Raw genomic sequence first — 288,358 nt, forward strand, 5'->3', positions numbered from 1 at the left:
ATAAACAATGTGGAATCCGGCACTCTTTAAAAGATTTATTTCAAAGTATAGCATGATGTACGAAAACAATTTGACATTTCGGTCTTAGAGACCTTCTTCAGAACGTACACTGGAAGAAATGATATACACATTCAATATGAGATACCATCAGTAAAAACAAAAGTAGGAATAAAAACTAAAAATAAAAATTGGTGACAATACCACAACATGTGACAGAAAATATGCCATAAACTGTAACATAGGTACGCAGACCTATACATATAGGTATCAGAACATGTTTTCTGTCACATGTTGTGGTATTGTCACCAATTTTTATTTTTAGTTTTTATTCCTACTTCTGTTTTTACTGATGGTATCTCATATTGAATGTGTATATCATTTCTTCAAGTGTACGTTCTGAAGAAGGTCTCTAAGACCGAAACATCAAATTGTTTTCGTACATCATGCTATACTTTGAAATAAATCTTTAAAAGAATGCCGGATTCCACATTGTTTTTATTGAAAGGATTGGGACCCTGACATACACCTGACATACTCCTAGGAGTGCCGTACTTCCCCTCTCTAATTGGATTTACGTTATGTTTTACATTTTTTCATTTCTTTATTATCGAATATGGAAGGAGGGTGATTTAAACTTTTATATATTCATTTAAAATATTTTTTAAAACAATTTTTAATTTATTACTTTCCCTTAGAGGATTTGGACCTACAATTGCCTGATTGTTTATACAGCTTATAGCACATTCTGCTTAAAAAACTCAGTGGGTAAGCCGGCATCTAAAAGACATAGTGTGCACATACCCTGAAGTGGTCTTGTTCCACTTTAGACTGTCCTTGTGTAATGCAGGTACCGGAATGCAACGCACAGAGACACAAGGCGAGAACAGTCAGAGATGTTTGTAAACAGTTTTATACAACAGGTATGCTGAAACAAGGGATTAGCAACAAGGGTAATGAACAGTGGTTTGAAACATCAGAAAAATACGAAATTTCTCAAAGTAAGGCGCAGTCTCTTAAAATAAGGCGCAGTCTCTTAAAGTAAGGTGATGCCCTCAAGCATGAGAAGCACCACACAAGTTCTTTAACCGTGAATTTGGCCCTAGCGGGGGTCACCGGTTATTCCCGCTAGGCCGTGAGTTTCTTTCCGGATGAATTCAATTAAATCACGTTGTGCTACTTTAGCCCCAACCGCCCCCCTCCCAACCTGGGTACTTAAACCCAATTGTCCCCGGTACCGTGGGTGAGCAGTGGAAGTGACGGACCTGCTCACGTATGCAGCTCCTCTCTGCTTGGCTGTTGGGGGCAGTCTCTCGAGCCTTGGATCGGGGGGTCCAGGCCTCGTCTGTCGGCGGCCGACGTCGGGTTCCGCGAACTCACTCAGCACCGCGATCAGGTTCCTAGTATCCTCAGCAGGCACAGCACTCGAGTCACAACTGTGAGGGATCCGGAGCTCTTTTACCGGTGCCCGGCTGGAGCACCTCTCAGGCCTCTGGATTTGGTCTGTCACGCGGGGTTTCTCAGGATGCAGGGAGCACGTCTGCTCCTCTCTGCTGCTTGGCGCGAAAGACCCCTCAGGTTTGGCGCGCTGGCCTCTTATCTCTCTGAACTCCTTCCTGGAAGTCACCTGATCGGGTCCAGCCTCTGAATCTGCCCTCCCTGCAACTTCCTTTGTATATTTTGGTTCTGCTTGACTGTCTCTGGCCAGTAGATGGCAGTCTCACTCCATCCTTGAAACGTCATGTTGAAGTTCTTTTACAAGCTTTTTTGCTCGTTCTACATTCCTCCCTCCTTTTTGCTCGCCAGTCCTCGGGCGAGTGGACTCCTCGCAGAATTGATGTCTCCTTCCAGGCAATGCAAGCTCAGACAGGAGTTGGGCACAGTCCTGCGTTTTCTGTTGGATTCGAGACCAGATAAACTCTTCCTGAGCATACCGGTTAGGAGGAATTCCGGCATTAGCCCGCTCAGTTCTGCGGGGCTCTTCTTGCGGAGGAGACTCCGGGAGATCTGAGGAATCAACTACTGGGGATTGCAAATCATTTCCTGACTCATTCTGACTTCCACTCGGGAGTGGCACCAACGGTTCTGATGGGCCCAACTGCATTGTGGCCCACCCTTCTTCATCCCCCAAGGTTCCTGTATGTGGCACTTCAGCCAACACGTCTGAGGGCCCAGCCCTGTTACAGACTTCTGCTTCAGAGGAGCAAGGTCGCAACATATTACGGTGCAACACCCTGGATGTCGCGGCGTCATCCCCTTCGGGCCTAACCTCGTAGACGGGGTTGTCTGGGTGAACCTTCTTCACCACCCGATATGGTATTGCCTCCCAATGATGGTCCAGCTTACTCCCAAATCGTTTAGCCCTCACCAGCACTCGGTCTCCTGGCTGAAGCGATCCACCTGTGGTCGGGGGCCGAACTGCATGCTCTACTTCCTGAAACTTCTGAGCAACCAGTCTTCTCACGGTATGGAGTCGACGCTGGTGTTCTCGAATCCAGGTACTTGGGCTACTGCCCGGACAGGGGTCTTCTGAGTCTAGCTCCAGTTTGGTGATTTCTCGGCCACTTCTTCCAAACAGCAACATGTAGGGGGTGTAGCCGATGGTTGCATGAACTCGATGATTACCCACACCAGCTCGGACACGAATTCGGGCCACTTCATCGTTTTGTCCGCTTCCAGTGTTCGCAACATTTGCAACAGGGTTCGGTTAAAGCGCTCGCATGCACTGTTCCCTTGCGGGTGGTAGGGCGTTGTCCGGGAACGGTCGATCCCATAGATGCGGTATAGCTCATCCATCACTCGTCCTTGGAAGCAGACCCCTGGTCAGAATGTATTCGCTTCGGGCACCTATAAATCCGGATGAAATCTTGACAGATGGCCTTGGCTGCGGCTTCTGCCGTCTGATCTTTAGTGGGCGTCACTACTGCAAACTTGGTGAAGTGATCAGTCATGACTAAACAGTGTCCATAACCGTTGTATGAAGTTCCTATCATCAGTCAATCATAAAGACTTCCAAGGGGGCAGAAGTTCGGATGGTCTGAATGGGAGCTCTTTGCTCCGGGGGCTTGTTCAACTCACACTGGCGACATGTTCGGCAGACCCCCTCGACTTCTTGTCGCAGTTGAGGCCAATACACCAGCCGTTGCAACCACCGGAAGGTCTTTTCTACTCCGAAGTGAGCACCTCTTCTATGAGCTTCTTGGGCTAGCTGTGTTACTAGCGCTCCTGGAACTACCACTTGCCAGGTAACATCAAACTCTCGAGTCAGCTGGATTCTTCGGCATAGCAAGCCGTCCTTCAGGAGGAGCCTCTCCCACTGGCCTAGGATTTGTAGCGTAGTTGGAAGTGAAGCGGCTCTGGTTTCCTGGTCGGGTCTCTGATTAAGGGCGACCCATTCTCTCAACTTTGCTAGCTCCGGGTCGGATTGCTGCAGATGTATCCATTCGTCTCTTGAACGGCCCAGAATCTGAGTGGGCCTCGGCTCCATTCTGGTCTCTTGGGCGTCGACCACAGCAGCGGCGAACTGGCTGAAATCCGGGATCTCGTCGCCTTCGAGCTCCTCATCTCTGTCCTTCTTCGGCCCCGCCTGAGTGACCCGGGACAGGGCATCTGCATGTGTGTTCAGGGCCTTGGACCGATAGGCGATTTTATACTGGAATTTGGACATCCTTGCGACCCACCGCTGTTCTAACGCGTCCAGTTTGGCGTTCTCCAAGCGGGCCAAAGGGTTGTTATCTGTCCGCACTTGCACTTCTGACCCTGACTGGTACTCGGCAAACTTCTCGGTCATGGCCCACACCAGTGCCAGTAGCTCCAGCTTAAACGAACTGTAGTTGTCCGGATTCTTCTCCGTATCTCGGAGTGACCTGCTGGCATACGCGATCACTCGCTCTTTCCCTCCTTGTACTTGAGCCAGCACTGCTCCCAGCCCATGCAAGCTTCCATCAGTGTACAACATGAACGGCTGCGAAAAGTCAGTGTAGGCCAGAATCGGGGCATCTGTTAGCGCCATTTTCAATGCTCGGAATGCCTCTTCTTGTCGTGGGCCCCACTGAATGGGCTGCCGCTTGGCTCCCCCGGCTGTTCCTCTCAGCAATTCATTGAGCGGGTTCGCAATCTTAGCGAAGTCTTTAATGAATCTGCGGTAGTATCCAGCGTGCCCCAGGAATGACCTTAGTTCCCTTAGATTGGCGGGCGTGGGCCACTTCTGCACGGCAGCTACTTTCTCCGCAGTGGGGTGCACCCCTGCACTGGACACAGTGTGCCCCAGATATTCAATTTCTCGTTTGAAGAGACGACACTTACGAGGCTTAATTTTCAGGCCGCGCCTTTGTAGCTGTTCTAACACTTGTTCCAATCGGCGGAGATGATCCTCAAACGTTGCGGAATAGATAATTATATCGTCCAGATATATTAAAGTGGCTTCAAAGTTGAGGTCCCCCAAGCATCTCTCCATCAGCCGTTGGAAGGTTCCTGGCGCATTTGTTAGTCCGAACGGCATTCGATTGAACTCAAACAGGCCCATAGGGAGAACAAAAGCTGTCTTCGGACGATCCTTCTCAGCTACAGGGACCTGCCAATAGCCACTGGCCAGGTCGAGGGAGGAGAAGAATTTGGCGCTCCCTAGTGCAGATAGAGACTCTTCGATTCGGGGGAGTGGATAGGAGTCCCGTACTGTACTGGCATTCAGCTTCCGATAGTCTACGCAGAATCTCAGGGTACCGTCCTTCTTTCGGACCAGCACGATGGGAGCGGCCCAGGGGCTCTGGCTTTCACAGATCACACCATTCCGCAACATGTGGGCCAACAGCTCTTTCACCTCCTGGTACATTTGAGGCGGGATCTGCTGATATCTCTCTCGGATGGGAGCAGTATTTCCGGTGGGTATTTCGTGCTGAATGTCCCGAGTGCACCCGAAATCATCTTCATGCTGTGCAAACACTCCCTGATATCGCTGTAGAAGTTGTTCGATCTGCCTTACTTGTCCAGCAGAAAACTCAGTCAGGTTAGCTTCCATTTCTTCCAGGAGGTGGCGTCCAGCCAACGGTTCTCTTCCATGTTCCTGGCTATTGAGGGACACCTCTAGGGTCCATGGTTTTCCTTCCACAGGTGCCAGCCCTATAGCGTCAGCTCTAGTAAGGGCCTCCGGCATTACGCACACTCGCGCCACCTCTTGTCGGGGCAACAACTGTAAACTGGTGCCACTTAAATTGATGCAGCGCACGGGTACTCGACCGTGCCGCACGGTGGCCAGAGTTCGAGCAATCAGGAGTCCAGAGGGCGCTTCTTCTCCCTCCATTGGTTCAACTTGAATGTCCACGCCCTCTAAGGACACATGTGCCAGCACCGGCAAAGTGAGTACAGTCTGTCCCACCGGCAGTGTCATTGTGGCTTCGGGCGGTATCGATACCTTACCAAGGTACTGGGAGGTAGTGGGCAACTTTTGAATCTGACTGACCCGCACGAGGTGCTGGAACACTCTCTTGTTAGCTGGGTCTCGAGTGGTGCGGGTCCAGTTGTTTTTGCTACAGCCCTCAGCCAGGAACTGTCCGACTTCTTTCAGCACATTCATGCCCAGGGTTACAATGGGCCCATCGCCTCCGGGCCCGGTGGTCAGTACAATCCCTTTTCGACCGAGGTCCTTTCCACATGCCCGCACGGACATCCATACTACTCCCGCTACTGGGATAGGTAGTTGATTAGCTGCCACCAGTTTAACAGTGGGTTCCCGGCAGGAACGAGCGACTTCAGGAATGTGACTTTGGAAGTACGTCTCAGGCATAGTGGTCACTTGAGACCCGGTGTCCATCAAACAGCGGATCCGCTGCCCATTGAATTCAGCCCAGATAATGGGCCTCTCGGAGACAATGTCTTCAGAGCTCCCTCTTCTACTCTCTGAAGCTCGAGACCCCACGGTATGCTCCACAACCGTGGGGCATTTTAGTTTAACGGCTGTCCCCTCCTCCTCCTTTCTCGGTTGGGACAGTCTTTGGAGATATGCCCCCTACCTCCGCAGGTCCAGCACTCCGGTCCTCGTTCTGCCGATAGGTCGGGTACATGTCGTGCTGGGGCCGGATAGGAACGTCTTTCTCATTCTGGTCTCCGTCCGCGTTGAGCAGTACGGTCCGTCGGCAAGGGGGCAGTAGGAGTCTTCCTAATAGAATTCAGCTCACCCCGAATGTCTCGAATTTCCTGACGTATTTCCCGTACCCAATCAGGCTCTTGGTTGGTGAATCCAGGAGCAATTGCCTCATGACTTCTAACTGTGGCTTTGAGAACAGGAACTTCTCTCTCCAGGACTCTAGCTTCAGCCCCTACCTCCAGGAAGCCCGTATCAGGGCTCAATCGCAGCCGCTCCTTCAGGATCTGCCTCAGGGAAGGGTCTTTCAAGCCAGCAATCAGTTGGTCACGCAACACCTCATCCAATGGTCCCAGTCCTCGGTTCCCATCTCGAGTTTTCTTAGTGATATGGGCCGTCACTTCCTGTAATGCATTAACATACTGATTTACTGTCTCATTTTCCCCTTGGACCCGCTGAAACAACCGTAAGCGCAAGTGTCCCAAATCTGTAGTGTCACCGTGCATGTCCTCTAGAATTTTTATCACTTTATCCACGGTGTCACGGTCCCCAGGTGGGCGGTACATCACAGTCTGTCGGGCCTCTCCATCAAGGGTTAGGAGGGCCAGCTCCGCCTGGGCTAGAGGGTCAAAGGGATACATACGTAGCATACTTCTCAGTCTTTCTGCCCAGTCCCAAAGTGACATGCCATCCCCTGTAAACTTGGGAAGATGGCTGAGCATAGCCCCCAGGGGTATATGGCTCCGGCCGGACCCAGCCACAGACTGATCCGCCATCTCTGCGTCTGAATGTTGCATCCTGCCGACTACGCCAAATGTAATGCAGGTACCGGAATGCAACGCACAGAGACACAAGGCGAGAACAGTCAGAGATGTTTGTAAACAGTTTTATACAACAGGTATACTGAAATAAGGGATTAGCAACAAGGGTAATGAACAGTGGTTTGAAACATCAGAAAAATATGAAATTTCTCAAAGTAAGGCGCAGTCTCTTAAAGTAGGGTAATGCCCTCAAGCATGAGAAGCACCACACAAGTTCTTTAACCATGAATTTGGCCCTAGCGGGGGTCACCGGTTATTCCCGCTAGGCCGTGAGTCTCTTTCCGGATGAATTCAATTAAATCACGTTGTGCTACTTTAGCCCCAACCGTCCCCCTCCCAACCTGAGTACTTAAACCCAATTGTCCCCGGTACCGTGGGTGAGCAGTGGAAGTGACGGCCCTGCTCACGTATGCAGCTCCTCTCTGCTTGGCTGTTGGGGGCAGTCTCTCGAGCCTTGGATCGGGGGGTCCAGGCCTCGTCTGTCGGCGGCCGACGTCGGGTTCCGCGAACTCACTCAGCACCGCGATCAGGTTCCTAGTATCCTCAGCAGGCACAGCACTCGAGTCACAACTGTGAGGGATCCGGAGCTCTTTTACCGGTGCCCGGCTGGAGCACCTCTCAGGCCTCTGGATTTGGCCTGTCACGCGGGGTTTCTCAGGACGCAGGGAGCACGTCTGCTCCTCTCTGCTGCTTGGCGCCAAAGACCCCTCAGGTTTGGCGCGCTGGCCTCTTATCTCTCTGAACTCCTTCCTGGAAGTCACCTGATCGGGTCCAGCCTCTGAATCTGCCCTCCCTGCAACTTCCTTTGTATATTTTGGTTCTGCTTGACTGTCTCTGGCCAGTAGATGGCAGTCTCGCTCCATCCTTGAAACGTCATGTTGAAGTTCTTTTACAAGCTTTTTTGCTCGTTCTACACTTGTCTAGCAGCTGGTACCTACTGTCTTAGAAATACAAGGACTGTTGCCACCTGAACCTACACTGTGAACTTTTCAGAACTGGTTCCTCAGGGTTGACCCTGTTGTGGTGGAAATACCATCTGATTATCTAAGTTGCCATAGACCTGTGCAAATGTCATATTAATGATAATATGTGCTGATATCTGTCATGTAAGGAGGTGTATTCTACCGTCCATGTGCTAAATGTCTATGCTCTGACAAATGTGCCACAGATCTAATGAATCATTGTAACGAGTGATGCAAGAAATTGGCAGACAAGTCAACTCACCCGGTTTTACAGGGAGTCACCCTGTTTTTACCCTCCCTCAACCGGTCATCTGTGAGATGCATGACGCGCCCCCTGGGCAGTGGGGTACCCGGTGCCGGGCCGGTAGATGCTGGGGGTTATAGTCACTGTGGCGGTGACCCGGTCCGTGACCCAGGGCGGTCAATCCAAGGGGTTATTTATATGGATTTTTATATAATGTCCGACTACGCCACCTGTGGAGTGCAGCTAATGAGGCCGCCGCTGCGGAACAGTCCTCTGAAGCTGATGGTTTGGCAGCAAGGGTGGTATAACTCCCCACAGGAAGAGTGTAGCTTCAGGGCAGTGTGTGTGGATGATGGTAGTTGTAGTGCAGGGAGTCAGTAATGATCACAGAGTCAGATAGTGCAGTCCCAGGGTCTTTACTCACGATTATAGCAGTTCCAGTTACAGGCGCCAGTGCAAGGCCCACGGCGTCCTGTGTTCACGCAGTGAGGGGTTCAGCCGACCCTCAGGTAACTCCGAAGCATTTAACAGGACCCCCTTCTGTGTGTCCTCTCTCTGGCCTTCTTCCTGCACCTCACACGTAGTGACACTTCTATCCTGTATCCTCGGGCCTTGGCGGGCGACGTGTGTTCCGTCCCCTGGGTCCTATGTGGCTACCTTCTTAGTGTATTGGTGTGGACTTGTGGCCTGCGGTACTTGAAGTGCTGCAGCCTCCGGTTTCCTAGTTGGGCCTTGTAGCTCCGTGCTAGTTGAGGGACCGGTTCCCTTTATCTGGCATGACCCCTCTACCTCCTGGTAGCAGCGGGCATACGGGTGGCTTGCTGCACGGCCCGTACCCCTGGGGTCCCTTCTCTCCTCGTTCCTGGAGCCTTTCCTGCTCCCTCTATTCTCAGGCTCAGGCCTCCTGGCTAGGCCCGCCTCTGGAGCAGAGCTCGTACAGAGCCCCTGCTCCTTCACTTCTCCACCTCTGACTGAACACTGATCTAAGATGGTTCCCGTACTTATACTCCTACTCAAGTGCTCCCAGGATCTACGTCCTCCACCCATCCACTACATAGTTCCCCCTCTCTAAGTGGTTCCTCCCCACTCCAGCCAGGGATCAGGGACTGTGCTCTCCCGTAGGAGCAATCTCGCCCTGTCCCCCGGAAATGTGGTGTAGTGGATGTAGTGTTAGGGTCCTGAGCCATACTCCTTCCTTACCTGAGAGTGAGGTACCAAATCTCTGGGTGAGATGCAATACCTCTGTGGCGACCGAACCCTCAGGGGTGCCACACACCCCCCTGGTAAAACACAGCACGTCCGCGGCCTGGAACAGAGCAAAAGACAAATATATTTCAAAGACATGCAAAATTTTTGAACGCGTTCACATAGAAGATTATAAACACAACTTTTCTTCCCTTTATGGGAGACTCTTTATCTCTACTGGTACATTTTCTCTTTCAAAAATATTATAAACCTTTCTTCACATATTTGAAACATTATAAAACTCTTTTCACTCGCATAAACACATTTGTCACATATAAAACATTTTTCTTTATAAACATTCTTCATATAACACTTTTGTCAACTGGTCACAGTGCAATTTGCAACCAGGTGTCCATTCTTTAGTAAGGTGCAAACTGGTAAACACTAACATGAGGGACCCGTCCCAAACCCTCAACAGAGGCCCTGGGGTGGCTGCAGGGCATAGATGATCCAGGTGTTGGACCACGTCTTCGGCCACCTCCAACGGGTTTTTGTTCTGAGGTCACTCGTTGTAGTTCTTATAAAACCAATAGGGGGCACTTTAGGAAGTGCCAAACTATTTACAATATCAGTTCTCAGGAAGATCACTGTCCTCTTTCCCTAATGTCTTTATACCCTTACGGGTAACTAATGCACACATATAAAACTTTTGATTGCACCCTTCTGGGCAACTGGGTAAACATAAACTCGCAGTGTCTCTGCATACCCTGACGGGTAACTTATTTACATTAGCAGCTCTGTTCCACTTACTATACTTCAGTAAGGGTGCTTCCTCCAGGGAAGCTCTGGTGGTCCACCGCAGGCTGGCCCAGCCAGGTCTTCAGCGCTGTAGGGTGAAGAACTGCTCTTTGTCTCCACCCTATGGACATTCAGGGCATACAAGCCCCTCTCACCTCTGTGCCTGGTGTAGATGACGTGATCACCAAGGTACAGGTCTGGGGTGTGAGCGCCCGGGATCAGTTCCGGCAGGGGGACCAGGGACGGTGCAGCGCCAGCTGCGTCTGGGACAGGGACATCGCTCCTACCTGCTCCCGCGACCGCTTCAGCTCGGCCTATCACCTCCCGATCCATGAGCAACTCCGCCGGGGCATGGGCGCCGCCGATCACTTGCAGCGTCGTCCCCGGTATGTATAACGGCATTACCGTGGCAGCGGCCGCGCCTGCGGCTGGACTTTCCTCCATGTTGGGCGTCTTCCTCCCCCCTAGTGAACCGTGGCCTACCTTCTTTCACCTTGCTTCCCGTATGCCACGGTTCCTCCGGTGACGGTCTCCTTCAGGACCTGGCGTCGCACGCGTCTGACGTAAGCGCTCACTGGGGCTCCTTCCAGGACCTGTTGCTGCGTCAGTGCGTGAGGCGGGGCTTGGGCTTCACGCTCTTCCAGCGGTTACGCCCCTCTTCTTCCCGCGCGGCGACCCAAAAATGGCGGACAATGGCGGGAAAACTTCACCACGGTATGCGACACAGTTCGTGAAGGCGCACAGTACCCGGTGGCAACGGGCACGAAATCCTGCCGACTACGCCAAAGTTGACGTGTCCCCTGGGCCGTGGGGTACCCGGTGCCGGGCCGGTAGATGCTGGGGGTTATAGTCACTGTGGCGGTGACCCAGTCCGTGACCCAGGGCGGTCAATCCAAGGGGTTATTAATATGGATTTTTATATAATGTCCGACTACGCCACCTGTGGAGTGCGGCTAAAGAGGCCGCCGCTGCGGAACAGTCCTCTGAAGCTGATGGTTTGGCAGCAAGGGTGGTATAACTCCCCACAGGAAGAGTGTAGCTTCAGGGCAGTGTGTGTGGATGATGGTGGTTGTAGTGCATGGAGTCAGTAATGATCACAGAGTCAGATAGTGCAGTCCCAGGGTCTTTACTCATGATTATAGCAGTTCCAGTTACAGGCGCCAGTGCAAGGCCCACGGCGTCCTGTGTTCACGCAGTGAGGGGTTCAGCCGACCCTCAGGTAACTCCGGAGCATTTAACAGGACCCCCTTCTGTGTGTCCTCTCTCTGGCCCTCTTCCTGCACCTCACACGTAGTGACACTTCTATCCGGTATCCTCGGGCCTTGGCGGGCGACGTGTGTTCTGTCCCCTGGGTCCTATGTGGCTACCTTCTTAGTGTACTGGTGTGGACTTGTGGCCTGCGGTACTTGAAGTGCTGCAGCCTCCGGTTTCCTAGTTGGGCCTTGTAGCGCCGTGCTAGTTGAGGGACCGGTTCCCTTTATCTGGCCTGACCCCTCTACCTCCTGGAAGCAGCGGGCATACGGGTGGCTTGCTGCACGGCCCATACCCCTGGGGTCCCTTCTCTCCTCGTTCCTGGAGCCTTTCCTGCTCCCTCTCCTCTCAGGCTCAGGCCTCCTGGCTAGGCCCGCCTCTGGAGCAGAGCTCATACAGAGCCCCTGCTCCTTCACTTCTCCTCCTCTGACTGAACACTGATCTAAGATGGTTCCCGTACTTATACTCCTACTCAAGTGCTCCCAGGATCTACGTCCTCCACCCATCCACTACATAGTTCCCCCTCTCTAAGTGGTTCCTCCCCACTCCAGCCAGGGATCAGGGACTGTGCTCTCCCGTAGGAGCAATCTCGCCCTGTCCCCCGGAAATGTGGTGTAGTGGATGTAGTGTTAGGGTCCTGAGCCATACTCCTTCCTTACCTGAGAGTGAGGTACCACATCTCTGGGTGAGATGCAATACCTCTGTGGCGACTGAACCCTCAGGGGGGCCACATACAGCTATCATCCCTTTTCGGGATAAGTAATACTAAAATGGGTGAGGGCAGTTTGCTCACAGTATAGGGCATAACCTTCATAGGTGCTGAGGTGTGCTGGCCGGGAGAGCAGGCAGTGAGTAACTGACCCAAATAAATGGATGTGACTCCTCTGACTTTGTATTGTACTCCTCTGACTTTGTATCCTTATTTTAGATGTCTATGGATACAATGGATGAAGTGATAGCCAGGAGCATAGATGTAAGTATGTATTCTGGTCTGGTGTCGGAATTAAGTTCGGACTTTTTTAATATTAGCCACACCCTTCAAAAAAGCCACTCCCATTTTTTCCGTGACCTACTACTCTCGTATCAACTTGTGAAAACTCACATCTCTGCACTTTAGATGTGTGAGCCAATAAATTGCGAGAAATGCTTCTTATTGACTAACATTGCGTTCACGTGTTACAATTTGGGACTCTCAAGTTTGGCCCAGATGGGAAGAAAATATCTTTGGACACCCATAGGGCTGTAGAACTGGTGCATACCGGTAGTCACACCTCTCCTCTTCTAGCACTGTGTTTTTTTCCAGCAATTGCAGCAAGAGAAAAGAAACGTGGTCGCAACATGTGAACATAGCTTAAAGGAGGTAGGGTGTGGTTATACATATGTGTTCATTTTGCAGCCCTATAAGTGTCCAAAAATATTACTTCCAATTGGGCCAAATTTCAAGTCCCAAATTATAGAAGAACATTGTGAATTAACCCCTTTACAGCCTGGTACGTAATAGTATGCACCAGGCTGTTACCCCCTGTTCAGCGCAGGCTCCGGCGCTGAGCCCACACTGAAATGGGCACATGTCAACTGATTCTTACAGCTGACATGTGCCCGCAACAGCCGCGGGTGGAATCGCGATCCACTCGCGGCTGTTAACTTGTTAAATGCCGCTGTCAATCTCTGACAGCGGCATTTAACATCGCCACGCCGGAAGAGCGTCACTTACCCCGCCCATCGGTGACCCCGTCACGTGATCGCGGGTCACCGATGCATGGGCATGACAACCCTGGGTCTGCAGCAGACTCCAGTGGTTGTCATGAGCTGATCGCTATGAGCGCCACCTAGTGATCGGCGCTCATAGCACAGGAGCATTTCTGCTACATAGAGGTGATCTGCTGATCACCTCTATGTAGCAGAGGCGATCGGACAGTTGCTGCTTCTAGTCTCCTATGGATACTATAGAAGCAAGCAAGAAGTGAAAAAAAAAATGTTTTTAAAAATATTAAAAAAATAAAAAAAAATACAAAAGTTTAAATCACCCCCTTTCGCTCCATTCAAAATAAAATAATAAAAAAAAAAACACATACACATATTTGGTATCGCCACGTTCAGAATTGCCCGATCTATCAATATAAAAAAAGAATTAATCCGAATTATGTTTTTAGGTCGCCGCAACATTGCAATAAAATGCAAAACATTTTCAAAACATCGGATCTACTCCAAAATGGTATCAACAAAAACTTCAGCTCGGCGCGCAAAAAATAATCCCTCACCCGGCCCCAGATCCCGAAAAATGGAGACGTTACAGGTCTTGGAAAATGGCGCCATTTTTTTTTTTTTAGCAAACTTTGGAATTTTTTTTCACCACTTAAATAAAAAAGAACCTATACATGTTTGATATCTACGAACTTGTAATGACCTGGAGAATAATAATGGCAGGTCAATTTTAGCATTCAGTTAACGTGGTAAAAAAAAAAAAAAACATCTGTGGTATTGCACTTTTTTTGCAATTTCACTGCACTTGGAATTTTTTCCCGTTTTCCCGTACACGATATGGTAAAACCAGTAATGTCATTCAAAAGTACAACTCATCCCGCAAAAAATAAGCCCTCACATGGCTATATTGACCAAAAAATAAAAATGCTATGGCTCTGGGAGTGGAACAAAAAACGAAAATGCAAAAACGGAAAATCCCAGGGTTGTGAAGGGGTTAAATGCTGTTTTTAAATCCCTTACAATGTCATCCAATTCACAGGGTAAAGGAGCATGTGAGCAATTAGCTGCTGAACATGCGGCTTACAATGGAAGGAAAGTGGCAGGCATGTTGCCCTGAATTTATGGATGTTGCAGTATAGGCCTACAATCGTAATCGTACCGTACACAGCTCAGTGGAATACACTCCATACATCTGCTCTTTGGTCATCCATGCCTTCTGGAATGACTGCTAATGGATCAGCCTTAAGAGATGAGCAGCTCTTAGGAGTGGAATGAAGAACACAGCTGCAGTTGGCCATGGATGAAATACAGCAGGCAGCCGACAAAAACCCATAGGGACCACCAGTGGTGATAAACAAAAGACTTCTCTAAGTAGGAGACAAGAAGCTGATTTGGAACAAGAGAGGTCATCGGACCTCTTCCTAAGCTGGAATCCTGATGTGATTGAACCTCCATGTGGTAATGGTAAGAATGATCCCTCAACTTCCAGTATATGATGTGGTGCAAGAGGGCAATATAGGCCCCATGCGGAGATTGCACAGGAATATGTTCTGACCCTGCACCATACCGGCAGGCACCTGTTACCACTGAGAGCAGTTTTTAGGATGACTCAGGTGGGGATCTTGGCACAATTACGTGATGTCATTGCATCATCTGACATCCTCTGCATGCTCTTGACCTCAGGTAGTCTATGGTTTACTTGTTTAAGTGGCAGGGATCAATTGATCTCTGTTTTGCCAACAGTATCAGTGCCTGGATGATACTGTTGAAAGATCTGCTCACTTGGGAATCCACCTGTCCCCCAGGCACAATCAGGGTAGCACCCATTGTGACTGTGATTTTTATGCCTCTGCTGGTGGGGCCTATTATGTAATTGGCCCTAGTATTGTGCCCCACCACCTCACTGACTAGACTGCTACCTCTACCTAAATGACATTGTCCAAAGTAGGCAACGCATTTAAAGGTTTTGTACTGGATTAGAAAAACATGTCTGCTTTCTTATAGAAACAGAGCCACATCTGTCCATGGGTGGTATCTGGAATTGCAGTTTAATACTGTTAAAGGGCCCAGCTGCAATACCACACACAACCTGTAAACAGGTGTGGCACTATTTTTGGAAGAAAGCAGCCATATTTTATTTGTTATAAATATTACACAGTAAATAAATACATATACCACACATTGTCTACATTATAAATATATTTATACATGGCTCAAAAAAATAAAGGGAACACTTAAACAACAGAATATAACTCCAAGTAAATCAAACTTCTGTGAAATCAAACTGTCCACTTAGGAAGCAACACTGATTGACAATCAATTTCACATGCTGTTGTGCAAATGGAATAGACAATAGATGGAAATTATTGGCAATTATCAAGACACCCTCAGTAAAGGAGTGGTTCTGCAGGTGGGGACCGCAGACCACATCTCAGGACCAATGCTTTCTGGCTGATGTTTTGGTCACTTTTGAATGTTGGTTGTGCTTTCACACTCATGGTAGCATGAGACGGACTCTACAACCCACAGAAGTTGCTCAGGTAGTGCAGCTCATCCAGGATGGGACATCAATGCGAGCTGTGGCAAGAAGGTTTGCTGTGTCTGTCAGCGTAGTGTCCAGAGGCTGGAGGCGCTACCAGATCACAGGCCAGTACACCAGGAGATGTGGAGGGGGCCATAGGAGGGCAACAACCCAGCAGCAGGACCGCTACCTTCGCCTTTGTGCAAGGAGGAACAGGAGGAGCACTGCCAGAGCCCTGCAAAATGACCTCCAGCAGGCCACAAATGTGCATGTGTCTGCACAAATGGTTAGAAACCGACTCCATGAGGGTGGTATGAGGGCCTGATGTCCACAGATGGGGGTTGTGCTCACAGCCCAACACCGTGCAGGACGCTTGGCATTTGTCACAGAACACAAGGATTGGCAAAGTCGCCAGTGGCGCCCTGTGCTCTTCACAGATGAAAGCAGGTTCACACTGAGCACATGTGACAGACGTGACAGAGTCTGGAGACGCCGTGTAGAGCGATCTGCTGCCTGCAACATCCTTCAGCATGACCGGTTTGGCAGTGGGTCAGTAATGGTGTGGGGAGGCATTTCTTTGGCGGGCCGCATAGCCCTCCATGTGCTGGGCTGAGGTAACCTGACTGCCATTAGGTACCGAGATGAGATCATCAGACCCCTTGTGAGACCATATGCTGGTGCGGTTGGCCCTGGGTTCCTCCAAATGCAGGACAATGCAAGACCTCCTGTGGCTGGAGTGTGTCAGCAAGATGAAGGCATTGAAGCTATGGACTGGCCCGCCCGTTCCCCAGACCTGAATCCGATTGAGCACATCTGGGACATCATGTCTCGCTCCATCCACCAACGTCACGTTGCACCACAGACTGTCCAGGAGTTGGCGGATGCTTTAGTCCAGGTCTGGGAGGAGATCCCACAGGAGACCATCCGCAACCTCATCAGGAGCATGCCCAGGCATTGTAGGGAGGTCATATAGGCACGTGGAGGCCACACACAATACTGAGCCTCATTTTGACTTGTTTTAATGACATTACATCAAAGTTGGATCAGCCTGTAGTGTGTTTTTCCACTTTAATTTTGGGGGTGACTCCAAATCCAGGCCTCCATTGGTTAATAAATTTGATTTCCATTGATGATTTTAGTGAGATTTTGTTGTCAGCACATTCAACTTTGTACAGGGCAAAGTATTCAATGAGAATATTTCATTCATTCAGATCTAGGATGTGTTATTTGAGTGTTCCCTTTATTTTTTTCATTCCTTTTCATTTTCATTCCTCACAGACTCTTTGAAAAATGAAAGGTGGAATCTGATTGGTTGCTGAGGGCAACTGAGCCAGTTTCACAGATCTAGTTTTCACAGATAGATCTCCCCCAAATCTGTTTTCTTTTCAGATAATTCAGATAACACGTAATGGCAAATAATTTAAATACAGATCAAAGAAAATGGATTTTAACAGAGTATTGGAAATCTCAAAATGCTGAAACCGTTAGAGCAAATTGGGTTGAAACATTTGGTACTCAAGCCCCAAAGAGACAAACCATTTACCGCATTCGTGACAAATGCAATCCTTAATGCTCCAAAAACTGGTCGACCCAAAACAGTCTGTACCGAAGATAATAAACTATCATGCGAATCCTGAAATCTATTGGGTGGAAAGCTTATCATCCACGTCTAATTCATGGTTTATTGGAGGATGATCCAGACAGGCGGCTGCAATTTAGTGAGATTATGCTTAACGAAATTGAAGAAAATCCAGTAATTTTAGATAACATTATGTGGAGTGATGAAGCTTCTTTCAAATTATCCGGCCATATTAACAGACATAATTGTATTTACTGGTATAATGAGAACATGCATTTAACATTAGAGCAACAACTAAATGAGCCTGATGTCAATGTTTGGGGTGGTATTTCAAGTTTTGGTGTTTTAGGACCAATATTTTTTGATGGAACAGTCACAGGAGATAAGTATCTCGAAATTCTAATGAATCAAGTTGTTCCCCAGTTACAGCAACAGCCTAATTCAAATGACCTTTATTTCCAACAAGATGGGCCCCCTCCACATTATTCAAGAGTAGTCCACGAGTATCTTGATGAATCATTTCCTAATAAATGGATTGGCCGAAGAGGCCCACTTGATCGACCGGCACGTTCACCAGACTTGACCCCAATGGATTTTTTCTTTTGGGGAGCACTCAAGGACAAAGTTTATAGTCGAAAACCAAAAAGTGTCAGTGAATTGAAGAATTACATAAGAGATGCATTTCAAGAAATTAATACCCAAAGAGACTTGTGCAAAAAAGTTTGTCGAAGCATAAGAGGCAGACTTCAAAGCTGTGCAAATTGTAATGGAAAACAGTTTGAGCACCTGCGTTGATAACATTTAAGGGCTTTTGTATTATTGTTCAGAATAAAATTTAATTGTCAATGTTATGCTTGTGTTAGTAAGTATAATTTTATATATAAATCAAAATAAATGTTATTATTTTCTGTCCACCTACTTTTGGACCACCCTGTATATATGAAACTACATGATAGAGATTCCTGCACAGCTAATACATTAAGATCAACAATCAGCAGAGCAACAGAAGAGTATTTATATGTTTTCTCTAGAAATAAAATGTTGACAATGAACTTAGTATTAAGCCCCATTGTAGTTCCTAACATAAACAATAAAACAAACACATTAAGGTGTTGTCCGTCTGACTACGTTCAGTTTTGCATGTACCGTCTTGCTCGCCTCATAAGCTGCCAAACTTATCGGAGTTAAAGAAGGTGTTTTTCAGACCTGCCTTGATTTTATATAATAGCATTGAATTAAATAATTAATAGCTCCACAGAATTATAGAGTTCAATGACCTTGGTCACCACAGTTGCTGCTTTGCAAGGTACCGCTAGATGGCAGTGTTTCTTATATTGACTTAATAGGCAGACTACTTATACACTATAGTGACAAAAGTATTGGGACGCACGTCCTAATGTCTGTGGCGTTTTTTTTAAATTTTACCTCCGGAGTGGTTTCACTAATGTTTGTACCCTGCCCCTATTAAAATACTTACCAGCTGCCGTCTTCTGTTCTTCCCTCAACCGCTCCAGTCCCGCTCCACCATCTTGTGACCGCAGATTCTGACTGACCAGAAATCAGAGGTAACAGTCACATGCCCTCAATGTAAGTCTATGAGAACCTTGTTCTGGCATTGAGTTGTGACTTCCAGATCACCCAGCAAACACTGGAGCGATCCGGTGGATCACAACCTGCAGAAGAGGACCGGAGCGGCGTCGAGAACAGAAGTAGACGGCAGATGGTGAGTATAATACTTGGGGCAGGGAACATAGCTTAGTGACACTATTCCAGCGATAAAATAAAAAAAAAATGTTGGTGCTTTAATCCATGGCTGTCCCACTGACAGATCCGGGCTGTGTCCCGACTTCCGCTCAATACGTACAATGTCTGATGTCTTGTCTCTGAGGTCTTCCCTCCGACGACTTCATTGCTGGCATCTCTGCTCTGCACAAACTTACATTCAATTATAGCACCACTCCAGTGGGATTTTTATTGAAGTCCCATAGTGGTGCCACTAGTCTGATTTTCCTGACCCTATTCATATACTCAGCAGCCGCTGTCTTCAGCTATTCCCGGCGCCGCTCTTTGGTCCTGCGCCCCATCTTGTGACCGCAGCTTCTGATTGACTGAAAGGCAGAGGTAATGTTCACAAGCTCTCTATGTAAGTCTATAAGACCCTCGTCCTGACTCTCATTGACGAGTTGAGTTGTAACTTCCAAATCGCTCCAGCAAACACTGGGGCGATCCAGCAGGTCAGAAACTACTGGAGACCGACCAGAGCGGCAGCGAAAACAGATGAATATGGCAGCTGGTAGGTATGAGACTACATGCAGGGAACGTAGATTAGTAGCACCACTCTAGAGCTGCAATAAAAAAAAACCTGGACATGTGCGTTAAATAAATATATATTTTTTCATTTTGTGATCTAGTCTCCCTGCATATCCTAGATGCCGATACGGTTGAAAGCAATGATGGAGGAAGGAGCGTCAGGTGAGTCTCCCTCTCCCATCATTCCCCCTCTGTGTCTGAAGTGTGACGCAGTGGGCGCAATGACGTCACTTCATCGCTCCACGCTGTGCAGGGCAGTGGAGCTGCTGAGGAGATGCGCTGCAGAGGAGATACGCTGCAGAGACCATAGAAGTGGAGGAGCGGGGAGAGGTGAGTGTTGTATTGTATTTTTTTTTTTTAAATCAGTGAGTACGAGGTGGCCATATTACTGAAGGACTAAGGGGTGTGCATTACACTATATGGGGGCTGCATTATACTATATGGGGCTGCATTATACTCTATCAAGGACTATGGGGAGTGCATTATACTATATGTAATATACAGTTATATGAAAAAGTTTGGGCACCCCTATTAATCTTAAGCTTAATGTTTTATAAAAATTGGTGTTTTTGCAGCAGCTCTTTCAGTTTGGTATATGTAATAACTGTTGGACATAGTAATGTTTCTGCCTTGAAATGAGGTTTATTGTACTAACAGAAAATGTGCAATCTGCATTCAAACTAAATTTGACAGGTGCATAAGTATGGGCACCTCACCAGAAAAGTGACATTAATATTTAGTAGATCCTCCTTTTGCAAAAATAACAGCCTCTAGTCGCTTCCTGTAGCTTTTAATGATTTCCTGGATCCTGGATGAAGGTATTTTTGACAAAAAATACCTCTTTACAAAACAATTCCAGTTCAGTTAAGTTTGATGGTCTCCGAGCATGGACAGCCCTCTTCAAATGATCCCACAGATGTTCAATGATATTCAGGTCTGGGGACTGGGATGTCCATTCCAGAACATTGTAATTGTTCCTCTGCATGAATGCCTGAGTAGATTTGGAGCGGTGTTTTGGATCATTGTCTTGCTGAAAGATCCATCCCCTGCATAACTTCAACTTTGTCACTGATTCTTGAACATTATTGTCAAGAATCTGCTGATACTGAGTGGAATCCATGCGTCCCTCAACTTTAACAAGATTCCCGGTGCCGGCATTGGCCACACAGCCCCAAAGCATGATGGAACCTCCACCAAATTTTACTGTGGGTAGCAAGTGTTTTTCTTGGAATGCTGTGTTTTTTTGCCGCCATGCATAACACCTTTTTGTATGACCAAACAACTCAATCTTGGTTTCATCAGTCCACAGGACCTTCTTCCAAAAAGAAATTGGCTTCTCCAAATGTGCTTTTGCATACCTCAGCCGACTCTGTTTGTGGCGTGCTTGCAGAAACGGCTTCTTTCGCATCACTCTCCCATACAGCTTCTCCTTGTGCAAAGTGTGTTGTATAGTTGACCGATGCACAGTGACACCATCTGCAGCAAGTTGATGCTGCCGCTCTCTGGAGGTGGTCTGAGGATTGTCCTTGACTGATCTCACCATTCTTCTTCTCTGCCTTTCTGATGTTTTTCTTGGCCTGCCACTTCTGGCCTTAACAAGAACTGTCCCTGTGTTCCTCACAGTGGAAACTGACAGGTTAAATTTCTGAGACAGCTTTTTGTATCCTTCCCCTGAACAACTATGTTGAATAATCTTTGTTTTCAGATCATTTGATAGTTGTTTTGAGGAGCCCATGATGCCACTCTTCAGAGGAGATTCAAACAGGAGAACAACTTGCAAGTGGCCACTTTAAGTAGATTTTCTCATGATTGCATACACCTGGCTATGAAGTTCAAAGCTCAATGAGGTTACAAAACCAAAAAAAGTACTTTAGTAAGTCAGTAAAAGGTAGGTAGGAGTATTTAAAACAAGAAAATGATAAGGGTGCCCATACTTATGCACCTGTCAAATTTTGTTTGAATGCAGATTGCACATTTTCTGTTAGTACAATAAACCTCATTTCAAGGCAGAAACATTACTGTGTCCAACAGTTATTACATATACCAAACTGAAATATCTGCTGCAAAAACACAAATTTTTATAAAACATTAAGCTTAAGATTAATAGGGGTGCCCAAACTTTTTCATATAACTGTATTGGGGGCTGAATTACACTATATGGGGGCTGCATTCCTCAATATGGGGGCTGCAGTATTCTACATGGGGGCCGCATTATAATATATGGGGGCTTCATTATACTCTATCAAGGACTATGGGGAGTACATTATACTATATGTAATACATGGGGGCTGCATTATACTTTATTAAGGACTATTGGGTGTGCATTATACTACATGTACTATATGGTGGCTGCATTATACTCTATCAACGAATACGTGCTGTGCATTATATTATATGTACTATATGGGGGTTGCCTTGTACTCTATCGCGGATTATGGGCTGCATTATGCAGTATGGAGGACTATGGGGAGTGCATAATACTGTATGTGGGAGTGCATTATACTGTATGGAGGACTATGGAGAATGCATTATACTATAGGGAGTGTATTTTACTATATGGAGGACTATGGGGGTGTATTATATAATATAGAGGACTATGGGGTGCATTATACTGTATAGAGGATTATGGGATGTGCATTATACTATATGAAGCACTATGGGGTGTGTATTATACTACATGGAGGACTATTGGGCACATTATACTATGTGGAAGACAATGGGGAACATTATACTATATGGAGGACTATGGGGAGTGCATTATACTATATGAAGGAGTATGGGGAGTGTATTATATTACATGGAGGACTATGGGGCACATTATACTATGTGGAAGACTATGGGGCACATTATACTATGTGGAGGACTACGGGGAGTGCATTATACTATATGGAGGACTATGGGGAGTGTATTATACTATATGGAGAACTATGGGGCTCATTACACTATGTGGAGAACTATGGAGCACATTATACTATATGGAGGACTTTGGGGCTCATTATACTATATGGCGGACTATGTGGTGCATTATACTATGTGGAGGACTATGGGGTGTGCACTATACTATATGGAGGACTACAGGTTGTGCATTATACTATATGGAGGACTACGGGTTGTGCATTATACTATATGGAGGACTATGGGGTGCATGATACTAAACAAGCAAAATGCTGCCTATTCATCGAGTGATTGGATTGTCTATGCCTTAACAAAAATCATTGTTCTCAGCAGCACATCGCCCTGTGAAAACTGAAGTTATGCTGCTGATAACATAATACTATATGGGGACAAATTGATCTACTAGTGATCGTTCAGTGGCCATCATTCTTCCTCAGCCGGTGTAAAGAGGCCAGGAAACAAGCGCTGAACAACTTCAATATTGTCGATCAATGGCTTGAAGTCAGAGCATGTAAATACAACAATGTTTCTGCGTGATGGTGCAATATGTGAGTGTGGCGCCGCCACAGAGGTACTGCATCTCACCCAGAGGTGTGGTGCCCCACTCTCAGATAAGGATGGGGTTCTGCCCGGGACCCACCTACCTGCATCCAACACTACACCATTCCAGACCAGCAGGTGGGGCAAGATGCATGCGTACAGTGCTGAGCCCTGTCCCTGGTTGGAAGGGGGGGGGGGCGAGAGAGGGGGAACCATGTAGTGGGTGTGGGTGGAGGAAGTAGATCAGGGGAGCACCTTCAGTAGAAGTATAAAAAGGGAACCATCTTGAAGGAGATCAGTCAGTCTGAAGAGAGAGTACAGAGGAGAGAGAGTTGGGAGCAGGAGCTCTGGAGGAGCTCTGATCAGGAGGAGAGGAGAAAGGAGCAGGGCCTAGTCTGAGAGACCCAGGAGGAAAGACTGAGAGAAGAGGAAGGGAGCAGAGGGAAGGCTCCAGAGGCAGAGAGGATCCCAGGGGCATGGTGAGTGCGGAAGCCACCCGTGCACCTGAATCTACACGGACGTGGAGGGATCAGGCCGCAGAGGGGACCGGCCCCTAAACTAGTGGAGAAGAATCAGGCTCAGCTAGATAACCGGAGGCTACTGTACTTTCAAGGTGCAGCTGCCCACTACCACAATTACATAGCTGAAAAGGTGGCCGCATAGGGTTCAGGGGACTGCACGTCGCCCGACAAGACCCGAGGCTACTGGCTTGGGACAGTGATTGTGAGGCGCAGGGCAGGAGGGAGAGAGCCAGCGCAGGAAGACGACCGATGAAGGAACATAGAAGGGGGTTCCATTTAAGTACTCCTGAAATACCTGAGAGCTGCTGAACCTCTTCCTTGGTGAACGCAGGACGACGTGGGTGGTTATTATAATCAGGCAGTTGTAACCTGGAGCAGCGTGATAACTGTGAGTAAAACCTTGAAGACTGCACCCCACTGTGTCCTAGAATTATTGCTGCGCCATCACCAGCCCTGCACTACACAGCATCAGCAACATCTACCTCATAAAATCATCTACACTGCCCTGGAGCTAAACTCTGCCTGTGGAGAGCTGAACCAACTCTACTGCATCACCAGCAGCTCCAGAGGATCTTCACAGCAGCGGCGGCCCCATTTAGCCGCATACCACAGGTGGCGTCACGAACATTAACTCTAAAAACTTCACTCCCCTTTTACTTTATTCCCCTTTAATTGACCGCCCTGGGTCACGGACCGGGTCACTGCCACCGTGACGTCCCCCAGCATCGACTGGCCCGGCTACCGAGTACCCCACGGCCCAGGCGTCACGAACAGGATATGGACCAACCTGTTATAGCTGGGTACTGTGCGCCTATAGACTGATTAATACTGAATGTGGGCGCCATTATGTGCGTGATAAAAGACAACAAGAAACCTCCCATTGTGGGCCGGGTTCCAGAATGGCGCCAAAAGTGGAGCCCGCCCCGTGTGGCTGCTTTCTGTCAGGTGTGGCCGACAGAAAGCAGCCATGGAACTACCCCAGAAAGGGGAGAAGAGAAAACTTGGAGACAGGGCGGGGCCTCCAGCAATGCAGACAGACCGCACCCGGCAGGCACGATGGAAGGAGATAAACCTCAAACTCCGGCCCGTGGCCTACAGCCTGCAGCATTACCCTTCAACCTGGAGGAGGTTGTGTCCAAGCTGTCCCTGGAGGATACCGGCTTCCTCCGTGATGAGGTACAGGAGTTGGGCCGGCGGATGGAGGAGACCCAGCAGGCTGCCGTTGCAAGCTGGAAAGAGGAGCTGTTGGAGAAGCTGCTGACCCGGCAGCAGTCCGCGCTGAGTTCCACCAGCAGTGCCCCAGCCCCGGCGGAGCCTCTCCTGGACCTGGAGGCGACAAGCAGTGCTGGAGCGACCGCAGGAGCAGGTAACGATGACACCCCTGCCCCGGGCGCTGACAGCGCCGACCTGCTCCTGGGCCCCTTACAGGAACCCCCTGCCCCAGGCGCTGACAGCGCCGACCAACTCCTGGGCCCCTTACAGGAACCCCCTGCCCCAGGCGCCTGCAATGCCAGCTTGCTCCTGGGCCCCCTACAGGAACCCCCTGCCCCCACACCTGAATGAGTGTACGGGCGCCCCACGTGGGACTGGTCCACAAAGTTCGAGGACGACCAGCAGGGAGCCCCTCTATTACCCACGCCCACGCCCCTGGTTGCCTGCCAGTGAGGAGAAGAGTTCCGGTGGAACAACCCAGAAGGTAACCTCATGGGGTTCCCGAGGGAGACGGAGACCGAGGCGCTCCGGAGGGAGGAACAGTGTCAGCGGGAGCTCCGGAAGCTGACAGCAGAGCACCAGGAGCGGTGGGAGAGGATGGAGGTCCGCAATATGGAGAAGGCCCGGGCCCGCAAGGTAAAGCCGGTCACACCCAGTCCCCGTGCAGAAGGGACTGTAGTTAAATTCGACCTGGAAGCCGGATGGGCCTTTATAAGGGAGCCGCAATTGGCTAAAGACCTTCTTGTGAACTGGCGGGACGTGGAGTCCCATCTTCACAAGGGACATCCCGGCTGGGACCTTTACCCTGGTGACCGTGTCACCTATACCCGGCATAAAGGACCGCGTGGATGGTATGCCTTCCATGTACGCAGGGTAGTGGAGGAGGAGGAGGACATGCCTCTGCAGTCCAAGGCTGACGACCTGGCTGGGCCAGCCTATAGTGGACAGGTGCTTCCCAGGAGGGAGCACCACTGTTGAACTGTTCGTCTAAAAATGTGTAAATAGTTACCCCGAAGGTTGTAATAATCATCGAGTGTGTGTTTTAAAAGTTTATCCATGTGTTTAGCATACCCGGAAAAGGTACAAGGACACTTAGCCTGTGGACAATGAGCAGCTAAAAACTTTCCATTGTAAATAGTTTGCACTTCTTAAAGTGCTTCTTGTTGGTTTTATATAAAAAGACCACAGAACAAAAACCAATTTGGCATGGCCGAAGACGTGGTCCAACAGCTGGATCACCTATGCCATGCAGCCACGCCCAGGGCCTACTTTGGGGGTTTGTTGTGGACGGGTCCCCCCACTTTGCACCTTCTCAAATGAGATGTACACCCGGTTATGGATCTCACTGTAGTTTATGAAAAATGTTTTTTATGTGTGAAGAAAAATGTTACTTAAAAAAAAAAGTTTTATATGACAAATGTTTTATATATGTGAACAAAATTTTATTGAAGGTTTTATAATGTTTTGTAAGCTAATAAGAAACATGTAACATTTAAAAAAAGAGCCTCCCATAAAGGGAAGAAAAAGTTGTGTATTGTTCTTCTATGTGATGCATCTAAAAATGTTGTATGACTAAAACATCTGTGTTTTTGCTCTGTTCAAGCCTGTGAATGTGCTGTGTTTTACCGGGGGGGGGGCGCCCCTGTGGGTTCAGTCGCCACTGAGGTACTGCATCTCACCCAGAGGTCAGGTGCCCCACTCTCAGGTAAGGATGGGGTACTGCCCGAGACCCACCCACTTGCATCCAACACTACACCATTCCAGACCAGCAGGCGGGGCAAGATGCATGCGTACAGTGCTCAGCCCTGTCCCTGGTTGGAAGGGGGGGGCCGAGAGAGGGGGAACCATGTAGTGGGTGTGGGTGGAGGAAGTAGATCAGGGGAGCACCTTCAATAGAAGTATAAAAAGGGAACTGTAACACGGGTACTTTAGATGCAGTGACACAGAAACACAGAGCAGCCAATACAGGGTTAATAAACAGGGGAGGTCAATCTCCACACAGGGAGTAACAGGGGAAAATATGGGGATGAACAAGGGAAGTAGCAGGTAAAAGTCTGTAACTGACAGTTCACAGTTTAACTAGATGTAGCAGAGTCGAACCGGTTGTAATCGACAGTTTTTACACTTAGCTGACTCTTATCCTCCACAAGGCAGTTGCCAGCTGATGCCGGTGTTGCTTTCTTCAGGCTTCCCCGCCCAAACAATGCTCCATCTTCTGGCGGCAGCGGGCGGTCTCCGGTTTTACCCGCTGAGCCCCTAGTCCATAACACGGCACCTCACGTGCTCGGCTCCATGGAACCTGCGTCTCTTCTCCCTCTAGTCGGCTTGACTCCTCCGGACCACTGCACTCGGATCTTGCTCCAAGTACTGGAGCCAGGAACCTGGACCTTCTCACACTGCTCTCCTGAGCGGGACTCTCCTGCCACTTTCCCGCACAAAAGTCCTAGTCTCCCCCTCTGTCTAGCCACGCCACCAGTTTCCCGGTCACCTAACCTCCCAGCTCTCACTCTGGACACGCCCCCAGCTTCCCAGTCACCTGACTCCTGTGCTCGCAGTCTGTCTTCCCCCTGCAACCAGAGGTAAGGCCCCGGCAGTTCCGGATCCCTTGTTCTGAAAGTACTTACACCCCAGTCTTCCCCCTTACACCCGCTCTCCTTTAACTCGCCATTCCACGGGCGAGAGTTCCTTCACCAAACGTTCATATTCTTGGATTTCCTGGACGATACGGTGCCATATGAATTGATCTTGTTCGTAACGGTGTTGTCCGTTCTGACAGGCGTAACTCAGTTTGACCGATCCCCCATCGGTCAAACTGAGTTACGCCGGTCAGGGTCACTCGGATTCCCAATCTCCGCCTGCCCAGTGGCTTCAACCGATGGTGTTCCCTTGCAGCCTGCACTGGGGACAGCAGGTAATCGAGTGCTGGGGCTCGGAGGTAGAATCAACAATTCTTCTTCGTGCACATCGTGGCTTGGGGCAACTATGACAGGACCCTCTCTAGAAGCAGGTGATTCTTCTCCATCCTCGTCATCTTTAGACAGACAGGGTCGCAGCATACTACGATGAACCACTCCGGTAGGGGCTCGTTTAGCCCCCTCGAGTTGAACTTCATACACAGGTCCTCCAGCGCCAATCCTGCGCTTCACTCGGTCCGGGGTCCGTTCCCACCGCCTACTCAATTTGCCCCGGGGCCGCCTGTCCCGAACCAACACCCGCTCCCCGGGCCTCAGAGCTGTCCCTCGAAGAGGCAATGTCTCATGATGTTTGAGCTCCTGAAACTTTTGTTGTACCAACCGTCGGAGGGTCTGCAGTCGATGCCGATGTTCCCGGACCCAGGAAGACATCCCCGTCCATGGGTAGTCCTCCTCGGGGTCCAGCTCTAACTCGATAATCTCTCGCCCCTTTCGCAGCAAAGTATAAGGAGTGAACCCCGTCGTACTATTCACTCGGCTGTTGTAGACCCACACCAGCTCGGCCACAAACTCAGGCCATCGTACCTTCCGATCTTCCTCCAAGTGCGGAGCATTTGGATCAGTGTCCGATTAAAGCGTTTACAGGCCCCATTTCCTTGAGGGTGGTAAGGAGTAGTCCATGACTTCTCAATCTTGTACAACCGGTGCAGCTCTTCCATCACCCGGCCTTGGAAGCAGGCGCCTTGATCGGAATGGATCCTCTTTGGGCAGCCGTACACCCTAATGAAGTCTCGGCAGATGGCCTGCGCAGCTGACTCGGCGGTCTGGTCTCTGGTCGGGGTTACTACCGCAAACTTTGTGAAGTGGTCTGTCATTACCAGGCAAAGTTCATACCCGAGATGCGCCGGTCCAACAGTCAAATAGTCGATCATCAGCACCTCCAAGGGGGCAGAAGTCACAATGGTTTGTATGGGGACCCATTGCTCCGGGGGCTTAACCAGCTCACAGCTCCGACATCTTCGACAAGTGTCTTCTATTGTTGCTCGCTATCGGGGATGATACACCAGCCTCTGCAGCAACTGAAATGTCTTCTCTGGTCCGAAGTGAGCCCCTCGTTCATGAGCCTCCTTAGCCACTACTCTGACCAACTTCTCTGGGATCACCACTTGCCAGGTGGTCCCGAACTCTCGCAGTAGCTGCACCCATCGGTACAGCAGCCCGTCTAGCAAACACAGTCTCTCCCATTGTCCCAGCATTTTCAGTGCTCTCGGGGACAGGGTACTCCTCTCTTCTTGACTGGGGACTTGCCGCAAAGCCACCCATTGACATAATTGAGCAACTTCTCCTGTCAGTCTGTTGAAGTCGGATCCAGTCATCTCTTCGCCGCCCTAGCACTTGTTCTTCCGACGTCTCTCCGATCTGCCCCTGCCCCGCGGCCAGCGGTCCCACGAAACTTCGGAAGCTAGGGTTCTCATCCGCCTCCAAATCTTCATCGCAGTCATGATCAGGCCGTTCATATGTCACTCTGGAGAGGGCGTCGGCATGAGTATTCTCTGCCTTAGACTGTTAGGCGATCTTATACCGGTACCTGGCCATGCGGGCCACGCACTGCTGCTCCAGGGCCCCCGATTTCGCATTCTCCAGGTGGGCCAGCGAGTTGTTATCTGTTCTCACCAGTACTTTGGACCCGGACAAATACTCTGCAAACTTCTCGGTCATTGCCCAAACCAGAGCCAGCAACTCTAATTTGAAAGAGCTATAATTATCTGGTTTCCTCTCGGAGTCGTGAAGGGAGCGGCTGGCGTACGCAATCACGCGCTCTTTCCCTTCCTGTATTTGGGATAACACGGCTCCCAGACCATGTAGGCTCCCATCAGTGTGGCGTATGAATGGTTGGGAGAAATCCGCATAGACAAGTATTGGGGCCTCGGTCAGGGCCATTTTTAGGGCACGGAAGGCCTCTTCCTGGCTGCTTCCCCACCAAATCGCCTGATTCTTGGAGCCCGCCGGCACTCCCTTAAGTAGCTCCAGCAATGGGTTGGCTATGCGGGTGAAGTTCTTCACAAATCTTCGGTAGTATCCGGCAAGTCCCAGGAAGGCCCGAATGTCCTTCACTGTATTCGGGGTAGGCCACGCCTGTACGGCGGCCACCTTTTCCTGGGTGGGCCTGACTCCTTCACCAGACACAGTATGACCGAGATATGCGATCTGTTTGCAGAACAGGTGGCACTTCTGGTGCTTCACCTTTAGGCCATAACCCTGTAGGCGACTCAGTACTTGCTCCAGTCGCTGGAGATGCTCCTCGAAGGTGGCGGCATAGACAATTATATCGTCAAGGTAAATCAGTGTCGCCTCGAAGTTAAAATCGCCCAGGCACCTCTCCATCAGACGCTGGAACGTCTTGGGGGCGTTGGTCAGGCCGAAGGACATCCGATTGAATTCGAACAGTCCCATGGGTAATATGAATGCCGTCTTTGCACGGTGATGTTCGGCCACGGACACCTGCCAGTACCCACTGGCCAGATCCAAGGAGGAGAAGTATCTTGCCTTCCCCAAGGCTGACATGAACTCTTCGATTCGGGGAAGTGGGTAAGAGTCCCGTACTGTACAGGCATTCAGTCGTCTGTAGTCCACACAGAACCGCAGGGTCCCATCTTTCTTCCGGACCAGGACAATCGGGGCTGCCCACGGACTCTGACTCTCCCGTATCACACCATTCTGTAACACATGGGTTAGCATCTCCTTAACCTCTTTATACATCTGGGGAGGTATCGGCCGGTATCTCTCCCACACTGGGGCAGCGCTCCCCGTGGGAATCTCATGGGTAATGGCTTTGGCGCAACCAAAATCATCCTCATGGCAAGCAAAGACTTCCTGGTACCGCTCCAGTACCTCCTCAACCTGCTGCACCTGTCGAGGTGTAAGTCCCGTCAATTCAGCCAGCATTCGTTCTAGGATTCTTCGTCCCCCCTTCGCACTAGCCCGGTGGGATTCCGGCGGCACGGTGAGCGCCAGAGTCCAGGGGTCTCCTCGTACAGCGGACAGCTGTACCACATCAGGTCGCACCAACTTCTCTGGCATTCCCAGAATCTGGGCTATTTCCGCCCTGGGAGGGAGTGTGAGATCATCTTCGCCCAGATTAACACACCGCACTATAACATTGCCACCCTGAACGGTGGCCAGTGTCCGAGCCACCAAAAGTCCAGGGGGTACTTTGTCCATCGATGTTGGTTCTATCTGAACTTCAACCCCCTCAAAAGGTGTGCAGGCCCGTGCAGATAACGTGAGTACAGTTTGTCCGGGTTGTAAGGTGATCACCGTAGCTGCTGGCACTATTATTTTCCCCAGGATCTTCCCTTCACTCGACGTCTCCTGAGACTGGGCAGCTCGGATTAGTTGTTGAAAGACCCTCCTTTGGGGGGTTCGCGGGTCCCACTGGTCTAGAGGAATCTCCTTCGGCTCACTAATCAGGATTTGCCCAATCTCTTTCAGCACATTCATTCCGAGGGTCACCGGGGGTCCACTTCCGGTTCCCCCTGCGACCAGGACGACTCCTTTTTTTCCCACATCGTTTCCACACACTCGGATCTTCATCCACACCACCCCTGCGACCGGGATGGGTAATTGATTAGCTGCCATGAGTCTAATTACTGGTCCCCATTCAGGCCGCGCTATCTCTGGAAATTGCTGTTGAAAGTAGGCTTCTGTCATCGTAGTCACCTGGGATCTCGTGTCAATCAGGCAGTGAACAGCCCAACCGCTTATTTCGGCCCAGACAGTAGGGTCCTTGGGACTTCCTCTTTTTCTTTCCCCTTCCTCAGGCTCTGGGCTGGGTCCCCCAAACACGGAGCCCGCTAGTTTAACGGCTGCCGTGACAGGGGTCGCCCTCGGCTAGCACAGGCACTGGCGTAATGTCCTGCGCCTCCACACTTCCAGCAGGTCATGTTTCTGTCTGTGTAGGGCTGCTTCACTCCTCTACGGAACTCTCCTGCAAGGGGGGGCCTAAATTCAATTCTTTCCATAGCTGGGGCAATCAATCTGGGTATCTCTGGTGTCGGGGCAGGGGTCTTCTTGAGACTGGACCATGCATCCCGCATCTCCTGTATCTCCTTTCGCATCTCTCGAGCCCATTCCGGTTCAGCTGGAGGTGGGGTGAGTACTTCATTACTCCGGACCATCCCTGCCAGGGCCGTCACCCCCATCTCCTGCTCTCTCACACGTGCCTCCGTCCCCACTTCTAGAAAAGTCATAGGTGGGTTGGCGCGCAGGCGCTCCCGCAAGGCCAGCTTCAGCTGCACATCCGTGAGGCCTGCCACAAACTGATCCCTTAAGATCACATCAGGGGGGCCATTTCCCAAATTCCCCATGTCGTCTTTTCTAGTGATATAGGCATACACCCTCTGTAAGGCATTAACATACTGCGGCATAGTCTCCCCCTCCTGCTGCATTTGGTGAAACAGCCGTATCCTCAGCTCTCCTACATTGGTGGGATGCCCATGCATCTCCTCCTGTATCCGCACCACTTTTTCTACAGTATCCTGGTCATGGCGGTACATCACGGATTGTCGGGCCTCGCCGTCCAGGGCCAGTAAGGCTATTTCGGCTTGCATAGCTGGGGTCATCGGATGCATATGTAACATACTCCTAACTCTCTCAATCCAGTCCCACAGCATCATATTGTCCCCGGTGAACTTTGGGAGATTGCTGAGCATGGCCCCCAGCGGCAAGCTAGATTTAGGGGCTGTAATGCACACGCCCGGGCTGAGTGGCGTGTGCGTGTATATGTAGTCATTCCACTGGACCGTGCCGGAGAGTGAATGCCTGGAGGGGCGTAACTAAGTATCCACCCGATCCGACCAGGGTGTACGACGGCATACGACGCCAGTGCACCAAGGAGGAACCGAGCAGAGGGACCAGGTGCTACTCCAGGACTGACCCCGGACACGGCTGTTGACCCACACAGGGGAATACAGGAACAGGCAGGTTAGGCTGGCACACAGACTGCTGGGTATTGGCAGACACGGCTGGTATGCAGACTGGCGGATGCTGGTAAGCACGACTGGTATGCAGGCAGGGAGGTAGTGGCAGGTACGACAGGTTGGAGCACCGAGTGGATAGGACCCAGAACAGACTGGGACTCAGGAACAGAACCGCAGACGCGGTGGACAAACAGCAGAGTGAGGCCGCCCAGAGCGGCGAGCAAGAGCAGAACAAGACGAGACCGCCTGGAGCGGTGAGCGAGAGAAGAGCAGGACAAGGCCGCCTGGAGCAGTGAGCGAGAGAGGAGTAGGACGAGACTGCCAAAGCAGCGAGCAAAGGGTCAGAGCAGAGCGAGACTGCCAGAGCAGCGAGCAAAGGGTCAGAGCAGAGCGACACTGCCGGAACAGCGAGCAAAGTGTCAGAGTAGAGCGAGACTGCCGGAGCAGCGAGCAAAGGGTCAGAGCAGAGCGAGACTGCCGGAGCAGCGAGCAAAGGGTCAGAGCAGAGCGAGACTGCCGGAGCAGCGAGCAAAGGGTCAGAGCAGGGCGAGACTGCCGGAGCAGCGAGCAAAGGGTCAGAGCAGAGCGAGACTGCCGGAGCAGCGAGCAAAGGGTCAGAGCAGAGCGAGACTGCCGGAGCAGCGAGCAAAGGGTCAGAGCAGAGCGAGACTGCCGGAGCAGCGAGCAAAGGGTCAGAGCAGAGCGAGACTGCCGGAGCAGCGAGCAAAGGGTCAGAGCAGAGCGAGACTGCCGGAGCAGCGAGCAAAGGGTCAAAGCAGAGCGAGACTGCCGGAGCAGCGAGCAAAGGGTCAGAGCAGAGCGAGACTGCCGGAGCAGCGAGCAAAGGGTCAGAGCAGAGCGAGACTGCCGGAGCAGCGAGCAAAGGGTCAGAGCAGAGCGAGACTGTCGGAGCAGCGAGCAAAGGGTCAGAGCAGAGCGAGACTGCCGGAGCAGCGAGCAAAGGGTCAGAACAGAGCGAGACTGTCGGAGCAGCGAGCAAAGGGTCAGAGCAGAGCGAGACTGCCGGAGCAGCGAGCAAAGGGTCAGAGCAGAGCAAGAACCGCCGGAGCAGTGAGCAAGGCAGAGCAGAGGGGACAGGGCTCTGCTCACACGGAACAGACTGGAAGGGAAAAGCAGAACCAGGTACACACAGGATACTGGCAATGAAGTAGCGAGTGGACTCTAAACTCACAAACGGGAGTACAGGGACAACGAGTAGGAGTTAGGTACGGGATCAGATTCTGCAGGAAAAGGGAAGGTACGGACATAGAGAAAAACAGGTAACAGGCTAGGAGAGAATTCAGACAAGAACAGACACAACAGCAAGATACAGGAGTTGGTCTAGGTATGTGGCCCCTAGAAGGCGGAACGAACAGGCTAGGAGTGTGTTCAGACAGGAACAGGCAAGATACAGGAACGCGTCTAGGTATGCGGCCCCTAGAAGGCGGAAAGAACAGGCTAGGAGCGTGTTCACACTGGCCTGGAAATACAGCCTCAAGGATAGGCAGAAGACAACAGACTAGAAGATAGTTCAGACAGGACACAGTTCAAACACGGGAACCGATACCGCAAGACAGGAAACATAGACAGGACCTGGCACGTCAGTGACAGAAGCCAACTGACAGAACACAATGCTCAGGCAGGGTTTCTTGGGAGGAGCTGGGTTAAATACCAGGTGACAGACAGCAATAGGCTGAGGACGCATCAGGGGTGTGTCTGCAGCAGGTACAAGAAACAGGAAGTGATCGGGCGCCGCCCTTAAGCAGCAGAAACAGAGGCAAGCAGACAGCATGGAGGGAAGCTAGGCTAGCAGACTGGACTGGAGATCAAGTGCACGCTCTTGCACAGTGGGAGATGGACCACTATGCAAGGACGCCGCCAGGTATGTTACAGGGGCTCCCAGGATGGACTGCTCTGCAGTGTATGTGTCTAACAACTGCATACTGCCGACTACGCCAAATGTAAGACGGGTACTTTAGATGCAGTGACACAGAAACACAGAGCAGCCAATACAGGGTTAATAAACAGGGGAGGTCAATCTCCACACAGGGAGTAACAGGGGAAAATATGGGGATGAACAAGGGAAGTAGTAGGTAAAAGTCTATAACTGACAGTTCACAGTTTAACTAGATGTAGCAGAGTCTAACCGGTTGTAATCGACAGTTTTTACACTTAGCTGACTCTTATCCTCCACAAGGCAGTTGCCAGCTGATGCCAGTGTTGTTTTCTTCAGGCTTCCCCGCCCAAACAATGCTCCGTCTTCTGGCGGCAGCGGGCGGTCTCCGGTTTTACCCGCTGAGCCTCTAGTCCATAACACGGCACCTCACGTGCTCGGTTCCACGGAACCTGCGTCTCTTCTCCCTCTAGTCGGCTTGACTCCTCTGGTCCACTGCATTCGGATCTTGCTCCTACGCAAGTACTGGAGCCAGGAGCCTGGACCCTATCACACTGCTCTCCTGAGCGGGACTCTCCTGCCGCTTTCCCGTGCAAAAGTCCTCGGGAAAGCAGTTTCTGATCCCTTGTTCTGAAAGTATTTACACCCCGGTCTTCCCCCTTACAGAACCATCTTGAAGGAGATCAGTCAGTCTGAGGAGAGAGTACCTGAGAGCTGCTGAACCCCTTCCTTGGTGAACGCAGGACGACGTGGGTGGTTATAATCTGGCAGTTGTAACCTGGAGCAGCGTGATAACTGTGAGTAAAACCTTGAAGACTGCACCCCACTGTGTCCTTGAATTATTGCTGCGCCATCACCAGTCCTGCACTACACAGCATCAGCAACATCTACCTCATAAAATCATCTACACTGCCCTGGAGCTAAGCTCTGCCTGTGGAGAGAGCTGAACCAACTCTGCTGCATCACCATCAGCTCCAGAGGATCTGCACCGCAGCGGCGGCCCCATATGATCGCATATCACAGTTGGCGTCACGAACATTAACTCAAAAAACTGCATTCCCCTTTTACTTTATTCCCCTTTAATTGACCGCCCTGGATCACGGGCCGGGTCACTGCCACCGTGACATCCCCCAGCATCGACCGGCCCGGCTACCGAGTACCCCACGGCCCAGGGTGCACGTCATGAACATTTGGGGCCCTACTTTAAACTTTTGCCCAGGGCCCCACTTTGTCTAAATCGGCCCTGCCTAATGCCCCAGGGGAATTGGAAAGTAGTTGGTTACCTCCAGAAACAGATGATCCAATGAGATTGTTTGAGCTGGGGGCGGCTGCAACCCTTATTTTTAGGTTATGAAGTAAACGGCATCTAAGAACCTTCCCATCCCGAGTGGATCAGTTAGCTGGTGTTGTTTTTGTGTTGGCTAGTTATGAAAATGACTAAAAAAAAGAGTAAATGAATTAGGTTGTTCCTAGTGATGAGAGAGCACTAAATTGCTCAGGCACTCGTTGCTCGGGTCGAGCAAATTGGAATACTCGGGTGCTCGACCCAAGCAACGAGCCCAATGTAAGTCTATGGGATACTCTAGCATTTTTCAGGCAGCTCCCCTCGGCGGTCTGCAGAGGGCCTAAAAATTGCCCAAATCGATGGGAACAGTGCTCAAATGACATGGGAATAGCATGGGGAAGACCCCTGGAAGCATTTCTGACTCCCAGGTCACTGCTGTTAAAAACGTTGTCAGAGTATTACACCACTTTTACGGACTCACAATAAAACATACAAAAACAAAACCAAAATGGATTTTCCTGGGAAATATATTAAGGAACATCGTTTCCAGGGTAATGACTTGTATATAAGGCAAAATAAATAACCAAAACCAAAAATACTCCTCCACACCTTGGGCTAAGTTCACACGTAGCATTTTTGATGCATTTTTGCACTTTTGCATTGCTTTCAACAAAGACAAATGCATTCACTGGGAAATGTCATTTTAACATTTTACAACCTTATCTGGCCATGTGGTGTGTGACACATCATCAGACACATGCATACAGTGCTGAAAAGACATGGGAACAGCATGGGGAAGACATCTGGAAGCATTTCTGACTCCCAGGTCACTGACTAAAAGTGTGCTCATCATAAGTGATCCTTGGCGCATGCAAAGATGCCTCCCGCCATGCACCTGTCGTTGCAGACTTGCAACAATCACCGTCTACGTCTTTGTCCCAGTGCAGCGTTCAGTTGTCCCTACCCCATTCCTTGGAATGCAAGAGCAAGTATGCTGCCAGCCACCCACCCACCCACAGGCTGCAATACTATACTGCCAATTTTTTGACAGCTGCTTGCCCTTGAAATGTGGCCTTTTAGGCTCGTGGAGGCGGAAGCTTTTCATAACCTCATGCCGGTGGGGGCCGGGTGTCCATACTCGGTCCCAAGCCGCCACTGTTTCTCCCGGTGTCGTCTCCGCCTTCCACAAGCACGGGTCCCACAACATTACCCGTGCCCTCCCCAGTGCACTTACTGGGAAGGACCGCCTAACCACAAACACGTGGACAGGTGAAAAGCTTGGTGAAAGACTTAGGAAACCATATCCACCCAGCTGTCATTTCTCCCAGGAAGTCCTCTAAAGCTGCTTTCGCTTGAAATGTGGCCTTTTAGGCTCGTGGAGGCGGAAGCTTTTCATAATCTCATGCCGGCGGCAGCTGGGTGTCCATACTTGGTCCCCAGCCGCCACTATTTCTCCCGGTATCGTCTCCGCCTTCCACAAGCACGGGTCCCACAACATTACCCGTGCCCTCCCCAGTGCACTTACTAGGAAGGACCACCTAACCACAAACACATGGACAGGTGAATGTGGCCAGGGACGGTATGGAGCCAGTCCACAGCTTTTTTTGATGAGAGTTGTATTTAGCGCGGTGAAAGGACTGGCATAGAGGGAAATCGTATCTACCCTGGGTGTCATTTCTCCCAGGAAGTCCTCTAATGCAGCTTGTTGCAGAAGCAATGGCAGCCCGTCCAACATCAACTCGCACTTGTCGGTGGTGCTTTGACACACAAACATCTTTCTTTGCGCATTTAATTTCATGAATACCAAGTTGGACAATGGCCTGATCTGCAATGCGGTTTAAGAAATAACATGCATAAGCATGGCCGATCCACATTAAAAAAGCAGCCATAGAGTGTCCGGGAACCTTCCCCCACACTTTTCTTAGCCAGGGCTGCTTCTCGGCAGGGTTGGACGGGCCCACCAGAGAACCAGAGACTCCTCCGGTGGGCCCTGGCTTCTTCTTCAGGAGAGTTCATAGAGTTCATAGTGCCGAGGTGACGCCATGATGATGATAGAGGTCACCACCTGCTTAATTTTCTGCTACTTGGAATGCAAGAGCAAGTATGCAGCCAGCCAGCCACCCACCGACAGGCTGCAACACTAAACTGCCAGATTTCTGGGCAGCTGTTTGCAGGCTCGTGGAGGCGGAAGCTTTTCACAACCTCAGGCCGGCGGCGGACGGATGTCCATACTTGGTCCCCTGCCGCCACTGTTTCTCCCGGTGTCGTCTCCGCCTTCCACAAGCACGGGTCCCACAACATTACCCAGCCAGTCCACAGCTTTTTTTGATGAGAGTTGTATTTAGCCCGGTGAAAGGACTGGCATAGAAGGAAACCGTATCTACTCTGGGTGTCATTTCTCCGTCACCAGGTTCCGCCCATTGTCACACACGACCATGCCTGGCTGTATGTTCAGCGGTGAGAGCCACAGATCAGGCTGCTGTGTTACAGCTTTCAACAACTCTGCAGCGCTGGGCAGTTTGTCAATTAAGCATTAAGCATGTTATCTTCAGCACAGCCTGTTGCCGCTTGGCCAAGGCAGTGCTGCAGTGCTGTCAGCTTGTGACTGATGTGGTCATTTCGGAGATGGAGGAGGAGGTGCAGGAGCTGAACAATGTGATTACATTGAGGTTAAATTGGTGACGCTGTTTTTTATACTAAAGAGAGATCCTAATATTTTGTTTTTTTACGTTATTTTTTAAGACAAATGCATTCACCGGGAAATGTAATTTTAACATTTTACAACCTTATCTGGCAATGTGGTGTGTGACACATCATCAGACACATCCTGTTTTATTTATGATGGAGGGACTCTGAAAGTCATAAAGCCTATTTTTATAGGGCCTCCTATAGTGGTAATGCCCATGCTGTGACCGCAAGGCCTGCCAAAATAAAGGAAAAACCCCACTAAGAATTTAAAGACACATAGAGCAGGGCCACAGTACCGACAAATTCCCATTAGAAAGGAGAGAGTCTGCTATACAGTTATAGGGTATGCAGTGAGTCCAACGGCTGACCAATTTTAGGAAAAACCCCACTAAGAATTTAAAGACACATAGAGCGGGGCAACAGTAATGACAAATTCCCATTAGAAAGGAGAGAGTCTCCCATAGTGTTGGCCTATGCAGTGAATGCAAGGGCTGCCAAAAATTTGGAGGCACTTCAATGCCCCTTGGAAGAGACGTGGAGGAGAGCCTCATAAAAAAATGTTCCCTCCTATACTTGTAATGCCCATGCACAAGTGTATAGGCTGACAAACATTTACCCCTGGGGGGTATACATGAACATACTGTATAAAAAATTTTTTTTACGGGCATCATAAACACCCTTTAAAAAAATTATGTGGGTGTTGCATCACGGACCACGGTCACTCTGGTGATATGGTGGTGGAGGATGAGGAGAAGGAGGAGGACCAGAGCAAATAGCCAAAATCAGGAAGCGTATACCCATGTGTGGGTGTGAAAAGATGCATGGGAATATACCTCCCAAGAAAAGACACTGGATTTGAGTTTATGTTACGCTGCTATCACTCGGTGGTGTTGAGAAGTCTGGCCCAATCCAGCCCTTGTTCATTTTTATAAGAGTCAGCCTGTCAGCATTTTTAGTTGACAGGTGGATGCGCTAATCAGTTATAATTCCACCAGCGGCACTAAAAACTCGCTCTGATAAAACGCTGGCGGCAGGGCAGGCCAGGACCTCCAAGGCATTGAGAGACAGTTCATTCCACATATCCAGCTTGGATACCCAATAATTATAAGGCACAGAGGAATCACGGAGGACGTTGGTACGGTCGGCAAGGTACTCCTTCAGCATCTTCCAAAACGTTGCACTCCTTGAGAGAGTACCCCGCACATCAGGGCCTGTGCGATGGGAGGGTCTGAGAAAACTCTCACAGAACTTTGACAGTGTTCCCCTGCCTCTGCTGGATTGAAGTTGTGTCTCTCTCGTCTGTACTCCTTGGTTGTCCAACGAAGTGTGCCCTCTGCCGCCTTTTCAGATGGGAATTTTTTTAATAGTTCCGCAACAAGGGCCTTCTGGTATAGCCCCATTTTTGTAGACCTGTCCGCCTCAGGAATAAGAGGTATAAAGTTCTCCTTGTAGCGTGGGTCTAGAAGTGTCACCATCCAGTAATGACTGTCACCCAAAATTTTGAGAACGCGAGGGTCATGGGAAAGGCAGCGTAACATAAACTCAGTCATGCGTGCCAGACTACTAACAGGCAAGACTTCCGTGTCCTCACCAAGAGGATGACTGACCATGCTCTCCTCTTCCTCCTCCTCGTCCTCTCTGTCCTCTGGCCATCCACGCTGAACAGACGGTATGACAGCTGTGCAGGTAGTACCATCTATAGTGCATGAAACTAGCTCCTGTCCTTCCTCCTCCTCCTCCTGTTCCTCATTGTCACCCAATCCACGTTGGGATGAGATGAGGCTTGGCTGTGTGTAATCACCCTGTATGGTCCTATGACGCGCCCCCTGGGCCGTGGGGTACTTGGTGCCGGGCCGGGAGATGCTGGGGGAGATGTCACAGTGGTGGTGACCCGGTCCGTGACCCAGGGCGGTCAATAAAAGGGTGTTATTATTGATAGGGGATTATGTACAAAGTTCGTGACGCCACCTATGGTATGCGGCTAGGGGAGCCGCCGCTGCGGAGCAGGTCCTCTGGAGCTGATGTTACTGCAGCAAGGATGGTGTGGCTCTCCACAGGTAGAGCTTAGCTCCAGGGTAGTGTAGATGTTATGGGTTATGCTGGGCGTTGAAGTGCAGGGGTTGATGGTGCAGCAATAATCACAGAGACAAGGAAGTGCAGTCCTCATGGTCTTTACTCATGGTTGTTGCAGTCCAAGTTACAGGTACCACAGTAACTTCCCTCGTCGTGCTGCGCTCACTCAGGGAGGGGTTCAGTCCACCCTCAGATATCTCCGGAGTACTTAGCAGGACCCCCTTCTGTGTCCTTTCTCTGGCCGTCTCCCTGCACCTCATACCAAGTGTCCCAATCCGGTACCTGCGGGCCTTGTCGGGCGACGTCTGTTCCGTCCCCTGGGTCCTCTATAGCTACCTTCTTGGTGAGACTGATATGGACTGATGGCTGTAGGACTTGAAATACTGCAGCCTCCGGTTTCTAGTTGAGACATAGAGTTCTCTGCTAGTTGAGGGACCGGTCCCCTTTGTGTGACCTGACCCCTCCACCTCCTGGTAGATTTGGGCGTACGGGTGGCCTCCAGCACTGCCCGTACCCCTGGGGCCCCTTCTTCCGTTCCTGGAGCCCTTCCTGCTCCCTCTCCTCTTTCTTCAGTTCTGGGCCTCTCCTCAGGCCCTCTGCCTGAGCAGAGCTCCTGCAGAGCCGTGCTCCACTCCTCTCACTGTAGACTGTTCTCTCTCTCTCCTCAGATTGAACTCAACTTTCTAAGATGGCTTCCCTATTTATACCTTCCTCTCATGTGCTCCTCTAAGCTACTTCCCCCACCCACACCCACTACATAGTTCCTGCCCCCCAGCTAGGGACCTGGGACTGTGCTCTCCCTTAGGAGCAATCTCGCCCTACCCCCACTGCGGGTATGTGTTGGATGCAGGTGTTAGGGTCCCGAGCCGCACTCCTTCCTTACCTGAGAGTGAGATACCACACTTCTGTGTGAGATGCAGTACCTCTGTGGCGGCCGAACCCTCAGGGGTGCCACAGTTCCTTCCTCCATCTCATCGTGCTCCGCCTGCAATGCATCCTCTTTGACTGTGAGCAGAGAGCATTTCAGAAGACAGAGAAGCGGGATGGTGACGCAAATTATGGCGTCATCGCCGCTCACCATCTTGGTGGAGTCCTCAAAGTTTTGGAGGATGGTACTTATGTCTGACATCCATGTCCACACCTGAGGTCTTATGTGTGGAGTCTGAACTGAATACCGACGGCCTTGTTGATGCTGGTACTCAACAACTGCCCTCTTCTGCTCACAAATCCTTCCCAACATCTGCATTGTAGAGTTCCAACGTGTGGGGACATCACACACCAGTCTGTGAGCTGGAAGCTGCAAACGCTGCTGAAGCATGGCAAGGGCGGCGGAAGCTGTAGCTGACTTTCTAAAATGGGCACACAGGCGGCGTACTTTTACAAGCAGATCCGGCAGCTCTGGGTAGGATTTGAGAAACCGCTGAACCACGAGGTTAAGCACATGGGCCAGACATGGTACGTGTGTGAGCTGACCTCGCCTCAGAGCCGCCACCAGGTTCCGGCCATTGTCACATACAACCATGCCTGGCTGTAGGTTCAGTGGTGTGAGCCACAGATCTGCCTGCTCTTTCAGAGCTGTCCACAACTCTTCAGCATTGTGCAGTTTGTCACCTAAGCATATTAGCTTCAGCACAGCCTGTTGCCGCTTGGCCGAGGCAGTGCTGCAGTGCTTTCAGCTTGTGACAGATGTGGTCATTTCGGAGATGGAGGCTGAAGAGGAGGAGGAGACTGAGGAGGATGAGGTGCAGGAGCTGTAGACCGTGGGGGCAACCCTGATTGACCTAGGGCCCGCAATCCTTGGCGTCGGGAGGACGTGTTCCGTCCCAAGGTCCGAATGGGTCCCGGCTTCCACTATGTTAATCCAGTGTGACATCAGCGAGATGTAGCGTCCCTGCCCACAAGCACTTGTCCACGTGTCCATGGTTAGGTGGACTTTCCGGGTAACTGCGTTGTTGAGGGCACGGCTAATGTTTTGGGACACGTGCTTGTGTAATGCGGGGACGGCACATCGGGAGAAATAGTGGCGGCTGGGGACCGAGTACCGAGGGATGGCCGCCGCCATCAGGTTGCGGAATGCTTCCGTGTCCACGAGTAGTGTTGAGCCACCCCCGTAGTGTTCGGGTTCGGTTCGGTTCGTCGAACACCGGGATGTTCGAGGAACTGTTCGTCGAACTGTTCGTCGAACACCTTAGAACACCGTCGAACACCGTTAAAACCAATGGCAGGCAAACAAAAACACATAGAAACACATAGAAAACACCTGCAAAGGTGTCCAAAAGCTGACAAACTGCTCAGAAGACACTCTCTTTAAAAAAGCCGGCCGGCAAATTCAGCAGCGGCATACACCGGTACCCGACAATTTAGACAAGAAGGAATAGAGCATCACACATAGATTAGATAGATAGAAACATGTCAGTCACACATATAAGAAGCACAGTGACAGTGTTGGTTACTGCACTTGTCATTTAGTGTAAAGGATTTATTAAAAAAAATATTAGTGTTTTCATGCACCGTCTCTTTAAAAAAGCCGGCCGGCAATTCAGCATCTGTACCCGACAATTTAGAACAGAAAGAATAGAGCTTCACACATAGATTAGATAGATAGAAACATGTCAGTCATATATATACTAAGTACAGTGATAGTGTTGCTTACTGTACTTGCCATTTAGTGTAAAGGATTTATTTAAAAAAATAATAGTGTTTTCATGCACTGTCTCTTTAAAAAAGCCGGCCGGCAATTCAGCAGCGGTACCCGACAATTTAGAACAGAAAGATAGAGCATCACACATAGATTAGATAGATAGAAACATGTCAGTCACATATATATGAAGTACAGTGATAGTGTTGGTTACTGTACTTGTCATTTAGTATTAAAATAAAGGATTTATTATTAAAAAAATTGGCGTGGGGTTCCGCTTAATTTTAGGCTCTAGCGGAGGTTAAGCAGACGGCTGGGGCAGATGTTTGAAGCCTGGGAAGGGGGTAATACCCACGGAGCTTCCCAGGCTACTAATATCAGCCCCCAGCTGAATACATAGCCTTTACTAGCTATTAAAATGGGGGACCCCCCCAAAAAAATGACGTGGGGTCCCCCCTAATTTAATAGCTAGCAAAGGCTAGGCAGACAGCTGGGGGCTGATATTAATAGCCCAGGAAGGGAGCCATGAATATTGGCCCCCTCCCAGGCTAGAAACACCAGCCGTCAGCCGCCCCAGAAATGGCGCATTCATAGGATGCGCCAATTCTGGCACTTAGCCTCGCTCTTCCACGCTGCCCTGGTGCGGTGGCAGGGGGTAATAGGGTTGGGGTTGATGTCAGCTTATAATGCCAGCTGACATCAAGCCCAGGTTAGTAATGGAGAGGCGTCTATAAGACACCCCCATTACTAACCCCATAGTCAAAGTTAAAAAAAACACAAACACCCAGAATAAAGTCCTTTAATTGAAATAAAGACACAATCCTTTATTGTTCTAAATTAAACCATACTTACCATCACGCCCATTCCAGCTGAAGCCAACGATCTCCTGCAATAAAAGAAAAATAATAAAGCAACCTCATCCTTACCTTTCCATGGTTCCCACGACAGCTTCAGCTCTGCTACATCGAGATGACAGGCTGGACCGCAGCAGAACGCTGCCATCCAGCCTGTCATCCCGCAGACACTGAGAAGCGCAGGCTTGCTTGCGCTGCTCAGCGTCTTTCTGTGACGACATCCAGATGAGCCGAGTTCATGTCCAATGAACTCGGCTCACCTCATGCACGTCACTGACAGCGTGGGAAAATTCTCACGCTGAAGCGCTGATTGCAGGAGAATTTTCCCACGCTGTCAGTGACGTGCAGGAGGTGAGCTGAGTTCATTGGACATGAGCTCACCTCATGCACATCACTGACAGCGTGGGAGAATTCTCCTGCACTCAGCACTTCAGCGTGAGAATTTTCCCACGCTGTCAGTGACGTGCATGAGGTGAGCCGAGTTCATTGGACATGACCTCGGCTCATCTGGATGCCGTCACAGCGAGACAGTGAGGAGCGCAAGCATGCCTGCGCTTCTCAGTGTCTGCGGGATGACAGACTGGATGGCAGCGTTCTGCTGCGGTCCAGCCAGTCATCTCGATGTAGCAGAGCTGAAGCTGTTGTGGGAACCATGGAAAGGTAAGGATGAGGTTGGTTTATTATTTTTCTTTTATTGCAGGAGATCGTTGGCTTCAGCTGGAATGGGTGTGATGGTAAGTATGGTTTAATTTAGAACAATAAAGAATTGTGTCTTTATTTCAATTAAAGGACTTTATTCTGGGTGTTGTGTTTTTTTTAAATACTTTACTAGAAATTCATGGCGGTCATGTCTAATACTGGCGTGACCCCATGAATTTTGGGCTTGGGGCCAGCTGATAATACCAAGCTGGCCCTAACCCCTTTATTACCCAGTGAGCCACCGCACCAGGGCCCTGGATGAGTTGGGTACAGCGCCAGAAGATGGCGCTTCTATGAACGCGCCATTTTCCGGGGTGGCTGCGGACTGCAATTTGTAGCGGGGGGGGGCCCAGAAAGCTTGGGCCTCCCTGCGCTGCAGATTCCAGCCCCCAGCTGCCTAGTTGTACCTGGCTGGACACAAAAATAGGGCGAAGCCCCACGTATTTTTTTTTAAATTATTTCATGAAATTCATGAAATAATTAAGAAAAAAAGGCCTTCCCTATATTGTTGTGTCCGGCCAGGTACAAATAGGCAGCTGGTGGTTGGGGGCAGCCCGTTCCTGCCTGCTGTACCTGGCTGGACACAAATATAGTGCGAAGCCCCACTTCAATTTTTTTTAATTATTTCATGAAATTCATGAAATAATTAAGAAAAAAAGGCCTTCCCTATATTGTTGTGTCCGGCCAGGTACAAATAGGCAGCTGGTGGTTGGGGGCAGCCCGTTTCTGCCTGCTGTACCTGGCTGGACACAAATATAGTGCGAAGCCCCACTTCAATTTTTTTTAATTATTTCATGAAATTCATGAAATAATTAAGAAAAAAAGGGCTTCTCTATATTGTTGTGTCCGGCCAGGTACAAATAGGCAGCTGGTGGATGGGGGCAGCCCGTTCCTGCCTGCTGTACCTGGCTGGACACAAATATAGTGCGAAGCCCCACTTCAATTTTTTTAAATTATTTCAGGAAATTCATGAAATAATTTAAAAAAAATTGACGTGGGGCTTCGCACTATATTTGTGTCCAGCCAGGTACAGCAGGCAGGAACAGGCTGCCCCCAACCACCAGCTGCCTATTTGTACCTGGCCGGACACAACAATATAGGGAAGCCCTTTTTTTCTTAATTATTTCATGAAATAATTTAAAGAAAATTGACGTGGGGCTTCGCCCTGTTTTTGTGTCCAGCCAGGTACAACTAGGCAGCTGGGGGCTGGAATCCGCAGCGCAGGGAGGCCCAAGCTTTCTGGGCCACCCCCGCTGCAAATTGCAGTCCGCAGCCACCCCGGAAAATGGCGCGTTCATAGAAGCGCCATCTTCTGGCGCTGTACCCAACTCATCCAGGGCCCTGATGCGGTGGCTCACTGGGTAATAAAGGGGTTAGGGCCAACTTGGCATTATCAGCTGGCCCTAAGCCCGAAATTCATGGGGTCACGCCAATATTAGACATGACCACCATGAATTTCTAGTAAAGTATTTAAAAAAAACACAACACCCAGAAAAAAGTCCTTTAATTGAAATAAACACACAATTCTTTATTGTTCTAAATTAAACCATACTTACCATCACGCCCATTCCAGCTGAAGCCAACGATCTCCTGAAATAAAAGAAAAATAATAAAGCAACATCATCCTTACCTTTCCATGGTTCCCATGACAGCTTCAGCTCTGCTACATCGAGATGACAGGCTGGACCGCAGCAGAACGCTGCCATCCAGCCTGTCATCCCGCAGACTCTGAGAAGCGCAGGCTTGCTTGCGCTCCACAGTGTCTCTCTGTGAGGGCATCCAGATGAGCCGAGTTAATGTCCAATGAACTCGGCTCACCTCATGCACGTCACTGACAGCGTGGGAAAATTCTCCTGCACTCAGCGCTTCAGCGTGGGAGAATTCTCACACTGAAGCGCTGAGTGCAGGAGAATTCTCCCACGCTGTCAGTGACGTGCAGGAGGTGAGCTGAGTTCATTGGACATGAGCTCACCTTATGCACGTCACTGACAGCGTGGGAAAATTCTCCTGCACTCAGCGCTTCAGCTGGGAGAATTCTCACGCTGAAGCGCTGAGTGCAGGAGAATTCTCCCACGCTGTCAGTGACGTGCAGGAGGTGAGCTGAGTTCATTGGACATGAGCTCACCTTATGCACGTCACTGACAGCGTGGGAGAATTCTCCTGCACTCACCGCTTCAGCGTGAGAATTTTCCCACGCTGTCAGTGACGTGCATGAGGTGAGCCGAGTTCATTGGACATGAACTCGGCTCATCTGGATGTCGTCACAGAGAGACGCTGAGCAGCGCAAGCAAGCCTGCGCTTCTCAGTGTCTGCGGGATGACAGGCTGGATGGCAGCGTTCTGCTGCGGTCCAGCCTGTCATCTCGATGTAGCAGAGCTGAAGCTGTCGTGGGAACCATGGAAAGGTAAGGATGAGGTTGCTTTATTATTTTTCTTTTATTGCAGGAGATCGTTGGCTTCAGCTGGAATGGGCGTGATGGTAAGTATGGTTTAATTTAGAACAATAAAGGATTGTGTCTTTATTTCAATTAAAGGACTTTATTCTGGGTGTTTGTGTTTTTTTTAACTTTGACTATGGGGTTAGTAATGGGGGTGTCTTATAGACGCCTCTCCATTACTAACCTGGGCTTGATGTCAGCTGGCATTATAAGCTGACATCAACCCCAACCCTATTACCCCCTGCCACCGCACCAGGGCAGCGTGGAAGAGCGAGGCTAAGTGCCAGAATTGGCGCATCCTATGAATGCGCGATTTCTGGGGCGGCTGACGGCTGGTGTTTCTAGCCTGGGAGGGGGCCAATATTCATGGCTCCCTTCCTGGGCTATTAATATCAGCCCCCAGCTGTCTGCCTAGCCTTTGCTAGCTATTAAATTAGGGGGGACCCCACGTCATTTTTTTTGGGGGGTCCCCCATTTTAATAGCTAGTAAAGGCTATGTATTCAGCTGGGGGCTGATATTAGTAGCCTGGGAAGCTCCGTGGGTATTACCCCCTTCCCAGGCTTCAAACATCTGCCCCAGCCGTCTGCTTAACCTCCGCTAGAGCCTAAAATTAAGGGGAACCCCACGCCAATTTTTTTAATAATAAATCCTTTATTTTAATACTAAATGACAAGTACAGTAACCAACACTATCACTGTACTTCATATATATGTGACTGACATGTTTCTATCTATCTAATCTATGTGTGAAGCTCTATTCTGTCTGTTCTAAATTGTCGGGTACCGCTGCTGAATTGCCGGCCGGCTTTTTTAAAGAGACGGTGCATGAAAACACTATTATTTTTTTTGATAAATCCTTTACGCTAAATGACAAGTACAGTAAGCAACACTGTCACTGTACTTCGTATATATGTGGCTGACATGTTTCTATCTATCTAATCTATGTGTGAAGCTCTATTCTGTCTGTTATAAATTGTCGGGTACCGGTGTATGCCGCTGCTGAATTGCCGGCTTTTCATGTTTCACTGTTGGCACTGTTCCCATCGATTTGGGCAATCACTGTAATGCCACAACCACCATGGCTGTGGCATTACAGTGAGTGGCAGACAATCCCTGCATGATTGGTGCTCTAAATAGCGCCAGACATGCAGGACACGCTTTTGGTGCACGAACAGTTATCGAACATAACCTCGAACAGCCGAATTTTTTGCAAATCGTTCGGGTTCGTCGAACAACTCGAACACCGCCCAAAACAGCTCGAATTTGAGATTGGCGAACAGTTCTAGTCGAACACCGCTCATCTCTATCCACGAGCCTAAAAGGCAACATTTCGAGTGCAAGAAGTCGTGAAATGTGAGAATTTTAGTAGTGATGGAGAAAACACAGTTTTAAATACCTGGCCTGTAGGTAAGTAGTTTGAACAGCAAACTGCTGTGATTTGCTTCACTGACACACTGAAAGCAATTTTTAATGGAGGCCAGAAATGGCAGTATTTTCTGACAACGTATATGTGATCCGTTTGACGGAGATAACACAGTTTTAAATAGCTGGATTTCTAGCACTGTAATATGGAAAGGACCTGGCTGTATTCTGCAGTGCCAACAAGCAAATGGCGCAGAAAAACAGTGTTCTCTGGATTGCTTTTTAAGCAAATAATGAAGATTAAGATCCAAAGAAAAGTATTCCTGGCCCCTGAGACCTGGGCCTTTGTATAGAAATATCTAACAGCAGCAGAAGGCAGAATTGGAATGGAGCCTCTTGTGCTATATGCACTGCAGTCTGCTATATACCCTGCCTGCCTGCCTATATACGCCTATATACACTGCCTGCCTGATATCTCTGCAGATGGATTACTTAGTCCTCAAAAGGACTGTTTGTTAAGATGGATATGTGTAATGTACGGTTTTTCTTCCTACACTACCTAATACACAAGCAAATCTCTCCCTGACGCAGCAGCACCTCTCCCTACACAAGCAAATGGCGCAGAAAAACGGTGTTCTCTGGATTGCTTTTTAAGCAAATAATGAGGATTAAGATCCAAAGAAAAGTATTCCTGGCCCCTGAGACCTGGTTCTTTGTATAGAAATATCTAACAGCAGCAGTGGGCAGTAACTAACAGAATGGTTTTTAACAGGGAAAAATGCAAAGTACTACATCTGGGCAATAAAAATGAGAAAAGCATATACAAAATGGGAGGAATAGCGCTAAGCAACCGTACATGTGAAAAAGACTTAGGTATACTAATAGATCATAGACTGAACATGAGTCAACAGTGTCATGCAGCAGCAAAAAAGGCAAAGACAATTCTGGGATGTATTAACAGAAGCATACAGTCTAGATCACGTGAAGTCATTATCGGACTTTACTCCTCTTTGGTCAGACCTCATCTGGAATACTGCGTCCAGTTTTGGGCACCACATTTTAAAAAAGACATCAACAAACTGGAGCAAGTTCAGAGAAGAGCGACCATAATGGTAACCGGTCTGCAAACCATGTCCTATGAGGTACGGTTACAGGATTTGGGAATGTTTAGCTTGCAAAAAAGAAGACTGAGAGGAGACTTAATAGCTGTCTACAAATATCTCAAGAAAAAAACAACGGGTGGGGTGGAGAAGCGCTGTACTTGTGTGAACCTGTATTTTGAATGGGGTGCACGTGCAGATGACAATTGTCTGCTCACCTTATTGGGTTGTGCAGACCGCACAACCCAGGTTTAGCAGCCACTGAAGCTGATGGCGTTACCACCGCGTCCACTGTGTATACTCTGAAACCGCGGACGGAGCTCCCAATCATGTGGTTCCGGGTGTGGATCACGTGGGTGGTGACATCACGACAGGTCCTATTGCTGGAAGTGCATCCAGTTCCCTGCAGCCCCGAGCCACAACTCCCAACGGGAAGGATGAGACAATGTAAAAAGTGTTGTGGTCAATTAGGGCGCCGGATAATGGACAGAGCACTTGGGACAGGTGACTAAAAGAAACAAACCTCTTTATTTGGATATTCTTATGTCCACAAAGCGTTTCTGCAGCGATCCGCTGCCTTCATCAGGTGGAATTCACGTGAAGTCATTATAGGACTTTACTCCTCTTTGGTCAGACCTCATCTGGAATACTGCGTCCAGTTTTGGGCACCACATTTTAAAAAAGACATCGACAAACTGGAGCAAGTTCAGAGAAGAGCGACCAGAATGGTGACCGGTCTGCAAACCATGTCCTATGAGGAACGGTTACAGGATTTGGGAATGTTTAGCTTGCAAAAAAGAAGACTGAGAGGAGACTTAATAGCTGTCTACAAATATCTCAAGGGCTGTCACATTGAAGAAGGATCATCTTTATTCTCATTTGCACAAGGAAAGACTAGAAGCAATGGGATGAAACTGAGTGGGAGGAGACACAGATTAGATATTAGAAAAAACTTTTTGACAGTTAGGGTGATCAATGAGTGGAACAGGCTGCCACGAGAGGTGGTGAGTTCCCCTTCAATGGACGTCTTCAAACAGAGGCTGGACAGACATCTGTCTGAGATGATTTAGTGAATCCTGCTTTGAGCAGGGGGTTGGACCAGATGACCCAGGAGGTCCCCTCCAACTCTACCATTCTATGATTCTATGATTAAGGCAGAATTGGAATGGAGCCTCTTGTGCTATATGCACTGCAGTCTGCTATATACCCTGCCTGCCTGCCTATATACACTGCCTGCCTGATATCTCTGCAGATGGATTAGTTAGTCCTCAAAAGGACTGTTTGTTAAGATGGATATGTGTAATGTACGTTTTTTCTCCCTACACTACCTAATACACAAGCAAATCTCTCCCTGACGCAGCAGCACCTCTCCCTACACTGTCTGATTCCGGAGGGACTGTGATGAGCATGGCGGCGCCAGGTCTGGTATAGACCCGATGACGCTATGCGGCCAGCCAATCACTGTAATGCCACAACCAACATGGTTACGGCATTACAGTCAGTGGCAGGCAATCCCTGCATGTTCATTGGCTCTGTAAAGAGCGCCAAACATGCAGGGAGAAGACCCGAGCTCCCACCGAGCAACCCGGAAATACTCGGCCAGTGCCGAGCATCTCGAGCAGTGAGATGCTCGGGCGAGTACCGAGCAGTGGCGAGCACGCTCGCTCATCACTAGTTGTTCCACATGTCAACATTTTATCCTTTGTTAGCTTGAAAAAGCAACCAAGGGCTAAAGAAGGCAAAAATTACCTGCTTCTATTCAAAAGATATAGAAAGAAATGGCCCCAGTATAGTGAAATAGAGACTGTTCGATTCTGCATAAATGAATAGTTAGGAAAAAAAAATAACAGAGGTTCATCTGTTACATAACCAAAACTGGTCCATGGATATAGGTCCCTTCACACCCTAAGTGCACTCGCTAACAGTCACCCCATTCATATTGAATGGTACAATCCTGAGAATAACCCTGATCTTCACAATACCCCTGTGTTTGTGTAGTTAAAGAGGTTATCCAGCTTTTTTTTTATTATGGGCCTAAAAACGAACAGGCAGGTAGTTGGTAAATACCTACCTGTTCTACCCGGCACTGGCTCAGAGCAGCCACTGAACGTTCCTGTCAGCGAGTCAGCTGCTCCACGACATCAGAGCAGCTCCAGTGTTCAAGAGCCATGTAGCTCGAAATGCGTATGGACTGATTCCTGTTATACACACCACCCCTCTTTATTGCTTTGTTGTCTGAGATGCCCAATTTTTCAGCAATTTTATTTTTAAAGGATTTCCAATAAAGATTTTGTGAATTTTTAATTACTCCGGTGTGTTGAGCTGGTTGCAACTCTAATTTCCTCAAATCACCTGTATAATGCCTACAAGGGTACCCCACCAGAATTAGGGGAATATACAATGATAAGTAGGCATAGGCTGACAAGAGATATGCTATAGAGGGACGATACACAGTGGATAGTGCATCTCAATAGAAACCAGTATGATGTACAATATCTGTGCGGTATGATGTATGATGATATCTGACGAAGGCTGACGCCGAAACGCTCATCAGGGTGAGCGCATTCTGGGAGCAACGTGGCGGACCTGCATACAGGTATACATCACATCCGTTTAATTATATTACTTACCTCTATGGACAGCATATAATAGCATTACATGCAGTGAAGACAGAAGATTATAAAATGTATTGTTCTATTTTACATATGACACCTGTGTGTTTTCCCTGCACTGGGACACTTTCTTTTTGCACTGCAGCACTTTATCCTGAGTGTTACACACTCACTATATACTTACCCATTTGTTGTTTACCTATATCTCATCTACCTCTTTGAACATATGCATGTGCCCTTTTTTATATCTCTCCCTTTACTGTGATTTTTAGCCTATTTATGTGTCTGTACTTCTTATTATCTGATTTTGGACACTATACAGCCATTAATAGATATATTTAAATAGGGATTTCTTGTTATAAATTTATCCATTTGATCATGCGACTGTTTGACAGTTTTATTACATGTGAGGAATGTCTATTTCTTACACATTCCTCACATGTAATAAACCTGTCAAACAGTCGCAAATCATGCACACGGGAGCGATTCAAACATATCACCGAGCAGCTGTAAATACTCGGTGCTCGCCCGAGCATACTCAGACAGAACATACTCGCTCAACACTATTAGCTGCTCTTTCAGAACGCTGTATCTGTCCCTGATGAAGCGTCAAGCGGTAACACGCGTTGGACACTTAACTATACCCGTGGTAACACTTGCGGGGTCCTCTTTGAATAACCCTCTCAAATATATTTGGTCATTCTGGTAGGATTTAATGGGGAATCTGCCATGCGTTCTCTTTTGCTGTCTACATTAGATAAGACCCTATGTATTACAAACCTGGGGAGATCTCTATTTGTTAACTTGTATTATTTATATCAGTTACTGGTCAGAGCACTTACTAGTCTGTATGGAGCATTATATGAGGCCCATTATTCTGTATGGAGCATTATATGGGGCCCATTATTCTGTATGAAGCATTATATGGTGCCCATTATTCTGTATGGAGCATTATATGAGGCACATTATTCTGTATGGAGCACTATATGGGGCCCATTATTCTGCATGGAGCATTATATGGGGTCCATTATTCTGTATGGAGCGCTATATCGGGCCCATTATTCTGTATGGAGCAATATATGGGGCTCATTATACTGTGTGGAGCAATATATGGAGCCATTATACTGAATGGAGCAATATATGTATTATATTATACTGTATGGAGCACTATGTGGTGCCCATAATACTGTATGGAGCACTATGTCATGGCTATAATACTGTATGGAGGGCTGTACTGTCCGGTCTAAAATGAAAAACTTTTGAATCCCCCCAGGGCACATAGTGTGCGCTGTGAGGATTCGCCAGTTTATGAGCTCTTGTAGAATTTACAATAGATATCACTCACGTAATATAAGAAGTAAGTGAAATCTTTGGCATTGTACTAGACCCACAGTTGTGCTCAAAAGTTTACATACCCCGGCAACATTTTTCCTTTTGTGTCACCCTGGCCTGGATGTCACAAATATAATAAAGCTGTGTCTGAGAGCAAGGGGGAGGTCCTCTAGTCAAGGACCATTAGCATGTAGCACCTCCTGTCCCAGACCAGTAGGGGGAGCAGGCTGCCCCTATAAAAGCTGGAGCTGGGGGCAGGGTTAGGGAGAACAGGACAACCTGTCTCTGGATTGAGAGGTGTCCCAGAGCAGAGACAGACAGTTGTGTTGCAGCCTAAGAGGCCGTGTGGCAGTAGGAGTGCCACGAGCCAGGGACAAAAGGCGAAGTGAGCCTGTCCTGGCAGATAAAGAAACTAATCTACCAGACTTTGGTGTCTGAGGCTGGAAGGATTCCAAGTCCTACAGCAGATAACCAGTCCGCAGGAGACTGTATGTTCCTTGGCCTAAGAAGCCCGGAGGCTTCGCCACAGCAGAAGGGACCAGCAAAGCCGTACCAGGCCGGGAGTAGAAAGGGACCCAAGTTGCAAGCCATACGGGTGAGAGGACACGGTGAGCTCGGGAACGTGGGCTGTTACACTACAAGGAGGGAACTAGCCAGAAGGAGCACAGAGAGCACGGTAGGCCTACACCCTCACCCTGACCAGGGCCAGCCTCCCACTTGTTCTCAGACATCCAGGCCCCCTCCTAGCCGGGCCTGTTTCTGGGTCATATTACCTGTTCTAATAAAGACCCTGAACTGTTTAAGAGGCCTCCGTTTCCTGGCTATCGCGGTCCGAATCATCCCCTCCATCATCCATTATATATACTGCCCTGGGGCCATACTCCTCCCGTGGGGAGTTGAACTATTCAGTGCTGCACATTTATATCAGCCCAGCGGTTAACCCTGACCGCAATCCACGGGTGGCGTAGTCGGACATTACCTACAGCACATAGCAGACTACCACTGGTCTGACCACCCTGAGGCACGGGACCGGGTCGCCACTACTACTCCCAGCATTGCCCTGAAGCCCGGTTCCGAGTGCCCCACGGCCCAGGGGGCGAGTCATTTTCTTGGCCTTGTTTCAGAGAATATGAATGATAACAAAAAAACTTTTTCTCCACACATGGTTATTGGTTGGGTGAAGCCATTTATTGTCAAACTACTGTGTTTTCTATTTTTAAATCTTAATGACAACCAAAAAACATCCAAATGATCCTGATCAAAAGTTCACATAGCCCAGTTCTTAATACCGTGTATTGCCCCCTCTAACATCAATGACAGTTTGAAGTCTTTTGTGGTAGTTGTGGATGAGGTTCTTCTTTCTCAGATGGTAAAGATGCCCATTCTTCTTGGCAAAAAGCTTCCAGTTCCTGTAAATTCCTTGGTTGTCTAGCATGAACTGCGCGCTTGGGATCTCCCTAGAGTGGCTCAACGATATTGAGGTCAGGAGACTGAGAGGGGCACTCCAGAACCTTCACTTTGTTCTGCTGTAGCCAATGACAAGTTCACTTGGCCTTGTGTTTTGGATCGTTGTCATATTAGAACGTCCAAGTACGTCTCATGCGCAGCTTCCGGGCTGATGAGTGCAAATTTGCCTCCAGTATTTGCTGATAACGTGCTGCATTCATCTTTCCTTCAACTTTTACCAAGTTTCCTGTGCCTTTGTAGCTCACACATCCCCAAAACATCAGCGATCCACCTCCGTGCTTTACTGTAAGAATGGTCATCATCATCATAGGCCTTGCTGACCTCTCTCCAAATGTAACATTTATGGTTGTGGCCAAAAAGTTCAATTTTGGTCTCATCACTCCAAATTACCTTGTTCCAGAAGTTTTGAGGCTTGTCTCTGTGCTGTTTGGCGTATTGTAGGCGAGATACTTTGTGGCATTTGCGCAGTAATGGCTTTCTTCTGGCGACTCAACCATGCAGCCCATTTTTCATCAAGTGCCTCTTTATTGTGCATCTTGAAACAGCCACATCGCTAGTTTTCAGAGAGTCCGGAATTTCAGCTGATGTTATTTGTGGGTTTTTCTTTGCATCTCGAACAATTTTCCTGGCAGTTGTGGCCGAAATTTTTGTTGGTCTACCTGACCGTGATTTAGTTTTTACAGAGCCCCAGATTTTCCATTTGTTAATCACAGTTTGAACGCTGCTGACTGGCATTATCTATTCCTTGGATTTTTTTTGTATCCCTTTCCTGTGTTATACAGTTCAACTATATTTTCCCATAGATTCATTGACAATTCTTTTGCTTTCCCCATGACTCACAATCCAGAAACATCAGTGGCTGGATGAAAGATGCAAGAGTCTGTCTGGATCCCAGAAACTCATTTAGCTTTTATGCGCACACACACTGATTACAAGCAAACAGGTCACAGGTGAGGATGTTACCTTTAGTAGCCATTCAAACGCATTTGTGTCAAATTCTGTGCATGGTATCAGGCCAAAATCACCAGGGTATGTGAGCTTTAGATCAGGGTCATTTGGATGTTTTTGGTTGTCATTAAGATTTAAAAAGAGAAAACACAGTAGTTTGACAATAAATGGCTTCACCCAACCAATAACCATGAGTGGAGAAAAAGTTTTTTTGTTATCATTCATATTCTCTAAAACAAAGCCAAGAAAGGAAAAATTCTGCCAGGGTATGTAAACTTTTGAGCACAACAGTATATTTCTCTGCCGTATCTGTGCATTATGAATCATGGTATGTGTTAAAGGGGCCCACTGAGACTCTTTCGCCCTGGGTCCACGAAAACCTGGAGCTGGCCCTGAGCAGTGGGGTCCTCCTGGGTCTCCTACCATAGCGTTTCATTTCATTAAAATGTTGACGTCTAGTTTACACTGACACTGGTGCACCCTGAGCCTGGAAGACACCATGAATTTCTTTGGAACTTGATTGGGGCTGCTTATCCACCATCTGGACTATCCTGCATTGCAACGTTTCATCAATTTTTCTCTGACATCAACGTCCAGGGAGATTAGCTGCAGTGTCATGAGTTGTAAATTTCTTGATTATGTTGCGCACCGTGGACAAAGGAACATCAAGGTCTCTGAAGATGGACTTGTAACCTTGAGATTGTTGATATTTTTCAACAATTTTGGTTCTCAAGTCCTCAGACAGTTTTCTTCTTCTCTTTCTGTTCTCCATGCTTAGTGTGGCACACACAGACACACAATGGAAAAATTGAGTCAACTTCTCCCTTTATTATCAGGTTTCAGGTGTGATTTTTATATTGCCCACATCTGTTACTTGCCACAATTGAGTTTAAATGAGCATCACATGCTTGAAAGTTGTTTACCCACATTTGTGGAAAATTTTGTCTGGCCCATTTTTGGGGTTTTGTGTGAAATTATGTCCAATTTGCCTTTTTGTACCTGTTATTTTTGTGTTCTTCCAATACATACAAAGGAAATAAACAGGTTTATAACAAATCATTTGCAATAGTAATAATTTTTTGGGAGAAATACTTCATTTTCTGGAACAATTTCAAGGGTGCCAACACTTTGACTGTATTTTACCTTTCTACACACATGGTCAAAATTGTTGGTACCCCTCGTTTAATGAAAGAAACACCAACAATGGTCACAGAAATAACTTGAATCTGACAAAAGTAATAATAAATTAAAAATCTATGAAAATGAACAAATGAAAGTCAGACATTGCTTTTCAACCCTGCTTCCACAGAATTTAAAAAAAAAATTAAACTCATTAAATAGGCCTGGACAGAAATGATGGTACTCTTAACTTAATATTTTGTTGAACAACCTTTTCAGGCAATCACTGCAATCAAACGATTCCTGTAACTGTCAATGAGACTTCTGCACCTCTCGACAGGTATTTTGGCCGACTTCTCATGAGCACACTGCTCCAGTTGTCTCGTGTTTGAAGGTTGTCTTTTACAGACAGCATGTTTCAGCTCTTTCCAAAGATGCTCAATAGGATTTAGGTCAGGGATCATAGAAGGCCACTTCAGAATAGTCCAATGTTTTCCTCTTAGCCATTCTTGGGTGTTTTTAGCGGCCACGTCCAGGGAGGTTGGCTACAGTCCCATGGATCTTAAATTTCTGAATAATATGTGCAACTGAAGTCAGGAACATCAAGCTGCTTTGAGATGGTCTTATAACCTTTACCTTTAACATGCTTGTCTATAATTTTCTTTGAAATCTCCTGAGACAACTCTTTCCTTTGCTTCCTCTGGTCCATGTTGAGTGTGGTACACACCATGTCACCAAACAGCACAGTGAGTTTCTGTAGCCCTATATACAGGCCCACTGACTGATTACAAGATTGTAGACACCTGTGATGCTAATTAGTGGACACAACTTGATTTAACATGTCCCTTTTGTCACATTATTTTCAAGTGTACCATCATTTCTGTCCAGGCGTATTTCATGAGTTTAATTTTTTTTTTAAATTCTGTGGAAGCAGGGTTGAAAAGCAATGTCTGACTTTAATTTGTTCATTTTCATAGATTTAATAATTTATTATTACTTTTGTCAGATTCAAGTTATTTCTGTGACCATTGTGTTTTTTTTTTCATTAAACGAGGGGTACCAACAATTTTGACCACGTGTGTATCTATTGTTTATGAGACTGAAGGAAATGGACTGATGGAAAATTAACCCACCATGCAAACAGGGGACGCCTGTCCCCATTCTTTTGATCATGGGGTGGTCCCAGCAATGTGACGTTAACGATAAAACAATTATTACCTCTCTCGAAAATATGTGATACATTGGAATTGTAAAACATCCCCGTTGAAGTATTCCAGGACATTTGGAATATCCTTGTGAGTTTCTACATATTCATTAGATCTGTTCAGAAATATTTATGTTTTGGCAATAACACCCTTTTCGTAGAAAGATAGGGCTTTCATATTTAGGTTCATGTGCCTTATAGTCCAAGTAAATAATACATTATATCCCTGATTCGACAAGATCAGCATTGTTCACACCAGTCATAGTGAGGGAGGCTTGTTTAGGTCAACAACACAAATCTTACTCCAGACACTAGAATTGAATTTGTGACATAAGGCACTCCGTACCTTGTTAAGAATAAGACGAGCAGGAATCGCCGCTCCCTTATGTGCTGATATCCCTCCCTAACTGTGCCCAATTTCGGAGAGCTGGAGGAAAATGGCGTGAAAATTTCAAAAGTTGCAATTTTTTTGTGCAGCTTAATGTTGAGCAAACATTTTTGTATTTTTCAAAGCAATTTACACCAGAATTCAGGCATCTTTGCTTTTATGAATCGGGGCCTATATATCTTTGTGTGAATGGTTTAAAGCTCATAATGAATGGGATTGGTCTCAGAGGAATGTAATGTTAGACTCTCAAAGTGCAAATATGCAACCTCATAATAACAGGTCTTCAATAACAAGCTTCGGGCTCTGCTAATTGCTTATACTAAACCCTTTTAACTGTATTAAGTGGCATTTTGCCCTATAGGGTTTTTACTACACAGCAGTGTATTCACTGTGCATTTACCTAATATGTAGTGCAGATTCTGTGATATCTAAATTGTATTGTAAGACTGTCTAGGCTAAATTATTGCTGTAAAAATGATTAGTAAATCTGTGGAGGATCAGTAAGGCCTCATTCGGGTATGTGTTCTGTATGTGTTCTCCCTGATAGAACATGTACCCATTATACTCTGTGGGGCTGATCACATGTCCGTGTTTATTTGTGTCCACAAAATAATCATGGAGACATGTCCATTTTTTATCAAAATCATGGATCAAAATCATCCCCACAAGTCTACTGGTTCGTGAATATCACAGACAGCACACGGATGCCATCTTTGCGTAATCTGTGTGCTGTCCATTTTTAACATTGCAATGGATAGGAAAAATATTTTTTTTGGCATAGGAGAGAATTACTGATGTTATGAACAGACACACTAATCAAACAATGATGAAAATTAGTCAGTTTTTTTCACATACAAGAAAAAACTGACATCTGAATGAGGCCGTATGGGCCCTGATTCATCTTCATTTTTCACACTGGTCTTGATGAGTGGAGTGAAAGTGAGGCACCTGATTCATTAAAAAGTGCATGCCTCTTAACGAATCAGGGGGACAGGACTCCTGTTTACCCTCTCACATACCCCCACACTTAAAGATGGTCGTCTTCGACCATACCGACCGCTAGACTCAAAGAAAAACATTAGCACACACTTAAATTCAACATATGTCAACAGTCTTATTCCCCACTCTGTTCTTCTCCGGTTGGAACAACATCTTGTCTCTTTCTCTGAGTCATCTTGACTCTGGTCCCACTGGGTTGGGACCTGGAATAAAGTGTCCATTCCCCTTTAACTAGAGCCATAGGCCCAATGCAGCAACAGGCTGCCAAACTTGCACAATTGGAGCTCCTTCAGCAGTTGGAGTTCCCTGGTTCTGACTGACCCTGACTTCTTCTGAAGAACCTTAGAACACAGTAGCTAACTCACACGGCCTTTTTAGGAAAAACCTCGAACACCACTGGAAATGTCCGCCTCCTTCCAAACAGTTTTCTTTTTCCAGGCTGCCCAGGATTTAGGAGATGGAGGTCAGTCCCACCTCCACGGCTGCTCTGGATACTGTCACCTCCCGGAGTCGTCCTGAAGCAGTCCTGTTCCAGTCATGAACACCTACCCTGACGTGTTACCTGAAAAACAAATGTTTGTAGTGGATCCGGCCACATGGGGTATCTTGGTGCCAGGAAACTCCTTCTTCTCCTCTGCCCAAACGGGAGTCTGACTCCCTGCATCCTTCTTGCGTCGCTTTTACAACTCTCCCTTATGCTCCCGGCTCATGGATCCCGCTGACTGACTGTGGCGCTGCTGTCAGTGTTGTCGCTCAAACTCTGCCTCCTCTTCCCGTTTCTTGACCTCCTCACTGGTTGAGGGGCGAGTGACTCCCACCGCATACCAGCCTTTGCGGCACCATACCTTACAAAAGTAGACTTTTTCTCCTACATAAAGGCTGTGTAGGCGGTAAGTCAAAGTGTTCCTCTTCACCATAGTTCAATTTACATCCCCTGTCCCTTACTGTTTGATAAAGTCGAATCCTTTTGATGATTAAAATTCACCACTCTGTCCTCAATGCACTGCTCTTCAAACAGTGGTCGGCTTCATCTGCTATCAATGACATTGGCCTCTTTCCGCGGTCATAGGATTCCCCAGGAGTCTCGTTTACAGGGGTTCCAGTTGAACCTTTCACACCGAGCCTGCTTTGGGGGTACGGCTGCAGGATTTGTCTAGGGGCAGCATGCCACCGGCCACTTCAGATGAGGATGACCAAGCAGGGACAGACTGACCTGATGCTGTGATCTCTTCGAGGGCAAGCATCTGGTTTTCAGCAGGCATCCAGTTCCAATACTGTATAAGGACCTCATGCTGGTAAGGCCCTACCTTGGGCTGGTGGAGTCTTCTGCCACATGATGGGCACTGATAGTGCCGTCGCCCGTCCTGCAGTCGCACCTTCCGGTTGTTCTCCTTCTGTCGTGGCCCTGGGGGTTGTGAGGTGAATCATCTCTTCATCAGAGGATATCTCCATTTCTTCCACTCCGCTGCTCCTGTTCCTCATGTAGGAGGATGGGCATGTATAACTCATCACTGTGTTGTCGTTCGGGACATCTGTGCGGTCATGAGCTGTGAGCAAAATGGCGCTAGCCAGTCACTCACTGCATGTTTCCTGCCTGATTTGCTCCACCCTTCCGGAGGCTGTACTAGTGACTCCTCTGTTGGACACGCCCCTTTTACTAGGCATTTGTCACCCGCTGGGCCGCCTTCCTTCATTCTGCGTTTCTAACCGGATGGGACACCTTTCTTCACTTGATGTTCTTCACCCGATGGGCCGCCCCCTTCCGTGATTCTTCACCTCTTCTGGTTCAGACCTTGGCTCTGGCACACTTCCTTCTCAAGGTCATCACTCTGGTGGGCTGGACAAATCGAGTTCAGATGCCTTCCACTTCCACGATGGGCTGGACTTCCCTGTTTCAGACCACCAGCCGTCACCATCTTGGGACTCACGCTGCCGTCCGTCATCTTGGGGTTCATGTCACCATCCGCCATCTTGGAGCTTGTGCCATTGTCCGCCATTTTGTCCGCATTACAGGTATTAGGTTCTCTGATTTTTTCACTTGAAATGTTTGAACTCTGCTGACTACGCCACTTGTAAACTGGCCCCCAGCGGTAGTCGTGTGAGTGGTCTGCCATTTCCTCGTCAGGGCCAGATACAGAGAATTTTATGTTGTTGAGGGGTGTGTGCATGGCGTGTGCCTTAGAGTGAGCCACGCCACAAAACTTGCTCCAATTGGGGACTGGAGTAATATTTATAGTGTAAGGAACGTCATGAATTTGATGAGCGGGGGGTTGCCACGCCCCCTGCCCTTCCCCAGCTCAATCCACTTTGTTGGAGCAGAGCAAGAATGATGCGAAAATTCAAAAACTCACAACATTTTCGTTCAGCCTTGTGTTGCACACAATTTTATGCGACTTTTTAAATCTTTTCCTTGCATAAAAGCTTTGCTGATACGGGGCCTATGCGTTTCCATATAAAAAGATGTTTCCTTTGTGCCTACTCTAAGTTCCTGAGAACCTCCAAGATCATCTTTTCCTTGCATAAAAGCTTTGATGAAATGGGGCCAATGTGTTTCCATATAAAAAGATGGTTCCTTTGCGCCTACTCTCAGTTCTTGAGGACCTCCAAGATCATTTGTTTTCCAAACTTATCTGCATTTCACTAATCTTTTGAATTTCCCAGTTTATCCACATGCACTTTTTATTTGGATGCAAAAGCTTTACAATTCCTATAGGCATTGGTGTAATAGCCTCTGTTTATCCATATGTACTTTACTAAGACTTTATAATTCAGATAGGGAAAGGTATAATCGCCTCTATGAATGCCAGGAGTGCAACATAAAGAGAATCTGTCAGTAGGATCAACCCTCTGTAGTGCCATAGTCCTATTTAACAGGCAGTGACCCAAGAATGTCCAACTTAAAGTATTTATTGTCCAAAAACTCACACTGTGAAAGGCAGTTTTATCCTCTGGATCAAAGCCAGGTCATCCAGTACAGTCGGTACAAAAAAAAAAAACATTGCCGCGGGAGACTGCACTGCCATGTCACTCGTGGGGGCATCAGTTACGTTGCCTTCTCAGGCCAGTGTTCAGCCTTCACACAGACTTGCAGTCCACAGAGCTTCCTACTCTGCTGCTAGCAATCCAAACACTGACACACCCAAACCATTGCTGCAGGTTTAAATGAAAACTGTGGCCATGAGCCACTTGTAAGACCCGGGCTGGAGGGAGTGATCCGCCCCACTACCATCCTGTAGATCATTCCAAAAATAAAAGCCCATGTCAGGTTTTCTTAAATTGACTTGGTCAAATAGCTTGACTCAGTCCACACTTACTTTTATTTTGCACTACAATCACAGCTGTTCAATAAACCTCTTTGCGCAATATAGGAAGCTGATTAAAGTGATACCCTGACATCTGCGATCTGATGTCTTATTCCAGAAAAATACACGTTTTTCTTATAAGTAAATAAGCTGCTTAGACCTATGGCAGGACATAGATCTCCTGGAGAATCTGCCTCCAGAACATATTTTTAAAGGAAACTTGTCATCTGATTCATGCTGCTCAATCCACGGGCAACATGGATCAGGCACTAGCTGCATGAAAGTAAAAGGATTCCTGGCGGTCTGCCATTTCCATGTCAGGGTCAGTTACAGAGGATTTTGTGTTGTTGGGGGGGTGTACGCGACATTGTACCTGGATCTGCTGCTTCCATCGTCAGTTCCATTGCACTTAGTGCAATTCGCTAACCGTTTCATTAAATAAGTCAGACCTGTTCTTAAAAACAATGTCCATTTTATATTCGGTCAAACTGGTGAACAGGGGATTACAGGTTATGCATTCTTTTCCTCCACACAATACACTGGCTCCATTCTCAAAGTTACAGTCTTCACTTTGTTCCCGGCAACAGGTACCGCAGAGGGCATGAGGAGATGTTTTATATGTCTGCGTTTCCTTAGGGGTAGGGTTATACGGGTCCACGTGTAATGCTATGATCCCGATACCCGGAGCCTTTAGCTAAGACAGTTCCAGGGGCCGCTCATTGAGACTAAGCTCCCTGTTTCTAGTACTCACAGCAGGGCGATACTTTTTCCTAAGGTCCCCCTCTTTTGCTGGACCACACTTTTCCCGGACTTCTAAGCTTTTCTTTCCTCGCTACAGGGTTCCCCACTTGCCTGTGATGTCTTGCCGCCTCTGTAACTAGCTTATTTCCATGCTGAGCCTTGTAGCTCTACAATCTATGAACCTGTTCTCCTTCTATCACCTCCTCTCCAGCACACAGCCTACTCCATACTCTGCCAACTGAACACTGATTAACTACTTATCCTTACTCCATATAGCCTTCGCATTGGTTCCCCCTATAGGGCCATCCACCTCCTCTCCCTGGGGACGGCCTTGAGGTTAACCCTCCAGTAATCTGACATACACCAGCCATAAGGATAAATTACACTTTATATAACATATGCAAAAAATTTAATCACACAACAATTAACTCTTAGCAACTAGCCTCGACATCTTCTTGAGGGGGACAGGTCCACTCTCTCATATGAACTTAGCCAATTATTTTTGACTCTGAAATGCTGCAACATTTTAAAGAAAAACATACTTGGGGACCAACCAGTGCTGGAGACAGTCTGATAGGCAAGTTCCCAGCGGCTTCTCCCTGTCCGCTGTTTTGGATTGACAGGTCTCTGCATAAGGTCCCCGCCTAAGGTCCCCAGCGGCAGATAAAGCATGTTTTTCTCTGAAACACCGCAGCGTTTCAGAGTCAAAAATACCTGACTGAGATCATACAGCTAGTGCCTGATACCTGTGGATTGCATGTATCAGCTGTCAGGTTGCCTTTAAAAATAAATTCTGGAGCTGTCAGGTTTGCTTTAAGAGAAGGGGACATTACCAGTGTAACTAACACCAGTTACACTGAACAGTTGAAAACTATTGCAGAACAGAGAGCCACTGGCTCCCTGCAATGCAATACCTGTACTATCCACCAAAGCATCTACAGCATTTCAATTTGTCCAGCGTTCTTGCAGCATTTTTCACCCATTCAAATGAGTGAAAAAAAAAGTATTTAAAAAAAAACGCATAAAAAGCACACATAAAAATGCATCATTTTTTATGCAGCATTTTTCCCACCAAGAGACACTTTTTTGATGTAGAAGTGTCTTCAGCAAATACTTTTGTGCACATACCCCTAGGATCCAGAAAGAATGTGTTATAGCCATAAATTACTGTGTCAATGGAATAACAAAGAACACGAGGAAACCCGCTTCTATGCCTGTACAGAGCATGAAGGGTCCACTTTAATATCAGTTTAGCTACAGGTTTATATAGAATGGATGAGACTATAACACATGTGATTGTTCACACATATAACTTTATTTACCATTCTCTGGAAGTAATGTGGACCTCTGATGATTAATTAAGCACATTTCAGCCAACAGCAGGTTGTGATATAATCAGATCTGTAACTCTCGAAGAGGCCATCATATTCATGCACATCAGCACATTCTCATGAATCTACACTTCAGCTTTAGAGAAATACATTATTAAGAAGAAGGGTTAATTAGGAAGCGATGGACAAAGCATGGAAAAATGCAGGTGGAAGAACAATGAATTTCTAATCTAATCATGATATAGCATTTTGGTAAAATAAAATTTAAAACCAGTAATGACAGTAAGGAGAGAACTTGACTAAACTGCTCCATATGTGAAAAATACGATCCGAAATTGGTAGCAGATATTTATCACTGTGGCCCTGAAAGTCCATCCAGGTAGCTCCGTATTTATGGTTCAAAAGTCCACCATTCCGCTGCAAAACAAAAAAAAACAGGAATAAATGCTATTGTTTCTACTTTTTGGTGCAAGGAATTGCCTTCATAAGTCACATGCTTAGTGAAAGGAAGTCCACTTGTGTGCAATCTAAGTGTCACATGATCTGTCAGTATATACACACCTTTTCTGAAAGGCCAGAGAAGCTGCAACACCATTAAGCAAGAGGTACTATTAACCAAACAACACAATGAAGACCAAGGAGGTCTCCAAACAAGTCATGGACTAAGTTGTTGAAAAGTATAAGTCAGGGTAAAAAAATATCCCAAACTCTGATGATACCTCGAAGCTCCATCAAATCCATTATCAACAAATGGAAAGAACATGGTACCACAACAAACCTGTCAAGAGAGGGCCACCCACCAAAACTCTCAGCCCGGACAAAGAGGGCATTAATCAGAGAGGCAGCACAGAGACCAAAGGTAATCCTGAAGGAGATGCAGAGTTCCCAAAAAGAGACTGGAGTATCTGTTCTTACGTCCACAATAAGCCGTACACTCCATAGAAGTGGCCTTTGCCAAAAGACATGTGGTAGATTCCCCAAATATATGGAGGAAGGTGCTGTGGTCCGATGAGGCCAAATGTAACTTTTTGGCCACCAAGGTAAACACTATGTTTGGCGCCGAACCAACACAGCACATCACCCCAAGAACACCATCCCCACAGTGAAACATGGTGGTGGCGGCATCATCCTGTAGGGATGTTTTTCGGCAACAGGGACAGTGAACATGGTCCGAGTTGAGGGGAAGATGGATGGTGCAAAATTCAGGGATATTCTTAAGCAAAACCAGTCTGTCTGTCAGTGATTTGAAACTGGGACGGAGGTTCACCTTACAACAAGACAATGACCCAAAGCATACTGCTAAAGCACCACTCGAGTGGTTTAATGGGAAACGTGGAAATGTTTTGGAGTGGCCAAGTCAAAGCCCAGACCTTAATTCAATTGAGAATCTTTAGTCAGACTTGAAGATTTTTGTTCACCAGAGGAAACCATCTAATTTGAAGTAGCTGGAGCAGTTTTGTCTTGAGGAATGGGTAAAAATCCCAGAGGTAAGATGTGGAAAGCTCATAGAGACTTATCCAAAGCAACTTGTAAAGCATCTGTAATTGCCACAAAAGGAGGCTCTACAAAGTACTGACTTTAGGGTGGTGAATAGTTATGAACACTGAAGTTTTCATTTATTTTGTCCATTTTGTTGTTTGCTTCACAATAAAAAGAAAACCAAATGTTCACAGTTGTAGACATGTTCTTTACATGAACTGATGAAAAACCTCAAAAAAAACCACTGAAATTTCAGGTTATGAGGTAGCAAAACATGAAAAATGCCAAGGGGGTGAATACTTTCACACGCCACTGTATCAACTACATCAGCAGTAGGTTCTATATTACTGGAAGTTTTATAACAAAAAAATCATGATCTGGGCATGTACTAGAGTTCCCATGCATTGTCTTATTGGCCAGGAATTTGGAGATGCTCTTTGTAGTTGATTTTCATTTTGACTTATAGATGAGGATCCTGAATCTGGTAACCTCCTTTATTTAAATTGTTTTTGTGAACAAGACCAATCCCTTTAATGTAAATCATCACCCTTTACAAACATTTTTGTTTCGGGCTTGAGACAAGGTTATTTTCTTCATGTAGTTTCTACAATTACTCTATTCTCAGTCATGTCAAGATTGTGAGACTATAACAACATTAGCATTTCCCATATACTTTGATATACACTGCAATTCTTGAGACTATATAATATTTAAATTTGTGTGAATAGACTTGGTTATGGGATTCAAATTCTCACACTTTTAATTGTATATGTCAATAATTTTTTCCCCAAACAATTTGGAGAGTTTCAATTAAATAGGAGCTGAGCTGCCTTTCTCAGCAACGGCCACTACACAGTGAACAGAGCTGTGAGGCTTCGACTAATCAGTGTCGGTGTCCTAAGAATAGGTCATTAATATCATAAGGCTGGACAACTCCTTAATGATCATATGCTTTTAGTAGGTGTACATACCAGAAAGGACAATGTTTATTAAGAAAAATTACAGAAGCTGTGATGCCAGTATTGACCGATCCACTACTATTATAAATCCAACTTCATGGTCTTTACCTGGGAATAGCATGGTCTTCATCTGTTCTGGACCTTCAAGGCAATCAATGATGGCTCTCTGAAAGGTTTTGCTCTGTACAGTTTGGAGATGACTGCGAAAAGAAAGAGAACATGACGTGAAACGAATAATGACTTTAGTTATATGACTAATCTTCTCCGCATTGAGTGCTATAATGAGAAATCCATCACTAAATATAACAGAGCAGCAGAACAATAGTGTGAAGGCTACATCTACTGTATCTATTCTTTATATCAAAGTTATAACGCTTTCATTGAGTAGTGTGGTTAAGACAACTTGTTCAATGACCTCTTAGGATTTGTTGAGCTAATAGACGTGTGTCCTTCACATCAAAAACTTTCTGTATTAGTCAAGAGAATCACTTTAAGCTTTCATCTCTGGAGGACTCATGGCACTGGATTAACATGAATGGACGCCCACTGATTTCATTGAACACTATGCAATGCTTTATTTTCCTGAAAGAACAATGGGCACTTATGTGCTAGTACACAAGGTGTCATCAAAATGCATTTGTCTTTAGGGGATCTGCAGTGCGAGAAGAGTTTGTCTAAATCAGCGATTCTCTATAAAATATAAACTCATATAAAAATATTGACTCATTTTCTATTATTGAATATTTAATATTATACAGAGTTCAGGAGACAAATAAAAGGTAAATTGTGCAATATTTTATATTTCACATTGCACATGGGTAAGGCCTGAGAAGAAAAGGTAAGAGAAGCCCTGGTCTAAGCAACATAACATCTAGCTGGGGTCAGGCTCAGAACCTATCATGGTTTTGGCCATGTCGATACTGGTTAATTGTCAGGAGTGGACACATCTGTCTTCATCTGCACTTTTTTGCTTTTTATTTTTGATGAAGCTTTATTAATTTCAAAGCAAATTAAATTTATTTTACATTATGCAATCCCAATAATACACAACAATGACTAGAAAGTGCAAAATGTGAAGTACACATAAATTATTATTATTATTTATTATTATTATAGCGCCATTTATTCCATGGCGCTTTACATTTGATAGGGATATACAGTTATATGAAAAAGTTTGGGCACCCCTATTAATCTTAAGCTTAATGTTTTATAAAAATTGGTGTTTTTGCAACAGCTATTTCAGTTTGATATATGTAATAACTGTTGGACACAGTAATGTTTCTGCCTTGAAATGAGGTTTATTGTACTAACAGAAAATGTGCAATCTGCATTCAAACAAAATTTGACAGGTGCATAAGTATGGGCACCTCACCAGAAAAGTGACATTAATATTTAGTAGATCCTCCTTTTGCAAAAATAACTGTACAAAACAAAAACATTTACATAATGTTAACAAAACGAGTCAGCGACTGGTACAGGAGGAGCGAGGACCCTGCCCGCGAGGGATCACAATCTACAAATGAATTATTCATTAGTATTGCTGTCCCATAACCATCATGGTTGTTCTAATACTATTGGAGTGCACCCCCTCAACAATATAAATGAAATCTCCTATACTAATGTCATTATTTTATCACCTAGTTCAAAGGAAATGTCTAAAATGACATTACATACATTTTATATCAATATACTCTGAATTATATCATGCAATATCCTCTATGACATCATATATGACATCATCTATGGGTATATAGGCACTCTGAAAACCCCCATACACATCAGATCGCTGTCTGTCTCTCACGACTCCTCCATACACAGGAGTTTGGCTCGGCCAAGCGCTCCTATGTTTTCTATGATAGAGCTTCTGCCAGTTGCTTATCTCCAGGGAGAATAAAAAGATTAAAGGATTTGTAACTGATATTCAGCAGGTCAGATTCTTCAGTCGCCTTACAGCATCAGTCAGGGGAGAGTCAGGAGGTCTTCATACATATTAGACAGTCGTGTGATCCCACTGATATTGGCAGGGTAGGCCACTTTTAAGCTGGCCATACACATTAGATGGTTGTCAACTGAACAATGCTTTGGCCAATCATTCATCCGACAGCCATCTGAGCTGACTCTCCCATACACAGGAGCACTCGCTCTGCTGAGCGCTCCTGTGTTCTCTATGAGAAAGTCGCCATCTGACATACTTAGAAATGAAAATTATACATTCACACTGAAGGCATCAAAACTATGAATTAGCACATGTGGAATTATATACTTAACAAAAAAGTGTGAAACAACTGAAAATATGTCTTATATTCTAGGTTCTTCAAAGTAGCCACCTTTTGCTTTGATGACTGCTTTGCACACTCTTTGCCAAAAATATAGAACACAAAATAGACGTAAGGCACAAAGAACAAGGCATGCAAAGTAGATGAGGAGTGCAAAACAACCAAAATGATGGGTTTCCAGACAAAGAGGCTAAGGTGTGCATCCCCCCCCCCTGGAGGCCTCTCATCTTGGTTGTGCTGCACTTCTCAATGTATTTTATGTCTGGAATGTCTCAGGTTCTGGTCACTGGGCCTGTGTGCTTTTTAATAGTTTTTAAATGCTTTGACCTATTTGTGCTTTTGCAAAAAAATGTATTATTTTTTGTACGATTTTTTTGTATGGTTCATGCATTCATGCTGTGATTATATCACATGACCTCTTTTTTCGGTCTAGGTCCCATCTCAACACTAGAAATAGCTGTTCATTGGCTGAGGTGGGTCACTGCTCACACCAAAACTGGCTGAATGGCCATTTCCACTGTTTTGACAATGGACTAAGGAAACAGAGACCAGCTGATAACTAGTAAACATCAAAACAAGATCCATGGAGGAATAAATGTGGGTGTGTATGGATTCTTATTTCATACCAGTCTGAGTCTGTTTAAAAATAATTAGTATCGGCTGGTCAACCTCTTTAATACAGAAATTGTTTTGTAGCTCTCTGAAACCTGCTTTAAAATGGGTTTGTCTACTAGAAGTTAAGCTCTCTGGAGAAGACAACTGTGTTTCATGACTCCTGGGCTTATGTGTTAGATGGTCCCATTTTCAAAGCAGGTTCTTACACAATGGTTGTGGTGAAGAACGGCAAATTTATACACTGCTCAAAAAAATAAAGGGAACACTCAAATAACATATCCTAGATCTGAATAAATGATATATTCTCATTGAATACTTTGTTCTGTACAAAGTTGAATGTGCTGACAACAAAATCACACAAAAATCATCAATGGAAATCAAATTTATTAACCAATGGAGGCCTGGCTTTGGAGTCACCCCCAAAATTAAAGTGGAAAAACACACTACAGGCTGATCCAACTTTAATGTAATGTCCTTAAAACAAGTCAGAATGAGGCTCAGTATTGTGTGTGGCCTCCACGTGCCTGTATGACCTCCCTACAATGCCTGGGCATGATCCTGATGAGGTTGTGGATGGTCTCCTGTGGGATCTCCTCCCAGACCTGGACTAAAGCATCCGCCAACTCCTGGACAGTCTGTGGTGCAACGTGACGTTGATGGATGGAGCGAGACATGATGTCCCAGATGTGCTCAATCGGATTCAGGTCTGGGGAACAGGCGGGCCAGTCCATGGCTTCAATGCCTTCATCTTTCAGGAACTGCTGACACACTCCAGCCACATGAGGTCTGGCATTGTCCTGCATTAGGAAGAACCCAGGGTCAACCGCACCAGCATATGGTCTCACAAGGGGTCTGAGGATCTCATCTCGGTACCTAATGGCAGTCAAGCTACCTCTGGCGAGCAGATGGAGGGCTGTGCGGCCCTCCAAAGAAATGCCACCCCACACAATTACTGACCCACTGCTAAACCGGTCATGCTGAAGGATGTTGCAGGCAGCAGATCGCTCTCCATGGCGTCTCCAGACTCTGTCTCGTCTGTCACATGTGCTCAGTGTGAACCTGCTTTCATCTGTGAAGAGCACAGGGCGCCAGTGGCCAAAACATCAGCCAGAAAGCATTGGTACTGAGATGTGGTCTGTGGTCCCCACCTGCAGAACCACTCCTTTATTGAGGGTGTCTTGATAATTGCCAATAATTTCCATCTATTGTCTATTCCATTTGCACAACAGCATGTGAAATTGATTGTCAATCAGTGTTGCTTCCTAAGTGGACAGTTTGATTTCCCAGAAGTTTGATTTACTTGGAGTTATATTCTGTTGTTTAAGTGTTCCCTTTATTTTTTTGAGCAGTGTATTTTTGTTTTGGAATCCATGACTGGAAAGATAATTTAAGAGTCAAATGAAAGGTTTAATTTTTCTCAACTCTTTAGTTCAGAAAGAAAAAAAATATATGCAAAACAATGTCATGGAGACCACCATGAGTAAAACCAGTCTTGCACACTCCTCTTCTGTCATGCTCATGCAGTATATACAAGGGGTTTAGAAATCAGCAATTCTATGATATAACCAAAGGCCAGAGCTGATTTGTAGTCGTTTGATTATAACGTTATCTCTCCTTTCAGTTTTCTGAAGCTTAAAAGTAATCCAGTGTCTGCAGACAATAGAGCTGTGCTGTATCTGTACATCCCAGAAAGGACCATTATCTTCAAAGCTCCTGATCTTCACTGACTTCGTGTTCGGGACCGACGCTGAGACGACAACTTGACACTGTAAAATTAATCTTCTCAGTCTTTGCTAAAGAAATCTCTTTATTCAGGATATTGAGGTTTGTATGGCAGTGACCGTTTTCTGACGTGATCTAAATATCTTTTTAAATCAAAGGGAATTTTAAGAGAATCTGTGACCAGAATTTTTCCACCTAATGCAGCAAATATTGATCTGATTTAGATTTCTCTTTTGCTCAATCGCTTTGCATTTTATTAATTGATAAAAAAAAAACTATTAACACTTCTATCTTTAAAAGCATTCTTACTGTGCAAAATTTTTCCACACCTACCCAAAATCTTTGCACAATACTGTATGTCAAGGAGCCAGTGCGGACTTCTAATTTGTGTCCCCCCGCAGTTCTATAAAGCCTGGACCTGCATGTCCTCGTTATATTGTTTTTCTGAAAAGTGTTGGAATTTACTATTACTGTGAGTTAGTACTGTCCACTCAAAATGCTTGATAGGAATGAATTTAAAGGAACATGTACACAGAAAAACATTAAAAAAACAAACCCATGTAAATACAGTGGCATGTAAAAATTTGGGCACCCTTGGTCAAAATTACTGTTATTGTGAACAGTTATGCAAGTTGAAGATGAAATGATCTCTAAAAGGGCTAAAGTTAAAGATGACACATTTCCTTTGTATTTTAGGCAAAAAATATACAGTGGGTACAGAAAGTATTCAGACCCCTTTAAATTCTAAAAAGTTCATTCTTTTTCTCATTAAAGTATACTCTGCACCCCATCTTGACTGAAAAAAACCCAGAAATGTAGAAACTTTTGCAATTGTTTTAAAAAAGAAAAACATGGTCACATGGTCACAGTCTTCGGACCCTTTGCTCAGTATTGAGCAGAAGCACCCTTTTGAGCTAGTACAGCCATGAGTCTTCTTGGGAATGATGCAACAAGTTTTCCACACCTGGATTTGGGGATCCTTTGCCATTCTTCCTCTCCATTTCTGTCAGGTTGGATGGTGAACGTTGGTGGACAGCCATTTTCAGGTCTCTCCAGAGATGCTCAATTGGGTTTAGGTCAGGGCTCTGGCTGGGCCAGTCAAGAATGGTCACAGAGTTGTTCTGAAGCCACTCCTTTGTTATTTTAGCTGTGTGTTTAGGGTCATTGTCTGAGGTCCAGAGCACTCTGGAAGAGGTTTTCATCCAGGGTATCTCTGTACATGGCTGCATTCATGTTTCCTTCAATTGCAACCAGTCATCCTGTCCCTGCAGCTGAAAAACACCCCCATAGCATGATGCTGCCACCACCATGTTTCACTGTTGGGATTGTATTGGGCAGGTGATGAGCAGTGCCTGTTTTTCTCCACACATACCACTTAGAATTATCACCAAAAAGTTCTATCTTTGTCTCATCAGACCAGAGAATCTTATTTCTCATAGTCTGAGAGTCCTTCATGTGTTTTGGAGCAGACTCTATGCGGGCTTTCATATGTCTTGCACTGAGGAGAGGCTTCCATAGGGCCACTCTGCCATAGAGGCCCAACTGGTGGAGGGCTGCAATGATAGTTGACTTTGTGGAACTTTCTCCCATCTCCCTACTGCATCTCTAGAGCTCAGCCACAGTGATCTTGGGGTTCTTCTTTACCTCTCTCACCAAGGCTCTTCTCCCACAATTGCTCAGTTTGGCTGGACGGCCAGCTCTAGGAAGACTTCTGGTGGTCCCAAACTTCTTATATTTAAGGATTATGGAGGCCACTGTGCTCTTAGGAACCTTGAATACTGCAGAAATTCTTTTGTAACCTTGGCCAGATCTGTGCCTTGCCACAATTCTGTCTCTGAGCTCCTTGGGCAGTTCCTTTGAGCTCATGATTCTCATTTGGTCTCACATGCACTGTGAGCTGTGAGGTCTTATATAGGCAGACTTGTGCCTTTCCAAATCAAGTCCTCTCAGTTTAATTAAACACAGCTGGACTCCAATGAAGGAGAAGAACCATCTCAAGGAGGATCACAAGAAAATGGACAGCATGTGAAGTAAATATGAGTGTCTGAGCAAAGGGTCTGAATACTTATGACCATGTGATATTTCAGTTTTTCTTTTTTAATAAATTTGCAAAAATTTCTACATTTCTGTTTTTTTCAGTCAAGATGGGGTGCAGAGTGTACATTATTGGGAAAAAAATGAACTTTTTAGAATTTACCAAATGGCTGCAATGAAGCAAAGAGTGAAAAATGTAAAGGGTCTGAATACTTTCTGACTTTCCGCACCCACTGTATGTATATACAGTGGGGAAAAAAGTATTTAGTCAGCCACCAATTTTTCAAGTTCTCCCACTTAAAAAGATGAGAGAGGCCTGTAATTGACATCATAGGTAGACCTCAACTATGAGAGACAAAATGAAAACACAAATCTTGAAAATCACATTGTCTGATTTGGAAAGAATTTTTTTTCAAATTTTGGTGGAAAATAAGTATTTGGTCAATTACAAAAGTTCATCTCAATACTTTGTTATATATCCTTTGTTGGCAATGACAGAGGTCAAACGTTTTCTGTAAGTCTTCACAAGGTTGGTACACACTGTTGCTGGTATGTTGGCCCATTCCTCCATGCAGATCTCCTCTAGAGCAGTGATGTTTTGGGGCTGTTGCTAGGCAACATGGACTTTAGATCTGGAGACTGGCTAGGCCACTCCAGGACCTTGAAATGCTTCTTGCCACTCCTTCGTTGCCCTGGCAGTGTGCTTGGGATCATTGTCATGCTGAAAGACCCAGCCACGCTTCATCTTCAATGCCCTTGCTGATGGAAGGAGGTTTGTGTGGCACCCCAGGGGTCTGGTTGCCACAGTAATAGAAATATTATGTCTGAGAGCAAGTGGGAGGTTTCTCTGATCAGGAGCCCTAAGCATGCAACACGGCCCACCCAGACCTGGGAGGGGAGGAATCTGCCCTTATAAACTGGGTCTGGGGCGGGATTAAGTTAGTTCCAGACAGAGGGAGAGTTACAACAGGAGCTCTGTAGGAGCAGGAGCGAGTGCCAGAGGCTGGAAGCTAGATAGCTCGCCTTGGCTGAAGACACTAAACCCGGACACGGAGTCCGAGGCTGTGGGGACATCCAGGTCCAGCAGCAGAATCCAACCGGCAGGGGATTCCATGTCCTCTGGCCTTAGAAGCCCGGAGGCACGGTCACAAGCAAGGGACCAGCACCGCCATCTTGAAGCGGAGGCTAACGGAAGGCCCCAAGTCACCGGCCATACGGGTGAGCACCACACGGTATACTCAGGGACGTGAGCTACTTCTACCCGCATAGAGCAAGGTAGCCAGGAAAGAGTGCAGATAGTCGGGGAGGCCTACAACTCCACCTGGCCAGGGGGAGATCCTGCTTGCTCACAGACTGACCAGGCCCCTACAGCTAACCAGTACTCCCGGGAGGGTCTGCTTTATACCATCAGTAAAGACCCTGAACTGCACCACACGTCTCTGTGTTTCATCACCGCACCAGCACCATTACTACTGGGACGCTCACACCATCACTCTCATCATCTTCCACACTAGTTGCCCCGCACCTCAGCCGAAATAAAGCTCAGATTTTATGGGTGCAAACAACGGGCACATGAAAGTATAAGAGACTATGCCCTAAACCTACAAGAGGCCCTGAGAGCCATTAAGCAGGCAGACCCTGACAGCGTGGGAAATGAAGACAAGCTGTTGACCGAACAATTTATTGAGCGTCTACTGTGCAATGCCCACCGAACCCAGTTGCGGGCAATGGCCTTACAGGACCCTGACCTGGACTTTGCACAGTTCAAGGACAGAGCCATCCGGGTGCTCCGAGAACCGGCACCAGGTGGCGCTGTGACCCACAGGCGCCCTGCTATCACTTATCACCAGGACGCGGAGCCCTTGTCTGCAGGGCCTGTGGGAGCTGATGCGCAGGCTTTGAACAATAACCCGGCTACAGACCTGCACCATCAGGTCCAAGAGCTGACTAAGAGCGTTGCCGCGCTAACCAGAACAGTGCAGTCTTTACAGGTCTCTTCTCCAGGAAAGATCCAGCTGGCATCCGGACTGGAGGACGTCCCATGGCGCCGACTGAGGAGGACCCCACCGGCCAGAGGAAGACCCAGCGACAGATACAACGAGGACGGACGACCCATCTGCCGCCGCTGCAATCAACCCGGACATATGGCAAGGTACTGTCATTTAAACGGGCACAACCTGGGGTAGACGGCCAACCCCCAGGCATAAGATCATCAGGCCCATCGAACTGGCGTGACAAATACGTAGGGGGACTTCCGGTCATGCCTGTGGTACTGGATGGCATTCCTATGAGTGCCCTACTAGACACTGGGTCACAGGTGACTACCATCCCGTACGTGCTCTTCAAGCGGTACTGGAATGACTCGGACATAACCCGCTACCCAGATGACGACCTGAGCATTATCGCCAGCAATGGTCAGCCCGTGCCACAGATAGGCTTTAAGGAAGTGACCATCAAGGTCGGTAAAGTTGAACTGCCGGCACAAGGACTGATCATTGTGGACATTGACCGTCGCGAGAGTCACCCAAAAATAACCCTAGGTACTAACGTAATTGAAAACTGTCTTGCAGAGGTGATTCTTATTTTGCAACAGGTTGCCAAGAACGCCAGTTCCAGCCAGCAGCGTGTCCTCCAAAAAGAGATCCGGGCACTGATGAAGCGGCAACAAGTGGAACTATCTGGTGGTGAGATAGGTAGCGTGAGAATGTGTGACCCGTTCCCTATTGCCATGCCCCCGAAAAGTGAGATGATGATTTGGTGCCGGGCAGCTATTGGTCTAAGAGGTAGAGACTTCCAAGCAATGGTAGAACCCGTCTACTCAGACAGTAGGCCCACCATTTTGACAGCACGGGGGGTGGTCGATGTACACCATGGGAGGGTGCCCGTCCGCATCATAAATATCGGGGAGAGAGAAGTATACCTGCCCCGGCATGCCACGCTAGCCAAATTATTCACCATCAACCAGAACTCTGTACAGGCCGTGGAACTCTTGCCTCCATCTCAACCAGAGGAAGGTAAAGGCTCTAAGAAACCACTGGAGGACTGGTGTCAGCAACTGCATTTGGGTACTGACTCCACTCCCTCACACCAAAAACAGGGAGTCTATCGGGTGGTTCAAGTGTACGAGAGAGTGTTTAGCAAACACCCGCTAGACTTCGGGCGAGTAAAGGGGGTAGAACATCACATCCCCACGGGAGACCATCCTCCCATAAAGGAGAGATACCGACCCGTACCCCCTGCACACTATCAACACGCAAAGGGGATGCTAAAAGACGTGAAGGAGGCTGGGGTAATTAGGGACAGCTGTAGCCCCTGGGCAGCTCCACTAGTCTTAGTGAAAAAGAAAGACAACACCATGAGAATGTGTGTAGACTACAGGAAGGTCAACCGTATCACACACAAAGATGCGTACCCGTTACCAAGGATAGAAGAGTCCTTAGCTGCATTAAAATCTGCTAACTTCTTCTCTACTTTGGATCTCACTAGCGGGTACTGTCAGGTTCCTGTAGCAGAGGCGGACCGGGAGAAGACCGCATTCACCACCCCGATGGGACTCAGCGAATTTAACTGTATGCCGTTCGGACTCTGCAACGCACCAGGAACCTTCCAACGGTTGATGGAATGCTGTCTGGGACACCGGAACTTCGAGACGGTCCTATTATACCTGGACGATGCCATCGTCTATTCCAAGACCTATGAGGACCATCTGGAACACCTGGCAGAAGTGTTTGAAGCCCTGGCAAACTATGGCCTAAAGGTAAAACCCTCAAAGTGTCACCTACTGAAGCCAAAGGTACAGTACCTGGGACACGTGGTGAGTGCTGATGGAGTAGCCCCCGACCCTGACAAGATCACCGTGATTAAGGACTGGCCAAGACCATCCAGCATAAAGGAAGTGCGGCAGTTCCTCGGGTTGGTAGGCTACTACCGAAGATTCATTCCCGGTTTTACCAAGAAGGCAGCTCCTATGCAGGACCTCCTGATAGGCCAGTCCAGGAAGGCCAAAAACCAGAAGCCACCCTTCAGATGGGAAAAGCTGGAAGAGGAGTCATTCCGCCAGCTGAAGATTGCCCTCATGGGGGATGAAATCCTGGCGTACCCTGATTACAGCCAGCCCTTTATCCTCCACACGGACGCAAGCAACATCGGGCTAGGGTCCGTACTGTCCCAGATCCAGCAGGGGAGAGAACGGGTAATTGCTTACGCCAGCCGAAAACTGCGACCCACGGAAAGAAACCCTGAGAATTACAGCTCGTTCAAGCTAGAGTTCCTGGCAGTGGTGTGGGCAGTAACCGAACGTTTCAAGCATTACCTTGCCTCTTCCAGGTTCACCGTGTACACGGACAACAACCCGTTGACACACCTTGACACTGCAAGACTGGGTGCCCTGGAGCAGAGATGGATGGCCCGCCTGTCCAATTTTGAGTTCACGATCAAGTACCGGGCAGGACGCTCCAATACCAACGCGGATGCCCTGTCCGGGATGCCGAACCTACCGGACGGAGGGGAATATCCAGAAGAACTGGAAGAAGTCGAACTCCCTGCGTTCCACCGTCATAGGATTACCCAGTATTCCCACCATGTGAGGGGCCAGCGAACCGCTACGTTCAACCCCTTACCCCACTACAACTGGGCGGAGACGCAAGACAGTGACCCCGCAGTCCGTCTGGTGAAGGAAATGCTGACCCAGGCTGACGCCCGCCTGGATCCAGACGCTCCGGAAGAGACCAAGCAACTGTGGACGGAAAAGAGCAGACTGTTTCTCTACAAGGAGAAGTTGTGCCGCAGAATGGTCAATTCCCGGACACATGAGCTGATCTGGCAGGTTGTGATACCGAGACGGGATGCAGCTATGGTGCTGGAGGCCTACCACAATGGGGCAGGGCACTTCGGATGGAAGAAGCTGGAGTTCCTGCTGCGTGAACGGTTCTACTGGATAGGCATGAGAGGAGCCATTGAGAGGTGGTGTAGAGACTGTGGCCTGTGCAATCTAAGAAGAAGGGACCTTGCCAGCCAGAGGACTCCCCTGCAGCCCATTATCACCAGGCAGCCGCTGGAACTGGTCGCTCTGGACCATGTTAAACTGACTCCAAGCAGAAGCGGGTATGTCTACGCCCTAACCATCGTGGATCACTACTCCCGGTTCCTGGTGGTGGTCCCTGTCAAAGACCTGACGGCTCAGACAGCAGCCAGAGCCTTCCAGCTGCACTTCTGCCGCCCACACGGGTACCCGGACCAAGTGCTGACGGACCAAGGACCAGCCTTAGAAGCGGAGGTCTTCCAGGAGTTCTGCAACCTGTATGGCTGCAAGAAGATAAGAACAACGCCCTATCACCCCCAAACCAATGGACTCTGCGAGAAGATGAACCAGGTGGTGATAGATCTGCTAAAAACATTGCCCCTGGAAGAACGCAGTCTGTAGCCTGAGAAACTGCCCGATCTGGTGGACCTGTATAACCACATCCCAGTAGGTTCCACCAACTGTACCCCGGCTTACCTAATGCGAGCAAGACCTGGTAAGCTGCCTGTTGACCTGGATATGGGAGTCCTGATACCCGAGGACACCTCGCCAGAGACAGACTGGGATACAGAACGGCAGCAGCAGTACCGGAAAGTACAGGAGAGCGTCGAGCGAAGTCTCTGCCAATCAAGAGAAAGGCAAGAGAGGACTTATAACCAACATGCTCTCGCTGTTCCCCTGGTACCTGGAGAGCAGGTCTTGAAAAGAAAAAGGCGGCTCCATAAGTTGGACGACCAGTGGGAAAAGGACCCGTACACCGTACTGCCCTCAAGCCACAATAATCCAAAGATGTACGTCATCAGCAAGGATGGAGGAGAGACCACAGCCACTGTCTCCAGAGACCACCTGAAAAAGTGTCCCGAGAAATTACAAAGCATGGATGAAGATCAGGAAGACCCTCAACCCGTAGAAGAAAAGGAGGAAATGATCAGCACCGTACTCGGAGACTTTCCCCGGTCCTGGACACAAGTAAACAACGCTATCGTAGTGCCCGTCCTCACCTTTCTCCAGCCAGCCCCTCAAGTGCCTACAGAAGACCAGGTAGAGCTGGAAGAGCAGCCGGCCCAGGAGGCAGAAGAGTCCACACCAGCAGCGCAGGAGGATCAACCCTCTGCTAGTAGTGAGCCTGCCGTGCCCCTAGTGAGCCAAAGAGTGCGCAGACAGCTGCCCAGCTTGCCCATAACACCTCCTACACCCTGTAGTGCAGGACCAGTTAGTGAGCTCCGTAGGTCCACTAGAGTCACTAGAGGTCAGATGCCCGCTCGCTGGAAAATATAAAGTAATGCACTGTAAATTTACCTGTTTCTTGAAAATGTTTATGGTTTATGTTTGTTGCCGGTTATTAATTATGTTTCTCAGTTACCCTGCAGATTTATATGGACTAACAGGTTATGGACGCTGGATAACCGGAACAATTCTTGTAGATAGTTGCACCTTGGTGCCTCTTGCGAAGACGGCCGCGGAAGAGAAAACCTGTCTGGCGTGGCCTACTTGCGGCCCAAAGTAGCTAGCTCCAGCCTTGCAGCCACGCCCAAGGCCAACGCAAGGGGTTTGCTTTGGACACATCCCCTACTTCGCTTAAAACTTCACCTTGGGTGATATGGACACCCGGTTGCGGACACGCCGTGACCTTTAAAGAACTAAAGCTTCTTGTAAATATGTTATTGTGTTATTGTTATACCCTGCATTTATGTTTCTTTAAAAAATGTGTTTAGTCCCAGAGTACTAAAATTTACTAGGGGGGAATGTGGCACCCCAGGGGTCTGGTTGCCACAGTAATAGAAATATTATGTCTGAGAGCAAGTGGGAGGTTTCTCTGGTCAGGAGCCCTAAGCATGCAACACGGCCCACCCAGACCTGGGAGGGGAGGAATCTGCCCTTATAAACTGGGTCTGGGGCGGGATTAAGTTAGTTCCAGACAGAGGGAGAGTTACAACAGGAGCTCTGTAGGAGCAGGAGCGAGTGCCAGAGGCTGGAAGCTAGATAGCTCGCCTTGGCTGAAGACACTAAACCCGCACACGGAGTCCGAGGCTGTGGGGACATCCAGGTCCAGCAGCAGAATCCAACCGGCAGGGGATTCCATGTCCTCTGGCCTTAGAAGCCCGGAGGCACGGTCACAAGCAAGGGACCAGCACTGCCATCGTGAAGCGGAGGCTAACGGAAGGCCCCAAGTCACCGGCCATACGGGTGAGCACCACACGGTATACTCAGGGACGTGGGCTACTTCTACCCGCATAGAGCAAGGTAGCCAGGAAAGAGTGCAGATAGTCGGGGAGGCCTACAACTCCACCTGGCCAGGGGGAGATCCTGCTTGCTCACAGACTGACTAGGCCCCTACTGCTAACCAGTACTCCCGGGAGGGTCTGCTTTATACCATCAGTAAAGACCCTGAACTGCACCACACGTCTCTGTGTTTCATCGCCGCACCAGCACCATTACTACTGGGACGCTCACACCATCACTCTCATCATCTTCCACACTAGTTGCCCTGAGGCAATACTTCTCCCGTGGGGAGTTATCCCATACTCGGCTGCGCAAACATCAGCCTCAGCGGTCTGCAGCGCAGCGGCGGTCCCCACTGACCGCAATCCACGGGTGGCGTAGTCGGACATTGTTATTACCTAAGACTGCCACTGGTTTGACCGCCCTGGGCACGGACCGGGTCACCGCCAAACAGAGACTACAACCCCCAGCGATCCGGCTCCAGGTATCCCCTGCACAGCACAGGCCCAGGGGGCGCGTCATTTGCACTCAAAATCTCACAATACATGGCCCCATTCATTCTTTCATGTACACGGATCAGTCGTCTTGGTCCCTTGGCAGAGAAACAGCCCCAAAGCATGATGTTGCCACCCCCCATGCTTCACAGTGGGTATGGTGTTCTTTGGATGAAACTCAGCATTCTTTCTCCTCCAAACACGACGAGCTGTGTTTCTACCAAACAGTTCTTCTTTGGTTTCATCTGACCATATGACATTCTACCAATACTCTTCTGGATCATCCAAATGCTCTATAGCAGACGGGCCGGGACATGTAATGGCTTAAGCAGGGGGACAAGTCTGGCACTGCAGGATCTGAGTCCGCGTAGTGTGTTACTTATGGTAGCCTGAGTAATGTTGGTCCCAGCTCTCTGCAGGTCATTCACTAGGTCCCCCCGTGTGGTTCTGGGGTTTTTACTCACCGTTCTTGAGATCATTTTGACCCCACAGGGTGAGATCTTGGGTGGAGCCCCAGATCGAGGGAGATTATCAGTGGTCTTGTATGTCTTCTATTTTCTAATTATTGCTCCAACAGTTGATTTCTTCACACCAAGCAGCTTGCCTACTGCAGATTCAGTCTTCCCAGCCTGGTGCAGGGCTACAATTTTGTTTCTGGTGTCCTTCGACGGCTCTTTGGTCTTCACCATAGTGGAGTTTGGAGTGTGACTGTTTGAGGTTGCGGACAGGTGTCTTTTAGACTGATATCAAGTTCAAACAGGTGCCAGCACTACAGGTAATGAGTGGAGGACAGAGGAGCCTCTTAAAGAAGAAGTTACAGGTCAGTGAGAGCCAGAAATCTTGCTTGTTTGTAATTGACCAACTAGTTATTTTCCACCAAAATTTTATAAAAATTTCTTTCCAAAACAGACAATGTGATTTTCAGGATTTGTTTTCTCATTTTGTCTCTCATAGTTGAGGTCTACCTATGATGTCAATTACAGGCCTCTCTCATCTTTTTAAGTGGGAGAACTTGCACAATTGGTGGCTGACTAAATACTTTTTCCCCACTGTATGTATTTTCATCTGTTCCATTTTAAAATTACAAACAATACCTGTGGCCAGCCAAGGTGTGAAATTGAACAATGCCTGAGAAACTCAATGGCAGATGAGTGTAAAACTAAATAGTGTCCTACAAACTCAATGCTCTGTCAATATCTTAGGTAAACTATTCCAGACCAATTCAACCCCCCCCCCCTCCCACCCCTTAAATGTTTCATGTGTATTTTTTCATGAATATATGTCTTGCATTGGTGACCTGTGTTCAATTGTTCATGCTTCTGTGGTGAACTTTAGGATCCTGGAAAACGCACCAAAAACTGCTGCAAAAACGCACCAAAACCTGCGTTTTTCACACTGCTTCTTTCCTGCCAAGAGATCAGGTTTTGCTGCAGAAAAAAAAATAAACTGAGAAAAAAGCCTAATGTGAACATAGCCTTAAATGGGTTGTCCAGGTTTGGCACAAAAGTCTACAGTCACTCTATGTGACTGCAGACTTATGAATTTTCACAGTGTGTGCTATCAGTATTCTCTTGTGCCAGGAATGGGCTGTGCCAGGAACAGGCGATGTGCATACTTCCGGCCTCGCTCAATCCACTGGCCTTGATTCACAAGTCTGCAGTCATATAGAGTGACCGGACACTTTCGTGCCAAACCTAGATAACCCCTTTAAGCAGTATGAATGAGTCATAGAAATTCCACTCTAAACACAGCTCATACCTACATGTTAATGTTGGGTAAGTTCCCATATTCTTTTATCAGAGATCATAGAATGCACTGCTCGTTGGTGGAAGGAAACCAGCAGGATTCCTAAATTATCTCTAGATATGAATGCAGAAGAAAGCAAAATATCTACAGAGTGACAGAATATTTTATGTTGTTTTTAAAGGGATTTCCCACATTAGAAATTTATTAAATAAACACAGATGAATATCCGTGTTCTGCAGGAATATATGTATTTTAAAGCGTCTTTCCTGTTGAGGCAGAAGTGTATGTAGCTGAGTAATTTTTCTTTCTATATTAAAGATTATATTGCTCTTCAAACGCAGAGAAAACACATCCATAAGACTTACGTTTTCCAAGACTCCTCATCCCTCCATATTTCATACAAGACGTAGCCTGGTTGGGAGTGATGTTCTCGGGTGGATACACTTAAAAAAAGATATTTTAATTAAATGTTGATTTTAAGAAAATTAAATAAACAATATATATAGTATAACAGGTTTTAGGAAGAAATAGTGATCTGTGTGTCATAACATAACCTTGAAAAGATTATTCAGCTTTTTAAAATTCATAGCTTATCGTCATCAATAATCGGAACTCCCTCCCATTAGCTATTTAAAGAGTCTGCTATTCTTGTGAAAGTGCCACAGCCTCTTGAATGTTTACACCTGCTTGCAGGTATTGGGCCCTTTCACACAGCGTTTTTGTCCACGTTTGTTGGTCCCATCGGGGCTTGCATCCGAAACACCCCCACAAAACAGGCTTCGGATGTATGCACCGAGAGAGCCATAGACTATAATGGTGCCAATAGAGTTAACGTGCGCTCTAGCATGCATCATTTTCGAGTTTATTCACATACTTGAGGTGGACGCTCAGACGTAGTAGACTGCGTATAGTGATGCATGTCAAGGCACACATTGACTCTGCCGGCACCATTATAGTCTATGGCGCATACGTCCGAATCCTGTTTTGCGGAAGGGTTCAAACGTGGACAAAAACACTGTGTGAAAGGGCCCTAATTGAACAAAGCTACAATATCCAGAATGGCTGCAAAATAATATGAAGCAGGCAAGCACAAACCAATTTGTAAGTCTCTTTAAACATTGAAAAGACTAAGGCTCGCACATGGGTGCTATGGGCTCTTCAAACAGCTACTCCGCAAAGGTGCCAAGTTGGATCCCCACCAATCTATACTGATTGCTTATTTTAAGGGCAGGTGCAGATGACTGTTTTCTCTCCATCCGAGAAAATAGGTCCGATTATTCTAATCAGACTCTGATCAGAGTTTCATCAGAATGAGATCACTTTTTCTTGGAGGTTGAGAGAAAAATGCAGGGATTGCCTTTTCGATAGGCAATCCCTGCATGTGTCACAGCTGTCTAACAGCGGCGACAGTAAAAGAAATGCCGAGCACACCAAAATACCTGAGCGTGCTCGCCTGAACGGGTTAATGATTCATACTCAATCATCACTACTCAGGACATCATATGATTCTGTCCTTGCTACTAAATAAACAAAGTCAGGCACATATAGGATAACACCAACCCAGCAGATGTCCCTCAGAGTCAGTACTGTGGGGTCAATATTTCTATTCACACATAACAGTGCACATGCAGGAATGGGACAGCAGGTACAGATATGCAGACTATGGTCATTTCGCACCCACAAGGCAATTATTCAAGGCAAGGTGCCGTGGATTTGCTTCTCTCTCTAGAATTGTACCAGGCTGGCTCACTAGTTTTATGCAAATAAGAAGCTGTGTTTTACAGTACCAGTAAAACCTATGACATTTCAGAAATCTCATGCACACACTTGCTTTTTTTTCCTGACTGAATTTGAGCACTGCAGCGTTTTTTACATTTGCAGCATGTCTATTCTATCAGCATTCTTTTCAGCATTTTTTTTGCAACGTTTTTCATCCATAAAAAGCAATGAGAAAGTGCAATAAGGCTGCAAAAAAAACACAAAAAAAAAGGGGTTTTCTGCATTTTTGGTGAATAAAGCTAGCTTTATTAAACATGCACAAATCACACATGTAACCCGAACAAAAAAAACGTAGCTAAAAACGCGGCAAAGATGAAGCAAAAAAAAAACAACCTCCGTTTTGAGTGCAGTGTTTTAGTGCCAAGAGAACAGTGTTTGGCTGCTGAAAAAAAACTGCGCGTGAACATAACCTTACACTATGCACAGCTGGAATCTATTATATTGGAGGTTATCTGTGCCAGGGCCTGACAAATGTCTTCTACAATTGAGATGTGAGCAGTGCCAAACATTTTTCTCGTGTTGTTGGACTAAGTTGGATAATATGCCTCCAGAATAATTATCCCTGTTTCATGCAAGGTACTTCTCTCTAAGGCTATGTGCCCACGATGCAGAAATGCTGCAGATTTTTTCCGCTTCTCCCTGGCAGGAAAAACGTATGCGGATTTTACATGCGTTTTTCCTGCCAGGTAGAAGCGTTTGTCAAGCGTTCTTCACATGCATTTCTGCATGCGGGTTATCAAGCGCTTTTCCAAGCGATTTTAGCATCACTTGGAAAGTGCTTGACAACTTGGTCACACTACATAAATCCATGCAGCCGGCATGGATTTATAGTAGTGTGACCAAGTAATAGTTAAAAAAAAAGAATAAGAATGGTAAAAAATAAAAATTATACTTGCCTTCCGATGGCCCCCGGTGTTTTCTCCGCTACGTCACGCGACCGCTGACATCGGCGGTCGCGACCTGTCACATGACTAACTGATGTCATGGCAGGTCCTTTCACACCACCGCGACCCATACAACAGACCGGACGCATCGCTGAGGAGGCTGGAGGACATCGGAAGGTGAGTATAATCTTTATTTTTTATTTTAAATTCTTTTTTTTACAGTTTTCTATGGTACCCGGGTCCGGAGGAGAGTCTCCTCTTCTCCAGCCCGGGTACCATCCGCACATTGAACCGTATGATATCCACTTGTGCAAATGTGTTCATAAGGATATTATGCGGTTCAATGCAAGTCAATGGCGGCAATTACGCTGCGTGTCTGCAAAATTAATGGACATGCTGCATATTTTTCCCCAATGATAATCCGCAGCTGAAATTTCCGCATCATGTGCACAGCATATGCGGATTATCATTGGGGACCATGGGGCATGTATTACCATAGTTTTTTAAGCATTTTCGCAGCGGAAATTTCGCGGCAAAAACGCTTGAAAAATGCATAGTGGGCACGTAGCCTAACAATTCTCATAGATATAATATGGCTATGTGTAGAACCTGTATGAAAATCTCCAACTATCCATGGGTTTTAAGGCACTTTATTAAGCACCATGGCCTTATTTTTAGTGAACTGATGGAAGTCCAAACTCACTTTTCACGTTACATTTGAAATTCAGCTTTAATATTAAAATGCAAAGATCTATTTTTTCTATTAAAGAAGCACTCCTCCCATCAAATTTGTTATCATCTTAACATATGGCAATCATCATATTATATTGCACTATGTACTTTTGCCCATTTTGCCTTTCTACCCAGTTAATTCTTCTCTTTTCCATTAGGTCTATGACATCATGTGATTAAAAACTGACTAGCTGAATCCTTCTAAGATTTATGTAGAAACAGGAGGTCAATTTTCTCTGTATGAGTCATAAGTCATTGCAAAAATCCCTGGCAAAGGGGAGGAGGCTGCAGCTGGGTCAGGAGTTGAAGAGGGGAATGATAAATGCAGGGACAAGAGACTTCCTGTTTCTACATAGAGCAGAGAAAAGAGAATAATTAGCTGGGTAGAAAGGCAAAATGAGCAATAGTAAGTACACAGTGCTATATAATATGATTGCAATATATTAAGAGGATAAAAGCTTTGATGGGAGGAGTGCTTCTTTAAGGTGGGCATTAAAATGAGATTTTTTGGGGGTGGGTCTAAATAGCTGAATATACCACCTCTAGCATAGTATCTGCTTTAATTTTACTCTGGCACATAGCCTAAGTCATTTGGTTGTTGTTGTTGTGCCTGCTACTGTAGCTTAGTCATATTCACTTGAATGGGCAGATTTGCTGTAAAATGCAGTACCTGGCACAGACACAACCGACAACTTGATGCTCCATCATTTAGTTTATGAGATATTAATGCCCATTTACAAGGATAGGAGATCAATTCAGTCCTGGAAAACGCTTAAAGAAATGTGCTAAATTTACCAACACAAATGACCCATTTCCTACATGTTACGTGTACAGAACTTTTCCTGCTGATAAGGCTTTAGGAAATATCTAACCAGAAAAGTTTCATAATGACGATCCTTTCATAACAGACATGTTTTTCATTTTCTTTCACCACCATACAATATAAAGGTGACATTCAACATCTGAACACTGAGTCATACTTCTTGAACATCTGACTAGAACATCACCTTCACTTTTTATTCAGTTATATTCTCCCATTTAAAACATACAGTACATGTTAAAGAACACACATAGAAGGCATGTTATGCTTTAATGTCTCTTTACCCCGCTAAGGGGAAACATATTCAGAGACTTTGTATTATATAAAAGGACAAAGCAGGGAACATGGTTACATTAAAAGGAGCATGTAACCTAAAATAATATCACTTGCACATACACTGAATGGCCTTTTTATTAGAAACACCCATTTAGCAGCAAGCTGGACCTCTTATGGCCTTCAAAGTTGCAGCAATTCATCATGGCATGGATTTCACTAGGTGTTGAAATTGTTTAGCAGGAATATTGGTTCATCTGTACAGGATATCATTCTGCAGTTTCCGCAAATTAAGATGGTTGGATGGAGATAGTACTGACATGCTATAAACAACTTATTCTACCTCATCCAACAAGTACTCTACTTGACCAGAGAACCAATCTACAACTATATGACCCTCGTAGATGAATGCAGTATCCTGCTGAAAGGGTCCTTGTGCAATAGGGTGCCATGAAGCGTTGCGCATGTTTGGCTACAATGTTTATTTAAGCTCCAATGTACCAAGAAAACACTGTCCACGTCATGATTCCACTTCCACAAGCCTCAACTGTGGATACCTGAAGAAGAAGCTGGTATGGCTTAGAAACGCATAGCAGTTTTCATATTTTATCTAAATAAAAGTAGTCGCATCCATCGTGGAGAGCTTAGTCTCTTACTGCCTGCTGTGGTATTTTCAAATTCATGGAGTCTTCAACTGCAGCACCCTCAGCAGACCAAACTTTTTATTTTTTTTGGGCATCTTGGTTTCCTATGGACCACACCTGACAGAAAGAGATTGATTGATGGCAAATTCTGATCCTCCAATTACCACGGTGTAACAGAAATTTTAAACCATTTGACAACGCAATGTTTTTCCATTGTTTAGTGGTCCAATTTTTGTGTTCTTTTGCCCATTGGAGTTTGTGTTTCTGTTTGCAAAGGCATGCTGACTGGTGGCCTGCTGATACAGCTCTTCAATGTTGTGCATTCAAACTCACCAGTATTATATTCAACTGCAATATCTTCACTGTACATTGCCTTTTCATAAGAACGATTGTAGACATTCTCTTCCAACCTCTTTCATCAATAAGTTGTTAACATTCACAAGATGCTTTTTTGATACATGTTTTTCCTTGATCACATCATGCTTGGTATAGTCTCAACACTGTTTTTAAAATACTCCCCACTGCTAATCTATCTCCAATGGCCATGAATTTGATCAGATTGCTCAATTTTCAAATTCTAAAGTAAATGCACACTGACACTGATCCATGTAAAGTAGAAAAAACAGGAAGGACAAAAAGCACAATAGGGTCTTATCTGGATATTAAGTAGGGAAAGGTCAGGTTGTGTACTCACAACCACTGGAAGAGCTTAGACTGCTGCAGACCCACGGTATTGAAAACTTGAAAGACTGGAATCAAATAGGTTAAAATTGCGCTGCCATCAGAAGGATGATGAGGAGACAGGAATCCAAGTATGCGGTTTATTAGTCAACGCGTTTCAAAGTTTCAAACTTCTTCATCAGGACAAACCACAGCGCTGTGGTTTGTCCTGATGCAGAAGTTTGAAACTTTGAAACGTGTTGACTAATAAACCGCATACTTGGATTCCTGTCTCATCATCCTTCTGTTGGCAGCACAGTTTTAACCCACGTTATTCCAGTTTTTCAACTGATCCATGGAAAACATACTCACTTGGTTTTATCTTGCACTCCTGTGGCACATGTCTAATTTCCATACATGGAAACAATTTATTGTGTTGGACACCTCATGTTGGGCCACAACACGTGGTTTACTGTCGACATTCCAATCCATCTCAAGGGTGTTCCTTGGGGTCAAAGCTTGAGCTTTTTAAAGAATATTCAGATTGTTCTACCACAAATTCAAAAAGGGTCAATCATGATTTCACCAAGGTTCCCTTAGTTTTAATGGCAAGGATGATGCTGTGCTATTATTACTGTCAATGGTAACAGAATTGATGACAGAACCTCCAAGTAGACCCATAACTGCTATATGAACATAGCATACAGGCTGCCATATCCATTAGCTTAAAGTTGACCAAGCTTGCTGTGACGACACAGCATTTAATCTTAATTATGCCAGACGTAAATTCAGTAGGTCCAGAGACATAGACTATTGTCTGAATGCTGACAATTGAATTTATGTGTTTGTTTCTTCGGTGGGTCAAGAGACATAGGCCATTGTTATATGAGCCTTAACGTTGACTCTTGAGTTAACGTTTGTTGCAGCATATTGTGTTGCTATCCTTGGATGACAGGGAAACAGGGTCATTGAACAATTGATATTTGCTAATATGTTGATTACCCATTGTAGTCCATGTAGTTTGTTGACCTGCAGAACAGTGGAGGACAAACTAGGCAGATTAATCAAATATGGAAAGAGAAAAGAAAAAAAAAACAGCTCACCTCCATGAACCAGCTGGGTGTCTCCGGGATCCGTGGTCAGCGCTGCTGCTTGCGCTCAGTAGACAGGTAATAGGAAAGACGATGATCCACTTATTCATACCAAATTTAAGAGCGGTCTTTGCTCGAAACGCATCTGGTAGCGCACCCCTTCTTGGTGCCCCTGTGTTTCCCTTTCAGTATTGTTTTTCTACCAGCTGCAGTTACATTATTGCCATTTGGATATTTTTTAAAAAAATTCTAAATAAAAGACATTTGTTTTTACAATTGGATTCTGTGGAGCTGGATCATCATCTTTCCTATTACCAGATTAATTAAATACTCAAACAATGCAAGTTGACCTTATCAAGAGGGACACAGATTTGAAATTTCTACAGCAGGGGTGGGGAACCTCAGGCCCGCAGGCCATTTACGGCCCTTGATGACCTCTGATCCGGCCCCCAGGCAGATTCCTTGGGACCGCAGTACTTGGGCTGGCTGCTGTACTTTGATGGCCACCAGCCCATTAATTTCTTCTTGCTATGAGATCATGAGCGCGCAGTGTTCACTACTGAACGCTGAGGTGCATGCAATGTAACATTACATCCTGACTCCAGTGCCAGTGTCAGGACGTACTTTGTGAGCAGAGTTAGCACACAATTTGTACGGCCCCCGAAGGATGGCATAAATATCAAAATGACCCTTGGCAGAAAAGGGATGCCAACTTAAGGAACATGGCCCTAGCTGGAAGAATACAGATCTGCTCCATTGACCTTCACTGAACCCATGGAGATGTTTGGGGAATCGAGGATTGGGACCCACTAGTCACCTGCCCCATGGAGATGTTCGGAGGAGCTAGGCTGTGACCCTCCGGTCACCTGGCCCTTTGGATACATTTGGGGAAGCCAGAATTGGGACCCACCGGTCACCTGGCTCCATGGAGACATTTGGAGAAGCCAGGTTGGGACCCTCCGGTCAACTGGTCATGTACCTCAATGGACTGTCAGCTTCCTCAACTTGTCGTTACCTCATCTCTGTGGGTGCCCGCCAAAAGCAGGGTGCCACTGAAGGGTGTAGTCGGCACTGGAAGCACCGAAGTTGCAGCTGTTCTAATCCCAGCAAGTCAGCGGAAGGGTGAGACTCTGTAATTAGCACCATCCTGGGTATTTGCTGGGACTTTTCTATATGTTATTGTCTGTTTGGTGGTTCAATAAAATATTGCAACACTGTTTTACCCTCACCCTGTGTTGTCTGAGTAGTATACTGGTCAAGGAAAAGTAGAGCGGGTGTTCAGTGGGATGAGCCCCGGTGCATGCGGTCTCGGGCCAGCGGACGAGAGCACCCACTGACCCCCGTGTCTCCACACTTGACTTTTCCTGTGTTTTGCCAACAGCTAACAAAACTTTTCTAACATGTCCAGTCACCAGCTAAATAAAGTGTATGGCTACGTTTAGCCTCTCTCCAGTGGTCTATTATGGATACTTACAAGGAAAAATAAATTAAATTCAACTTTGGAGCAAATGTAGAAAAGAGGCAGATGACACAGGTTCATTGACTTATTTGACTTTTTGTAGGATATATATATCATGTCGAGTCTTCTTAGCTAATCATGACATTTATAGTCCTGAGATTCTTTGTGGTTAGATGACACAGGTAGGATGCTTTTGCTTTGCTCTTCTAGCCATGAGGGAACTATAAGTCCATGTGTGATCAGGCAGATCCTGGATTGTACATACAAGAGGAACCATACACTACTTCTCCCTGTTTAGTGACACCTCTTACTAGAAATCATTATTAACTTGGGAACTACATTACAAGGTGGAGATCGGGTCAGAGAGTACTATGCTTGATACAGCTTCACACTAATTCTTGTAGAATGTCCTTGAATGTAATTATCATTAGTTACATAGCTCAATGAAGTACAGGAATGGACACTCATAATGCTGAATGTCCAAGAAAATACAAAATGAGCAACCAAGCAGTAAAGGTTATTACTGTGATAAGGATGGTCTCCACTTTGGGTATTACAAAACCTCAAATACTGAAAGGAGGAATGTATTACTTGTAATCAATGGACTGGGTTCAGAATGTCATTTCTTCATCACTTAGAGATGAGCAGAAGGAAAGTTCATATGGTTTAGAAATGGAGTATGTGATCTCTATGGTTTGATTGGCTTCACAAATACCAGTTGTCATAGAAACTAAAAGAAAAAACTAAAAGTTTTCTTTTGTGTACTATCCTTGACCTATGTTTCACACATTTCTACAACTATCATTTTAGCATGCCAAACATAATACAGGACGATCTGTGCTCCATAGCATTTGTAGCAAGGAGTTATGAGGGAAATTTATAGGATTAAGTGAAGATAATGTCCCCCTAGGACATAAATTTTACTTTATATAAATGTTGTTAAAACAAATTAAGTATATGTCCCTTGGCAATGATATTTGGACCAGTTAAAATTGGCTGGAGTATCTTCTCAAAAAAATGTTGCTCCATTTTAATTTGAGGGCGACAAAAAATTGGCAATTTAGGAGGATTGGAACTTTAATAGGGGCTGCACTGCTGTACACGTGCCATACAATGGACCATGATAATAGGGGGGATTTAGCTTTCATATAGTAAGAATGTCCATTGTTGCCCATAGCAACCAGAGTTCCGCTTTCATTTTACCAGAGCTCAATAATATATGAAAGCTGAGCTCTGATTGGTTGCTCTCAGCAAGAAAAGACAATTTTGCGATAAGACAGCTTGATACATCTCCCCCAATAATCACTGAGCAAACAGTGGGACATAATCATCATAATCTTCACTTGTTCCACCAGGAGGACATGCATCATCTTCAATTGATCTGATACCACTTGATACAATTTTTAAAACTGTCTAAAAAAAACTTTATTTGTTTCCCATAGCAACCAATCATAGCACAGATTTGATTTTATATTCTGTTTTTGCAAAATGAAAGCTTTGTTATGATTGGTTGCTATGTGCAACAATACATTTTTTCACTTATTCCGTTTTCATAAATCTGCCTGCTGGTTCTCTATATTAGGCATCGAATGGAAACTTACAGTAGAAAGAGCAATTTTAACTAAGACAAATCAGCAGCTGGAGGTGGCCATACAGCTTAGATAACTGTTTGCCAGCCACTTATTTGGATCACTGTCAGTGGTGTAAATTGAAGCATATGGGCCCCAACACAAAATCACCACCATGGCCCCCAACTTTCTCTGATCTTTATCAATAACAGTCTTTTCATATGAGAGCGGTTGTCATGACCGAGCTGCTGTCCAGTTACACTCTGGCACTTTACAGACAAATGGTGTCCTAGCATGCTGTCAGGCATGGGGTACATCACACTCACTTGTAGGCCACAGGCCTCCACTCCCTCTGTATTCAGGAGCAGCTGCACACAATTCAGGGGACACAAGTTTATTGCAACAAGCAAACATTTACTGGACAGTTCAAGTTCATCAAGTGGTAACACGTGGGACAGGGCACAGCAATTCATATTCCTTACTTTCTTTACACAACACATCATCAGCCCTACGATTCGTTCCTCCTTGAGCACCCCTTCGCCCACTGGCTCTGTTAGCCCCAGGGATCTCCCTTCCCGTTTGGCAGTGCACCCGGGATCCATTACCTTCCATCTTGGCATGTCCCCGTCCATCTTCCTTTGTACGCCAAAAGACACAATGTGTTCGGCAGCCCCTATGCCAAACCTTGGGATTTGGATGTCACAGGAGAGTCTGCTCGGGATTCTAGTATGGCGTCCCAGTACCTCAAATGGTAGACACATGCTGACCCTAGCAGCCCACTGGACTTAAACTTGGACTTGTCACTGCACTTCATTATCTCACTCACTACTAGGAAGTGCCCACCTTTTATTAACACTAGTTCCCACACACTGGGTTAGTTCTATTATTAACTATGTCCTATCTTATAGAATAAACCCATTGTCCTTATCCTATATCCTATACCATTGCTAAACCAATTACTATATAAATGGTACTTATCTTATCCTTAATCCAGTCCTGTACTATGCACTACTCACATTACATTACCATAAAACACATTATATAAGACGCAAATTACTAGTCACATTACATGTAAAACCGCATGACACTATACACACAGTGCGATTGTTGCCTTCAGGGGCCGGAAGTAAGGGTAAGACAGTCCACATCCCTACATGGACTAAAAGGACCCTTTGGGCCCCCTAGGCTGCAGGGCCCAGGCGCAATTGAAACCCCTGCACATTATAGTTATGCCCATGAATACAGCTGTTCTTTCTGCATACATTTGTTTCATTAGGGAGTGAGGAGTAAGCTGCAATCAGACCCCACTGGCAACAGCTCATTTACCATGAAAATAAAGGATCGGGCTTGCTGAAATGCAACAAGTCCCATCCTTTGGTCCCCCAATTTCTGCTGAGGGACAGAGTGTTGGAATGACTCCCATTCGCATTAGATGGTTGGCTGGCTATGCCAAAAGCAACCAGCTTGTCTAATGTCCATCTAATGTGTATACGGTATACCGACCATATGGCATAGAAATATAATAACCCATGTTACTAAACTGTATACTAAATTACCAAAGACAAAGCAACTTTTCAATTATAGTAAATCAATGTAAACATAACATATGGTAAGATAGCAGATATTAGATTTTATTCTGAATTCTACCCCTACCACTTCAGCATGGAGCAAAGGTTATATATTTTTTTAGGGAAGATTTTTTTCTTTAGTGCTCATTTTTGCACACAGTTGACCAATGCACTATTAGGAAGACTGGTGGAAGGGAACTGACAAACAAAATGTCTAAAAAATGACAGATAGAACTGGAATTAATATTTAGGCATATAACGGTAAGAAGACTTACTGTAAGCAATTTTCTTGTGCAGCAGTAAATTCACTGTAACTCTTCAGTGCCATTTTGAACTGATCCATATAGACTCCATTTACCGAGAGCTTTCTCTGGGCCACCAGGATCTCCTACAGAGCATAACATTTCAAAAATAGTTAATAACTTACATATACATTCATTCATGACTATATGACAACATCATGTTTACAACCTGCTACCTGAATTAACTTGATTTTGTTCCATACACTTCAAATCACTTAAAGGGATATTCCATTTTCAACATCTCTACTTGGAGTAATGAATCAGAGTCTTCATTGTTTACTCCCAGGGAATACAATTCTATCAATGGAACTTACTTTACACTGTAACCCCTATGAGCCTATTATATGACCAGGACAGATTTATATCCACTAAAAGTAATCCAAATAGCTTCTTATGGAAAGATAACAAGTAGAGATCTTGAAAACTGTGAGGAAATGAGATAAAAAGTCTATTAGAATATTGTATAACTTTTCATTGTAATAATAACCCACCTTTGTACAATGTGAGATATACCTTTAAGACTATTATATATAAGAATATTAACATTTCCTTTAACCACAGATGGATTATTTAGTCTTCAGTTCAGCAGATGTCACTTATTTCTCATTACTTTAATAAGACAATTTACCATCTGCGTCGTACTAGAAGTCATATCTTCCTGCACAGGATGTAGCCGTGGACTCTGCATGTAAGAACAAAGTTGTGAGAATTCTGTCTAATAAATGATATCTATTAGAGATAACGTGGAGAAAACTCAATATAATGAGACACCAATTCTACTAAATTCCTGTAGACTTTCTCCAACCACCTGTCTAGCTGAAGTTTGGTGCCCATCTGCTGGTGGTCCTCTTGATCTTAATTAAGCCAGGTTTAGGTGGCCGTATTTCTGGCAAGTGTGCTGTCCATGTACTCAACGGTCAACACATTGATCCAATAGTAACCGGTGTGCCTGTGCACACCATCGACTTTTCACATGGACCGATGGTCCATGCGGAAAAAAAAAATCTAAGCATGCAGAAGTCAAATTTGTGCATGTCAATAGCAGGCAGCTCCTGCGCTAGTCTACATAGCTGTACCGAGCTGCACATTAAGCCAGTCATGGCCGCAATTTGAAGTCGTGACCTATACAAATTTCAGCATGGCTGCAGGAACCCAGCCTTAGACTAGATTCACACATCCGTGTGATTGTTACCATCCGAGAGAAAAGGACCAATTTTTTTCTCAAGTGTTATCCTAGTTGGTTCTTAGGTGCACCAGATTTTTTTGTGATCCCTATTGTTTTAGTGAAGCAGGAAGACTGAGTGTTTCTTATCAATTAACTCTTAACATAAAATAAGTTAAAAACTGATGAAACTAAGATGGATGTCTGAAATACAAAGTCTGTCTTTCTAGTTTCATCCATGTCTCACCGATCCCCATAGACTTTTAAGGCTGAGTCTGATCCACAAAATGGATGCGAATAGGACATGCTCTGAGTCTCATGGACCGGAGACACGGACCCATTTTTTAAAACTTTTGTATGTATGGATCAATAAAACTCTATGGGTCAGTGTGCTGTGCGGAAAAAAAACAGACACCACATGCCACATACACACATCTGCATTTTGGTCAGTAATTTACATTATTATTTTATGCCAAAATCAGGAGTATAATAGAAACTGTATAATAGAAGCCTGTGCACCACTTCTGCATTTTTGACCTACTGGTGATGTGAAATACTGACCAAAATGCGGACGTGTGAACTTAGCCTCAGGACAGGGGCAGAAGGCCATAGATTCTCTTATCTGATAGAATCGGGCTGATTATGCAAATGACACTCTGATCAAAGTCTGATCAGAGTTTGATCAGAGTGTGAGCATAGTGTGATCCGATTCTCTCATTGGAGAAGATGGAGAAAAAAATGTCCCCATCTTCTCCATTCTGTTAGTCCGTGGAAATCGAACTGCGCTCAGATGTCATCCAAATGTAGTCAGATTGTTTCCACGGATCCGAATATCGGATCAAACTCTGCATGCAGCAATGGTTTCCTTGAACAGTCTCTGTCCGCAAAAAAAAATCAGACATGTGCACGGCCCCATAGACTAACATTAATCCAAGTGCGATCTGATGTTTTGTCGAATCGCACTGAGACCCGAAAATACGCTCGTCTGCACCAGCCTTCAGGTTGAGAAGAATTTAGCAAAAAGGGGCAATGACTTTTATTACAGAGAGGGGAATGTTTCTGTGGCAGCAAGCTGGTACGCTGTCACGCTGTCTCTGTATACTGGAGGTAGGGGGCCTAAGCTGACCCTAAGCTGGGGCCCTGACTAGTCCCTCAACCTGGAGGTACTGTTAAAGGTACAGAGGTCCAGGCCGCCAGCGTAACCCCTACCTCCTGAGGATCCCTGCACCTAAGTAATCTAGTCCTGAGAAGGACCCCGATCACAACAAAAGGGGACAAGTAATAATATGCCCACACACAGTACTTAGACGAACGAGACAGTACAAGGGAAAAACCAAAACCACCTTGCATACAACAACTACACAACTACAACAGAGGGAACATCAACGGGAAAGGAGATAAATGATAAAGCGAGGAAGGGAAAAAACACTCCAAATACACTTATCTCAGAAACTCCAAACACCACGATCCGCTCTGTTAGTCTGAATGAAATGCTTTCACCGACACTTCCCAAACAGACCAGCAGGCATTTGAAGGAGTCTCACTACAGCAGTATTGATTGCAGCTGGGCGAGGCTGGACCTCGTCTAGCACAGAGAGAGAGAGAATTAACTCCCTCACTGCCGAAAAACACAAAGCACCAACAAGTCAGCTGCGAGAAGTCAGGCTGTGTACTCGTGACGATCTTCGTGGCGACACACCCGTGACAGTACCCCCCCTTCTACGAGGGGCCTCCGGACCCTCAGGGCCAGGTTTATCCGGGTGAGTCGTGTGGAAGGCCCGAACTAATCGGTCTGCGTTAATATCCGACGCAGGAACCCACATCCTCTCCTCAGGACCATACCCTTTCCAATGAACCAGGTACTGAAGGGACCGGCGATTAAAGCGTGAATCGATGACCCTCGATACCTGGAACTCCAAGTTACCATTGACCACCACTGGAGGGGGAGGTAAAGGTGATGGTACCACCGGCGCCACATACCTCTTAAGCAACGATCTGTGGAACACGTTGTGAATTTTAAACGTAGGGGGGAGGTCAAGACGGAATGCCACCGGATTAATAATAGAACTGATTCTGTACGGCCCGATGAACCTGGGACCCAGTTTCCAGGAGGGAACCTTAAGTTTAATATTCCTGGTAGACAACCATACCCGATCGTTCACACTTAGGTCCGGACCAGACACTCTCCTCCTATCAGCCATACGTTTGTATCGGTTCCCCATAGTATTCAGATTCTTCAGCACCCCTCTCCATACTGAAGCGAGTGATGAGGAAAATCGTTCCTCCTCAGGAACCCCCGAAGAGCCCCCCCCTACTGAAAGTACAAAACTGGGGGTGAAAACCATATGCCCCAAAAAACGGGGACTTACCAGTGGACTCGCTCCGCCTATTATTAAGAGCAAACTCTGCCAGAGGTAAGAAAGAAGCCCAGTCCTCCTGGTTCTCTGACACAAAACACCGGAGATATGTCTCCAAGCTCTGGTTCATACGTTCCGTCTGACCATTGGTCTGAGGATGAAAAGCCGATGAGAATGACAAATGCATCCCCCGCCGTGCACAAAACGCCTTCCAGAACTTGGACACAAACTGAGACCCCCGATCAGACACCACCTCGGAGGCTACCCCGTGAAGCCTCACAATCTCCCCAATGAACGCCTGCGCAAGAGTTTTAGCATTAGGGAGAGCCGGAAGAGCGATAAAATGTGCCATCTTGCTGAACCTGTCCACTACAACGAGTATGACCGTTTTACCCGAAGACGGAGGGAGGTCCGTAATAAAGTCCATAGACAGATGAGTCCAAGGACGCTCCGGGATCTTCAAAGGTAAGAGGGCCCCAGACGGACGGGTATGTGAGGTCTTAGAGCGCGCACAAACCCCACAGGACGCGACAAAAGTTACCACCTCCTTATGTAAGTTAGGCCACCAAAACCGACGCGAGAGGAGATCCACAGTTGCTTTACTCCCCGGGTGTCCTGCAAAAACTGAGTTATGGTGTGCCTCGATCACCTTTTGTCGCAACTGATCTGGAACAAACAGTCTCCCCGGAGGTCCAACAGGGGCGTCCCCCTGAGCCTCCAATACCTCCTCCTCCAGCTCAGAGCATACTGCCGAAACCACCACCACCTCCTGAAGGATAGGAATCGGGTCGTCCGTATTCCCGGCCCCAGGGAAACTACGAGATAAGGCATCCGCCTTTACATTTTTTGACCCAGGACGATATGTAACGACAAAATTAAACCTGGTAAAAAACAATGACCACCTAGCTTGTCTGGGATTCAGACGTTTTGCGGACTCCAGATATAGCAGGTTCTTGTGATCGGTGATGACGGTGACCGGATGGACTGCCCCCTCCAAAAAATGGCGCCACTCCTCAAAAGCTAACTTAATGGCCAAGAGTTCCCTATTGCCGACATCGTAATTCCTCTCAGCGGACGACAATTTTTTAGAGAAAAAGGCGCACGGATGCCACTTACCAGGGGACGAACCCTGTGACAATACTGCTCCCACCCCTACCTCGGAAGCGTCTACCTCTACAATGAATGGCTGTGACGCATCAGGTTGAATGAGTATGGGTGCCGAGGCAAAACATTTTTTCAAGGAGGAGAATGCTTGACAAGCCTTGTCAGACCACCTAGAAAAATCCGTCCCCTTTTTAGTCATGTCTGTGAGAGGCTTAACCATGGACGAGAAATTACGAATGAACTTCCGGTAATAATTAGCAAACCCCAGGAAACGTTGTAGTGCCTTAAGATTCTCTGGCCGATCCCACTCAAGAACTGCCCGCACTTTCCCAGGGTCCATACGAAAACCGGACGCTGAAACCAGGAAGCCTAAAAACTGGAGTTCCTGTACGGCGAACACACACTTTTCCCATTTGGCATACAGTTTATTATCCCGCAAGATCTGTAACACCTGCCTAACGTGCTCCTGATGAGACACCAGATCCGGCGAGTAAATTAAGATATCATCCAGATATATGACAACAAACTGTCCCACCAGGCGGCGAAAAATGTCATTAACAAAGTGTTGGAACACCGCCGGGGCATTAGTCAGACCGAATGGCATGACAAGGTTCTCATAATGCCCCTCCGGAGTGTTAAACGCCGTCTTCCACTCATCCCCCTCCTTCATCCTAATCAGATTGTACGCCCCCCTGAGATCCAACTTAGAGAACCATTTGGCGCCCACGATCTGATTAAAGAGATCGGGAATAAGTGGGAGCGGATACGGATCTCGGACCGTAATCCGATTAAGTTCACGGAAATCCAGGCAAGGGCGTAGGCCTCCATCTTTCTTCTTAACAAAGAAGAACCCCGCAGCCACCGGTGAAGATGAAGGTCTAATATGCCCCTTAGCCAGACTTTCTGAAATATAATCCTTCATGGCCTGCCTCTCAGGACCAGAAAGGTTATACAACCTAGCTTTAGGTAACTTGGCCTCAGGGAGCAGTTTTACAGAACAGTCATACTCGCGATGAGGAGGTAGTTCCTGACACCCTTTCTCCGAGAATACATCCTCAAAGTCCGCCAGAAATGGAGGTAAGACCCAAGGAGTAACCGCACCGATGACCGTGTTCATGCAGTTTTTATTACAGAATTTACTCCATTGGCTTATCTCTCTGGTTTGCCAATTAATAACCGGGTTATGCTTAGCTAACCAAGGAAGGCCAAACACTATAGGAGTGGGAAGACCCTCCAACACGTAGCAAGACAACAGTTCTTTATGTATCGCCCCCACTTGAAGTTTTACGTCATGCACAGCTTGCAAAAAACTTCCCTGACCGAGAGGCCTGGCATCGATCGAGAATATGGGGATGGGTTTAGCCAACTCACTCAATCGCATACCTTGAACCCGGGCAAACCGAGCATCAACCAGATTAGCCCCGGCCCCACTATCCAGAAGAACAGATATCCTCTCAGTTCTCGTACCCACCACCACCTCCGCCGGTACGAGAAACTGAGATGAACCTAGGGACGAAATACCTACTCCCAGATTGCCGTCCACCACACAACCTGGGATCAACAGTTTTCCGACGACTCTTCACTCTGCAAGGGACGGGATGGACACCCCCCAATAAAATGTCCCTTTCTCCCGCAGAAGAAACACCTTCCTGTCTTATGGCGCACCACCGGTCCCCTCCCCCGAAATGATGTCCCTCCTAATTGCATAGGCTCCTCTGGACTGACCAGGGGAACCACCATATGAGGGGACCTTGTAGGAGGTGGAGTCATCACAGGGGGTAGAGTTATCCCGCACCTCTCCCGAAGCCGTCTGTCAACGCGAATAGCAAGGGCCATAGCGGCTTCCAGTGACGCGGGAGAGTCATACTGTGCCAACACATCCTGTAATTTGTCGGATAAACCATGACAAAACTGGCTCCTAAGAGCCGGGTCATTCCACTGGGTGTCCGTGGCCCACCTACGGAACTCCGAACAGAATTCCTCCGCCGGACGATCTCCCTGCTGGATCCTACGTAACTTAGACTCAGCAAGGGAGATCCGATCTGGGTCATCATATACGAGTCCCAGAGCAGCGAAAAACCTATCCACTGACTGGAGAGCCGGGGAGCCCGGGGGAAGAGAGAACGCCCAAGATTGTGGGTCCCCTTGTAGGAGCGAGATGACAATTCCCACCCTTTGTTCTTCACTCCCCGATGACCGAGGCCGCAGCCGAAAGTACAACTTGCATGCCTCCCGGAAAACAAAAAACTTGTCCCGCCCCCCAGTGAACCTGTCAGGGAGAGCTACTTTAGGTTCTGGTCCGGCTTGCTCCTGAGGATGCAAAACCTTGGACCTAACGTCCGCCAGCTCCATGGACAAACTCTGCAACTGCCGAGCTAGACCGGCTACTGGATCCATGGTAGCTGGAGAAAAATAAAGTGGGTCGGTGAAAATGTCACGCTGTCTCTGTATACTGGAGGTAGGGGGCCTAAGCTGACCCTAAGCTGGGGCCCTGACTAGTCCCTCAACCTGGAGGTACTGTTAAAGGTACAGAGGTCCAGGCCGCCAGCGTAACCCCTACCTCCTGAGGATCCCTACACCTAAGTAATCTAGTCCTGAGAAGGACCCCGATCACAACAAAAGGGGACAAGTAATAATATGCCCACACACAGTACTTAGACGAACGAGACAGTACAAGGGAAAAACCAAAACCACCTTGCATACAACAACTACACAACTACAACAGAGGGAACACCAACGGGAAAGGAGATAAATGATAAAGCGAGGAAGGGAAAAAACACTCCAAATACACTTATCTCAGAAACTCCAAACACCACGATCCGCTCTGTTAGTCTGAATGAAATGCTTTCACCGACACTTCCCAAACAGACCAGCAGGCATTTGAAGGAGTCTCACTACAGCAGTATTGATTGCAGCTGGGCGAGGCTGGACCTCGTCTAGCACAGAGAGAGAGAGAATTAACTCCCTCACTGCCGAAAAACACAAAGCACCAACAAGTCAGCTGCGAGAAGTCAGGCTGTGTACTCGTGACGATCTTCGTGGCGACACACCCGTGACATACGCATCCTATACTCAACTTCTTGATCTGCTGCTCATGCGAAAGGATGTGAAGGAAATTTAAAAAATTTGTAGCCTGGCTCTACAAGAATTTCCATGCATTCTCTTACATGGCTTGCACAGCAAGTAGACAACTCCGAGTCCGTAACATCAGGATCCGCAGACAGACCACACGGGGGGGTAATTAACCGCCTTCCAAGTGAGTAGAGTATTTATTTAAAGGAATCATGATCCCTAAACATTTGTTTAAATAAATACAAAGTGACCACCCTTTTAAGCTTGGGCTGGTCCTTGAATTAACTGAGACTCATTGGGTCCACCTTGGTACACTAATGAGGAATGGAGAAGTGGAGTTTGATCCTGTTTAGAGATATACTGTAAAGTTTGGGGTTCACACCGGACAACAAGTGTCTGGTGCTGAACTCTGAACATGGACTTGCCTGGAAGTCTGTTTTAAAGTTCAGTAGTTCAAGAAGGAGAGAGAGAAAGAGAGAGCGAGAGAGAGAGAGAGAGAGTCCCCATTTATTTCTATGGAGTTCGGGTTTAGGTTCAAATTCGAAACCGAACATCCATGGGTCCGCTCATCCCTAGTCCTGTACCCAAGCAGTTTTATGACTGGCATAAGAAGTAGGAGAGCACTGACTGTAGAATTCATCTACAGTCATGGCCAAAAGTTTTGAGAATGACACCAAAATTATATTTTCACATGATCTGCTGGCCTCTGGTTTTTATTAGTGTTTGTCTGATGTTTATATCACATACAGAAATATAATTGCAATCATATTATGAGTACCAATAGATTATATTGACAGTTAGAATGAGTTAATGCAGCAAGTCAATATTTGCAGTGTTGCCCCTTCTTCTTCAAGACCTCTGTAATTCTCCCTGGCATGCTCTCAATCAACTTTTGGACCAAATCCTGACTGATAGCAGTCCATTCTTGCATAATCAATGCTTGCATTTTGCCAGAATTTGTTGGTTTTTGTTTGTCCACCCGTCTCTTGATGATTGACTACAAGTTCTCAATGGGATTAAGATCTGGGGAGTTTCCAGGCCATGGACCCAAAATCTCTATGTTTTGTTCCATGAGCCATTTAGTTATCACCTTTGCTTTATGGTAAGGTGCTCCATCATGCTGGAAAAGGCATTGTTGGGCGCCAAACTGCTCTTGGACGGTTGGGAGAAGTTGCTCTTGGAGGACATTCTGGTACCATTCTTTATTCATGGCTGTGTTTTTAGGCAAGACTGTGAGTGAGCCAATTTCCTTGGCTGAGAAGCAACCCCACACATGAATGGTTTCAGGATGCTTTACAGTTGGCATGAGACAAGACTGGTGGTAGCGCTCACCTCTTCTTCTCCGAATAAGCTGTTTTCCAGATGTCCCAAACAATCGAAAAGGGGATTCATCAGAGAAAATGACTTTGCCCCAGTCCTCAGCAGTCCACTCCCTGTACCTTTTGCAGAATATCAGTCGGTCCCTGATGTTTTTTCTGTAGAGAAGTGGCTTCTTTGCTGCCCTCCTTGAAACCAGCCCTTGCTCAAAGAGTCTCCGCCTCACAGTGCGTGCAGAAGCACTCACACCAGCCTGCTGCCATTCCTGAGCAAGCTTGGCACTGCTGGTAGTCCGATCCCGCAGCTGAAACAGTTTTAAGATACGGTCCGGGCGCTTGCTGGTCTTTCTTGGGCGCCCTGGAGCCTTTTTGACAACAATGGAAGCTCTCTCCTTGAAGTTCTTGATGATGCGATAGATTGTTGACTGAGGTGCAATCTTTGTAGCTGCGATACTCTTCCCTGTTAGGCCATTTTTGTGCAGTGCAATGATGGCTGCATGTGTTTCTTTAGAGATAACCATGGTTAACTGAAGAGAAACAATGATACCAAGAACCAGCCTCCTTTTAAAGTGTCCAGTGATGTCATTCTTACTTAATCATGACTGATTGATCGCCAGCCCTGTCCTCATCAACACCCACACCTGTGTTAATGGATCAATCACTAAAACAATGTTAGCTGCTCCTTTTAAGGCAGGACTGCAATGATGATGAAATGTGTTTTGGGGGTTAAAGTTCATTTTCTGGGCAAATATTGACTTTGCAAGTACAGTAATTGCTGTTAAGCTGATCACTCTTTGACATTCAGGAGTATATGCAAATTGCCATTACAAAAAATGAAGCAGTAAACTTTGGAAAAATTACTATTTGTCTCATTCTCAATACTTTTGGCCATGACTGTATGATGCCATTTCACGATGAATAGACAATCTCCATAGTCACATAAGTTCATCTCAACACTTTTAATAAATATGTACCCTTCTGAGAGCCCTCTATATTATTCTACATTCTTAATGTTTTTACTACCCAAGAGGTCTGAGAATAGACCAAAGAAACATCTCTCTAGCTTTTACTAAATACTATAAAGGAGATCTATGCACCACAGTGATTTTAGGGACTTTTTAGTTATGTCATAGGATTACCTAAAATATCCTGAAGGAAATAGATTTAAGGATTTCATAAATTTTTTAACACAATGCTTGATGTATAATGGAAACATATGTATAATAATATGAAAAAAAAAAAGATCAGTTCCATAGAAAATTGGTGGTAACATGACATTAGTGCACCTACCTGACATGAAGATGATATTATCACTTACCGTACATTCCAGCTTGTCAATGAGCTGCTCCAAGCGATTAATCTGTAGAGACCACTGAGTGTCGCTATCTGCCAGAGATAGGGATACAGTTACAGAGTTATTGAGAAGCCAACAACAGGTATATAGAGACATGGCAATATACCTTTTCTCAGAAGAGCAGAATAGGCATCTGGAGGTGCAACACTGCCAGCCTTTTGAGTACGACGATTACATTTACGCCCAACTCTCTTAGGCTCTAGCTTTCCAACATCCTGTCTTGAATTCACAAAACAAGCAAAAATTAGACAGAACTCAACAATATATATTTAAAGGGAATTTGTTGGTAAAATAATCCTCCCTCCTCCCCAAACCACATATATGGGCATGCAGGTCTTTTAAATGTAAATCCATTGACATTTTATATCTTCAATCTGTCACTGCATTCTTAAGTAATTTGAATTTTCATTCATATGTAAATTAGGTGCTAAGTGCTCATGGTGTGACAGAGCAATTAACAAGCACCAAGGGTGACATCAGGTGCCAAGCAAGGAAATCAGACAGTGAGCTATCAATCAAGCTAAAGAGGCTGGTGCTGGGTGGGAAAACAACCTCATGGGCGGCAGAGTCTTGTTAATTTATCTGTTACACCCAGAGCACTTACAGGTGCATCTCACAAAATTAGAATATCGCAAAAAGTTAATTTATTTCAGTGCGTCAATACAAAAAGTGATGATTATGGCTTACAGCCAATGAAAACACAAACGTCATTATCTCAGTAAATTAGAATACTTTATAACAACAGCTTGAAAAGTGTTTTTAAAATCTGAAATGTTGGCCTACTGAAATGTATGTTCAGTAAATGCACTCAATACGTGGTCGGGGCTCCTTTTGCATCAATTACTGCATCAATGCGGCGTGGCATGGAGGTGATCAGCCTGTGGCACTGCTGAGGTGTTATGGAAGCCCAGGTTGCTTTGATAGCAGCCTTCAGCTCGTCTGCATTGTTGGGTCTGGTGTCTTTCATCTTCCTCTTGACAATACCCCACAGATTCTCTATGGGGTTAAGGTCAGGAGAGTTTGCTGGCCAATCAAGCACAGTGATGGTGTTGTTTTTAAACCAGATATTGGTACTTTTGGCAGTGTGGACAGGTGCCAAGTCCTGCTGGAGAATGAAATTTCCATCTCCGAAAAGCTTGTCAGCAGAGGGAAGCATGAAGTGCTCTAAAATTTCCTGGTAGACGGCTGTGCTGACTTTGGTCTTGATAAAACACAGTGGACCTACACCAGCAGATGACATGGCTCCCCAAACCATCACTGATTGTGGAAACTTCACACTAGACCTCAAGCAGCTTGGATTGTGTGCCTCTCCACTCTTCCTCCAGACTCTGGGACCTTGATTTCCAAATGAAAATTGGAACTCTGGGACCTTGTGTAGTGTGTCAATGACTGTCTTCCGGACATCTGTCAAGTGAGCAGTCTTCTCCATGATTGTGGAGCCTACTGAAACAGACTAAGGGACCTTTTTAAATGCTTAGGAAGCCTTTGCAGGTGTTTTTTGTTAATTATTTTCATTTACTGAGATAATGACTTTTGTGTTTTTATTGGCTGTAATTCATAATCATCAACATTAACAGAAATAAACACTTGAAATAGATTACTCTGTTTGTAATGACTCTATATAATATATGAGTTTCACTTTTTGGATTGAAGAACTGAAATAAATTAACTTTTTGATGATATTCTAATTTTGTGAGATGCATCTGTATCATCTCATTTCCATATTAATAAAAACACTAATTATTCCGGAATGCAGCCACAGATAGAATATATAAGGTGTTGATGGACTTATATTTCAAAGACCTGCATGCCCATATATGTGGTTTGGATGTGGTGGGTGAGTGTTGATATTATGAAAAAATTCCCTTTCATAAGAAAATCTATACCACAATGTAAAAAGATTGTATTTCAATGTTTCTGGGCATTGTTTAATATTAACAGCTCATTATTGTATTCATATACACGTGAACGGTCCCATAGAATAACAATTGTCCAAGTGCGATCCAATGTTTTGTCGGATCGCACTCAGACAGAAAATACGGTGGTGTGAGCGAGTCCTTAAACTAATGCTTTATTGAAGTACTCTTTGAATTTATGACAGCATTCACTATTTTTGAGAAGAAGTCTGTCAGCATGCCACATCTAGAATTACTAATCTTTGCCCACTCTTCCTTGCCGTAATGCTTAAAAACAGATTGCGAGAGTATCTCCTGTGTACAGCGCATTCTTCAGGTCACCCACAGAATTTCAACTGAATTTAGGTCTGTGTTCTGACTAGTCCATTCCACAACTTTGATCTCCTTCTGTCAAAACCATTCTTTTGTTGATTTGGACACATACTTAGGGTTGTTGTCATGCTGAAAAGGGAAATCCCTCTTCATCTTCAGTCTTTTAGCAGAGGCCTGAAAGTTCTGTTGCAAAATCGACGCATATTTGGAACTATTCATAATTTCCTCTACTTTAACTAAAGCCCCAGTTCCAGCTGCTAAAAAAATAACCCTAAAGCATAATGCTGCCTCCACCATGCTTCACTGTGGGTATGGTGTTCTTTTGGTGATGTGCAGTGTCGGCTTTGTGTCATACATACCTAATGGAAATATCACCAAAAAGTTCAACCTTAGTCTCATCAGATCATAACACATTTTCTCACATGCTTTTAGCAGACTTGTTGTAGCTTTTGTCAAGACCAGGCTTGTTTTTCTTTGTGAGAAAAGGCTTCTGTATTGCCATTCTACCTCACAGGCTAGAAGAATATCGGAGATTGTTATCTCTTGCTTCACACAATCAGTACTTTTCAGAAATTCTACAGCTTCTTTAATGTTACTTTAGCAACTTTCAACAATGAGATCCCTTTACTGTCCTATAAGTTGTTTAAAGACCATGGCATTTGCTGTAAAATGCAACTAAGAAAATGTCAGGAAAATCCTACTAGAACAGCTAAATTTTATATGGAGTTAATTAGAATCACTGTAAATGATGGTAACTGTGGACTGACTACTATTTAACATGAATTTAAATGTGACTGGCTAATTCTGAACACAACTGCACCCCCAATTATAAGAGGGTGTTCACATTTATGCAACCACATTATTTTAGTTTTCTTCTTTTTATTTTCCCCCTCAAAATGATTTCAGTTTTTTCTCAATGGATTTGTTCAGATTACGAGTGACATCAAAGGTGGAAAAAGTTCTGAAATTACTTCTTTTTGGTATGATTTTTTTTATATGACAAAAACATTTAGTAGTAGAGTAGATGGTGGGTTCATAGACACGCCATTTCAAGTGGATTGATACCTGACTAAATAAAGCCTTCCTATTAACAGAAGCCTTATTTTGACTAATCCAAAGTTTTTTTTGTCTTTAGTCCTGAAGCTCTGACTTTTCAATATACAAGACTACAAAAATCCAGCCTGATACTGCAGTTCTAGTTACTACTATACATTCAATAAGTTTGCAAGAAGTAGTGGATAGAATGGATGGCAATATGACTGAAGGATCCCGTTCTGGCAGGCTCTAGTCATCCTTGTATTACAAGTACAACCATTTATCTGCATGGTATATGTGACGCGCCCCCTGGGGCCGTGGGGTACTCGGTAGCCGGGCCGGTCTTACATCGGGGTAGTCACGGTGGCAGTGACCCGGTTCGTGGCCACGGGCGGACAAATTATTAAAAGGGGAAAAGGGAATAAAGTTTTTGGGGATAATATTCGTGACGCCACCCGTGGTATGCGGCTATATGGGGCCGCCGCTGCGGTGCAGATCCACTGGAGCTGATGGTGATGCAGCAGAGTTGGTTCAGCTCTCCACAAGCAGAGCTAAGCTCCAGGGCAGTATATGATGAATTGTGGAGGTAGATGTTGTTGGTGTGGTGTAGTGCGGGGCTGAGGGCACAGATAATGACCAGACAACAAATTAATGGCGGTTTCCTCTACCTTTACTTGCGGTTTGACAGAGCAGACCGGGGCACTGCTAATAGCGGGTGATGGAGATCCGGGCAGTCTAGAAGCAATTCGGGGATCCACCTCGCCAGGTGGAGTTGTAGACCTTCCCTCTGCGCTATCCTCTTTGGCCCTGCTGCTTGAAGCTATGCTCCGGCCCTAGTTCCTGAGCAAAACGTCTATTCCTCACCCGTATGGCAGGCAGCTCGAGCCTTCTTCAGGTGTCGCTCCTTCGTGGCGGTGATGGGCCCTAGGATGCTGCTAAGCCACCGGGCATCTGGTGGGGCCAGGAGACCTGCAGTCTCCTGCCCTCCGGATTTAGCTGCCAGGACTTCAGTGCCCGCACAACCACGGACTCCGGTGTCCGATTCCTTGCGCTTTTCCTCTGGGGCGAGCTTGATCACAGCTCCCCTCCCCAGGTTCTTCCTTGTCGCTCTCCTGTCTCCAACTCTCTTTCCTTACTCCAACTGATTTTTCTAACCCCGCCTCCAGGTTCCAATTTAAAGGGGGAGAGCTCCCCCTTCAGGTCTGGAGCCAGGAAAAGTGTTGGATGCTGGTATACCAGATCATGGGATCCCTCCTTGCTTCTAGGCATGGCATCACCCCCTGTGAGGGAGGCAATGCCACTGTGGCATCTGGACTCCTGGGGTGCCACATATGCAAGTAGTGAATACAGCTCATCCACATTGGTGTTACAGATCAAGGCTCTCACAAGTATTGAAAAAGATGGAAAGTAGATCCAGCTACTAGAACAGTACACCATGTTCTCCATTTTTCATGTAATTACGTTGTGCATTCTTCACTGTGGCTGTTTTGCATCCTGATTTTATGGAGTTTTCTAAACAAAGAATGCTTCGTCAAGAATTTGGTACTGGGTTTACTGTTCATCTTATTCGTCTGCATAGCATCTATGTCTGTCTACAGCATCTCCAGCAAGGTTTGCTATTTTCAGGGAGTGACGTGTTCTGGCAATGTGACCTCAAGATCTTGTTCTGAAAGGCTTGAGTCATCTTTGTATTACAAGGGTGAGCATACTTACAATTAATATGCACGATATTAATGAGAAGTGCTGAGGAATATGATGATGCTATATATGCAAGCATATTATTTCAGCAAATTAGCCAAAAGCAGAAAAAAATGTATCATAATTCGATTGCAGGATCAGGCTACACCGGGTTTGCCAGTCGTCTGTCACCATGGAGTTACATATGTTTCCAGAAGAGCTGTGGACGCAAAAAAAAAACCCACCCAGTCTTGCTGTTTTTCATACTGCCCATTCAATTTGCTTCACTTGTCACTAATGTGACAAACCGGAGAATGCAACCTACTAGTAGCAGGGTGGTTGTGATGACTGTACATACTTTTTAAAATACTTTAGAAGCTCAAAAAATAACCAACTTCTGGATTAATTTTGTCAAATGTGATCACAGCAAGAAATTGTGCCTCTTACACAAGGTTGCAAACTATGAGATAATTGTATTTTACCTGTCTTGCCTAGTCTGGATCTCTACAGCTTCCAAAGCACACTCCAAGGAGCTCTGCAGGGAATGCAACTGAGTCATTGTTTCTCGCAGCAAGAAACGTGTTACAAACTGCTCCATCTGAGAGGCTTTTTCATAGTCCTGTTGATAAAATAATATAACTACTAATCAGAAGAGACAGACAAACAGACAAGCACTGCAAATAACGATGCAACAGTGTCCTCATTCTATTAGTATGTCTATTAATATAAATCCCACTAACCTGTAGGGCAGTGCTCCTGTTACGGGGATACCGCGACAGAGAGGGGCCAGAAGATCGCGGCATCTAGTTACACAAACTCTTGCAGTGATTAAAACTGCTTTTCCTTCCTATTAACAGTGCAGATTTTCCTTGTTCTGTGATTGCAAGGGATTATCAGCTCTGCTGATCTCCTGGAGCTCTACATCCTGAATTGCTACAGCTGTTCTGTGTTGGCCACTCCCCTCTGATATATGCTTGCCACTGGCACTTGGGAGTTGCCAGTGATAGTTTTTCCACTTCCTGATTTGGAACTGAAGAAGAAAGTTTAGTGTTTGGAGTTGGCAGTTGGAGAGTTTTTCAGGAGATATCTGCGTGGAGGTGGTTTGCCTGTTTATCCTTCTCCTCTCCTATTTGGTTTCTCCCTCTTATTCCTCCCGTGATTCCCACTTTGTTGTTTTGTGACTGTATTTGTATGATAGTAGTTTTCTTTTATTCCTGTTTACCCCTGTCTGTCTGGTTAGTGTTTTCCAATGCACTTCGGTCCCACACCTCCCTGGGTGGAGGTGGGAACAGATAAGGGTTAAGATAGGAGCATAGCAAGGTATGAGACTCTGGCGTCTCCACCATCCGGGGTAATCCAGGGGACAGTAATAGTATAAGGTGCCTCTTGCTCAAGGGATTATATAGGTGCCCATTGTCCCTTGCCACTTCATGATAGCCCGCCAACAGGGTTACCAGCTGTCCAAATATTTTAGGACAGGCACGTTTTTTGATCTGTCTGTAAAAAATATGATGGCGTCCATGATTATTTTGAAGCCGAAGAAACTTGTACATATTCTTTTGTATATAATTTTCATCATTTTACAGTTTACAGTGAATGCAGCTGATATCTTTACAGCAAAATTACGGGCTGTAGACAAGGTTCACTGATAATCATAATGATTTATTATGTTTTCCAATGTATCTGTAAAAAATATTGTTTGTCTGTGATTTTTGATAAGCTGTGTGACTGTAGCCTAAGAGCCACATTCAACTCTAACATGTGGTCACGAGCTACATCAAGAGCCCTCTGGGTAGTGACATCCAGTTCTCCTACCCTCCCCCAGTAGTTAAACCCAGAGCCCCCCATTACCAAAATGATGATGGGTAAAGCTTCCCCTCAGAAATCACACCAAGACCTTGCGCTGCCTTGCCTTATAGACAGCACAATGACATCCAGGTGTTCTCACTTATTCCCATTTGGTATTGTTACATCAAGCACTCTCACTACACTATGGCATCCAGCTTCAATCACCTCTCTAACTGGCGCTACCATCCTATCTCCAGCTTAGGCCACTGCCCCACTATCAGTATTTGGTCAGTATTCGGTCAGTATTTTTTCTCAGGAGTGGGAGCCAAAACCAGGAGTGGGTGATAAATGCAGAATTGGTGCACTTGTTCCTATTATACCTTTTCTCTGATTGTTCCTCACCTGGTTTTGGCTCCCACTCCTGAGAAAAAGTACTGACCGAATACAGATAGTGGGGCCATGTCCTTATGATGATTATTATCTCTCTACCCCAATGACCAGTGTATGTGCCTCCAGATCTGGACTTCTGTATGGGCTACTCAGAAAAGTCACCATATGGGGACCAGCAATTCATTGCTAGACATACTGGTAATGCACTATGCTGGGCAGACAACTGCAATCCACAAATCATGGGTCTGCCAGCCATGTGTGGCTCCCGAGCTATAGGCTAGGGACTCCTGCTGTAAAGCGTGTGAATTCATAGGCTGGCCTTTATTGAGATGGTGTCACAAGAGAATGTATTGTGATAGAACAGTAGTATTTACATTATCTCTGCTGTCCTCTGATGTAATGATGTCACAATTGTACTAATGTGTTTATAGGCTACACATTAGTGATGTTCTCACAGTAGTGCATCAATAAATATTGAAACTTAGACGACGTCTGTTCACCATTGCGATATCACAATAATGAGTTTATGACAAACTGCATCGTTTTAATGATGTAATGTATGTACACATTTTTATTTATGCTGATGATGTCACACTTTGTATTTCTAGGCTGTGTTTTTGATATAATATTACAGTTGTTTACATTGTTTGGCTGAAGTTCACACAGGCATTAAAAAAAATCATCTGATTTTCATGCAGAAAACACGGGTGATTTTTATCTCAACTGTTATCCGTATGCAATCCATAGGGTATCCATATGGCATCCAATTTTATTTATCAGCATTTATCAAAATTTATAAGACGAAACACAGTATCCAATGTTAGAGATTTACAATGTATCCATAAAAATCTGATGTTGTCAGGTTGGTCTGGATGGGATCAGAATTTTTTTGCGCATTTATAGACTTGAATTTGCGAGACTCATCTGACACACTTAAGAAATGAGTTAGTGCTATGGTATTTTCACGCACAGATTCGGTCTGTGAAAAAAAAAATACTCATCTGATCAATCCAATTGTATAACATTGGTCCTAGTGCTGTCCATGTGATGTGAGTCTCTTCATAGACAGCACTGGAACCAAAAATACGGTTGTGTGAACTTTGTGTGTTTATATACTGTGTGGTTATAGGCAGTGTTCTATTGTGTTATTGTCACCACAGTGTATTTATAGGCTGTGCTTTGTTGTAGTGATGACAATTTTATGTACAGTATGTGTATATATTTTAAAGCTATTTTTTGGCTACATTGTGTAGATGTATGAAATTATAGTGTTTTTTCTCCATCAATATACAGAACAAGGCAACACTCCAGAAAAGATGCAAAAAAAAGTTTATTACAATAAACAAAGCTATATTCTAGCAATTATTACTGTAATCATCTCCTCATCATCTAAGTCAGGATTACAGTTTTACTCTGGCTATTAGTTTTTTTTTGTTTGTTTTTTTGCTGTTATGATGCCAAAGGAGTATCTTTGAAGTAGTGAGTACACTTTTTGTACATCTTCTATATAATGTACTATACAGTACAGACCAAAATTTTGGACACACCTTCTCATTTAAAGATTTTTCTGTATTTTCATGACTATGAAAATTGTACATTCACACTGAAGGCATCAAAACTATGAATTAACACATGTGGAATTATATACTTAACAAAAAAGTGTGAAACAACTGAAAATATGTCTTATATTCTAGGTTCTTCCAAGTAGCTGTTAGAACTCTCCTGTTAGTTTTTTTCTATTTTGGTCACGTGACCTGCTGCCTATTTATTCCAGCTCCGCCCTTCTGGCTTTGCTGGACTTAAGTGTTACTTGACTCTCTATCTAGCCAGGTGCTTTTGTACCTATCTCTCTAGTTCGTTTGGTCCTTTGGACCTCTTAGTACTTTTTGTCTGTTTGTCTTTTTGCTCCGCTACAACATCTGCTAGGAGGTGTCCAATTTTGTCCCAGTCCTTAGTTCTTTTAGGGACCCCTCCCTTTATTTTATAGCTCTGCGTTCAGACTAGCTGAGGACGAAGGCGGGTCTGTTCACAAGGAACAGGTCGCCCGCTGCAACGTAGGGAATCAGCTTAGTCTTATTGTAGGGACAGATTCCCTTTCTTTCCTTAGTTCTTGTAGCAGATCATAACAGTAAGTCCAGCCCAAACTAAACTTGGAAAGAAATCCGGAGATCAGTATGGTGTCTGTTCAAGAGTTGGCTCAACTCCTGCAGGGATTGTCTCTAGAGGAGGCCGAGCTCCAGCAACACGTGAGTAGCTGTCCTGGAGCGCATTTTGTGGAATCAAAGGTAGGACTGCCTGATATTTTTGATGGTAAACAACAAGATTTTTTTTCCTTTAAAAATGCTTGTTTATTATATTTTCGTTTGAGACCCAGGTCCTCTGGGAATGAATCACAGTGCATTGGGTTTATCATGTCACTTTTGCGCAAGGAACCACAGGGGTGGGCCTTTTTTCTCCAACCTAATGATCCGTGTTTTAGATCAGTGGAGGATTTTTTTTCTGTTGTCGGGTTATTGTATGACGATCCTGATCGAGTCTCATCTGCTGAGACAGAACTGAGACGTTTTAAGCAGGGGTCAGGTGATGTTGAAAATTATTGTACACACTTCAGAAGGTGGTCTTCAGAAGTGAAATGGAATGATTCAGCGTTAAAATGTTCGTTTCTTGCCGGTCTAAGTAAAAGGGTTAAAGATCTGCTGATTGCATTTACTGCACCTGTGACCTTGCAAGAGGCCATGCAATTAGCTATACGTGTGGACAGGAGACTGCGTGCCAGGGTTAATGATGAGAAAATTCCTGCAATGGCAGCTCCTAGTCCTCAGAGGGTCTGCTTGGACGGCGGAGAATCGATGGAGGTTGGGGCGATGTCACTCCACTCTCAGGAAAGAGACCGCAGGTTTTCCAAGGGATTGTGTTTTTACTGTGGTAAATCTGACCATTTAATTAAGTATTGTGAGCTTCGTTTAAGCAAAGAAAAAAAAAGGTCAGTTACGCCCGTATTGCTTGTTTGAATTCTAAGGGAGTATTTCTTTCAGGAAGTACCTTATTGCAGGAAGATTTGATTGAATTTCAGGTATTTGTGGATTATGGTTCAACACTTAATGTGATTGATAAGGGTTTTTTGGAAAAACTTAAATTGGAATCCAAACCTTTGTCATCACCTATTTCTGTGATTGCTATTGACAACACTCCTTTGAAATGTATTACTCACAAGGTTGCTGAATTTCCCCTCACTATCAATGGTATTCACCAGGAAAATTTGGATTTGGTGGTATTAAATAATTTACCTTCTCCAGTAGTTTTAGGTTTGCCTTGGTTAAAACTGCACAATCCTTTACTGGACTGGTCTACTAATGAGATTAAGTCATGGAGTCCTAAGTGCTATGATAAGTGTTGTAACGGTCGCATTGCGGCTGTGGAAAAAGGGGAATTAACTGTACCTATTCAGGATTTTTGGAAGTTTTTTTCAGAGGAGGAGTCACAAGTTTTACCTCCTCATAGGGACTATGATTGCACCATTGAGTTTGTTCCTGGAGCTACTCTTCCCAAGAGTCGCTTATTTAATCTGACTATCCCTGAGAGAAAGGCCTTGGAGGAATACATACAGACGAGCTTGGCTGCTGGTCACATTAGACCTTCTAAGTCACCTGTGGCTGTTGGATTTTTTTTTTGTAAAAAAAAAGGACGGCGGTTTACGTCCATGTCTGGACTTTCGCGAAATTAATAAAATTACCGTACGCAATTCCTACCCATTGCCGTTAATTCCTGACTTGTTTAACCAGTTAGTGGGGGCCAAGTGGTTCTCTAAAATTGATCTCCGGGGGGCATACAATTAGTTACGAATAAAGGAGGGTGATGAATGGAAAACTGCTTTTAACACTCCGGTAGGTCATTTTGAGAATCTGGTGATGCCTTTTGGTCTTACCAATGCACCCGCGTTTTTTCAGAACCTTATTAATGACATCCTGAGACCTTTGATTGATAAGAATGTGGTTGTGTATTTGGATGACATTTTGATTTATTCGCCAGATCTGGAGTCTCATTGGCAGAGCGTACGTGAAGTATTGCAGTTATTAAGTGACAATTCACTTTTTGCTAAGCTGGAGAAATGTGAGTTCGCTGTGCAGAGAATTAGTTTTTTGGGCTACATTATCTCCAGCGAGGGCTTTGAGATGGACCCGGTGAAGGTTCAGGCTGTGCAGGAATGTCCTAGGCCTATTGGTTTAAAATCGATACAGAGATTTTTGGGTTTCGCCAATTATTACAGAAAATTCATTAAGAATTTTTCTATAATTGTTAAGCCGCTGACCGATCTCCCCAGGAAAGGTGCGAATACTGTTCAGTGGACTACTGAGGCCATTGAAGGTTTTGTGTTTCTCAAGGAGAGGTTCAGTTCTGCCCCTATCCTTATGCAGCTTGATGAGACCAAGCCTTTTTTGGTCGAGGTTGATGCTTCTTCGGTGGGGGTCGGTGCGGTTTTGTCTCAGGAGAACAAGGATGGAGTACATCCCTGTGCTTTTTTTTTCGAAAAAATTTTCAGAAACCGAACTTAATTACGATGTTGGTAATCGGGAATTGCTGGCTATTAAACTCGCGTTTGAACATTGGCGGCATTTCTTGGAAGCTGCTAAATTTCTGGTTCAGGTTTTCACTTATCATGAAAATTAGATTTATCTGGATGCTGCCAAGCGCTTGAATGCCCGTCAGGCTAGGTGGGCACTTTTTTTTTCTCGGTTTCATTTTTCTGTTACTTACATCCCTGGTACCAAGAATGTTAAAGCCGATGCTTTATCTCGCAGTTTTTCTCCCATGGTTGGTACCGAGGAGGAGGAGAGCAATCCTTACAGGAAGGAGTTGTGGTAGCAGCATTGGACTCCGTTTTGGAAGATGGGATTCTGAAAGCCCAGCAGGATGCCCCATCTAACACTCCCCATGGGAAGTTGTTTGTGCCTAGAACCTTTAGGAAAGATTTGTTTGTGGAATATCATGAGTCTCGGTTTGCAGGTCATCCAGGAATTTCTGAGACTAAGAGACTTATAAGTCGCAGTTTTTGGTGGCCTGGGTGGCAGAAGGAAGTGATCAAGTGGGTGCGTCAATGTACGGTGTGTGCTAGGCCAAAGGCTTCGCATACCCCTGCTGCGGGGTTGCTTTGCCCTCTGGAGGTTCCTAGTGCGCCTTGGACGCATCTGGCAATGGATTTTATTACTGACCTTCCTGTGTCCGAGGGTTTCACTGTCATCTGGGTGGTCGTGGACCATTTTAGCAAGATGTGTCATTTGGTTCCTTTCATTAAACTACCCTGCGCTAAGACACTCGCTAAGGCGTTTGTTAAGGAAATTGTCAGACTCCATGGCGTTCCCACCGACATTGTATCTGATAGGGGACCTCAGTTTGTGGCTCGCTTTTGGCGTGCTTTTTGTGACAGGTTGGGAGTCCATTTGTCATTTTCATCTGGGTATCATCCTGAGTCTAATGGACAGACAGAAAGAAAGAACCAGGATGTTGAACAGTTTTTGCGTTGTTATGTGGCAGACAATCAAGAGGGGTGGTCTGAGTTTCTGCCACTCGCTGAATTTGCTCTTAACAACCATACATCCTCTTCTGCTGGGTGTTCTCCTTTTTTGTTGTTGTACTGGGAGACATCCGTCGTTTGGTTCGTTCTCCAAATTAGTGTCGGCTGTGCCGGAGGAGAATTTTTCCGGTGATTTGGAAAGAGTTTGGACTGACGTACGTTGTAACCTTCAAGAGGCTAACAAAAAGTCCAAGAAGTATTTTAACAGGAAACGTAAAGACGTTCTGTTTACGGTGGGTGACATGGTTTGGTTGTCCTCAAAGAATCTGCGGTTGAGGATTCCCTCTAAAAAATTGAGTCCGAAGTTTGTGGGGCCATTTAAGGTGCTTCAGGTGGTTAATCAGTCTGTTGTTAGGTTGGAGGTCTCCACCTCCTGGAAGATTAATCCTGTGTTTCATGTTTCCTTGTTGAAAAAGGCTGATGTATTGGATAGGGATGCTACTGTCACAGTTCCTCCGGTCGTGGAAGACGGCGAATATGAAATTTCTCGTATCCTGAATTCCAGAAGACATAGAGGGAGATTGCAGTATTTCGTCGCTTGGAAAGGTTTCGGTCCCGAGGATAACTCCTGGGTAAGGGCGGATGATGTCTCTGCCCCTAGACTTGTCAGAGCGTTCCACAGGAGGTTTCCTGATAGGCCTGGGCCTGGAGGATCCGGAGGATCCTCATAGACGAGGGGGTACTGTTAGAACTCTCCTGTTAGTTTTTTTCTATTTTGGTCACGTGACCTGCTGCCTATTTATTCCAGCTCCTCCCTTCTGGCTTTGCTGGACTTCAGTGTTATTTGACTCTCTATCTAGCCAGGTGCTTTTGTACCTATCTCTCTAGTTCGTTTGGTCCTTTGGACCTCTTAGTACTTTTTGTCTGTTTGTCTTTTTGCTCCGCTACAACATCTGCTAGGAGGTGTCCAATTTTGTCCCAGTCCTTAGTTCTTTTAGGGACCCCTCCCTTTATTTTATAGGTCTGCGTTCAGACTAGCTGAGGACGAAGGCGGGTCTGTTCACAAGGAACAGGTCGCCCGCTGCAACATAGGGAATCAGCTTAGCCTTATTGTAGGGACAGATTCCCTTTCTTTCCTTAGTTCTTGTAGCAGATCATAACAGTAGCCACCTTTTGCTTTGATGACTGCTTTGCACACTCTTGGCATTCTCTTGATGAGCTTCAAGAGGTAGTCACAGGAAATGGTTTTCACTTCACAGGTGTGCCCTGTCAGGTTTAATAAGTGGGATTTCTTGCCTTATAAATGGGGTTGGGACCATCAGTTGTGTTGTGCAGAAGTCTGGTGGATACACAGCTGATAGCCCTACTGAATAGACTGTTAGAATTTGTATTATGGCAAGAAAAAAGCAGCTAAGTAAAGAAAAACGAGTGGCCATCATTACTTTAAGAAATGAAGGTGAGTCAGTCCGAAAAATTGGGCAAACTTTGAAAGTGTCCCCAAGTGCAGTTGCAAAAACCATCAAGTGCTACAAAGAAACTGGCTCACATGAGGACCGCCCAAGGAAAGGAAGACCAAGAGTCACCTCTGCTTCTGAGGATAAGTTTATCCGAGTCACCAGCCTCAGAAATCGCAGGTTAACAGCAGCTCAGATTAGAGACCAGGTCAATGCCACACAGAGTTCTAGCAGCAGACACATCTCTACAACAACTGTTAAGAGGAGACTTTGTGCAGCAGGCCTTCATGGTAAAATAGCTGCTAGGAAACCACTGCTAAGGACAGGCAACAAGCAGAAGAGACTTGTTTGGGCTAAAGAACACAAGGAATGGACATTAGACCAGTGGAAATCTGTGCTTTGGTCTGATGAGTCCAAATTTGAGATCTTTGGTTCCAACCACCGTGTTTTTGTGCGACGCAGAAAAGGTAAGCGGATGGACTCTACATGCCTGGTTCTCACCGTGAAGCATGAAGGAGAAGGTGTGATGGTGTGGGGGTGCTTTGCTGGTGACACTGTTGGGGATTTATTCAAAACTGAAGGCATACTGAACCAGCATGGCTACCACAGCATCTTGCAGTGGCATGCTATTCCATCCCGTTTGCGTTTAGTTGGACCATCATTTATTTTTCAACAGGACAATGACCCTAAACACACCTCCAGGCTGTGTAAGGGCTATTTGACCAATAAGGAGAGTGATGGGGTGCTACGCCAGATGACCTGGCCTCCACAGTCACCAGACCTGAACCCAATCGAGATGGTTTGGGGTGAGTTGGACCGCAGAGTGAAGGCAAAAGGGCCAACAAGTGCTAAGCATCTCCGGGAACTCCTTCAAGATTGTTGGAAGACCATTTCCGGTGACTACCTCTTGAAGTTCATCAAGAGAATGCCAAGAGTGTGCAAAGCAGCAAAAGGTGTCTACTTTGAAGAACCTAGAATATAAGACATATTTTCAGTTGTTTCACACTTTTTTGTTAAGTATATAATTCCACATGTGTTAATTCATAGTTTTGATGCCTTCAGTGTGAATGTACAATTTTCATAGTCATGAAAATACCGAAAAATCTTTAAACGAGAAGGTGTGTCCAAACTTTTGGTCTGTACTGTACTTTTTTTTCCCACTCGTGGGTTTCATAGATTCTATATCTTGTAAGCAACTTTTGAATAATAAAGAAAAATATAATGGAATATTTAGAGATAAATATTAAATTTAGTGCCAGAGAGTAGTCATACTCTTAATATCAGAAATGCTTCTAGCAGCTCATGTTACACTTTTTCATACCGTTAGTTTTCATACCGTTTTATCTCTAAAAATAGAAAGTCTATACATTTATGATTCGGTTCTGCAGAGGACAATAAGCCAAGACCAGAATGAAGGGCCAGGAGTATGCCGGGAAGCTGATATATTTTTAGATAAAGCTACAAATGTTGGATATGCAAGACCAATTGACAGGAAGAATCAGAAATATGCAGCACATAAGTCAGGTCCATTGCCATGGTCAGCATTTAATAGTGTGTGTACTTGACGTCAGATCAGAGCTTTCACAATAAAGCTTAAGCTTAACAAGTTCTTTTCAAATCCAAAGATAATTTGCTGCCGTCAAAAAAAAATGTGCCTGCCCAAACTTGCAGGCTGTTTATCGCTGCAGAGAGCCAGGCTTTGTGCGGCACAGATAAAGAAATGGGCTATTTTTATAACAGTACCAGTAATTTTCTGCACTATAAAATACAAATGCTGTTGGGAACTGAATGCAGCACGACAGGGTGCATGGACTCAATGTAGCAAGAGACAACCTCAGAGTGTACGTGCTGCCTGATAACCCTCACTGAATTTATGCTTTCAAGTATTTTCTCTACCGAAGGCATAGATCAGGCACAACTACAAATACCAGCATGCTTTGACTGGGAAATTCCTGACAGCTTAATCTACTGTCTACTCTGATCTAGTATGATACCAATTGAGCATGTTGTCATCATATACTTCCCAATTCCAGTAGGCTCTGGCATCTACCCAAGCTTCCCTGGTGGGGACACCGCTACTTAGCTTTTAAGAGGAAGCAATGTTCACAATATATGACCACAGCTCCAATCTAAGGGATGGTTAACACAAAAGTGTCAATGTGATGGGTAGCTATATACAGTTTAGCATTCAGACCTGGGCTATATTTCCATTTCCATATTTCCATTACGTACTACTGTACAGTCATGGCCAAAAGTGTTGGCACCTTGAAATTGTTCCAAAAAATGAAGTATTTTGCCCAGCTCATTTTTGGCGTTTAGCGTGAAATGATGTCCAATTTGCGTTTTTTTCTCTGTTTTTTTTGGTGTTGTTTCAAAAAAGGAAGGAAATAGACATGTGTATAACAAAACATGTGTAATTGCAATAATTTTCTGGAAGAATTTCAAGGGTGCCAACACTTTCGGTCATGACTGCGTGTATATATATATATATATATATATATATATATATATATATATATATATATATATATTTATAATATAACGCTGGATGCATCCTTCTGTCCGAAGCTTGTATAGGCTGCTCCTGCGCAGTGTGGCCGGAGTCAGAAGGACGCATCCAGCGTTAATACACCAGGAAGAGGACTAGGCTACTGAGGAGTGTGGCGTTGGAGATCACGGTAGGCGCTGACTGCGTACAGCTATCTCCGATGCCATGCGGACATACCGGCACTCCTCCGGCGAGGATGGAGGAGTGTGGCGTCGGTGATAGCACCTGCGCATAGCGCAATCTTTGGCGTCATACACTTTTTTCCCCACTGTATATATACAGTTGAAACCAGAAGTTTACATACACTATATAAAAAGACCCATATGCATGTTATTTTCAATATTTAACATGAAATCAGAATAAACCTTTCCCGTTTTAGGTCAATTAGGATTTGCCATCATTTTTAATATTTGCCAAATGCCAGAACAATGAGAGAGAGAATATTTTTAAGGCATTTTTATTACTTTCTGCAAAGTCAAAAGTTTACATACATTTCATTTGGTACCATTGCCCTTAAACTGAATGATTTGGGTCAAACGTTTGGGATATCCTTCCACAAGCTTCTCACAATAGTTGGTCGGAATTTGGGACCTGTTATGATCTGCTACAGAGACTAAGGAAAGACAGGAGATCTGTCCCTACAATAGAACTAAACTAGATCCCTACGATGTAACGGGGAACCTGATCCTGCGATCAGACCCGCTAAAGTCCTCGGCTAGTCTGTACGAAGACCTATAGATGTGAGGGAGGAATCCCTACAAGAACTAGGGACTGGGAAAAGTTGGACACCTCCTAGCAGAAATCGTAGCAGTCAAAGACAAACACACAACAAAAAGTAAAGAGGTCAGAAGACCTAGCAAAACTAACAGAGAACGGCAACAGAGCACCAAGCTAGCTCAACAGTAGTAAATACAAATGAAGTCCAGCAATGCCAGGAGGGCGGAGCCGGATTAAATAGGCAAAACTGGCCATGTGACCAGCAAACTAAAAAAAACCTAACAGGAGAGTTGTAACAGTACCCCCTCTTCTAAGAGGATCCTCCGGATCACCTAGGCCCAGGCTTACCAGGAAACCTCCTGTGAAACGCTCGGACAAGTCTGGAAGCAGAAACATCATCCGCCCTCACCCATGAGTTATCCTCAGGTCCGAAACCCTTCCAAGCGACGAGATACTGCAAACTCCCTCTATACCGTCTAGAATTTAGGATGCGGGAAATTTCATATTCCCCGTCCTCCACCACCGGAGGAACAGTGGCAGAGGCGTCACCATCCGACACATCAGCTTTTTTCAACAGAGAAACATGAAACACCAGATTAATCCTCCAGGACGTAGGAACCTCCAGCCTAACAGCAGATTGGTTAACTATCTGAAGCACCTTAAAGGGCCCTACGAACTTGGGACCCAATTTTTTAGAAGGAATCCTCAATCGCAGATTCTTAGAGGACAACCAAACCATGTCACCAACAGCAAACAAAACCTCTTCCGTTTCCTATCAAAGTACCTCTTAGATTTTTTGTTAGCCTCCTGAAGATTACCACGCACATCCGTCCAAACTCTCTCCAAATCACCGGAAAAACTCTCCTCCTCAGGCACAGCCGAAACCAATTTGGAGAATGACCCAAAAGACGGATGTCTCTCAGAACAACAAAAAAAAGGCGAACACCCAGCAGAAGAGGATGTATGGTTGTTAAGAGCAAATTCAGCAAGTGGCAGAAACTCAGACCACCCCTCTTGATTGTCTGCCACAAAACAACACAAGAACTGCTCAACATCCTGGTTCTTCCTTTCTGTCTGGCCATTAGACTCAGGATGATATCCGGATGAAAACGACAAATGGACTCCCAACCTGTCACAAAAGGCACGCCAAAAACGAGCCACGAACTGAGGTCCCCTATCAGAAACAATGTCAGTAGGAACACCATGTAGTCTGACAATCTCCTTGACAAAGGCCTTAGCGAGTGTCTTAGCGCAAGGCAGTTTGATAAAGGGAACCAAGTGACACATCTTGCTAAAACAGTCCACGACCACCCAGATGACCGTGAAACCTTCAGAGGGAGGAAGGTCAGTAATAAAGTCCATAGCCAGATGTGTCCAAGGTGCACTAGGAACCTCCAGAGGGCAAAGCAACCCCGCAGCAGGACCATGCGAAGACTTGGATCTAGCACACACAGTACATTGGCGCACCCACTTAATGACTTCCTTCTGCCATCCAGGCCACCAAAAACTGCGACCCACAAGTCTCTTGGTCTCAGAAATTCCTGGATGACCTGCCAACCGAGACTCATGACACTCAACAAACAAATCTCTCCTAAAGGTCCTAGGCACAAACAACCTCCCATGGGGAGTGTTAGATGGGGCATTCTCCTGTGCTTTAAGAATCTCATCCTCCAAAACGGAGTCCAAAGCAGCAATCACAACACCTTCTTGTAAAATGGTCTCCTCTTCCTCCTCAACACCGACCATGGGAGAAAAGCTGCGAGACAAAGCATCCGCTTTAACAGAAATACTACCAATCCCGCGAGCCACACAGGAGCGCCAACGGGAGGTTAGGGAGGTGAATAAGTGGCTAAAGAGTTGGTGCAAGGCAGAAGGGTTTGGGTTCATGGAGAACTGGGCCGACTTCGCTGTCGGCTACAGGCTCTACCGTAGGGACGGGCTGCACCTCAATGGGGAGGGTGCAGCGGTGCTGGGGAAGAAGATGGCTAATAGGTTGGAGGAGTTTTTAAACTAGAGACGGGGGGGGAAACCAAGGAAATAGGTGGGATGTGAGGCAAGCAAGGGGGAAGGGGAGAAGTGAATATAATGAGGGTGGAGAGGGGGGTGGGGATAGTACAGTTAGATCGTTAGAGAAGAATAGGATGCTAAATAACCCCAAAGTTTTATCTTGCATGCTGACCAACGCAAGAAGCCTGACCAATAAGGCGGATGAGCTGCGGGCGCTTATATCGGAGGAGAGGTATGACATCGTAGGTATAACAGAGACTTGGCTAGACGATAGCTACGACTGGGCGGTAAATTTAACAGATTATAGTTTATTTAGAAGGGACCGGAAACAGGGGAAGGGCGGAGGAGTCTGCTTATATGTAAAGTCACGTCTAAAGCCCAGACTAAGGGAAGATATAGGAGAGGGAGAAGAGGGGGTCGAGTCCATGTGGGTAGAGATAGAGGGGGCAAAAAATAATAATAAAATATTACTGGGGGTCTGCTATAAGCCACCCAATATAACAGAGGAGAATGAGAAACTGCTATTAGGACAAATAGACAAAGTAGCAAAACATAATGAGGTGATTGTAATGGGGGACTTCAACTACCCGGATATTGACTGGGAAACAGAAACCTGTAGATCGCAGAAAGGAAAAAGGTTCTTGACAAATATCAAGGATAATTATCTCTCCCAACTAGTGCAGGAACCAACGAGAGGGAAGGCAGTGTTGGACTTAATATTGACTAATAGGCCTGATAAAATAACTGAGGTACAGATAGGGGGGCACCTAGGTAATAGCGATCATAATATTATCAATTTCAAAATGCCCTTCAGTAGGGTTATCAATAAGGGAACAACTAAAACATTAAACTTTAGGAGGGCGAAGTTTGATCAGCTGAAAGAAAACCTTCAACTTATAGACTGGGACAAAGTTCTTAATCAAGGAAATACGAATAGTAAATGGGAAACCTTCAAAAGAATTCTGAATACTCAGTGCGAGAGGTATATACCGTATGGGAATAAAAGGGCCAGAAATAAGAGGAAACCAATATGGTTGAATAAGAACGTAAAAGGGGCGTTAAATAGCAAAAAAGAGGCATTCAAGAGATTAAAACAGGAAAACAGCAAGGAGGCACTAATGTGTTACAAGGAAAAAACGAGAACCTGTAAAAAACAAATAAAAATAGCAAAGGAGGAAACAGAGAGACGTATTGCTAGGGAAAGTAGATCAAATCCCAAACTGTTCTTTACGTATATAAATAGTAAAAGGATTAAATCGAATAATATTGGACCGATAAAAAGTGATGAAGGCAAAATCATAGAGAAAGATGAGGATAAAGCTAATCTATTAAATAAATTTTTTTCGTCAACTTTCACAAAGGAAAAAGAACTAACAGGCGAAATGAGAAGTGACAAGCTTAATCCTCCACTAAGTATGACAAATCTAACCCAAGCTGGGGTACAGAAACGCCTCAGTAACATTAAAATAAACAAATCACCAGGACCTGATGGCATACACCCACGGGTACTAAGGGAACTAAGTAATGTGATAGACAGACCGTTATATCTTATATTTAAGGACTCTGTTGAGACTGGGTCTGTACCACTTGATTGGCGACAGGCGAATGTAGTGCCAATATTCAAAAAGGGAGCAAAAAGTGACGCCAGAAACTATCGGTCGGTGAGTCTGACGTCCGTTGTGGGCAAAATTTTTGAAGGCTTTATTAATGAGGCAATCATGGAGCATCTTGACGCTAATAATCTATTAACCCCGAACCAACATGGATTCATGAGGAATCGCTCCTGCCAAACAAACCTGATTGACTTCTACGAGGAGGTTAGCTCTCGAGTAGATCAGGGGGAACCAGTGGATGTCGTGTATCTCGACTTCTCAAAAGCGTTCGATAGCGTGCCACATAATAGGTTGGTATACAAAATGAGAATGATGGGGCTGGGGGAAAATGTCTGCAAGTGGGTAGCTAACTGGCTAAAGGATAGAAGGCAGAGGGTGGTTATAAATGGAATATACTCAGATTGGGTAAGCGTCACTAGTGGGGTACCACAGGGGTCTGTACTAGGCCCAATGTTATTTAATATCTTTATTAACGACATAGTCAACGGGATAAATAGTAAAATATCAATATTTGCAGATGACACAAAGTTATGTAAAACAATTAATACAAAAGAGGATAGTGAAGACCTTCAGAGGGATTTGGATAAGCTGGGTAGGTGGAGCATTAAATGGCAAATGAGGTTTAACGAGGAGAAATGTAAGGTCATACATATGGGAAGGAAAAATGGAAGTCACCAGTACTCACTGAATGGGAAATCATTGGGGAATTCAGAGATGGAGAAGGACTTGGGCATCTTGATTGATAGCAAACTAAATTGGAGTGCCCAAAGTCAGGCCGCTGCTGTAAGGGCAAACAGGGTAATGGGATGTATCAGAAGAGGTATAGCTGCAAAGGATGAGAACATTGTTCTTCCACTGTACAAAGCACTGGTCAGACCACACTTGGAATACTGTGCTCAGTTATGGGCCCCAATATATAGAAAGGATATAAATGAGCTTGAAAAGGTACAAAGGAGGGCAACAAAATTAATAAAGGGAATGGAGGGACTGCAATACCCAGAGAGGTTGGCAAAACTAGGACTATTCAGCCTGGAAAAGAGAAGGTTGAGGGGGGACATAATAAATGTGTACAAATATGTTAGGGGACAGTATAGAGACCTTGCCCGGGATTTGTTCAAAAGGAGGGATATTACGGTAACAAGAGGGCACTCACTAAGACTGGAAGAGAAAAGGTTTCAGCACCAGCATAGGAAGGGGTTCTTTACGGTAAGAGCAGTGAGAATATGGAATTCACTGAGTGAGGAGACGGTAATGTCGGATTCACTACACCAGTTCAAGCGGGGACTGGATGCTTTTCTAGATACCAGGCAGATTTCTGCATATACTTAAAAATAGAATAAAATAGTAGGTTGATACAGGGATTTATTCTGACTGCTGGTTTCAGAGTCGGGAGGGAATTTTTCCTCAGGTGAAGATTGGCTAAATCATTTGGGGTTTTTGCCCTCCTCTGGATCAACTTTAGCAACTACAGAACTTACAGGTCGAACTTGATGGACGCAAGTCTTTATTCGGCTTTACAAACTATGTATTCTTGGTACCCGGGATGTAAGTAACGGAAAAATTAAACCGCGAGAAAAAAAGTGCCCACCTAGCCTGACGGGCATTCAAGCGCTTGGCAGCATCAAGATAGATCAGATTTTTATGATCAGTGAAAACCTGAATGGGAAAATCAGCACCTTCCAAGAGGTGACGCCAGTGTTCAAATGCGAGTTTAATTGCCAGCAATTCCCGATTACCAATATCGTAATTAAGTTCAGTCTCGGAAAATTTTTTTGAAAAAAAGGCACAGGGATGTACTCCATCCTTGTTTTCCTGAGACAACACTGCACCAACCCCCACCGAAGAAGCATCAACCTCAACCAAAAACGGCTTAGTCACATCAGGCTGCATAAGGATGGGAGCAGAGGTGAACCTCTCCTTTAAAAACACAAAAGCTTCAATGGCCTCAGAAGTCCACTGAACCGCATTAGCACCTTTCCTGGTGAGATCGGTCAGCGGTCTGACAATAATAGAAATTTTTTTTATGAATTTTCTGTAATAATTGGCGAAACCCAAAAACCTCTGTATCGATTTCAAACCAATAGGCCTAGGCCATTCCTGCACAGCTTGAACTTTAACCGGGTCCATCTCAAAACCTTCACTGGAGATAATGTAGCCCAAAAAACTAATTCTCTGTACAGCGAACTCACATTTCTCCAGCTTAGCAAAAAGCGAATTGTCCATTAATAACTGTAATACCTCACGTACGCTCCGCCAATGAGACTCCAGATCAGGCGAATAAATCAAAATGTCATCCAAATACACAACCACATTTTTGCCGATTAAAGGTCTAAGGATATCGTTAATAAGATTCTGAAAAAATGCTGGAGCATTGGTGAGACCAAAAGGCATAACCAGATTCTCAAAATGACCCACAGGAGTGTTAAAAGCAGTCTTCCATTCATCACCCTCCTTCATGCGCAACAGATTGTATGCCCCCCGGAGATCAATTTTAGAGAACCACTTGGCCCCCACTAACTGGTTAAATAAATCAGGAATCAATGGCAGTGGGTAAGGATTGCGTACAGTAATTTTATTAATCTCACGAAAGTCCAGACAAGGACGTAAACCGCCATCTTTTTTTTTTACAAAAAAAAATCCAACAGCCACAGGAGACTTGGAAGGCCTAATGTGACCAGCGGCCAAGCTTGTCTGTATGTATTCCTCCAAAGCCTTTCTCTCAGGAATAGTAAGATTAAATAAACGACTCTTAGGAAGAGTCGCTCCAGGGACAAATTCAATGGTACAATCATAGTCTCTATGGGGAGGCAAAACCTGCGACTCCTCCTCAGAAAAAACTCTCCAAAAATCCTGAATAGGTACAGGCAATTCCCCTCTATCCACAGCAGCAATGCGCCCGTTACAACACTTGTCATAACACTTAGGGCTCCAGGACTTAATTTCATTGGTAGACCAATCCAGTACAGGATTGTGCAATTTTAACCAGGGTAACCCCAATATTACTGGAGAAGGCAAATTATCCAATACCACCAAATCCAAATTCTCTTGATGAATACCATAAATAGTGAGGGGAAATTCACAGACCTTGTGAGTAACACTCTTCAAGGGAGAGCCATCGACAGAAACCACAGCAATAGGGGATGACAACGTTTTAGGTTCTAATCTAAGTTTTTCCAAGAATCCCCCATCAATCACATTCAGAGTAGATCCACAATCCACAAATACCCGAAATTCAATTAATTCATCCTGAGCAGCAGTAGTGGCAGATAGGAATACTCCCTTAGAATTTAAACAGGCAATACGGGCATGACTGACCATTTTTTTTTCTTTCTTCATACGAAGCACACAGCTCTTAATAAAATGACCAGAATTTCCGCAATAGAAACACAAGCCTTCAGAAAGTCGGCGGTCTTTTTCCTGAGAGCGGGGTGTCATCGCCCCAATTTCCATCAGCTCACCATTGTCAGCACTGAACCTCTCAGGACTCGAAGCTGACATAGCAGAGGATTTGCTCTCATTAACCCTTGCACGCAGTCTCCTGTCCACCCGTATAGCTAATTGCATTGCCTCCTGCAAGTTTCCAGGTGTGGGATAAGCAATCAGTAAATCCTTAACCCTTTCACCTAGTCCTGCAAGAAACAAGCTTTTCAAAGCTGAATCGTTCCACCCCACCTGGGCAGACCACCGACGGAAGTGAGAACAATATTTTTCCACATTACCTGATCCCTGCCTCAAACGTCTTAATTCAGACTCAGCAGATGAGACACGATCAGGATCATCGTACAATAAACCCAAAGCAGAAAAAAAACTATCCACTAATCTAAAGCACGGATCACTAGGTTGGAGAGAGAAGGCCCATCCCTGAGGATCTTCGCGCAAAAGTGACATTATGAACCCTATGCGCTGTGATTCATCACCAGAGGATCCGGGTCTCAAACGAAAATATAATAGACAAGCATTTTTAAAAGAAAAAAAATCTTGTTGTTCACCAAAAAATAAATCAGGCAGACGTACCTTTGGTTCCACAAAATGCGCTCCAGAACAGCTACTCATGTGTTGTTGGAGCTTGGCCACCTCCAGAGAGAGTCCCTGCAAGCGTTGAGCCAAATCTTGCACCGAGACCATGATGGAAAACTGGAGGCCTTTCCTTAGGGAAATTTTTTTTTTTTTTTAAGGCTGGACTTACTGTTATGATCTGCTACAGAGACTAAGGAAAGACAGGAGATCTGTCCCTACAATAGAACTAAACTAGATCACTACGATGTAACGGGGAACCTGATCCTGCGATCAGACTCGCTAAAGTCCTCGGCTAGTCTGTACGAAGACCTATAGATGTGAGGGAGGAATCCCTACAAGAACTAGGGACTGGGAAAAGTTGGACACCTCCTAGCAGAAATCGTAGCAGTCAAAGACAAACACACAACAAAAAGTAAAGAGGTCAGAAGACCTAGCAAAACTAACAGAGAACGGCAACAGAGCACCAAGCTAGCTCAACAGTAGTAAATACAAATGAAGTCCAGCAATGCCAGGAGGGCGGAGCCGGATTAAATAGGCAAAACTGGTCATGTGACCAGCAAACTAAAAAAAACCTAACAGGAGAGTTGTAACAGGACCATTCCTCCTGACAAAACTGGTGTAACTGATCCAGGTTTGTAGGTCGCCTTGCTCACACCTGCCTTTTCATCTTTGCCCATAAAATTTCAATAGGATTGAGATCAGGGCTTTGTTATGGCCACTCCAAAACATTGACTTTGTTATCCTTAGCAACTTTGTTACTAGTCTGCTGAATGAAGCAGAGTCAAGTGTGCTGCTGTTGAGTGACCAGCGAAGATGTGAGCTGTAGCTGGGAGAGAGACAACTGGGGGTCACTCTCTGAATGGAGTAATTGGGGAGTCAGCTGAGGAGCTGAGCAGTCTGTGTCTTGGAGCTGCAGAGTAACGTGTGGAAGCTGCAGCCTGTTCAGTGTGAATTGTGCACGGAGTTGACCACTTGTGTTTGGCGTTGGAAGCTGCTGGAGCTCGGGCTGAAGGGGATACCGAGACTGGTAGGACTGTGCGGATGAGCCCTCACTGACATATATGTGCCTGCTGAATGAACAGGTTATTTTATGTGATACTTTTGTGCCCAGAAGAAGCTGTTTTTGGTTTTGAATCCCTTGGCGTTTTATGAAAGCAATAAAACTGCACCTGTTTGGACCAAACCACATTGCCTGTGTGAACGCTACCTAATGCCTACCTGAGAGTGTGGATCCCTTCAATTGGTGGATGAAATGTGGGTGTGAAGTCCCAGACAGCACAGGGGATTGCAGTATAAAGACTGAATGTCCTGGGTAAAGGCAGTTGTAAACAAGGTCTGAAAGTATGGAGTAGCTGTCCTGCCTAAAGGTGACATTGCTGCGATGTCATGGCATCACTGATGTGGCTCAGGAGAGCAGGGAGCTGTTTCTTTAAGTGAAGTTGTGCAGAAGAGAACTAAGGTCCGCAATGCCAGGAGCAAAGTTCATATAGCATCACGCACGTAACTAGAAACCAAAATGATTCCTCACAAAGATAGAAAATGATCCCTTCCAAGATAAGCAATATAAACCTACAGCGAGCATGAAGGAGCAATACGATCAGAACATGTTATAAAATAACAATTTTATTTAGAAATTTTATATTAACCCCTTAAGCCCGCGGGTGGTTTGCACGTTAATGACCGGGCCAATTTTTACAATTCTGACCACTGTCACTTTATGAGGTAATTACTCCGGAACGCTTCAACGGATCCCCCTGATTCTGAGATTGTTTTTTCGTGACATATTGTACTTCATGATTGTGGAAAAATTTCTTCGATATCACTTGCGTTTATTTGTGAAAAAAACGGAAATTTGGCGAAAATTTTGAAAATATTGCAATTTTCAAAATTTGAATTTTTAAGCCCTGAAATCAGAGCGATATGTCACACAAAAGAGTTAATAAATAACATTTCCCACATGTCTACTTTACATCAGCACAATTTTGGAACCAAAATTTTTTTTTGTTAGGGAGCTATAAGGGTTAAAAGTTGACCAGCGATTTCTCATTTTTCCAACAAAATTTACAAAACCATTTTTTTAGGGACCACATCACATTTGAAGTCACTTTGAGAGGTCTTTATGACAGAAAATACCCAAAAGTGACACCATTCTAAAAACTGCACCCCTCAAGGTGCTCAAAACCACATTCAAGAACTTTATTAACCCTTCAGGTGCTTCACAGGAATTTTTTGAATGTGGAAGAAAAAAATGAACATTTAACTTTTTTCACAAAAATGTTACTTTAGACCCAATTTTTTTTATTTTCACAGGGGTAACAAGAAAAAATGGACCCCAAAATTTGTTGTGCAATTTCCCCTGGGCACGCAGATACCCAATATTTGGGGAAAAAACACTGTTTGGGCGCACGGCAGGGCTCGGAAGGGAAGGAGCGCCATTTGACTTTTTGATTGTAAAATTTGCTTGAATAATTAGCGGACGCCATGTCGTGTTTGGAGAGCCCATGTGTGCCCAAACTTTGGAGCTCCCCCACAAGTGACCCCATTTTGGAAACTAGACCCCCCAAGGCACCTTTCTAGATGCATAGTGAGCACTTGGAACCCCCAGGTGCTTCACAAATTGATTCGTAACAATGAAAAAGTGAAAAAAAAAAACACTTTTTCATTTTTATGAATCAATTTGTGAAGCACCTGAGGGTTCCAAGTGCTCACAATGCATCTAGATAGGTGCCTTGGGGGGTCTAGTTTCCAAAATGGGGTCACTTGTGGGGGAGCTCCAATGTTTGGGCACACAGCGGCTCTCCAAACGCAACATGGTGTCGCTAACAATTTGAGCCGATTTTCCGTTAAATTTGTTAGAGGACACCATGTTGCATTTAGAGAGTCCCTGTGTGCCCAAACATTGGAGCTCCCCCACAAGTGACCCCATTTTGGAAACTAGACCCCCCAAGGCACCTATCTAGATGCATAGTGAGCACTTGGAACCCCCAGGTGCTTCACAAATTGATTCGTAACAATGAAAAAGTGAAAAAAAAAACACTTTTTCATTTTTATGAATCAATTTGTGAAGCACCTGAGGGTTCCAAGTGCTCACAATGCATCTAGATAGGTGCCTTGGGGGGTCTAGTTTCCAAAATGGGGTCACTTGTGGGGGAGCTCCAATGTTTGGGCACACAGGGACTCTCTAAATGCAACATGGTATCCGCTAACAAATTGAATGGAAAATCAGCTCAAATTGTTAGCGGACACCACATTGCGTTTGGAGAGCCCCTCTGTGCCCAAACTTTGGAGCTCCCCCACAAGTGACCCCATTTTGGAAACTAGACCCCCCAAGGCACCTTTCTAGATGCATAGTGAGCACTTGGAACCCCCAGGTGCTTCACAAATTGATTCGTAATAATGAAAAAGTGAAAAAAAAAAACACTTTTTCATTTTTACGAATCAATTTGTGAAGCACCTAGGGGTTCCAAGTGCTCACTATGCATCTAGATAGGTGCCTTGGGGGGTCTAGTTTCCAAAATGGGGTCACTTGTGGGGGAGCTCCAATGTTTGGGCACACAGGGACTCTCTAAATGTAACATGGTATCCGCTAACAAATTGAATGGAAAATCGGCTCAAATTGTTAGTGGACGCCACATTGCGTTTGGAGAGCCCCTCTGTGCCCAAACTTTGGAGCGCCCCCACAAGTGACCCCATTTTGGAAACTAGACCCCCCAAGGCACCTTTCTAGATGCATAGTGAGCACTTGGAACCCCCAGGTGCTTCACAAATTGATTCGTAATAATGAAAAAGTGAAAAAAAAAAACACTTTTTCATTTTTATGAATCAATTTGTGAAGCACCTGGGGTTCCAAGTGCTCACTATGCATCTAGATAGGTGCCTTGGGGGGTCTAGTTTCCAAAATGGGGTCACTTGTGGGGGAGCTCCAATGTTTGGGCACACAGGGACTCTCCAAATGCAACATGATATCCGCTAACAATTTGAGCCGACAATTTGCTAGCGGATATCATGTTGCATTTGGAGAGTCCCTGTGTGCCCAAACATTGGAGCTCCCCCACAAGTGACCCCATTTTGGAAACTAGACCCCACAAGGCACCTGTCTAGATTCATAGTGAGCACTTGGAACCCCAGGTGCTTCACAAATTGATTCATAAAAATGAAAAAGTGTTTTTTTTTTCACTTTTTCATTTTTACGAATCAATTTGTGAAGCACCTGGGGGTTCCAAGTGCTCACTATGCATCTAGATAGGTGCCTTAGGGGGTCTAGTTTCCAAAATGGGGTCACTTGTGGTGGAGCTCCAATGTTTGGGCACACAGGGGCTCTCCAAACGCAACATGGCGTCCGCTAACAATTTGAGCCGATTTTCCATTCAATTTGTTAGCGGACACCATGTTGCGTTTGGAGAGCCCGTGATGTGCCTACACAGTGGAGCTCCCCCACAAGTGTCCCCATTTTGGAAACTATACCCCTCAAGGATTTTATTAAGGTGTATAGTGAACATTTTGAACCCAGAGGTACGGCACATTATTTGTTTACATTAGGTCATCATATTGAATAAGTTGTCATTATTCTTGAGCGCAAGTGCTCGCTACTTGAGTTTGCATCGGGTACTCAGGTATGCACCATGTACAGCGTGTGCTCGAGTGACATGCTCGAGTCCCTGCTCCGCATGTTTCACGGTTATTAGACACCCAAAAAAAAAACATGCGGGGATCGCTCGTGCATGGCAGGCAATCCCCGTAAAGTTTTTTGGCCGTGAAGCATATGGGGCAGAGACTCGAGCATGTCACTCAAATACCCACGATACTCAATGCATACCAGAGCACCCGATGCAAACTCAAGTAGCGAGCACTTGCTCTCAACACTAGTCGCCATATCGTCATCTTTTTTTCTTACTTTTGAAAAAAATCCCATCCCCAGCCCTAACCCTAGCACAACCCTAGCCCCAGCACAACCCTAGCCCCAGCACAACCCTAGCCCCAAACCCAGCCCTAACCCTAGCCCAATCCTAACCCAAGAGTTTATTTTTGACGCCGTTCCTTGTGCGGTATAAGTGATTAGACGACTTTATTCTTCGGGTCGGTGTGATTACAGCAATGCCAGAATCATATGGGGTTTTTATGACTGACAGCTGTCACACACTAAAAGACGCGTTGTTTTGTAAAATCTAGTTTTTGCTTCGCCATATTTTGAGAGCTATAATTTTTCCAGATTTTGGCAGACAGTCATGTGACGGCTCGTTTTTTGCGGGATGACTTGACGTTGCTATTGGTGCCATTTTCAGGCACGTGACATTTTTTGATCGCTTTCTATTCCGATTTTTGGGAGGCAGAATAAACAAAAACCAACAATTCAGGAATTTTTTTATTTTTTTTTTTATTCTGTTCCGCGTGTGGTAAAATTGATGAGGTAGCTTTATTCTTCGGGTCAGTACGTTTACAGCGGTACCACATTTGTATCATTTTTCTATGTTTTGGTGCTTATACACAATAAAAGCTATTTTATAGAAAAAAATATTTTTTAGTATCGCTTTATTCTGAGAGCTATAACTTTTTTATTTTTCGGCTGATGGAGCTGTATGGCGGCTTGTTTTTTGCGGGACGAGATGACGTTTTCAGCGGTATCATTTTTATTTATATGCGTCTTTTTGATCGCGTGTTATTCCACTTTTTGTTTGGCGGTATGGTGATAAAGCATTGCTTTTTGCTTCGTTTTTTTTTTTTTTTTTTTTACCGTGTTCACTGAAGGGGTTAACTAGTGGGACAGTTTTATAGGTCAGGTTGTTCCGGACGCGGCGATACCAAATATGTGTACTTTTATTGTTTTTTTTTAATTTTTTTTATAATAATATTTATTGATGGGTACATTATATTTTTATTTTTGGTGTATTATTTTTTTTATTTTTTTATAATATTTTTGCACATTTTTTTTTTTTTTTCCACTTTCACACAGTTTATACACTTTATTACTTTGTCCCACTCTGGGACTTTCACTTTTTTTTTTCTGATCGCCTGCATGGCATAGGAATGGAGCACTATCCCTATGCCATGAAGGCTGTCAGAAGTGCACAGTGTGAAGATTGCTTGGAGATGCACTGCGCATGTCCAAGCAATCTTCCTGCTCTCTGGTGACCCGGATGTTGTCATGACGACATCGGGTCGTCATGGCAACACCCGGAAAGCCTTTGCAGACTGCGCTGGAAGCCGGAAGAGGAGGTGAGTATCGCCGATCACCTCCCCTTGCCCCCGCAATGCCGCGATCGACTTCGATCGCAGCATCGCGGGGGTTAATGTGCTGGGAGCGGTGCAGGACCGCTCCCTGCACATAGTACCGGGTGTCAGCTGTGACAATCAGCTGACACCCGGCGGCGATCACGCCCGCACAGCCTGTGTGCGCGCGCGATCGCGATGACGTACTAATACGGGTCTGGCTCTTAAGTCCCAGGGCACAGACGCGTATTAGTACGTCAGATGTTATTAAGGGGTTAAAAAAGATGAATAATACACAGCATAGTAGATTACACAAGAGCTAAAAAAATCATTTTCATAGTGGGACATGATTACAGAAACCAAAAAGCAAAACCACACATCCTAACAATCATGTATAGAATAGTACATACAGTTTACATCAAATGTATATAGGGATCAATTACCCAAATATTACTAGGTCCACTTTGGGGGAAAAATTACCACATAGCCTAAATAGTAGCACATAACACTTGTAAAATAAAGTTTACAACATGACAATCATCAAGAGTATTGTCTAGAGATACAAAGTGTGATAATTAGGCTAACATACAGTTGTGCTCAAAAGTTTACACACCCAGGCAGAATTTTTCCTTTCTTGGCCTTGTTTCAGAGAATATGAATAATAACAAAAAAAACTTTTTCTCCACTCATGGTTATTGGTTGGGTGAAGCCATTTATTGTCAAACTACTGTGTTTTCTCTTTTTAAATCTTAATGACAACCAAAAACATCCAAATGACCCTGATCAAAAGTTCACATACCCTGGTGATTCTTGCCTGATAATACGCACAGAATTTGACATAAATGGGTTTGAATTGCTACTAAAGGTAACATCCTCACCTGTGACCTGTTTGCTTGTAATCAGTGTGTGTGCATAAAAGCTGAGTGAGAGTTTCTGGGATCCAGACAGACTCTTGCATCTTTCATCCAGCCACTGACGTTTCTGGATTGTGAGTCATGGGAAAAGCAGAAGAATTCTCAACGGATCTATGGGAAAAGGTAGTTGAACTGTATAACACAAGAAAGGGATACAAAAAAATATCCAAGGAAATGATAATGCCAGAGACAGCAGCGTTCAAACTGTGATTAACAAATGGAAAATCAGGGGCTCTGTAAAAACCAAACCACGATCAGGTAGACCAACAAAAATTTCGGCCACAACTGCCAGGAAAATTGTTCAGGATGCAAAGAAAAACCCACAAATAACATCAGCTGAAATTCAGGACTCTCTGAAAACTAGCGGTGTGGCTGTTTCAAGATGCACAATAAGGAGGCACTTGAATAAAAATGAGCTGCATGGTCGAGGCACCAGAAGAAAGCTATTACTCCACAAATGCAACAAAGTATCTCACTTACAATACGCCAAACAGCACAGAGTCAAGCCTCAAAACTTCTGGAACAAGGTAATTTGGAGTGATGAGACCAAAATTGGACTTTTTGGCCACAACCATAAACGTTACATTTGGAGAGAGGTCAACAATGCCTATGATGAAAGGAACTACTGTAAAGCACGGAGGTGGATCTTGGTAAAAGTTGAAGGAAAGATGAATGCAGCACGTTATCAGCAAATACTGGAGGCAAATTTGCACTCATCAGCCCAGAAGCTGCACGTGGAACGTACCTGGACGTTCCAACTTGACAACGATCCAAAACACAAGGCCATGTCAACCTGTCATTGGCTACAGCAGAACAAAGTGAAGGTTCTGGAGTGGCCATCTCAGTCTCCTGACCTCAATATCATTGAGCCACTCTGGGGAGATCTCAAGCGCGCAGTTCATGCTAGACAGCCCAGGAATTTACAGGAACTGGAACCTTTTTGCCAAGAAGAATGGGCATCTTTACCATCTGAGAAATTAAAGAACCTCATCCACAACTACCACAAAAGACTTCAAGCTGTCATTGATGTTAGAGGGGGCAATACACGGTATTAAGAACTGGGGTATGTGAATTTTTGATTAGGGTCATTTGGATGTTTTTGGTTGTCATTAAAATTTAAAAAGAGAAAACACAGTAGTTTGACAATAAATGGCTTCACCCAACCAATAAATATGAGTGGAAAAAAATGTTTTTTGTTATCATTCATATTCTCTGAAACAAGGCCAAGAAAGCAAAAATTCTGTAGGGGTATGTAAACTTTTGAACACAACTGTATATATACATATTGGCAACATAACCATGTATTATGGTTTTATTAATGGATATGAAATACATGGAAGAGTCTTGATACATATCAGCAATGTTGGCAAAAGATTACCACAGTGTGAACAAACAACTCGGTGCTAACCAAGTAGACCGAAAAACAATAGCGCCTTCTTGAAAGAATAGTCAGCCCTGGTGACTAGATTTTCCTTCTTCACTGACGTATTTCAGAGCAAGTTTTATGCCTACTACAACCTATCTGACAATTTGGGTTATGCAGAACAGTTATGAAAAAAGCAAAAATATGACCCCTGGGATTGTAATGAAGAGCAATTATATGTATGTAGCCGGAGGAGCTTTCCTAAATAGCACAGTATCAACGCTCTCCTAGGGGAAACCGATGGCTTAATTAATAGAAAGAAAATCCCACTAGAGACACAAATTTCTTAAACTGCTGCTCCAGTTTATTCTTTACTGTATTTTGCATCAGTAGAAATATGTAAAGTCTTTTCTATCCTCAGTTCAGACTTGGCCCTAATGGGCTTGTGAAATTTCATGGCATTCACTGTGGGCTGCTTTATAATGTCCCTCAGATGCTAATATAAATCCGCAGAAGTGGAAGTCCTGCCGAGACCACAGCTGAGACAGCTCTTCTGGGTTTATAAACCTCATTCATAGTTAATAATCCAACTGATGGGAATGATGAGGGGAGGGGTATTCAATGTAGCCTGCACTATATATCTAGATAGGAAGACAAAAAATCATTCGCAGTTAATGTTATTCAGTATTTTGGAACATTGTTCATAGAACGTATTTAAGCCTAGCCTAGTCCACGGAAATTGTGCTAGCCTGTGCCCATAGGGATTCATGTACATAATCCATGGGGTGCACCTCTGACACAGGCAAAGTTATAAAAGTGTATCTTTTTCCAGGGCCCTGATGACTGAGGATGCCCAATGCCTCCTTTGCCACATGAATTAATATACACATGGCAGCTGGATGTACTAGTACATTTTTTTCCTTAGGGCTGTCATAGATGTAATTGTAAAATCTATGAAATTTCATAGTTGATAGTGACTACTGAAGCAAGGTTATGACCTCCAGATGACCCTGGTGCAAGGGGAGGCCCTTGATATGAACAGGTAATTAAAGATGATTATCTGATGGATCGCAGACCAGGCAGGGCTGACAGAGGAATTTTGGGATACGACAGATTTATGGCCGGTATAGATAACTTATCAGCTTTAGCCTCAACGTGAACTGAAAGACAAGCAGACTGCTTTAGTTAGACCCCAGTTATAAATATTGAGGTTTTTATGAATGGCGTAGATATGACAGATATAAGAGACATGATTTTGGCATCGTGACTAAGTGGCAAAAGTAATGCATTGTCTTACAATGCTGGACAGTCACGGCAATACCTTCAAATTAATACCGGTCAGATAGATGACAATATCCATGCCATGTTTCTTACTTATAGAAACATAAAATTGTAATAGGAAATATGACATTGATAGCTCCCGCCTGGGACCTTCAAAGGCAAAGATATCATGGAAGTTGAGGATCCCATAATTTTCTGAAGACCATCCACATTTCATGACCAGCCCTATTATAAGTCACTGGAGGGGGATATGTGAGCATGACTTGTGTTAATAGAAGCAAATACCAAATTATAATCAGTGTCAGTCCTTTGAGACACAGTGCACTGTGGTTCTGTACCGTTAACCCCCAAAAATGACGACCTCCCCTTCATAAGAGACAGAGCCAACCCTGCAACATCAGGTTTAGTACATTTCTTCTGATTATCCTTTTTATTTTATGTACCGTATTTTTCGGACTATAAGACACACCGGACCATAAGATGCACCTAGGTTTTATAGGAGGAAAATAGAAAAAAAAAATTGAAGCAAAAATGTGGTCATGTTATGGGGGAGGGGATCTGCTGCTGACACTGTTATATGGGTAATGTCTCCCATTTCTGTACTAACATCCCTCATCCTGGTATATATAAATCCCCATCCTAGTATATATGGACCCCCATCCTGATATATATGATCCCCATCCTGGTATATATGATCCCCATCCTGGTATACATGGCCCCCCTTCCTGGTATATATTGCCCCCTTTCCTGGTATACATGGCACCCCATTCTTGTATAGATGGCCCCCCCATCCTGGGATACATGGCCCCCCTTCCTGGTATACTTGGCCCCCCTTCCTGGTATACATGGCACCCAATCCTGGTATACATGGCACCCCATCCCTATCCTGGTACACATGGCCCCCATCCCTATCCTGGTACACATGGCCCCCATCCCCATCCAGGTATACATGGCCCCCATCCCCACCCTGGTATACATGCCCTCCCATCCTGGTATACATTGTCCCCAATCCCCATCCTGCCATCCTGGTATACATGGCCCCCCATCCTGGTATATATGGCCCCCATCGTGCTGAACACATAAAAAAAAAACTAATCTATTCGCCTTCCCCCGCTCCATCGCTGCGCGGCGTCCTATTCTGATGCCAGCAGCTGATTTTAGTGTGTAAGCAGCGCATGATGTCACTGCCGTGCGCCCCCAAATGCCGGGGTCAGCAGCCAGAATATTCACTGCTCCCCACGCTTGGGACTATGGGAGTGGAGAGCAGTGAACATTCATTTTTTTTTAATAGCGAGCACACTGTTAGCCGCAGCCGCTGGCTCCCGCAGTGGCTGGGCGATCATGTGTGGCCGCTATTAAAGAGAATGAATATTCACTGCTCTCTACTCCCATAGTCCCGCCCACCTCACGGCAGTGGCTTCAGTGCACAGAGGTGGGAGGGACTACGGGCGTGGGGAGCAGTGACTATTCATTTTTTGTAACAGCTGGCACATGTTCCCTTGACAGCTGTCTATTGTGTATGGGGCCCTTTACAGAATGTGGTGAAGAGAGAACAAAGAATAGAATAAACGTATTTCAATGGATCAAGGGATGGGGGAAAAAAGATTAGAAACAGATTTATGGTACCAAAATTCAGGGCAAACAACTACTTATATACAAACAATGAATAGTGATGAGTGAACGTGCTCGCCACTGCTCGGTACTCGCCCGAGCATCTCACTGGTCGAGATGCTCGGCGCTCGACGAGTATTTCCGGCTTGCTCGAGCGGGAGCTCGGGTCCCCTCCCTGCATGTTTGGAGCTCTTTAGAGAGCCAATGAACATGCTGGGATTGACTGCCATGCACTGTATGGCATAACCATGTTGCTTGTGGGCATTACAGTGATTGGATGGCCGCACAGCATCATCAGGTGTATATAAGATCGGGCGCCGCCATGCTCGTCACAGTCTACCCCAGAATCAGGCAGAGTAGGGAGAGCTGCTGCTGCGCCAGGGAGAGATTTGCTTCTTCATAGTTAGTATAGGTATTCCACAACATATATTAATATCCATCTCAACTAAGAGTCCTTCTGAGGACTAATCCAGCTGCATATATTCAGTGATGATAGCAGGAATTAGGCAGGCAGGGTATGTGGCAGACTGCAGTGCATATAGTGCAAGAGGGTCCATTGAACGTCCTGTTAGTATAGGTATTCCACAACATATATATACCGTATATATCCATCTGAACTAACAGTCCTTCTGAGGACTAATCCAGCTGCATATATTCAGTGATGATAGCAGGAATTAGGCAGGCAGGCAGTGTATGTGGCAGACTGCAGTGCATATAGTGCAAGAGGGCCCATTGAACGCTCCTGCTGCTGCTGTTCTTACAGATATTTGTAGACATAGCCACAGATATCAGGGGCCAGGGAAAACATTTTTTTTATCTTAATCGCGGTTATTTGCTTAAAAAGAAATCCAGAGTACACAATTTTTCGGCTCCATTTGCTTGTTGGCACTGCAGAATACAGCCAGATCCTTTCCATATCACACTGTGGTTTTCCATCACACGTATCCCATATAAGTGCGCTCAAAATTCAGCCATTTCTAGCCTCCATTTAAATTTTGTTGCAGTGTGTTAGTGAAGTTATTGACACGATGTCGCTGTGAAAAATAGTAACCTACAGGCCAGCTATTTAAAACTGTGGTTTTCCATCACACGTATCACACATAAGTGTGCTCCAAATTCAGCCATTTCTGGCCTCCATTTACATTTTGCTGCAGTATATCAGTGAAGTTATTGACACGAGGTCGCTGTGAAAAATAGTAACCTAGAGGCCAGCTATTTAAAACTGTGTTTTTCCATCACACGTATCACATATCACTGTGGTTCAAATCCAGCCATTTGTAGTGAACGTGGAAAAAATTGTCCTCCATTTAAAATGGGCAAGGCGCGGGGCAAGGGACGGGGAAGTGGATGTGATGGTGCATGCAGAGGACGAGGCCGAGGCCGTGGGCAAGCTGAAATTGTGCCACAACAAACACCCACATCTTGTCGCCCAACACTCCTGTCCCAATTACTAGGGGACCGCAGCACACCACTATTGAACCCAGAGCAGTGTCAAAAGGTTGTTGGTTGGATAGTGGATAATGCTTCCAGTCACTTTGCCACCACCACCACCCTGTCTTGCACACGGTCAAGTCTCAGTAGCCATGAGTCTGGACTGCATATTCCTCACTCTGATCCTCCTTCCTCCCACCATGCTGAGTGCCCGGAGACAACTGATCCCACACTTGGACACTCTGAAGAGCTGTTCACTTTTCCATTTATAGATTCGGGCCTATCGCCTGGTCCGCTTGAAGCGGGGCAAGAGGAGATCGTATGTAGCGATGCCCAAATATTTGAGCAGCCACGGTCACACGAAGGTGATAGTGGGAAACTGTCACAAGAGGTGGATCATGATGAGACACAATTGCCAGAAAGTCTTGAGGAGGACCAGAGTGCGGAAGTGGAAGATGAGGTGGTGGGCCATGAAGTCACTGACCCAAACTGGCAAGGTGACATGCAGAGCGAGGACAGCAGCACACAGGGGGAGGGAGGTGTAGCACAACAACAGGCAAGAACAAGCAGTGTGGTGGCCGCAGACAGAAGGCAGGCAACCATTCCCCGTAACACCAACAAGACGGAAGTTGCCTCTACAACTGTTAGGTCTTCCCGAGTCTGGTTGTTTTTTAAAGACTCTGCCGATAACACCAAAAAGGCCATTTGCACCACCTGCCAGGCCAGCATCAGCAGGGTTAGCAAAACTAGCAGCCTGACCACCACCAGCATGATCAGGCACATGGCAGCAAAGCACACGACTAAGTGGGCCGAACCCCAGGGTCCAGGAACAGTGTCTGCGGGTGACACCACTGCTTGTTCCGCAGTTGTGCGTGCGTGCCAATCCCCTGCCCTGCACCTGTCATTGCACACTCTCAACTAGCACCATCAGCAAGCACATTCACGTGCTTGTCCCAGCACAGCGTTAAGTTGTCCGTATCCCAGTCCTTGGAACGCAAGCGCAAATACGCAGCCAACGCCCCACAGGCCACACTACTAAATTCACACATTCCGCGAATGCTTGCGCTCTAAATGTTGCCTTTTAGGCTTGTGGAGACGGAGGCTTTCCGCAACCTGATGGCGGCGGCCGTCCCTCGGTACTCGGTCCCCAGCCGCCACTATTTCTCACGGTGTACAGTCCCCGCATTACACAAGCACGTGTTTCATGACATTAGCCGTGCCCTCAACAATGCAGTTACTGGGAAAATCCAACTAACCATGGACATGTGGACAAGTGCTTGTGAGAGGTGAAGGACTCCGCTGAGGACTCAAGACACAAGCATCTATGGCACTGCTCATCGGTTGGAGGGGCCTTGCAGTGAGTAACTGTGCACACATCACATAACATTTTGGCGCCAAAATATCTAAGGCTGAGATATAGCCTGTAGTTAGTTAGGCAAATTGACTGATGCAAAATACGTTTATTGATATCTTCAGCATCCAGGACTAATGGATCTGCTGCTACGTCTTCTGTTTGTTTAATAGCTAAAAACCCAAATCCATTCTCAGGTGCTGACGCGGAACAAAATTGACTCCAGACCAAAAATTTAACTTCATTCTGTCTCAGGATAAAGTTCCTGCGGAGCGCTATACACTGTGTGCACAATTATTAGGCAAATGAGTATTTTGATCACATGATACTTTTTATACATGTTGTCCTACTCCAAGCTGCATAGGCTTGAGAGCCAACTACCAATTAAGTAAATCTGGTGATGTGCATCTCTGTAATGAGGAGGGGTGTTGTCTAATGACATCAACACCCTATATAAGGTGTGCTTAATTATTAGGAACTTCCTTTCCTTTGGCAAAATAGGTCAGAAGAGAGATTTGACGGGCTCTGAAAAGTCCAAAATTGTGAGATGTCTTGCAGAGGGATGCAGCAGTCTTGATCACCGAACAATCAAGCATTTCATGGCAAATAGCCAACAGGGTCGCAAGAAGCGTGTTGGCCAAAAATGGCGCAAAATAACTGCCCATGAATTGAGGAAAATCAAGTGTGAAGCTGCCAAGATGCCATTCGCCACCAGTTTTGCCATATTTCAGAGCTGCAACGTTACTGGAGTATCAAAAAGCACAAGGTGTGCGATACTCAGGGACATGGCCAAGGTAAGGAAGGCTGAAAAACGACCACCTTTGAACAAGAAACATAAGATAAAACGTCAAGAATGGGCCAAGAAATGTCTTAAGACTGATTTTTCAAAGGTTTTATGGACTGATGAAATGAGAGTGACTCTTGATGGGCCAGATGGATGGGCCAGAGGCTGGATCAGTAAAGGGCAGAGAGCTCCACTCCGACTCAGATGCCAGCAAGGTGGAGGTGGGGTACTGGTATGGGCTGGTATCATCAAAGATGAACTTGTGGGACCTTTTCGAGTTGAGGATGGAGTGAAGCTCAACTACCAGACCTACTGCCAGTTTCTGGAAGACAACTTCTTCAAGCAGTGGTACAGGAAGAAGTCGGTATCGTTCAAGAAAAACATGATTTTCATGCAGGACATTGCTCCATCACATGCATCCAACTACTCCACAGCGTGGCTGGCCAGTAAAGGTCTAAAAGAAGAAAAAATAATGACATGGCCCCCTTGTTCACCTGATCTGAACCCCAGAGAGAACCTGTTGTCCATCATAAAATGTGAGATCTACAGGGAGGGAAAACAGTACACCTCTCGGAACAGTGTCTGGGAGGCTGTGGTGGCTGCTGCCCGCAATGTTGATCGAAAACAGATCAAGCAACTGACAGAATCTATGGATGGAAGGCTGTTGAGTGTTATCATAAAGAAAGGTGGCTATATTGATCACTAATTTTTGGGGTTTTCGTTTTTGCATGTCAGAAATGTTTATTTCTAAACTTTGTGCACTGATATTGGTTTACCTGGTGAAAATAAACAAGTGAGATGGGATTATATTTGGTTTTTATTAAGTTGCCTAATAATTCTGCACAGTAATAGTTACCTGCACAAACAGATATCCTCCTAAGATAGCCAAATCTAAAAAAAAACCACTCCAACTTCCAAAAATATTAAGCTTGGATATTTATGAGTCTTTTGGGTTGATTGAGAACATAGTTGTTGATCAATAATAAAAATAATCCTCTAAAATACAACTTGCCTAATAATTCTGCACACAGTGTATTATTGGACAGTTATTTAACTGCGATAGACTTCACTCACGGCTAAACCGCTGTCACAGTACTTTTGGGGGTATTTTCTATGCCTTTGAGGACGGACTATTCCTCCAAGTTCACTGAAGACATTACGGGAAGGGAGAGGGAGATTTGGTTTGGGAAAATAGGAAAATGTTGTTAAGTTTGTAAATTGAGTGCTATACCGCAGGCTACTCTGTACGTTGCACTCATACAAGTAACCTAATTCTCAGGGTGTAAGCCGGTAATAGCGGGCCGGTTTAGACAGGCACGCCAATAGGCAAATCTGTAGAGAAAAGAGTAAATACAGATCTCTTGAGTGCCACGCTGTATAGCACAGAGGTTCCAGCCGTTTGGCAAATGTAAAGTGGAATGTTCTGAATGTTTTCTATTGTCTGGTTAAAATAGTTTTCTTGACAATGAACTGTGTAAGAGTCGGTTTCCTTCGTCCGTAACTCTGCCGTGTCCTGAAGAACACCACTGGTACACAATTTACAGCCTCATCATAACAAGCCATACCCTTTATGCCACAAGTTAAAGAAAGATTTAAAAGAAAAATTCTTACATCTTTTATGGCCTAATTTACAAGTACTGCCTGGCCTCTGATTGACTGGTACACTGCTGTGTAGATGAGATGGGCCCCCCTTTCTCTCTGGGCCCCTGTGAGCACTATAGATAACAGTATATAATTTCCATACCAATCCTTAAAGTATATATACATTCGCCCACAGTCCAAATTTCCCGGGGAAATCACACAGACTACAAAAGTGTGCATATTGTGGGAGTCCTTGGCATTTTAGGGTGTTTCTGGTTGATCCCAACATCAACATAAATGTCTCAATTAGCTTCAAAATGTTGGTAAGTAAACAATATATGACCCCAACAGCATGCATTAGTATCACCAGAAATGTCATATCCCATTAAGGGAATATAGAGATAAAATGAGGCATTTCTACAAAAATTATCACATGGCTCCCTTCTGTTGCTGGGGCCACCAATACCCCACCTGTCACAATAAAGAAAGACCTTCCGTTACTTGTATTATTTGATCCTTCATCCAGGCATCCATTTGCTAAAAGTGTGATGAAAGTGTGGAAGGGTGATAAACCTGACCTGTGACGGGGTCCTACCTCTTCCAAAACCCCCTGCAGCCATAGGGTTGGTCATGGTATATATACTCTTGTATCCTAGCAATATCCATCTACATGCTATTTCCACTATCCTTATTCCACAGCTCTCATCTGTCACAATCACTGCAGCATTTTAATGCATAACCAATTACATTAGCATTTGGCAGTCATCTTTATGGATTATCCCCACATCTCCTTGCAATTCTCTTTGCAGATACTATCACAGTCATTGAATGGAATCAGATACTAGGTCATTCCCATTAAATGTTCTCATTGAATTCACAGAGGAATAATCTGGAGCACACAACCTTAGTAACACACTGAAAGGCTGGAATACAATCTAGCCGCTTAATAATATGGATTGTAATTTGTGGAAGACAAGTCATGATCATGTATCATCGCTCCCGAGCACTTTTAATTAAGGTAAATCTTAAGATAATTGCACTGTTTCCATAATACAGAGCGAAGAGTAAAGCCGGACATTGATAGCTGACAGTCCTCAGAACAATGTTATTCAATGAGACAGTGCTGACGAGTGAGGCTGGACACTGGATTTGGTCTCTTCCTGTCTGCGTATTATCCACACCCCACTTGCTTCTGGTCTATGACTCACAGGTCACTGCTTGATCTGCCTCTTCTAGCCAAAATTTTGCACAGACACTAGCTTTGCCAGGGGTGGCCCTTACACAGATCAATGTCTTGGCTCAATGATGTCATTTGGAAGTTACTGTGCATGCTCAGACCCTGGCAATGATGGTGCCTGTGTGAGATTTCAGCCAGAGGAGGTAGGTCACTGAAAAGGTAGAGGTCTGTCAATCATGGACCAGATGCAGGTGATGGGCACTTAATACCCAGACTGGCACAAGTGCAAGGTCCAACCTTGTTGCAATGGTGCCTCATTAGCATACAATTTCCATGGCTGAAGATTACAGAAGAATGGCAAAACATATTTCTTTACAAAGGGTATAATTTTAATCAGCTTCAAAGCCATGGTTTTAATTAAGAGTTCAAAATCCTGCTAACGAGTCCTCTTACAGATTTCTGGGCTGGACATAGAGTCTGCCTCCAGAGGTTATTTTAAATGAAAGGGGTTGTTATCAGTGTGAGACATGTGATGACTGACAGTCTGCTCTCCTGATCTCCCTGCAGAGCTGTGTCTGATTACAACAAACACAGTACAACAGAGCTGACCTTTGTCATATCACAAAGACATCCACAGCTGCAGTTGTCCACTCATAAGGCTACAGCGCTGTGCCTGACTACAAACAGCACTTGTTCAGCTTCCAACTCACAAGCAGCCAACGTGGGAGGAGCAGAGTACAGCTGAACTGACAGCATTATGAAAGTAGAGCTGCAGCTGACGATGTGTTTGTAACAAAGCTCAGCTCTGCTGTACTGTGTTAGTTGTATTCACACACAGCTCTGCCATGTGATCAGGAAAGAAGACTGTCAGTTATTACATGTCTAACACTGGTAACTCCCCATTCCATTTAAAATAAGCTCTGGGGCAGATTTTCAGCGATAGCTATGTCTGGCCCATAGATCTACACTGCTCATTTACATATTAAGAAAAGTAGGATTTGTCAGGAATAAGACATTGGATCGCAGATAACAAGGTATCATTTTATTCAACCCTTAATGATCTATATGCCCATATAGACGGCTTAGAAGGGTTGATCTTTCTGACAGATTCCCTTTAAATAGGATGATGGCTTGGATTTGCTGACTCATCTCTGATTGACCCTATAGCAGTGATCGCCTGTTCATAAATGCTTATTTTGGGTTTAGAAAAAGCTGTCAGTAAGGGTCTTTTTACATGGGCCGATAAATTACTCATAACGAGCTCTGGACATCAGTGTAGGCGTTTGCTTACTTTCATTTATGTAATGAAAGTTAAAGATGCAATGAAATGACATATGACAGTTTGCCATTTGCTGGCAGATTCTGGACAATGCTCAGGAACAAATGTTCATCCAACAGACCATCTATCTATTTTAAAGGCCCCTCTTTCAATCAAAATAAAAATATCGAAAACTTTACCCTCTCCTATACCAAACCAACTTTGAGGCAGTAAAACCTTCTTTTTTTTCAAAGGTTAAATAAGGTTAGAAATCCATGTAAGGTGACAGAAGAGGAAACCAAATTTCATTGATTCATTCCTTTTCCATTGACTAAGAACCAGAAACGTATAATTGTCTCCAATTATCGATTTTTTCCTAATAATAGCCACAGAGCTTCAATGGTGTTCTCTACAGGTGGATATGTATACCTTTTATGAGCCTGTTCCCTTCCTGTGTGAAGAGGCTATTTCCACATCATACCTGTGGTCACACGTCTTTAAGTTGGGCTGCATGATTCTTGTTAAGGAATATTTCAGTATATTTAGTAATTTTCTAAAATTATAAAAATACTCGATACCAGCAATATCAAGACTCAATAGATAAGAGGATGGTCTCTTGTGATGGCTGCCGTTGTTGACCATTAAAAAACTCCCTGATAAATAATACTGGAATGAGGAAATAGACACTTATGCAGACTATGAGTACGCTATTGTCATTGACTGAGCTAAAAAAGAAAAATGCCAGAGTGCATCGCTGAACAAAGTTAGCAACATTCAATTTATCTATGCAGCAGTTAAACACCCTCAGAGAAATACTGCTGCGTTCACACTTTCCTTTATATTGCTAGTGACCTATATTTTGCAGCCCTTTATGCAGACACTCACTAGGGGTGCATTAATATATGTGCATAGCAGGGGGCCCAGTGTGGCTCATTAAAAGACTGATAGTGATATGAAGAAGTGACTCTGCACAGTGCCAGGCCCATAGACCGTACGTGATGTATTCTGTGCTAGTAACAATAAATTACTGAGCTTATCAGGCACAATGGATAAGGACAGGACAATATTATCTGAATTCTGGGAATGGGTGTCCCCTGAGACAATGCACAGGAATAGATAGCAATAACCACCTATAATGGGTGTGTTCATCTATATGAATAGGATACATACTGTATTATACTGAAACTACATTAAAGAGGTTGTCCACTACTCAAACAAACCCTTCTCAATCAGTATGTTTGCACATTTATACTCATCTCTGGTGTCTGAGCACTCCCAGGGCTCGCATGACATTGTAATGTCACGTGAGCTCTGCAGCCAATCAGCGCTGGCTTCACTCTCCCCACCTTCAGACGTTTCAGGCATCAAGAGGAAGTGAATGGCCAGCCACAGCTCTGACTTCCTCTTGATGACTGCTTAGTTCAAAGGCAGGGAAAATGAAGCCAGCGCTGATTGAATTCAGGGCTCGCATGAGATAACCATTTCATGCGAGTCCCGGGAGAGTGAGTGCCGACACCGCTAGAGTGGCGCCGGCACCAGAGGTGAGTATAAGTGTTGTTATTTTACTGGTGCATACATGCTGATTGAGACAGTGTTGTCTGAGTAGTGGACAACCCCTTTAAAAGAATTTCCAATGTCAATAGTACAGGCAACTTTGCAATATATATACATGCTTTTTACTCCTACTGGACTGATCATTTATCTCAAGTCATGGGTAAAATCTGTAAAAACATTCGGAGGTTTGTCCAATAAAATTTGATTTAGGCTATGTGCCCACGATGCAGAAATGCTCCTGATTTTTCCTGAGCGTTCCTGCATCTCCCTGGCAGAAAAAACGCATGCGGATTGTACATGCGTTTTTCCTGCCAGGGACATGCGGAAGTGAAGCGTTCTTCACATGCATTTCCGCATGCGGGTTGACAAGCGCTTTCCAAGCGATTTTAGCATCACTTGGAAAGTGCTCGACAACTTGGTCACACTATATAAATCCATGCAAACGACATGGATTTATATCGTGTGACCGTAAAAGAATGTAAAAAAATAAATCTATACTTACCTTCTGATGGCCCCCGGTGTCTTGCTTCCCTCCGTTCTCCCTTGCCGGCAGATCGCGGTACACTGAAGGACCTGCCAACGTCAGCATCGCGTGACCCGTCACATGACTATGACGTCAGCGCAGGTCCTTCAGTCCACTGCGATCTGCCGGCATGGGAGGACGAGCGCAGCGGGGGCCGTCAGAAGGTAAATATAACATTTATTTTTTATTTTATTCTTTTTTGTACAGGTTCTATGGTACCCGGGTCCGGAGGAGAATCTCCTGTCAGGAGAGTTTTTCAGGAAAAACTCATCAAATTAGTACAAGAGGGCTTTTCTTTGGGCTTTTTCACTAAAAAAGAATCAGAATTCCTCATTGTGGATTCTCCAACTATTCCCATCTTACATGCCTTACCTAAGACTCACAAGAATGAACGACCACCACCCATGCGCCCAATTATTTCAGGAATTGGCTCGCTGGGAGAAAGATTAGGTCAATGGTTAGATTCTGCTTTACAGCAACTTGTCATGCGTATTCCAGGTGATCTTGAGGATTCATGCGACGTCCTTAATTTATTTGTTAATGTTACCTGGTCAAATTCATGGTCATGGCTTACTTGTGATGTCACGGCACTATACACTAGCATTCCTCACCACATAGCAATCTCGGCCATAGATCACCATATGTTCAAATATAGTTCTTACTCCCATGAACTTCAATCGTTCATTAAAACAGTTTTATCTTTTCTATTAACACAATTATTTTATGTTCAATGGGAAAAAAAAATTTCTACAAACTGGTGGAGTTTCTATGGGGCTAAATTTTCCCCTTCAGTTGCTAATCTTGTTATGGCTTGGTGGGAGGAATGCTATGTGTACAATGCCCATAACCCTTTTTGTACATCCCTCATTTATTACTCAAGATTTATTGATGATATTTTAATGGTTTGGGGGGGCAACATGGATGACATTCCAGAATTTATATCGTATTTGAATAATAATGAATTTAATTTATGATTTACATACACCACCAACCGTAACTCTATTACTTTTTTGGACTTAGAACTAAATGGCCAAAATAATGAACTAATCACTTCTAAAACATTCAGGAAATCCACATCAGGGAATACAATTTTGCATGCGCACAGTTTTCACCCACCCCATGTCCTAAAAGCCATTCCAGTAGGAGAAATTACTAGAGCTAGCAGGAATTGTAGTGACTCCATTTCCTTCTCAAAAGAATGTACCACCATTAATTCTAGACTATCATGTAGAAATTATCCAAAATGGACCTTAGATAGAGCAAGAAAAATAGTAGATAGTAAATCTAGAAGCAATCTCATTACTAAAAGGAACCACCACAACACCAGCTCTAATATTTCAACATTAGTTCTCACCTACAATACTCATTTTTCTGCAATATCTTATATAGTAAAACACAACATAGATATTCTGAGAGAGGATTCAGTCATGGATGCAATATTAAAGGACGGAATTAGGGTAGTTCCACCTAGAGCACCAACAATAGGCAACAAAATCTCTGCAAGTTTATACAGAGGAAAGCCCATCAAAACGACTGGTGACTGGCTATCAACTAGTGGCTACCATAAGTGTGGTTTCACAAACTGCAAATCATGTCTGGTTTCATCAAAAAAATTAACATTTACGGATAAAAATAACTCCAAGGTATATCCAATAAAAGGGTTTCTGAATTGTAACACTGATTATGTTATTTACATGATTGAGTGCACTATTTGTAATCTAAAATATATCGGATCAACTACTAGGAAATTCAAAGTACGCCTGAGGGAACATTTATATGATATTTCCCATCAATCTAATCGTAGTATGTCTGGTGCTTCCAGACATTTTATTAATTGTCATAATAAATGCACTAAAGGCCTATTAGCTTATGCTATAGAACATGTAACCCGCCACATCCGTGGCGGAGACAGACAAAATACTCTCAGAAATAGGGAGGCGTTTTGGATTTTTGTACTGGATACTAGAATTTCCTCAGGCTTAAATTATAGAAAAGAGTTCATGTTACATTACTGACTTGGTGTCTCATTCTCGTTTTTAAAAATTCCCGTTGCTTTTTAATTCACCACTCTTACAAAAAATTTTATTTTTTTTTTCCTTTGCAATCTTGAGTTGTTACACACCGGCAGCACCTTTCTTGATTAGTGCCAGCATAAGAAGGGTTCCTCCCCTTATGTCTGACACTTATTCATACCAAGTTTAAGAGCGGTCTTCGCTCGAAACGCGTCTGGTAGCGCACCCCTCCTTGGTGCCCCTGTGTTTTCCCTTCTATTATTGTTCTTCCACCAGCTGGAGTTACATTATCACCATCTGGATATTTAAAAAAATTCTAAATAAAAGACATTTGTTTTTATTATTGGAGTCTGTGGAGCTGGATCATCGTCTTTCCTATTACCTCTCCACACCCGGGTACCATCCGCACATTGAAACGCATGGATTCCGCATGTACAGATACAGTGATGCGGAATCCATGCGTTCCAATGCAAGTCAATGGCGGCGAAAACGTAGCGCTTCCGCAAAATAATTGGTAGTGCTGCGTTTTTTTCCGCAATGATAATCCGCAGCGGAAATTTCCACAGCACGTGCACAGTACATGCGGATTATCATTGGGGAACATGGCAGACCTTCTACTAAGCGTTTTTTAAGCGTTTCTGCAGCGTTTTTGCCGCTGCGGAAACGCTTAAAAAACGCATCGTGGGCACACAGCCTTATATCCTAATTGTTGATCATTTGAACATTATACTGACTTTGAATCGAACATTTGGGAAAATCAGAGATAAATAGCAATTGCATAATAATTTGGAATGTGGTGTAAATGTCCTATGCTCCACCATATCAAAAATGAAATATATCTTCTCCACCTCCCCACCCAATTCAGATACTTAAACTTAGCAGAGGTAAGCCCCAATTGCTGTTTCTTTGCTTTAATACTTATATTGTAACTGTTGTTTTAATTTTTATTTCATTAATTAATGGTACAAGCTGTTACAAAATATGAATGAAGAAAATAATGCATCTCAAAAATGTCATTGTGTATTCTGTGTATACAGTATGAGTATTTTATATATGCTTGAGTGCATATTTGTACTATGTACACACGTGGTCAAAATTGTTGGTACCCCTCGTTTAATGACAGAAAAACCCACAATGGTCACAGAAATAACTTGAATCTGACAAAAGTAATAATAAATTAAAAATCCATGAAAATGAACAAATGAAAGTCAGACATTGCTTTTCAACCCTGCTTCCACTGAATTTGTTAAAAAATTAAACTCATGAAATACGCCTGGACAGAAATGATGGTACCCCTGAAAATAATGTGACAAAAGGGACATGTTAAATCAAGTTATGTCCACTAATTAGCATCACAGGTGTCTACAATCTTGTAATCAGTCAGTGGGCCTGTATATAGGGCTACAGATACTCACTGTGCTGTTTGGTGACATGGTGTGTACCACACTCAACATGGACCAGAGGAAGCAAAGGAAAGAGTTGTCTCAGGAGATTAGAAAGAAAATTATAGACAAGCATTTTAAAGGTAAAGGTTATAAGACCATCTCCAAGCAGCTTGATGTTCCTGTGACTACAGTTGCAGATATTATTCCGAAATTTAAGATCCAGGGGACTGTAGCCAACCTCCCAGAACGTGGCCGCAGGAGGAAAATTGATGACATATCAAAGAGACGGATAATACGAATGGTAACAAGAGAGCCCAGCGTAACTTCTAAAGAGATTAAAGGTGAACTTCAAGCTCAAGGAACATCAGTGTCAGATCGCACCATCAGTCGTTGTTTGATCCAAAGTGGACTTCATGGAAGAAGACCAAGGTGAACACCATTGTTGAAAAAAAATCATAAAAAAGCCAGACTGGAATTTGCCAAACTACATGATGACAAGCCACAAAGCTTCTGGGAGAATGTCCTATGGACAGATGAGACAAAAATGAAAATTTTTGGCAAGGCACATCAGCTCTATGTTCACAGATGGAAAAATGAAGCATATCAAGAAAAGAACACTGTCCCTACTGTGAAACATGGAGCAGGCTGTGTTATGTTCTGGGGCGGCTTTGCTGCATCTGGCACAGGGTGTCTTGAATCTGTGCAGGGTACAATGAAATTTCAAGACTATCAAGGGATTCTAGAGAGAAATGTGCTGCCCAGTGTCAGAAAGCTTGGTCTCAGTCGCAGGTCATGGGTCTTGCAACAGGATAATGACCCAACATACACAGCTAAAAACACCCAAGAATGGCTAAGAGGAAAATATTGGACTATTCTGAAGTGGCCTTCTATGAGCCCTGACCTAAATCCTATTAAGCATCTTTGGAAAGAGCTGAAACATGCCGTCTAGAAAAGGAAACCTTCAAACACGAGACAACTGGAGCAGTTTGCTCATGAATGTAGCATCAGCGTCCCTGTTTCCAGCCGGGCAGAGACGCCGTTCCCCTCACCGCCACGGTCCAGGTCCAGCGTCCTTCCGCTCCCCTGCTGCTGTGGCATGCTCTGTGCGCAGCTTCCTGGGCTCTGTGCTTAGGGCGCGCACGCGCTCCCTCCCTCTTAAAGGGGCCGCGCGCGCCGTCCTATAGAGTCCCCGGCCAATGGCCGGAGGACTTTCCCTTTATTAGGCACCTCCTCCAATATGGAGGTGCCAGTGCAAGGTTGTTGTTCCGTATGCTAAACACTTGCTCCAGCCATCAGGTCCCGCTGCCTGTCAGTCCTGCCTGCTAGTTTTCTGTCGGTCCAGCCCGCCAGCCTATCTAATAGTTCTGTTCTCCAGTCTGTCTACAGTTGTGCCCACCAGCCTGCTTACCTGGAGCACCTGTCTGTAACCTGCCGTGCCCTCCAGTCTGTCTGCCTGGAGCACCTGCCTGTTAACTATCGTGCCCGCCAGCCAGCCTACCCGAAGCACCAACCAGTTACCTGTCGTGCCCGCCTGCTCGCTTACCCGGAGCACCCATCTGACTATCTGCCGAACCAGCCTGCTTGTCTACCCAGTCCACCGATCAGCCTTCCTGCTGTGCTCATCCGCTGTACCGGTCAGTTCCTGCCATCTGACCCATGGGAGTCACCTGCTCTCACACAAGGTCGGTCCCAGAGTGGCACCTGGTCCACCTGCCCAGTCCCTCCCTGGTTCACGGAGTCGATTGAGCCGCCGTGCGACCTTGGTCAGGCCGTGTAGGCACTTAGTCACGCCCCTCTGATCCCTCCTTGCACCGAAGCACAGAGGTTCCACCACCTGGACTCGTAACAATGAAGAAGTGGACCAAAATATCTGTTGAGAGGTGCAGAAGTCTCATTAAGGCTGTCTGCACACTATGCGTTTTTTAAGTGTTTCTGCAGCAGCAATTCCGCTGCAGAAACGCTTAAAAACCGCTTGGTAGAAGGTCTGCCATGTTCCCCAATGATATGAGCTGTGCACATGCTGCGGAAATTTCCGCTGCGGATTATCATTGCGGAAAAATCCGCAGCACCAGCCATTATTTTGCGGAAGCGCGGCGTTTTCGCCGCCATTGACTTGCATTGGAACGCATGGAATCCGCATCACTGCATCTGTACATGTGGATTCCATGCATTTCCATGTGCTGATGGTACCGGGGTTTGGAGAAGAGGAGACTCTCCTCCGGACCCGGGTACCATAGTACCTGTAAAAAAACGAATAAAATAAAAAATAAATATTATACTTACCTTCTGATGGCCCGCGGTGTCCTTGTCTCGGCTTACCGGCAGCTTGCGGTAGACTCAAGGACCTGTAGTGACGTCATTTAGTCATGTGACGGGTCACGCGTCCGCTGACGTCGGCAGGTCCTTTAGTCTACCGCGAGCTGCCGGCAAGCAGAGACAAGGACACCGGGAGCCATCATAAGGTAAGTATAATATTTATTTTTTATTTTTTACCATTCTTTCGGTCACACTATATAAATTCATGCCGGTTGCATGGATTTATACAGTGTGACCAAGTTGTCAAGCACTTTCCAAGTGATGCTAAAATCTCTTGGAAAGCGCTTCTCAACCTGCATGCGGAAATGCATGTGAAGAATGCGTCACATCCGCATGTCCTGGCAGGAAAATGCATGTACAATCCGCATGTACAATCCGCATGTACAATCCATATGTACAATCCGCATGCGTTTTTTCTGACAGGGAGATGCAGAAACGCTCAGAAAAAATCCGGAGCATTTCTGCATCGTGGACACATAGTCTGACAGTTACAGGAATCGTTTGATTGCAGTGATTGCCTCAAAAGGTTGTTCAACAAAATATTAAGTCAAGGGTACCATCATTTCTGTCCAGGCCTATTTCATGAGTTTAATTTTTCTTTAAATTCTCTGGAAGCAGGGCTGAAAAGCAATGTCTGACTTTCATTTGTTCATTTTCATAGATTTTTAATTATTATTACTTTTGTCAAATTCAAGTTATTTCTGTGACCATTGTAGGTTTTTCTTTCATTAAACGAGGGGTACCAACAATTTTGACCACATGTGTGTGTGTGCATAATATGTAAATGTGCATGTGTTTACATGGTTGGGGCCCAAACACAAGACCTGTAGAGAGGCCCCCCACTTCTAGTGTCAGCCCCCGGATGGGGTGAACCCCACCTCGCTTACTTATATTTTATATATATAATCTTGATGTATTTTACTTTTCTCCATAAAATAGGAAATGTACTTTATCTAGATTTGAAAAATATAAAAAAAAAAGTTAAAAAAAATGCCTGAAATAAGTCCAAATCCTGCCCACTTTGTACAATTTCTATATGTATTTATTATACATTTTTACCTTGAAATCTTTTACCTCTTTTATCTGTTTTCTGCTTTTTATAGTTGTAACTGATCTTCACTGAGTTTTTTTTATGTTCCACTAATGAGACACAAGACTCACCATGTCACCAGTCATCATGTTCCTTAGGAGGCATCAAAGTTGATCCATGCATCATGCCAATCATTAGCCTCGATCAGTCAAGTACATACGAGAAAGGAACTGCATTTCTTGGCATGACCAATGGACTATAAACTTTCACAATCACGTTAGCAAGCAATTCTTGGCCACGTCCGTGTTCTTTCTGCTGTGTTCGGGCTTTGATGTATAGGCCTGTGCTATGTTCTACCCCTCTCTAGAGGAGAGCATTGCAGGTCCTGTTGCTAGGCTGAAAATAACATGTCTTTGTGTTATAACTAATATTTAGCTTCAAACCTTCACATTGCTACAAAGTTGTGTCAGTCTTTGCTTCTCCTTCTCAGCCTGACACTGTGTGGGTGTATTATACTTTGCTCCCTAAATCATTTCACTAACAACGATCCGCAATTTGGAGAGTAGATGAAGTAGAAGTCATGCGACTGCGCAACGGATCATTTCCTGGGAATTAGCACAAATTGCTTCCATCGCTGGATAGATTTAAAGTTTATGAAATATTAATCTGGAGGATTTTCCCCCAAACATACACAGAGGTTCTGAAAACATGTTTCAGAGTTTTTTTTTAACTTATTGCTATTATGATAAGACCCACAGAGATGTCTTTTTTTTCTCATTTTCAATGATATGATGTTCCTTTCAAGGTAGTAGTGCATTATTATTGGGATCGAACAATATTAATAAATATTATCAGTTTTTGTTTTAATTAAACACAGATTAAGACTAGAGATGAGCGTTGTTCGACTTGAACTGTTCGCCAATCTCAAATTCGAGCTGTTTTGGGCGGTGTTCGAGTTGTTCGACGAACCCGAACGATTTGCAAAAAATTCGGCTGTTCGAGGTTATGTTCGATAACTGTTCGTGCACCAAAAGCGTGTCCTGCATGTCTGGCGCTATTTAGAGCACCAATCATGCAGGGATTGTCTGCCACTCACTGTAATGCCACAGCCATGGTGGTTGTGGCATTACAGTGATTGCCCAAATCGATGGGAACAGTGCCAACAGTGAAACATGAAAAGCCGGCAATTCAGCAGCGGCATACACCGGTACCCGACAATTTAGAACCGAAAGAATAGAGCTTCACACATAGATTAGATACATATAAACATGTCAGTCACATATATACGAAGTACAGTGAAAGTGCTGCTTACTGTACTTGTCATTTAGCGTAAAGGATTTATCAAAAAAAATAATAGTGTTTTCATGCACCGTCTCTTTAAAAAAGCCGGCCGGCAATTCAGCAGCGGTACCCGACAATTTAGAATAGAAGGAATAGAGAATCACACATAGATTAGATAGATAGAAACATGTCAGTCACATATATAAGAAGTGCAGTGACAGTGTTGATTACTGTACTTGTCATTTAGTGTAAAGGATTTATTTAAAAAAATAATAGTGTTTTCATGCACTGTCTCTTTAAAAAAGCCGGCCGGCAATTCAGCAGCGGTACCCGACAATTTATAACAGACAGAATAGAGCATCATACATAGATTAGATAGATAGAAACATGTCAGCCACATATATATGAAGTACAGTGATAGTGTTGCTTACTGTACTTGTCATTTAGCGTAAAGGATTTATCAAAAAATATAATAGTGTTTTCATGCACCGTCTCTTTAAAAAAGCCGGCCGGCAATTCAGCAGCGGTACCCGACAATTTATAACAGACAGAATAGAGCTTCACACATAGATTAGATAGATAGAAACATGTCAGTCACATATATATGAAGTACAGTGATAGTGTTGGTTACTGTACTTGTCATTTAGTATTAAAATAAAGGATTTATTATTAAAAAAATTGGCGTGGGGTTCCCCTTAATTTTAGTCTCTAGCGGAGGTTAAGCAGACGGCTGGGGCAGATGTTTGAAGCCTGGGAAGGGGGTAATACCCACGGAGCTTCCCAGACTACTAATATCAGCCCCCAGCTGAATACATAGCCTTTACTAGCTATTAAAATGGGGGACCCCCCCCAAAAAAATGACGTGGGGTCCCCCCTAATTTAATAGCTAGCAAAGGCTAGGCAGACAGCTGGGGGCTGATATTAATAGCCCAGGAAGGGAGCCATGAATATTGGCCCCCTCCCAGGCTAGAAACACCAGCCGTCAGCCGCCCCAGAAATGGCGCATTCATAGGATGCGCCAATTCTGGCACTTAGCCTCGCTCTTCCACGCTGCCCTGGTGCGGTGGCAGGGGGTAATAGGGTTGGGGTTGATGTCAGCTTATAATGCCAGCTGACATCAAGCCCAGGTTAGTAATGGAGAGGCGTCTATAAGACACCCCCATTACTAACCCCATAGTCAAAGTTAAAAAAAACACAAACACCCAGAATAAAGTCCTTTAATTGAAATAAAGACACAATCCTTTATTGTTCTAAATTAAACCATACTTACCGTCACGCCCATTCCAGCTGAAGCCAACGATCTCCTGCAATAAAAGAAAAATAATAAAGCAACCTCATCCTTACCTTTCCATGGTTCCCACGACAGCTTCAGCTCTGCTACATCGAGATGACAGGCTGGACCGCAGCAGAATGCTGCCATCCAGCCTCTCATCCCGCAGACACTGAGAAGCGCAGGCTTGCTTGCGCTGCTCAGCGTCTCTCTGTGACGACATCCAGATGAGCCGAGTTCATGTCCAATGAACTCGGCTCACCTCATGCACGTCACTGACAGCGTGGGAAAATTCTCAAGCTGAAGCGGTGAGTGCAGGAGAATTCTCCCACGCTGTCAGTGACGTGCATAAGGTGAGCTCATGTCCAATGAACTCAGCTCACCTCCTGCACGTCACTGACAGCGTGGGAGAATTCTCCTGCACTCAGCGCTTCAGCGTGAGAATTCTCCCGCTGAAGCGCTGAGTGCAGGAGAATTTTCCCACGCTGTCAGTGACGTGCATAAGGTGAGCTCATGTCCAATGAACTCAGCTCACCTCCTGCACGTCACTGACAGCGTGGGAGAATTCTCCTGCACTCAGCGCTTCAGTGTGAGAATTCTCCCACGCTGAAGCGCTGAGTGCAGGAGAATTTTCCCACGCTGTCAGTGACGTGCATGAGGTGAGCCGAGTTCATTGGACATTAACTCGGCTCATCTGGATGCCCTCACAGAGAGACACTGTGGAGCGCAAGCAAGCCTGCGCTTCTCAGTGTCTGCGGGATGACAGGCTGGATGGCAGCGTTCTGCTGCGGTCCAGCCTGTCATCTCGATGTAGCAGAGCTGAAGCCGTCATGGGAACCATGGAAAGGTAAGTATGATGTTGCTTTATTATTTTTCTTTTATTTCAGGAGATCGTTGGCTTCAGCTGGAATGGGCGTGATGGTAAGTATGGTTTAATTTAGAACAATAAAGAATTGTGTGTTTATTTCAATTAAAGGACTTTTTTCTGGGTGTTGTGTTTTTTTTAAATACTTTACTAGAAATTCATGGTGGTCATGTCTAATATTGGCGTGACCCCATGAATTTCGGGCTTAGGGCCAGCTGATAATGCCAAGCTGGCCCTAACCCCTTTATTACCCAGTGAGCCACCGCATCAGGGCCCTGGATGAGTTGGGTACAGCGCCAGAAGATGGCGCTTCTATGAACGCGCCATTTTCCGGGGTGGCTGCGGACTGCAATTTGCAGCGGGGGTGGCCCAGAAAGCTTGGATCTCCCTGCGCTGCGGATTCCAGCCCCCAGCTGCCTAGTTGTACCTGGCTGGACACAAAAACAGGGCGAAGCCCCACGTCAATTTTCTTTAAATTATTTCATGAAATAATTAAGAAAAAAAGGGCTTCCCTATATTGTTGTGTCCGGCCAGGTACAAATAGGCAGCTGGTGGTTGGGGGCAGCCCGTTCCTGCCTGCTGTACCTGGCTGGACACAAATATAGTGCGAAGCCCCACGTCAATTTTTTTTAAATTATTTCATGAATTTCCTGAAATAATTTAAAAAAATTGAAGTGGGGCTTCGCACTATATTTGTGTCCAGCCAGGTACAGCAGGCAGGAACGGGCTGCCCCCATCCACCAGCTGCCTATTTGTACCTGGCCGGACACAACAATATAGGGAAGCCCTTTTTTTCTTAATTATTTCATGAATTTCATGAAATAATTAAAAAAAATTGAAGTGGGGCTTCGCACTATATTTGTGTCCAGCCAGGTACAGCAGGCAGGAACGGGCTGCCCCCAACCACCAGCTGCCTATTTGTACCTGGCCGGACACAACAATATAGGGAAGGCCTTTTTTTCTTAATTATTTCATGAATTTCATGAAATAATTAAAAAAAAAGTACGTGGGGTTTCGCCCTATTTTTGTGTCCAGCCAGGTACAACTAGGCAGCTGGGGGCTGGAATCTGCAGCGCAGGGAGGCCCAAGCTTTCTGGGCCCCCCCCCGCTACAAATTGCAGTCCGCAGCCACCCCGGAAAATGGCGCGTTCATAGAAGCGCCATCTTCTGGCGCTGTACCCAACTCATCCAGGGCCCTGGTGCGGTGGCTCACTGGGTAATAAAGGGGTTAGGGCCAGCTTGGTATTATCAGCTGGCCCCAAGCCCAAAATTCATGGGGTCACGCCAGTATTAGACATGACCGCCATGAATTTCTAGTAAAGTATTTAAAAAAAACACAACACCCAGAATAAACTCCTTTAATTGAAATAAAGACACAATTCTTTATTGTTCTAAATTAAACCATACTTACCATCACACCCATTCCAGCTGAAGCCAACGATCTCCTGCAATAAAAGAAAAATAATAAAGCAACCTCATCCTTACCTTTCCATGGTTCCCACGACAGCTTCAGCTCTGCTACATCGAGATGACAGGCTGGACCGCAGCAGAACGCTGCCATCCAGTCTGTCATCCCGCAGACACTGAGAAGCGCAGGCATGCTTGCGCTCCTCACTGTCTCGCTGTGACGGCATCCAGATGAGCCGAGGTCATGTCCAATGAACTCGGCTCACCTCATGCACGTCACTGACAGCGTGGGAAAATTCTCACGCTGAAGTGCTGAGTGCAGGAGAATTCTCCCACGCTGTCAGTGATGTGCATGAGGTGAGCTCATGTCCAATGAACTCAGCTCACCTCCTGCACGTCACTGACAGCGTGGGAAAATTCTCCTGCAATCAGCGCTTCAGCGTGAGAATTTTCCCACGCTGTCAGTGACGTGCATGAGGTGAGCCGAGTTCATTGGACATGAACTCGGCTCATCTGGATGTCGTCACAGAGAGACGCTGAGCAGCGCAAGCAAGCCTGCGCTTCTCAGTGTCTGCGGGATGACAGGCTGGATGGCAGCGTTCTGCTGCGGTCCAGCCTGTCATCTCGATGTAGCAGAGCTGAAGCTGTCGTGGGAACCATGGAAAGGTAAGGATGAGGTTGCTTTATTATTTTTCTTTTATTGCAGGAGATCGTTGGCTTCAGCTGGAATGGGCGTGATGGTAAGTATGGTTTAATTTAGAACAATAAAGGATTGTGTCTTTATTTCAATTAAAGGACTTTATTCTGGGTGTTTGTGTTTTTTTTAACTTTGACTATGGGGTTAGTAATGGGGGTGTCTTATAGACGCCTCTCCATTACTAACCTGGGCTTGATGTCAGCTGGCATTATAAGCTGACATCAACCCCAACCCTATTACCCCCTGCCACCGCACCAGGGCAGCGTGGAAGAGCGAGGCTAAGTGCCAGAATTGGCGCATCCTATGAATGCGCCATTTCTGGGGCGGCTGACGGCTGGTGTTTCTAGCCTGGGAGGGGGCCAATATTCATGGCTCCCTTCCTGGGCTATTAATATCAGCCCCCAGCTGTCTGCCTAGCCTTTGCTAGCTATTAAATTAGGGGGGACCCCACGTCATTTTTTTTGGGGGGTCCCCCATTTTAATAGCTAGTAAAGGCTATGTATTCAGCTGGGGGCTGATATTAGTAGCCTGGGAAGCTCCGTGGGTATTACCCCCTTCCCAGGCTTCAAACATCTGCCCCAGCCGTCTGCTTAACCTCCGCTAGAGCCTAAAATTAAGGGGAACCCCACGCCAATTTTTTTAATAATAAATCCTTTATTTTAATACTAAATGACAAGTACAGTAACCAACACTATCACTGTACTTCATATATATGTGACTGACATGTTTCTATCTATCTAATCTATGTGTGATGCTCTATCTTTCTGTTCTAAATTGTCGGGTACCGCTGCTGAATTGCCGGCAGGCTTTTTTAAAGAGACAGTGCATGAAAACACTATTATTTTTTTAAATAAATCCTTTACACTAAATGACAAGCACAGTAAGCAACACTATCACTGTACTTATTATATATGTGACTGACATGTTTCTATCTATCTAATCTATGTGTGAAGCTCTATTCTTTCTGTTCTAAATTGTCGGGTACAGATGCTGAATTGCCGGCCGGCTTTTTTAAAGAGACGGTGCATGAAAACACTAATATTTTTTTAAATAAATCCTTTACACTAAATGACAAGTGCAGTAACCAACACTGTCACTGTGCTTCTTATATGTGTGACTGACATGTTTCTATCTATCTAATCTATGTGTGATGCTCTATTCCTTCTTGTCTAAATTGTCGGGTACCGGTGTATGCCGCTGCTGAATTTGCCGGCCGGCTTTTTTAAAGAGAGTGTCTTCTGAGCAGTTTGTCAGCTTTTGGACACCTTTGCAGGTGTTTTCTATGTGTTTCTATGTGTTTTTGTTTGCCTGCCATTGGTTTTAACGGTGTTCGACGGTGTTCTAAGGTGTTCGACGAACAGTTCGACGAACAGTTCCTCGAACATCCCGGTGTTCGACGAACCGAACCGAACCCGAACACTACGGGGGTGGCTCAACACTAATTAAGACCTCTTGTACACAGCTGTATTGTGAAGCTCTGTGGCTGGAATATCTTAAAGTGGCTGTCCAAGGTTTATTACAAGACTTTGCAGTCACTGTGTGACTGCAGACTTGTGAATCCTCTCAGCACGCACTGCCCTCACTGTCAGGATTCTCTGGTGTCAGTGCAGAGACCACGCAGTCATATAACTGCAAGTATGCGATATTCATACTCCCGGTCCAGACATGTGTAGCTTCACTCAATTCACTTATATTAACCGAAGCTGCACACGTCTAGTCGGAATATGGCTGAAAGTATGCATATTGCATACTTGTTGCTACATGACTGCCTGATCTCACCGCCGGTTTAGAGAATCCTCACCGCTGCCGATGTGGAGGAAGCAGTGGGAGCGGAGGAAGGCAAGAAGAATAGTTTATTTTTTACATGTTTTGAAGAAGAACAGGGAACATTATTACTAGAAGGGGCCCAGAATGGGAGACATTATTATAGGATTGGGCCCAGGATGAGGGACATTATACCATGAAGGGGCCCAGGATGGGGGACATTTCACCATGAATTGGCCTGTCATAGAGAAAAATTGTAAAATCCATAAAGACATCTTCAGAGAGAGGATATATCACCCTCACATTGAACAAATGGGATTAAAGAAGTTGTACACTACTTTATATTACCCCCCCCCAATGTATCCCCCTGGGGCCCCTAAGACTTTTTATACCTTATGTTGCTGATAATGCCTGTGAGCGGCGCTATCAGTGGCCGCTCACAGGCATCACGTAACCCTGCGCTGACGTCACGACAAGTGACGCGTGACTCAGCGCTGGGGTCCCCGCGGTGACTGCTGGGCTGTGGGCGGGGTTACCCCCCGCATCACACCCAGCATCCACCACGCGCTTTCCCAATGAATGGAGAGAGGCAGAGCGCGCGGTGGATGCCGGGTGTGACGCGGGGCATAACCCCGCCCGCAGCCCAGCAGTGTCCTGCCTTATTACATAAAGTGCTCGCTTGCTAGATCTAAAATAAAATGACTGCTGATGGTACAGCATCTGATCAGAAGACCAGTCCATCATCTTTCTCCAGAGAAAAGAAGCTTTACCTTGTTCCATCAGCAGTCATTTCATTTTATATCTAACAAGAGAGGACGGTATGGAATAAAGAACAAGATGCTATAAATAACAAAAATAACAAGAGAATCCGATATGTAAGAGACGGTGCTGAACATAACAAGATAGGGCATTGTGTAATAAGGGGCAGTAATATACACAATGACAGGAGACTATACTATGTTTTACATGTACAGTACAGACCAAAAGTTTGGACACACCTTCTCATTTAAAGATTTTTCTGTATTTTCATGACTATGAAAATTGTACATTCACACTGAAGGCATCAAAACTATGAATTAACACATGTGGAATTATATACTTAACAAAAAAGTGTGAAACAACTGAAAATATGTCTTATATTCTAGGTTCTTCAAAGCAGCCACCTTTAGCTTTGATGACTGCTTTGCACATTCTTGGCATTCTCTTGATGAGCTTCAAGAGGTAGTCACCGGAAATGGTTTTCACTTCACAGGTGTGCCCTGTCAGGTTTAATAAGTGGGATTTCTTGCCTTATAAATGGGGTTGGGACCATCAGTTGTGTTGTGCAGAAGTCTGGTGGATACACAGCTGATAGTCCTACTGAATAAACTGTTCGAATTTGTATTATGGCAAGAAAAAAGCAGCTAAGTAAAGAAAAACGAGTGGCCATCATTACTTTAAGAAATGAAGGTCAGTCAGTCCGAAAAATTGGGCAAACTTTGAATGTGTCCCCAAGTTCAGTTGCAAAAACCATCAAGCGCTATAAAGAAACTGGCTCACATGAGGACCGCCCCAGGAAAGGAAGACCAAGAGTCACCTCTGCTTCTGAGGATAAGTTTATCTGAGTCACCAGCCTCAGAAATCGGAGGTTAACAGCAGCTCAGATTAGAGACCGGGTCAATGCCACACAGAGTTCTAGCAGCAGACACATCTCTACAACAACTGTTAAGAGGAGACTTTGTGCAGCAGAACTTCATGGTAAAAAAGCTGCTAGGAAACCACTGCTAAGGACAGGCAACAAGCAGAAGAGACTTGTTTGGGCTAAAGAACACAAGGAATGGACATTAGACCAGTGGAAATCTGTGCTTTGGTCTGATGAGTCCAAATTTGAGATCTTTGGTTCCAACTACCGTGTCTTTGTGCGACGAAGAAAAGGTGAACGGATGGACTCTACATGCCTGGTTCCCACCGTGAAGCATGGAGGAGGAGGTGTGATGGTGTGGGGGTGCTTTTCTGATGACCCTGTTGGGGATTTATTCAAAATTGAAGGCATACTGAACCAGCATGGCTACCACAGAATCTTGCAGCGGCATGCTATTCCATCCGGTTTGCGTTTAGTTGGACCATCATTTATTTTTCAACAGGACAATGACCCCAAACACACCTCCAGGCTGTATAAGGGCTATTTGACCAAGAAGGAGAGTGATGGGGTGCTACACCAGATGACCTGGCCTCCACAGTCACCAGACATGAACCCAATGAGATGGTTTGGGGTGAGCTGGACCGCAGAGTGAAAGCAAAAGGGCCAACAAGTGCTAAGCATCTCTGGGAACTCCTTCAAGATTGTTGGAAGACCATTTCCGGTGACTACCTCTTGAAGCTCATCAAGAGAATGCCAAGAGTGTGCAAAGCAGTCATCAAAGCAAAATGTGGCTACTTTGAAGAACCTAGAATATAAGACATATTTTCAGTGGTTTCACACTTTTTTGTTAAGTATATAATTCCACAAGTGTTAATTCATAGTTTTGATGCCTTCAGTGTGAATATACAATTTTCAAAGTCATGAAAATACAGAAAAATCTTTAAATGAGAAGGTGTGTCCAAACTTTTGGTCTGTACTGTATATATATATATATATATATATATATATATATATATATATATATATATATGTATTTATATTTATACACACAGTATATATAGTCTGTAGCTTGGTTGCCATAAAATAAGGAGGGCCCAGACACATTTCTTGCACAGGGGTCCCAAGCTGTCTGTATCCGCTCCTGCTCAGCAGCCCCCCGGCTGTCATAGTAATCCATCAGCACCCCACAATCACATCACGGGGCACCAATGGGAGCCGGCGTGCACGTGCACTGGTCATGATGTTAGTTAATTGCAACTGTCAGAGTTTGACAGCAGCATGTAAATGGTTAACAGGCATAGCAGGAACTCCGCTCTGCCCACTGCTGTTAGAGACAGATACTGGCTATTTAATATATGCTGCATCAGCGGCGTGTGGAGAGAGATCAGCTCCTGAGTCCCCTTTACACGTGATCACCACCGCAATCACATACAGTTAAGTCCATATGTGTGAAGGGGTTAAATTATGATATTTTGTGAATATTTTATTAATAGACTACAATTGCTTGTAATAAAATTATGTGGAAAATACTACTATGACTAATAGCCATGAGTTTTGGCTCCTGCGGTAGATCCTCTGAGACATTCAGCAGTGCCAACAGGGCTCACATGTCACACTCCCCCACTTTAAAAAGAGTCACTAATACCTGTGAAGCATTTGAAGCTACTTTATGAACCTGTAAGAAATTCAGTCCCATAAATGCACTAATATATAGCATATACTCTCTCCTCCCACTCTTGGACACATTTCTTTAAAATCACTTTATAAATAATTTTTGAAAGCCTGTGAGGCTGGCCGGAAAAATATGTCATGGAAAGAATAACACAAATTGAAAGAGGGAAGACAAGCCAAACTGACTACCAACATAGGACCAAACTAGTCATTACAATCCAAGCTAAATTCAAAATGAATCATTAGTGTACAATTATATACTTCCTGCATCTTGAATGGGCATCATTCCATTAATTCCCAGTACATACTGCTTCATTTCACGCTGGACATAATAAATACAAAGCCTCTTTACTCACCATTTTGGTTTTATCCATTGCTGTCAATATAGTCACGTTCAGATTCTGCAGGGCAGCAAGAACATTCTTGTATTCACCCAAATATTCAGAGAAATAGTCTGGAATAAAGGAGTAACCATCAATATAACATCATAGGGCATTGTTAGTCATAGGGTTAAAATGTGGTGAGAACTAGGGTTGAGCGAGTATGTTCTGTTCGAGTATGCTCGGGCGAGCACCGAGTATTTACAGCTGCTCGGTGATATGGTTGAATCGCTCTTGTGTGCATGATTTGCAACTGTTTGACAGCTTTATTACATGTGAGGAATGTATAAGAAATAGACATTCCTCACAAGTAATAAAACTGTCAAACAGTTGCATATCATACACACGGGAGTGATTCAACCTTATCACCGAGCAGCTGTAAATACTCGGAGCTCGGCCCGAGCATACTCGGTGAAAGGGTTAACAAAACATACTCGCTCAACACTAGTGAAAACCCAATTCAAGCCTGGGTGCGTATTCCACCAAGTCTTAAGAAACTCAAGTTCCCTGGGAGAAAGCTAATGATGACCACTCTGAGACCTTTCTCCTTTTACACCCATAAGCCATTACCTAGGACCCAGTGTACAGTGTGAGTATAAAGCCTTATGCCAATGACTAATTTCTAGCAATTAACAAGTTCCAAGCAGAATAAAGATGTATTATGGCACCCAATGATAAGTTTGCATGCCTCTGATTTTATATGGTGACATGTGAAATTCATATGATGACCAGTCCAAGATTAAAATAAATTGTGGTATGTGCCATCTGACGCCATAGTACAGAGAGATTCTCAGAAGCATTTCTTTTAGAGCAGAACACCTTTGTCGTCTTCTGCTAGACGGCAGAACATGGAGTTCCTCAGGCTCTGTAATATGAAGCAAATGAACTCTATGTGCCACCACCATACCTGCTCTGGGAACATTACTCTCACGGATTCTTACAGTTAGAATGCATCTCTTCCTGCTCATGACTAGAGATGAGCGTTGTTCTACTCGAACTGTTCGCCAATCTCAAATTCGAGCTGTTTTGGGCGGTGTTCGAGCCGTTCGGCGAACACGAACAATTTGAGAAAAATTCGGCTGTTCGAGGTTATGTTCGATAACTGTTCGTGCACCAAAAGCATAACTGGATTTTTTCTCAGTAATGATGAAAATTAATGTTAATACGCAGTTTGAGTGTACAGCGGGGCGGGGGGAGGGGCAGGGGATGGATCTCTGCAGGAACAATGAAGATCTCCATTTTTTTTTCTCTTTCCCGCATTTGCAGTGGGGAGGTGCAATCTGTCAGCCTATCAGCAGCGCACACACGGAGCGAAGTGCTTTTTTTCACACAAGCAAGGGCATGTGTGATTGGCAGTGTATGTCACATGTCCTTGCCCTATAAGACCAAGCCATTTTCCCCGTCGCCACCATTTTCTCACTGCTGCAGCTGCGTGTTAGACGGCACCGCTGTTGCTGTGTGTGCTATACCTTGTTAATTTCAAGCCAATTTTCGCACAAATATACAGATAGCTTGGGAGTAGGGAATAGTTGTGATTGCAGTCCTTTTAAGGACTAGGTTACAGCATTTCCTACGACTTTTATCAGGCAGGTCTGTGCTCTTAAATAGATAGATTGTGGGAGTAAAGACTAATTGTAATTGGAGTCCTTTTCAGGACTAGGTTACATCAGTTCCTATCAGTTTTTGCCAGGCAGGTCTGTGCCAGTGCTGTGCAAGTTTTTTTCACAGCATTTGGCTGAATCTAGCAAAGCTAATCCTTTTTGGCCTATTGCAGAGTGTGTTAGTCAGTGGAGTAGCCTATCTGTGTTGCAAGATATACCACCTGTGTATAGAATACCAATTTTTTTACTGCACCTAGTGAAGTAAAATCTTTTGGGCATAGCATCATTCTATTAGTCCATCTATACTGACCTCCATCAGGTTGCAAATTAAAAATAATTTTTTTCTGCATCTAGCTCTGAAAAAATATTTGGGCTTCTAGCAGTGTGTGGGACTTGGTCTATTAGTCCATCTATACTGACCTCCATCAGGTTGCAAATTAAAAATAATTTTTTTCTTCATTTATCTCTGAAAAAATATTTGGGCTTCTAGCAGCGTGTGGGACTTGTTCTATTAGTCCATCTATACTGACCTCCATCAGGTTGCAAATTAAAATATATTTTTTTCTGCATCTAGCTCTGAAAAAATATTTGGGCTTCTAGCAGTGTGTGGGACTTGGTCTATTAGTCCATCTATACTGACCTCCATCAGGTTGCAAATTAAAAATAATTTTTTTCTGCATCTAGCTCTGAAAAAATATTTGGGCTTCTAGCAGTGTGTGGGACTTGGTCTATTAGTCCATCTATACTGACCTCCATCAGGTTGCAAATTGAATAAAAAAATTTTCTGCATCTAGCTCTGAAAAAATATTTGGGCTTCTAGCGGTGTGTGGGACTTGGTCTATTAGTCCATCTATACTGACCTCCATCAGGTTGCAAATTAAAAATAATTTTTTTCTGCATCTAGCTCTGAAAAAATATTTGGGCTTCTAGCAGTGTGTGGGACTTGGTCTATTAGTCCATCTATACTGACCTCCATCAGGTTGCAAATTAAAAATAATTTTTTTCTTCATTTAGCTCTGAAAAAATATTTGGGCTTCTAGCAGTGTGTGGGACTTGTTCTATTAGTCCTTCTATACTGACCTCCAGCAGGTTGCAAATTGAATATAATTTTTTTCTGCATCTAGCTCTGAAAAAATATTTGGGCTTCTAGCGGTGTGTGGGACTTGGTCTATTAGTCCATCTATACTGACCTCCATCAGGTTGCAAATTAAAAATATTTTTTTTCTGCATCTAGCTCTGAAAAAATATTTGGGCTTCTAGCAGTGTGTGGGACTTGGTCTATTAGTCCATCTATACTGACCTCCATCAGGTTGCAAATTAAAAATAATTTTTTTCTTCATTTATCTCTGAAAAAATATTTGGGCTTCTAGCAGCGTGTGGGACTTGTTCTATTAGTCCATCTATACTGACCTCCATCAGGTTGCAAATTAAAAATAATTTTTTTCTGCATCTAGCTCTGAAAAAATATTTGGGCTTCTAGCAGTGTGTGGGACTTGGTCTATTAGTCCATCTATACTGACCTCCATCAGGTTGCAAATTAAAAATAATTTTTTTCTTCATTTATCTCTGAAAAAATATTTGGGCTTCTAGCAGCGTGTGGGACTTGTTCTATTAGTCCATCTATACTGACCTCCATCAGGTTGCAAATTAAAAATAATTTTTTTCTGCATCTAGCTCTGAAAAAATATTTGGGCTTCTAGCAGTCTGTGGGACTTGGTCTATTAGTCCATCTATACTGACCTCCATCAGGTTGCAAATTAAAAATAATTTTTTTCTTCATTTAGCTCTGAAAAAATATTTGGGCTTCTAGCAGTGTGTGGGACTTGTTCTATTAGTCCTTCTATACTGACCTCCAGCAGGTTGCAAATTGAATATAATTTTTTTCTGCATCTAGCTCTGAAAAAATATTTGGGCTTCTAGCGGTGTGTGGGACTTGGTCTATTAGTCCATCTATACTGACCTCCATCAGGTTGCAAATTAAAAATAATTTTTTTCTGCATCTAGCTCTGAAAAAATATTTGGGCTTCTAGCAGTGTGTGGGACTTGGTCTATTAGTCCATCTATACTGACCTCCATCAGGTTGCAAATCGAATAAAAAAAATTTCTGCATCTAGCTCTGAAAAAATATTTGGGCTTCTAGCGGTGTGTGGGACTTGGTCTATTAGTCCATCTATACTGACCTCCATCAGGTTGCAAATTAAAAATAATTTTTTTCTGCATCTAACCCAGCCAATAGTTTTGGCCTAATACCACAGTTTGGCCACTCAGCTCTGCTCGGTTACCATCCATTGTTTTTTTGTGCAAACAACTCCAGAGTTGTGAATTAGTTAACCACCAAAATGAGTGGAAAAAGGCCTGCTGCTGGTGGAAAGGGGAATAGGCGTGTTGGGAAGGGGAAAAAAGGTTGTGTCCGTGGGGTAGGTGCAGAAGAAAGACCATCTTCCAGCCAAACTAAAATGTCTACTTCTTTTAGCGGACAATGTGATAAGATCCCTTTCTTACGGCCACGCCAATCGCTACAAATTCCAGATGAGGCACAAAAACAGCAGGTGCTTCAACGGATATCAAGTGCTCCTTTAAGTGGGCTCTCCTCCACATCAACTTCAACATCACAAATACTCCAGTCCTCAAAGGTGTCACCCAAATCGCACTTGCTTCCTCACAGCTCCCAAATCTCCAGCTGCCCGTCTGAGTATGAGGTAGAACAGATGGTTGAGTCTGCAGAGCTGTTTACTCATACTATAGCCTGGGAATCAGAGGTCGACTCCAGCGCTTCTGTGAATCCAGACGAGGAAATGATCTGCACTGATGCCCAGAATCTTTATGAGTCGGATCCAGGACCAGACGCAGAAGGTTCTGACCATAATGTAGACCCTCATTCCCAAACTGTAACTCCTGTTGGTGGAGACAATGAGGAAGACGATGATAAGACTCAAATACCTGATTGGAGCGACAACTTTAGTTTTTTGTCAGGGCAGGAACAGGTTGGCTCTGAGGACGACGGGTGTGATAACGCACAGGGTGAGGATGATGAGGTCGGAGATCCCACTTACTGTCAACCCACAGTCAGCCAAGAGATGAGGTCAGCAGAGGAGGTGGAGGAAGATGCTAGTGACGACGAGGTCAGGTTGCGCCTTCCTGGACAGAGATGTAGTACTGGAAGCACGTCAACAACTGCATCCTCAAACACAACTCTGCCTCTCACCACAAGTCGTGGTGGCTCTTCAGGTCGCATGGGTGCTAAGCCTTGCATAGCCTGGGCATTTTTTCAGATCGATAAAGATGACCCAACTCGTGTTATCTGTAACATTTGTCAGCAAAAGCTAAGTAGAGGCCAAAAAATACATAGTTTGAGTACTTCATGCATGAACCGGCACATGGACATGAAGCATAAGTTGCAGTGGGAAGCTCAGTGTGCTACAATGCGGCCTAGCCGGCCGGGCCAACCACCGTCTGCCATATCTTGTGCATCCGCGGCCTCTTCATCCTCTGTGACTGGGGGGACAGCAGTCACACCTGTTTTGGGGCGCAGACCTGCCACCTCTTTACCCGCAACAGCCAGCGTGATTGGCAGGTCATCATTTTCTTTGGAGGTGGTAACACCAGCTGGTCTTGAGCGCTGTCCGACATCGATAGCACCACCTTTGGATCAAGGCAACCTAACATGTCCGCCTGCATCTTCCTCACAGACCGGCAGTTTGCCGGGGACACCCTTATCAACCCCGTCTAAGCACAATAGCCAGCCCTCGGTCCCTCAGATGTGGACAAGTAAAAGACCATTTCCTCCTAGCCATGAGAAAGCTAAAAGGTTGAATTTCACCATCTGCAAGCTCTTGGCTACAGAAATGCTGCCTTTCCGCCTGGTGGACACAGAGGATTTTCGAGACCTTATGTCCGTCGCAGTGCCCCAGTACCAGATGCCCAGTCGGCACTACTTCTCAAAGAAAGGTGTGCCTGCGCTCCACCAGCATGTCGCACACAACATCACCGCTTCTTTGAGAAACTCTGTGTGTGACAGGGTGCATTTCACCACAGACACTTGGACGAGTAGGCATGGACAGGGGCGTTACATGTCGCTGACTGGGCACTGGGTAACTATGGTGACAGCAGGACAAGGGGCTGCTGTCCAAGTCTTGCCGTCCCCACGAGTTGTGCGTCAATCCTCTTTATGTCAAAGTTCCTCCACTGCTTCTGCCTCCTCAACCTCCTCTCGGTCTTCCACCTGCACCCAAAGCCTGTCTGGTCATGCCACAAGCTTTCTAACTGCGCAGAAGGGATCCTGCACACCTCCTTACTATGCTGGCAGTAGGGCTCAACGTCATCAGGCGGTTTTTACATTGAAATGTCTGGGAAATGTGAGTCACACAGCTGAGGAGTTGTGGTCAGCTCTGGAGAACCAATTTCATGAATGGTTGTCTCCACTGGACCTGAAACCAGGGAAGGCCGTGTGCGACAATGCTGCAAACCTGGGTGCGGCCCTTCGCCGGGGCAATGTCACACACGTGCCTTGTATGGCTCACTTGTTGAACCTGGTTGTCCAGCAATTTTTAGCCCACTATCCCAGACTAGATGGCCTTCTGCAGAGGGCACGGTCGCTGTGTGCTCACTTCCGCCGTTCGCATCCCGCAGCTCAGCGACTTACATCTCTACAGAAGTCGTTGGGCCTGCCACTTCACCGGCTAAAATGCGATGTGCCTACCCGGTGGAATTCAACTCTGCACATGTTGCAGCGACTGTGGTAGCACCGACAAGCCCTGGTGCAATACGTTCTGACGTATAGCCTGGGCCAACGAGATTCAGAGGTGGGGCAAATCACGCTGGAGGAGTGGTCTCAGATCAGGGACCTATGCACCCTTCTGCACAGTTTTGAAATGGCGACGAAGATGTTTAGTGCTGACGATGCCATTATCAGCATGACTATTCCGGTGATTTACATGCTGGAGCACATGTTAAACAGAATTCGGAGTCAGGTGGTGGCACAAGAGGAGGTGGAGGAAGTAGAGGAGGAGGAGTTGTATGCGGAAGGGCTAACATCTGCAAGGTCCAGACGGTCGGCAGCACCAAGGCGGCAGGCATGTGAGGGTGGGGGAGATGATTTTACCAGGGCGCATGGTAGCAGCCAAACTAGTGAGGAAGGTGCAGGAGCCCAGGAAGAAGTGGAGGACGAACTGATGGAAGACTCATCAGATGAGGGAGACCTTGATCACATTTCTGTTGTGCGAGGTTGGGGGGAGAGGACAGAGGAAGGAAGCATGATTGTTACCTCGCCACCAACACAACAGGGACTTGGTGCTCCTGGATGCGCAACACACATGAGTGCCTTCTTGCTGCACTACCTGCAACATGACCCTCGAATTGTGAGAATTAGAAATAATCCTGACTACTGGGTTGCCACACTGTTAGATCCCCGGTACAAAAGTAAATTTGCAGAAATTATTCCTGCCATAGAAAGGGATGCACGCATGCAGGAGTATCAGCAGAGACTGTTGCAGAATCTTACATGTGCTTTTCCACAAAATACCAGTGGTGCACGTAGTGAATCTCACAGTTCCAACTTGCCAACCGTGGGACCGTCAAGTGTTCAGCACTCAAACCGTAACAGAACCACAGTATCTGCTGGTAACATCAATTTTGCGGAATCATTTCACCACTTTTTTAGCCCATCCTTTGCAAGGCCACAGGAGACAAGAAGTCTGACACATAGTCAACGCCTAGAGACGATGGTACAGGAGTATCTCCAAGTAAACATTGAAGCCACGACTGTGTCACTGGACCCTTGCTCTTTTTGGGCTTCCAATCTGGATAAATGGCCGGAGCTAGCCACTTACGCCTTGGAGATCTTGTCATGCCCCGCAGCCAGCGTTCTGTCTGAACGTGTGTTCAGCGCTGCTGGTGGTGTGCTGACAGATAAGCGCACGCGGCTCTCCACTGATAATGTAGACAGACTCACGTTCATAAAGATGAACAAATCATGGATCCGAAACGACTTTTCTACCCCTGTGTCATCCTGGGGAGAGTAAAAGCTTGATGATTGGTTAAAATCACCCTACCAACCGTTTTAAGCTTTCAAATTACTAATCATGTTTATCTGTATCTTGACTGGAAAATAATTTGGGCTTTGTAGCAGTGTGCAGCACTGATCCTATTAGGCCATCTATAATAAGCTTCACCAGATTTAAAATTAAAAATAATTTTTAGCTGCATCTAGCCCGGAAAATAATTTTGGGGCTCCGAGATGCGCAAGACACATAAGTGCCTTCTTGCTGCACTACCTGCAGCATGACCCTCATATTGTCAGAATTCGAAGTAATCATGACTACTGGGTTGCCACACTCTTAGATCCCCCAAACTTTTCGATCAACCTTTTCATTTTAATAAAGACCAAAAAAATGGTCATTTTTGAAATTATAAGCATTAGCAGGTTGTTAGAAACTGAAATCAAACAGTTTTCAACTCAAAACTTTATTCTAGGTGATGTTACATTTTCACATAGGACCCCTTGTTCGAAAGGAGCTTCTGAACTCTCTCGTCCATTGAATTTGTCAGGTTTTGGATGGTTTCTGCTTCAATTGTTTTGCATGAGGACAGAATACCCTCCCAGAGCTGTTGCTTAGATGTGAACTGCCTCCCGCCATCATAGACACTCCTTTTAATGATGCTCCAAAGGTTCTGAATGGGGTAGAGGTCAGGGGAGCATGGGGGTCACACCATAAGTTTGTCCCCTTTTATGCCCATATCAGCCAGAGATGCAGATGTTTTATGTGCAGCATGAGATGGTGCATTATCATGCAGAAAAATGATCTTGCTGTGAAATACACGGTTCTTCTTCTTGAACCATGGCAGGAAGTGCTGTTTGAGAAAATCCACATACATTATGGAGTTCATCTTTAGCGCCTTCAGGGATCCTAAAGGGGCCGACAATCTCTCTCCCCATGATTCCAGCCCAAAACATTACTCCACCTCCTCCTTGTTGGCGCTGTAGCCGTGTTTGCGTGGGGTGTCCATCAACCAGCCATCCTCCACTCCATTCATCTGGACCATCGAGCGCTGCATGGCACTCATCCGTGAACAACACAGTTTTGAAATCAGTCTTCATGTAATGTTTGGCCCACTGGAGCCGTTTCTGCTTGTGTGAAGTGGATAGAGGAGGTCGACAGGATGGCGTATGCACAGCTGCAAACCTCTGAAGGACCCTGCATCTTGTTGTTCGGGGGACGTTGGAGGCACAAGCAGCTTCAAAAACTTGTCTGCTGCTATGACAAGGCTTTTTTGCCGCTGCTCTTTCAACCTGACGTAATTGCCTGTAGGAAAGAGTCCTCAATTTGCCCTTATCAGCACGCACACGTGTGTACTGTGAATCAGCTACATACTTCTTGATTGCCAAGACACTTCATCCTGATCATCGCACAATGTTGATTGTAGTCATGCCTTGACCTAAACACTCCACAATTTGTTGCTTCTCAGCAGCCGACACATCCTTTTTCTTTCCCATTTTGGCAGAAAATGTAGGCTGCTTAATAATGTGAGAGAGCCTTCTTAAGTAGTCTTGCCTTTCATTGGACACACCTGCCAAACTAATTAGCACAGGTGTCTGCAATTGCTTACAGTGATATAAAGAGCCCTGACACACATCACCATCAATGAGTTTAACTGACAAACAAACAAATTCTTCCCTTATCACTCCTAAACACTTTTTGCATAATAATTTGGAACGCGGTGTACATGTGCTTTTCCACAAAACACCAGTGGTTCACGTAGTGAATCTTACAGTTCTAACTTGCCAACCGTGGTCTGTATGGAATTGTTCAATAAAGGGCCCAAAATTAAGATAACATAGATGGGAGAGGTCTCTATGAATAGGAATTCCTAAGTATTTGATACCCTGTGAGGGCCAGGCAAAGGGAAAGTTGGACTGGATGGAATCCTATATGGATTTGGGGAGGGAGACATCGAGGGCCTCAGACTTCGCTGCATTGATTTTAAAATTTTACCATGTAACAAAGTGATCTATTTCAGCCATAACAGCAGGGATGGATATATGTGATTGAGTGATATATACTAGGACATCATCAGCAAATAGAGAGCACTTGTACTCGGTGCCTCCCACCTCAATCCACCTAATATTCGGGTTATGGCGAATTGATGAGAGCAGGTGCTCCGTCACTAGGATGTATAAGAGAGGGGACAGAGGACATCCCTGCCTTGTCCCATTGGTGATTGTGAAAGGTGATGAAAATGTTCTGACGCACCCCCTGGGCCTTGGGACACCCGGAGCCGGACCCTTTTTGGTGGATGCTGGTGGTTGTAGTCTTCGTGGCGGCGATCCGGTTCCGTGGCTCAGGGCGGTCAAACCAGTGGCGGAACTATTTATGTGGTTTTGATGTTTAAATGTCCGACTACGCCACCCGTGGATTGCGGTCAGAGTGAACCGCCGCTACAGGGCAGACCGCTAAGGCTGGTGTTGTGGGTGCAGCAGAGCGTGGCATAACTCCCCACAGGAGGAGTATAGCCTCAGGGCAGTGTATGCGGAGGATGGGGGTGATGGTGCAGGGCAGCAGCAGTAACGACACGGAGTCAGTGATGCAGTTCAGGGCCTTTACTCACAGTTCTTATTATCCAGACCACGTCTGCAGGTAACGGCTGCCCACGTCGTACTGTGCTCACCAGGTGAGGGGCTCAGACAACTCCCAGATAACTTTGGAGCGCTTCACAGGACCCCCTTTGTGTGTCCTTTGTCTGGCCTTTCTTACCAACACTTCTGTCCGGCTGCCTCGGGCCTCCTCTTGGTAAACTTGGCGCCAGTTTCCCTGACCCTATGTGGTGCCTTCCTAGCGGGTGGAGCAAGGGGCTGCGCCACATAAAATGTCAGAGCCTCCGGTTTCTAGCTGAGGGTCGTTTCCTGCCTCCACTAGTTCGGGGACCGGTCTCCCCCTTTGGCCTGACCCCTCCACGCAGGTGGATTCGGGCGTGCGGTGGCGACTCGCCCGTCCGCACCCCTGGGATCCCTTCATTCCTCGTTCCTGGAGCCTTCTCCGCTCCTCTTCCTTCCTTCTCCCTCTTGCAGGCCTGGGCCTCTGTTACTAGGCCCGCCTCCGGAGCAGAGCTCATGCAGAGCCCCTGCTCCCTGCCACTTCTGCTCAGACTTCTCTGCACTGAACTAAGATGGTGCCCACCTTTTATACTCCCTTCTCAATGCACCCAGGAACTGCTTCCTCCCTGCTCCTGCACTGCAGGGTTCCCCTTCCTCAGTGTTCCCTCCCCCCACTCCAGCCAGGGACAGGGACTGTCGTGCCCATCTCAGGGGCATATTGGTCGCCCTGCCCCACGGCAATGTGGTGTAATGCATGCAGGTGTCGGGTCCTGATCCACACTCCATCCTTATCTGAGAGTGAGATATCACACCTCTGGGTGAGGTGCAATACGTCTGTAGCAACCGAGCCCTCGGTGCTACAGTTCCATTTATCTTCAGCCTAGGTGACGTATTGTGATACAGGGCCGTGATTTTGGCTATAAAAGGGTCCCCTAGACCCCTACCCCAAGCTTTTTAAGAGAATCATATATGGCGTGCCAGGAGACTCTATGGAATGCTTTCTCAGCATCCAACGAGAGTATCTACTTACAAATTTTTAACTGCATCTAGCCCAGGAAATACTTTGTGCCTAGTAGCAGTGTCTGCTAGTCAGCGGATTATCCCGGCTGTTAAGCAAGCTACACCACCTGTAGTTTGGACACTTAATTTTTTCAAAGGAAATGCTTCGGGACCACGGGATACTCAGTGAAGAGCATCAGGAGGCACCCCAAGGCATAGGGGCTGGGACTGGCACTAGGATGCCTTGCGGTGGACAGCCGAGCTCGATCCTTATAAAAGCTTTTTAACTGCAGCAGCTTTAGTGGACGCTACTGGAGCTGGAATTACGCGGCTGCTGGCATGAGACTTGCCCTCCAATAGATCCTTGTAAATGGATTTAAAGTGTATTCATTCAAATTAGAGGGACAATTTAAATTAAAAAGCTTAGAGCTGCCTCCACCACAGGGGGGCTCTCTCGACCCACCAGCGGACAGGCACCAGTATTGGGAGAGGGGGGCTGGCCGTCAGGGTTCACCGCGGCTCTGGCACAAACCCGGCGACACGGAGGTGGCACGGGCAGGAGCGGACTGGCCGTCTCGGCTTCTCACTTTTTGGATTTTAGAAGGGCATGACATGCCTATATCTGTGTCTCCCCCTCCTTTTACTCCTCCACCTCTTTTCTTTTCGCATGACTATATGTACTTGTCACTTTTCCATGTGTTAGTTGTGTCTTCTGAGCAGTTTGTCAGCTTTTGGACACCTTTGAAGGTGTTTTCTATGTGTTTCTATGTGTTTTTGTTTGCCTGCCATTGGTTTTAACGGTGTTCGAAGGTGTTCGACGAACAGTTCGACGAACAGTTCGGCGAACACACGGGTGTTCGACGAACCGAACCGAACTCGAACACTACGGGGGTGGCTCAACACTACTCATGACTGATGGTTGGTAATTGCAATTTTCACAATGTAGTCATTACACAACTTGAATAGAATATACCGAATAACAGGATAAAATAACACGTAAACAAAATATTATAGACGACAATTCACCTTTCCCCGTCTATGATATCTGTGTTAGCAAAGATTTGTGTTCATGAAATAACAACTCTGAAATTCATTCCTTTGTTATTCCTGCTAGAAACATTTAAAAAAATTGACAGCTGCAGAGACGCGGCACTCCTAGTCAGGGGGGTGTCCTGCACAGTCAGACCTTGTCCAATCAGTGTTGACAGAGTCAGACTGTGTAATGACACACCCATTTCACAGGCAGGAAATGGAAACACCCAGTTGTCAATTTAGACAGGAACGTAGAGTTCGAAAGTAGAGAAATACAAGTATTTACTAAGATACAAATGTCGTGATTGGTGACAGACCTTCATTAAACAATGATGATTATTTAAATAGGATGATGATGATGATGATGAAGGTGTAGTAGAATTACAAAAAGTTGAGTAAGAGAAAAAGGAAAATGAATCACTGAGAAAGAATGTAAAAACCATATATGAAAAAAGTAAAATATATGTTTAGATTAGCGCGAGCTTGCTCACCACTGTTTGTTACTCAATCAAGTATCGCGGGTGCTCGAGCGCCATGCTTGAGTCCCCACTCCTCATATTTCACGGCTATTAGACAGCCAATAAACATGCGGGGATTGCCTGACATAGACAGTAATGCTGTAACCATGTTGGCTACTGGCAGTACTGTGACTGGCCAGCCGCATCGCTTCTTATATACCGGGTGATGCGATGCTCGGCACACTCTGCTCTGGAAGCAGTTCAGTGAGAGTTGATCTAGGAGGGAGAGCTTAGATTAGAGCATAAAAAGAAGGAGCAAATGGGCTATTCTGCGCTGCCGTGAAAGAATGGAGGATGCCAATCCAGTGGTAGGCCTCAATGCCCTGATGACGCCAGTTAGTCTGGTGAAACATGTTGAGGAGGCTTAGGACTATCTTTTAATAGCATTAGTCAGATATGAGAATGGTGAACATGAAAGGATAGGATAGTATAGGTTGCAGCCGCACTAAAATTGTCTTGAAACCATGAAAGAGAAATTGTCATGGGAAACCTAGCAGAGTACTGATTTGAATAAATAGGTGGTATACCTTGTGTCCTAGTACATATACTGCCTCATGCGAATTTTAAATTTATATTCCTTTAATAGTATGAGTAAAAGTTATATTTTAATAGTCTTTAGTTGGGGATTCTTTGCCTTAGGCAATTTGATAACAATTCTTTGTCCCAGCACAGCGTTCAGCTGTCCCTACCCCAGGCCTTGGAACGCAAACGCAAATACCCAGCCACCCACCCACAGGCCCAAACACTAAATGGGCACATTTCCAGACTGTTTGCCCTGGAAATTATGCCATTTAGGCTTGTGGACACTTAGGCTTTCTGCAAACCCCATGGCAGCGGCCGTCCCTCGGACCTCGGTCCCCAGTCGCCACTATTTTTCCCAGTGTTCCGTCCTTGCCTTACACCAGTAGGTGTCCCATAACATCACCCGTGCCCTGACTAATGCAGTTTCTGGGAAGGTCCACTTAACCACCGACATGTGGACAAGTGCTTGTGGCCAGGGACGCTACATTTCCCTGACGGCACACTGGGAAAACCTTGTGGAGGCTGGGACCGAGTCGGACGCTGGGATGGCTACATTTGCTACCAATGCCGAGGGTTGCAGGCCCTAGTTCCATCAGGGTTTCCTCCACCAGTTCCTACAACCCCTCCTTATTCTCCATCTCCGAATTGTCATCTCAGAGCACGTCGTCCGTATCAGTTGCAAGCTGGAAGCACTGAAGCACTGCCTTGATAAAGCAGCAACAGGCTCTGCTGAAACTTATTTGTTTAGGTGACAAACAGCACACCACCACAGAGTTGTGGAAAGATATAACAGACCAGACAGATCTGTGGCTCTCACAGCTGAACCTACAACAAGGCATGGTCATGTGTGAAAATTACCATAACCTGCTGGTGGCTCTGAAGCTTGGCAAGCTCGCACACGTAACATGCCTGGCCCACGTGCTCAACTTAGTGGTTCAGCGGTTTCTGAAAACCTATCCAGATTTGCCTGAGCTACTTGTACATAACAACTAATGAGTGGGCATGGATTTCTAACATCAGTGAGGTTCTACAAAACATTGAGGAATCAACCAAGATGGTGAGCGGCGATGATGCCATAATCAGCGTAACCATCCCGCTTCTGTGTCTTCTCAAATGCTTGCGACTTACAATTAAAGAGGAAGCTTTGCATGTGGGCCAGATGGAAATGGTGGAAGAAAGTACACAGGGTGATACTACCCAGCCCAGACTCATCTCATCTTCTCAGCGCAGATTGGGTGATAATGAGGAGGAGGAGGAACAGGAGATGGTTGCTGTGCTATAGAGAGTACTACCCACACCAGCTTTATACAGTCTGTTCAGCATGGATGGGCTGAAGAGGAGGAGATGGAGGTCATCCTCCGGGTGGGGACAGGGAACTCTTGCCTGTTGGGAGTCTGGCGCACATTGCTGTCATTATGTCCCACTGCCTTTCTCATGACTCTCGCGGTATATGCATTTTGCCCAACACTGATTACTGGTTATTGCGTCCTCCGTGATTCCTCTGTGCCGTACAACTATTCCGTATCCAAGCTGGACACGTGGCATGAACTGTCCCTCTATGCCTTGGAGGTGATGGCCTGCCCTGCCGCTAGCGTTTTATCAGAGCGGGTTTTTAGTGCCGCTGGGGGCATTATAACTGATAGGCGCATCCGCCTGTCAACTGAAAATGCTAACAGACTGACTCTTATCAAAATGAACAAGGCCTGGATTGGCCCAGACTAATCAACCCCACCGGATAACAGCAGCAGAACATAAAGCCAATTCAAATGTTCTTTTTTTTTGTATATGCACTCATGCACCCCTTCCCACCCAAAAAAAGGCTATATGGTTCATGGTTTCTTCTTTTTTCTTGTTCTTCTCCACCATATCAACAGGGTCATCATGCGGCCTTCGCTCATAATTTTAAGCGGGTCATCAGACAGCCCTCACTCATACTTTTTAGCGGGTAAACAGACAGCCCTCACTCAAAATTTTTATAGCGTCTTCATGCGGCCCTCGCTCATAATTTTTAGAGGTAAAACACGTGGTTCTCGCTCATAATTTTTAGAGGGTCATCAGGCGGTCCTCACTCATATTTTTTTGAGAGTTATCATACGACCCTCACTCATAATTTTTCCAAGGTGTGCATGATACCTACCTCTAGAATTCTCTTAGATATAAATATGTATATGACGCGCCCCCTGGGCCGTGTGTTTAGGGGAATACCCGGAGCCGGGCCTCAGTGAGATGCTAGGGTTGTAGTCTTCGTGGCGGCGACCTGGTCCATGTCCAGGGCGGTCAAACCAGAGTGGATAGTCTATTCGTTCTGAATGTCCGACTACGCCACCCGTGGATTGCAGTCAGAGTGAACCGCCGCTGCAGTGCAGACCGCTGAGGCTGGTGTCGTGAGCGCAGCAGAGTGTAGTATAACTCCCCACGGGCGGAGTATAGCCTCAGGGCAGCAAGTGGGGATGTTGGGAGTGATGGTGTGCGGGAGTAATGACTCAGAGTCTCTGTAATGCAGTTCAGGATCTTTACTCACAGTTCTTTATCCAAGTTACTTCAGCTGCTCATAACGTCCCGCGTCGCAATGTGCTCACCAGGTAAGGGGCTCGGCCAACTCCCAGATAACTTTGGAGCGCTTCACAGGACCCCCTTTGTGTGTCCTACCTCTGGCCTGTCATACCCCACCAGTGACCACGCTTCTGTCTGGCTGCCTCGGGCCTTGGCGGGTAAACGTTGGCCTCCGTTTCCCTGACCCTATGTGGTGCCTTCCTAGCGGGTGTAGCGAGGGGCTGCGCCACGTAAAATGTCTTAGCCTCCGGTTTCTAGCTGAGGGTAGTTCCCCGCCTCCACTAGTTTCGGGGACCGGTCTTCCCCTTTGGCCTGACCCCTCCACGCAGGCAGATTCGGGCATGTGGTGGCTACCAGCCGGTCCACACCCCTGGGGTCCCTTCGTTCCTAGTTCCTGGAGCCTTCTCCGCTCCTCTTCCTTCCTCTTCCTCTCCAGGCTTGGGCCTCAGTTACTAGGCCCGCCTCTGGAGCAGAGCTCATACAGAGCCTCTGCTCCCGGTCACTTCTCCTCAGACTCACCCCTGATCTAAGATGGTGCCCACCTTATATACCTCCCTCTAGGTGCACCCAGGATCTACTTCCTTCCTGCTCCTGCACGACAGGGTTCCCCCTTCCTCGGTGTTCCCTCCCCCCACTCCAGACAGGGACAGGGACTGTCGTGCTCTGCCTGGAGCATATCGGTCGCCCTGCCCCCCGGAAATGTGGTGTAATGCATGCAGGTGTCGGGGTCCTGACCCACAGGTGTCGGGGTCCTTACCTGAGAGTGAGATATCACACATCTGGATGAGATGCAATACCTCTGTAGCAACCGAGCCCTCGGGGTGCTACATATACCCCCTAGGGGTAAATGTTTTTCAGCCCTTGCACTTAGTGCATAGGCTTTACCAGTCTAGGAGTCCCACTCCTTCTATTTTTTGACAGCCCTTGCACTTAATGCAAGTCTTTATGAGACTAGGAGCCCCACTACCTAACAATTTTAACAGAATGTGTAGGAGGCTCTCCTTTTTGTATAATACAGGGTGTATCAGAGTCCCTTTTCCTGCTAATGTTTGGCAGTTCTTCCATTGGTCGCATAGGCTTTTGTGAATTTCAGAGACCCTCCTTCGTAAATGAAACAGGATGTGTCTGACCATGTCACACACACCACATGCCCAGATAATGTACTAAAATGTTAAAATTACATTTACTGGTAACTACTGGTGGGTGTAGTTTTATTTCCCCCTCTACTAAGTCATCTACTGTAATCATAGGCAACGAGGAAATACGGTGAGATGGCCCGGCTATTAAAGGATGGAGGAGGCATTTTTTTTTCTCTTTTTAATTTTGCCTTATATAGTCATTATACAGGAAATAATGTTTCCTAACATTTTTTCCTGTAAAACCCATTTTATCTTCGGTTTTGTTTGTTTTTATTGTCAGTACGTAAAAGTGGAGTAATACTCTGACAACATTGTTCTGACCTGGGAGTCAGAGATGCGTCCAGGCATCTTCCCCATGCTGTTCCCATTCATTTTAGAGCTATTTCAATCCATTTCAGTGATTTTTCTACCCACCAGCCCTCCTGTTAGGGTCTTCTGGAAAGATGTTTGCGTTTCCCACTGACTTCCATTATACTCAGTACTCGAGTTGAGGCCATTCGAGCGTCCGACCTGCTCGATTCGAGTACCGAGCACTCGAGCATTTTAGTGCTTGATCATCACTAGTTTAGATCGGTGTATGGCGGTGCATACAGTCACAGCAACTCCATACTTCAGACCAGTAGGTAGGTACTTACTGGGCAGCTATATGGTGCGTCTTCACAGCTCCATATTAGGAAAATATTCTCACCTAGAAGTAATGGTTCAAGGGCAGAATACTTTGTATTATACTAATCTTACTACATAAAGAGCTTAATGTTGAGGTGAGTGTTACACGCACGCCGCTAGGTTCAGATAGGGGCGAGACAGGTTACATGAATTCTTTGGAATCCTGGGGCAACCGTTACTCAGGGCGACCATAGACCATGTGCTGCAGCTTCTCTCAGGCACACAGGGGTATTGACCCTCAGGCACAGACATGTAGGTTGTTTCACTTGCTGACCAGACACACTTGACAAGAGTCCTCATAAACGGTAGAACAGCAGCATTTAATAAGAAGCCGCACAGCCAGTGCAAGTTAAGTCATATGAGCAACAGGCTCCAGTGACAAACAGTACATTTTCCTTAGCAGCACAGCAGTTCACTATCTTCCTAGTAGTACAGGACAGCACAGGTCTAATACAAAGGCACATTAATGAAGACAGCATTCTTTACAGCACAGTAAGATGGAGGAGGGGGGGAGGTTTTGCTGAGGGAGATGATCCCTGTGACACCATTTCTTCCAGACGTTATCTTACTGCCTGACAATACTCTGCACTGTTAGTTCAGGAACTCTACCTGACCTGTGCTTAGCTTCTCCCCTGACGTGAATCCTTTTCACCTGCAGGGGCGCTTCTGTGAGATAGTGAACACACACACCACCTTTCTCATCAGCTCCAGCCAGACAGTAAACAACTTCCCCACAATCCTCCTGGGGCTCTGCTAAAACAAACCCTTCTCCTGTGACTGTGTTAACCCCTCCAGTTGCTGGATGCTTCTGGAGCACAACACTTCCTGTCTCATGTGCTTGTGTTACTTCTAATAGTTGCTGGATGCTTTTAAAGCAACAGCACTACTTCTGCATGTCACATTCTTCCCTCCTTTTTGAATGTCGTCCTCAACATTCGTCTTAATTGGTCAATCTGACCAATTCTGAGACAGTGGTGAAAGTTGGATAACTTTATATACAAATTGGCAATGTGAAATTGGTATAACGTTCATAAACATTGATAACAACCTAATCTTACAACCTTTTTCTTGTAGGAGGCCTGTAAGAAATAAACAGTTAACACAATTAAAACAATCATCATCTCTTCAGCTGGAGCGTTTCGTACATCTTCAACCTGCTCTCTCTCTCGATGCTTTAACAGTTCTTTGTTTCTACAAACTTTTTTAAGGAAAATCAAAGCATGAACAGAAGTCTTTCCACCAGGCAACATCTTCCATACTGCCTCTCAGTGGTGAATACCACTCAAGTGGGCTTACCTGGTCCACAGGCAGAGATACCTGTTTCCAGTCGACAGTCCTTGGCACTTGACTCGGTTCACCAAGTGTCTCATACGTCAGCATCACGGGCCTCCTCACTTCCTGAGTCGACATCCTCCTGGTAGGTTGTTCCTCAGAGACCACGGGTTTTTTGGTCACAGAAGTTTCTTCCACCGCACTCATTTCCTGTGCTTCCTCAGATACGCTTGGAGCTGCCTCTGTAAGTTCCTGTACTTCTCCTGAGTCGCTTGTTTTCACACGGTCTGGTAATTCAGCTCCTTCTGAGTGCCGATTAGTCTCTTCAGGGACTGGTGTTCGATCATCAGATTTCAATTGGACTTCATCTGTACTCCTTGGTAGGAACTTTGGAGCCTCAGGATTTAGTTCACTCTCCTGAGGATGGTACATCCCTCTCCTTGCCGGTCTGAAAAATACAACAGTGTGTTCTTCTCCATTGGAACTTTCAAGGTCACTATCCACCTCCAGAGCTTCAGTCTGTGGTGGTCCTAAGTCGATCTCGGACTATGTCGGTCTACTTCTGGGAAGTCTTGTTGTGGTGGGAGATAATCACAGGGTAGCAGTAAATTCCGATGGACTATTCTGGTTTTCTTGTCTCCCGTTTCCAATCGGATTTCATACACTGGGCTGTCATCAGCTTTCCTCCTCACGACCATATACACCTTGTCTTCCCAGTATGAACAAAGTTTTCCTGGACCGCCTTTCTCACGTACATTCTTGACTAGCGCCCGGCTTCCCGGTGCCAATTCTGCTCCATAACATTTTCGATCATAGTACTCCTTACTTTTGCTCTGTCCTTGTGTAACCACTTTGGACGCTATGTTGTATGCCTCTGCCATCCGTTCCTTCTATTTCCGAACGTACTCCGGATACGTTCTGTAAGTCTCTGACACCGGAGTATCGAACATGATGTCGATTGGCAGTCTTGGCGATCGTCCATACAATAGGAAAAAGGGTGAGTAAGCAGTTGCATCGCTCTTTGTACAGTTTTAGGCATGTACCAGTTTTGACAGAGAACTCTTCCAGTCTTTCTTCTCATCAGCTGTTAAAGTGCGCAACATAGATAATAATGTCCGGTTAAAACGTTCCACTTGTCCATTAGGCTCTTGGTGATAGGGCATTGTGTGGGATCTCTGAATTCTACAGTACTTTCCTAGCTTGGCAAAGAGCTGGTTCTCAAATTCCTTCCTTGGTCATGGTGTAACCTCATAGGGAACCCAAACCTCAAAGCAAAATCATTGAAGATCTTCTCTGCTGCTGTTCGACCCGATTTATTGGTGGTGGCATATGCTTGAGCAAATTGAGTGAAATGGTCCATCCCCTCCAAGATGTATTCGTAACCACCCTTACACGTCTTGAGATGTAGAAAGTCTATTGAGACCATCTCAAACGGATACGTAGTTTGGATATTGCCCATAGGTGCCCGGGTTGATGTGTTGGGACGTTTATCTTTCAGACAACCACACACCCTGGTCACATACCTCTCAATATCTCTCTGCATGTACGGCCAGAAGAAACGTTCACGGATCAAATTTGTTGCCCTTTCCACTCCCAGGTGTCCCATGTTTTCATGGAGTTCTTTGAAGACCAACCTATGCAATACTCTGGGTACTACCAACTGCCGGTTTCATCCTCCTTTACGATACAGGATACCGTCTTCACTGAGGTAGAGCTTTTTCCATTCTTTAATTAAAACAGATACCTTTGGTGACTCATTGTCTCTCTCCCGTTTACTTGGAAACCGATTTTGGTCCACATAAAGTAGTATTCTACCAATTATCTGATCTTCCCGTTGTGCTCTACGGATTTTCCCTTTTGGTTGTTGTTGAATAGACCGGGGGTGATCTTGTTCTTTCACTTTTATGGTGGTTTCCACCGTCAACGGACACCACAATGGTGTGTCTTCCCCCTGATAAGCTTGTACTGCTTGGGTAGTGCTCTCAATTGCTTCCAGAGTGACTTCCTCCGAGCATTCTTGCATGAACTCCTCAGGCTCTAGTGGCATTCTTGACAATCCATCAGCATCTGCATTGCATTTTCCTGGCCTGTGCTTGTTGCTGAAATTGAAGTCAGCTAGTTCAGCAACCCATCTCTGACCTATTGCATTCAGTTTGGCTGTAGTAAGGACATAGGTCAAAGGGTTATTGTCAGTGTATTCCTCAAACTCTTTGCTGTAGTAGAGATAATCTCTAAATCGTTCACAGATAGCCCATTTCAATGCCAGGAACTCCAATTTTCCGGAATGTAGATGGTAATTCTTCTCGGCGTCTGTCAACGTTCTAGAAACATAACCTATGACTCTCATTTTTCCATCTTGATGCTTATACAGGGCAGCTCCCAATCCAACTTGAGAAGCGTCACAATGAAGAACAAATGGTAAATTGAAATCAGGATATCTAAAGATGGGTGGTTTTACCAGGTAGTCTACTAGTTCTTCCAATACCTCCTGGTGGTCTGCTGTCCAGTGAATGGGCTGTTGGGACCAAATGGCGTTGTTTCTTTTAAGCCCGGTCCTACCCGTGTTCTTCTTTTTCTCTGTGGGTGTTGTTGTCTCTGTCGTCCTCCCCAAGAGGAGGTATGGTGGGGCGGCAATCCTGGAGAAGTTCCGAACGTAAGTACGATAGTAGGAGAGCAATCCTAATATCTGTCTCAACTCTCCGACGGTAGAGGGCCGCTTGTCTTATAAAGCCAGTACCAGAGCGATCTCTGCTAGGTCCATGGTATATCCTTCTCTGGACACAATTTTCCCTAGAAATCTGACTTTTCTTTTGAACAGTTCACACTTCTTTGGGGTCAACTTAACTCCGTGTTGTTGATACCGTTGTAATACGGTCCTCACGTGTTTAACATGGACCGGAAGGTTTGGCTGTGTACCACATGGTCATCCAAGTACGGCTGGCAGATATGGTCCCTCAATCCTTCTAAACATGTCTCCATGCTCCTCTGGATTTCTGCTGGAGCTGAACTGAGCCTAAACGGTATGCGGATCCACTCATATAATCCCCACGGTGTGATGAATGCTGTCAAGGGTCTACTGAAGTCTTCGACAAACCCTTGGTGGTATGCCTTACCCTGATCGAGGGCAGAGAACCAGGTGCTTCCTGATAGGCTATCCAGCTTATCTTGGATCTTTGGTATCGGGTCTCAGCTACTGACTTTCGGTTTAGTTCCCGGTAATCACAACAGAGTCTCAACGTACCATCCTTCTTCCTGACACAGACAATAGGAGAGGAATAAGACGACTTCAACTTTTGGACCCAACCTCTGTTGATGAGATCTTGTTAATATTCTTTCACTTCACAATGTAATGGTTTTGGCACAGACATGTAACTTCTGGTTACTAGGGTCGTGTCTTTCAAATTGATTTTCAAATGCAACGACGGGATACAGCCTATATCAGAGTCATCTTTGGAGAACGCATGACACTCTTCTCTCAGCACCGGTTTTGCTACCGTTAGATCTTCAGCACACAAGTGTTCTAGGGGTACTAGGGGATCCCAGGGCTGGTCTCACACTGGCTGGATATACAGTTTTAATGGTTTTGATGTGACCTAACACACAGTCTAATTTCATGTTTCATAGTATTCATCACCGGTACTGTCACTCGAGCAAACCCACCAGTAGGAATCTTAAGCACAGTCTCACCTTGAACTAGGCTTTTCGGAAGTTCTGAGGAGTCTTTTGGCATGGACAGTATTTTCTGGACTTTTCTTCCCGGTTCTACCTGGACTCCACACCTCACCCCCACCATTTGGTTTGCAGGGATGATGGTTGGGCGCAAGCCTACCTTGACTTGTTTTAGGTCCAATGTATTCTGTGCTTTCTTTACTCTATGAATCACATTTTCTGCCACGCAGTTGGGTATAGCGAGCGATGTGGCGATTGCATCCACCACCAACGCCCCTGTCTTGTGTTTCGTGATGACCTCACTGATTACATTATAACCCAGGATAGGATCCTTTGCCACGTTCTGATCGCTCGTCACGAGAAAAGGTACCAAAAGCTTGATGGTGTTGCTGTTCTTCGTGGCCCTGAGTTGGAAAGTCACTTCCACCCAGGCTGGAAGGGAATTCCGGTCTGGTTGACGGCTTTGCCGTGGAGTTCCACTGGTCCTAAGAGTTCTTTTAGTGACCTAAGGCAAGTGTGTGGCAGGTAGCGCCTTCTTCATTCTTCATTTAAAAGGCTCGCTTGGGCTCCTGTGTCCCACAGTGCTTTTACTAGAAGCCCATCTAACTTGCACTGTATAAAGCACCATTCACCAATTAGGCTGATGAGGCTATCTATACTGACTGAGGAATCCTCTTCCCAGGAGTACATTGTTTGACCTCCGCACTGGGCATTAAGAAACTGATGCCCCTGTCTCCCTTGCAGCTGTTGTAGACGGGAACACACTTGGGGATAGTACTGACGCAGCCGTTTTACCTCATGCGTCGTTCTGGGGTTTGGTGAGATTTGGATTTGCTTCTGGGGCCTCCTCCGTGTTGCGGTTACCAGTTGCCCTGCACTGGTAACCTCCTGTCTTTTAACCCAAACGACCGTGACCATTGGCATTCCTTGGCATAATGTCCTTCATCACCACATCTTAGACAGTGGACACACACAGTACTCTGATTTGATGAACGACACACTTCACAAGCCGGGTATCTTCTGTTTTAGAACCCACTCCTGGGTCTGAGGGATACCGGTTCTGGCCTGGAACGAATTAACTTTTTCACATCAATCAACTCAGCTCACAGTTCTCCTATTACTTCCTCCCAGTCAGAGCTGGCAGGCCTCTCTTTTGTTGGTGATTTAAGGTTCCCTCTCAGAGGTGGCACTGGAGGGTCTCTATGATGATCTTTGGACTGGCCACCAGGGGTCTCCAACTTCACCTGACTCATTTTGGTGATTTTAGGAGCAGAGCCTTTATTTAACTTCTGTTCTCTCTCTGACTCCAAACTAGCGGCCTCATTCATTTTTTCAATTAGGACTTCGTCCAAAATGCCAGCCTCTTCTAGGTACTGTTTTAGCTGCAACTTTAAGTCTTTGCTGATTAATCCCTTTCCCAGTGATCTCAAGAACTAGTCCAGCATCAAACTTCTCTTCCGCTTCTACATCTCTGGATGCAAACATTCTTTAACTGGTGTAGCAGAGTTGAGTTGAGGTGCTGTGATGCTCTGTTTTGCCAGACACTTTTCCTCTTCTCCCTCTACACGCTAATTCCCGCTCAGGATTCCCCGTACGGGCCACCAATGTTACTCGCACGCCACTAGGTTCAGATAGGGCCGGGACAGGTTACATTAATTCTTTGGAATCCTGGGGGAACTGTTACTCAGGGCGACCATAGACCATGTGCTGCAGCTTCTCTCAGCAATTTAGCAGTTTTTAAATAGCTTAACCCCATCAGACATGCCAAATCATTGCCTTAGACTTAAGGTGGGCAGCATTATTATGTTGTTGAGAAATTTGAATACAAAACGAGGACTATGCAATGGTACACAATTAGTTGTAACATCATTGAATAGAAATGTTCTTGAGGCAGAGATTTTAACAGGATCAGCTGAAGGTGATAAGGCATACACAGAGATTTCCATGTGATCTGCCCTGGGCAATTCACTTTTTGAATTGGCGAGCATCTCTCTAAACTTCCAAATTTCATTTTTGTTTTCCGTAATGCCATTTACTAATTTATTAATTATGCAACTTTGTTGTTTATCGTGTAAAAAGGCTGAAAGTGAATAGACATGGGTAATTTGAGTTAGCACACTTTTATAGCTTCTGAAACTTATTTGTTTTGGAACTCGGGTTGCTAGTGTCTAATAAAACAACACGTTTGAGTGCTTCTTATGAAAAGTCCTACTGTTCATGTGCAACTTGGGGCATACAGCATATGGAGCTCCTAGATGGCTGTGTGCAAGAGCCCTGCTGCGCATTTATTTACTTTTTTATACTAGATTAAGGTATTTTCTTTTAATTCTATGTTTATGACTGTAGAGGTAAAGTTAGCTCGTTACCTGCCAAACTGATTAAAACCAATAAGCACTATTATCAGTAACGATAGCAGTAATCTAACGCATGTAAAGCTTTTCTTTCATTATATCTTCTTTTATACTACAGCCTTATCCTCCCCTATGAATCTTCTTTTTTGAAATAATTGGAAACAACCTATAGTTCTAAACCAATTAGTTCAAATAAAATCTTGAATTTGATCTCACAAGTATCTTGTAGTCTAAAGGGAATCACTGTGTTCATCATGATGGAAGAGCCGCCGTGGTACATGTCAAATGAAATGTGAGCCTCTGATGTAATGTCATCCTCACTGGCTGAAGGCCGAGGTGACTGCAGAATACCATTCCTCTCTGTACCAATAAAAGGGTTAAAATGAGTCACACACTTCATTAAATCAACATTCCCCAGGAGAGGTGCCATAGGGTTAGGTGTTTGATGAAATTTCTCTAGATCAGACATAACAAGGATGCGGGGATCTTTAAATCAGCGAGGACAAAGAGGTAGCCGCAGGCAGGAGACGGAGGAATCAAAACTCAGCTCCGAGCATTAAACCTACAAACGGTGATCCCATAAGAGCATCTAATGTCTACTCTTCAGATATGGACAGCAATAGCAAAGATCTAGCGCTGGTATCAGAGGAACATACATTATTGGAAGAACTGGAAACGTTTATTACTGGAATCAGTTACGGGAGATTGTAAATCCACACGAGCATCCACTCTTTGTAAATCCACACGAGCATCCACTCTTCATTCACTATGGGCAAACCAGATGCAGAACAGGCAGACAAACACCCAGCAGTTAAAGGGTTTTACACAGAAAATTTTGACCAAAAGTGAACCAGGATTACCTTTCTTACCCTTAACTACAAGGAATTCTCAGGGGCCACTGATGTTAATAAAGCAGGTGACAATTACATCATTGGCCACATGAAGATCAGGCTCCCATTCTTATACTCATCAATATCAACTTGGTGGGGTGTCCCAAACCTGGAGCCTGTGTGGCGACCCTGAGGGTTCAGTCGCCACAGGGGTACTGCACCTCAGATTGAGGTGAGGTATCTCCTCTTCCAGGTAAGGATGGAGCATCTCTCAGGACACCACTTCACCATTCAACACTACACCACTCCTGTCCTGTAGGGGGCCTAAATGCACAAGGGTGCTGCCCCGTCCCGGGATAGAGGAGATGTGGGGAACCAAAGATAGGGGGAGCCATGTAGTGGGTGAGGGTGGAGGACACACTTTTAGGAAACACTTATTCTTTCATATTTAATCTATGGCCATCTTAAGTTCAAGGTCTTTGATTGTGATCTTCGTCTGTGATTGTGGTCTTCGCCTCTGATTGTGGTCACCCGCCAGAGTTCAGCATAAGGCCGCAGCCGACTGAAGATACACGGTCCTCGTTCTCTGGCCTTGAGACGAGGAGCGGGTCAGCGTTAACCACTGTCTCTAACCGGTCAAGGTCCTGACCTAAGAAGGCCTTGGAGGGGAGCGGAGGAGATAGGCTCTACAGGCAAAAGGATCCCAGGGGATGCGGACGGAGCGGCATACGCCACCTGTATCCCATATTCTGGCCTAGTCAGAGGGATTCCTGCTGCAAGAGGGGTAACCAGCCCCCGATATCTGACTTTGTTACTTCACGTCTCAGTCGGAAAAGCCCGGAGGCTTAGTGGATCCCAGGGGGATACAGACGGAGCGGCCTACACCACCTGTATCTCTTACACTGCGTTTATCCAGTGGGACCCGGCCTTACACCACGTTCATACCACACACAGTCAGGAGAAGACTTAGTGGGAGAACAACCAACCAAGGAGAGGAACACACACCAGCGGGGTCTCGACAGGTGCTCCTGATCTACCTGGAAAGTGCTGAACCCCCTTCCCGGTGGCCGCAGTACACCGCGAGTAGCAGAGAGAAGCTTTGCGGCTGAAAGATCATCCCAAGTGAGTAAAGATCCGGATGACTTCATATACCGTCTCAGCTTATTATTTCCTGCGTGGCACTGCACCCACCATTCCTCCTCACACTGCCCTGAGGCCTGCTCGGCCTGTGGGGAGCCGTCCCATCTTAGCTGCCCGTAACACCGGCCTCAGTGGACTGAAGCAGCGCCGGTGCCCATCACCGGAAACCGCAGGTGGCGTAGTCGAAAAATACCACTCTTACTTGAAAGCCCATTACATCTATCTTTTATGTGACTGCCCTGGGCACGGAACGGGTCTAGGCCACGACTGCATCCCCCGTAACACCTACAAGGACCCGGCTCCGAGTAACCCCATTTTCCAGGGAGGGCTATCAGGTGTCACACCTGCACCTCTAAGCTGATACCTGCTGCCATGTCCGTTGGAAGATTACAGTGCACAGAACCGGACCATGAAGCTCCATACACCTTATTCTCAGGTACCACGGCTCAGATCACATTCACTCAGATCACATTCACTTTAATTGAAGCTGACCTGCAGTACCTGAAAACGGCCACTAAACAGCGATATAACCTGTGGTGTTTCAGGCCCATACACTGCCTAGTGGTCATTATCTGGTACTGCAGCTCAGATCACATTCACATCAGTTGGAGCTGAGCTTCAGTACGGAGAACGACCACTACACCAAGTACAAAGCTGCCGTCTTCTAGGTCTATACACTGTGATCCTCCAGCAGCCGCAGCACCAGGTGTCAGCTGAGTGGTGGGGTTACTGAGCATCTGACATTGATGATCTATTCTAAGGAAAACCCCTTTAAGGGATTTAAACATATATCTAAAGGATCAGTAATTCTTAAAATGAAATTGAAAAATTCTAAATCTTGTTCTATTGCAGTCCAAACAATAGTAGATACATGTACCCTTGTGATCCTGGAATAGGTAACTGTTTCTGTCCTGGCTTAAAATAAAAATGTACTATACCGAGAGCAAAATTAGAAGAAAATGTATATAGATCGGCTTACCACATAGCAGCTCTGTATCCATGTTACTACAACAAAAAGATAAAAAACACAAAAAATTAGAACATTCATAAAAAAAAATTGACAATTTTGGAAAAAAAGCTGCATTCCAAGATCTGAGAGTCTATTGAATGAAACACAATTTGGTTATACTTGAAGCTCTTCCTTTTAACACTATGTTGTATTTTTGTCAAACTGGAACTCATTAATTGCTTATATATTAGTCTAATGGTGGGAGCTTTTCTGATACAGCAAGTGAGGACAAACAAGCAGCCGGAGGCAGGAGACGGAGAGCTCCGAGCATTAACCCTACACATGGTGATCCCATTGCGACATGGATAATGCATGCCACCACTAGGGGGTGCTTATGATCTTAATCTAAAACCTTTTTTTATTATTTACCCCAATGTTTAAAGAGCATGCCAAAAGCTCCGTTACAGGTGGCAAAAAAACAAAAATGTATCATTAAACTCTAGGAGCCTAATTTATGTAGGATTTTCGCTAATTTCAAATGACACAAGATTTTGAGGATTTTTGGCATTTTTATGCCAAATCACAGACAGGTAAAGCTAAAGGGGTGGTCTCCAGATCATTGTTCAGGAGCACACCGCTCCTCTGCCTTGTGGCTTCTTGCTTTTGATTGATTGACAGTTTGGATCAGCGGCATGGTCATTACGCTGGCCCGAACTCTGTGCTCTGCAATGCTGGACACAGAGGTAGTTTAGCCTCTGGATTCTAACAAGAGCACAAAGGCATTGAAGCTAGCCGAATCCAGTGATCTGGCCAGCATCATGGCAGTGTTTGCAAGCTCTATTGAAAAGAACTTGTAAGTGCTGCGCTTCTTGCCTAGGAAACTGCCCACTGATATACTGCAGGCAATGAGCAGTAAACCATACAATTAAAAATCTTTCTATTCTCGAGAACTGAGAGGATTTTTATTAATATGTAAATTGCAAAATTGCTTGATTTTGCAAGCACTTTACAATTTTACCCATTTCTGATGTTGAGAAAACCTCTATAAAGGGAATCCGTCAGCAGTTTTTTCGCTATATAATCTGAGAGCAGCATATACTGTATATATAAAATAATATAATATAATAGAGGGCACAAGAGCCTGATTATAGGGACATATCAGGTTGTGTGTTGTAGTTTCAATACAATCAGTAGTTCATCAGCAGGAAATTAACACTACAGGACTACATGTCTTGGGCAAGGCAGTCAGGCTAATCAGGGTAACTTAGCCCCCTCCACTGATTGGCAGACTGCTCACAGTTTACACAGGAAGCTGCCAGTCAGGGGTGTGGGTGGGTTAAACACAGTGCAAAAGTCTTAGCTCTGCTACATCCACATCAGACAAGCAAGGATTCTATCAAAACTACACCAAGCAGTCCAGTAAGTGACACATCAATGGAATTAGGCTTTCTTGCCCTATATTATGATGATCCCAGAATACAGTATATAACAAAAACAAGCTGAAATATTCACTTTAATAAAACTTTGGTTATCGTGAGACAATGGCACCTGGGATATGTTAGACAACTAGTGAGTAGGCAGTTCTTGAAAATGATGGGATGGAAGTAAAACAAATGGGTAAACGGATTTGAGCCACATTGACAAGCACCAAATTATAATCGCAAGGTCAGATCATTCAAGGCTCATTAATGCAGGTGGGAAGTAATGGCTAAACCATCAGGTCATAGTGCAAAAAAGACCTTACTCAGACGTCCATGATTTTGCTAGTACTGTATGTAAAAACCCGGACCATTGTTCATCAGTGTTTTGGATCACATTTCCATCAGTGTTTGGTCAGTGTGGGCCCTACCTATATTGGATGCACGTCAATGAGCCTTCTTTATACGCATTATCGTGCTGTCTATTCACCATTGGTCCTTTTAGTGTAAGGAGATGGACATACTGCCTACGTTCCCCCTTGAAGAAACAAGTATAATGTTGTGTGATGTAATGTGAACGGTGATGTATAATGTGAATTGTGCTGTGCGTTAAAGATGTTAGTAATGTTAATAATGTGCGTAGTTTGACAGTAGGTATAGTGAGAGTTAATGTTTGGAACTAGCCCAGAGTGGGAGGGGATAAGTTGAAGGAAAAGTGACAGTTTCCCGGTAGTAAGTCAGATAGAGCCCGGAGTGCATAGAAAGAGGACCTAAGGTCCAATGTGAGCAGTGCCACATGCAGGGGCGTCCTTAAAGCGCGAGGAGACTAAAGGAAGAGATAGCGTGATCCAAAGCAGAAGTGACTGAAAGACAGAATGATTTTCCAGAGACGGGTGCTGGGAGAGGACACTTAGCAGAAAGGCCCAGAGTTTATAACTCCTGAAGGACTAGACAGGACTGAGCACGTGAGACGAGTAGAATGTCCCCGGTGGGAGTTCCAGAGTATCAGCATCAGAGAATATGCGCACTGGCCATACTGGCACCTTTAGGGGTTGAGCAAAAGACTCTTGCTGAACATGACTTTAGTGTTGAGCTGGGTGGTGGTGAAGTAGTGAGAAGGAAACAGAGGACAAGTAGAGAGAATAAAAAGGAAAGGTGAAGATAGAGAACAATAAAGGAAGGAAGGAAACTGTGTGGAAACTGCTTCAAGTTGTACAGGAAACGATAATAAGACTATGTACCCGCTATCTCTTGTATATATTGCCAACCAAGTTCCCGTTCAGTAAAAAGTTTATTTTTAAATGGTGGTCTCCCTCAATAAACTGTCCAGGCAAACCAGCAACATTGCTTACATGCGGCCTGCACGGGCGTTAAGCCCTCATATCACAAGTCCACAGACCCAGCCAGGAGCCCCACATTCATGTAACTTGCTGGGGCGTACGGGAAGAGTACCTCACCCACAACTACCATCCAGCGCCACGTTATATTGGTGTTACACGCACGCCACTAGGTTCAGATAGGGCAAGACGGGTTTCATGAATTCTTTGGAATCCTGGGGGAACCTTTACTCAGAGCGACCATAGGCTGTAGCTTCTCTCAGGCACACAATAGATTCAATTGTTGACCAGACACATCTGACAAGAGTTTTTTCAACAGTTTAACAGTGGAATTTAATCTGAAGCACGGCAAGTGAAATTCAGGGATATTACAGCAACAATCTTCATTACAGTACAGTCTGAGTTTCTTGAGCAACCGGCTCCAGTAACAATACAGTAATTTCTTCACAAGGCACAGTATTACAGTCTCTTCAGAAGCATAATTCAGCATAGATTAGATCTCTTAGCAGCACACTTCTATGCATACACAACCACAGGTTTTTCCTTCACAAGGACACAATAGTACACAGCGTTCTTTATCCTGCATGGAGATGGAGAGGGGAGGGTTTGATGAGGGAGATTATCCCTGTGACACAATTCCTTCCAGTCCTTATCTTCCTGCCTGATAATACTCTGCACTGTTAGTTCAGGGAGTTTATCTGACCTGTGTTTAGTTTCTCTCCTAATCTGAATCCTGTTCAGTTGCCTTCTGTCAAATCCAGATAACACACCACCTCTCTCTTTGGCTTCAGCCAGACTACAATAACAAGTTCCCCACAATCCACCTGGGACTTTGCTAAAACACTCCCTGTCTCCTGTGACTGTGTTAACCCCTCTAGTTGCTGGATACTTCTGGAGCACAACACTTCCTGTCTCCTGTGCTTGTGTTATTTGTAACAGTTGCTGAATGATTTGGAAGCAACAGCACTACTTCTGGTAGACTCTAACCACTGCATACTGGGAAAACACATGACCTGTTGTTTAGTAATGCTCAGAATTGCCATAACAAATTCTTCTATTTCAAAACCTCCCAGATCCATATGCTTTCCCATTTTTCCTGCTTCCACATCAAGCTCAAGAACAGATTAAGAGCTTCATTTATAAGGATGCAAATGTAGAGAGTTCAATTACTTTTCCAGTTTCCTGGAGAACTATGTAAGTAACACCAGTAAGAATAATCAGAAGTTAGTGACATTGACAACAATCGTTGCAGCACAAAGCCTAAACTGTAGAATATTTTTAGCCCTACATTGTGTATGTTCTACCTAGATACCGTACCTTATTTATTTCTATCCATCTGTTATATGTTAATCAGATATATTGGATGTTCATGTGCTAATGAGTATCAGGTATTTATAGGTTAATGAGCCAAGCTGCAAAATGCTAATGAGACAAGCAGACTTACAATTTTTTCAAAACAGCCTCCTGTCCTTAGACTCAGGGGCGGACATATCCTTGGTGCAACCTGTGCAGCTGCCCAGGGGCCAAAGAGGTAAGGGGGCCACTAACACCTCCAAAGCAGGTGGAATTGTGCATTATGATGAGCATTTGCACTGCAAAGGGCCCATATGTTGTTCTTGCATAGGGCCCTCATCTGTCTATGTCCACCAGTGATCGGACTACTAAATAGAAACATTTTGTTATCATTGCACATTTGCTTGGCTCTTTTTAAACTCCCATATATGTGAATGGAGAGAGATGATGCACACCAGCATTCTGGAGATAGACTCCAGTCCAAGAGGTGGGACCTGCATCTATTAGACATTTATTTTACTCACTTTTATAGCACCATTAATTCCTCAGTGCTTTACAGACATTATCATCACTGTCCACACTGGGGATCACAATCTAAATTCCTTATCCGTATGTCTTTGGAGTGTATTATAGGATATTTATGGCATAAAGGATAGGTGGTAAAAGTCTGATCACAGCGGGTTCCACCAATGGGATCCCCAGAGATCACTAGAACAGGGGTCCCAACTCCCGACCCCTACTCTGAAGGGATTAAATGGAGTGGCATGGTCACGAATAACCCCTGCTAGATTCATTTTCTATGTGGCTAAGAGAAAGCCAAGTGTCGTTCATTCTCAGAGATAATAAATAAATGGTGAGGCATTGGTCATGCTCGACAATGCTGCTCCATTTAATTTGACCACAATAAGACGAAAGGGGACATCAAGACCTTAGTTCTAGTGATTGTGGGAATCAGACATTTATCATCGATTATATTAAAGGGGTTGTCCACTACTCGGACAACTTCTTCTGAATCCAAATGTTTTCCCCCCAGTAAAATAATAACACTTATACTCAACTCCGGTGCCGGCGTTATTCCAGCGATGTCAGCACTGGCTCTCCCGGGCTCGCATGACATTGTTATGTCACACTTTCCTTTTGGCCAATCAGCACCGACTTCACTCTCCTTTGCTTTAGACAATTAAAGACATACGAAGGGAGTGAGAAAGCAGCCGCAGCTTCCACTTCCTCCTGATGTCAATTATGTCCATAGGAGAGGGAAGCCAGCGCTAATTGGCTGCAGGGATTGAGTGACATAACAGTGTCATGCGAGCCTCGGGAGAGCCAGTGTTGACACCACTGGAACGGCGCCGGAGTTGAGTATAAGTGTTATTATTTTACTGAGGGGAAACATGGATTCAGAAGGGGTTGCCCATTTAAGTCTTTTAAGTCTTATACATGTCTAATAAAGGGGCTGTCGTACTGGGTGTGGAACCTAAGGGGATCCAAAGGCCCCTTTTTCTCTTAAGAATACATCAGCATTATGCATGGCAGGCACATGGTAGGAGGAGGGCCCTGTCAAAGATTGTGTATTTGGACCCAAAAGCTTCAAGTTGCACCCCTTGTATAACACACAGTTTGGTGCAAAGAAGAGAGGATATTGGTGTGTAATTGTGAGATTTCACACCTAGATCATGGCCTCAATGACAAAGTTAACCTCTGGTTAGCCCAAAAAAAAAACAGACCCTAGTGCCCAGTAACTGGATCTAAAGCAGGCTTTAAAGAGGTTGTCCACTACTTTAACATTGATGACTCATCCTCAGGATAGGTTATCAATGTCTGATCAGTGTGGTTGCGACACCTGGCACCCCCGCTGATCAGCTGCTCTTGGTGCCAGTGGCATCCAGAAGTGATCAGTTACGATCTGCTGCTCCGTCTACAGATAGTGTCCGTGGTCGGGTACTGTACCTCCACCCCCTATTGATTTGATCAGGGGACAGATGTGCAGTACCCGGCCACATCTACTATCAGTAGACGGAACAGTTCCATAACTGAGCACTACCAGCCGCCGCTGGCACCAAATACAGCTGATCGGTGAAGGTGCTGGGTGTTGCACCCCCATCAATCAAACATTAATAACCTATCCTAAGGTAGGTCATCAATGTTAAAGGAGTGGACAACCTCTTTAAGTGTGGTTGTTTCTGCCAGACCTTTTGGGCACATTTTAATTAGAACATAGACCCACCAGGGAATCCTCTTATACCCTCATCATCCAGTTCTTGCTTTTCAGCTCATTGTTAATGCCAAAGGGTAGAACACACAAAACACTAGCAGTACATATTAAGAAGACTTTTTGATTTTTTTTTCTAACTTTTCTCTGTGTCTAAGGGAGAACTGAAAATGTGCATAGATAAGGATAAAAAAGTCATTTCTGTATATACAGTGTGACTACTTTTTACATTGTTCCTCGTGATAACCAGCCGTTTTTATTCTATACGCTCCATGTTCTTTTCCGTCACTCACTTGGTTTGCTGACTGTCTATCCGGATGAACATTTTCCTCAGATCCTCCTGATTCAGAACCCCATCAGAAAAATAGCTCTGGAATTCTTCAAAGGACAGTTTTCCATCATCTACCGGAGATACATATTATATACAATTAATTATAAAGTAATGATTCATCCAGTGCAAATCTATCTTCTTCTCCCACACATTTTCATAGTTGATGAAGCTCAGCAACAACACAGTGGAAGGAAGGAGACCCTTCATCAATTCTGGACCAGTGTAAAGGATTCAGAATTCAGAAACAACCTTAAAGAGGACCTGTCATTAGGTGAAAAATGACGAGTCTTTGCTCTTCTTTTATTCCCGCTGCTCACCTGAGTAATTCTATTTTTTCTCTTATATTCGCCATACGGTTCCAGAGATATGGGCCTTTTTATTTTGTGCTAATTTCTATAGAAACTACTAAGGGAGCTTGGCTCACAGGGTAATAATGAGAGCAGCCTAAAGAAACGCTCCCAGAAAATCCTGTGAGCCACGCCCGTTTGGAAAAGACCCTAAAAAATTAGCCGTAAATAAAAAGGCCCATATCTCTGGAACAGTATGGCGGATTTATAAGAAAAAAAAATAACAGTGGGAATAAAAAAAGGGCAAAATTCGGTCACTTTTGACCTGGTGACAGGTCCTCTTTTAAGTACATTCCAGATGAATGATGTAGTATATTCGCAGATGGTTAAGTGTTAACATGATGGAGAGGGTGTCTATGTATTTTCATATTTTTTTCTTAAATATGTTGCAGTATTTGCATATGGAATAACGCTAATTTACACCATCGGCATTAATAAAGAACAATGTCAGTACAATTCTTTGGGGACAGAATGACCCCCCCCCCCTAAAAATTAAAGCTTGAAACTTGATTGAATATAAGAACATCCCCTTTAGACCAGATTTGCCCAATATAGATGTCCATTTCAGGACTGGGTTGCTTTTGTCAATTTTTTTTGTTGTTAGGAAAAGCCTAATAAAAAGGGTGTTGTGCTGCAGAGAGTCCCAGGAGGCATTTATAATCTGTTTAGGAACCTGAAAACAAATAATTGATTCCCCTATAGCACCTCCACAGGGTAAATGAGGTATTACACGGGGCATGATCACACACAATTTGACATGCTCTAATTATTTTTACGAAGGTGAATGGTAATGCCCAGCTGACAATCCGAGGAACGGCACAATACAGAGATCTTAGAAAAACTCAGCCAGCATTGTTATGACTACAGATGTCAGCAGTGATGACAAGCCCTCTGCAACATCTCTCTGAAAGTCTCCTCCATAGATATAACATAACATTCATGTCTTCCCGTACTCAGATACAATATATTCTCTGAGAGATTTTCTGGTTATGGTCACATTACATTTGTGTCCTATACAATCTCCAACATTATTACCCCTTATCAAGAGTCCAGTAATATTTCATCATCACGCACTGAAAGGGTTATCTACACAGGCCTCAGAGCAGGAGGACACAAAAGGGTTCACAACAGGGAACATTCAGCATGACGGGCATTTCCTGGGTTTATTACGGTCCTGCCAGAGTCCTGGTCTCTTGCTGAGATGGTCTACAGAGCCATCTGTTCCCATCGCCATCTAGAAGCACAGACAGCGTGAGCCTTGAGACCTTACTACACCTCGCGTCTCACAAGAGCACAATTGTCTCATCTCCGCTAATCCTATATTTAGAAAGAATAGATGGACACCCCCCTTAGAAATAGAGGTCCCCTCCCTCAGTTCTGGTGTGAATATACTGTATATAGGGCTCAATTAATTGATAGTCACCTCAAACATCAAATATAGGAAGTGGCAACACAAGTAAGAAGAACCTGTAAGGGGTTTCCAATGTTATACAATTAAATAAAATTCAAGGACTACAGGCAGGAGACATATGCATGCACAGTATATCTCACATACTTGTATGACTGCTGTGTTTTCACTCCTGATTGGGGTCTACGGGGTAACGTTTCTCCTTATGGACTGTGACATGCCTGACATGCCAATGTAATGCAGGTGCCGGAATGCAACGCACAGAACACAAGGCTAGAACAGTCAGAGATGAATATAAACAGTTTATAGATATATATACAGCTCTGGCAAAAATTAACCACTGAACAGTTTTCTATTGGAAAGCATGGAAAGACTGGTGGAAAGCATGCCAAGACGCATGAAAGCTGTGATTAAAAATCATGGTTAGTCCACCAAATATTGATTTCTGAACTGTTCCTGAGTTAAAACAGGAGTAATTTGAGGTCTGAAAGCACTGTTTCTTTTTTAGTATTTTGACGCTTTATCATTTGCTGCAAATAAATACAAAATTTTTAGCTTTGAATTTCGGAGACATGTTGTCAGTAGTTTATAGACTAAAAGAACAATGTACATTTTACTCAAAAATATATATAAAGAGAAAAATCAGAGAAACTGAAAATTTTGCAGTGGTCTCTTAATTTTTGCCAGCGCTGTATGTAATAGGTGTTCTAAACAAGGGAAAAGTAACAGATAACAAAGGGTAATTTGAAGTAATAATGCAAAGGTAGTGTGATGTACCCAATTGTGGGAGTCACCATGTTAGTCTTTAACTCTGTGTATGGCCCTAGCGGGGGTCGCCAGTTATTCCCGCTAGCCCGCAAGTCTTTTCCGGACAAAGTCAATCAAATCAAGTTTAGCTTCTCCCGCCCTAACCGGTCCCCTCCCAACCTGAGATCCTAAACCCAGCTGCCCCTGGTACTGTAGGTTAACAGTGGAAGTGACGGTCCTGTTCACTTGTGCAGCTCCTCTGCTTCCGCTGGCGTGACTCTCCTGGTGCAGCCGTCTCCCAGCTCCTCTCTGCTTGGCCATTGCAGGCAGTCTCTCAAGCCTTGGGTGGGGGATTCAGACCTCGTCTGTTGGCGGGTGACGTCAGGTCCTGCGAACTCACTCAGCACCGCAAACAGGTCCCGACTCTCCTCAGCAGGTGCAGCACTCGAGGCACCTCTGTGGGGAATCTAGAGTTCATCCACTGGCGTCCGGCTGTTATGTGTCGCAGGCCTCTGGCTCAGGTCTGCCACGCTGGGCTTCTCAGCACGTTGGGAGCGCATCTGCTCCTCTCTGCAACTTGGCTCTAATCCTGCCTCAGGCTTGGCACGCTGGACTTTTATATTCAGGAAATCCTTCCTGGAAGTCATCTGACCGGGTCCAGCGTCTAAATCTGCTCCCCCTTCAACTTTCCTATCACATCTTGGTTCCGTTTGATTGTGTCTGACCAGCAGATGGCTATCTCTCCTCACCTTTGTCACATCCAGCAAGAATTCTCCTGAAGGCTTTTTTCTTCTACTACACCAGTGTAAGGAGACTTATAGGCCATGCAATGTTCCTCTAGGAAATTAAATATGCAAATTGTGTCTTCAGGGAGGAAGAGTACTTGAACTCTAATGCTTCCTTTTGGAAATAGCAATCCTAAAAGTTAATATCGACCATTTAATGAGCATTGCTAAATGACTTAGGATAAAAACCAACCCAGAATATCAATTTGCAAATACGTGTTTCGCGGTATTGTCTTTCCTCAGTGCAAAGCATGAGACCTGATTTGGCTGTATGAGAGGCCTCTGACTGGGAACTAAGCGGTAATGTCTCTCCTTGCAGAGAGTGACATGCCTGGCATGCAAGTGTAAGGAGGCTTAAAGGCCATGCAAATGCTCTTCTGAGAAATTAAATATGCAAATTATCTCTTCAGAGAGGAAGCTTTGCACTGAGGAGGGGCAACACATGTCTGCAAAATGAGATTCTGGCTTTGCTTTTATTCTAAGTCAAGGGGGAAAGGCTTATTAAAGGGTCGATATTGACTTTTAAGATTGTTATTTCCAATAGGTGGCACTAGAGTTCAAGTCCTCTTCCTCTCTGAAGAGACAATTTGTATATTGACTCCTGATTGAGTCAGCTAGTTTGACCTTTCTTCTTCTTCATCCTCTCAGTATCACATACCTGGCTCTGTTGTATCACCATTACTAAACCTTTGACTCGTCTGACTAGTCTCCCGACAACCGTAGGTGTACCACACTCTGGGCTGTGCGAGATTAATATTGTCTTACCCTTGGCTTCCTGACTATGTTTAACATTCAATCCAAATGTATCTCCATGAATCCCGGTGATAACTGACCTCATTAGTCCTTTAAGAATTATACCCTTCTCAGTATTGGACACTATATGGCAGGAGCTGCTATAGATAAAATGTCATTTGGTTCTTTCTCTGGGTATCATAAGCTAAAGACTGTTACCATACAAAATACAGTCACCACTCCCCCTATCTATACATGTACATTGTCATAATACAGTATTTGAAATAGTTAACAAGGATACTAAGAGAAGTCCTATGCACTAAGACTGGAGGGAACATGGCGCACACAACTACACATTGCCCAAACACCACAAGCATCCAAACCACTTGTACCAAGGTACCCCCTCCTATACCCAAAGTAGGGCTGTACCGCATGAATGGAGTATGTGTCAGGCATCATATTAACGTGGTGGATGGGTGTTTGCAGCCAGAAGTTCCTGATATTGTCAAATTTGGCAGGACATTTCTGATTCACGAATAGAATATTGTAGAATGGAATATATGACTTATTATGGAAACAGTGAATAATAATTTCCAATTCTCTTCAGTTCATATACATTTGTTACTCACCATTTTTGTCAGCTCTCCGGAATATCTGTAGAGAGAAGAAAGTGTTTAAATCCAATGTACTATAAGAACCATGGCCATACACGTATGTCTACTCAATCTATAGTGCATACAGATACGGTAAATTCTAAGAATAATATACACATCACATGTTCACAGTTCTGTCTAATAGGATCCAAGTACTGTAGAAAAAAGAAAGGTCTAGGGAGTCCTTGTGTAGTGAAGTTTTCTTGAATTCCCACGTCTTACTCCCACCACCCTCTACTATATTAGGAGTCCATGCATCCACAGTTACACAAACCATATTGGCCTACAAGCACAGCCACCCAAGGCTTGTGTTTTTCTTTGGAACTTCGCCCTACATGCAATAAATGCCCAGCTCTACTCTCTTCTTCTTCTACTTTCTTTTCTTCTCATTGTACAAGGGAGGCGTTTGAGCATTTCATGTAGCACAGTGAGTGAATATGTATTTTATGTCTTTTTTTTGTGAGAGTGGGCAATTCTACCTTCTGCCATGGGGTCCTATAACTTCCTTGGATGATAGAAAGTTATTCTAATGGTAGAGTCTTAGGTTTTGTGCACAAGACCGATTTTCTCAGACAAGTTCTATCCTTGGTTTTCAGGGATAGCACTCGTACCTAGTGTACGCTATTCTATGGGGCTGTGCACATGTCCAATTTTTTTCCTTGGACTAAGTGGTCATTGGAAAAAAATGGGGGACATGTTCAATTTTGATCCGAGTGTTGATCTATGGATCCATAAAAAAATTGGACCACACTTGCAGTCGGACAACATGCAAGTACTGTCCGATTGTCACTGACTGACAAAATGGAGAAAGTGGAGAAACTATTTTTTCCGTCTCCATGTCAGATAAAAACGGATGCCATTCTAATCCAACTCTGATCAACGTTTGACTAGAATAATCGGACCGCTTCTCTCGGATGTGGAGCATTCGGTCTTGTGACCCTACCCTTATAGTCAGGAGAGGAAAGTGATTTCATTTCAATAATGAATGACTCAGTATTGTAACACATTTATCTGCTCAGAAAACAAACACTGTGTTACCAATGTATTCCCACAGGATACAACAGATCAAAATACACTGTTTTTGTATCTTCAGAGCCTGAAAAACAAACTCCAAAATGCCTTCAGGAATCATAATAAATACTGGTTTATAACAAATGGATGAGCAGAATGTCTGTGTTATCAGCTGCAGCTGAAAGGCTCTTAACTAGGATATATAAATAATCTAGCAAACAAACCATGTAAACCCATATGTTTTTTTACACACATTAAATTGGATAAAAGAGATACATGAAAGAATGTTGGGAAGACTTAAATGGCCAATGTCATTTCAACAAACTGCACCAATGTACGTTTCGCACTTAGCTTCTTCAAATGCAAAAAGCCCCTTTGAAGAAGTTAAGTGAGAAACATGCTTCGGGGTGCTCCAAGGCTGTGCACCATATACTTGTTATTATGTGACCCTATTTTGTGGATTGTTTATGGTCACCTTCTATTTGTGCATTTCAAACTTTGGTTTTACTGTGTGAATTCACTTGAATGTATAGATCTTAGGTTTGCAACTTTGCTTTACATTATTTATGAGTTGAGCACTACTTTGGTATGGATTTATTTGGTGATTCCTTTTAGAATTTCCTTGGGTTTTATATACACCAGCACTTGTGGTTCTTCAGGTTTTATGGTGCCCTACTAGACATTCGTTTCTGTATCACATTTCCCTCTTTTTTAGCTCCTTTATCAATTTTATGTGCAATATGGCTTAATAAAGTTTATTTTAATATATCTTATTGCGTATAGTCTCCTGTATATTGTAGTTTGCTCTTGAGTACCAAAAGGCAGATCATATTTGTTGTCACTTTTGCCCTTGGATATCTTAACCTGATGGAAAAACTGTCAAGAATGGAAAAACTTATCATGAGTTTCAGAGGAAATAATTAAATCTTAACAACCAATATGGCTGCACCTCATGTTGTCACTTTTGTACAAATGGCCATCCCAATGAATACTTTTGTAGGAACATTGCAAAGTACGGTTTCATCATGACATCTCATTGTGATCCCATATAGCACCTGTGATGAGTATCTGCAGCCACTGTGGTTGCCATCTAGCCCTATCCATTCCCTAGTTATTTGCAAATCAAAATCTCCATTACCAGAACTGAGAACTCTGTAAATTACATGGCTGTTCTTCAAATCAAAGGCTTGCCCATAAGAAGGGCAAACACTGCCAAGTAACTGTATACTAAGTGACAGCTCCTGCAATCATATACTTTGGATATCTTTCTCTCTCACTTTGAGCAATCCCTTTTTATTACAAGCCTCTTCGGAGAAGAGCTGGTCACAGGATGTCCTTCCACTGGAGCATTCAACAGTTGGGATGAGCGAGTGGACCTGTTAAAGTTCGGATTTATTCCAAATGGGGACCCGGACTTTTCAGCCAGAAAATTCTCTCTCTCTCTGCAACGGATATCCCCCGGAATGCTGAACATTGTAATGAACTTCCGGGGAAAGTCCGTGTTCGGCGTTTAAGTTTGGGTTCGCTCATCTCTATTTAACAGAAATCATCCAATCCACCAGCAGCACCACCACAGGAGAAATGAGTAATAACATGGTGCTGAATTAAATCAATAGGCTATCTGTATAAAGCAATGAAATGACAAATCCTCCAAAAAGAGATATACTCTTTGTAGTAACTCTCCATTATGCCTCATTAATGGAGGTCGTAAATGACTTCTCAATAATAATTTAGATTGCCTATAATGGTTATAACTCACAAACATTTAAGAAACACTGCCAAAAAACTTAGACTCTAAAATTTAACCTGTTAATTTATGTATTATTGCATTAATGATTTGTACCTATAGATAAATATTAACTGGTATTTTATTCTCCTACTTAGAACTCTTTGGCCAACATCTGTAGATGCCACCTATGTGTAGGTAACCACTAGTACTTATACATTATGAGGAATTACGGTAAGGTTCTGGGATGTGCATGTAACTGGCATCTCTAATATGTACAGTGGGTACGGAAAGTATTCAGACCCCTTTAAATGCTTCACTCTTTGCTTCATTGTAGACATTTGGTAAATTCTAAAAAGTTCATTTTTTTCTCATTAAAGTACACTCTGCACCCCATCTTGACTGAAAAATAACAGAAATGTAGAAACTTTTGCAAATTGATTTGTTATTGAGATGGAACCAGCATTTATCAGACATCTATGGCATATCCTATGCTTTGAATACCTGAGATTGCAATATCCCTTCAACACTGAGAGGGCTTCTAAAAACTGAGATTTGGGGAGCTAGTTGGTAGAAGTAGGTACAGAGGTTTAGATGGGTTTGTGTGCTGAAGCTGGGGTAGAAGTGTTGAGAACATGCCACTCTGCTTTGGTCAGGGTATATACACATAGGGCACCAGCTGAAAACTGAATCTTTGCCGTGGAATAAAATCTAGCTATTGCCTAGTTATGATACCTATGACATGTAAAGGACAGAGTGGTGACTGGTTTCTCTTTGCTGGCTAGTAAAATAAAGGACCTGTCAAATTAAGGCGTCAAACTCAGGGTGGACAGCTTATCCAAAAACCATGGACAGATAATATTTTTTATGGACATATTGGAACACCATAATAAATCATTATGGTTATAAAGGGATATTTGTCTACAGCCCATAATTCTGATATGAAGAGATCAGCTGCATTCACTGTAAACAGTAAAATGATGATAATTACAGAGAAAATTATCCATTATAGAATCAAAAAAAAATCATGGGCTCCTCAAATTTGGTTTATGGACAAGGCAAAAAAGTGGACTGTCCAGGAAATTCTGGAAGGTTTCAACCATGGTCAAAGGAAGATTTTGAGAACCCACCAACCCCCTTTATACACTATTTAATGAAAAGAAGACCTCAGGTAACTGCAGAGGTCTCTCCATGCTAAAGCAGCTCTGTATGAGGACCCCATCATACAGCTCCTTCTATCTCAGCTTCCGGGACCTCTTTGTGGTATAGAGGATAGAGAACAGGCTCAGAAGGCTTTTAATATCAACCAACTCGTGTAAAAGGTCTACATATAAATACCTCATTTATCAAAATCAGATTATGAGCTTCGCTTGGGACCAGATCCGATCAATGTAGACAAATTCATTCTCGGCTGTAGAACATGTTGGCGTTATATTGATAATGCATAAAATATTTTAATATAAATTTGCTAAATATAATTTGAGGCCAATTTTATATTTTTTCCCCCAGAATACTAATAATATATGTCATATTTTCCCTTTAATTAACCTAAGGGTGCAGTGATCCATTATTTAGATTGAAATTAGTCCACTTTTCCCAATTAGACATCAGTACAGAACAACATGACATTGCTATAAGCAGAAGGTAATTATCTCACAGTAATATCAGCAGATCCCTAACAGAAGGGGGTGAGACAGCAGCAAGCAAAAGGGGTTAACCTCTGCACTGCCAAATAAAGTGTGATTGAATGGTGGTCATCTCCATGCTGTGCTCATTGTATACATGATACTGTGTATCTAATACAAGCATGAGGATTGATACATCAAGCACATACAGACATATATATTGGCACTTACATCCTTGAATATAGACAAGTCCTGTTCTATGGTGAGCTTTGGAGGGGCTTTGATGGGTTTGTCCTTCTGGAATTGTTTGGGCGACAATAGACACATGGTGATCAGCTCAGTACAAGACATCATCTTCCTTTAGTTGCTTCTGAATGACAATGCAATTAGGAAGTGTGTCCAATGCCCAAGGAGCAGCCTGGAGATGCAGTTTATGGGACAGGAGAAGAAATAGAGAGAATCAGCAACTCCAATAATAAGAGCAGATTATGATTATGCTATGAGAAGAATAGAGAAGATCTCATATATCTCATGTAGAGTTGAGATCTTTGTCTTCTTGACCAGAAATGAAGAGTTGGAGCTGGACGTGCAGATCTTGGCTTTGCTCTAAAAGTAGGTGCAGTCTCCAAGATGCAGAAGCAGGAGGAAAGCAGGAGCAGTTTCCAGCTGAGGCTGATCAGCTACAGAGAAGACACTGTAAATGCAGAGAGAAGATTGCTTCTGATTGCCAGGCAGATGGAGTGTAACCTCAGTGCAGGAGCCACTGTCTTCACTGCAGTCCTATCATTACTTAGGATGCTCCTGGCTCTGTCTCTTCCCCTTAACATATGACTCCAGCCTCCTCATTCTGATTGGCTTATCTATTTCCCTTTAGTAATTAGTGGACCAATCAGAAGCCTGTACTATTTTCTATCCCTATACAAGAAAATATAATGAAGATGTATAGCACATGCACTGCATTAAGCTGAAAACTGGAGATTGGAGCTGCAGAAGGATTAAGGTAGAAGGTAGCCTGTTATACTCAAGAATCATTTAGCTATTCATGTAGTCTGTTATACACAAGTAGAAGGGTATTTCTGTCATCTGTTATACAGGCAGATAAGAGGGTTAAAATGTGGGAGCTGCACCTTTCACTATTTTCCCCATAGCGGTCTAACATAAAAATACTTTCAGGTCTCAATTATTTGCATTTCTTTTGCAGCAGAAAAACCTTTTTAGCTGTATCCTAAGTGGATTTAAAAGTCTACTTATGGGGGAACCTATCAGCAAGCGGATATTTACCATGAAGAAGGAATTGCGTTAACCCAATATTTTTTAACATGATCTTTTAACCCAATGTTTTTTAACATATCTGTCCCTGGGTATTGAATTGTCCTGTTGCTGTGCTAATAGATGTAGCACAGTGTGTGATCCTAGCCTTGGGGATATGCTAAAATGAATGCACTAGGTGTACAAATTTTGAGAAACATTTCACTAGAGAGGCCAAGTTTCATGTTAGTTTGTATCCAGCTGCCAGCTGGTAACACGCTATATTATACAGGTTATCCGTCTTAGCAAATCCTAACAAACAGGCAATCCCTGCATGTGTTGCAGCTGTCTAACAGCCGCGAGACATGCAGCCGCAGCGACGCATACATATTTGGGTAGCACCTGAGCTTGCTCGGATAACCCCTTATCCGAACATGTTCACACAACGCTACTAGTAACAGCCGATCATGGGGGCACCGAGTGTCCGACCCCCACCGATCTGATAATGACCTATCCTAAGGATATGTCATCAATATTTTAGTACTGGAAAACTCTTACAATCCTGTTTTGTAACTTTGTGAATCCTCCCTGTACTGTAAGAAATAACACTTTCCTATAACTTCACCCTTTTTCATCATCCATGAGATGTGCTGTGACAGAACTGGGACTTTTACTGCTGACTTCATTTTTACTATTACCGCTGTCACAGTGTTTATCATTAGTGATGTCACAGTACAGGGATAATGTCACAGTACAATAAACACAGAGATGTCAAAATAGGCTGAGATATTAAACAGGCATTTTTCATTCGTTTTCACCAATGAACTGTCTGTTCCAGGGATCTTTAAAGAGGTTGTCCACTACTTTATGTATGATCCCCCAATTTATTCCCTGGGGCCCATAAGTGTTTCTCTAAATACCTTGTGCCTTTTCTGCCTGTGAGCGGTACTATCGGTGGCCGCTCACAGGCATCCCGTGACCCCTGGCTGCAGCCGCCTCTGACATCCGCTGATGTCACAACAAGTCCATGCTGCAGCCGAGGGTCCCTCTTCCGCGTTCCACCGGTGGATGTTGGGCTGTGGGAAGGGTTACCCCGTGCGTCACACCCAGCATCCACGCGCGGTGGATGCTGGGTGTGACACACGGGGTAACCCCTCCCTCAGCCCAACATCCACCGCCGGGAGCGTGTCACTGATGTCACGCCTCACTTAACGTGACATCAGTGACGGGTCACGTGATGACTGTGAGCGGCCAGCGATAGCGCCGCTCAGAGGCAGAAAAAATACCGCAAGGTATTTACAAAAATACTTCTGGGCCCCGGGGAATACATTGGGGGGTTCATATAAAGTAGTGGATAACTTCTTTAAACAAGGCAGTAATCAAAGTTCACCACCTGATACAACTAGTTTAGCAGAAAAAGAAGTACGCCTGCATCTGAGCAAATTAAACATTGACAAATCCCCTGGAACAGATGGTATTCATCCACGGATACTGAGGGAATTGAGGTCAGTAATTGACAAACCGCTGAATCTCATTTTCTTAGACTCTCAGGTAACAGGGGTGGTGCCACAGGATTGGAGGATAGCACATGTGGTACTGATATTTAAGAAAGGTAAGAAGGTGGATCCAGGTAGCTACCATCCAGTAAGTCTGACAACAGTAGTGTGCAAAGTTTTTGAGGGTATCATAAGAGATCTGCAGAGTTATATTGCAGAGAATAATATAATAAATGATAATCAGCACGGATTCATGAAAGATAGGTCGTGTCTAACCAACATGTTGGGGTTCTATGAAGAGGTAAGTGCAAATCTGGATGTTGGTAATGGGGCTGATGTGATTTATCTGGACTTTGCAAAGGCATTTGATACTGTACCACATAACAGCCTTATACTGAAGCTACAGAAGCAAGGACTTGGGGAACTATATGCAGATGGGTAAGGAATTGGCTAAAAGGCAGGAAACAATAAATCATAAATGGTAATGTGGCACCCTGCTGTTCACAGGTACCACAGGACCCAGGGTGCATGGACGGACTTCTCCACAAGAGGCCTTCATTACATACAAACACCTCCACCCTTCCACCTCATACCACCAGAGGGAGCCCGTTAGGGATATATATATTCAGGGTGGAGCCAGGCAGTCGGTCAGAAGAGAGAGTCAGTCAGACAGAGTCAGAGAGTCTGAGAGCGTGCTGACGCTGAGAGCAGCGAAGACGCAGTACGTCTGCTGCTGTGGTCTGAGAGCCCCGAGTGTGGCCGACGGCGAGGAGGAGAGGAGAGAGGAGTTGAGGGGGCAGAGGAGCATCATAGGCTCACCCCGAATATACAAACCGGACACCGGGTCCGCGCCTACAGGGTACTTTATACCCAGTAGGGATCACCGGCATACCAGGAGAACTACAAGTCCCTGGCCAACCTGAAGATAAACCCTTAACAGGATCAGGAACCACGAAGGCCCCAGCGTTACCAGGGATAGTGGTTGCCAGCCGAAGGTCCTACTACCAAGCGACAGGTGAAGGAACAGCATGACACATAAGCTAGGCCCAGTTGCAGGCTGTCCAGGAGCATACAGAGAGGGAGACACGGACCAGGAGGCCCTATACCCGCTTACTGTGGAGAAGTCCAGAAGTGCACCCTTCCTACCGAGTACCCTGGACCGTACCTGACATCCGCACCAGTAAAGGTATTGAAGCGAATCCCCTGTCTCTGTCAGTTACTCCTGCTGCGCCATTCCGCCTGCACTACAGGTCCCAGCATCACCACCATCAAACTCTACCCTGCCCTGAGGCCCACTCTACCTGTGGAGAGCTGTTCCATCCCAGCTGCCTTATCAACTGCCTCAGAGGTCTGCAGCAGCGCTGGTACAAATTACCAGAAACCACATGTGGCGTCACGATCGAACTGGAAACCCCCTATAAACTTTCCCCCCTTTTAGTTGACCGCCCTGGGCCACGGACCGGGCCAGCCACTGTGACATCTCCCTTTCCCCCCAGCATCTATCGGCCCGGACTCCGAGTACCCCATTGCCCTGGGGGCGCGACAGTACGCTCTCTAAATGGGATATAGTCAGCATTGGGGACCGCAGGGATCTGTGCTAGGACCAATTCTCTTTAACCTCTTTATTAATGACCTTAGGGATGGGATTGAGAGTAAAGTGCCAGTTCTTGCTGCCGACAACAAACTATGTAGGATATTAACCCCTTAAGGACCCTGGGATTCTCCGTTTTTGCATTTTCGTTTTTTGCTCCCCTTGTTCCCAGAGCCATAGCGTTTTTATTTTTTGGTCAACATGGCCGTGTGAGGGCTTATTTTTTGCGGGACGAGTTGTACTTTTGATAGACATTACTGGTTTTACCATATCATGTACGGGAATACGGGGAAAAAATTCCAAGTGCGGTGAAATTGCAAAAAAGTGCAATACCACAGATGTTTGGTTTTTTTTTTTTTTTTTAACACGTTCACTGAATGCAAAAACTGATCTGCCATTCCTATTCTCCAGGTCATTACGAGTTTGTAGACACCAAACATGTATAGGTTCTTTTTCATTTAAGTGGTGAAAAAAAAATCCAAAGTTTGCTAAAGAAAAAAAAAATAGCGCCATTTTCCAAGACCCGTAGCGTCTCCATGTTTCAGTATCTGGGGCCGGGGGAGGGCTTATTTTTTGCGCGCCGAGTTGAAGTTTTTATTGATCCTATTTTGGGGTAGATCCGATGTTTTGATTGCCCGTTATTGCATTTTCTTGCAATGTTGCGGCGACCAAAGAACGTAATTCTAGCGTTTAGAATTTTTTTCTCGTTACGCCGTTTACCGATTTGATTAATTCTTTTTTTATATTGATAGATTGGGCGATTCTAAACACGGCGATACCAAATATGTGTATGTGGGTTTTTTTTTAATTATTTTACTTTGAATGGGGCGAAAGGGGGGTGATTTAAACTTTTATATTTTTTTACAATTTTTTAATATTTTTAAAAACATTTTTTTACACTTTTTGCTTGCTTCTATAGTCTCCATAGGAGACTAGAAGCAGTAACTGTCCGATCGCCTCTGCTACATAGAGGTGATCAGCAGATCACCTCTATGTAGCAGAAATGCTCCTGTGCTATGAGCGCCGACCACTAGGTGGCGCTCATAGCGATCATTACATGACAACCACTGGGGTCTGCCGCAGACCCAGGGTTGTCATACCCACCCATTGGTGACCCGCGATCACGTGACGGGGTCACCGATGGGCGGCATAAGTGAAGCCCTTCCGGTGCGGCGCTGTTAAATGCCGCTGTCAGAGATTGACAGCAGTATTTAACATGTTAATAGCCGCGGGTGGATCTGTATAAATCAGCTGACATGTGTCCGGTTCAGTGTGGGCTCAGCGCCGGAGCCCGAGTAGTCAGACTGTGGAACGCCCTACCACAAGAGGTAGTGATGGCCGACACTATAACAGCTTTTAAAAAGGGCTGGACGATTTCCTCAATACTAAGAACATTGTGGGTTACAGTTTAATTAGAAAAAAATGTACAATTTGGTGGAGAAAGGAAGAACTTGATGGACGTAGGTCTTTATTCAACCTATGTAACTATGAACAATTAGCACAACGATTCTCTATCCATGCACTCAAACATTATCGATGTACTGTGTTTATTATCCCTGTATTATAACATCTTTGTGCTTATTATTCCTGTATTGTGACACCGCTGTTTATTATTCATGTCTTGTGACACTATCCCTTTACTGTGTTTATTAACACTGTACTGTGACATCACTATGTTTATTATCTCTGTACTGTAACATTATCAATGTTCTGTTTATTATCCGTCGACTGTGACATTGATTTGTTTATTATTGTTATAGCAGAAGATGAGGTCCCCCAAGTTCAAAGACCCATTCTATGCTATATAAGTCTGACGGTTATTTTAGGTCAAAAACAACAGCTAAATGTTCCTTCCTTGTATCAATAGAAACTAACGTGTCCTTGCTAGACATCAGAAGTGTCTGATTAAATGTGTCTGATTAAATGTTTCAACTACAAACCTAGGCGTCACGAGAACAGAAACCAGCTTTTGTTTGCACAGCTAAATTGTATGATCGGACCATATATGGTAAATCCGTTTCTGCCTCCAGGGTGTATATAAACCCTATGCTTTGACACATACTACCTGTCTTGTGTCTTATTCTCTCCGGGCCTGTATACTAAAGGATAGAAGAACCAGAAAGCAGTGACCACAGCTGGCGCCTCGAACAGGGACCTGAGTTAATCTGCCCAGGGGTACTCGACCGGTCCGAGATGTGGGACGAGCGAAGCTCTCTGTTGGTGATATATACAGCGCTGAGGTAAGAATAACTGTTATATTCTACCTAAATTATATCACTACATAGAAGAGACTCCCTCACCCCCGAGCGGTTGGCTCCCAGGTAATTCACAGATTGTTGTCTGGCTCAGGTCCCTTTGAACCAGTAGAATCCCTGTCAGTCCTGCCTTCTATCCTTTGGAAAAACTTAAGAATGAAAGTATGGATCCGATGATTGTGTTGTGGGTGTGTCTCGGGATCGGTGTTTTTGGTCTGTTTTTCTGGTTGGCGTATAAGTCCTGGAGGGCAAGTAGTGGTGTGGTTCAGAAATCTTTGTGGCCCATTGTCTAAGTGACTGAGGAGTCTACTCTGAGTGAGGAGAACCGAAAAAATGGGGAACCAAAATGCCAAAGAAGGCATTACAGCCAAAGACTTAGTAGTACGCAGAGAAGGGAAACAGGCACTGATTGGAATTGACAAAATATTGTGTAAGGCGGGAATGAATGAAAATGGAGAGATGAACGGAGAGAAATGGAAATCCTTCTTTAACTCCTATCATGGATGGCTGAAAGATAAGGGTCTGTTGGAGACAGTGGATGTATGGATGAATGCATGCGCTCATTTTAAAGGAAGAATTGAAGAATTAGGAAACGGATGTTACAGACTGACAAAAACCGGAATGACAGATTTTCCTCCCTATCTGCCCCCGACGTCACCCCCACCCCAGTACCAGAATTCCCAGGAACCCAATTGCTGGGTTTGCCCCAGATGTGGACAGCAGAATCCCTTGACTGTAGATATCTGTGTGGCATGCGTAGGACCAAGACCCCACCCAGCTAGACTATTCCCAATGAGGACGGTAGTTGTGCCAGGAGCATCGGGAGCAGCAGCAGCAGCAGCAGTAGGGGACGCAGTTGTTCCAGGTCAAGAAGCCCGTACAATGTTAATGTATAGACTATGGAGTCCCTCAGAACAATTGCCGTTGATTTCCCAGTTGCCAGATCCGTCCCAGTCCCCGATGGGTTTTGCCAGAATGATGAGAACCATACAGGATTACGTACAATGCAACTAGGTTGGATTTACAAGGGGTAATTAAGGGAAAATTGACAGATGAAGCCCGCTATGATAGGTTGACAGACGAAACGTACAAGCAGTATAACAATAGGACCGGACCCGAAGACGCAGAACCCAATAATGCAGAGGCCGGAGTCCTGTTCACAACAGCATTGGTAAAAGCATGTAAAGACAGGCAGGGAGAAAGGCAGGTTACACTAGAAGACCGAGTTCAGGGTAAGGAAGAGGACCCCAAAGACTACTTTTGGGCTCTAAGGAAGACTTGGTCGGAAATGGGGTTCATTCCTGAAAATAAGACTAGTGAGAGGGTATTAGCAAGTGCTTTCATGAACGGACTAAAGAAAGAGATTGCAGAAAAGATAAAAGCAAGTAGACCAGAGTGGAGATCAGTGAAGGCAGAGGATTTGGCCAGGATAGCCCAGGGGGCACAGCATGACATAATACAGGCAAAAAGAGCTGCCAGAATACACATAGTAGAGACGACCCCCAGAAACAACAGAGGCAGAGGATGGACTGCAGGAGGGGGACAGAGACTATGTTACGGATGTAAAAAGCCAGGACATTTTAGAAAGGACTGTAGGACCAACCCGTATCCAGATGCTCAGGGTACGGGTCCTCCAGCCAACCAAACAACGCCCCCATAGGATGAGGGTAGCTTGCACATGAACCCCCTCATCTCCTTACCCCCAACTCCCAGTTGTATAGTGCAGGTGAACCTACCAGGGGGACATGAAATCGATTTCCAAGTAGATACGGGGGCCGACAATTCAGTAATTACGCGAGGTGATTGGCCATACACTGACACTGATTTTTCACATCATGTCATTGCCACCCCTTTCAATTCCCCGTCTGTCCTGCTCCCTGTCACTAAAAAAATTCCCCTGCAAATTCAAGGAACTACTGTACATAGCCAGCTCATGGTATTGCCCCGAGGCCAATGTAACCTCTTGGGAAATGATGTGTTGTCTCAATTACAAGCACATATCGAATATCATCCTGATGGCACCGTCACCATGACCCCAGGTTTAAAGCCAAGTACCCTTTGCAAAATAATGTCACTAGATATTGCCAGCATAGAAGAGACAAACGATTTTCCCCTGATATTGGAGCAGGCTGTACCCTACGACTTTTGGGCCTCCGATAACACAGATGTTGGTAGGTTAAGAGTTCAACCAGTAATGGTGAATCTAAAACCAGGAGCCATCTTGCTTCAACAGAAGCAGTATCCCCTTAGCTCGGCTCAGGAGAATGCCATAGCCCAGCAAGTCCAAAAATTACTACACAGGGGAGTCCTAGTCAAAACCCAGTCCCCTTGCAACACTCCCCTGTTCCCAGTAAAGAAAAAGAGCGTGCCAGGACAACCAGCCGCATATAGAATGGTCCATGACCTCCGGTTGGTTAACAAAGCCACAGAACTTCTAACACCAGTTGTGCCCAACCCGCATACTCTCCTGTCACAGATACCTTCTAACTCTCTTTGTTTTTCAGTGGTCGATTTGGCAAATGCATTTTTCAGTGTACCATTACATCCTGACTGCCAGTACCTGTTTGCTTTCACATTCCAGGGCAGTCAATATACATGGACAGTGTTGCCACAGGGTGCCCAGAATTCACCCACAATGTACAGTGCAAGTCTGCAGGAAATACTGGAGGGATGGTCTGAACCACATATCGTTGTTCTGCAATATGTCGATGACCTGCTCATTTGTGCCCCCTCCAGGAAACAATGTCATAATGCAACTATATCGCTTATGTTGTTTCTCTATCACGCTGGCTGCAAGGCTTCGAAAGATAAGCTTCAGTTTTGTAAATCTTCAGTCACCTTTTTGGGACATTGCATTACACCAGGAGCCCGCCATTTGATAAATGCACGCAAACAAGCAGTACAGGCATTCACCGTCCCCATTAATGTTGCAGCCCTCTGAACTTTTCTTGGACTTGTTTCCTATTGCAGACAGTGGATTCATGCTGTCTCTGTTTTAATGCAGCCCCTCTATGACTGTCTTACCCCAACACCTTTTGTACTAACACCAGAGGCAATAGACTGTTTTTATTCTCTCAAGAACCGTATTTTGGCCGCTCCAGCTTACCCCTAATTACGAGCTCCCATTTACTCTGTACCTTCATGAACAAGCTGGACATGCAGCAGGAGTTTTAACTCAAACACACGGTGATAATCAGAGACCTGTTGCCTATTTTAGTGGCAGATTGGATGCGGTAGCCAGAGGTGCACCATCCTGTGTACGTGCTCTGCATGCTGTTGGACTATTACTCCATAAATCCGCAGACATTGTTCTTGACCACCCGCTCACCGTTCTAACACCTCATGATGTCTACACTATATTGAACCAAGTGCAACCCGCTCACCTCTCAGCAGCACGTCATCTCAGGTTACAATGTGCACTGTTAATGCCTCCCAATGTTTCTTTACAGAGGTGTACTACCCTGAACCCAGCAACTTTGTTACCTCTCTCGGATCTGAAGGAGGGGTCAGGTACTGTGCTTTTTAAGGAAGATCCAAGAGAGGATGTTCCTCATGACTGTGTACAAATGATACACTATTAGAAGTTTGACAGCCTTTTTTTCTGACCATGTGTCCCTCCCATTCAGTCACAGGTGGTTTTAACTAGCTCTACCAGCCCATACATTGTAGGTTAAAAGCCCAAGCAGAGACATATTGTCCATACAGGCTTACATCCCAAGACTGGCATATCCAGTGGTAGCGTAGCGTAGTTTCCCATCATACGAAGGTGACCTTGTCGTGGTTGATGGGCACACATAAATTGGCCAAATTATGCGCAAAAAACCTTCATTTTTTAAAGTGACATTAGTCTAGATACAATATTTCTTATATATTCATGTATGGAGTGCCGAAGTTCTTTTTGCAATTGAGATTACTTTTTTCTTCAGAGCACCCGAATAGACCAGTGAGCGACCCCTCTCTTTTTTCTGTGTACAAATGATGGCACAAGAAACGGCAGGTTTACCTACTGTATTTGAACATGAATTAGAAAATGCAGATTTAGAATTTTTTGTAGATGGATCCCGTCATCAGGACGATTCAGGTACTTTCCATACTGGATATGCAGTTGTCTCCCTCAATGCAGTAATCAAGGCAGAACCAATGCTCCCACACCAATCGGCTCAAGAGGCCGAACTTAGGGCCCTAACCGAGGCCTGTAAATTAGCAGAAGGTAGTGTTAACATTTAAACGGATTCTAGGTACACATTCGGTATAGCGCATGATTTTGGTCCAATATGGAAATCAAGAGGTTTCCTGACGGCAGCAGGACACCCCATAAAGAATGCTGATGCGGTCCAGCAGTTAATTGATGCGCTACAATTACCCAAACAAGCAAAAAAGAAGCAAGACAAAAATATATCTCATACCCTACCATAATTATATATAAATGTAAAGCAAAATTGCATAATAAATATAGGGTACTTAGTGAACTATTTTTGATCAAAAAAAGTATACAAGCCGTCCCACCAGCGGCAAGGTGACCCTAAATTGGGACGGTACCTATACTGCCTATATTAAAAACCTTACTGTATATCAAAGTTGAAGTATTGCATATAAAAGGGTAGACAAATAGGACCGGGTCCCAACTCCAGACCACCTAGGCCCGTGGTAAGCTACATATATACCAATCAGCTCAACAAAGGGCATGCCACACCCTTATATTGCACAGAATGCAAACAAGTCAAAAAACCAGACAATGTGAACTGAGGTCTAAGATGGCAGACATACAAGAAACAGAGGCATGTTCACACTAGCAAAAAAGAAGCAAGACAAAAATATATCTCATACCCTACCATAATTATATATAAATGTAAAGCAAAATTGCATAATAAATATAGGGTACTTAGTGAACTATTTTTGATCAAAAAAAGTATACAAGCCGTCCCACCAGCGGCAAGGTGACCCTAAATTGGGACGGTACCTATACTGCCTATATTAAAAACCTTACTGTATATCAAAGTTGAAGTATTGCATATAAAAGGGTAGACAAATAGGACCCAAACAAGTAGCTGTCATAAAGGTAAGAGCACATACCAGACGCACCGACCAGGTAAGCAGAGGTAATGCGATGGCAGATGCAGCAGCAAAAACAGCAGCCTGCAAGCCGCAACAAGGGTCAACAGTACGTCAGATAAGTGCCCCTAAAAACCCCTTTGTGTCGGAGGACATCTTATCCCAAATGCAGGCTCAGGCTCTGAAGGAGGAGGTTGATAAGTGGTTCAAGGAAGGTGCATGCCTGAATGAAGCAAATGGGGTATGGGGGAAAGGGACACGACGATGCCTTCCAAGGGCACTGTACCCAGCGGCGGCCCAGATGCTACATGGGCCGGTACACCAATCTAAAATGGCTGTGATGAATGTGATGCAGAAACATTGGGTGGCACCAGAATTCTCCACCTGTATTGAACGACTGATAAAAGGGTGCATGATATGTGCTACACATAATCAGGGTAGAGTAGTTAAAACACCACCCAAACACCCCCCCCGGCCCCTCTATCCATTCCAGAGACTGCAAATTGATTATATTCAGCTGCCGAAGTCAGGATCATGGGAATATGTGTTGGTCTGTATTGATTTGTTCTCAGGATGGCCAGAGGCTTTCCCGATTGCCAAAGCCACGGCTGCGGCAAACGCAAAGAAACTGCTTGCGGAGGTGGTCTGCAGGTATGGGGTACCAGAGGTAATTGAGAGTGACAGAGGTACACACTTCACGGGTGAAATAATGAATGAAGTCATGTCAGCTCTAGGAATTCAACAAGCATTCCATACCCCATATCACCCACAAAGTAGTGGTAAAGTGGAAAGACTGAATGGGACATTGAAATTAAAAATTCAGAAAGCCATGGCTGAGACAGGAAAACCATGGCCGGATTGTTTACCGCTTGCTCTGTTTTCAGTAAGATACACGCCCAATAAAAAGACTGGACTCTCTCCATATAAGATATTGTTTGGCAACGTACCCAGCCTAGGGTGTTTCTATCCGCAAGCATTAGAAATGAACAACCATGTGCTAAGTTCCTACGTAAGGGCTTTACACAAAAAGATCAAGCAAATACATGATAATGTTTTCAGTTCTCTTCCTGATCCAGATCAAGACTCTAGCAGCCATACGCTGCAACCTGGAGACTGGGTGGTTATAAAAAGACACGTGAGGAAAATCCTAGATCCACGGTTTGACGGACCCTTTCAAGTTTTGCTGACCACAAGCACAGCCGTTAAGCTAGAGGGAAAAGAGGCCTGGATCCACGCGTCCCATTGCAAAAAGATACTAGGAGACCCAGCGGACAAGGAATGAAGACATTGTTTATACTTACCTGCATCCTTGCGACCACAGGTGCATGGACTACGTTAGGCACCACAGATGGAGATGACAATAGATTCATTAAACACCATCTTGCTCTAATCGATGGACTAAAGGAGCAAAACCAGACTACTGCCAATTGTTGGATATGTACACATGCCCCTGTGACGTCCACCAGCATACCCTTTCTCGCTGTCCCAGTCTCATGGGAAGAGATAAACTTTTGGGAGAACTGTTCAGATACTTTGGCCAATAATTCCACACAGAAATTAAGCTTTATGATGAGGCCAACCTCAAGAACCAGGATTCCTGGTGGGCAAACATCTTTTCTTTTCTGAATCCTGCTAATTGGTTTAAAGGTATCGGTGGGTGGTTGGCTGGTATAGTGCAAGCTATTTTTCAGGTTTTGCTAATGTCTCTTGCGGTTTATTTGGTTTTTAAGCTTTTTCTAATGTGTATTCAGCGTTGTACTAAAAGAAAAATAAAATATAGAAATTCATATTGATAAATGAAGGAACAAAAGGACGGAATGTTATAGCAGAAGATGAGGTCCCCCAAGTTCAAAGACCCCATCTATGCTATATAAGTCTAATGGTTACTTTAGGTCAAAAACAACAACTAAATGTTCCTTCCTTGTATCAATAGAAACTAACGTGTCCTTGCTAGACATTAGAAGTGTCTGATTAAATGTTTCAACTACAAACCTAGGCATCACGAGAACAGAAACCAGCTTTTGTTTGCACAGCTAAATTGAATGATCGGACCACATATCTGCCTCCAGGGTGTATATAAACCCTATGCTTTGTAATAAAGTTAGAGTCTGTTGACACATACTACCTGTCTTGTGTCTTATTCTCTCCGGGCCTGTATACTAAAGGATAGAAGAACCAGAAAGCAGTGACCACAGCATCCTTGTATTGTAATATTGATGTGCTTATTATTCCTGTATTGTGATACTGCTGTTCATTATTCATGTATTGTGACACAATCCATTTACTGTGCTTATTATCACTGTACTGTGACATCATTGTATTATCCCTGTACTGTGACATCATTCTGCTGATTATTCACGTGCTGTGACATCACTGAGTTTATTATCCTGTGGTGGGATTTCATTATGTGCTAAGTATAGTGTGCGTATACAAGGTTCAGAGGATGTAGATACATGTGACAACAGCTGCTTTGGGTAGCCCGTGCCACATTGGAGGTCACCAGTATTATAAATTGCACGTGAAGTTTGGGGAACTCTGTCAAAAAGTTTGCACTGGGTCCTAGAAACCCCTTTAACTATAACAGGATCCTTTTGAGTTTTTATTGTGTTATTACTCATTTTACCAGAGAAAAATAGACGGCTACACTATTGTTTCAGAAAATAGGAAATGTTTCAACATACAGTTATGGATAAGAGTGATTGTGAAAAAAATATAACTTACTGGAGATAGGTTGTTGTGATTTTTTTTCTCATTTTTTCTTACTAACTTAAGGAAAATTGGCATCAACCTGATGTTTCTCCCCTCCATCCTTTGGATCGACACTCTAGGAGAACAGGTTGAGCTAAATGGACTAGCATATGGAGAGGTGGTCCTGTATGTGTGGTTCCATCCACTCATGACTTCTACGAAAATTCCAAAAATATTCTATGGACATGCCATAAATGTCTGACATGAGAATACCTTTAGATTAGGGCTATACTTTGCGCAAACAAGTCACTGACAAGTTACAGAAGTGCTTTGTCACTTGTCTGAGAATTTCTGATAAAACATACAGACAGAGCCAGCCTTCTTCTAGTATTAAATTAATATACAGGTGCATGTTTGCCAAGGCCAATATACATACAGTATGTACTAGCAAGATGCATCAGCACACTGACATTAATGAATACATGAATTCCAATATTGCTACACACATGAAAATGTAAGCTACATAGTTAACAGTTTTTGATCAAAAATTTTATAAGCCAGGGTTCACATAGCGCTTTCTCCTAAGGTCAATGGCTCTGTCATGGCTTACGCTCCAGCCTCTCACAACATGAGATTTGGTTGCATGCACCGACGGGGCCATTGGCTATAATGATTTAGACGGAGTCACAGTGTGCTCTGTCGTGTATAGCTGTGTCCAAAGAACACCGCAAGGCAGGATTCAAGTACGGCACAGCAGACGAGAAGGCTGAAACAAAACTCCGGCTTTATTATGTACAAAGGGATTATATGCCGGGTAATGAGAATAACAGTATTTACAATGACAAAATTAATAACATGAATATAGGAAGAAATAGCTTAAGCGAGTCACAAAACTACGCTCCAGCTATGGCAATGAAAGCTCAATACAAACAGTACAAATCAAGTTTCACAAACTACTTTAGGCTAGTCCTCTATCTGGCTTGCCGCTAATCGGGCCACGCTGCTACAGCGTCTTAACTAAAGAAAACTACGCTTAACCCTAACACAGTTCACCACTGGTGAGTCACTCACAATTGTGCAGGTCAGGAACAGAAAGACAGCTGCTGCTTGTTTTGGAGTAACCGAGCCAAATCAGTAACACTTTACTCCTTTCTCCTGTATATTGGATCTCTCCTTCCTCAGGTAGGCAAACCTTGTTTCACTTTCAATGTTGAGAGATGGCTGCCACTCTGTGTTATCTGTACCTCAGGTCACCAATCTTCAGGGAAGCTGTCCTACCGAAGGGATGAAGTCCTCTACTTCTGGACACAGTCCTGTCAACAAATCTTGCAATAGTCTGTACTTTTATCTTTCCAGGGACTAATCAGTACCTCTTAGTCTCTCCTTATCAGGGAACTGGCAGAAGTCTCCCTGTAAAGCCCCCGTCTCACATAGCGAGATCGCTGCTGTGTCACGGTTTTGGTGACGCAACAGCGACCTCACCAGCGATGTCGCTATGTGTGACACTTTGCAACGATCAGGCCCCTGCTGTGAGGTCGCTGATCGCTGCAAAGTGTCCTGGACCATTTTTTGGTCGTTGCTCTCCCGCTGGTCAGCACACATCGCTGTGTGTGACCAGCGGGAGCAGCAATCAGGCTGGTAACTATCGTAAACATCGGGTTACTAGGGTCACACGCGCACCTAGTAACCCGTTGTTTATCATGGTTACGAGCCTGCTAAAGTGAGTGGTAACCTCCCGCTCACTGTAGCAGAGTGGTAACCATGATAAACAACGGGTTACTAGGAGCGCGTGTGCCCCTAGTAACCCGATGTTTACCATAATTACCAGCCTGCTCCTGCTTCAGCAGGCTCGTAACCAGGAGCAGGACATCGTGGAAAGATTCTTTCCACGATGTCGCTGCTCCCCTGATCGTTGGTGAGCCTGCCTGTTTGACAGCTCACCAGCGACCACATAGCGACGCAGCAACGATCCCTGACAGGTCGTATCGTTGTCGGGATCGTTGCAGCGTCGCTAAGTGTGACGGGGCCTTTACCTCAGAAACACACAGGTCTCTCTGCTTCCTGGTTCATCTCCCTCTCTCAGCACACACCAAAAAAAACAGGAGGGGGAGGTGACTAGTCCAAAAGCTAAACTCAGAGGGTAGCTTTGTCCCTTAAAGCCGCAGTGTCATTCAATGTCCAGTAAGGGCTGACCCCCTACATGTGCATCATTTTCGGCCATATACAGTACAGACCAAAAGTTTGGACACACTTTCTCATTTAAAGATTTTTCTGTATTTTCATGACTATGAAAATTGTACATTCACACTGAAGGCATCAAGACTATGAATTAACACATGTGGAATTATATACTTAACAAAACAGTGTGAAACAACTGAAAATATGTCTTATATTCTAGGTTCTTCAAAGTAGCCACCTTTTGCTTTGATGACTGCTTTGCACACTCTTGGCATTCTCTTGATGAGCTTCAAGAGGTAGTCACCAGAAACAGTCTTCCAACAATCTTGAAGGAGTTCCCAGAGATGCTTAGCACTTGTTGGCCCTTTTGCCTTCACTGTGCGGTCCAGCTCACCCCAAACCATCTCGATTGGGTTCAGGTCTTGTGACTGTGGAGGCCAGGTCATCTGGCGTAGCACCCCATCACTATCTTTCTTGGTCAAATAGCCATTGCACAGCCTGGAGATGTGTTTGGAGTCATTGTCCTGTTGAAAAATAAATGATGGTTCAACTAAATGCAAACCGGATGGAATAGCATGCCGCTGCAAGATGCTGTGGTAGCCATGCTGGTTCAGTATGCCTTCAATTTTGAATAAATCCCCAATAGTGTCACCAGTAAAGCACCCCCACACCATCACACCTCCTCCTCCATGCTTCACGGTGGGAACTAGGCATATAGAGTCCATCCGTTCACCTTTGCTGCGTCGCACAAAGACACGGTGGTTGGAACCAAAGATCTCAAATTTGGACTCATAAGACCAAAGCATAGATTTCCACTGGTCTAATGTCCATTCCTTGTGTTCTTGAGCCCAAACAAGTCTCTTCTGCTTGTTGCATGTCCTTAAGGCCTGCTGCACAAAGTCTCCTCTTAACAGTTGTTGTAGAGGTGTGTCTGCTGCTAGAACTCTGTGGCATTGACCTGGTCTCTAATCTGAGCTGCTGTTAACCTGCGATTTCTGAGGTTGGTGACTCGGATAAACTTATTCTCAGAAGCAGAGGTGACTCTTGGTGTTCCTTTCCTGGGGCGGTTCTCATGTGAGCCAGTTTCTTTGTAGCGCTTGATGGTTTTTGCAACTTCACTTGGGGACACTTCCAAAGTTTTCCCAATTTTTTGCACTGACTGACCTTCATTTTTTAAAGTAATGATGGCCACTCGTTTTTCTTTACTTAGTTGCTTTTTTCTTGCCATAATACAAATTCTAACAGTCTATTCAGTAGGACTATCAGCTGTGTATCCACCAGACTTCTGCACAACACAACTGATGTTCCCAGCTCCATTTATAAGGCAAGAAATCACACTTGTTAAACCTGACAGGGCACACCTGTGAAGTGAAAACCATTTCCAGTGACTACCTCTTGAAGCTCATCAACAGAATGCCAAGAGTGTGCAAAGCAGTCATCAAAGCAAAAGGTGGCTACTTTGACGAACCTAGAATATAAGACATATTTTCAGGTGTTTCACACTTTTTTGTTAAGTATATAATTCCACATGTGTTAATTCATAGTTTTGATGCCTTCAGTGTGAATGTACAATTTTCATAGTCATGAAAATACAGAAAAATCTTTAAATGAGAAGGTGTGTCCAAACTTTTGGTCTGTACTGTATGCCTAGGTGAGGCAGGCACCAAGATGTAGTTGACAATGTCATGCTACCTGCCTCCAGTAGCCATAAACAGGCAAAAATGATGCATAATGGAGCACACTGTGACTCCATCTGCATTATTATAATTAATGGCCCCATCGGCACAAATGTCTGAATCCCATTTTATGGAGGGGTTGAACGTAAGCCCCGACGGAGCCACTGACCCTAGGATAAAAAGATGTGATACCAGCCTAAGCCATCCAACCACAATGAGGTGTACATCATGGATGGACCTTAACACTCCTGACTCAGGAATAGTAGAGTTCATGTATTCAATAATTACAGTGTGCTGATACATTTTAGCATATGTGTCTGAGTCAAAATCATGTCTAGCGACATATGTGAAGCCCCAGCTTTAAAGAGTTATTCAGAGCTTTACCTGATGGCCTCACACTATGTGTTGGACAAGCTGTGGGAGCAGACACAGCCTCTTATATGAATGTGCTGCTGTGGTACCAATGAAGGGGCACTTCTGATGGTCAAACCCAACTGATAAAACATTGAAAATGACCCAATGTACTGTATGACACCAAACCTTTTCATAGTAGCAAATAATACTTGAATATAGGGGTCTAGGTAATATTCATTACTCTTTCCCTGTCCAAGAACAAACATTTCCAAGCAGAGTAAAATTATGTTTTAGCTTTGGATACATGACGAGCTCTGGCATCATTATGTGCTGATGTGAGAAAACTCAGGGCTTATTTCCGCAGCTAATAAGCAGGCTAATGTATTAGAAATTACTGTGATCTGCTTTACAGAAATGAGACAAATGGAAAAAAAACATGCCATAGTAGAAAAGCAGCCAACTAGTGCAAGTATAGCTGTCACCAGCAGCAGCAGATGGGATGAGAAGACAAATAGTAGCAATAGGCTCATATACACTACAAGCAGATGGACACTTGTACTTCCTGGAAGTTTCTTTTCTACTGTATGGAATAACAATCCCCACAATTTTTTTTTACATTTTACTCACTTATATAGCGCCATTAATTCCGCAGCGCTTTACATGCATTATCGGCACTGTCCCCATTGGGGCTCACAATCTCCTGTACACGAGCCCTTACAAATACAAATCCATTCTGTATTTGTATCTGTATGGCCTCATGTACAGGAGGAGACTGTATGGCGGCACACAGTGTCCCTGAGGTTCCATATGACACTGTACCTGTGTAACGCCTGTGCTGCTGCATATTGTTCTGCTTGGCACCGTAATACGTAAAACTTCTAGGGAAGAATAGCTCCGTAATCCAGCGTCTGATGGAGTATGGCACCATTACTTTACTGTTGGGTTCACGCAGCATTAGTGCACAACAGAAAAACCTTTGTATGAAATCAGAATCATACAAAGAGTTTTATTACAACTCCATACAACTGTACGTGATCCTTCTGCTAAGCATTTATCAGCAGCAGCCGATCAAATCTCAGTAGCTAAAATTGACATTATCCAAATCTCTTTTCTTCAATGCTGTATTGTCTTTTTAGTCTCTTAGGTATTACAAGGTCGGGGAGAAGATAAAACCACAATCACTGCTTTCATACCAAGCCACTCACTACTGTATTTGGCTACTACTGCTGCCCTTCACAGAGGCAATCATGCCTGTGTGTGTCTTATCAGCAATATATGTATAGTGTGTATGTTGCACCTGCGGAACATGTCTACTGTGTGCGACATGTGTCCAGCATGTAGGTGGCACATGAAGTGTGTATCCAATGAGTAAGTGAAGCATGTATGACACATATTGTCACAACTTTGTTATTGGGTATCCCGGGGCCAGAGGTTCCTTCCCTGTCCCTAGCAATAGGGGCACCCTGGATTACTTCAAATGGTGAAGACGGCGGGGCCCCTGAATCTGCCCTCAGTCTGTTCTCTTCCCCCACCCAGGGAACAGGGGAGTAGTAGTGTATGGTAATACACCAACCAGACTAACAAGGTAATACAAACAGGGATAAAGGATAATACCAATCATACAAATATGCACACACAATCAACAGAGGGGAACACTGGGGAGTGAAGGAAGGGAACTATCAAAGTAGGAGAAGGAGAGGATTTGCACACAACTAAAACCCAGCACACGTCTTAGATAAATCCGCCAAACGCCTCCTCAAACAACAAAACTCCACCAACTCCTAAACCATGCAGCAATGAATCAATGACTGCTTGCCAGAGGCCAGTATATATAGGAGAGGGGAGTGGCCAACACTGAACAGCTGAGAGCATGTAAGCTTCCAGGAACTCATAAATGAACAGATTAACCCCAGCATTGCTAGAAGGAACCTGCACTGTTTAGTATGAAGGTGAAGTTCTTCTAATCAGTCCAGGAGTAGGAGAAATCAGATTACACGGTCTTCTGGCTCCTCTCTGTCGCGGTTAACCCATCACACATATCCAGTGGAGTCATATGTGAAGCATGTGTTCATTGTCTCTTCAGAGAAGAAGAGGACTAGAACTCTAGTGCTACCTACAAGAAGTAGCCAAACCAGAACTCATACTTTGCACTGACGAGGGGCAGTACCCCAAAACACAGTGTCTGCAAATTGAGTTTCTGGTCTTGGCTTTTTATCCTAAGTCATGTGATAAGGCTCGTTAAAGGGTCACTATTGACTTTTAGGATTGCTACTTCCTGTAGGTGGCACTAGAGTTCTAGTCCTCTTCCTCACTGAAGAGACAATTTGCATATTTCCCGGAGGAGCATTGTGGCTTTAAAAGTCTCCTCACCTGACGTGCTTAACACGTCACTCTCCGCAAGGAGAAATATTACCCCTAGATACAAGCATGTGTTCAGCATGTGAGCGAGGTGGATGAGGCACATGTTCAGTGAAGTCACATGAGAAGCAAGTGAGTGAGGTGGGTGAGGCACACGTCCAGTGGGTCAATGGACATTTTCAGAACACAACAAGTGAGTAGTGTGTAGAGCCACACATACTTGCACAGGGACCCTCAGTGCCCAGTATCTGCCCCTATAGAGCAGGAATATTGAAGGATGAGAAGGAGGAGAAGGGACTTTATTCATAACACCCCAAGAGGAGTCTCCAGGACTAATAGCATTTGATGACTGCAGCATAAAGACTGGTGATTTAGGCACTACCTGGAGGTAGGCCAAGTGTAGTAGTACAGTATATAGAAATGTATGTCGCTGGCTTTAGTCACTTTACAGAACTAGTTTTCTGATTACTTTCTTCATCACACGTTGCTTCTTGACTTTTGGATCTCTTGATTTCTCTTCAAAAAGCTTGGTATACCATTAGAAGAGAGATAGGAATGATTTTCAATAGTTAAAGTTCTATTTACTGCTGTTGACATGACCGAGGGCAGCCTTATTTTCTGACACTTTTCAGGCAGCCTTGAATTGAATCTCTGTGGAGAACGGTAACATATAGGCATCAGGTTATACAATGGAGAAGTATCTGAAAGTGGAACAAACTGTAGAAATAACAACACTGATCTTTTCGAGAAAATCTTAGTACAATAGGTCTGTTATGTAAGATGAAAACCCTTTGTAAAAAAAATGTTCTGTTGGAGCACAAACTTCAGTCACTGCCATGTGTCATCTCCCTAATAATGGAGAAATGAAGCATTCCATATCTGTGAAGACTGTAACATGGGTAGAAAAAACAAATGCCTGTCTCTTGTCTTATCTTCGGATCTGATTCCGAAAAGGAGAAAGTGTTAGAGTTCATGTCGATGTTATGGTTCATTACTTTTAACTTTCTACTACAGTTCTTGGCAGCAACAAGACAAGAGCAGCTATAAGAGAAGTCATAACAGTAAAACCATCTGCCTATAGACTTCTGACCCGTGGACTTCTCACGAACTCTGAAGGTGTCCTTTAGTATCTGGCAACAAGTTGTTAGTAGCAGATATTTTTAGTCATGAAGTTGTAAATTGGAGCTTTCATGTATTGGACATCGGGATTTCCCAGCACAACTGAAATGTGATGGAGCAGACTGAGGAATATGGAAACCATGCCATCACCTTAAACTTTGTCCTCAAACCGTTCTTCAAAAATATTTATAGTGTGGCAAAGAGCATTATCCTGCAAAATCAGGCGACTGTCATTAGGTAATATGACGGCCATTAAAGGGTGTACTTAGTCTGCAGCAATTCTTTGGCATGTGGTTTGTTCCAATGTGACATCTACGTAAATGTCAGGACCCAAAGCTTCCCAGGAGAACATTGCCCAGAGCATCACAGCCAGAGGCAGATTAATGGTAGCCGGGGCCCCGGCAGCTTAGAGGGTGTGGGTACCCCAGCACCCGATGTATCACGTGACATGTCACATGATTTCCTTGAGAGATCATGGAATAGGTCACTTGATTAACACACAGGTTCTCTGGTGCACATCTGCAGATGAAAAAGACGGAGGGTGCAGCAAATTTTTTCCCCTTACAAACAGAGCTATACATCACTATACAAATAGAGGATATTATATAATAAGAAACGGCGCTATATATAACAAGAGGACACTATTAGTGACGAGTTTGTTTGGTTAACCCTTTCGGCGAGTATGCTCGGGTATCTTCAGCGTGCTCGGTGATATGTTTGAATCACGCCCGTGTGCATGATTTGCGACTGTTTGACAGCTTTAATACATGTGAGGAATGCGAAAGAAACAAGCATTCCTCACATGTATTGAAGCTGTCAAACAGTTGCAAATCATGCACACGGGAGTAATACAAACATATCACCGAGCAGCTGTAACTACTCGGTGCTCGCCTGAGCATACTCGCCGAAAGGGTTAACCGAACATACTCGCTCATCACTAGACACTATATAATATGGGACGGTGCTATACATAACAAAAAGGAATGTTACAGTATATAATATGGGACAGATTGCTGAGGGCACATAGTCTAAACAGACAGACCGCAGTAAACGACTGCCGATCGGTAGTGGCTTACCGAATGCTGGTTGTTTAGGTATGCCGGTTGGTCGGTGTAAATGTATTCCTATACAGTGTAGATACAGAATACATATTTACATCAGTTAACTTACCACTGACGTCTCATCTGATTACAGCCTTTTTCTTCTTTATTTTGTCAAACCTTCATGTTGATGTCCTAACATCGGTCACTGCAGAGTTTGCCGCACTGATCACTGCGCCTATGAAAATAAAAATGGTCACATACATGTACACATTTGTTTCCTGAATAAGCAATCCCCCCACACTGCAGCGCTGAATACAGACATGCATCCACCGTTAAAGGGGCTGTCCAGCCTTAGGGTACAAGTCTGCATTTACTGTATATGACTGCAGACTTGCCAATCCTTACATCACGCACACTGTGTCCTGTGAGGATTCTCCATTGCTGGAACTGGGAGCAGACAGTCATGTGACCACAAGTATGTGATTTGCATACTTCCAGCCACATTGTGACTAGACGTGTCCCTCCTCACTTACGTCTAGTCGGCACTCGATTGCATATATACAAATCACATACTTGCGGTCAAGTGCCCGCTGCTCCTAGCACCATACAATCCTCACAGCATGCAGTTACATAGTGTGAATGCAGACTTGTACCCTAAAGCCGGACAGCCCCTTTAATATATAATTAGCTTTTATGCAACCCACCATTCCAAATATAAATTGATAATTCACCACTGTGCCCACCATTAGCTATAATTAGACACTTTTCCTTAGCCCAATAAATAAATTAATTAGTCACTGTACTCTTCTTCCCAATTCATTAACAGTAACTTTTGTATGTCCTCAACACCCCACAACTGTCCACCTCCCGCTCCCCCAATTCGTTATAATTACAAGCCCCCCTCCCCCAATTCATTGTCATGTCCTCTCTCCCACGCCCCACCCTCAATTCATGATAATATAATTTCCTTTCTCCCACCCCCATTTCTTCAGTTTATTGTAAGAAAAAAAAGAATTAATACTTATCTCTGCATACGATCTTTTGCAGCAGCTGCACTTCGTCTTGTGACCCGTGATCATCGCGCTGAGTCACTGAGAAGGTGAAGGGAGCTACCCTGTAAATAAGGGGGGTAAAGAGGGCACTACGCGATAATAATAGGGATCAGCCTACAGCATACTAAAAAGCTACAACAAAAATTACATGAAAAAGGAGTATGCAAAATGAGAGATCGCCTATAAATAATTAAAGGAGTTGTCCACTACTTTTAAAAATGTCCCCAATGTATTCAGCCTGTGGAGAGAACTTTTTTTGTAATTACCTTGGTTGTACTTTATTGTCTGTGAGCGGTACTATCGCTTGTCGCTCACAGGCATCATGTGACCCCCGGCAGCAGCCGGCTCTTGCTTCCACTGATGTCACGTGGATGTTGCATGGGGTAACTCCGCCCACAGCTCAGCATCCACCGCGGGAACCGTATCACTTAGTCACGCCTCACTTGATGTGACATCAGTGGAAGCAAGAGCCGGCTGCAGCAGGGGGTCACGTGATGCCTGTGAGCGACCAGCGATAGCGCCACTCACAGGCAATAAAGTACAACTAAGGTATTTACAAAAAAAAATTCTCTCCAAAGGTTGAGTACATTGGGGGCATTTTAAAAAGTAGTGGACAACATCTTTAATGTTTATTAACATGCAGGGGCGGGGTGGGCCAAGGGGCAGAGGGGTATATGACCCCCTGGGCTGGTCTCCTAGCTGCATTTTAGGGTCAATCAGCCACACATTGCTTCCACACAGTACCTTTACATGCTCTTCCGACACAGCCGCATCACACTGATTGGTGCAGCAGAAGTCACCAGAGCTTGCCGTGGGCTTCCTGCTCTCTGGTTGAAGAGTAGACCACCTGTCACTTGCCCCTTGCTCTCTGATTGGTGGGTTAGGGTTACAGGCTCTCTGATTGGTGGGTTAGGGTTATGTAGCATCGGCGTCCCTGCCCTCTGCTAGGCAGGGACGCCGTCCCTCTCACCTCCGTGCTCCTCACGTGGGTCCCTCCAGCGCTTCTCTCTCTCGCCCCCCGGCTCCTGGTGCGGCTTTTCCCTGCGCTCCGTTCCCTGCTGTGGCCGGCGCGCGTTCCTCCTCCAGCAGAGTGCTTAGGGCGCGCGCGCACTCCCCCCTCTTAAAGGGACTGTGCGCATCTTCCTAAAAAGTCCCCGGCGAGGACTTCCCACATTTAAGGCACCTCCTCCAAAATGGAGGTGCCCGAGCAACAGTTGTCGCACTGTGTCTTCACCTCTGCTCCAGCCCTCAGGTCCCTCCGCTAGCCTGACTAGTCCAGCCTGTTTCCTGCCTGTCACCTGTCTGCTACCTGGAAGCACCTGCCAGCACCCGCTGAGTCTATCTTCCTGCTTACCTGGAAGCACCTGCCAGCACCCGCTGAGTTTATCTACCTGCTTATCCGGAAGCGCCCGCCAGCACCTGCCGCGGCTATCCACCTGCTTACCCGGAAGCACCTGCCAGTACCTGCCGTGTCTATCTGCCCGCTGGGTTGAAGGTACCTGCCGTCTACCCAGAGACTGTCCCCGTCACTTGCCGTGACCACCTGCCTGTCTACCCAGAGACTGTCCCCGTCACTTGCCGTGACCACCTGCCTGTCTACCCAGAGACTGTCCCCGTCACTTGCCGTGACCACCTGCCTGCTTACCCAGAGACTGTCCCCGTCACTTGCCGTGACCACCTGCCTGCTTACCCAGAGACTGTCCCCGTCACTTGCTGTGACTACCTGCCTGCTTACCCAGAGACTGTCCCCGTCACTTGCTGTGACTACCTGCTTGCCTTCCCTGGGAGTCACCCGCTTCCTTACAAGGACTTCCCCTTTGTATTGCAGCTCAGAGGTTCCACCTCCCGGACCCGTTACAGGTTACAGGCTGCACTGACTTCTTCCTCCTCTCTGATTGGTGGAGCATTAGTCACTAAAAGCTGCAGTGTGATGTCTCTAGTGACTAATACTCCACAAATCAGAGAGGAGGAAACAGACAGTTCTGCACCGCCGAAGAAGCTGCCGGCTGCCCCACACCATGTGGAAGGACCTTCAAACAGAAGTGGGAGTAGCTACAGGCAATCAGGGAGGCTTATGATAAGGTATCTAGCTGATTCTTAGATGTTTGGGGGAGGAAAAAAAGTGAAACTCAGCTATAGGGGTGCAGATGGGTCAGGCTGAAATGGAAGAATCATTTTCAATATGTCTCATTTTGTGTGATTAAATGCAGCTTCAGGTCACCACTGCAATGGATTCCTGTACGTGTGCATCCATGTTCATGGTGATGTGGGCATGCGTGCATCCGAGTATGTGGTGCCATGTGTCTGTGTTCGACCTAGTACGTGGTGGAGTGTGTATGTGTGCATCCGTGTACGTAGTGAAGTGTGAGTGCGTGCACATGCTGACGTGTGCATGTGGGCGACCTCATACTTGGTGCTGTATGTCTGTGTGCGTCCGTGTACATGGTACGTGGTGACGTGTGTATGTGTGCGACTACATATGTGGTGTTTTTTCTGTGTGCATCTGTAGCACCCTGAGGATTCGGCTGCTACAGGGGTATTGCACCTCAACCCAGAGGTGTGGTATTCCACTCCCGGGTAAGGATGGAGTATGGAACTGAGCTCAGTAGGCTGCATGCACTACATACATCCCATTTCCGGGGGACAGAACAACGGTACTCCCACCAGTATATGTGCAGGTACGACAGCGTCTGTCCCTGGCTGGAGTGGGAGGGGGGTGGAACATCCCAGTAGTGTAGGGGCAGATAGGGGGAGTAGTCTAGGTAAATGTAGGAGCTCATTGGGTGCTGGTCACCTGAGCTCACACATAGAGGGAGTATATAAGGTGGGCACCATCTTAGGACAGGGTCAGTCAGTCAGTGAGTGAGTCAGCAGTACTCCAGGAGAGGAGAAGGAAGAGGGACCCAGAGGCGCAGGACGAGAGGGGACCCCAAGAGCCCGTATGAGAACTGATAAGGGTGAAGGGTCGGCAAAAGGATACCGGATCCCAATCTGGCAGAGGCCAAAGCACACCTTAGCCAGGAACCGGAGGTCGTGGGCAGGATCTGCCACGACCCTCACCAAATCCACCAGAATGGCACACCGAGCAGAGGGTCAGGGAAGCCAGAGAAGGTTCAACCACCAAGAGACCCGAGGGAGCCGGACACAGGTGGATCCCTGGTGGGAACGGCCAGAAGAAGGGAGAGTCAGAAAGGAGCTCAGGACCATACTCAGGAATTGCCCGGGAGTTGGCCGAGTCCAGGACCTGGTGGACGCAGCACGGCTTGGGTGGTCACTGCTGTACAGAGTGACCCGAGCAACACCAGTGAGTAAAAACCCTGAACTGCATTTCATGCCTCTGAGTCTCCTTGCTGCACCTTCACAACCACCATCCTCCACGTCTGACCCCCTGAGGCTATACCCCTCCCGTTGGGGGTTATACTACCATAGCTGCACACACACCACCAGCCTCAGCGGACCATCCTGCAGCGGCGGCCTTTTGACCGCAAATCAACGGGTGGCGTAGTCGACACTAAAAACATCTACAAGGACTGCCGCACACTGAGTTTGACACCCTGGGCACGGACCGGGTCACAGCCACTCGGAGACTACAACCCCCATCTGATCCGGCTCCGGGTATCCCTAACAACATGGCCCAGGGGGCGCGTCAACTTTGGCGTAGTCGGCAGGATCACGTGCCCGCAACAACCGGGTACTGCGTGCCTGAAGAAAAGTTCATATTTACCGTAGAAAGAAGTCTCCCGCCAATTCCAGAGGGTCCCCGCCATCGGATGCCATCTCGGATCAGTTCCCGCCATTTGCCCGTCATCTGCAGTCTTTTCCCGCCATCCACAGAGTTTCCCGCCATTGGGAAGCGGTTCCCGCCATCTGAGAAGATTTCCCGCCTTGGCAGAGCGGACGCCATTATGGGCGTGCCAAAGGATGGCAAGAGGCCACCTCCCATCGTGGGCCAGGACCGAAAATGGCGCCAAAAGTGGAAACCGCCCCCACCAGCAGAGACTGTGATGATTGATATGTCCATCAGCGTGAGGGAACTGCCCCTGGAACTGGCAATCACAAAGTTGCCCCAGGACGACCCCCAATGTGGGCGGATACAGAACAAAAGAAAGAAGATGGGAGCAGCTTGGGGGAGTCTGGAGGAGAGTCCAGAGAGAACACACCCGGAGATGGAGGGAGAGTCAGGCAGCACCGACCCAGTGGTCAGGAGCCTGTTGCAGGTCGCCACTCCAGAAGGCCTGCTGGAGATCCTGGCGCAGCTCCCCGGAGATCGGGAGCGTGCACAGACCGCGCTGGAGGGCCTAGCACGAAGGATGGCCCGGGTGCAGCAGGAAACACTGGCGGAGTGGACTCGAGAGATGGCCCGGCAGGCCGTAGCCCGCCAGCGAAGCATGCCACCCGCAGCGAGGAGCAAGTCCACCTCTGAGGACGGCGAAGGAAGGACGACGGCCGGAGACGACGCCGCGGAGGGAGCCGAAGAGATGAAGGCAGGTAATGGGGACGACAGCATCCCGTGCCCAGAAGCCGTAAACCTGCCCCAGCTCCCCGTCGCAGAGCCCGAAGCCCCACTCACCGTTCCCGTAACCGCTGCGTCATCGCTCCAAGCTAGGCCTCAAGCGGCCGGAGCCGCGTCCGCGCTCCCTGTGACGTCATGCGCCTCGACTCAGAGCGTGGCCAAGCAAGAAGCGCCCCCGGCCTGGTCGCAGAGCCGAGTACCCCCGGGCGCAGCAGTACCAACAGCGCCCTATACCACAGCCGAGCCCCCGGCCTGGTCGCAGGGCCGAGTACCCCCGGGCGCAGCAGTACCAACAGCGCCCTATACCACAGCCGAGCCACCGGCCTGGTCGCTGGGCCAAGTAACCCCGGGCGCCGCCGTCTTCACGGTGCCCTTCACCTTCAGGGTGCCCCAGGCCTGGTCGCAAGGCCTGGTGAACCCGGGCGCCGCTACCACCACCGCGCCCTCAACGTCCACAGCGCCACACCTGGGTGAAGACCTGTTTGCCCAGCAGACTTGCCCGGATGGGCAGCCCCCTGTGTGGCCACCGGAGTACCACCATCCCCGACTCCGGAAAGAAAGACCCCTGGATGAGCCCCTGATCCCGGCTCCGGCGCCCGCCAAGATCACCCCACTCTCGTTGGAGGAAGCCCAGTTCGAGTGGGACTTTACCGGTGAGGACCTGATGGGAGTCACCGAGGAGACCCGGGCAGCTGCAGCCCAGCGTGCGGAGTGCTGCCGGCAACAGTTGGAGGTCTTCGCTAAGGAGCGACGAGAGAGGCGGATCCGCGAGGAGCGGCTCCAAGTGAAGAGCGCCGAGCAGAAGAGCCGAGCCCGCAGAAACCCCCGTGCTGCCCACGGTCCCCGTGCCAGCGGGACTGTAATAAAATTCCAGTTGGAGCACGGGTGGGGTTTCATCCGGGACCACAAGACCCCCGGCGACGTCTTTGTCACCCGCAGAGACGTTGAAAGTCATCTGCCGGAGGGACACAGAGGTCGTGACCTATACCTGGGTGATGAGGTCACCTTCACCCGGCATCAGTGCGCCAAGGGCCCGTATGCCCTGCATGTGCATAGGCTGACTGAGGAGGAGCTACGGGGTGAGGAGGATCAAGAGGACCCGGACGGGTCTAAAGATTACCCTCAGCCAAGAGCACACCGCCACTGATGAACTGTAAATCGAATATGTAGATAGTTACCCGTGTGGGTATAAGAACTGCTGCTAAATTAAATATGTTCCCCGTTGGGACAAGTGTGAACTGTACCCGTGTGTCCCTATCCCCTAACAGGCTGAGGACTGTGAACAGCCATTCCTGTTCCCCACTGGTCGAGGACTGAGAGCGGCCATACCTCCCCTTGTATATAGTTGCGCTTTCTAAGGCGCCCCCTACCGGTTTTATAGGAAACTGTTGTTTTTTCTACCAGAGACTGTGGCACTTTACCCGGTCACAAGTTGCACCGTGGCCGGAGGAACAAGAAAAAGTTTATGCTGCTTAAAGTGTTTATATGTTTTATATGTTGATGTTTTTGAAAAAAAAAAAAATTGTATGTTTTGGATGTTTATTCTTTTACAGCCCGAGGACGTGCTGTGATTTACCAGGGGGGAATGTAGCACCCTGAGGATTCGGCTGCTACAGGGGTATTGCACCTCAACCCAGAGGTGTGGTATTCCACTCCCGGGTAAGGATGGAGTATGGAACTGAGCTCAGTAGGCTGCATGCACTACATACATCCCATTTCCGGGGGACAGAACAACGGTACTCCCACCAGTATATGTGCAGGTACGACAGCGTCTGTCCCTGGCTGGAGTGGGAGGGGGGTGGAACATCCCAGTAGTGTAGGGGCAGATAGGGGGAGTAGTCTGGGTAAATGTAGGAGCTCATTGGGTGCTGGTCACCTGAGCTCACACATAGAGGGAGTATATAAGGTGGGCACCATCTTAGGACAGGGTCAGTCAGTCAGTGAGTGAGTCAGCAGTACTCCAGGAGAGGAGAAGGAAGAGGGACCCAGAGGCGCAGGACGAGAGGGGACCCCAAGAGCCCGTATGAGAACTGATAAGGGTGAAGGGTCGGCAAAAGGGTACCGGATCCCAATCTGGCAGAGGCCAAAGCACACCTTAGCCAGGAACCGGAGGTCGTGGGCAGGATCTGCCACGACCCTCACCAAATCCACCAGAATGGCACACCGAGCATAGGGTCAGGGAAGCCAGAGAAGGTTCAACCACCAAGAGACCCGAGGGAGCCGGACACAGGTGGATCCCTGGTGGGAACGGCCAGAAGAAGGGAGAGTCAGAAAGGAGCTCAGGACCATACTCAGGAATTGCCCGGGAGTTGGCCGAGTCCAGGACCTGGTGGACGCAGCACGGCTTGGGTGGTCACTGCTGTACAGAGTGACCCGAGCAACACCAGTGAGTAAAAACCCTGAACTGCATTTCATGCCTCTGAGTCTCCTTGCTGCACCTTCACAACCACCATCCTCCACGTCTGACCCCCTGAGGCTATACCCCTCCCGTTGGGGGTTATACTACCATAGCTGCACACACACCACCAGCCTCAGCGGACCATCCTGCAGCGGCGGCCTTTTGACCGCAAATCAACGGGTGGCGTAGTCGACACTAAAAACATCTACAAGGACTGCCGCACACTGAGTTTGACACCCTGGGCACGGACCGGGTCACAGCCACTCGGAGACTACAACCCCCATCTGATCCGGCTCCGGGTATCCCTAACAACATGGCCCAGGGGGCGCGTCACATCCGTTTACATCGTGAAGGGTTAGTGGTGGATATGTGCATCCATGTACATTGGGGAAAATAAGTATTTGATACACTGCCGATTTTGCATGTTTTCCCACCTACAAAGAATGGAGAGGTCTGTATGTATATGAGTGTTAACGTGGTGACGTGTATAAGTATGTAGTGACATGTGTGTATAAGTTTGTACATAGTGACATGTGTGCATGTGTATGATTGTACGTGGTGACATATGTGTGTGTACGTAGTGACATTTGTATGTATATGTGTGTATGCAGTGTGTGTGTATGAGAGTGTACTTGGTAGTGTATGAGTACATAGTAGCATGAGTCTGTATGCTTGTACGTGGTAATGTGTGTGTCTATGAGTGTGTATGTAGTGGCGTGTGTATGAGAGTGTACCTGGTAACTTGTGTATGTAGTGACGTGTGTGAGTGTACAGTATATGGGTGTGTATGTAGTGACGTGTGCATGTGTGTATGAGAATGAATATGGTGACTTGTGTACATAGTGATGTGTGTGAGTGTACAGTATATGAGTATGTATGTGGTGACGTGTGTAAGTGGGTATGTGGTAACGTGTGTAAGTGGGTATGTGGTAACGTGTGTGATAGTGGTGGCGTTTGTGTGTACATTCATGTATATAAGTGGTAATGACGCGCCCCCTGGGCCGTGGGGTACTCGGTAGCCGGGCCGGTCGATGCTGGGGGATGTCACAGTGGCGGTGACCCGGTCCGTGACCCAGGGTGGTCAATCAAAAGGGGAATATTATTTACAGGGGATTTATAGTTTTTACATACCTGTGGTATGCGGCTATATGGAGCCGCCGCTGCGGAGCAGGTCCACTGGAGCTGGTGTAAATGCAGCAGAGTTGGTTTAGCTCTCCACAGGCAGAGCTTAGCTCCAGGGCAGTGTAGATGTTGCTGTTATGAAAGTAGCACTTGTGGTGCAGTGTAGTACAGGGGGTGATGGCGCAGCAGCAATAATTGACAGAGACAGTGGGGTGCAGTCTTCCAGATTTACTCACAGTTCTCACTTTGCTCCTGGTTACAACTGCAGATCATAACTTTCCACGTCGTGCTGCGTTCACCAGGCCGGGGCTCACTCAAACCTCAGGTACCTCCGGAGTACATAACAGGACCCCCTTCTGTGCGTTCCTTCTGGCCATCTCCCTGCACCTCACACCTAGTGTCCCAAACCAGTGACCGCGGACCTTGCCGGGCGACGTCTTCTCTGTCCCCTGGGTCCTCTATGGCCACCTTCTTGGTGAGACAGATGTGGCTTGTGGCTGCAGTACCTGAAATACTGCAGCCTCCGGTTTCCTAGTTGAGGCTTAAAGAACTCCGCTAGTTTAGGGACCGGTCCCCCTCTGTGCGACCTGACCCCTCCACCTCCTGGCAGATTCGGGCGTACGGGTGGCCTCCAGCACTACCCGTACTCCTGGGGTCCCTTCCACGTTCCTGGAGCCTTTCTCCTGCTCCTCTCTCTCTTCAGTCTTGGGCCTCTCTGGCTAGGCCCTCCTCCTGATCAGAGCTCCTACAGAACTCCTGCTCCTCTCACTGTCCTCTCCTGACTGAACTGAACTCCCAAGATGGCTTCCCTCTTTATGCTATTCCTAACAAGTGCTCCCCTGATTTACTTCCTCCACCCACACCCATTACATGGTTCCCCCTACTTTGGTTCCCCCCACTCCAGCCAGGGACAGGGCTCAGCAGGGAAGGACGCATCTTGCCCTCCTGCTGGTCTGGAGTAGTGTAGTGTTGGATGATGGTGTTTGGGTCCCGGGCAGTACTCCATCCTTACCTGAGAGTGAGATACCACACCTCTGGGTGAGATGCAGTACCTCTGTGGCGACTGAACCCGCAGAGGCGCCACAGTAACATGTAGTAGCAAATCTGTGCCTCCCTGACAATACACAGTAAGCTGGATGTATTCACCCCAACTTCATCGGTGGACTTTGTATGCCCAGCAATGGAGCGGTGACAAAGGAATCAGTCAGCCATTAGTGCCAACTCTGCAAATCTCAAATCTGACTGTGTCCTACATCACTGTTGCCCCCCTGGGCATTCACAGAGCACCGACGAAGCCAGGGTGCATGCACCCGGCTTCACTATGTATCTGAATCTTTGTGTTTGCCCCCAAAGCTAAAGTTTGCCAGCCGGCCTCTGTTAACATGCAAGCCAAACAAAACATAATAAAATCACATTAAAGCCACTATAGAGCTTAGGTCTATCCTGTCTGTCAATATGATAGTTTAGGAAAGAGATAACAACTATCACCAACTTAATAAGAACATATTAAAGTATACACTGGAAAGAATTATGATAAAAAATACAAAGGCTGCCATAATATAAACCTGAGTCTATAATAAGGACAAGTATTCTAAAAAATGCATCTAAGCAATCATCCGATAATAAACAAGCCAAATAAATTATGTATACCCAATTATTACTAGTTAATTTGTATTTGTATGGATGTTATTACTAGTCCATTTGTCTTTGTATGGATATTATTACTAGTCCATTTGTATTTGTATGGATGTTATTACTAGTCCATTTGTCTTTGTATGGATATTATTACTAGTCCATTTGTCTTTGTATGGATATTATTACTAGTCCATTTGTATTTGTATGGATATTATTACTAGTCCATTGTATTATTTCTGTCTTCCTCATATTGGGGGATTTAATTCATATAAGGGATTTATTTGTGTACAGGGCCCCCTAGGGTTTCCTAGGGCAAGAGGGTTGTGAGCGGAGGTGCTTGCATATCTAGGGTGTCAACCTCCGCGGTGAGATAGGGTCATTTCTAGGGTACATTGTTTAGGGAGAGTATCTATTTTCTATTCCCTTATCCCTCTGAACCCTTCGTCCCGTACATATTTGGCTTAGCAGTGGATATCTATTGTTACCATGTGGGCCATCTATATTTTACTGTCTGGGAACTAATTAATATTTTCCTTTTAATCGTTATCAATAAATTATCTTTTATTGGGGGTTTTGTTTATGTTAGACAATTTGCATATCCTCCGATTTATTGCTGTTTTGTTAGTCTATAATGTAATGTACAACACACTGGAGGATGGACATGAGAAGATATTTGACATTTTATAAACCTGGCAGGGTCAGCACACTGCAATAAATGAATACATGATCTCCCTTGTTGCAGTGAATGGAGAGAGACAAGCTTGAGCAGCTATCTCTATTGTGGGTAATGAGGCTCATTCACACCTTAAAATAAAACTAAGGGTGCATTTACACTGGCTGATAATCAGTAATAATGATCATTCCTAAGAAAGCTTGTTTCCAGATTATCGGCCTTTATAAGTAGGACGCCAACCACCCAACGAACAACGTTTTGCAGGTTGTTTAAAGTTCATCATTCTTGGCAGCACAATGTCTGCTGAGGGCAATGATATTCTACACTGTGTGCATAAAATGATTATATTGATGATTGTTCTGTGAGAGAATTGGTGCTAATCGATTTGCAGGCACAGTCCAATCAGCAATGTCAGTAATCTGTAGCCATCGGACAGGAGCCCTAGAAACCACCTTCTACCTCCTGACATCTGTGGCTTTTCTTTTAATTAGCCGTCCTGGCAAAATGTCACATCACGCCACAATAATGAAATTGTACCTGGCGGGCAAATCAAAAGAAGAGCTGCCGATGCTGAGAGGTATGAGGCAGTTTTCAGGACTTCTGTCCTTCCAGCCACAGATTGCTGATGTGTCCTGCTAAACGAGTCACGTCACCTCTATACTGTGCACATGGAAGTGCGATGGTTGGCCTGCATAAAGAGGCTGTCATGGTTCCACCCCTCAGTGTGTCTGGGATGCAGTTACTGAAAGCTCAGCCATCCAATCTGGTACAGGGGCATGCTGAAGCTGTCTTTGACAGCTAGGTCGTCCAGTCTGGTGCAGTAGTATGCTGAGCTGTCAGTGTGTTGATTGACAACTCGGCCATCCAATCTGAGACTGGGAGGTGCTGGCTATCTCCAGGTGTTCATTATCCCAGGCGATTGCCAGGCTACTTAACTGGACTGTTACTCCCAGACCTCTGTGAGACGTACTTTCAGCTTGTGTGAGGTTTGTCACTCTGTGCCTAGTGTTCTGTGATTTGATCTTTCGTTGACTGACCTTGGACCTCGTTCTGACCATCTGTCTGTTTAACCCCTTCTGCACTGATCCGCTATCCCCCTGGTATTCTGACCTCGGAACATTACCTGACTACGCCATCGACTCTTCCTTCTGTTTATAATGTACCCTCCTGGCTTTGATCTCGGACTCCTTGACTATCCCGTTTCACGACTTGGCCGTGAGAAGTGACTCAGCATCACAAAGCTATTAAATAACTGCCAGTTGGCTTGCATGTAGTCAGGATCGGACTGGGGTGTCTGGGGCCCACAGAAGGAATTATTATCCCTGTTATAGGGAAGCATCAACTGTAAAACCCAGGAGGCTCCTGCACATCTACAGGGCACTTATATTCCCATTTTAAAATGGAGCAACAGGTCAGATGTCTGACCGCAGCTCCATTCATCATCTTTGATATTCCAGATAAAGCCAAGTGCAACTGTGGCGCCCTGCTACGCACAGGTGCCACAGGACCCAGTAGGGTGCATGGATGGACTTCTCCACAAGAGGCCCTCACACATTCACACACCTCCACCCTACCACCTCAGACCACCAGAGGGAGCCCTGATAGGGATATAAAAATGGAGGGTGGAGCCAGGGAGTTCAGTTAGTTCAGTGAGTAGTCAGAAGTTAGTCTCTCAGTCTGAGAGAGAGTGTGCTGGCACTTGGACCAGTGAAGACGCAGCACGCTGGCTGCGGTGCTTAGGCGAGCCAAGGCCTACAGCACGAGCCGAGTAGTGAGGGCCCTGATTGTGGCCAACGGCAAAGAGGAAAGGAGAGAGGAGTTGAGGGGGCAGAGGAGCATACCAGGCTCACCCCGAACTATACCACGGACACCGGGTCCGCGCCTTTGGGGTCCCTTTATACCCAGTAGGGACCACCGGATACCTGGAGGACTACAAGTCCCAGGTCGACCAACGCTGACTACCATACCAGGGCTAGGAGTCACGGAGGCCGCAGCGTCCAGGGAGAGTGATCTCCAAGAGAAGGCCCTACCACCAGGTCAGCAGGTGCAAGAGAGAAAGAGAGACAGTAATAAAGCCAGGCCTAGCTCCAGGCAGGTCAGAAGCTTAGCAAGTGAAAGCAACGGATCAGGAGGCCCTATACCCACTCACTGGGGAGAGTCCAGAAGTGCACCCTGCGTACCGAGTACCCTGGACCATACCTGCATCTAGACCAGTAAAGGTACCGAAGCGAACCCCCATGTGAGTGTCTGTCATTTCTCCCTGAACCGTCCTGTCCGTCTCTCACCTGTTCCACCATCCATTCTCCCATGCTGCCCTGAGGCCCGCCCCACCTGTGGGGAGCCGTTCCATCATAAGCTGCCCTAATATCTGCCTCAGAGGACTGTCGCAGCGCTGGTAATCCTTACCAGGCACCGCAGGTGACGTCACGAACTTTACAAATCCCCTATCAATAATTCCCCTCTTTGGTTGACCGCCCTGGGCCACGGACCGGGCCAGCCACCGTGACATCCTCAACCGGCATCCATAGGCCCGGCTGCCGAGTACCCCACGGCTCTGGGGGCGCGTCACAACCATTTAAGGAAAGAATGGATCAGCGGGTGAGTCGACCATGCCACATCATACTAATGGGGATAAAAGTTGCACATTCTGCCGATCAGTTTGGGTCCCAGCAGTTGGACTCCCACCAATCAATAACTTATCACTTATCCTTAGGTCATAATCACACATTCAGTATTTTGTCCATATTTTACATCAGTAGTTGTAAGCCAAAACTAGGAGTATAACAATCTGAGGAAAAGTATAATAGAAACACGTGCACCACTTCTGCATTTTTTGCCACACCTGTTTTGGCTTACAAACACTGATGTGAAATACAGAACATGTTAATGTTGCCTTAGGATAGGTGATTACTTGTTTTCACTGGAGAACCTCTGTAAGTGCTGTAAGGCAGTGCTTGTCATTATCCTGGGGGATACTCGCTTCGCTGCGTCAATCAACTCACATATGATAAGCTTTCTGTTTTTCAACAATGCTCAGCAGTTTATTACACTTCATAAACAGCTTCTTTCCGGGTCCAACTCCGTGGCCCGCCGACACACTGATAAAGTCCACGAGCCCAAGAGGCAGACCGGCCCACTTGGCTCTAATTACAGCCTTCCGCAAGGAAATACTAAAATAATGTCCATGTAAATGTCCATAACACAAGAGTATTACCTTTGCGACTTCAGCTGTTATAGTCCTTTTCATACGCCACCACTGTGGCTCTATGGCTTACCACACGTGGTCTCCAGCCGTCACACCCTTTAAGGCTTACTGGCATTTTACACATATCATACCCAGGCTTCACCCTTCAGGACGCTTGTGTGGCACTCCAAGGCTTACTGGCATCCCCCACACTCTCACACAGGGATCCAGGCTTCACCTCCCAGGAGTCCACCAGGCCTCACCAGGCCTCACACGAGCGGTGGTCCCCCACACACAGGGAACAGCCTCGTGCCTCTCACACGGTGCCCACACAGGACCTCCCAACACCCAGGAACTCTTACACACTGGAACACACCCACACAGGAACACACAGGGTTTATATATACTGCAGCACACACACACACCCACAGATAGGACCTTCTGTGTGCATAAGGACCTGTGTGATGTCACGGTCATGTGACCAGTCAGTTAAAGGGGAAGGTACATGGTCATTCAAAACACACTGAACCATTAAAGGGATGTCTGCTACATCACAGTGCATATTTGCTACTGTGAAATAGTCAAATGACAGAAAAGGGTTAAACGTCTAAGTATTTAATTTCTATTGGAAATAAAGAATCGTCCCCTTATTGATATCAGAGAGAACAAGTAACCTCCATACACAACATAATCCACTATACCAAGACCCTTAATACCACCTCCAAGAGAGTAATTGTTATGTTCTGCAACTTAAAACTAAGGAATAGGAGGGAAAAGCTGTCCCTGCACTGAGACTCAGCTTTACCCTACGCTGGGGTGGGTGCCCTATTACTTGTGAATAGCCCCACCAAAACTCCTGCACTTAACTCAAACGAAGACCTCTAGGATAGGGAAAGGGGTCCCTAAAAGATCTAAAGACTGGGAGCAAAAGCAGGAGACCTCCTAACAGAAAAGTTAGTTGCAGAAACAAAAATTAAAGTAAACAAAACTGGTAGAACAAGAAGTCCCAGGATAATAATAGTCAAAAGCAAGAAGAACTAAACCAGGCTACTTAGCCAGAGCACGAGCGTTACAACACTGATGTCCAGCAGGGAATGGGGACCAGGTGCTGGGTAATAAAGAGTGCAGAGATCACGTGAACAAGAAATCCAGCACCAGAGGAAAAGACTAGAAGCCTGCAAACCACAACAAGATGGCCGATAGTAAAACAACATAGATTCTAACAGTAATTCCACCACACCATGACCAGACCAGTCGTATTACCACCACATAGTGATCGAATAATACCAAATACAAGGGACAAATATCGCCACACTATGACTGGAATACATATTACCACCAAATAGTGACCAAATAATACCAAATATAATGAACAAATACCACCACACCATGGCCAGACCACATATCACCACCACATAGTGACTGAATAATACCAAATACAAGGGATAAACACCACCACACCATGACCAGACCACATATTACCACTACATGGTGACCGAATAATACCACATACAAGGGACAAATAATGACACATCATGACCAGACCACATATTACCACCACATAGTGACCGAAAAATACTATAATAATGATCATGAGTAAAAACCACAATAATAATAACACTAACATTAGCACTGGTGACATTATACACAGCAGCTCTGAATATAGTGTCAGTGTACAGATAATACAGTGAACACCAGTGACATTATACACAGGAGCTCTGTATATAGTGGACATGTAATGCAGTGATCACCAGTGACATTATACTATGTACAAAGCTCCTGTGTATACTGTCACTAGTGTGATCACTGTATTACCTGTACACTATATACAGAGCTCAATATAGAAATAGCCGACTACATAACCACAAGGAAAATATTGGTGAGTCGCGCCACCCCAGGGAGGGGTGCGAATCACAAGGGAACCAACTCCATGATAAACATGAGAAATATAAGAACAATGGAGTACACAGGTTGATTAAATGTGCAAAAGTAAATTTTATTAAATAAACTCTAAATAGTTAGTAGACGAAGTAAAAAGACAAGCAAAACATGCACCACAGCAAACAAGGTAAACAATCAGTTATATAGAGGTTCTATGGTAAGTACATATGGGGACAGCACAAAAAACACCCAAAGCGTGCCCAGACCAATATGTATGTACAGGTGCATCTCACTAAATTAGAATATCATCAAAAAGTTAATTTATTTCAGTTCTTCAATACAAAAAGTGAAACTTATATATTATATCGAGTCATTACAAACAGTGATCTATTTCAAGTGTTTATTTCTGTTAATGTTGATGATAATGACTTACAGCCAATGAAAACACACAAGTCATTAGCTCAGTAAATTGGAATAATTAACAAAAAACACCTGCAAAGTCTTCCTAAGCGTTTAAAAAGGTGCCTTAGTCTCTTTCAGTAGGCTCCACAATCATGGGGAAGACTGCTGACTTGACAGATGTCCAGAAGGCAGTCATTGACACTAAGTAAATGCAAAGTAAATTTTGCATTTCATTTGGAAATGAAGGTCCCAGCGTCTGGAGGAAGAGTGGAGAGGCCCATAATCCAAGCTTCTTGAGGTCTAGTGTGAAGTTTCCACAATCAGTGATGGTTTGGGGAGCCAAGTTATCTGCTGGTGTAGGTCCACTGTGTTTTATTAAGACCAAAGTCAGCGAAGCTGTCTACCAGGAAATTTTAGAGCACTTCATGCTTCCCTCTGCCAACAAGCTTTTTGAAGATGGAAATTTCATTCTCCAGCAGGACTTGGCACCTGTCCACACTGAAAAAGTACCAATACCTGGTTTAAAAACAACAGTATCACTGTGCTTGATTGGCCAGCAAACTCTCCTGACCTTAACCCCATAGAGAATTTATGGGGTATTGTCAAGAGGAAGTTGAGAGACACCAGACCCAACAATGCAGACGAGCTGAAGGCTGCTATCAAAGCAACCTGGGCTTTAATAACACCTCAGCAGTGCCACAGGCTGATCACCTCCATGCCACGCCGCATTGATGCAGTAATTGATGCAAAAGGAGCCCCGACAAAGTATTGAGAGCATTTACTGAACATACATTTCAGTAAGCCAACATTTCGGATTTTAAAAACATTTTTCAAGCTGTTGTTATAAAGTATTCTAATTTACTGAGATAATGACTTTTGTGTTTTCATTGGTTGTAAGCCATAATCATCAACATTAACAGAAATAAACACTTGAAATAGATCACTCTGTTTGTAATGACTCGATATAATATATGAGTCTCACTTCTTTGATTTGAAGAACTGAAATAAATTAACTTTTTGATGATATTCTAATTTAGTGAGATGCACCTGTATTCATGACGGCAAATGCCAGAGAGGTCCCTATGACAAATAAAGGTTGAGCACCTGATGAAAAGGAATACTTACCCAAGTAAAAGAACCGCCGTTGCCGGTTAACACTGCTGCCGTGGAGCGATGGGGGAGGATGGGACGGGTTGGGAAATGGCCCGACCCGCGTTTTGCGTTGTGGAATAATGCTTTGTCAAGGGCTGTATACAGAGCTTCTGTGTATAATGTCACTGGTGTTCATTGTATTACCTGTTCACTGACATTATACACATTATTTAATAGTGTCCCCATCCTGAGCCCATTTATTTAATAATGTCTCCCATCTTAGACCCCATATGTTCCCCCACCTTGGTTTCCTATGTTCCTCCATCCTGGGTCCTTATTTCCTCCGTCCCAGGCCTCTTTGTTCCTCCATCCCTGGGCCCCTATGTTCCTCTGTCCCGAGTCCCTATGTCGCCCCGTCCTGGGCCCATACTGTATGTCACTTATTCTAGGCTCCTATGTTGCCCTATCTCAGGTCCCTATATTTCTCCTTCCCGGGCTCCTATGTCACCCCGTCCTTGTCCCCTATGTTGCCCCTATCCTGGGTCCCTATGTCAACCATCATGGGCCCCAATGCTGTCCCATCCTAAGCCCCTTTGTCCACTACCCTGCCCATTCATAGACGGGAAAAAAAAGATTTTTCTCACCTTCCTTCAGTAAATGATCAAAATCTGCGCTGCCCAATGGTTCAAATATATGATCACACACGAAGGTGAAGCACGAATGCGGTTTATTTTGTCAACGCGTTTCAAGGTTTTCAAAACCTCTTCATCAGGACCAAACCACAATGATGCACGGCCTTTGTGAAGCCTCTGATAGAATGACTACAGGCCCAATGACCGTGGTTATAGACTGGCCCCCTATATATCCAGCACAAGGGCCCACTGAGGACCACTGGAGGATCGTCCGGTGTCCCACCGGGCCAGTCCGATGCTGCCTGTAGCCAATCTGCTGTCGTTTAACAAACAGGATTGGCCATAGTGAATGCACTGTGCTTCTCAATGCCAATTAGAATATATGCAAATGAGTGCAATTTCATTAATCATTTCCATAGCTCACAATTACTGGTTGATTGGCCAACAGTAATACATTTTAGGTTAGGGTTACATGGCGGCATGTGTCAGGTGACATCTACATTGTGCACCTCATCGCAAGTTAGAATATAACGATTTCTTATGGTGTTGCATTGTGATTTTTACCTAACACGATTGCGACATAGAGATACAAATGTTTCCAAATGTGCTGGATTTTCTGTTTTTCTTTATTACAGGAAAATAAAGGAGACAACACAACGTTATATTTATAATATTGGGCGTTTTATTACTTCCTTATTTACTATACTTATAAACTTGAGGTTCTTAGTGCACATTTTGATCAAATTGTGCAAGCCCATCTGCTAACGACAAGGTGACCTCATCAGATGGGACCCTACACTAACATGCTAACCTATTTATTGTGATTATACTATTCTTATTATCATCATCACAATCCTTTCATTACTATAACAATATTATTATACTTAGTATTGCTATTATTACTCTAGTCCAGTGATGGCGAACCTTTTAGAAACCTAGTGCCCAAACTGCAATCCAAAACCCACTTATTTATCGCTGAGTGCCAACACAGCAATTTAACCTAAATATTGAGGTTTTAGTTTAGAAAAAATAACTGATACAAAGAGCAGGCGAGGGCAGCATAGAGCAGCCACGGAAAGGAGCAGGGGTATGAGAAATAAAGAATGTGCTCACCCCCATCTTGGTATATGCCCTCATCTTTGTATATATGCTGTCCTCCCCCATCCTTGTATATATGCTGCCCTCCCCCATCCTTGTATATATGCTGCCCTCCCCCCATCCTTGTATATATGCTGCCCCCCATCCTTGTATATATGCTGCCTTCCCCCCATCCTTGTATATATGCTGTCCTCCCCCATCCTTGTATATATGCTGCCTTCCCCTCCTTGTATATATGCTGCCTTCCCCCCATCCTTGTATATATGCTGCACTTCCCCATCCTTGTATATATGCTGACCCCATCCTTGTATATATGCTGCCCCCAACCTTGTATATACGCTGCCTTACCCTCATCCTTGTATATATGCTGCCCCCATTCTTGTATATATGCTGCCCTACCCTCATCCTTGTATATATGCTCCCTCCCCTAGTCCATGTATATATGCTGCCCTCCCCCAATCCATGTATATATGCTCCCCTCCCCCAGTCCATGTATATAAGCTCCCTCTCCCCCAATCCAGGTATATATGCTCCCTCTCCCCCCAGTCCATGTATATATGCTCCCTCTCCCCCAGTCCATATATATATGCTCCCTCTCCCCTGTCCATGTATATATGCTCCCTCTCCCCCTGTCCATCTATATATGCTCCCTCTCCCCTGTCCATGTGTGGCACCCTGCTGCGCACAGGTACCACAGGACCAAGGGTGTATGGACGGACTTCTCCACAAGAGGCCCTCATTACATGCAAACACCTCCACCCTTCTACCTCATACCACCAGAGGGAGCCCGTTAGGGATATATATATGGAGGGTGGAGCCAGGCAGCTCAGTTTAGTCTGTGAGTAGTTAGTGTGTGGGCACTTAGACCAGTGAAGACGCAGCACGCTGGCTGCTGTGCTTAGGCGAGCCAAGGCCTACAGCACGAGTTGAGTTCTGAGGGCCCCGAGTGTGGCCAAAGGCAAGAGGAGAGGAGAGAGGAGTTAAGGGGGCAGAGGAGCATCATAGGCTCACCCCGATATACAAACCGGACACCGGGTCCGCGCCTACAGGGTCCCTTTATACCCAGTAGGGACCACCGGCATTCCAGGAAGACTACAAGTCCCTGGACGACCTGAAGCTAGACCCATTACAGGACCAGGAACCACAAGGCCCCAGCGTCCAGGGAGAGTGGTTACCAGCAGAAGGTCCTACTACCGAGCGACAGGTGAAGGTGTGGCGCCCCTGAGGGTTCGGTCGCCACAGAGGTATTGCATCTCATCCAGAGGTGTGGTACCTCACTCTCATGTAAGGAAGGAATACAGCTCAGGACCCTAACACCAGCATTCACTACACCACATTTCCAGGGGACAGGGCGAGATTGCTCCTACGGGAGAGCACAGTCCCTGATCCCTGGCTGGAGTGGGGGGAACCACCTAGCGAGGGGGAACCATGTAGTGGATGGGGTGGAGGAAGTAGATCCTGGGAGCACTTGAAAGGAAGCTGTATAAAATAGGGAACCATCTTAGATTAGTGTTCAGTCAGAGGAGGAAAGTGTCAGGAGCAGAGGCTCTGGATGAGCTCTGCTCCAGAGGCGGGCCTGGACAGTGAGGCCCAAGTCTGGGAAGAGAAGAGAGGAGAGAGAGCAGGAAAGGCTCCAGGAGAAGAAGAGAAGGGATCCTAGGGGTACGGGCAGTGCTGGAGGCCGCCCGTACGCCCGAATCTACAAGACAGTGGAAGGATCAAGCCGCAGAGGGGACCGGCCCCTTAACTAGCACGGATACTTCAAGTCCATCTAGCAACCGGAGGTGGCTGTACTTTCAGGGTGCAGTTGCCCGCTACCACAGTTAAAAATCGCCGAAAAGGTGGCCACATAGGGCCCAGGGGACTGCAGGTCGCCCGCCAAGACCCGAGGCCACCGACTTGGGACACTGACTGTGAGGCGCAGGGCAGGAGGGTGAGAGCCAGCGCAGGAAGACGACTGAGGAAGGCACATAGAAAGGGGTCCTGTTAAGTGCTCTGGAAATACCTGAGGGTGGACTGAACCCCACTCTGAGTAAGCGCAGCACGCCGAGGGAAGTTGCACTGGTACCTGTAGCTTGAACTGAAATAACCATGTGAGTAAAGACCCTGGGACTGCACTATCTTGTCTCTGTGTTACTTGTTGCGCCATCCCTTACTGCACTACAATGCCCAGCACAGCCTGCACAACCACCATCATCCTCACACTGCCCTGAAGCTAACTCTTCCTGTGGGGAGTTATACCATCATTGCTGCAAAACCACCAGCTTCAGAGGACTGTTCGGCAGCGGCAGCCCCCTTTAGCCGCACTCCACAGGTGGCGTAGTCGGACTCTTTAATAAAAACCCATATACAATTCCCCTTGGATTGACCGCCCTGGGTCACGGACCGGGTCACCGCCACTGTGACTACAACCCCCGGCATCTACCGACCCAGCACCGGGTACCCCACCGCCCAGGGGGCGTGTCAACTTTGGCATAGTCGGCAGAATATGAGCCCACCCGTTATCACTGGGTATCGCGCGCCTAAAGACTGTGCTTTCTACTAAATGTGGCGCCCGCCCCAGAAGAACGGGCGCCATTATGTGCGTGATCAAAGACAACACTACAGAACCTCCCATTGTGGGCCAGGTCCCAGAATGGCGCCAAAAGCGCAACCAGCCCCCTGCAACTGTGGCCATATACATAGATGTGTCCATCAAGGTGGGGGAGACTCCTCCAAGTGTGGCCGACAGCCAGCAGCAATGGGACCGCCCCAGAAAGGGGAGAGGAGAAAAGAAAACTGGGAAACGGGGTGTGGTCTCCAGCAGACCAGAGAGAACACACCCGGCAGGCAAGATGGAGGGAAGTGAGCCTGAGACCCCTGTCCGCGGCCTGCAGCTAGATGAGACACCTCCTACCCTGGTGGAGGTGATTTACAAGCTGACCCTGGAGGATGCGGAGTTCCTCCAGGCAGACATGCGTGAGCTCAGCCGGCGGGTAGGAGAAGCCGAGAGAACCGCCATCGCCAGCTGGAAGAGGGAAGTGCTGGAGAAAATAGGTGCAAGACAACAACCAGCACCGGAGAACACCGGCAGCGCCCCAGCCCCGGCGGAGCCAGACCAGAACCAGGAGGCAGAGAGCAGCCCAGGAGCGGCTGCTGGAGCAGGTAGGAAGAGTTTCCCTGTCCCGGGCGCAGACCGCACTGACCTGCTCCTGGGCCCCCTTGGGGTGCTTCCATACCTGGGCGCGCACGCTCCAGACTTACCCCCAGGTCCAGCATGCACCACGGCACCGAGAGCCTCCACCGCCGACCAGCTCCGCAATCCCCAGGCGGAATCCTCCTACCACCAGACCAGCTCCGCCGACCAGCTCTGCAATCCCCAGGCGGAATCCTCCTACCACCTGACCGGCTCCGCCGACCAGCTCCGCAATCTCCAGGCGGGATCCTCCTACCAAATGGCCAGCTCCGCCCATCCGCTCCGCAATCCCCTGGCGGACTCCCTGCACCACCCGGACGCCAGCTCAGCCAACCTGCTCCTGGGCCCTTTACTGGAACCGTCTATCCCGCATCTGAGTTGGAATACAGGACCTCTGCCCTCAACTGGTCCGCCAGGAATGAAGGCCAGCAGAGAGCCCCCCTGGCTCCCACACCTGCGCCCCCGATTGCCTGCGCAGAGGGAGAGGAGTTCCGGTGGGACAACCGGGAGGGGGACCTCATCGGGTTCCCGCAGGAGACGCAGGCCCAGGCCCTCCAGAGGAAAGAGCACTGCAGGAGGGAGCTCCTGCAGATGGAGAAAGAGTGGTATGACCGGCAGGTGAGATGGGAGCGTATGGAGGCCAGAAATATGGCGGCCAAGACTCGGGCCCGCCAGTCAAGACCAGCAACACCTAGTCCCTGTCTGGAGGGGATCATCGTGAAATTTGATTTGGACGCCGGCTGGGGCTTTATCCAGGAGCCGCAGTCAGATAGAGATGTCTTCGTCAACCGGCGGGACGTGGAACCCCACCTCACGCAGGGGCACCCCGGACGGGACCTCTATCCCGGTGACTATGTCACTTTCACCCGTCATAAGGGAGAGCGCGGGTGGTATGCCCTCCAAGTCCACAAGGTGGTGAGAGAAAGAAAAGACATACCCCCGCAGTACCAGGCTGAAGACCCGGCTGGGTCAGCCGGTAAAAATCAGGAGTTCTCCCGGCGGGAACTCCACTGTTGAATTAAATTGGATATGCATCCATGAAACTGTAAATAGTTACCTGTAAGGTTATAGCCGGAATGCTGCCAGTTAAAAAAATGTTTTTTTCTGTTTTATATATGCCTTTAGTTACCCGTGTGGGTATAAAGACAATAGGGAAGAGGACGGTGATCTCCCGAAAAACTTTCCTTTGTAAATAATTGCGCTTATTAAAGTGCCCCTTATTGGTTTTATAAAAATAACAACAGATGACCTCAGAACAAAAACCCGTTTGGCATGGCCGAAGACGTGGTCCAACGCCGGATCACCTATGCCCTGCAGCCACGCCCAGGGCCTACGTTGAGGGTTTTCGGACGGGTCCCACATATTGCTAGGTTGCACCTTACAGGAAAATGGACACCTGGTTGCAGATATTACTGTGACCGGTTGACAAAAAGTTTAATGTGAAAAATGTGTTGTCTAGAAAAATGTTTTGATATGACAAATGCTCAATATGAAGAATGTTTATAAAGAAAAATGTTTTATACAGTAGCCTGAAACGTTAAAGAAAAAGAATCTCCCATAAAGGGAAGAAATGTTGTGTTTGAGATCTTCTATGCAAATGCATTCTAAAATTTTGCATGTCTTTAATCTATCCTGTCTTTTACTCTGTTCCAGCCCGCGGACGTGCTGTATTTTACCAGGGAGGTGTGTGGCGCCCCTGAGGGTTCGGTCGCCACAGAGGTATTGCATCTCATCCAGAGGTGTGGTACCTCACTCTCAGGTAAGGAAGGAGTACAGCTCAGGACCCTAACACCAGCATTCATTACACCACATTTCCGGGGGACAGGGCGAGATTGCTCCTACTGGAGAGCACAGTCCCTGATCCCTGACTGGAGTGGGGGGAACCACCTAGCGAGGGGGAACCATGTAGTGGATGGGGTGGAGGAAGTAGATCCTGGGAGCACTTGAAAGGAAGCTGTATAAAATAGGGAACCATCTTAGATTAGTGTTCAGTCAGAGGAGGAAAGTGTCAGGAGCAGAGACTCTGGATGAGCTCTGCTCCAGAGGCGGGCCTGGACAGTGAGGCCCAAGTCTGGGAAGAGAAGAGAGGAGAGAGCAGGAAAGGCTCCAGGAGAAGAAGAGAAGGGATCCTAGGGGTACGGGCAGTGCTGGAGGCTGCCCGTACGCCCGAATCTACAAGACAGTGGAAGGATCAAGCCGTAGAGGGGACCGGCCCCTTAACTAGCACGGATACTTCAAGTCCATCTAGCAACCGGAGGTGGCTGTACTTTTAGAGTGCAGTTGCCCACTACCACAGTTAACAATCGCCGAAAAGGTGGCCACATAGGGCCCAGGGGACTGCAGGTCGCCCGCCAAGACCCGAGGCCACCTGCTTGGGACACTAACTGTGAGGCGCAGGGCAGGAGGGTGAGAGCCAGCGCAGCAAGACGACTGAGGAAGGCACATAGAAAGGAGTCCTGTTAAGTGCTCTGGAAATACCTGAGGGTGGACTGAACCCCACTCTGAGTAAGCGCAGCACGCCGAGGGAAGTTGCACTGGTACCTGTAACTTGAACTGCAATAACCGTGAGTAAAGACCCTGGGACTGCACTATCTTGTCTCTGTGTTCCTTGCTGCGCCATCCCTTAATGCATTACAACGTCCAGCACAACCTGCACAACCACCATCATCCACACACTGCCCTGAAGCTAACTCTTCCTGTGGGGAGTTATACCATCATTGCTGAAAAACCACCAGCTTCAGAGGACTGTTCGGCAGCGGCGGCCCCCTTTAGCCGCACTCCACAGGTGGCGTAGTCGGACTCTTTAATAAAAACCCATATACAATTCCCCTTGGATTGACCGCCCTGGGTCACGGACCGGGTCACCGCCAGTGTGACTACAACCCCCAGCATCTACCGGCCCGGCATCGGGTACCCCACCGCCCGGGGGCGCGTCAAAGGAACAGCACGACACATTAGCTTGGCCCAGTTGCATGCCGGCCAGGAGCATACAGAGAGGCAGACACGGACCAGGAGGCCTGATACCCGCTCACTGGGGAGAAGTCCTGAAGTGCACCCATCCTACTGAGTACCCTGGACCGTACCTGACATCCGCACCAGTAAAGGTATTGAAGCGAATCCCCTGTCTCTGTCAGTTACTCCTGCTGCGCCATCCCACCTGCACTACAAGCCCCAGCATCACCACCCACCATCAAACACCATCCCTGCCCCGGGGGCCTGCTCCACCTGTGGGGAGCAGAAACTCCTCAGCTGCCATCCCATCACCCCCTGGAGGTCTGCAGCAGCGCTAGTAAACCTTACCAGGTACCACAGGTGGCGTCACAAACTATTTATTTTATTTTTCCTATCCAAGTTACAAATCCCATTTCTGGTTGACCGCCCTGGGCCACGGACCGGGCCAGCCACTGTAACATATCCCCCACCAGCATCCATAGGCCCGGCTGCCGAGTACCCCACTGCCCTGGGGGCGCGTCAACTTCTGGCATCACGAACAGGATTTAGTGCCCGTTGCAAAGAACAGGATTCCGTGCCCGTTGCCACCGGGTACTGTGCACCTTAAAAGACTGTAACACTTACTGTGGTGAACATTCCCGAGGTTTCTCGCCATTATTCGCCATTTTCCTGTCGCCGCGCGGGAAGAAGAGGGGCGTAACCGTGGGAATCGGAGAGGCGTAACCCCTGGAAGCGCGCGAAGCCCAGGCCCCGCCTCACGCCTTGACGCCGAACCAGGAAGCGTCAGGTCCTAGAAGGAGACCGTTGTCAAGTGCACGCTCTGACGTCAGCTGCGAGGGAGACGCAAGGTCTTGGAAGGAGACCATCGCCTGCCGAGCTGCGGCCTAACCGATCCAAGTAAAGAAGGTAGCCTACGGTTTACTAGGGGGGCGCAACCATGGCCGACGACCAGCAAGCCGCCGAAGCACCGGTTAACGCTCCTGATGCCCAACTTGCGCCCGGCGCTGCACAGGCCGAAGCAGCCTCCCCACCAGCAGGGGTCGTGACTCCGTTGATACCCATGGCCCTGCCGTATATCCCTGGAGCGAAATGGCTCCCCCAGTATGATGGCAAACCAGACACCCTGTCTGGGTTCAAGAGAAAAATACGCGGTGTACTGGACATGTATTCTATGACTGGTAAACAGAGAGCCGCTGTTGTGCTAGGACAATGGACTGGTGCCGCAGAGCGGGAAGTTGAAACCTGGCCAGCCGCAGACCAGGAATCAGTAAACATTATCTTTAAGAGACTGCAAACTGTCTTTGAAAACCGCACTGAGACAGATCTCCAGATGAGGTTCTACCACTGTGTCCAGAAACCTGAGGACAGTATCCGGGACCACGCCTGGCGCTTACAGGAAGCCCTGCGGGCCCTGAAACAGGTTAGCCCGGCCAGCATACAAGATGAGAATAAAATGCTGACGGAACAGTTCATCCGGGGGTTGAGGTCCCAGGAGGAGAGCAGAACTGTACGGTGGTGGGCTTTAGATCATCCAGATGCCACCTTTGACACCCTGAAGGACACGGCTATTAAGGGTCTACAGCCCCTGGAAACATCAGGGACTGCTATCCAGTGTTACCAGGGTGGGGCCACCACAGTGCCCGCAGCACCCACTGCTCCTTCATTAACGGCTGAAACAAAAATGCAAACAGTGCCCCCTAGCGAGCTGGACAGCCTGCGCTCTGAAGTGTTTCAGCTAAGTAAAACCCTGGCCACTGTCCTGAGCACCCTGCAGCTACAGGTGGAGCCCGAGCCGGAAGGAAGGATCCTACTCACCGACAGTCCTGAGGATGTTCCCTGGATGAGGAGAAGAAGGAGGACAACGCTACCCCGTAGGGGGACAATGCCACCCCGTGGGAGGACCAACGACCAACGTCGCCCTGCAGGAGGCTTCATCTGCTACCGCTGCCACAAGGCAGGCCACACAGCGCGGAACTGTCCTTTAAATGAGCAAACCAGGCCCATCAACCAGGCCCATCAAGCTGGTACCATCGGTTTGTAGGAGGAAGGCCTTTCCTGTCCATCGTGCTGGATGGTATAGCAACACCTGCATTACTGGACACCGGCTCACAGGTAACCATCATACCTGATGTCCTCTACAAAAGGTACTGGTCCGTAGATGAACTCCAGCCGCCAGCCCCGAACCTCTCTGTGTATGCCTCTAACGGCCTTCCTCTTAACCTAGTAGGGGTTAAGGATGTGACAGTGAAGGTGGGGAGAGCGGAACTAAAGGACCAAGGACTGATTGTAGTAGAATCTAACCCTGGTGATACAGACTTGTATATGATACTTGGTACAAATATTGTTGGTAACTGGGAGAAGTGTTATTTTTACTCCAACAGATTGCTGACACTGCCAATCCATGGCAGAGGAAGGTGCTCCAGAGAGAGATTCGAGCCCTCCTGTACCAGCAACAGGTAAAACTAACAGGTGGTGAGATTGGTAATGTACGTGTGACAGACCTGATACCCATTGTGATTCCCCCAATGAGTGAGATGCTGATTTGGTGTAGGGCAGCAATAGGTCTCAAGGGACAGAACTACCAGGCGGTAGTGAAGCCCATTAGCTCGGAGCACAGACCTACACTCTTAACTGCTAGAGGGGTAGTTGATGTACGCAATGGGAGGGTACCCATACGTCTCCTAAATTGTGGGGAGGAGGAATTTAAATTACCAAGATACGCCACTGTTGCCAGATTGTATACTGTGAATGATGATGCCATACACACAGTGGAATCCTTGACCCCACCAGATACAGTGGAGGACAATGACTCCGATGCTCAGCTGGAGGATTGGTGTCAACAGCTCCATGTTGGGACTGAGGCCACTCCTGTCCATCAGAAACACGGTGTTTACAGAGTGGTTCAGGAATATGAACAAGTGTTTAGTAAACACCCACTTGACTTTGGAAGGGTTAAAGGGGTACAACACCACATACCCACCGGTAACCATCCACCCATTAAGGAGCGTTACCGACCCATACCACCAGCACATTATCAAAAAGCCAAGGAAATGTTACACGACATGAAAAAGGCATGGGTAGTAAGGGATAGCTGTAGCCCTTGGGCAGCTCCCCTGGTCCTGGTCAGGAAAAAGGACAGTAGCATGAGGATGTGTGTAGATTATAGACAGATTAATCGCATAACACATAAAGATGCATACCCTTTGCCCTGTATAGAGGAATCCCTGGCTGCACTAAAATCTGCCAATTACTTCTCTACACTGGATCTCACTAGCGGGTACTGGCAAGTCTCTGTTGCTGAGGAAGACCGGGAGAAGACGGCCTTCACCACCCCAATGGGACTGTGTGAGTTCAACAGTATGCCGTTTGGACTCTGCAATGCACCCGGAACGTTCCAGAGGCTGATGGAGTGTTGCTTGGGACATTGGAACTTTGAGACAGTGCTGCTGTACCTGGATGACGTTATTGTGTACTCGAGGACGTATGAGGACCATCTGAAGCACCTGGCGGAGGTATTTGAAGCATTGTCCAGGTATGGGATGAAACTAAAGCCTTCTAAATGCCACTTGCTCAAGCAGAAGGTTCAGTATCTGGGGCATGAAGTCAGCTCGGTGGGAGTAGCACGAGACCCGGAGAAGGTCACTGCCATCCAGAAGTGGCCTGAACCAAGAAGCATCAAGGAAGTACGGCAATTCCTGGGACTGGTCGGGTACTACAAGAAGTTCATAAAGGACTATACCAAAAAGGTAGCACCTCTACAAGACCTCCTGGTAGGACAGTCCAAAAGAGGAAAGAGTCCCCCATTGCAGTGGGGCAAAGAACAGGCCGAATCCTTTGCAGTAATGAAGAAAATCCTGACTGGTGAAGAAATCCTGGCTTACCCTGACTACAGCCAGCCTTTCCTGCTGTACACCAACGCCAGCAATGAGGGACTGGGAGCTGTGTTGTCCCAGAAGCAAAATGGAAGAGAAAAGGTAATTGCGTATGCCAGCAGGAAGCTACGCCCTACCGAGAGGAACCGGAGAACTACAGTTCCTTCAAGCTGGAGTTCCTGGCTTTGGTCTGGGCTATCACTGAAAGGTTCAAGCATTACCTAGCCTCAACTAAGTTTACAGCTTTTACTGACAACAATCCCTTGACACACCTGGAGACAGCCAGGTTGGGAGCCATGGAACAGCGTTGGGTGACCAGACTGTCAAATTATCAGTTCACCATCAAGTACCGGGCAGGTCACAAGAACACCAATGCTGATGCCCTGTCAAGGATGCCCCACCAGTCAGACACCGAGGATGAAGTGGATGATTTAGAGGAAGCTGAATTACCTGCTTTCCACCGAAGCGGAGTGGTCCATGAGCAACACGTCACCAGAAGATGTCAGGGAAGGACACTGAATCCTCTACCCCACCACAGTTGGAAGGAGACCCAGGATAGTGACCCGGTTGTCAGCCTTATCAAAAGACTGATCATCCAGGAAGGTTCTCACCTGGAGAAGGATGCTCCTCCACAAGCCAAACACCTGTGGAATGAGAGAAGCCGACTGTTCATCTACAGAGAGAAGCTGTGCAGAAGATATGTCAATCCCAAGACCCATGAAATGGTGTAGCAGATTGTTGTACCCAGGACGGATATCCAGATGGTGTTGGAAGCCTACCACGATCAAGCAGGTCACTTTGGCTGGAAGAAGCTGGAAACCCTGCTGAAGGACCGGTTCTATTGGGTTGGAATGCGGAGTTCCATAGAGAGGTGGTGCCGGAATTGTGGGCCATGTAGCCTCAGAAGAAAAGACTACGGCAGCACCCTTGCAGTCCATCAAGACAACCCAGCCCCTGGAGATTGTCGCTCTGGGTCACGTCAAGCTGTCACCCAGCAGGTCAGGCTATTCCTATGCACTGACCATGGTGGATCATTATTCCCGGTTCCTGGTGGTAGCCCCTGTCAAGGACCTGACAGCAGAAACTGCAGCAAGAACGTTCCAAGCATACTTCTGCAGGCCCCATGGATACCCGGATAAAGTGCTGACGGATCAAGGCCCTGCCTTTGAAGCCGAGCTGTTTAAAGAATTCTGCCATCTGTATGGATGCAAAAAGATCCGGACTACGCCGTACCACCCTCAGACCAATGGTTTGTGTGAGAAGATGAACAACATCGTCATAGACCTGCTGAAAACCTTACCCTTGGAAGAAAGAAATCAGTGGCCAGACAAACTACCTGACCTGGTAGATCTGTAAAATCACATACCTGTGAGTTCTACAAATTGTACCCCAGCATACCTCATGAGAGCAAGACCCGGAAAGTTGCCCATGAACCTGGAACTCGGAGTGGTAGAACCTGAAGCAGATATGTCCACTGGGCTACAAATCGGCAAGAGCAGTACAGGAGAGTACACGCCTGTGTCGAAGACAGTCTGAATAGAGTAAGGGTAAAACAAGAAGAACAGTACAATAAACATGCACCAGCAGAACCCTTGGCACCTGGAGAGATAGTGCTAAAGCGAAAAAGTAGAGGTCACAAACTTGATGACCAGTGGGAAAGAGAGCCCTACACAGTGCTGAACTCCAAGTTTGACAACAGTAAAACCTGCCTGATTAGCAAAGATGGAGGTAAAACAACTGCAACAGTCTCAAGAGACCATCTGAAAGTGTGCCCAGGTCTACTGAAGACAACCGGAGGAAGAAGTACCTCCTATAGCACCGGAAGAACCCATGGAAGACGTGCTTCACACAGTTCTAGGAGATTTCCCTGCAGACTGGCCTCAACTTGATGGAGCAGTTATAGTACCGGTGATACACTTATATCAACAACCAGAAGAACCTGTGAGCGCCCTAGAGGAACCTACTCAGGAACAGGAAGAGTCCCCAGTAAGAGGAGAATCACCCGTTGAAGCAGAGCCTGAAGGCCCAGTGGACAGTGCACTTGCCAGTCCCATAGAGAGATTAAGGCAGTTCTATGATTTACCTACACGAAGACCTGATAGGCTAACAGACACTAGTGACACCCCAGTTCCACGAAGGTCCACACGCAGCACACAAGGACAAATCCCTGCTCGGTTTAGGGAATAAGCATGAAGTGCCTAAATTATAAATAGTTACCCCGTTGGGTATTGAGTATTTGTTTATTATGTAAACTGTCAATAATATATGTGCATTTAGTTACCCGTCAGGGTACAGAGACTTGTAGGCTGAGGACTGTGAGCAGCCAAAAACTGTTCTTGTATATAGTTTGCACTTATCAAAGTGCCCTATAAATGACCACAGAACAAAAACCCGTTTGGCGTGGCCAAAGACGTGGTCCAGCACCTGGATCACTTATGCCCTGTAGCCACGCCCAGGGCCAAGTTGAGGGTTTTCAGGCGGGTCCCTCATGTTCTTTCTTCGGTGAAATTGACACCAGGTTACGGGACTTACTGTAACTTAATTATTGTTATTATTATAATTGTTATTATCATTGTTAACCTGTTAAAAAAATGCTTCAGTCCAGGAATACTGAATTGTACTAGGGGGGAATGTGGCACCCTGCTGCGCACAGGTACCACAGGATCAAGGGTGCATGGACGGACAAGAGGCCCTCATTGCATACAAACACCTCCACCCTTCCACCTCATACCACCAGAGGGAGCCCGTTAGGTATATATATGGAGGGTGGAGCCAGGCAGCTCAGTTTAGTCTCTGAGTAGTTAGTGTGCGGGTACTTAGACCAGTGAAGACGCAGCATGCTGGCTTCTGTGCTTAGGCGAGCCAAGGCCTACAGCACGAGTTGAGTTCTGAGGGCCCCGAGTGTGGCTGAAGGCAAGAGGAGAGAGGCGTTAAGGGGGCAGAGGAGCAGCATAGGCTCACCCCGATATGCAAACCGGACACCGGGTCCGCGCCTACAGGGTCCCTTTATACCCAGTAGGGACCACCGGCATTCCAGGAGGACTACAAGTCCCTGGACGACCTGAAGCTAGACCCATTACAGGACCAGGAACCACAAGGCCCCAGCGTCCAGGGAGAGTGGTTACCAGCAGAAGGTCCTACTACCGAGCGACAGGTGAAGGAACAGCACGACATATAAGCTGGGCCCAGTTCCAGGCTGGCCAGGAGCATACAGAGAGGCAGACACGGACCAGGAGGCCTTATACCCGCTCACTGGGGAGAAGTCCTGAAGTGCACCCATCCTACTGAGTACCCTGGACCGTACCTGACATCCGCACCAGTAAAGGTATTGAAGCGAATCCCCTGTCTCTGTCAGTTACTCCTGCTGCGCCATCCCGCCTGCACTACAAGCCCCATCATCACCACCCACCATCAAACACTATCCCTGCCCCGGGGGCCCGCTCCACCTGTGGGGGGGAGCAGAAACACCTCAGCTGCCATCCCATCACCCCCCGGAGGTCTGCAGCAGTGCTGGTAAACCTTACCAGGTAGAACAGGTGGCGTCACAAACTATTTATTTTATTTTTCCTATCCAAGTTACAAATCCCCTTTTTGGTTGACAGCCCTGGGCCACGGCCCGGGCCAGCCACTGTGACATATCCCCCACCAGCATCCATAGGCCCAGCTGCCGGCCACCCCACTGCCCTGGGGGCGCATCACATGTATATATGCTCCCTCTCCCCTGTCCATCTATATATGCTCCCTCTCCCCCTGTCCATGTATATATGCTCCCTCTCCCCGTCCATGTATATATGCTCCCTCTCCCCCTGTCCATGTATATATGCTCCCTCTCCCCCCTGTCCATGTATATATGCTCCCTCTCCCCCCGTCCATGTATATATGCTCCCTATCCCCCAGTCCATGTATATATGCTCCCTCTCCCCCTGTCCCCCTGTCCATGTATATATGCTACCTCTCCCCCTGTCCATGTATATATGCTCCCTCCCCCAGTCCATGTATATATGCTCCCTCTCCCCCTGTCCATCTATATATGCTCCCTCTCCCCCTGTCCATGTATATATGCTCCCTCTCCCCCTGTCCATCTATATATGCTCCCTCTCCCCCTGTCCCCTTGTTCATGTATATATGCTCCCTCTCCCCCTGTCCATGTATATATGCTCCCTCTCCCCTGTCCATGTATATATGCTCACTCTCCCCCAGTCCATATATATATGCTCCCTCTCCCCCTGTCCATGTATATATACTCCCTCTCCCTCTATCCATATATATATGCTCCCTCTCCCCCAGTCAATGTATATATGCTCCTTCTCCCCCTGTCCACGTATATATGCTCCTTCTCCCCCTGTCCACGTATATATGCTCCTTCTCCCCCAGTCAATGTATATATGCTCCCTCTCCCCCTGTCCATCTATATATGCTCCCTCCCCCCTGTCCATGTATATATGCTCCCTCTCCCCCAGTCCACGCATATATGCTCCCTCTCCCCCTGTCCATGTATATATGCTCCCTCTCCCCCTGTCCATGTATATATGCTCCCTCTCCCCCTGTCCATGTATATATGCTCCCTCTCCCCGTCCATGTATATATGCTCCCTCTCCCCCTGTCCATGTATATATGCTCCCTCTCCCCCTGTCCATGTATATATGCTCCCTCCTGCTGTCTATGTATATATGCTCCCTCTCCCCCTGTCCATGTACATATGTTCCCTCTCCCCCTGTCCATGTGACTTGCCCCCTGGGCCGTTGGGCACTCGGAACCGGGCAATAGAGAGACGATGGGGGTAGTAGTGGCGACCCGGTCCCGTGGCTCAGGGTGGTCAGACCAGTGGCAGTCTTTTAGATGTTTTAGATAATGTCCGACTACGCCACCCGTGGATTGCGGTTATTAGGAACCGCCTCTGCAGGGCAGACCGCTGGGGCCGATGATGGATGCAGCTGGGATGGTGTGACTCCCCACGGGAAGAGTCCGGCCCCAGGGCAGTGTAGTGGATGGTGGGAGTGATGATGGTGGGAGTCCCAGTACCGTTAGTGCTGGAGGGGCGAAAGAGCACACAGACAACGTACTGCAGTCCAATGTCTTTTACTCACAGTTCAGGTGCTCCGGGTCACTTCTGCGCAAGCAGTGACCACCCAAGCCGTGCAGTGTCCACCAGGTGAGGGGCTCGGTCAACCCCCAGGCAGTTCAGGAGCATGGCACAGGACCCCCTTCAATCCTTTCTCTGGCCTGCCTCACCAGTGACCCACTTTTGTCCAGCTGCCGCGGACTTGCACGGGTAAACGTGGGCCCCGTTCTCCGCTGTCCTATATGGTGCCTTCCTAGCAGGTTTGATGAGGTGCTGCACCAATAAATGGTCACAGCCTCCGGTCTTTGGCTGAAGGTTGTTTCTCCTCCACCAACTTGGGATCCGGTACCCTTAATCTGCCTGACCCTGCACCCTGGATTCTCGTGGGTTCTTAGGGTCCCTTCCACCTTCTTGTTCCTGAGCCCTTCTGTTCCTCTGTCTCTTATTCTCCTTTTCTGTTCTGTCTTCTCCTCCTTCCCTTGGCCTCTTCTCCAGACCCACTTCCCCTTCTCCTCTCAGGCTCCAGCCTTTTCTCTAGGCCTGCCTCTGAGCAGAGCTCCTACAGAGCCTCTGCTCCCTGTCTTCTTCTCTCTGGACAGAACCCTGAACTAAGATGGTGCCCACCTTTTATACCTCCCTCTGACCATGAGCCCAGGTGACCAGCAACCAATTGGCTCCTTCCTACGCTCAGGAACCAACCCCTATCTGCCCCTACAGCACTGGGTATTCCACCCCCCCTCCCCACTCCAGCCAGGGACATAGTCTGTCGTGCCTGCACTTCTGTCTAGTGGGAGCACCGTTGAGCTGTCCCTCGGAAATGGGGTGTGTGTGCTGTATGCAGCTAACTGAGCCCTGGTCCATACTCCATCCTTACCCGGGAGTGGAATATCACACCTCTGGCAGAGGTGCAATATCCCTGTAGCGGCCGGACCCTCGGGGCGCTACATTCCCCCCTGGTAAACCACAGCACGTCCTTGGGCTGGAAAAGAGCAAAAACAATTAAATACAGGACATGCAAACCTTTTCAAAACTTTTCACATCAGAAAACAGGCAATACGGTTCAATTCCCTTTATGGGAAACGCTTTTCTTTTCTTGTTACACTATTATAAAACACATACTAATACTTCTGGAACTCTTTTGACATATAAACATTATAGAAAACATTCACAACACTATGTAGCAGCATATAAAACTTATTCATATAAAACATTTTTAGGCAAAACACATTCTTGTATTCTTGGATCATGGCCGCGGTGCAACTTGCGACCAGGTGTGCATTCTTCTTGTAAGTGCAGGAACCTTGGCAAACTTGTAAACACGTGGGACTTGCTGTCCCGAGGTAGACGTGGTAGTCTTTTTATAAAACCAGTAGGGGGCGCTTTAGGAAGCGCAACTATTTACAGGGGGTTGGCCGTTCCCAGTCCTCGGCCAGTTGGAAAGGGGGAGTGGCTGCTCACAGTCCTCAGCCTGTTAGGGGATGTAGGGGGTAACTTTCACACAGTTCCATAACAGTTCTATAACAGTTCCGAACAGTAAACAGTTCTCTGTATCCTGACGGGTAACTATGTACACTGGTACGTGGCTACTTACTAGTAGCGGTGTCCTCCATATGCTCCTTCTTCCTCCTCATACGGTTCTTCAGACCCGTCCGGGCCCTCTTGGCTCTCCTCATAGCCGTAGTGCTGCAACTCCTCCTCGGTGAGCCGATGGACATGTAGGGCATACGGTCCTTTTGCGCCCTCGTGGCGGGTGAAGGTGACCACATCACCAGGGTATAGGTCACGGCCACGGTGTCCCTCAGGTAGATGACTCTCAACGTCCCTGTGGGTCACAAAGACGTCGCCTCCGGTTTCTGGTCCCCTGATAAAGCTCCAGCCATTCTCCATATGAAATTTGATTATGGTCTCGCTGATGCGGGGACCGCGGGCTGATCAGGGGTCTTGGCGGGCCTTACGTTTCTGTTCGGCACTCTGGGCCTGGAGCCGTTCCTCTCTGACGCGCCTCTCCTGCCGTTCCCGTTCGAAGGTCGCCAGTTGCTGCTGACAAGCCTCCAGATGACGGACCGCGTCTGCCCGGGTCTCTTGAGTGAACCCCATCAAGTTCTCGCCGGCGGGGTCCCACTCAAATTGGACGTCCTCCAGTGGGGGTAGGGTGACCTCTACGGGTTCTGGAGCCGGTATCAGAGGCTCGCGCGGGGACTGGGCCTTCCACGTCTGACTGCCAGTCACTTCCGCCGGCCACTCCAGCGGCAGTCCATCCGGACCGGTATGATGTGCCAATAGATCCACGCCCAGCGATGGTATAGTGGGGGGACCTGGTCTGGGAGCAGCGCCCGGGGGCACTCGGCCTTGCGACCAGGCCGGGGGTCTCTTGGTTGCGCTTGATGGCAGTCCCGTCCGGGACAGGGGCGCAGGCTTAGCAATGGCGCCCGGGTCATCCAGGCCTTGCGACCGGGCCGATGACGCTTCTCGCTTTACGCCGCCCGGGGTCAAGGGGCGTGGCGCCGGGCGGGGCGTGGCCGCGGCGCTTGCCGCTTGAGGCCTAGCGGGGAGCAGTGGCGGCGTGGCAACCGGTGTGGTAAGTGGGGCCTCGGGTTCTGCTACGGGAGGCTGGGGCAGGCTTGCAGCTGCTGGGCCTGGGCTGGAGACGTCCCCTGTACCTGCCTCGGTCCTCATAGCTTCCTCTGCGACGCCGCCTCCGGCCTTCACTTCTCCTGCTCTGTCCTCAGAGGCAGGCGGACTCCAGGGTGCGGGTGGTACCTGCCGCTGGCGGGTTTCAGCCTGCCGGGCCTGTTCCTCTCTCCATTCGGTGAGCGCACCCCGCTGTGCCCGGACCATCCTCCGCTCCAGGTCCTCCAGTGCAGCTTGCGCACGTTCCGGGTCTCTAGGGAGCTGCGCTAAGTTCTCTGCTAGGCTGCAGGGCGGTTCAGCCCGCAGCAGGCTTCGGGCCAGGAGGCTGGTGCTGCTGAAGGCGTCCATCCCCGGGTGCGGTCTGTCTAGACTGATCCAGACTGCGCCCTGCCCCACAGTTTTCTTCTCTTCCCACCCCCATTGGGGGTAGTCCCGGGGCAACTTGGTGACAATCACTTTCAGGGGCAGCCCCCCCACCTAGATGGACATCTCCACAGCCGTGCTCATGGCTGTTGGGGGCGGGCTCCTTCTTTGGCGCCATTCTGGGACCTGGCTAACGATGGGAGGCGGCCTCCTGTGGTCTTTTGGCGCGCACATTATGGCGCTCGTTCTTCTGGGGCGGGCGCCATTTTCCAACACAGTCAATCTCAATAAAACAGTCTCTTTCTCTTCAGGCGCGCAGTACCCGTTGTTAGCGGGCACGTGATCCTGCCGACTACGCCAAAGCTGACTCGCCCCCTGGGCCGTGGGGCACTCGGAACCGGGCAATAGGGAGACGATGGGGGTAGTAGTGGCGACCCGGTCCCGTGGCTCAGGGTGGTCAGACCAGTGGCAGTCTTTTAGATGTTTTAGATAATGTCCGACTACGCCACCCGTGGATTGCGGTTATTAGGAACCGCCGCTGCAGGGCAGACCGCTGGGGCCGATGATGGATGCAGCTGGGATGGTGTGACTCCCCACGGGAAGAGTGCGGCCCCAGGGCAGTGTAGTAGATGGTGGGAGTGATGGTGGTGGGAGTCCCAGTACCGTTAGTGCTGGAGGGGCGAAAGAGCACACAGACAACGTACTGCAGTCCAATGTCTTTTACTCACAGTTCAGGTGCTCCGGGTCACTTCTGCGCAAGCAGTGACCACCCAAGCCGTGCAGTGTCCACCAGGTGAGGGGCTCGGCCAACCCCCAGGCAGTTCAGGAGCATGGAACAGCACCCCCTTCAATCCTTTCTCTGGCCTGCCTCACCAGTGACCCACTTTTGTCCAGCTGCCGCAGACTTGCGCGGGTAAACGTGGGCCCCGTTCTCCGCTGTCCTATATGGTGCCTTCCTAGCAGGTTTGATGAGGTCCTGCATCAATAAATGGTCACAGCCTCCGGTCTTTGGCTGAGGGTTGTTTCTCCTCCACCAACTTGGGATCCGGTACCCTTAATCTGCCTGACCCTGCACCCTGGATTCTCGTGGGTTCTTAGGGTCCCTTCCACCTTCTTGTTCCTGAGCCCTTCTGTTCCTCTGTCTCTTCTTCTCCTTTTCTGTTCTGTCTTCTCCTCCTTCCCTTGGCCTCTTCTCCAGGCCCACTTCCCCTTCTCCTCTCAGGCTCCAACCTTTTCTCTAGGCCTGCCTCTGAGCAGAGCTCCTACAGAGCCTCTGCTCCCTGTCTTCTTCTCTCTGGACAGAACCCTGAACTAAGATGGTGCCCACCTTTTATACCTCCCTCTGACCATGAGCCCAGGTGACCAGCAACCAATGGGCTCCTTCCTACGCTCAGGAACCAACCCCTATCTGCCCCTACAGCACTGGGTATTCCACCCCCCCTCCCCACTCCAGCCAGGGACATAGTCGGTCGTGCCTGCACTTCTGTCTAGTGGGAGCACCGTTGAGCTGTCCCTCGGAAATGGGGTGTGTGTGCTGTATGCAGCTAACTGAGCCCTGGTCCATACTCCATCCTTACCCGGGAGTGGAATATCACACCTCTGGCAGAGGTGCAATACCCCTGTAGCGGCCGGACCCTCGGGGCGCTACACATGTATATATGCTCCCTCTCCCTCTGTCCATGTATATATGCTCCCTCTCCCCCAGTCCATGTATATATACTCCCTCTCCCCCAGTCCATGTATATATGCTCCCTCTCCCCCTGCCCATGTTTATATGCTCCCTCTCCCCCTGTCCATCTATATATGCTCCCTCTCCCCCTGTCCATGTATATATGCTCCCTCGCCCCAGTCCATGTATATATGCTCCCTCTCCCCCTGTCCCCCTGTCCATGTATATATGCTCCCTCTCCCCCTGTCCATGTATATATGCTCACTCTCCCCCAGTCCATATATATATGCTCCCTCTCCCCCTGTCCATGTATATATGCTCCCTCTCCCCCTGTCTATGTATATATGCTGCCTCCCCCAGTCCATGTATATATGCTCCCTCTCCCCCAGTTCACGTATATATGCTCCCTCTCCCCCTGTCCATCTATATATGCTCCCTCTCCCCCTGTCCATCTATATATGCTCCCTCTCCCCCTGTCCATGTATATATGCTCCCTCTCCCCCTGTCCATGTATATATGCTCCCTCCCCCAGTCCATGTATATATGCTCCCTCTCCCCCAGTTCACGTATATATGCTCCCTCTCCCCCTGTCCATCTATATATGCTCCATCTCCCCCTGTCCATGTATATATGCTCCCTCTCCCCCTGTCCAATTATATATGCTCCCTCTCCCGCAGTCAATGTATATATGCTCCTTCTCCCCCTGTCCATGTATATATGCTCCCTCTCCCCCTGTCCATCTATATATGCTCCCTCTCCCAGTCCATGTATATATGCTCCCTCTCCCCCTATCCATGTATATATGCTCACTCTCCCCAGTCCATATATATATGCTCCCTCTCCCCCTGTCCATGTATATATGCTCCCTCTCCCCCTGTCCATCTATATATGCTCCCTCTTCCCCCTGTCCATGTATATATGCTCCCTCTCCCCCCTGTCCATGTATATATGCTCCCTATCCCCCAGTCCATGTATATATGCTCCCTCTCCCCCTGTCCCCCTGTCCATGTATATATGCTCCCTCTCCCCCTGTCCATGTATATATGCTACCTCTCCCCCAGTCCATGTATATATACTCCCTCCCCCAGTCCATGTATATATGCTCCCTCTCCCTCAGTCCATGTATATATGCTCCCTCTCCCCCAGTCCACGTATATATGCTACCTCTCCCCCGTCCATCTATATATGCTCCCTCTCCCCCTGTCCATGTATATATGCTCCCTTTCCCTCTGTCCATGTATATATGCTCCCTCTGCCCCAGTCCATGTATATATGCTCCCTCTCCCCCAGTCAATGTATATGTGCTCCTTCTCCCCCTGTCCACGTATATATGCTCCCTCTCCCCCTCTCCATCTATATATGCTCCCTCTCCCCCTGTCCATGTATATATGCTCCCTCTCCCCCTGTCCATGTATATATGCTCCCTCTCCCCCTGTCCATGTATATATGCTCCCTCTCCCCCTGTCCATCTATATATGCTCCCTCTCCCCCAGTCCATGTATATATGCTCCCTCTCCCCCAGTCCATGTATATATGCTCCCTCTCCCCCTGTCCATGTATATATGCTCCCTCTCCCCCTGTCCATGTATATATGCTCACTCTCCCCCAGTCCATATATATATGCTCCCTCTCCCCCGTCCATGTATATATGCTCCCTCTCCCCCTGTCTATGTATATATGCTGCCTCCCCCTGTCCATGTATATATGCTGCCTCCCCTCCAATCCATGTATATATGCTCCCTCTCCCCCTGTCCATGTATATATGCTCCCTCTCCCCCTGTCTATGTATATATGCTCCCTCTCCCCCTGTCCATGTATATATGCTCCCTCTCCCCCTATCTACTGTATATATGCTCCCTCTCCCCCTGTCCATGTATATATGCTCCCTCTCCCCCTGTCCCCCTGTCCATGTATATATGCTCCCTCTCCCCCTGTCCATGTATATATGCTCCCTCTCCCCCTGTCCATGTATATATGCTCCCTCTCCCCCTGTCCATGTATATATGCTCCCTCTGCCCCTGTCTATGTATATATGCTCACTCTCCCCCAGTCCATATATATATGCTCCCTCTCCCCCTGTCCATGTATATATGCTCCCTCTCCCCCTGTCCATGTACTCCCCCAGTCCATGTATATATGCTCCCTCTCCCCCAGTCCATGTATATATGCTCCCTCTCCCCCAGTCCACGTATATATGCTCCCTCTCCCCCTGTCCATGTATATTTGCTCCCTCTCCCTCTGTCCATGTATATATGCTCCCTCTCCCCCAGTCCATGTATATATGCTCCCTCTCCCCCAGTCAATGTATATATGCTCCTTCTCCCCCTGTCCACGTATATATGCTCCCTCTCCCCCTGTCCATCTATATATGCTCCCTCTCCCCCTGTCCATGTATATATGCTCCCTCTCCCCAGTCCATGTATATATGCTCCCTCTCCCCCTATTCCCCTCTCCATGTATATATGCTCCCTCTCCCCCTGTCCATGTATATATGCTCCCTCTCCCCCTGTCCATGTATATATGCTCCCTCTCCCCCTGTCCATGTATATATGCTCCCTCTCCCCCTGTCTATGTATATATGCTGCCTCCCCTCCAATCCATGTATATATGCTCCCTCTCCCCCTGTCCATGTATATATGCTCCCTCTCCCTCTGTCCCCCTGTCCATGTATATATGCTCCCTCTCCCTCTGTCCCCCTGTCCATGTATATATGCTCCCTCTCCCCCTGTCCCCCTGTCCATGTATATATGCTCCCTCTCCCCCTGTCCATATATATATGCTCCCTCTCCCCCTGTCCATGTATATATGCTCCCTCTCCCACTGTCCATGTATATATGCTCCCTCTGTCCATGTATATATGCTCCCTCTCCCCCAGTCAATGTATATATGCTCCCTCTCCCCCAGTCAATGTATATATGCTCCCTCTCCCCCTGTCCACCTGTCCATGTATATATGCTCCCTCCCCCAGTCCATGTATATATGCTCCCTCTCCCCCCTGTCCATGTATATATGCTCCCTCTCCCCCAGCCCATGTATATATGCTCCCTCTCCCCCAGTTCATGTATATATGCTCCCTCTCCCCCAGTTCATGTATATATGCTCCCTCTCCCCAAGTCAATGTATATATGCTCCCTCTCCCCCTGTCCATTTATATATGCTCCCTCTCCCCCTGTCCATTTATATATGCTCCCTCTCCCCCTGTCCATTTATATATGCTCCCTCTCCCTCTGTCCATGTATATATGCTCCCTCTCCCCCTGTCCATGTATATATGCTCCCTCTCCCCCTGTCCATGTATATATGCTTCCACCCCCTGTCCATGTATATATGCTCCCTCTCCCCAGTTCATGTATATATGCTCCCTCTCCCTCCAGTCCATGTATATATGCTCCCTCTCCCCCTGTCCATGTATATATGCTCCCTCTCCCCCTGTCCATGTATATATGCTCCCTCTCCCCCTGTCCATGTATATATGCTCCCTCCCCCTGTCCATGTATATATGCTCCCTCTCCCCAGTTCATGTATATATGCTCCCTCTCCCTCTGTCCATGTATATATACTCCCTCTCCCCCTGTCCACCTGTCCATGTATATATGCTCCCTCTCCCCTGTCCATGTATATATGCTTCCTCCCCCTGTCCATGTATATATGCTCCCTCTCCCCAGTTCATGTATATATGCTCCCTCTCCCTCCAGTCCATGTATATATGCTCCCTCTCCTCCTGTCCATGTATATATGCTCCCTCTCCCCATGTCCATGTATATATGCTCCCTCTCCCCCTGTCCATGTATATATGCTCCCTCTCCCCCTGTCCATGTATATATTCTCCCTCCCCCTGTCCATGTATATATGCTCCCTCTCCCTCTGTCCATGTATATATGCTCCCTCTCCCCCTGTCCACCTGTCCATGTATATATGCTCCCTCTCCCCCTGTCCATGTATATATGCTCCCTCCCCCTGTCCATGTATATATGCTCCCTCTCCCCAGTTCATGTATATATGCTCCCTCTCCCCCCAGTCCATGTATATATGCTCCCTCTCCCCCAGTCCATGTATATATGCTCCCTCTCCCCCAGTCCATGTATATATGCTCCCTCTCCCCCAGTCCATGTATATATGCTCCCTCTCCCCCAGTCCATGTATATATGCTCCCTCTCCCCCAGTTCATGTATATATGCTCCCTCTCCCTCTGTCCATGTATATATGCTCCCTCTCCCCCTGTCCACCAGTCCATGTATATATGCTCCCTCTCCCCCTGTCCATGTATATATGCTCCCTCCCCCTGTCCATGTATATATGCTCCCTCTCCCCAGTTCATGTATATATGCTCCCTCTCCCCCCAGTCCATGTATATATGCTCCCTCTCCCCCAGTCCATGTATATATGCTCCCTCTCCCCCAGTTCATGTATATATGCTCCCTCTCCCTCTGTCCATGTATATATGCTCCCTCTCCCCCTGTCCATGTATTTATGCTCCCTCTCCCCAGTTCATGTATATATGCTCCCTCTCCCCCTGTCCCCCTGTCCATGTATATATGCTCCCTCTCCCCCTGTCCATGTATATATGCTCCCTCTCCCCCTGTCCATGTATATATGCTCACTCTCCCCCAGTCCATATATATATGCTCCCTCTCCCCCGTCCATGTATATATGCTCCCTCTCCCCCTGTCTATGTATATATGCTGCCTCCCCCTGTCCATGTATATATGCTGCCTCCCCTCCAATCCATGTATATATGCTCCCTCTCCCCCTGTCCATGTATATATGCTCCCTCTCCCCCTGTCTATGTATATATGCTCCCTCTCCCCCTGTCCATGTATATATGCTCCCTCTCCCCCTATCTACTGTATATATGCTCCCTCTCCCCCTGTCCATGTATATATGCTCCCTCTCCCCCTGTCCCCCTGTCCATGTATATATGCTCCCTCTCCCCCTGTCCATGTATATATGCTCCCTCTCCCCCTGTCCATGTATATATGCTCCCTCTCCCCCTGTCCATGTATATATGCTCCCTCTGCCCCTGTCTATGTATATATGCTCACTCTCCCCCAGTCCATATATATATGCTCCCTCTCCCCCTGTCCATGTATATATGCTCCCTCTCCCCCTGTCCATGTACTCCCCCAGTCCATGTATATATGCTCCCTCTCCCCCAGTCCACGTATATATGCTCCCTCTCCCCCGTCCATCAATATATGCTCCCTCTCCCCCTGTCCATGTATATTTGCTCCCTCTCCCTCTGTCCATGTATATATGCTCCCTCTCCCCCAGTCCATGTATATATGCTCCCTCTCCCCCAGTCAATGTATATATGCTCCTTCTCCCCCTGTCCACGTATATATGCTCCCTCTCCCCCTGTCCATCTATATATGCTCCCTCTCCCCCTGTCCATGTATATATGCTCCCTCTCCCCAGTCCATGTATATATGCTCCCTCTCCCCCTATTCCCCTCTCCATGTATATATGCTCCCTCTCCCCCTGTCCATGTATATATGCTCCCTCTCCCCCTGTCCATGTATATATGCTCCCTCTCCCCCTGTCCATGTATATATGCTCACTCTCCCCCAGTCCATGTATATATGCTCACTCTCCCCCAGTCCATATATATATGCTCCCTCTCCCCCGTCCATGTATATATGCTCCCTCTCCCCCTGTCTATGTATATATGCTGCCTCCCCTCCAATCCATGTATATATGCTCCCTCTCCCCCTGTCCATGTATATATGCTCCCTCTCCCTCTGTCCCCCTGTCCATGTATATATGCTCCCTCTCCCTCTGTCCCCCTGTCCATGTATATATGCTCCCTCTCCCCCTGTCCCCCTGTCCATGTATATATGCTCCCTCTCCCCCTGTCCATATATATATGCTCCCTCTCCCCCTGTCCATGTATATATGCTCCCTCTCCCACTGTCCATGTATATATGCTCCCTCTGTCCATGTATATATGCTCCCTCTCCCCCAGTCAATGTATATATGCTCCCTCTCCCCCAGTCAATGTATATATGCTCCCTCTCCCCCTGTCCACCTGTCCATGTATATATGCTCCCTCCCCCAGTCCATGTATATATGCTCCCTCTCCCCCCTGTCCATGTATATATGCTCCCTCTCCCCCAGCCCATGTATATATGCTCCCTCTCCCCCAGTCCATGTATATATGCTCCCTCTCCCCCAGTTCATGTATATATGCTCCCTCTCCCCAAGTCAATGTATATATGCTCCCTCTCCCCCTGTCCATTTATATATGCTCCCTCTCCCCCTGTCCATTTATATATGCTCCCTCTCCCCCTGTCCATTTATATATGCTCCCTCTCCCTCTGTCCATGTATATATGCTCCCTCTCCCCCTGTCCATGTATATATGCTCCCTCTCCCCCTGTCCATGTATATATGCTTCCTCCCCCTGTCCATGTATATATGCTCCCTCTCCCCAGTTCATGTATATATGCTCCCTCTCCCTCCAGTCCATGTATATATGCTCCCTCTCCCCCTGTCCATGTATATATGCTCCCTCTCCCCCTGTCCATGTATATATGCTCCCTCTCCCCCTGTCCATGTATATATGCTCCCTCCCCCTGTCCATGTATATATGCTCCCTCTCCCCAGTTCATGTATATATGCTCCCTCTCCCTCTGTCCATGTATATATACTCCCTCTCCCCCTGTCCACCTGTCCATGTATATATGCTCCCTCTCCCCTGTCCATGTATATATGCTTCCTCCCCCTGTCCATGTATATATGCTCCCTCTCCCCAGTTCATGTATATATGCTCCCTCTCCCTCCAGTCCATGTATATATGCTCCCTCTCCTCCTGTCCATGTATATATGCTCCCTCTCCCCATGTCCATGTATATATGCTCCCTCTCCCCCTGTCCATGTATATATGCTCCCTCTCCCCCTGTCCATGTATATATTCTCCCTCCCCCTGTCCATGTATATATGCTCCCTCTCCCTCTGTCCATGTATATATGCTCCCTCTCCCCCTGTCCACCTGTCCATGTATATATGCTCCCTCTCCCCCTGTCCATGTATATATGCTCCCTCCCCCTGTCCATGTATATATGCTCCCTCTCCCCAGTTCATGTATATATGCTCCCTCTCCCCCCAGTCCATGTATATATGCTCCCTCTCCCCCAGTCCATGTATATATGCTCCCTCTCCCCCAGTCCATGTATATATGCTCCCTCTCCCCCAGTTCATGTATATATGCTCCCTCTCCCTCTGTCCATGTATATATGCTCCCTCTCCCCCTGTCCACCAGTCCATGTATATATGCTCCCTCTCCCCCTGTCCATGTATATATGCTCCCTCCCCCTGTCCATGTATATATGCTCCCTCTCCCCAGTTCATGTATATATGCTCCCTCTCCCCCCAGTCCATGTATATATGCTCCCTCTCCCCCAGTTCATGTATATATGCTCCCTCTCCCTCTGTCCATGTATATATGCTCCCTCTCCCCCTGTCCATGTATTTATGCTCCCTCTCCCCAGTTCATGTATATATGCTCCCTCTCCCCCTGTCCCCCTGTCCATGTATATATGCTCCCTCTCCCCCTGTCCATGTATTTATGCTCCCTCTCCCCAGTTCATGTATATATGCTCCCTCTCCCCCAGTCCATGTATATATGCTCCCTCTCCCCCATTCCATGTATATATGCTCCCTTTCCCCCAGTCCATGTATATATGCTCCCTCTCCCCCAGTTCATGTATATATGCTCCCTCTCCCTCTGTCCATGTATATATGCTCCCTCTCCCCCTGTCCACCTGTCCATGTATATATGCTCCCTCTCCCCCTGTCCTTGTATATATGCTCCCTCCCCCTGTACATGTATATATGCTCCCTCTCCCCCAGTCCATGTATATATGCTCCCTCTCCCCCAGTTCATGTATATATGATCCCTCTCCCTCTGTCCATGTATATATGCTCCCTCTCCCCCTGTCCATGTATATATGCTCCCTCTCCCCCTGTCCATGTATATATGCTCCCTCTCCCCCAGTTCATGTATATATGCTCCCTCTCCCCCTGTCCATGTATATATGCTCCCTCTCCCCAGTTCATGTATATATGCTCCCTCTCCCCCCAGTCCATGTATGTATGCTCCCTCTCCCCCAGTCCATGTATATATGCTCCCTCTCCCCCATTCCATGTACATATGTTCCCTCTCCCCCAGTTCATGTATATATGCTCCCTCTCCCTCTGTCCATGTATATATGCTCCCTCTCCCCCTGTCCATGTATATATGCTCCCTCTCCCCCTGTCCATGTATTTATGCTCCCTCTCCTCAGTTCATGTATATATGCTCCCTCTCCCCCAGTCCATGTATATATGCTCCCTCTCCCCCATTCCATGTATATATGCTCCCTCTCCCCCAGTCCCCCTGTCCATGTATATATGCTCCCTCTCTCCCTGTCCATGTATATATGCTCCCTCCCCCTGTACATGTATATATGCTCCCTCTCCCCCTGTCCATGTATATATGCTCCCTCTCCCCCATTCCATGTATATATGCTCCCTCTCCCCCTGTCCATGTATATATGCTCCCTCTCCCCCAGTTCATGTATATATGCTCCCTCTCCCCCTGTCCATGTATATATGCTCCCTCTCCCCAGTTCATGTATATATGCTCCCTCTCCCCCCAGTCCATGTATGTATGCTCCCTCTCCCCCAGTCCATGTATATATGCTCCCTCTCCCCCATTCCATGTACATATGTTCCCTCTCCCCCAGTTCATGTATATATGCTCCCTCTCCCTCTGTCCATGTATATATGCTCCCTCTCCCCCTGTCCATGTATATATGCTCCCTCTCCCCCTGTCCATGTATTTATGCTCCCTCTCCTCAGTTCATGTATATATGTTCCCTCTCCCCCAGTCCATGTATATATGCTCCCTCTCCCCCATTCCATGTATATATGCTCCCTCTCCCCCAGTCCCCCTGTCCATGTATATATGCTCCCTCTCTCCCTGTCCATGTATATATGCTCCCTCCCCCTGTACATGTATATATGCTCCCTCTCCCCCTGTCCATGTATATATGCTCCCTCTCCCCCATTCCATGTATATATGCTCCCTCTCCCCCAGTCCATGTATATATGCTCCCTCTCCCCCAGTTCATGTATGTATGCTCCCTCTCCCTCTGTCCATGAATATATGCTCCCTCTCCCCCTGTCCACCTGTCCATGTATATATGCTCCCTCTCCCCCTGTCCATGTATATATGCTCCCTCCCCCTGTACATGTATATATGCTCCCTCTCCCCAGTTCATGTATATATGCTCCTTCTCCCCCAGTCCATGTATATATGCTCCCTCTCCCCAGTTCATGTATATATGCTCCCTCTCCCTCTGTCCATGTATATATGCTCCCTCTCCCCCTGTCCACCTGTCCATGTATATATGTGTAGCACCCTGAGGATTCGGCTGCTACAGGGGTATTGCACCTCACTCCAGAGGTGTGGTATTCCACTCCCGGGTAAGGATGGAGTGTGGAACTGAGCTCAGTAGGCTGCATGCACTACATACATCCCATTTCCGGGGGACAGATCGACGGTACTCCCACCAGTTTATGTGCAGGTACGACAGTGTCTGTCCCTGGCTGGAGTGGGAGGGGGGTGGAACATCCCAGTAGTGTAGGGGCAGATAGGGGGAGCAGTGTGGGTAATGCTAGGAGCTCATTGGGTGCTGGTCACCTGAGCTCACACATAGAGGGAGTATATAAGGTGGGAACCATCTTAGATCAGGGTCAGACAGGCAGACAGTTACCAGTCAGTCTGTTGTAGAGGGTCAAGCAGTCCTGAAAGAAGAGAGAGAGGAGAAGAGAAGGACCCAGAGGGGAAGAAGAGGGAACCCCAAGAGCCCAAATACAACCAGAAGGGTGAAGGGTTGGCACAAGGGTACCGGATCCCAAGCTGGTGGAGGGCACTAATCCTCAGCCAGAGACCGGAGGTTGTGGGCAGGATCTGCCACGACCCCCCACTAAATCCACTGCGAAGGCACACCGAGTATAGGGTCAGGGAACCCAGAGACAAGGGTTTTACCAACAAGAGGCCCGAGGGAGCCGGACATAAGTGGATCCCTGGTGGGGAAGGCCAGAGAAAAGGAACGTCAGAAAGGGAGCTCAGGATCACGCTCCAGAATTACCTGGGGGTTGGCCGAGTCCAGGACCTGGTGGACGCAGCACGGCTCGGGCGGTCACTCAAGGCCGGAGTGACCAGCACAACAGCAGTAAGTAAAAACCCTGAACTGCACAGCCCGACTCTGAGTCTGATTACCATCCTCACTGCACCACCACAACCACCATCCTCTACAACTGACCCCCTGAGGCTATACCCCTCCCGTTGGGGGTTATACTACCAGAAGCTGCACACACACCACCAGCCTCAGCGGACCCTGCTGCAGCGGCGGCCGTATTGACCGCAAATCAACGGGTGGCGTAGTCGACACTAAAGAACATCTAGCAACATCTGTAGGACTGCCACACACTGAGTCTGACACCCTGGGCACGGACCGGGTCACCGCCACTCGGAGACTACAACCCCCATCTGATCCGGCTCCGGGTATCCCCCAAACAACACTGGCCCAGGGGGCGCGTCATATGCTCCCTCTCCCCCAGTTCATGCATATATGCTCCCTCTCCCCCTGTCCATGTATATATGCTCCCTCCCCGTCCATGTATATATGCTCCCTCTCCCCAGTTCATGTATATATGCTCCCTCTCCCCAGTCCATGTATATATGCTCCCTCTCCCCCTGTCCATGTATATATTCTCCTTCCCCCTGTCCATGTATATATGCTCCCTCCCCCCTGTTCATGTATATATGCTCCCCCTCCCCCAGTCCATGTATATATGCTCCCCCCTCCCCCTGTCCATGTATATATTCTCCTTCCCCCTGTCCTTGTATATATGCTCCCTCCCCCCTGTTCATGTATATTTGCTCCCCCCTGTTCATGTATATATGCTCCCCCCTCCCCCAGTCCATGTATATATGCTCCCCCCTCCTCCTGTCCATGTATATATGCTCCCCCCTCTCCCTGTCCATGTATATGTGCTCCCTCTCCCCCCGTCCATGTATATGTGCTCCCTCTCCCCCGTCCATGTATATATGCTCCCTCTCCCCCTGTCCATGTATATATGCTCCCCCCTCCTCCTGTCCATGTATATATGCTCCCCCCTCCCCCTGTCCATGTATATATGCTCCCCCCTCCCCCAGTCCATGTATATATTCTCCCTCCCCCAGTCCATGTGTATATTCCCCCTCCCCCTGTCCATGTATATATGCTCCCCCCTCCCCCTGTCCATGTATATATGCTCTCCCCAGCCTGCGAGCTCCGCTGTTCATCGCATATTAAAATAAAAAAACAACATAATAAACTCCTACTCACCTTCCTTCTTCTCCTGCGCTGCGTCCTCTCCTGTAGCCGGCAGCTGACTCCAGCGTCCTAGCGACAGGGGCACATGACGTCACTGCCCTGCGACCAGTCGCTTGTACGCTGATGTCAACTGCTAGCTGATGGCCTCTGATTGGCCAGCAGCATGTATTTCGGCGCACAGGCCTGGCAAGTTCGTGCGCTGCAATACACTTCAGCTAGATGTGCGTCCGAGAACGCACATCTAGCTGAAATAGCGGGGCTGGCATCGGCACTTGGTGGGCTCAGAGTTCATACTCACCGGGCCTGATCCAGTAGCGCTAGTGCTGCAGCGATGGCGAGTGTCCCCACCGGGAGGGCTTTGCGTGCCCCCTCTGGCACGCGTGCCATAGGTAGGTTTGCCAGAACTGCTCTAGTACTATGGGATCTCTAGAATTAAAGCTGTTGATCCAAAAGAAGGCAAAAACCCCTGGACACATTAAGCCAATTCGTGTCAAGGGGAAAAATTACTTCTTGACCCCGGGAAAAAGCGATCAGTCCTAAAACCCTGGATCAAACCTGCTGATGCCTAATAATGTACTATGCTATTATTATACGATTTCTAATACTACTATTATCATTTCTATTTTATTACTACCACTATTTAAAAAAAAAAAAGTTACCTTATTATTACTAATATTCTGAATATTGTTACTAATATTTCTATTATTTCTCTATTTACTATTAATTAGATCCCTATTCTTAATGCTATTGATCCAGAAGAAGGCAAAAAAATCCTAGACACTTTGGGCCAATTTATGTCACAGGGGAAAAATTCCTTCTTGACCCCAGGAAAAGTCAATCAGTCCTAAGAACCCTGGATCAAATCCCCTAATAACTATTAATTCTGTACTAATTATTATAATCATTATCCTAGATGCTGTTTTATTATTATTATTATTACTATTATTTATGTTATTTTTAGTTTGCTGCTATTTTACTGATATTATTACATTATTAATATACTATTAAAAATAGTACTATTACTATACAATTAAAAATATCACTATTACAAATATTTTATTGTAGATAGCTTTTGATTATTGCTATTTTATTATTACAATTATTGCTAACATTTGTATTAATATTTACTAAAACTTTAAATTCGATTCTTATTCCTAAAGCTGTTGAACCAGAAGAAGGCAAAAACCCCTGGACACATTCAGCCAATTGGTATCTCAGGGGGAAAAAATCCTTCTTGACCCCAGGAAAAGGCGATCAGTCCTAGAACCCTGGATCAAACTTTCTGATGTTATTTTCATGTTCCTATCATTATTATACAATTAATTTTACAGTTATTGCTGTTATTACAATATAACATACTATATTACTACGCCTAATATTCTAAAAGTCTTTATCATGTTTTTACTACATGTTTAAGCTTTATTAATCTAATAATTACTATTTTATGTCTATGCTTTTTATTAGTATTAGATTTGACGCTGTTGATGTTACCACAGCTGGAATGTTGATTCCGTAGAGTCCATCAACGTCTCATTGGTTTGAGGAGGATGGTCCAGATGATATTCCTCCTTCCTCTGAGGTTGGTGTTGATGTATTGGAGGATGGACTGCTGGCGGATCTTCTGTTTACGGGCCGGCTGTTTCTGAATTCTTCTGGCCCAGTTG

At 46.2% G+C, this 288,358-nt stretch overlaps 1 protein-coding gene across 2 annotated transcripts; it reads right to left on the bottom strand.

Moving 5' to 3' along the window:
- Positions 1-64,956: 64,956 nt before the first annotated feature.
- On the bottom strand, positions 64,957-213,696 carry NECAB3 (N-terminal EF-hand calcium binding protein 3). Of its 2 annotated transcripts, XM_073683757.1 has the most exons (13): positions 213,101-213,696; positions 208,484-208,508; positions 203,798-203,906; positions 197,278-197,303; positions 169,393-169,490; positions 111,119-111,255; positions 105,803-105,915; positions 105,661-105,728; positions 95,960-96,013; positions 95,305-95,417; positions 83,917-83,994; positions 67,530-67,621; positions 64,957-65,400 (listed from the first exon to the last, which is right to left on the bottom strand). In XM_073683757.1, the coding sequence occupies exons 1-13, from the start codon at positions 213,221-213,223 to the stop codon at positions 65,375-65,377; spliced, it is 1,062 nt and encodes a 353-aa protein (XP_073539858.1). In that variant the 5' UTR covers positions 213,224-213,696; the 3' UTR covers positions 64,957-65,374. The 2 variants fall into 2 exon arrangements, with proteins under 2 accessions (XP_073539858.1, XP_073539859.1); XM_073683758.1 differs by lacking the exon at positions 95,960-96,013.
- Positions 213,697-288,358: the final 74,662 nt, after the last annotated feature.

The sequence above is a fragment of the Phyllobates terribilis genome, unplaced genomic scaffold, assembly GCF_046119375.1.
Source record: "Phyllobates terribilis strain yellow unplaced genomic scaffold, ASM4611937v1 Scaffold_5__5_contigs__length_657084704, whole genome shotgun sequence".
NCBI classification, from domain to species: domain Eukaryota; kingdom Metazoa; phylum Chordata; class Amphibia; order Anura; family Dendrobatidae; genus Phyllobates; species Phyllobates terribilis.

What these genes read in the sequence shown, in the direction of transcription:
- NECAB3 (XM_073683757.1), bottom strand. Translation starts at nt 213,223, where the DNA reads ATGATGTCTTGTACTGAGCTGATCACCATGTGTCTATTGTCGCCCAAA. An exon ending in CAATGGATAAAACCAAAATG is followed by an intron (nt 111,256 to 169,392) that starts GTGAGTAAAGAG and finishes TTTTATCAACAG; the next exon opens with GACTATGAAAAAGCCTCTCA. An exon ending in TTGACAAGCTGGAATGTACG is followed by an intron (nt 96,014 to 105,660) that starts GTAAGTGATAAT and finishes TCTTACATGCAG; the next exon opens with AGTCCACGGCTACATCCTGT.